Source organism: Neoarius graeffei, chromosome 20 (assembly GCF_027579695.1).
Source record: "Neoarius graeffei isolate fNeoGra1 chromosome 20, fNeoGra1.pri, whole genome shotgun sequence".
Classification (NCBI taxonomy): Eukaryota; Metazoa; Chordata; class Actinopteri; order Siluriformes; family Ariidae; genus Neoarius; species Neoarius graeffei.
The window spans coordinates 10,177,329-10,465,686 of NC_083588.1; the positions used below are offsets into that span (position 1 = coordinate 10,177,329).

The following is a 288,358-nucleotide window of genomic DNA, read 5'->3' on the forward strand; positions in this document are numbered from 1 at the left end:
CTCAGATGCGGAGAGGCGAGTACGACCCACTTGCATGGGTTCTGGACAGTCACTGAAGGAGGTAGACGGTCTCCAGGTAGAGGTAGGGAGGCTGGGGGGGCTCAAGGCTTGGTGGCGTTCTCTCATCCTGTTGTCCAGACGAATAGCATGTGAGATGAGGGTTTCGAGGTCACTTGGGCATCCAATAGAGGCCAGACCGTCCTTGATGGGGTCAGACAGACCATGGTGGAAGGCTGACACCAGGGCAGTCTCGTTCCATCCACTTACTGCTGCGAGTGTTCGGAACGAGATGGCGTAATCTGCGACGCTTCCTCCTTGCCGGATGGACATGAGCTTTCGGGCTGCGTCGGTACTGATGTCTGCCTGATCGAAGACCCGAAGCATCTCTTCAGAAAACAGCTGGAAATCAAAGCACTCAGGTCCCTGTCTTTGCCAGATAGCAGTAGCCCAGGCTCGCGCCTTACCAGCTAATAAGGTGATCACAAAGGCAATCTTGCGGCGATCCGTAGTGTAGGTGGTAGGCTGAAGCTCAAAGGTGAGTTGACACTGGGTGAGGAACTCTCGGCACTCACTGTGCTTGCCGTCATACCTCTGTGGTGCAGGAAGGCTGGGTTCGCGAGGTGAAGAAGGCAGCATTGCAGGAGGCACTGGAGCAGGAGTGGGAGCTGGATCAGGAGCAGGAACTGGATCAGGAGCAGGAGATGCAGGCAGAGATGTCAGCTGTGCCAGGGTTTTCCCAATTTGCTGAAGCAGTTCCTCGTGGCGAGCGAGGGCCTCACGTTGGCTGGTGAGCGTACGTCCATGAGCGTCCATGGTTGCTCCGAAGCGTGTCAAAGCTGCCATAATTCCCTGAAGGTTGGCCGGGTAGACAGTTGAAGCAGCCTCTGCTGAGTCGGTCATGACGGAGTCTTTCTGTTAGGGTTTTGCTGGGATTCGAACCTGGTTCGTTGGTGTGATAATCCAGCAAACCCCCACTAGGCCACCAGGGGGATGACTCAAATGCAGAGGCGTGAGGCGGAAGTAGAAAAAGAATCAAAAGGTTTATTTAAACTATATACACTATATACAGGGCAAAACAAAAGACAAAAAAAAAACCAAAGAGTATAATCCAAAAGAAAAGCAAAGTGCAAAAATACAAAAGCTAAGAAGATCAAAAAACACAGTACAAAGGAAACTGGAGATGAACATAACAGCACAAAGACTCCGTGACAAGAGGACTGAACTCAGGGGTATAAATAGACAAACTAATTAAGGACACAGGTGAAGATAATTAGGCAATTAACACAAACACAAAACACAGGAACAGTGGCGGCCTCTAGAGGCCAAAATAAACACGACATGAAAAGGAAATAACAGCGGCCTCTAGAGGCCAAAACAGTCCTAGTCCTAACACTCTGATCACAACGCTGTCCATTTAATCCCTACTTACAAGTCCCTGCTTAAAAGCAACAAACCACAAGTTAAAACTGTTTCTATATGGAACAATGATAGTGTAGAAACTCTGAAAAGCTGCTTCTCTTGCACCAACTGGGACCTTTTTCATAGTCTGGAACTAGAGGAGGCCACAGATACTATCACGGATTATATTAAGTTCTGTAAAGATAATGTGTTAACTCAAAAATCAATCACTATGTACCCAAATAATAAATCTTATATCTCCAAGGAGATTAAAGAGTGCATAGTACAGAGGAAAGTAGCATTTAAGAATGGGGACCTACTAAGCATGAAAAACACGCAGAAGGAACTTAATCACAAACTAAGGACTGTTAGGAGGAAGGAGAGGGAGAAATTTGAATCTCACTGCTCAGGTATGAATACTAAAAAACTATGGGACTCTGTGAAAACCATGACAAACGTGACTCCAGCTAAGAGGTGTATCTCTGTATCTTTTTCTCCATGCTTCCATGGAAGGCGGTCGCTTTTTCTGCTCTCCCTCTCCCTCCTTTTTTCCCTGCTTGTGCTTCTGTGTCTTGTCTCGTCTGCTGTACTTTTTGAAGAGACTCTCCCTGCATTACTTTCTAAACGAAAAAAAGCATGGAATTGATAAACTGGTCTCCTAACGAAATTGACACAGTTTTCTCGACGAGAAGTTTGGGTTCGGGGGAACCCGTCTGTCCTGCCGGAACGTTTTGCGGCTGGTTACACAATGGACGCGTGGGAGTGGTGGCGGGTCGTGTGCCTGGCAATTCTTTCTGTAGAGGACATTGAAGATATCTACCTATTCTGAACCATGATTACAGGACTTTTGCTGATTGGATTAGGCATTGCCCTGGTATATCGAGGAAATCAGACAATGATGACAGCTGTTCAAAGCCCCACAAAACTGCCTGATATGATTGGAGTGGTGGGCAAAGCTGTTGGCACTCAGACTGTGGACATTCAGAACTTTAACCACAAAATGGTTGTTATCTCGGAGCAGCTTTCAGCTTTGCAAGGAATACGTTTTTCGGAGATCAATTTGAATAGAATGGACAGAATGGACAGATATGGACGAGCAGTGTGGACGTGCAAAGGCTGCATCTGGAAAGACCAAACAATTCATATCTTATCGACATTCGGCGCCCTGAGACAGCACTGGCCTTGGATCAGGCCGTTGCTGAGACAACATTTCCCCCTGAAGGTCACTGCTGGGAGACGCTCTCACATTCCTCGCATTCCTTCTCTAACTTTCCGCGGTCACCATTTTTACCCCCAGTGTGACAAGCGGGTGCGTGACCAGCGCCTTCATGGCTGCAGGAGCGGACGGCTGCTTGCTTGCGCTGGATTACCTCCTCCCCTCCCCCCCTACCCCTGATTCCCCCCCTCAAGTCCTGTGTTTAAAGTGTACTTGTGTTGTTGTTTGTGTTATTGTGTGCTTGTGCGGAGGTTTTTAAATGCTCCCACACTGTACTCCTGACAGGAGCATAGTGTGGGGGTGTTCTTTTTTCCTCATCTTTCCTCATGTTACTACTGTGTTTCTTTTCTTTTATCCCTGTCTTCCTGTCCTGTTCCCCCTCTGTAAGGGCAGGTTGATGGCCAATTTCACTGGCAACAGTGACAATAAATGGTTCATTCATTTCATTTCATTTCATTTCATTTCATTTCATTTCATTTCATATCAATGTGTTAAATGAGGAGGAAAAGGCTAACGAGCTGAATAACTTTTTTTTGCCGATTTGACTTAAGAGATTTCTCATATGAGAAGAAAATGGCTATGGATGGTGTACCTGAATCAGGCCCTGGAGTAATCACTATTGACCAGCATGCTGTAGAGAGACTTTTTTCATGCATCTGCCCCAGAAAGGCCTCTGGTCCAGATGGCATCTCTGGGTGGCTACTGAAGTCCTGTAGCAAAGAACTGGCAGAAGCCTGGTGTCCCATCTTCCAGAAATCACTAGACACTCATTCTGTTCCCTCTATCTGGAAAAGTTCTGTTATCATTCCTGTGCCTAAAAAAGCAAGCTGTAAAGAGAATAATGACTACCGTCCTGTTGCGCTGACTTAGTTGGTAATGAAGCGTTTTGAGAAAATCATGATCAATTTCTTGAAGACAGAAGTTAGTGGTTTTGTAGATCCCTTTCAGTTTGCTTACAAGCTGTACTCGAGTTGAGGGGGGATGGGGGGATGCCATCCCCCCTGGAATAAAAAATGGTCAAAATCATCCCCCCTCTAAAACGGGCATCCCCCCTCCCTTCCCTTGAGCAATTTTATCACTAAATGTGGACATTACTTCTATTTAACATTGGAATTAGAAATGCCATTCCACGTAGCTTTGCTGAAACTGAGCATACAATAAGCTACCGCGAGAGAGGGCACGCGCAAGCGAAGCGTTTGAGGAGGTGACATTCAGTTGGGGTTCCGTTATTTTTTATTTCATTTGGCGTCAGTGACAGCAGTGGATTGCAGCATCATGGCCAAGCGGAGTGGACAGCAACACCTAAGCAAGTTCGGATTTAAGATCGCAAGAAAAAACATTTCAGGAGGTAAGTCAAGAGTTACGAATATCAGTCCCACTTTCTGTGAGCCCGCTATCATGCTGTAAAGTTACCGATATGTAGCCTAATTTGTGGGCGGTGGATAACAACACAGCTATCATAATGAATGTTAGTTTGGAGTCTAGCCAGCTATCGATAGCTTACTCAGGTTCATGTTAGCTTTGATTTCTTGTTTTATATTAATTTAAATATAATTTAATTAATTTAATCAGCCTGGACGTTCGTTTGTTATTCTTCAGGCAACAAAAAGTGTTATTCAAGACAGGAAGGCTAAAATAAACGACACTAGCAGTTTTGAAGGCTTCATTGCCTCATTAGAGAGCCGGTCACAACATGTAAGGCTGATTTACAATTTACTGTTGCTTGTTTTAGCTTATTGGTTCCCTACCTACCTCTATATTTAACTCAATGTTCCCAATGTTCAGCTTTGAATAAAAATTCTATTGACTTGATATGAAAAGATTCAGTTGTTCATTTACATTGCCTGCTGAGGTTTTAATAAATTATTTACCAAACGATTTAAAAGGAGCCTACCATGACTATGAAGTTACACTTCAAATTTGTCATCTGCATTTCACCCTAATATGGAGAATGTGGTAGGTATGTCAGCCAGGAGATGACTAATATGACACATGACATCCACACTGTGCATGTTTTACAGTAAAATACCAGTGTATTATGTTTTTTACAACAATAAAAAGGGTACACAGTGTGTACTACGCACTTTATCAGCACAAAATACTGTATGTCTGGTAAATGAACAAGGTCCACAGACCTACGTTGTGTGCAAACCCTCCTAAAAGCAAACCAGTTTCCCACCGACGGACCGACCGATGGGTCGACACGCGACTAAAAATTTCACCATCCCCCCTGGTTTGATTTTACAACTCGAGCACTGCTTACAAGTGCAACAGAAGTACTGAAGATGCCATTTTAGCTGTGACCCACCTTATCAATAAGCACTTGGAGGATTCTAGCTCATTTGCACGTCTTTTATTGGTTGATTTTAGTTCAGCTTTTAATACGTTGCAGCCACATCTTTTAATTAGCAGATTAAATGATTTTGATGTTCATCCTTTTATTCTTAAATGGTACTTTTCATTTTTAACAAATCGTAGACAGCGGGTCAGTGTTAATGGAACTTTATCTGAAACTAAATCTCTGAGCACAGGTGAACCACAGGGATGCGTGAGTTCACCGGTTCTGTTCAGTCTGTACACAGATGCATGTAGAAGCTTTTATACAAACAATCACATCGTTAAGTTCTCAGACGACACTGCAATTTTATCACTGTTGAAAAAGAATCATGATATATCTGACTACTTTCTGGAAATTCAGAGGTTTGTTGAGTGGTGCGACGATAACCACCTCATTCTGAACGTGAATAAGACGGAAGAAATGGTTTTTGACCCTCGAGGAGTGGGTGACCACAGGCCCGTGGTCATCCACAATCAAGCCATTGCCCAGGTGCAGTCATACAAATATCTGGGTGTCTTTATTGACAGCACACTCACCTGGCGCACACACGTCGACAGCCTCTGTTGCAGACTACAGCAACGGTTGCATTTTCTTCGTCGTCTGAGAATTCATGGTGTTGGTCAAAGATTTATGTTGATTTTTTTTATAAGGCAGTCTTGGAAAGTCTGATCAGGTATAGTATCACAGCTTGGTTTGGTAACCTCTCTGTACAGCTAAAGAACAAACTGCTTCGGCTAATTCATGCTGCTGGAAAAATTATTGGTGCTAAAGAGCACTTCTCCATTCAGAGTATTTATGAACAGGCCACTCTGCAACAAGCAAATAAGATTATCTGCGATCCATCACACATCATGCATGGTGAGTATGAGCTGCTACCATCTGGTAGAAGGTTTAGAGTTCCTCATTGCAGACTGAATCACGGGCGATTGCTCTAAGACAACGAGGGAGGCTCAGCCTCCTCTAAAAATGACAAACATCGTGTAGGATGAATTGCGCTAGGCTTATGTTATAGCCGACCTTATAACATTGCTATTTCAGATCCAGAATCATAGAAATACTGTATATGTGCTCAACCCACTACAGTGCGAAATCATTCCGTTATAACTTTCCCCAGTTCGCCTAATGTGTGCGTGAGTTTTTCCCCCTCGTGACAGCGCGATGCAGCCCAGCCTCAGTGGACTTCAATGGCATTTGGGAGCTATGCGCTTTTCAATCTCAAAATGCAAGACGATTATTGGACAAATACTGCGAAAACGCCCACCCCACGGACTCCCAGCCTCAGTGGACTTCAATGGCATTTGGGAGCTATACGCTTTTCAATATCAAAATGCAAGACGGTTATTGGACAAATACTGTGAAAACGCCCACCCACCAGACTCCCAGCCTCACAGTGGGAGGGACATGGCAAAGCTTTCCGCGAGGAGACTGGTGATTGGTGAAAGCGGCCAGATATTTTCTTTGATTGACAGCTCGTTTCAAATATAGACAGGCAGCTGTGAATCTCAGTTCAGTCCCATGCGGATTCGCAAGTGCTGTGGTGTATTGTATGGGTGTTTTCACACTTGGTCCCTTTCAGCCATCTAACCGAACTCAGATCGATGACTCAGCATTTTTTGCGCATATGTGAACACTCCAACCGTACCCAGACCCCTTTAAAACGAACCGAACTGAGACCACCTCAGGAGGTGGTCTCAGTACGGTTCGCTAAAAATCAATGGTACGGTTCGCCTAATCTGCGCATTGTGAACAAAAAGCACACCGGGTTCACTTCGCCTTTTTCACTGTAGTTTAACCTTCTTTGTTTGCTGTAGTTGGTCACGTGACTAGCAGGGAAACTCAACTTCCTTTTGGAACTTGCCAGCCGTGTTTTGTGCTCATAGATAGCTGGAATAAATTTATTTTCCTTAATCCACACTATTTTGATCAAAGAATACAGCAGGGCAAGCATGGCAGCAGACATTTTGATTCAAGAGAAAATTACCCAGAATTCTGTGCACTGGGGGTCTGAGGGCTCTAGAGGACCTGGTGTGAACAGAAAGAGGACTGAGGCCCCATCAAAGCTTAACTGGACCAGAAAGAGAACCCAGTCCTCTTTGTAATAAATTCACAGTGTGAACACAAAAAGAACTGAGTTCTTTTTCTGTTGGTCCATTTTTTGGTCCACTTAAAGAGGACTGAGTCTGGTTCCTTTAAAGGGGACCAGGTGTGAAAACACCCTAAGAGATCAGCTTACATTTCGATTTCATTCATTACATACGGTTTCTACCAGCTTTTTTAGTTTGTATATATTTTCATTGGGGCGGCACGGTGGTGTAGTGGTTAGCGCTGTCGCCTCACAGCAAGAAGGTCCAGGTTCGAGCCCCATGGCCGGCGAGGGCCTTTCTGTGCGGAGTTTGCATGTTGTCCGTGTGGGTTTCCTCCGGGTGCTCTGGTTTCCCCCACAGTCCAAAGACATGCAGGTTAGGTTAACTGGTGACTCTAAATTGACCGTAGGTGTGAGTGTGAATGGTTGTCTGTGTCTATGTGTCAGCCCTGTGATGACCTGGCGACTTGTCCAGGGTGTACCCCGCCTTTCGCCCGTAGTCAGCTGGGATAGGCTCCAGCTTGCCTGCGACCCTGTAGAACAGGATAAAGCGGCTAGAGATAATGAGATGAGATGAGATATTTTCATTGTAAATAAAGTGTAAATATAGTGTTGTCAAGTTTGCTATCTTAGTTCCAGAAATTTCGTTTATTTGAGTGACTGAACTTGAACTTGAGGGGGCTAGTCAGCTAGCAAGAAAGCTGCGCACGGATGCCAAGCATTGCTGATTTAATTTTGGCGAAGCCATTTGCCAGTCTTCCTTTCGAGGAAAAAATTAAAATTAAAGAGCAGGGTAGACCAACGCCTCAAATTGACTTGGTGAAAAAGGTAGGGAATAATACTCGTTCCTTTCAGCTCTCCTGGTACGAGAAAGTGAATTGGCTAACAGCAAGTGACCCACATCAACAACAGTAAATAGGCTACTTTAGTAATATGTCATGGATGGACCAAAAATATAGAATCTATTTAAAATGTTTATGCTGAGTATATTATATTGGAATATATATTTTTCTGGATATGAATTAAACACCGCTACAATTTGGAAAACATTTTTAAACAAAAACACAGCCGAGAACATTTCACACTACAGACCTGGATTAAAAGTGAAGGGTTATCAAAACTGTCAATAAAACATTTCTCAGTCAAAATAAGTAAAATATAGGGAAAGTGTCATTGAATGAAATGTGTGGCACCCAGCTCTATGTTTGGCTCCCAAGGTCAGTGCTTGTGCCTATTCCAGAACACTCTGCTGTTACTGCTGAGGTTCCTGACAAAGAGCTGCTTTCAATAATGATCAATTTTTAAACAACATGCCACAATTTTAAAATATAAAATGTTAAAATATACCCCCCCAACACCACCATCATGTATATTGGACAGTAGGCTAATGGGCCAAAAGAACCTGTTATTTCACAGTTTGTGACCCTGCCAACAATCAGCCAGATCAGAGGCAAGAGTATGGGCAAAATTGATGTGTTTTTTCTTTTAAAATCTGGAAATATCGTAACCGACCAGCCTCCCCTGTTTGAAAGACTACCAGCCGCCACTGGACTGAACAGATTTAAAAACTCGTTTGTTCCTGTGTCAATTAAGCTGGTAAACAAGGTCAGATAAGACCAGAGCACAGATGACTTGTGGTGGTTTGTTTTGCACAGGTTAGTATTTTTACTTATTAGAATTTTAGCATTTTATTACACCTATTAGGTGTTATTTATTCACTCTCTTATTTATTAATTTTTTGTATTTTTATTATTTTATTTTTTTACATTTTTTATTTTATTTTTTTTAATTCACAATGTTTCTTGCACTTTTAGGCACCTTTGTATGTCTTTGTATGTGTATTGTGTTGTACTGTATGTTCTGTGTTGTGGCAGCAGCATGGGTGAATGGCCCAGAACAAATTTCTCACTTTGTGAGACAATAAAGTTGTTGTTTTTTTTTTCCCTGTTTCCATTTCCGGTTGAGAGTATGTTGTGCGCGTTCTGGCTGTCGCTTCTCACCAGAGCTTTTTTTATTTTATTTTCTTTCTTTTTCTATTTTCATTTTATTTATTTATTTTATTTTTTCTGTGTGTTTGTGTAGTTTGATGTTGTTTGAGTGTTTTGTCCGCCGGTTGTGGTGTAGCTCCGGACCCAGTTTTGGGCGTCGGTTCCCTCCAGGCCTTGGTTCGCCGTGGGCGATGCCTGCACTCCCAGCTATGGACTGCAGTGAGCTCGTTGCTCATTTTACATCGTGGTTGTCCAGCGCTCTGTGCTTTAATGCTTGGCATGATGTTCCGAGCAATGTTGCTCGGTGGTGTCGCGGCAGCTGTGCAGGTGGTTTGGGACATACCAGCGCTGTGCATGGCAGTGCTTCTGTGCTCGCTTTGTGGATCCATGGCGTCGTGTTCGAGCGATGTTGCTAACGGCATCACGGCGGCCGTGCTGGAGATGTGGGACTCGTTTTCGTGCACCTTTTGGTGGGACTGTGGCTGCTACACCTCAGGAATTACATCCTGACCCCTACTTGGTGGACTTTTTATTATTTATTTATTTATTATTATTATTTTTATTATTTATTTATTTATTATTTTTTTCCCCTTGTTTATAATTGTAAAGCGTCCTTGGGTTTCTTGAAACGCGCTATATAAATGTAACTTATTATTATTATTATTATTATTATTATTATTATTAATCTTGAATCTTGAACCACGTGATGTATGACATAGTATCTTGAATTGGGTCATGGTGAAGCAGGCAAAAATAGCGGAGAACTTAGGGCAACATGGCCCTAAATTCATTAATTTTTCTATTTAAAAAAAACTAATAAAACTGGAAGTCTGTGATTTGAATTCAGTAGCTTTTGGTCCACTCATCAGAAATAATTGGGTGTTGGGGAAAATTCTTTTTATCACCTACACTTGAAAAATCTGAAAGGCAGTCTAACTTTAATGTTTATGGAAGGAGGTGAGGCTGAATTGACAAAGTACGATCGAGGAATATAGACTCGAAGATTCTGTCTCACGGATCAATCCGAGATCAAACAGTCACTGACACAAACACAGCTGCTCAGAGATGTTTCTCAGTTTATTGTCGGACAAACATGAGGAAATGTTCACATTCAAGAGTGTGTTGTCGCGATGTGATTGGATGATGATGATTTAAGAAGTTGAGTTGTCTGTGTGTGACAGAGTAACATAGATGGATGATGAAGCATTATATCACTGGTTTAGACTCCACTACTTTATGAAAGAAGAGAGACATGATGTATTATTACATCACCCATCAGGATCACAGTGTCATGAAAAGAAGAAAGACATGACTGGTTAACATCACCTTCATGAAGCAGACAACAGAATGTGCGAGCAAAGATCAATCTCAAGGATTTAACGAACCCAAACAAGTAGCAATCAGAACAGCCTGCCTGTTCCAGTTTCAAGCATGCCAAACAGAAATTTCTATCAAATGCTCATGATAAGAGGAACTAACTTGCGGACATTGCACAACGTTACTATAAAGTGACTCAACTGCTGGTAAAAGTTTTTTTTTATATACAATATATATATATATATATATATATATATATATATATATATATATATATATATATATATATATATGATGTCATTATTTAATAAATAAAGGATTGTAATTCTTGGCAAATTGCTGTTGGATCGCTTCAGGGTTAGAATGCAAAGAATAGCATACACATGCTAAGACAAAAATAATGCAATTTTATTTCTCTTGCTTGATTGGATCTGTCTCTTTCTTGCATTTTTTTCAACAACACAGCTAGCCATTTTACAGAGAAACCAGAAAGTCAAGTCAATTTATTTGTATTGCGCTTTTAACAATAGACATTGTCGCAAAGAAAAAAAACCTGCAGATATGTATCTCTCTGTCAAGTTCCACATGTCAATCCTGAAATACCAGTGAGGTTGGCCTCTCCTGCTCTTTGGACATGCCTGATCCATCCTGATGCCCTACTTCTGTCTGGAGTTCTCATCACTCCGCTCCTGCAAACTATGGCTTCATATGGACAGCCCCTGATCCATCCTGATGCCCTACTTCTGGCTGGAGTTCTCATCACTTCACTTCTGCAATGATGGCTCCATATGTACAGCCCCTGATCCATCCAAATGCCCTACTTCTGGCTGGGGTTTTCATCACTTCACTCCTGCGACAATGGCTCCAAATGGACAGCCCCTGATCCATCCTGATGCCCTACTTCTGGCCGAGGTTCTCATCACTTTGCTCCTGCGACAATGGCTCCATATATACAGCCCCAATCCATCCTGATGCCTGACTTCTGGCTGAGGTTCTCATCACTTCAATCCTGCAATGATGGCTCCATATGTACAGCCCCTGATCCATCCTGATGCCCTACTTGTAGCTGAGGTTCTCATCACTTCACTCCTGTGAAGGATGGCCCCAAATGGACAGTCAAAAGATACACTTAGAAGATGACTCTGGACCCTTTCAGGTTTGCAATGATGGCTTGGGACTCCAATTGCCATGATAACTTTTGGACTGCAGTTGTCATGAACAGATTTGCACTCAAGTCTCCATCAAATAACAGTTGATAACTTCAACAAAATAGACTTCCTGTCAAAACTATAAAGAATTTCCTGGTTACACAGTTACACTTTTTGACCATATAGGACACACTTATAGAAGCAAGTTATTTATAACCACACTATCACCCAGATGAGGTTGGGTTCCCTTTTGAGTCTGGTTCCTCTCAAGGTTTCATGTCACCTCAGGCCTGCTCATTAAGGATAAATTTATTTGGAAAGCTCAGAAACTTCGCAAAGCACTATAACAGTTACAAAGTGCTTACAACCATGACTCCTTAAATTCATGTTCAGTAAATATCTCTGAACTGAAATCGTCACCTCATCAATAATTATATGCATGAACAGGTTTTTTTATAATTATAGTCTTATGTGAAGCGTTGACCGTACAAGCCCCTGCGTATGAGCTGTTACTGTGAACATCCAAAAGTGTTGTCTTCCCATAATACTATGCAATTTACGAAAGATTATTTCATGCATCAACAATCTTTTATAGAGCATGAAATTTCAGAAATGCCTTAGATTTGATTCTAAGGTTTTGTTTTTTTTTGAGAAGTAGTCCTGGATTTCCACGTTCCAACACCCCTACTCATGAAAGGTACTTGCTTGAGGATGACAAAGTTAAACAGAGGGGCTATTTATAACATGTAACTCACAGCTGGGTGAGAAATGCAAAGATATCATAGAAGCTGTGCATCCATCATATGACAAAAGATTTGAACTGCTGAACTGCTCTGTCACACATTCACCCACGGTCAGAAGATTCCACCAGTCCCAAAAGATAAGTAATACACTGTCGAAACATGACCAATGTTCCTCTTCAATATTTTTTTTGTTGATATATATACACACAGTTAGGTCCATAAATATTTGGACAGAGACAACATTTTTCTAATTTTGGTTCTGTACATTACCACAATGAATTTTGAACAAAACAATTCAGATGCAGTTGAAGTTCAGACTTTCAGCTTTAATTCAGTGGGTTGAACAAAATGATTGCATAAAAATGTGAGGAACTAAAGCATTTTTTAAACACAATCCCTTCATTTCAGGGGCTCAAAAGTAATTGGACAAATTAAATAATTGTAAATAAAATGTTCATTTTTAATACTTGGTTGAAAACCCTTTGTTGGCAATGACTGCCTGAAGTCTTGAACTCATGGACATCACCAGACGCTGTGTTTCCTCCTTTTTAATGCTCTGCCAGGCCTTTACTGCAGCGGTTTTCAGTTGCTGTTTGTTTGTGGGCCTTTCTGTCTGAAGTTTAGTCTTTAACAAGTGAAATGCATGCTCAATTGGGTTGAGATCAGTGACTGACTTGGCCATTCAAGAATATTCCACTTCTTTGCTTTAATAAACTCCTGGGCTGCTTTGGCTTTATGTTTTGGGTCATTGTCCATCTGTATTATGAAACGCCGACCAATCAGTTTGGCTGCATTTGGCTGGATTTGAGCACACAGTATGTCTCTGAATACCTCAGAATTCATCCGGCTGCTTCTGTCCTGTGTCACATCATCAATAAACACTAGTGACCCAGTGCCACTGGCAGCCATGCATGCCCAAGCCATCACACTGCCTCCGCCGTGTTTTACAGATGATGTGGTATGCTTTGGATCATGAGCTGTACCACGCCTTCGCCATACTTTTTTCTTTCCATCATTCTGGTAGAGATTGATCTTGGTTTCATCTGTCCAAAGAATGTTCTTCCAGAACTGTGCTGGCTTTTTTAGATGTTTTTTAGCAAAGTCCAATCTAGCCTTTTTATTCTTGAGGCTTATGAGTGGCTCGCACCGTGCAGTGAACCCTCTGTATTTACTTTCATGCAGTCTTCTCTTTATGGTAGATTTGGATATTGATACGCCTACCTCCTGGAGAGTGTTGTTCACTTGGTTGGCTGTTGTGAAGGGGTTTCTCTTCACCATGGAAATTATTTTGCGATCATCCACCACTGTTGTCTTCTGTGGGCATCCAGGTCTTTTTGCATTGATGAGTTCACCAGTGCTTTCTTTCTTTCTCAGGATGTACCAAACTGTAGATTTTGCCACTCTTAATATTGTAGCAATTTCTCGGATGGGTTTTTTCTGTTTTCGCAGCTTAAGGATGGCTTGTTTCACCTGCATGGAGAGCTCCTTTGACCGCATGTTTTCTTCACAGCAAAATCTTCCAAATGCAAGCACCATACCTCAAATCAACTCCAGGCCTTTTATCTGCTTAATTGAGAATGACATAACGAAGGACTTGCCCACACCTGCCCATGAAATAGCCTTTGAGTCAATTGTTCAATTACTTTTGGTCCCTTTAGAAACAGGGTGGCACATGTTAAGGAGCTGAAACTCCTAAACCCTTCATCCAGTTTTAATGTGGATACCCTCAAATGAAAGCTGAAAGTCTGGACTTTATGTCCATGTCTATTATATAACTATAACTTGAATATGTTTCAGTAATCAGGTAAAAAAAAAAAACAAAATTTGTGTCAGTGTCCAAATATATATGGACCTAACTGTGTGTGTGAACATATATATATATATTCCTAAAATTGACTCACCGTTTGTTTCTTGACACGTTCTGAAGTCTTGACGACTTTCCCGTTACAAAACACCAACACCTGAGAACATTCAGTCATATCCTATTAATGTTCACAAAATGAGAACGATACTACATGCGGAAAAATGATGAAAAGTCCAAACTGTGTATTGCATGAGGAACACTTATTGACCCGAATGATTTACATCGTGCTTTTGTAAAATATGTTTAAAGGAGAACTGAAGTCATTTTTAAACTTGCTTTATTTCTTCCTTAACATGTTATTCAATTACGTTTTTGGTTTTAGTAACCTTATATCATGACTTGTATTGGCAACTAATTACAATTAAATATTATACTTATCGTCCTATTCGGTTTTTAGCCGTGTTGAATTTAGTTAGTTTGGTCCACGGCAGGCGTCGCTTATCCGCACGATCTTCACGAGACTTGTGCAAGACTTTGAAACATGAAGTGTCAGCCAGGTGTCAGTGCCGCCATTCTGAAAACTGTTTTCCAAACGAAATATTACACAAAAACGAGTTTAAATGACAATTACTGCCTACTTTCTTCAAACTTTCCTGATTGCTATCAAAACAAACAAAACTTCCAGCTTGATCACATCAGCATTCGAAAGAGGGCGCGTGAGTCTTCTGACAACATTGGCAGATGTTGGTCACTTTGATTTCCGCTGTACGTTTTACTTCCGTCCTACGATGTCTCGCACAGGTCTCGACGAATCACGTTTACGGCCATTGCTTTGACATATGGACTGATATATTACAGAGAATATTTCAAACACTCATAACTTGCTATAGAAGTGACAAAACAGTGATCAAAAATGCATTCCTGTATTTAATAAAATGAGAGAAATAGAATTTTGATGATAAAAAAAATTGCCTTCAGTTCTCCTTTAACATTGGCTTTCTGAATGGATCGATATGATTGCCATAATTGGATACATAAAAGGAGAAATAAATGAGTAATTTTTTTTCCAACGAGCAAGAGTTCTGATTTTTTTCCTGACACTGCTTAAAAAGTTCTAACTGATCTCATGACCTCATTCATCACTCTGTGTTCTCCCTCATTTAGCCGCGTGGGATGTAGGAGGCAATGAGGCATTATCATGACCCGTCTCTGGAGTAATGTGGGTTCGGGAAAATTATTGGTCAAAGCATAACGCCTCTGTAGGAACGATGGGAGAATGGAAAACATGGAAGTGATCTGCTGTTTCCTTTAGTAATGCGGTGGTGGGTGACAGGGCAGTTGGGGTTGAATCACAGCAACCATTCCATGTTTTCCTGTGTTGCCTTTCATGGGAGCCATCTCAAATTCCCCCAAATCGTATCAGGATTCTGCTTTGTTTTTTTTTTTTCAACTTTATTCATACTAAATCATGATTTTGGGAGGAAATGAAAACGTGATAAATGTGTATGGAGAAATGAAGGCATCACCATGTTGGACTGATTGGTCAGAAGGTGGTTAATTTTCGAGAACAGCTTTCCAAGGCTGCTGAGGCAACAGCTGTTGACAGCACAAGTCCTAACAATGGATAAAAAGCATGACATTTTGTTCGTGAATAAATTAAAAACTGTGATTGTAGGCGCAATTACGTGGTTATACTGTATTATCGGAAGATGTGTCCATGGACCACTTTTTCTTGAGCTTCATTTAGTTTTGTGATGAAGAATCGATGAACATTTTCAGAAATAATAAGCAAGAAAACTGGCAATTTCTTTGATGGTTACATGAGCAAGAAACCTCTTAGCAATGCAAAATGCAAAGCATTCATCTGACCATGAATGGACAGTATGTACGAAGCAGTGGTGAACCGTTACCGTTCGAGCCGGGACATCAGCTCAGCCGAAACTTTGCCAGACATCCAAAAAAAAAAAAAAAGCAACAGGGCAAAGGATTTTGCGAGGGATGAGCGTCAGGGTGCCAGGTCGCTCCATTGTGTGTCGCTGTCAATGTTGATTTTAAAAGTAACGCAGTAAATTACACAGGGAAACGAATACTTAAGTCTGAGTGAACCATACTGGGGCGAGTGTGTAAGCGACTATAGCCAGTCAGTTACTCTAATAATAACTAAAAGTCTCTGTGTGGCTAATAGATGACGCATAGGAGGTGAAGAGTTGATCTGTCAGCATTTATTCTGGAAAACAATGAATGACGGGGCAGCACGGTGGTGTAGTGGTTAGCGCTGTCGCCTCACAGCAAGAAGGTCCTGGGTTCGAGCCCCGGGGCCGGCGAGGGCCTTTCTGTGCGGAGTTTGCATGTTCTCCCCGTGTCCGCGTGGGTTTCCTCCGGGTGCTCCGGTTTCCCCCACAGTCCAAAGACATGCAGGTTAGGTTAACTGGTGACTCTAAATTGAGCGTAGGTGTGAATGTGAGTGTGAATGGTTGTCTGTGTCTATGTGTCAGCCCTGTGATGACCTGGCGACTTGTCCAGGGTGTACCCCGCCTTTCGCCCGTAGTCAGCTGGGATAGGCTCCAGCTTGCCTGCAACCCTGTAGAAGGATAAAGCGGCTAGAGATAATGAGATGAGATGAGACAATGAATGACAGTGCGATTGACACACGGAGACGGGGAAAAGCATTCTGGCATCCCGACAACATAATACGCTAGTTAGCACCTAGCCAAATGGCTACTCAGATAAACACTCGACTCTTCACACGGAGTTTTATGACACTAATTTACACATTTGATCCGATACAAACAGCGGATGTGTGTCAAAACATTCTTACATCAAAAAATAAACGTCAGATCTTGGGAAAAATGTATATATATATATTAGGGCTGTCAAGCGATGAAAATATTTAATCGCGATTAATGTCGCGACAGTCATAGTTAACTCGCGATTAATCGCAATTTAATCGCACATTTTTGTCACATAAAAAAACATTGTAATTCTCTTATCAGCATAAAAAAGTGCATGGGCTTGCTTTGTACCACTGTTTTTTTTTTTTATTGCAAAGCATAACACGTCTTCACACAGCCACTGCAAAGTGAAACCTAAGCTGAGCACCGGCGCGGAGCTAGCAAGAGAACCATGAGTGAAATGATCTACTGTTGAATTATCCATCTTTTTTTTTTTAAATCTCCGTTGTTCGTTGATAAATATTGCATTGAATCTGATCTTTACTGTTTCAGCTCACTTAACACATTTTGTACTTTTACACTTTCTGCCTGTTGATGCGTCGCGCTGTCCAATCAGAGGCGGCCAAATTTGCATATTACAGGAAGGATTTCTGGGATAGCATTGAGTTTACAGTTCAGAGGGATCTGGCTTCTTTAGACGCTGTCTTCTTAAAACTGAATAAATATTTAAAAAGAGCCAAATGAGCCAGTCTTTTGAACGGCTCTTTTCAAAGAACGGATCACAAAGATGCGGATCCCATCAAAGAGCCATAAATCCCATCTCTACTAGCGCCCTGCCCGCGCTGGTTCTTTGGGGTAGGAGGGCAGAGGACTCTGGCTGTGCGGGGCGTGGCATTACAGTCTAGCTGCTATCGGTTTTCTAAGCAAAGTCGCTGTTCCAAGTTCCTGGCAGTTTCAAAAGCTTATGAAAAACCTACATCATCATGTCACAGAGCGTTAATCTCGCGATAAAAAAATTATCGCCATTAAAATTGAGTCAAGTTAACGCGTTAATAATGCGACATTTTTGACAGCACTAATATATATACATATATATACTGTATGACGTCCCATCAGAAACAAGAGTGGAATTATTAACATTAACGGAATCCAAACAAATTAACATATTTTACAATAGAGGGATTTGAGGATGTTCACCAAAAAAACCCCACCTTAATTCGTATGAAATTATGACGTTGCTACATGTGCGTGAAAGAAGTATCTGGAGACAGAAATCTTAATTTCTCCATCGTTAGCCTGTGCTACCTGTGGTTAAGCTAGCGATGGCCTTCGAGAAGGCCTAGGGCGATACATTTTTGGTTCCTTCCATGATAAATCAAAATTTGACTGGTGAATTAATCTGTCACTTCCGACATAAACACGCACTGCCATGGTCTTCTGTCCCGGCAATGAAGTCCGAACCAATGAGTGAGCCAGCTCTAAACCCTTCTTAGCCTAGAGACAACAAACAAACAAAAATATCCCATTGGATAACTCGATTTTCATGTTTTCAGGACAGTAACCCTTTCATTTCTGAAGCAAATTTGACAGAAAATGAGGTTGAATTTGAAGAGAATAATTATCATGAAATTATGAAGGAATAAAAGAAATTAAAGCCGCAAGCAGCCTCGACGGGCCCTCGCGCCAGCGGCCAAGGGGGGCGGGGGCATGCGTCCCCGCGAAATACCTTCCACAGCTTCTTCGGCAAGAGACATTACTCCCACAATGGCGACAAAGCACAGAATTGGACACATGGCAACAATAGGGTCTCGCACTGTACGGTGCTCGGGGCCCAACAGCGGAGAAAAATAAAGAAGAAGAAGAAGAATAGTGAACTCTTACAAGAACAATAGGGCCTTCGCCCATTCGGGCTCGGGCCCTAATTAAAACATTTGAAATGCTGGCGGCACGTTGGTGTAGTGGTTAGCGCTCTCGCCTCACAGCAAGAAGGTCCGGGTTCGGGCCCCGTGGCCAGCGAGGGCCTTTCTGTGTGGAGTTTGCATGTTCTCCCCGTGTCCGCGTGGGTTTCCTCCGGGTGCTCCGGTTTCCCCCACAGTCCAAAGACATGCAGGTTAGGTTAACTGGTGACTCTAAATTGACCGTAGGTGTGAATGTGAGTGTGAATGGTTGTCTGTGTCTATGTGTCAGCCCTGTGATGACCTGGCGACTTGTCCAGGGTGTACCCCGCCTTTCGCCCGTAGTCAGCTGGGATAGGCTCCAGCTTGCCTGCGACCCTGTAGAACAGGATAAAGCGGCTACAGATAATGAGATGAGATTTGAAATGCCGATGTGTTTGGGCCTTCTCTGAATGTCTAGAAGGTCCTGATGGTTCCCATCTGGAACAAAGTGATTTTAAAGTCCCAGAACTGGGCAACTAGTTCGCAACAGATGTTACATCTGAGAACATGTTTCGAAATCTCACCGTCCTTTAAATGAGAAACCTAATGGGATATCTGCTTTAAATTATTACTTTCTGAATAGGCTGTACTGTGTGCAGGAATTTAATTAGGTGCATTTGAACACAACGGTTATCCTCCAGGGAGGACCATCATATATTCCACCCTCTTCATGGATGTGTCCGAAATATCTCCATGTACTTGAACGGACATCCTGGGGAGGGGGGTTAGCGTTCGAGGTTTTCTTGCTCAAAACCTTTAAATGCTTAAAAAAGTGATGTAAAAAAATAAAGTCAGAACAGTTGAATATAAAAAAAAAATTGGTGCGAACTGGAACGTTACAACTTCTTTCCATTAACGTAAATCACATCGCAAAATAATTCTTTGGCCATGAGATCGGCAGATTTAGAAAGCACAATATGATCCTCGCTGGCACACCAAAAACAGCCAACGACAAAGTTTTGGTGGTGTCAGAAATGTTTTTCATTCAAATCTCAATGCTACCACTGCTTCGACACCCACCAACTGGATGACGCTAAAGTCACAGGATCGCTATAAATACAGTAGCCACAATGGTGGAACCTAAACTAATTGCCATTAAAATATCCTGATTCCCTCAAGTTCACTTTGAAGAATGGTTCTGTTTATGTGAGCCTTTGTTCGACACCAGTCCAGAGCTCTGTGAACGATGATGCAAATCATTTTTGATAATCACAGGTCTACCGTGAGAGGATCTTCATTGTATAATCTGACACTGAAAATTTTATTTTTTATTTTATTTCGCCTTTATTGTTCCAGGAAGGTCCCGTTGAGATACACTATCTCTTCTGCCAGGGAGTCCTGGCCAAGATAGGCGACAAAAAGTTACAGTAAATACAAAGACCATAACAGGACGCACACTACAATAAAACATTGAGTTTAAAAGGAAACAAAGAATCAAGAAAAAACATAAAGGAAGGCCCAGTTAAGATGTGTTAAGAAACCAGAGAAGCTCGGTTAGAAACAAGGACATTGTTCTGTAATAGTTGTTTTTAAAAGGTTTTTAAATACATCGAGAGAGGGTAATAACTCAAGATTTAGGATGATCTGAAGTTCATTCCAGGCATATGGTGCAAATGAGCGAAAGGCAGTTTTGCCCAATGCTGTTCGTGTTGTTGGGATGTTCAAGATTATTTTATTTGATGACCTTGTGCTATCAGCACAGGTTTGACGTGACAACAGATTACCGATTCAGGGTGGTAATTTACCAATCAATGCTTGAACTACAGTGGTGCTTGAAAGTTTGTGAACCCTTTAGAATTTTCTATATTTCTGCATAAATATGACCTAAAACATCATCAGATTTTCATACAAGTCCTAAAAGTAGATAAAGAGAACCCAGTTAAAAAATGAGACAAAAATATTATACTCGGTCATTTATTTATTGAGGAAAATGATTCAATAGTACATATCTGTGAGTGGCAAAAGTATGTGAACCTCTAGGATTAGCAGTTAATTTGAAGGTGAAATTAGAGTCAGGTGTTTTCAATCAATGGGATGACAATCAGGTGTGAGTGGGCACCCTGTTTTATTTAAAGAACAGGGATCTATCAAAGTCTGATCTTCATAACACACATTTGTGGAAGTGTATCATGGCAAGAACAAAGGAGATTTCTGAGAACCTCAGAAAAAGCATTGTTGATGCTCATCAGGCTGGAAAAGGTTACAAAACCATCTCTAAAGAGTTTGGACTCCACCAATCCACAGTCAGACAGACTGTGTACAAATGGAGGAAATTCAAGACCATTGTTACCCTCCCCAGGAGTGGTCGACCAACAAAGATCACTCCAAGAGCAAGGCGTGTAACAGTCGGCGAGGTCACAAAGGACCCCAGGGTAACTTCTAAGCAATTGAAGGCCTCTCTCACATTGGCTAATATTAATGTTCATGAGTCCACCATCAAGAAAACACTGGACAACAATGGTGTGCATGGCAGGGTTGCAAGGAGAAAGCCACTGCTCTCCAAAAAGAACATTGCTGCTCGTCTGCAGTTTGCTAAAGATCACGTGGACAAGCCAGAAGGCTCCCGGAAAAATGTTTTGTGGACGGATGAGACCAAAATAGAACTTTTTGGTTTAAATGAGAAGCGTTATGTTTGGAGAAAGGAAAATACTGCATTCCTGCATAAGAACCCTTTTCCATCTGTGAAGCATGGTGGTGGTAGTGTCATGGTTGGGGTCTGTTTTGCTGCATCTGGGCCAGGACGGCTTGCCATCATTGATGGAACAATGAATTCTGAATTATACCAGCGAATTCTAAAGTAAAATGTCAGGACATCTGTCCATGAACTGAATCTCAAGAGAAGGTGGGTCATGCAGCAAGACAACGACCCTAAGCACACAAATCGTTCTACCAAAGAATGGTTAAAGAAGAATAAAGTTAATGTTTTGGAATGGCCAAGTCAAAGTCCTGACCTTAATCCAATCGAAATGTTGTGGAAGAACCTGAAGTGAGCAGTGAGCCTGAAGTGTGAGGAAACCCACCAACATCCCAGAGTTGAAGCTGTTCTGTATGGAGGAATGGGCTAAAATTCCTCCAAGCCGGTGTGCAGGACTGATCAACAGTAACCACAAACGTTTAGTTGCAGTTATTGCTGCACAAGGGGGTCACACCAGATACTGAAAGCAAAGGTTCACATACTTTTGCCACTCACAGATATGTAATATGGATCATTTTCCTCAATAAATAAATGACCAAGTATAATATTTTTGTCTCATTTTTTTAACTGGGTTCTCTTTATCTACTTTTAGGACTTGTGTGAAAATCTGATGATGTTTTAGGTCATATTTATGCAGAAATATAGAAAACTCTAAAGGGTTCACAAACTTTCAAGCACCACTGTATGAAAATCAGGACATGACTTTTCCTTCTGAGCGACAGTGACGTCCATTGAACCATTTCATACAATTTACAGTGTTGCGTTCTTGCTTTTGCGTCCGTCACAAAACATAAAGCAGCATGATACACTACATCCAACTTTTTCGAAAAAGAAATCGGAGCATGCACATATACTATTTCGCCATCATCTAAAATTGGTAGAAAAGTACTTTGGACCAATCTCAATCTAACAACAAAAGAGAAACATTTTTTCAGCCCAAAATAAAAACTTAACTTTGGTCTGAGCTTTTTTAGGAGGTTATCTATATGAATTCCAAAGTTTAGCTTTTCATCAAGCCATATCCTTAAATATTTATAAGAATTTACCCTCTCTCAATGAGTGCCATCTAGTGTTGAAATTGCAAAATGAGTAAGTGATGAACGAGAAGGTGTAAAAATCATAAATTTTGTCTTTTTGACATTTTGTACCAGTCTCAAATTAACTAGGGAACTTTGTAGCAGGCAAAAAGCAGACTGTAATGCATCTATCGCTGTCTGTAACGATGACGCCGTAGTGTAGACAATTGTATCATAAGCATAGAGATGTAACTTTGCTGGGTCTAAACCTACACCAAGGTTATTGATATAGATAGTGAACAGGACAGGCCCCAGGATTGAATTCTGCGGGACACCTGTCTTCACTTCTAATGGTGCAGAATCATAATTATCTACAGATACACATTGCGTTCTCCCAGATAAATAATTTAAAAACCAATTTAGTGTAGTATCACGAAAACCAATACACTGCCTTGTAACAGAAGGCCATGGTCAACAAAATCAAAAGCTTTAATTAGGTCAATAAAGAGAACAGCACATGATTTCTTATTATCTAAAGCAGTAATGATGTCATTTATGACAGATGAAACAGCCGTTATCGTACTGTGGCCTTGCCTAAATCCTGATTGTATGGGAGTTAAAATATCATTATCTGATACACTACCGTTCAAAAGTTTGGGGTCACTTTGAAATGTCCTTATTTTTGAAATAAAAGCACTGTTCTTTTCAATGAAGATCACTTTAAACTAATCAGAAATCCACTCTATACATTGCTAATGTGGTAAATGACTATTCTAGCTGCAAATGTCTGGTTTTTGGTGCAATATCTCCATAGGTGTATAGAGGCCCATTTCCAGCAACTCTCACTCCAGTGTTCTAATGGTACAGTGTGTTTGCTCATTGCCTCAGAAGGCTAATGGATGATTAGAAAACCCTTGTACAATCATGTTAGCACAGCTGAAAACAGTTGAGCTCTTTAGAGAAGCTATAAAACTGACCTTCCTTTGAGCAGATTGAGTTTCTGGAGCATCACATTTGTGGGGTCGATTAAATGCTCAAAATGGCCAGAAAAATGTCTTGACTATATTTTCTATTCATTTTACAACTTATAGTGGTGAATAAAAGTGTGACTTTTCATGGAAAACACAAAATTGTCTGGGTGACCCCAAACTTTTGAACGGTAGCGTAAGTAATGTTTAATCTGTTCATTTACGAGGGATTCAAATACTTTAGCTGTGACCGACAGCCTAGAAATGGGGCAATAATTGTCTGGAATAGAAGGATCACCACCGTTCAGCAATGGGAGAACAATTGCTGACTTCCAGGAGCTAGGGATTTGCCCACTGGATAGGTTCTGTTTCGCACACCAAATTTTGAACCATTCAGAGCATTCTGACCAAAAATAAATCGGTTCAGAAAAGTTGGTTCCGATATTATTTTATTCCAAAAATATAGCTGGTTTTTCCAGCACGAACCGTGACATCAGTGGGCGTCATTATTTTGGAGAGGAAAAAACGGACCGAAAACAAATCACTGCAAAAACAGAACCAAAGCTCACAGGTAACCAATGCGTGCCGCCATCTTGCTACGACTGTTTATTCCGGGTGTGCGTTGAGAAACATCCTCCGTTCATGACGCATACTTGACTACAATGGTTCTGCTCAAAACTCGTGAAAACTTGGGCCGGTCCACAAGCTGGCACCAAGGTTCAAAGAATCCTGAATAGAACCGGTTCAAAACCCGTTTGGTCAAAAAGCACTGTCAGAAACAAACTTTATACTAGACAGTTCGATGGGCTGTCACTGACAACCTACTCAGAATAAGAATAATAACAATAATAAGATGATGATGAATAAGAAGAAAATGTTGAAACACAATGGGTGTCGATACAGCTTTGCTGCTTGGCCCCCAATCAAACAATAATCAAAGTGTCCGAGAAGCATCCATTTTTCTTTTTGATAACCAGGAAGGGTTTAATATCTGGTGGAGGGTCACTGATACACATGCGATAAGACTAAATATGGTTCGTCGAAGCAGTCAAACGTCTTTTTTTTTCCAATCTGCATCGAACATCAAGGGAGGAAGGATAAAAACACTGACATGGCTGTCCTGTACAATCGCATAGGAGCATCTGTAAAATAGAAAATTACCCCACGACCCCATGTAGATTTAAAGGAGAACTGAAGTCATTTTTAAACTCGCTTTTATTTCTTAACGTGTTATTCAATTACGTTTTCAGTTTTAGTAACCTTATATCGTGACTTGTATTGGCAACTATCCAACCATCCATCCATCCATTATTTGTAGCCACTTATCCTGTTCTACATGGTCGCAGGCAAGCTGGAGCCTATCCCAGCTGACTACGGGCGAGAGGTGGGGTACACCCTGGACAAGTCGCCAGGTTATCGCAGGGCTGACACAACCATTCACACTCACATTCACACCTACGGTCAATTTAGAGCCACCAATTAGCCTAACCTGCATGTGGGGGAAACCGGAGCACCCGGAGGAAACCCACGCTGACATGGGGAGAACATGCAAACTCTCCACAAAAAGGCCCTCGCTGGCCGTTGGGCTCAAACCCGGACCTTCTTGCTGTGAGGTGACAGTGCTAACCACTACACCACTGTGGTATTGGCAACTAATTACAATTAAATATTATACTTATCGGCCTATTTGGTTTTTAGCCGTGTTGAATTTAGTTTGTTTGGTCCATGGCAGGCGTCGCTTATCCGCGTGATCTTCACGAGACTTGTGCGAGACTTCGAAACGTGAAGTTTCAGCCAGGTGTCAGTGCCGCCATTTTGAAAACTGTTTGTTTTCCAAACGAAATACTGCACAAAAACGAGTTTAAATGACGATTAGTGCCGACTTTCTTTTCAAACTTTCCTGATTGCTATCAAAACAAACAAAACTTCCAGCTTGATTCCGTCAGCATTCGAAAGAAGGCGCGCGTCTTTTGATAACGTCGGGAGATGTCGGTCGCTTTGATTTCCTCTGTATGTTTTACTTCTGTCCTACGATGTCTCGCACAGGTCTCGACGAATCTCGTTTACGGCCATTGCTTTGACAGACGGACTGATATCCTACGTAGGATATTTCAAACACTCATAACTTGCTATAGCAGTCACAAAATAGCAATAAAAATGCATTCCGATATTTAATAAAATGAGAGAGAATTTTGATCATAAAAAAATTTGCCTTTAGTTCTCCTTTAATACCTCCTAGGGCTTATTCCTGATTGAATTTTCTACTGATTGAACACAGGTCTGGATTGACTTTGCTGCTTGGATGCATCAAGAAAAAGAAAGAAAGAAAGACTTTATTCATCACACACTTGTGAAATTCCTCTCTGCATTTAACCCATCAGAAGCAGTGGACATGCACGTGAGCAATGAGCACACACACATACCCAGAGGCAGCCATGCTAACAGCACCCAGGGAGCAGTTAGGTGCCTCGCTCAACGGCACCTCAGCCCAAGGCCGTCCCATATTAACCTAACTGCATGTCTTTGAACTGTGGGGGAAACCGGAGCACCCGGAGGAAACCCACGCGGACATGAGGAGAACATGCAAACTCCACACAGAAAGGCCCTCGCCGGCCACTGGGCTCAAACCCAGAACCTTCTTGCGATGAGGCGACAGTGCTAACCACTTGCACCACTGTGCCGCCCGTCAGCGTAATAACTGAGAAAGCAGGCTGTGATTTCCACCACTGTAACAGTCCCTTTGGGGTTCCTGGATCCCACGTTGAAAACCACTGATGTATGGGTAGTATCTCACTGGTCTGCGACAGCCTGCGACTAGTTGGAGACACAACAATTGCGATAAAATATGCAAATTAGTGACAATTTTCGCTTGGAATCACACTGAATTGATCATCACATATTTTTTTCGCAATCGTTGTGTCTCCAACAAGTCGCAGGCTGTCGCAGCTCAGTGAGATACTGGCTGAAGAACTCGCACTTCCTGTCTCACGGAAACCGACTTGAGAAGGGTTCGCGAAGGCTTTGCTGCTATTTTGAGAGAAATTCTGTCGCACTAATTTTTTGAACATGCTCAAAATTTCAGCGACGAAGGAGCGACACTTTGCGAGTCATGCGAGGAAATTGAGAAGCACTGCGAATGTTTCAAGACACTTTTGAAACTCTCTCGCGAATGACATTCACAAGCTGCCGCAGCCTAGCTTAATACCTCCTCGGGCTTTAGTTATTCCTGACTTTTCTACTGATTGAACACAGGTCTGGATTGACTTTGGTGCTTGGATGCGTCAGTGTCATAACCGGGAAAGCAGGCTGTGATTTACACCACTGTAACAGTCCCTTTGGGGTTCCTGGATCCCACGTTGAAAACCACTGATGTATGGGTAGTATCTCACTGGTCTGCGACAGCCTGCGACTAGTTGGAGACACAACAATTGCGATAAAATATGCGAATTAGTGACAATTTTCACTTGGAATCACATTGAATTGATCATCACATATTTTATCGCAATCGTTGTGTCTCCAACAAGTCGCAGGCTGTCGCAGCCCAGTGAGATACTGGCTGAAGAACTCGCACTTCCTGTCTCACGGAAACCGACTTGAGAAGGGTTTGCGAAGGCTTTGCTGCTATTTTGAGAGAAATTCTGTCGCACGAATTTTTTGAACATGCTCAAAATTTCAGCGACGAAGGAGCGACACTTTGCGAGTCATGCGAGGAAATTGAGAAGCGCCGCGAATGTTTCAAGACACTTTTGAAACTCTCTCGCGAATGACGCTCGCAAGCTATCGCAGCCTAGCTTAATACCTTCTCGGGCTTTAGTTATTCCTGACTTTTCTACTGATTGAACACAGGTCTGGATTGACTTTGGTGCTTGTATGCGTCAGTGTCATAACCGGGAAAGCAGGCTCCATCACTTACACCACTGTAACAGTCCCTTTGGGGTTCCTGGATCCCACATTGAAAACCACTGATGTATGGGTAGTATCTCACTGGTCTGTGACAGCCTGCGACTAGTTGGAGACACAACAATTGCGATAAAATATGCGAACTGGCGACAATTTTCACTTGGAATCACACTGAATTGATCATCGCATATTTTATCGCAATCGTTGTGTCTCCAACAAGTCGCAGGCTGTCGCAGCCCAGTGAGATACTGGCTGAAGAACTCGCACTTCCTGTCTCACGGAAACCGACTTGAGAAGGGTTCGTGAAGGCTTTGCTGCTATTTTGAGAGAAATTCTGTCGCACAAATTTTTTGAACATGCTCAAAATTTCAGCGACGAAGGAGCAACAATTTGCAAGTCATGCGAGGAAATTGAGAAGCACCGCGAATGATTCAAGACACTTTTGAAACTCTCTCACGAATGACATTTGCAAGCTATCGCAGCCTAACTTAATACCTCCTCGGGCTTTAGTTATTCTTGACTTTTCTACTGATTGAACACTTTGGTGCTTGGATGCATCAGTGTCATAACCGGGAAAGCAGGCTGTGATTTCCACCACTGTAACAGTCCCTTTGGGGTTCCTGGATCCCATGTTGAAAACCACTGATGTATGGGTAGTATCTCACTGGTCTGCGACAGCCTGCGACTAGTTGGAGACACAACAATTGCGATAAAATATGCGAATTGGCGACAATTTTCACTTGGAATCACACTGAATTGATCATCGCATATTTTATCACGGGCGGCACGGTGGTGTCGTGGTTAGCGCTGTCGCCTCACAGCAAGAAGGTCCGGGTTCGAGCCCTGTGGCCGGCGAGGGCCTTTCTGTGCAGAGTCTGCATGTTCTCCCCGTGTCCGCGTGGGTTTCCTCCGGGTGCTCCGGTTTCCCCCACAGTCCAAAGACATGCAGGTTAGGTTAACTGGTGACTCTAAATTGACCGTAGGTGTGAATGTGAGTGTGAATGGTTGTCTGTGTCTATGTGTCAGCCCTGTGATGACCTGGCGACTTGTCCAGGGTGTACCCCGCCTTTCGCCCGTAGTCAGCTGGGATAGGCTCCAGCTTGCCTGCGACCCTGTAGAACAGGATAAAGCGGCTAGAGATAATGAGATGAGATGAATGATATTTTATCGCAATCGTTGTGTCTCCAACTAGTCGCAGGCTGTCGCAGCTCAGTGAGATACTGGCTGAAGAACTCGCACTTCCTGTCTCACGGAAACCGACTTGAGAAGGGTTCGCGAAGGCTTTGCTGCTATTTTGAGAGAAATTCTGTCGCACGAATTTTTTGAACATGCTCAAAATTTCAGCGACGAAGGAGCGACACTTTGCGAGTCATGCGAGGAAATTGAGAAGCGCCGCGAATGTTTCAAGACACTTTTGAAACTCTCTCGCGAATGACGCTCGCAAGCTATCGCAGCCTAGCTTAATACCTTCTCGGGCTTTAGTTATTCCTGACTTTTCTACTGATTGAACACAGGTCTGGATTGACTTTGGTGCTTGTATGCGTCAGTGTCATAACCGGGAAAGCAGGCTCCATCACTTACACCACTGTAACAGTCCCTTTGGGGTTCCTGGATCCCACGTTGAAAACCACTGATGTATGGGTAGTATCTCACTGGTCTGCGACAGCCTGCGACTAGTTGGAGACACAACAATTGCGATAAAATATGCGAATTGGCGACAATTTTCACTTGGAATCACACTGAATTGATCATCGCATATTTTATCGCAATCGTTGTGTCTCCAACTAGTCGCAGACTGTCGCAGCCCAGTGAGATACTGGCTGAAGAACTTGCACTTCCTGTCTCACGGAAACCGACTTGAGAAGGGTTCGCGAAGGCTTTGCTGCTATTTTGAGAGAAATTCTGTCGCACTAATTTTTTGAACATGCTCAAAATTTCAGCGACGAAGGAGCGACACTTTGCGAGTCATGCGAGGAAATTGAGAAGTGCCGCGAATGTTTCAAGACACTTTTGAAACTCTCTCGCGAATGACGTTCGCAAGCTATCGCAGCCTAGCTTAATACCTCCTCGGGCTTTAGTTATTCCTGACTTTTCTACTGATTGAACACAGGTCTGGATTGACTTTGGTGCTTGGATGTGTCAGTGTCATAACTGAGAAAGCAGGCTGTGATTTCCACCACTGTAACAGTCCCTTTGGGGTTCCTGGATCCCATGTTGAAAAGCACTGATGTATGGGTAGTATCTCACTGGTCTGCGACAGCCTGCAACTCGTTGGAGACACAACAATTACGATAAAATATGCGAATTAGCGACAATTTTCACTTGGAATCACACTGAATTGATCATCGCATATTTTATCGCGGGCGGCACGGTGGTGTAGTGGTTAGCGCTGTCGCCTCACAGCAAGAAGGTCTGGGTTCGAGCCCCGTGGCCGGCGAGGGCCTTTCTGTGCGGAGTTTGCATGTTCTCCCCGTGTCCGCATGGGTTTCCTCCGGGTGCTCCGGTTTCCCCCACAGTCCAAAGACATGCAGGTTAGGTTAACTGGTGACTCTAAATTGACCGTAGGTGTGAATGTGAGTGTGAATGGTTGTCTGTGTCTATGTGTCAGCCCTGTGATGACCTGGCGACTTGTCCAGGGTGTACCCCGCCTTTCGCCCGTAGTCAGCTGGGATAGGCTCCAGCTTGCCTGCGACCCTGTAGAACAGGATAAAGCGGCTAGAGATAATGAGATGAGATGAATGATATTTTATCGCAATCGTTGTGTCTCCAACTAGTCGCAGGCTGTCGCAGCCAAGTAAGATACTGGCTGAAGAACTCGCACTTCCTGTCTCACGGAAACCGACTTGAGAAGGGTTCGCGAAGGCTTTGCTGCTATTTTGAGAGAAATTCTGTCGCACGAATTTTTTGCACATGCTCAAAATTTCAGCGACGAAGGAGCGACACTTTGCGAGTCATGTGAGGAAATTGAGAAGCGCCGCGAATGTGTCAAGACACTTTTGAAACTCTCTCACGAATGACGCTCGCAAGCTGTCGCAGCCTAGCTTAATACCTCCTCGGGCTTTAGTTATTCCTGACTTTTCTACTGATTGAACACTTTGGTGCTTGGATGCGTCAGTGTCATAACCGGGAAAGCAGGCTGGATTTCCACCACTGTAACAGTCCCTTTGGGGTTCCTGTTGAAAAGCACTGATGTAAGCTGTCCTCCTGCTGAGTGTGGTACAGGATGTACACCTTGCTGGATGGGTGCGTCCCAAACCAGACAATCCCTTCTGATCTGGTGTCCAAATAAATACCAAATCACGACTATGGAAACAGGTATGATATGAGTGCATTAACTAAAATTCCTACTCCAGCTGAGAATTTTTGGATGGATGGCCAAGGTCGGTTGAATTCTGAGACAGAATTTGGTGGAGTAGTTTGCGGTTTGAGACGCGCCCGGGGAATATCCTGCCTTGACTCCACTAAAACACTGAGATTCCTCGCTGCAGACATTTGGCTCATCTCGGACTGAGGATATGAAGAGGAAAATAATGCCTTTGAATGATTCTGTCACTCATGTAAAGGTACTCTGTCGATTTATAAACATGCACTAACCTACATCCGGTCATGACAAGAAGAACAAACTGAATTACACAAAGAAGGCAGCTAGAGCAGGGTCGGGTTGTAGACTAGCTCTTGTTGCTAAAGAGTCGGCAGTAAACCGGGACTCGATCAGTCTGAGGTTTTAGTTTCCTTTTCGTCGCGGTCGCACTGAACAACCGTCGCTGTCTCGAGCACGCGCTGCCCTGCGCGCTCCCTGAACCACCGCTGATTGCGTCATTCGCTGATCCAGGGGTGTGTCTCAAATCGACAACCTCATCTCATCTCATCTCATTCACTACGTTCAGACCGCAACCTGAAACGACCCATATCCGATTTGTTGTGAAATCCGATTTTTTTGTTAGGCCGTTCACAAATATATGAGACTTGTATGCGATCTCCAATATGAACGGAAAACGACCCAAAAGTGTCCCGCATGCGCAAATTGACACGCAATAAGCACATCGTGTGCTGTGTGTGAGTGAGTGAGAGTGTCTCTGTGTGAGAGGTTGTGTGTGTGTGTGTGTGTGTGTGTGTGTGTGTGAATGAGATGCCGCTTTTCCACTACAAACGGGGCTGAGCCGTGCCGTGCTGAGTCGGGCTGAGCGGGGCTGTTGGAGTTGCATTTCGACTACAACCGCGCTGAACCGTGGTGGGTGGACACATTGGGTGGAGTTAGCGAAAGTGGGTGGACATCAGGTGATGTCGTTAAGCAGCGCAAACAGTGACATCAGTGAGCTTTTAAGCGGTAGTCTCACGACCCGGATAGTAAACAATAAACATGGAGGACATGGAGTCGTTAGTGTTGCTGGTCTTGGTGCTGTGGCTTGTTGTCACCGACAGCGCGGACAGATACTGGCAAGAGCGTATAGATGAGGCGAGGCGCATAAGGCTTCAGAAATTCTCGTAATTCTTCTCCTTCCGGGTTTGCGGTGCGGGTGCGCGCTCGCGGGGCGTGTGTGGGCATGTGAGGACACTCCTCCTCACCAATCAGTGCACAGGGGAGTGTCTGCTCACGCCCCCAGCCTCACTCGGCTCGGTTTGGCTCGCTTCAGCCCTACTCCAAAATGGTGCGAGTTTTAGGGGCTAAGCAGGGCTGAAGCGAGCTGAGTCGTGCTGTTTTTTGGTAGTCGAAACGCGAGCCGTGTCGGGCTGAAGTGAGCTGAAACGAGCTGAAGTGAGCTGAAAAAGGGTAGTGGAAAAGGGCCAAGAGTGTCTCTGCGTGAGAGAGAGAGAGGGTGTGTGTGTGTGTGTGTGTGTGTGTGAGAGAGAGAGAGTGTCTCTGTGTGAGAGAGAGAGAGAGAGAGGGTGTGTGTGTGTGAGAGAGAGAGTGTCTCTGTGTGAGAGAGAGGGTGTGTGTGTGAGTGAGTGGGGCCGTGGCAGCAACCTCCGTTGAAAGATTGATTGATTGATTGATTGATTGATTGATTGATTGAAGTGCGCATGCTCTCTACATAAACACTGTCTTTTGCAGACATCCCAAGTCTCCCAGAAGTTCCGGGAGTCTCCCGCATATTGATAGCGGCTCCCTGATGCCCGCAAATTGGAGAATATCTCCCGGAATCCAGAGCAAGTGAGCAAGCGCGTGCACGCGAAACATTAATGTCTGCATCGCGCATATGACGGAGTGCGCGTCGGAGTGCGAGAGAGACTGTGTGTGTGCCTGTTCATGTAGCGCATTATGTCATTGTTGTTGTTTTCCACCAAAGAGGCGGGATTAGGCAACGCAGAATAGTGACGTTTGTCTCTTGTTGATGACGTGTAGGTCGCATGAATGCGACCTGTCCGGTCAGACTGCAGTCGCATGTGAAAATAACGGATATGAATCGGAATTAGGACCACATATCCAAACGGCCTGGGTCGCATGTGAAAAAATCGGATCTGTGTCGTTCAGATTGTCAATAACAAATCGGATACAGGTCGCATATGGGCAAAAAAATCGGATATGGGTCGTTTCAGGGTGCAGTCTGAACGTAGTCATTATCTCCAGCCGCTTTATCCGCGTGTTCTGATAGACTACGTTCAGACTGCACCCCGAAACGACCCATATTCAATTTTTTTTCCCATATGCTACCTGTATCCGATTTGTTATTGACAATCTGAACGACACAGATCCGATTTTTTTCACATGCGACCCAGGCTTGCACTACGTTCAGACTGCAACCTGAAACGACCCATATCCTATTTGTTGTGAAATCCGATTTTTTTGTTAGGCCGTTCACATTACCAATTATATGAGACTTGTATGCGATCTCCAATATGAACGGAAAACGACCCAAAAGTGTCCCGCATGCGCAAATTGACACGTACAGTAATAAGCACATCTACGTAATACGCAAACAAAAAAAAGCGCACTCTTCAAGTTCAATGATTTATTTTTTTTGTTTGTTTGTTTAATTATCTGGTTAGTGTTAAAGTGTGAGGTCTCGTGTGTGTTTTTGTTTCTGATCTGAAATGAAACCGTGTAGCCTGGTAACGAGGGTTGACTCCTAAATGTCTCTCTAATTTCTATACAAGTGCACTACATGCTACTAGGAAGTAATGGATTTTTAAACTCTATATAGTGCACTCGAGCTTCAGTAGGCAGTCATTTGGGATACGGCCGCTGTATTACCAAACTCTTAATTCAGGCTTAATAATTTGCACATATTTATTTCATCATATTAATAAACTTTTTCTACATTTTTATAAATATTTATTTAGATTGTTTATAGCCAGCTGAATTCTGCAACTTCTCTCAGCGCTGGCTCAAGGTGCAGAAACACCAGTGCAGTTTGCTATGGAGATGAGGCGAGACCTGGCGATGTGGTTTTTGTGGCGGCGGCGGAACTCACACAATAATCTGATTAATGTGGGCAGCAGACTAATGAGACCGAAGGTGTCAAATTACTGGAAATTTCCAGAACAATCTTATAATCTTGTAATACAGGATGGTTTAAGTTATAAATCAGTTATAGAAACTGTTTTATTTAATCAGGCTAACAGATCAACATCCAGGTCCCTACCAAATCCACCATTAGCTTGATCAGTTCTATAAAAGTCTATTTAAATTCTGAAAACTGTACAAATGTTGTTGTTTTCCACCAAAGAGGCAGGATTAGCCAACGCAGAATAGTGACGTTTGTCTCTTGTTGATGACGTGTAGGTTGCATGAATGCGACCTGTCCAGTCAGACTGCAGTCGCATGTGAAAATAACGGATATGCATCGGAATTAGGACCACATATCCAAGCGGCCTGGGTCGCATGTGAAAAAATCGGATCTGTGTCGTTCAGATTGTCAATAACAAATCGGATACAGGTCGCATATGGGCAAAAAAATCGGATATGGGTCGTTTCAGGGTGCAGTCTGAACGTAGTCTTGGATATGTGGTCCTAATTCCAATGCATATCCGTTATTTTCACATGCGACTGCAGTCTGACCGGACAGGTCGCATTCATGCGACCTACACGTCATCAACAAGAGACAAACGTCACTATTCTGCGTTGGCTAATCCCGCCTCTTTGGTGGAAAATAACAACATTTGTACAGTTTTCAGAATTTAAATAGACTTTTATAGAATTGATCAAGCTAATGGTGGATTTGGTAGGGACCTGGATGTTGATCTGTTAGCCTGATTAAATAAAACAGTTTCTATAACTGATTTATAACTTAAACCATCCTGTATTACAAGATTATAAGATTGTTCTGGAAATTTCCAGTAATTTGACACCTTCGGTCTCATTAGTCTGCTGCCCACATTAATCAGATTATTGTGTGAGTTCCGCCGCCGCCACAAAAACCACATCGCCAGGTCTCGCCTCATCTCCATGCTTTACTTGCAAACTTGAAGAGTGCGCTTTTTTTTTTGTTTACGTATTACGTAGATGTGCTTATTACGTGTCAATTTGCGCATGCGGGACACTTTTGGGTCGTTTTCCGTTCATATTGGAGATCGCATACAAGTCTCATATAATTGGTAATGTGAACGGCCTAACAAAAAAAATCGGATTTCACAACAAATCGGATATGGGTCGTTTCAGGTTGCAGTCTGGACGTAGTGATAAACTGTCCTACACGTCAATGCGTCCTACAAAGCCACGCTGTGCATGCGCAGAGCACGAAACGTCATTTCTTGGCATTTGAACAGATTTTTGTCCTACCGTACATCAACTATAAACCAGGGGTCGGCAACCTTTTTGCCATGTAATAATAATAATAATAATAATAATAAGTTAAATTTATATAGCGCCTTTCAAGAAACCCAAGGACGCTTTACAATTATAGACAAAGAAAAAAAAATAAATAATAAAAATAATAAATAATAATAAAAAATAAAAAGTAAAAAGTCCACCGAGTAGGGGTCAGGATGTAATTCCAGTGGTGTAGCAGCCACAGTCCCACCAAAAGGCGCACGAAAACGAGTCCCACATCTCCAGCACCGCCGCCGTGACGCCGTCAGCAACATCGCTCGAACGCCATGCCATGGATCCACAAAGCGAGCACAGAAGCACCGCCACGCAGAGCGCTGGCGTGTCCCAAACCGCCTGCACAGCCGCTGCGACGCCACCGAGCAACATCGCTCGGAACATCACGCCAAGCATTAAAGCGCAGAGCGCTGGACAACCACGATGTAAAATGAGCAACGAGCTCACTGCAGTCCATAGCTGGGAACGCAGGCATCATCCACAGTGAACCAAGGCCTGGAGGGAACCGACGCCCAAAACTGGGTCTGGAGCTACACCACAACCGGCGGACAAAACACTCAAACAAACATCAAACTACACAAACACACAGAAAAAAATAAATAAATAAATAAATGAAAATAGAAAAAGAAAGAAAATAAAATTAAAAAAGCTCTGGTGAGAAGCGGCAGCCAGAACGCGCACGACGTACTCTCAACCGGAAACGAAAAAAGTGCCAATTAGAAATTTTCTTGTTAGTTAGTGTGCCATTCAAATAGGTGTTGTTAACTGTGTGTAATTAGACGCCACACATTTTAGACGGATATGGATATTTAATGCATTGAGCAAATGTAAAACACCATTGCACTTGTTTTATGCCATTAACCTCACACACAAGGTTTAAGAACCCCCCCCCCCCCCCCCCCCCATTGGATAACAACATTGCAAGCAGCTTATACAAATTCACAAAATAACATCCAAAATCTTTCAGTAGGTAACAGGCCCAAGTTATTCACAATAAAGACGTAGCAGCCTAATGGAAATGGAACTGATGAATAATAAAACTACAGAAAAAAATTAAATAATGAGTGTCAGAGAACATTGACAAATAGCCTACATAAAGCGGCTGAACAATAAACTGCAAATTTGAAGTAGCCTTGTTACAAAATAAATGTTTTGCCCATCAGTCAGTGTGATCCCTGGCCCTGCTTCCCCTTACTTAGCTCCGAGATGTGGGGATGGTACAGTAATTGGTCACTTTGAGTTGGGCGCATGCTTCCGAATGGCCCGTTATCAGACGACTTCCGGAGGGGCAAAGTACATTCTTCATGTGCGAAAATATCTGTTCACACAGATATGTTGATCCGAACACTGACAATAAAGCCAGTGCGATATTGCGAAGACAGTTGAACTTTTCGGGTAAAGATGCCCAGCAGGGTTCATTGGCTTTAAACAGCAGAGCTCCTCTCTCAGTCACATTACAATATCTTGCCATCACTGCCAAACGTGCCACATCATTCACATCTACGCTTTCGTCAAGCGCAATGCTAAATACCGCTGCATCTTTTATGCCAGTTGTTTGCTGCACCCTTACGTTTTCTGCCATTTCACCAATTCGTCGCTCAACAGTTCTGGCTGATACGGGCATGTCTTTTATTCTTGATTTTATTGTCTCTTTATTTGGCAGCCCCTCAAAATGACTATCCGAGCTGGAGAGAAAAGCCTCCTTAAAGGAACAGTCCACCGTACTTCCATAATGAAATATGCTCTTATCTGAATTGAGACGAGCTGCTCCGTACCTGTCCGAGCTTTGCGCGACCTCCCAGTCAGTCAGACGCAGTCAGACGCGCTGTCACTCCTGTTAGCAATGTAGCTAGGCTCAGTATGGCCAATGGTATTTTTTGGGGCTGTAGTTAGATGCGACCAAACTCTTCCGCGTTTTTCCTGTTTACATAGGTTTATATGACCAGTGACATGAAACAAGTTCAGTTACACAAATTGAAACGTAGCGATTTTCTATGCTATGGAAAGTCCGCACTATAATGACAGGCGTACTAACACCTTCTGCGCACTTCGGCAGCGCATTGATATGGAGCTCAGATATCAATGCGCTGCCGAAGCGCGCAGAAGGTGTTAGTACGCCTGTCATTATAGTGCGGACTTTCCATAGCATAGAAAATCGCTACGTTTCAATTTGTGTAACTGAACTTGTTTCATGTCACTGGTCATATAAACCTATGTAAACAGGAAAAACGCGGAAAAGTTTGGTCGCATCTAACTACAGCCCCAAAAAATACCATTGGCCATACTGAGCCTAGCTACATTGCTAACAGGAGTGACAGCGCGTCTGACTGCGTCTGACTGACTGGGAGGTCGCGCAAAGCTCGGACAAGTACGGAGCAGCTCGTCTCAATTCAGATAAGAGCATATTTCATTATGGAAGTACGGTGGACTGTTCCTTTAATGTATTCACCGTCTGTGAATGGCTTTCCATGTTTAGCTATGTGGTGAGAAATTATATAGCTAGCTTCAGTGGCATTGTTTTTAGCTGAGGCAAAGACTTTTAAAGTGTGGGCTTGCTTCCCATATCCGCACACTGCGCGTGAGATTGATTCGTCCCTATCTGCCTGATCTTTGAAAGTCTTTTCATGCTTTGCCTCGAAATGACGTTTAACACTGGATGTTCGACACACAACAGTTTCAAAACACAACGTGCACACAGCACGGTCCCTCTGAGAAACGAACCCATATTCTTTGGTCCACAAGGAGAGGAAAGCCCGAACTGTCGGCTTCTTTGCCATCTTAGCGCAACTGCTGCATCAAGTGGGCCCATCTCGTGAGAAATATGGGGAGGGGAAAGTGTTGCCAGATTGGGCGGTTTTAAGTGCATTTTGGCGGGCTTTGAATATATTTTGGGCTGGAAAATGTCAGCAGTATCTGGCAACACTGGGAGGGGGGCGCTATATTGTTGTGTAGTCATGCTAAAAGAGCAGGCTCGCCATGCAACAGCCAATGACAGTTCAAGATGACGTTTGAACGTTTTAAATGTGTTGAATAATTAGGTTTGTGTATCATCGTCAGTGTGCCACTGGAAATTGCTTGGCATGCCAGTTGTGGCACGCGTGCCTAGGGTTGCCGACCCCTGCTATAAACGGTGCGGAATAAACGGTGCAGGTTAACGGCGTGCATTCAATCTTTACTACTTAATCTAACATAATGCTGATTTCTAACCATTGCATGAGTCTTGCAATACATCTGAAATATCTCCCCTTCACGATCTTCCACCAAAGCACTTCAACTTCTGACCTATCTGATCAGCTGTTGTAGTCGCCCTACACCCTACTCATCCTTCAAAGCCCCACTGCGCACGCGCACAACACATTTGAATATGGTCATTTGAATAGTCAGAACGTCCTACTTACTGTCGAAGCATATTCTGACGTGGTCATACGAGCTGTCAGAAGGTCCTGCGGCGTCATTTGAATTGTAAGAACGTCCTACACTCATATTTTAATGTAGAAGCATATTCTGAAGGGGTCTTTTGAATTGTCAGAACATCCTACATTCATTTATTAATGTAGAAGCATATTCTGATGGGGTCATGTGAGTTGTGAGAACGTCCTGCGGCGTCATTTGAATTGTAATAACGTCCTACACTCATTTTAATAGAGCAAATGGTACTTGTGAATAGTGACAGAAAAAAAACAACTATTAATTCTACAACCCCGATTCCAAAAAAGTTGGGACAAAGTACAAATTGTAAATAAAAACAGAATGCAATGATGTGGAAGTTTCAAAATTCCATATTTTATTCAGAATAGAACATAGATGACATATCAAATGTTTAAACTGAGAAAATGTATCATTTAAAGAGAAAAATTAGGTGATTTTAGATTTCATGACAACAACACATCTCAAAAAAGTTGGGACAAGGCCATGTTTACCACTGTGAGACATCCCCTTTTCTCTTTACAACAGTCTGTAAACGTCTGGGGACTGAGGAGACAAGTTGCTCAAGTTTAGGGATAGGAATGTTAACCCATTTTTGTCTAATGTAGGATTCTAGTTGCTCAACTGTCTTAGGTCTTTTTTGTCGTATCTTCCGTTTTATGATGCGCCAAATGTTTTCTATGGGTGAAAGATCTGGACTGCAGGCTGGACAGTTCAGTACCCGGACCCTTCTTCTACGCAGCCATGATGCTGTAATTGATGCAGTATGTGGTTTGGCATTGTCATGTTGGAAAATGCAAGGTCTTCCCTGAAAGAGACGTCGTCTGGACGGGAGCATATGTTGCTCTAGAACCTGGATATACCTTTCAGTATTGATGGTGTCTTTCCAGATGTGTAAGCTGCCCATGCCACACGCACTAATGCAACCCCATACCATCAGAGATGCAGGCTTCTGAACTGAGCGCTGATGACAACTTGGGTCTGTTAGGGTTTTGCTGGGATTCGAACCTGGTTCGTTGGTGTGATAATCCAGCAAACCCCCACTAGGCCACCAGGGGGATGACTCAAATGCAGAGGCGTGAGGCAGAAGTAGAAAAAGAATCAAAAGGTTTATTTAAACTATATACACTATATACAGGGCAAAACAAAAGACAAAAAAAAACCAAAGTGTATAATCCAAAAGAAAAGCAAAGTGCAAAAATTCAAAAGCTAAGAAGATCAAAAAACACAGTACAAAGGAAACTGGAGATAAACATAACAGCACAAAGACTCCGTGACAAGAGGACTGAACTCAGGGGTATAAATAGACAAACTAATTAAGGACACAGGTGAAGATAATTAGGCAATTAACACAAACACAAAACACAGGAACAGTGGCGGCCTCTAGAGGCCAAAATAAACACGACATGAAAAGGAAATAACAGCGGCCTCTAGAGGCCAAAACAGTCCTAGTCCTAACAGGACCCCCCCCTCTAGGAGCGTCTCCTGACGTTCCCAGGGCGATCCGGATGGGCCGAATGGAAGTCCTGACATAGTTCTTTATCAAGGACATCCCGAGCAGGAACCCAGCAGCGCTCCTCAGGACCATAGCCCTCCCAGTCCACCAGATATTGCAACCCGCCATGGACCCGGCGGGAGTCAAGCAGGCGATTCACAGTGAACACAGTCTGCCCCTGGAAGATGCGGGGGGGTGGGGGGTTCCTAGGGGCAGGGGCATACGTAGACGTCAGTACGGGCCGTAACAGGGAAACATGGAAAGTGGGGTTGATCCTCAGAGTCCGGGGCAACTGGAGCCGGTAGGAGACAGGGTTCACCCTGCGCACCACCTTGAAGGGGCCAATGTAGCGAGGAGCAAGCTTGCGGTTCTCCACCCGCAGTGGAAGGTCCTTAGTGGACAGCCAAACACGCTGCCCAGGGCGGAAAGCGTGTGCAGGTCTTCTATGGCGGTTGGCCTGAGTCTGGTTGGTTCTGGAGGTCTGTATGAGGGTCTTCCTGACCTTGCTCCAGGTCTTGCGACACCGTCTCACATATTGGTTGACCGAGGGCACCCCCGCGTCCTCCTCCTGGTCCGGGAACAGAGGTGGCTGGAACCCGAATTGGCACTGGAATGGCGACAGCTTGGTGGCCGATGACTGCAGGGTGTTGTGGGCGTACTCCGCCCATGGCAGCCAGGTGCTCCACGATGTCGGGTTATCCATAGCCAGGCCTCGCAGGGTGGTTTCCAGGTCCTGGTTGAGCCTCTCCGTCTGACCATTGGACTGTGGGTGAAACCCAGAGGAGAGGCTGGCAGTGGCTCCGATGACCTTGCAGAACCCGTGCCACACTCGGGAGGAGAACTGGGGCCCTCGGTCTGAGACGATGTCCTGTGGAAGACCAAAGACTCGGAAGACATGATTAAACAAAAGTTTCGCAGTTTCAAGAGCAGAGGGGAGTTTGCACAGTGGTATGAAGCGGCAGGCCTTGGAGAATCTGTCAACTAAGACCAAAATGACCGTGTTACCTTGTGACTCAGGGAGACCCGTGATAAAGTCGACTGCCACGTGGGACCAGGGACGCCGGGGAATGGTCAGAGGATGCAGGAGACCCTGGGGACGCTGTCGTGGGTTCTTGGTTCTGGTGCAAACCTCACAGGACAGGACAAATGACCTTACTTCCTTCTCCATGTTAGGCCACCAGAAGCGTCTTTTCAGGAAGTCCAGGGTCCTCCGAGCTCCCGGGTGGGCGGTGAGAGGGGAAGAGTGACCCCACTGGAGAACCTTGGCCCGGGCTTGATGTGGGACGTACAAGAGGCCTGGTGGCCCCGTCCCAGGACCGGGGTCCTGGCGTTGGGCTCGTCGGACAGCCTCCTCAATACCCCAGCGGACAGGGGCCACAATCCGGGACACAGGGATAATAGGCCCGACTTCATTCTCCCTGTTAGTGGCAGAGAACAGTCTGGACAGTGCGTCAGGTTTGGTGTTCTTGGAGCCGGGGCGGTATGAGAGGGTGAAGTCAAACCGACTGAAAAACAGGGCCCACCTAGCCTGTCGAGGGTTCAGTCTCTTGGCTTGCTGGAGGTACTCCAGGTTCTTGTGGTCAGTCCAAACCAGGAATGGATGTTGTGCTCCCTCCAGCCAGTGCCTCCACTCCTCAAGGGCCAGTTTGACCGCTAGCAGTTCTCGATCCCCCACATCGTACCGGGACTCAGCAGGACTCAGGCGGTGGGAGAAGTAAGCGCAGGGGTGCAGCTTTCCTTCCGAACGTTGAGAGAGCACCGCGCCGACACCACTGTCCGAGGCGTCCACCTCCACGATGAATGGTTGGGAGGTGTCCGGGAGAACCAGAATGGGTGCCGTGCAGAAGCGGTCCTTGAGGTCTTTGAACGCCTTTTCTGCCTGAGGAGACCAGCCATAAGATCCACCTGTCCCATTGGTGAGGTCTGACATGGGTGCTGCCACAGAACTGAAGTCCCTGATGAACTTGCGGTAGAAGTTAGCGAATCCTAAGAACCGCTGAACCTCCTTAACGGACTTGGGAGTAGGCCAATCCCGGACGGCCAGGGTCTTGGCAGGGTCCATTTGGAGTTGGCCTGTCCGTACAATAAATCCCAGAAAGGAGACCTCGGGAACATGAAATTCGCATTTCTGGGCCTTGGCGAACAGATTGTTCTGTAGCAGCCTCTGGAGAACCTGGCGGACATGGTGGCGGTGCTCCTGCACGGTCTTGGAAAAGATAAGGATGTCGTCGAGGTAGACAAAAACGTATAGGTTAATCATGTCCCTTAAGACGTCGTTGATTAGGGCCTGAAAAACAGCTGGTGCGTTGGTGAGTCCGAAGGGCATCACCTGGTATTCGTAGTGCCCAGACGGGGTGTTAAAGGCAGTCTTCCACTCGTCTCCCTGTCGGATACGGATGAGGTGGTATGCGTTCCGTAGGTCCAACTTGGTGAAGACGGTGGCGCCTTGGAGCAGGTCGAAAGCTGTGGACATCAGCGGAAGGGGATATCGGTTGCGCACAGTGATCTTATTCAGGCCCCTGTAATCAATACATGGTCGGAGCCCCCCATCCTTCTTGCCGACAAAGAAGAAGCCGGCTCCAGCAGGTGAGGTGGAGGGTCGAATGAACCCAGAGACCAGGGCGTCTTTGAGGTATTCCTCCATGGCCTTGCGTTCTGGCTGAGAGAGGGAAAACAGTCTGCCACGAGGAGGGGTAGTCCCAGGGAGCAAGTCGATGGCACAGTCGTAGGCCCGGTGCGGAGGAAGAACGGCGGCCCTGCTCTTGCTGAATACCTCCTTGAGATCCCAGTACTCTGTGGGAACTTGAGATAACTCGGTGAGATCAGGGGGCTCGGCAGGAGACACAGGAGAGCTAGAGAGCAGACAAGAGGCATGGCATGCAGGGCCCCATTCCACAACCTGGCTTGTTACCCAGTCTATGCGAGGGTTGTGGCGAGTAAGCCAAGGAAGGCCTAGAATAACTGGGAACTCAGGTGAAGGAATCAGGTGCAGGAAGGCTGGGTTCGCGAGGTGAAGAAGGCAGCATTGCAGGAGGCACTGGAGCAGGAGTGGGAGCTGGATCAGGAGCAGGAACTGGAGATGCAGGCAGAGATGTCAGCTGTGCCAGGGTTTTCCCAATTTGCTGAAGCAGTTCCTCGTGGCGAGCGAGGGCCTCACGTTGGCTGGTGAGTGTACGTCCATGAGCGTCCATGGTCGCTCCGAAGCGTGTCAAAGCTGCCATAATTCCCTGAAGGTTGGCCGGGTAGACAGTTGAAGCAGCCTCTGCTGAGTCGGTCATGACGGAGTCTTTCTGTTAGGGTTTTGCTGGGATTCGAACCTGGTTCGTTGGTGTGATAATCCAGCAAACCCCCACTAGGCCACCAGGGGGATGACTCAAATGCAGAGGCGTGAGGCAGAAGTAGAAAAAGAATCAAAAGGTTTATTTAAACTATATACACTATATACAGGGCAAAACAAAAGACAAAAAAAAACCAAAGTGTATAATCCAAAAGAAAAGCAAAGTGCAAAAATTCAAAAGCTAAGAAGATCAAAAAACACAGTACAAAGGAAACTGGAGATAAACATAACAGCACAAAGACTCCGTGACAAGAGGACTGAACTCAGGGGTATAAATAGACAAACTAATTAAGGACACAGGTGAAGATAATTAGGCAATTAACACAAACACAAAACACAGGAACAGTGGCGGCCTCTAGAGGCCAAAATAAACACGACATGAAAAGGAAATAACAGCGGCCTCTAGAGGCCAAAACAGTCCTAGTCCTAACAGGGTCGTCCTTCTCTTTAGTCCGAATGACACGGTGTCCCTGATTTCCTTAAAGAATTTCAAATTTTGATTCGTCTGACCACAGAACAGTTTTCCACTTTGCCACAGTCCATTTTAAATGACCCTTGGCCCAGAGAAGACGTCAGCGCTTCTGGATCACGTTTAGATGTGGCTTCTTCTTTGAACTAATAGAGTTTTAGCTGGCAACAGCGGATGGCACGGTGAATTGTGTTCACAGATAATGTTCTCTGGAAATATTCCTGAGCCCATTTTGTGATTTCCAATACAGAAGCATGCCTGTATGTGATGCAGTGCCGTCTAAGGGCCCGAAGATCACGGGCACCCAGTATGGTTTTCCGGCCTTGACCCTTACGCACAGAGATTCTTCCAGATTCTCTGAATCTTTTGATGATATTATGCACTGTAGATGATGATATGTTCAAACTCTTTGAAATTTTACACTGGTGAACTCCTTTCTGATATTGCTCCACTATTTGTCGGCGCAGAATTAGAGGGATTGGTGATCCTCTTCCCATCTTTACTTCTGAGAGCCGCTGCCACTCCAAGATGCTCTTTTTATACCCAGTCATGTTAATGACCTATTGCCAATTGACCTAATGAGTTGCAGTTTGGTCCTCCAGCTGTTCCTTTTTTGTACCTTTAACTTTTCCAGCCTCTTATTGCCCCTGTCCCAACTTTTTTGAGATGTGTTGCTGTCATGAAATTTCAAATGAGCCAATATTTGGCATGAAATTTCAAAATGTCTCACTTTCGACATTTGATATGTTGTCTATGTTCTATTGTGAATACAATATAAGTTTTTGAGATTTGTAAATCATTGCATTCCGTTTTTATTTACAATTTGTACTTTGTCCCAACTTTTTTGGAATCGGGGTTGTACACAGCAAAATCCCCAGTGTTGAATTAACACCCAGAGTATTGATTTAACACCCAACTGTGTTTATATAGGTCCAATTGGACACAAATTAACTCTGAAAGTGTTAATTCAACACTGAGGAATTTGCTGTGTACATATTCTGACAGGGTCAACTGAAGAGTCAGAGCGTCCTAGATTCATATGAATTCTGACAGGGTTGGTGGACGATGTATCAGTGTAGAAGCATGTTCTTTGCAGAGGGAAAAACCGCGAACTATGACTGAAAGTTAAAGTTGAATCACACTGTAGGATTTCCTGCAATGTAGGACCGCTCGACAGACATGTCTGACATCCCCTCCTACCGTAGGATGCTTCGCGGATGTAGGACCGTTTATCAGAACTAGGGATGTTAACCGATGACCGTTTGACCGGTGGTTGACCGAATCAACGTCAACCGGTTAATTTTTTTTTGGTTGTTGGTTAAAAAAAAAAATCAATCGTTTTGAAGCTGCCGATTTTGGAGCGGAGAACCTGGAATTCTGTGTTGTAAACGCTTGGGGCATGCCATGCGGTGTAGGGACGACAGCTGACAAATCAGAAACACCCATTCAGTCATGTCCCACCCTCCTGCCCCAGTTGAAGACAGCTGACAAATCAGAAACACCCATTCAGTCATGTCCCGCCCTCCCGCCCCAGTTGAAGACAGCTGACAAATCAGAAACACCCATTCAGTCATGTCCCGCCCTCCCGCCCCAGTTGAAGACAGCTGACAAATCAGAAACACCCATTCAGTCATGTCCCGCCCTCCCGCCCCAGTTGAAAACAGCTGCCACTCGGCGAGAGAAAAGTGTAGACACAGGCTTTTTAGCTTACAAATTACTATTCTGTTTTTTTTTTAATTATAGAAGGCACATGGAGTTTAGTCCTGCCTTGGCCAGTGCATTCTGAAAGTATGTTTCGGTCTGTAGCCAACAATGCATGTTATTGCAGATCATATCTCTCCACACAAACTAAAGGCGCAGATGCTGACTTTTTCACGGCTGAATCGTGCAGATCCGATTTTTTTTAAGGGGGGGCGTTGGAGTGTCTGAATAATTTCATCAGAGTAAATTCTGTATTAAAATTACTACATAAGCAAATGCCGTTGAAATTATTCAGACACTCCGATGCCGGAGCACCTGGAGGAAACCCAAAGGGAGAACATGCAAACTCCGCACAGAAATCGGCCACGGGGCTCGAACCCAGGACCTTCTTGCTGTGAGGCGACAGCGCTAACCACTACACCACTGGCACTCAAACATGTCTCCCTCCAAGTTGGAGCCTCTGACACATAGGTGTTAAAATATCACTGTTTTCACAAATATATCTGAGTCATGACTTTTTTTTTTTTCCAAGCAAGGTGGATGATCAAGGTGGATATTTAGGGACTGTTGAGCTTGATTAGGGCGGCATGGTGGTGTAGTGGTTAGCGCTGTCGCCTCACAGCAAGAAGGTCCGGGTTCGAGCCCCGTGGAGTTTGCATGTTCTCCCCGTGTCCGCGTGGGTTTCCTCCGGTTTCCCCGACAGTCCAAAGACATGCAGGTTAGGTTAACTGGTGACTCTAAATTGAGCGTAGGTGTGAATGTGAGTGTGAATGGTTGTCTGTGTCTATGTGTCAGCCCTGTGATGACCTGGCGACTTGTCCAGGGTGTACCCCGCCTTTCGCCCGTAGTCAGCTGGGATAGGCTCCAGCTTGCCTGCGACCCTGTAGAACAGGATAAAGCGGCTAGAGATAATGAGATGAGATGAGAACTTGCCTTCACGCTTACGGTGCTCAAACTTGTCTCCCTCCGAGCGACTTGCAGAGAGGGAGAATCTCCCTCTTTGCAATTTCCCAAGTTGGAGCCTCTGAATATCGACAAATCAAAAACTCTTGAATTGTATAAATTTCAAATGGTTTGCAATTAATTGGGATCCACTGTTTTTATCGTTTCAACCGCGCATCATACCCTCGTCCAATTGAAAAGGTCGTTCATGCACTTTTCTCCCGCATGAGAAGTTTGAAAAGTTGGCAAGTCTGTAAAAGGTGAGAAGAGTGTATACTGTGTAGCACCATAGTTAATAGAGGGAGGTGGACTAACTCTTTGTTCAACATTATGACATGCCACGTGACATTTACCGTGCACACGAACCCTGTTTTGCGATCTAAAAGACTATGCATGCAATGTATTTTTACAGTTTATTGAGAATATTCGAAGAATTTTGGTTTAAAATCAACGTTTTCAAACCACAACATGATCGTGCTTCGATTCCGTGTTTGTTTACATTTCGCAACAAGAGTAAAGGATCAGGGAGGCCATGGAGATCCGTAAGCGAAGCCCGAGGACCATCAACCGGGATGAGGGAGCATACATGCTCTCCCATACCTGGAGTGCCATCTTGCAGGGGATGAACAGACAGTAGAAGGCGTGACCGACCTGTCAAACCAGACAGGAAGGCCACGCCTTCGGAAACATCAGCTGATAAAAGATGCGTCACCAACAACATCCGGTGACACTCTGAGGAAGACGATAGTCGTACATCGAAACATGTCAGGTAAACAAACCTAAAAACTAGATGTCTGATAAAAAAAGAAAAAAACTAACGAAGAGTAAAGTAGCGTGAAGCTCACTGAAAATATTATGAGCAAAAATTGAATAACGCTGTACGTACTTTAAAAACTACTGGGATAATAAAAGATCCCAAAACATCGAGTATGAATATTTTATCTCTTGAAATCGAAGTAAAAAAAAATCAAATCTCAGACTTTTTTTTTTTTTACAATTTTAGGATTGTTTAACTTTATACTCAGTTTCGAAGTGTTGAAGCTCACCTCCACGAGATGCCAAATTGTCCCTATTTCTCAGATCGCTTGATTTGAAAGATTCTGGCTTTTGTTACTATTCTTCTTAAAGAAATAACAACCAGGAAATCTGGGGCAAAGATTTTTTTTTGATAAGCCTTCAGTATTTGGTTTTGATTGCTGTATCGTAAAACGATAGGTACAACCCTGATTCCAAAAAAGTTGGGACAAAGTACAAATTGTAAATAAAAACGGAATGCAATGATGTGGAAGTTTCAAAATTCCACGTTTTATTCAGAATAGAACATAGATGACATATCAAATGTTTAAACTGAGAAAATGTATCATTTAAAGAGAAAAATTAGGTGATTTTAAATTTCATGACAACACCACATCTCAAAAAAGTTGGGACAAGGCCATGTTTACCACTGTGAGACATCCCCTTTTCTCTTTACAACAGTCTGTAAACGTCTGGGGACTGAGGAGACAAGTTGCTCAAGTTTAAGGATAGGAATGTTAACCCATTCTTGTCTAATGTAGGATTCTAGTTGCTCAACTGTCTTAGGTCTTTTTTGTCGTATCTTCCGTTTTATGATGCGCCAAATGTTTTCTATGGGTGAAAGATCTGGACTGCAGGCTGGCCAGTTCAGTACCCGGACCCTTCTTCTACGCAGCCATGATGCTGTAATTGATGCAGTATGTGGTTTGGCATTGTCATGTTGGAAAATGCAAGGTCTTCCCTGAAAGAGACGTCGTCTGGACGGGAGCATATGTTGCTCTAGAACCTGGATATACCTTTCAGCATTGATGGTGTCTTTCCAGATGTGTAAGCTGCCCATGCCACACGCACTAATGCAACCCCATACCATCAGAGATGCAGGCTTCTGAACTGAGCGCCGATAACAACTCAGGTCGTCCTTCTCCTCTTTAGTCCGAATGACACGGCGTCCCTGATTTCCATAAAGAACTTCAAATTTTGATTCGTCTGACCACAGAACAGTTTTCCACTTTGCCACGGTCCATTTTAAATGAGCCTCGGCCCAGAGAAGACGTCAGCGCTTCTGGATCACGTTTAGATACGGCTTCTTCTTTGAACTATAGAGTTTTAACTGGCAACAGCGGATGGCACGATGAATTGTGTTCACAGATAATGTTCTCTGGAAATATTCCTGAGCCCATTTTGTGATTTCCAATACAGAAGCATGCCTGTATATGATGTAGTGCCGTCTAAGGGCCCGAAGATCATGGGCACCCAGTATGGTTTTCCGGCCTTGACCCTTACGCACAGAGATTCTTCCAGATTCTCTGAATCTTTTGATGATATTATGCACTGTAGATGATGATATGTTCAAACTCTTTGCAATTTTACACCGTCGAACTCCTTTCTGATATCGCTCCACTATTTGTCGGCGCAGAATTAGGGGGATTGGTGATCCTCTTCCCATCTTTACTTCCGTGAGCCGCTGCCACTCCAAGATGCTCTTTTTATACCCAGTCATGTTAATGACCTATTGCCAATTGACCTAATGAGTTGCAATTTGGTCCTCCAGCTGTTCCTTTTTTGTACCTTTAACTTTTCCAGCCTCTTATTGCCCCTGTCCCAACTTTTTTGAGATGTGTTGCTGTCATGAAATTTCAAAATGTCTCACTTTTGACATTTGATATGTTGTCTATGTTCTATTGTGAATACAGTATCGCCCTGTATGTTTGTTTGGCCGGTGTGCACGGTCGTGGTCACGTGACGGTACAGTTCAACCTCTAATATGAAACGACAGGACGGTCCTTTGAAGTTTGCCGGGTTTCCTCACCATCTCCTGTATTCACTGTGGTAGCACGCGGTGTCGGTTTGAGACGCACCCCGGATGAACAGAAAGCGCGGCGGGAGGGAGGGAGGAGGGGAAGCTCTCTGAAACCACATCCCGGTTTGGTGGATTTTATTATTTATTTCTGTTTCTTTGCTTTTTTTTTTAGGAAGGTGAGGGAGAGGCGGGGAAATCCAGACTGAGAGAGAGAGAGAGAGAGAGAGAGAGAGAGAAAGCTGTTGAATGGAGGCGGGGCTGAGAGTTTATAACGGAACCCCGGTGTGTGCTGCAGCTCGAGCGGAGCGCGCGCGAGAAAAGCAGCTCATGAGGCGCGAGCTCGGGGCTTTTTGTTCAGCGCGAGCGCTTTGTCTGCGGGAGTTGAGCGCGCGCACCCCATGATGTCACCTTTCTGAGCGATTGAAGTCGCCTGATTTAAACACTTTTGGAACACTTTGCTGCGCGCGGAGCTCTTTCACATTTCATGCAGTCAGGACTTTGAAGGACTCTGGTGTGGATGCGCGCGCGCATGCATGCATGATGCATCCGGCAAACAGCAGCTGCATCACCGACAGCGGTGACGGGACGCTCGAGCCTGGGGCGTCGGGGTCAGTGGAGCGCGCTTCCGGGACGCACGAGCTTCCCTCCGAGGCGGAAGAAGAGCAGGTGCGCAGGGATGACGCTGCCAGTCCAGGGCAGTTTGTGCCACCGGAAGGAGGATACGGCTGGCTCGTGGCGTTCGCCGCTACCTGGTGCAACGGCTCCATCTTCGGCATCCAGAACTCATTCGGGATTCTGCACGTGATGCTCGCGCAGGAGCACGAGCACCCCGACGACCCCGATGAAAAGGCGTCCCAGTTTAAAGTCGGTGAGTGAGATTGGGGCTTTTGTAGCGCGCGCACTCACTCACTCACTCAGTGGCAGATCTCATCTCATCTCATCTCATCTCATCTCATTATCTCGAGCCGCTTTATCCTTCTACAGGGTCGCAGGCAAGCTGGAGCCTATCCCAGCTGACTACGGGCGAAAGGCGGGGTACACCCTGGACAAGTCGCCAGGTCATCACAGGGCTGACACATAGACACAGACAACCATTCACACTCACATTCACACCTACGCTCAATTTAGAGTCACCAGTTAACCTAACCTGCATGTCTTTGGACTGTCGGGGAAACCGGAGCACCCGGAGGAAACCCACGCGGACACGGGGAGAACATGCAAACTCCGCACAGAAAGGCCCTCGCCGGCCCCGGGGCTCGAACCCGGACCTTCTTGCTGTGAGGCGACAGCGCTATCCTGGACCAATTGAGTGTTTTTTTTCGATGAAAGTAAAGGCCCGGTCCCACTGCACTTACGGATGCAAAGAGGATGTAAAACGTAAAAAAATCTTTGCCATCCGTTGGAAAACGCTATGCATCCGTTGTGTACTCATTGCATACGTGCTTCATACGCTCTATCCATCGAGCATCCGTCCACTGTGATTTCATCCGCGCAAAAAGTTTTGAGCTGCACAAAACTTTTAGAACGGATGAACTTTCCGCCGTGTACGATGTAAATCCGCGACATATACGAGCAACAAACGTTCTATGTCCGTTATCATCCGTTAAACGTCTGCTGTATCCTCTCTGCATCCTCTGGGCATCCTCGCAACTCACAGCCGCTGCAGCTGAAAACGGAAAGAGGGAGGAAAGATAAGGTACATGAAACGTCTATTCATCGTTAGTAGCACGGAAATAGAAAGGATGTAAGCGTATGCATCTCGTATATAAAGTATTCAAAACGGACAAAGCGTTTATATCTGGGATGTATCTCGTATACTTAGGCCGAATCCCATTTCACCCCTTGGACCAACCCCTTGGCCCTTCCCCTCCATTTTGCGCGTTCACGTGAAGGGGTAGGGGTATCCCAATCCCAGTTAACGCGGAGGGGTAGGGGAAGGGGGAGGGCTTCTGTACCCCTCCAAACGGAGATTTTCCTGGAGCTGACTCCGAACGAAGGGGTTTGAGTGATTTCCCACAATGCCATGCGGATTTCAGCGAGATTTCATGCGGATTTCAGAAAGATGGCGGTTCCCGCGGCGAAAGATTGTCATAAATGTATTTTCTCCATTATTTACGTGTTTTAAGTTGTTATCCAGAGGAAACACGCCGCTTGATTCGCTTTCGAGCTGAGAATGAGCAGCGATTTCTGAAATCCAAGCTGCTGCTAAAAAGCTTTGGGAGTGAGTATTGTTTTCGGTTGCTTTACTGCGTACGTTTTGTTCTGTTATTCTCGCTTTTATTGTTTACATGAGTGTTCTGACACCTCATTCTGTCGGATGTGGTGCACGAAGCGCCAAAGATATCCCATTCAGTGGTGTTAGTTAACAAATCACACCCTGCCAGCAGAGATTTCTGGTTCTGCCTCTGGCTCTGACTGTAGCGGCTGGTCGCAGCCAATGACGCATTTTGTCGCGTTTTGCTAACGTAAACGCTGACGGAGGTACGCGATGACGTATGCGATCGTTGAAGGGCTATCCCAATACATAGGGGTTGAATTTCAAGCCCTATCCCTTGTAGCTCAGTTTCAAGGGGAAGGGCCAAGGGGAAGGGGGAGGGGTAGGGGGAGGGGTAGAAATTGGGATTGGGCCGTAGTAGAGATCTCTCGATGTAGCCGCCAGCATGTCTTTCCGCTTTATGCTGACGGCGTGCGTGCTGCATCCCTTTATATCCGCGGAGCAGACGCAATTCATACCCCCCCGCATGCGCAGTGAACGGTCTGCATCCGATATACATCCGCGCAACATCCCCTTTGTTTCCGTTAGGCGTACGTGATGCATCCCCTTCATCCGCTATGCATCCGCTCTTTCTGCTATGCGTCCGCTTCTCAGTTATCACCGGTAACCCCTTCGGAGCTGTCATCCACTTCCATCCGCTTTCATCCGCTAGGCTTCCTATGAACATGCGTTTAACATCCCCGCTGTATACTACCCATGTCCGTTCTTTTCCGTTCTGTTTTCGCAAATTTTCGCCAATTTTGTCCATTTCTGGAGCGGATGAAAACGGATAGAGCGACCCCCGAAATTTTGCTCGTCCGCTGTGTCCTTTTTGCATACGTTTTGTGTCCATTGGCCAGTGGGACTGGGCCTTAAGTCCCTTTACACACTCATCCAGAAGGGTAATTTTGCACAAGGCCATGTGTCTACAGCAGAAAAAAAAATAAAATAACAAAACGCGTCTGGAAAACTCCCAAGGGAGTCTGGAGCCAGATTGATCCAGATTCGTGAGGTCACGTGCGGATCCGCCAGCAGGCTGAGAGACAAACACAGGATAGAGTATAGTCTCTCTTATTTCTTACCCTGGCAGCAGTCAACTTGTGAACTGCCGATTTTCTTGGTCTTTTTCTCGGCTCTGCTTGGTCCTCGGCTTTGAGGGCCTCAGTGGATGCGGTACTTCGCCTTCTGTCAGGGGAGACGAACGTGGCTGGCTCCTTTGGTGACGCTGACACAAATGGAGACGATGTTGCTTTGGGCATTCTGACAGATGGAACTGCGTCTTTTTTCAGATCAGGTTGCTTCTTGAAGCCCATTTCCCACTGCAAATAGTTCTCAAAGTCATCGGGCTTTCTGAATTGAGCCCCGCATATGCTGTGGTCCGTTGCATGTTGCCAGTTTTTCCGGGTGCCTCGCACGAAGCGCTCCCATTTGTCTCTCATTGTCTAGTCTTTTGGGAAACGATGAGTACTAATCCCATCAAGATTGGTGTTGCTACACCGTCCTACGATACATCTGTTAACCATTTTAATAATTACGTGATAACGTCGAAGAAATTTGCAGAAAACCACCAGGTCATATTCTCAGAGACAAACCAACGCTGACATGGGATTCAGAAGGAGACGTCCCACACGTGATGTCACGAAAATCAATGTTTGCCGGGAAATCCAAATGGCAAGTTTTTTCAGAGGCGGACCAATTCGCCTCAAATGGCTTGATTTCAACTGAATTTTTCTGGTATTGCGCAAGATAAAAAAAATTGCACAAAATGCAAAATGTGACAGATATTTGACCAAAGTTTAATAGAAAACAAGAGAATTACATTGATCTTGCTCCTAAATATACCCAAGATGTGCCCTTTAAGGGCCACTCGGGCACCTTGTAGTTGTAAAGGTACACCTCATGAACCCTACCAGGTGGCTGGTACACACCAAAGGTACAAAAGATGTCCTCATGAGGATGTGGAAACAAAGACTCGAGCGAGGAAAGGTACTGGTTAATAAGTATCGTCCCCTATTTTTTTTTACCATTGGTGTGAAGACAGGTGTCCATCATGTCAACTCGAGAGAATTCCCCCCCCACACACACACACACACTTCTCTCCGAGGTCAGTGTGGATCGGATCAAGGGTCCGACAGAGAGTGGCAGCTTGGCGGTGTTGGGGCTCGAATCCGGGAACCCAGAGCCGCTTCCCCATCCATAATGACTCTCCAATTTCCGTCCATCCATCCATCCATCCATGATCTGTAACTGCTTATCCTGTGCAGGGTTGTGGGCAATCTGGCAGGGTACACCCTGGACAAGTCACCAGATCATTGCAGGGCTGAGACATCGAAACAAACAAACGTTCACACTCTCACATTCACGCCTATGGTCAATTTCGAGCAACCAGGTAACCTAACCTGCATATCAGGGAACCCGGAGCACCTGGAGGAAACCCACAGGGACATGGGGAGAACATGCAAACTCCACACAGAAAGGCCCCCGTCGGTCACTGGGCTGGAACCCAGAACCTTCTTGCTGTGAGGCGACAGTGCTGACCCCTACACCACCGTGCCATCACTCTCCAATTTATATATATAAGTAGGAAATGTTGCTCATGTGATGCAAAATGTTTTAACTTTGGACAGAATAGCTCCAAATGAGAGCAGGTTCCCAAAATTAATTATCTCCAAACATCTCCGCAAAACGTTTTCGAACCGGTAGCTAGAATTATACTTGAAAGCGCCAAAGGAGCAAAACTGATTTGGAGGAATGGCATACAGGGTGGCATTCGTGGTGCAATGGTGAGCACTATTGCCTCACAGTAAACAGGTTCTGGGTTTGAACCCGCCTGTTGACCGGGGCATTCTGTGTGGAGTTTGCATGTTTTCTTCGTTCCTGCGTGGATTTCCTTCAGGCGCTCCGATTCCCTCCCACACTGGCTACTCGAAATTGTCCGTGTGTGTGAATGGCCGTTTGTCTCTCCCCGCAATAGACTGGACACCCATCCAGGTTGTACCAATGTCAGCTGAGCTTGGCTCCAGCTCACCTACGACTCGCAGTCGATAAGCGACACTTGCCTTTCGTGGACGTCCATGAGCCGATGTATGCAGAAGACGGTTGACAGCCCTTTCCTCTGATTGTGCCCTGTAACGCAACAGTTTGAAAAGATGCAGTTGGCTGGCTTCACGTGTCTGGATTCTGTCTCACTTGCAAGTTGCCTTGCATCAGCCAGATGGTTAAATCGAGATCCAATGTAAATATGAACACAATTGAAAAAGAAACCAGTGTATTTTCTCGAAGACACAAGCAACAACTTGGATACATTTCTTTGTTGAAAAATTGTTGCGACTGGAGATTCCATACTATCTGCGGATTGCGACAGTTGTTTCGGTAAATCTGATTGGCCAATGATGTCAGCTGTGTCTGAAGTATCAGGTAACTCCTTCACACTCGTACAGATGTGCAACATACAAAACTTGGACAGTAATTGTGTGATATTGCTGTTTACAGTATTTTGGAAGGAATAATGCATCATGGGGTGGGCTGTGATTGAAAAATAAACAGTCATGGGGTAGGATGGTTTTCCTGATGATTGACAGTACATGCAATCAAATTTGTATCTGTTTATAATTACTTCAGCAATTCAGCTGAGATCCTCTTATCACTTTCGATGTCACAGCTACAAACAGTTTTTCCCTCGCGAACTGTCGTCTGGAACATTTCGCAACGACGCACTGACACTGGAGACTCCTTCCATAAACCTTCATACGATAAGCGTCTCCAAGCAGAAAACTTCACCATGTTAAACACAATTTAAAAAAACAAACAAACCTAGTCTTATGGTTGCTTTCGATTTCAGTTCATTTTATCGACGAATGAAATATTCGTCAATAAAGTAAGTAAATCATACCTCTTGGAATAAATCTAGCTGGGTGGAGCCAAGGCAAAAGTCCAAGTGGGTGGAGACAACGTCTGACTGGACGAGTGTGTTGTTCCATGTACGGTAGTAAAGTGTCTTGTGGGTTAAGGTTAAGGGTCAAGGTTAAAGGAGGAGTTGGCTCGGGCCCAGCTCAGCCCCCTGGACGTTTGGTTTTGCAGCAGAAGACTATCCGAAACTCATAAACCGTGCCCAAGTATTTTCACTGATCGCCTGGATGAAAAGTTATGTCCGTATTTACACCTGGAGTCAATGTTTTCAATGTTCAGAGTCAGTTAAGTCACCGACTCTGAACCCAGCCCCGCGTGCACAGTCTTGAGACGGAGCCAGGATGATGAGTGTGTCGTATTGTGTGATAAACATATATCTGGGTGATTCTTCATCGCTCTTCTCTCTCGGCAGAAAATCTGTTTCACAAAACCAGGCGTCTGTCTTGTTCTTGGTCGGTTTTCTTTTCGAATCAGTGGAGAAATGAAACGTGAAAGCCGAATTTAGTTTCGAACAAGTTGTTAAACTGCTGAGTCCCCACTCCGTCTTTATTTTATTTTCTCCTTCACCCCTTTCTTTACTTTTGCTTTCCTCTTCCTCGTTCTTTTCCCTTTTATCAGTCATTTCCTCTTCTCTTTTTACTTTCTTGTCCGACTTTCTCTTTGGTGTGTCCGCCAGTCTGTCTTTCCAGCTTTTTTCTCTTTTTTCCCCCCCGTTTCCTTTTTTCTTGCTCTTTTATTCTGTCCTTCTATGTCCCATAATTTACTCTTTGTTCTGCACTTGGTTCTCAGTGTCTCTTTCTCTCTTGTTCTTTGTCTGCCAGTCCTCTCCTGTCCTCTCGGAACTCTCTGACCCCAGATCCTCTGAAGCATGGAGGTTTAATCTCAGCAGGGGCTTAAAGTGGAAACTCCCAGTTGCATAAATACTGCTCGGTCTTGCTTTAATCCTGAAACACATAACACATTTCTGTCCCATTTGAAGAGCATCATATGGAAAACTGGTTGAAGGACTTTGTTTAAAAAAAAAAAAAAAATCTTCAGGAAAGCATACGCAGGACCATCTTGGCAAAAACAAACCCGTAATTCAGTTGACTTGGGGGAAAAATCATGAAACTTTGTTGGGGGTTTTTTTGAAAAAAAAAAGGCCTAAACCTAGTGTTTGTAGAACTCTGTGTTTTGCCACTGAAGAACGTGTGTGTGTGTGTGTGTGTGTGTTTTTCAGATTTAGTTAAACATGTTGACCAAAGTTCAGTGCATTGGATTGAGCAAGTCAGAGAGAAAATTGCTTAAAAAAATTTCAACACTCTGGTTTGTGCACAGAGAGAGTACTTCATGTGTCCGGTGCACTTCTTTTTTTTTTTTTTTTTCTCAGAAATACATCTCTCTTTCATATCTTTTGGAAATTGTAAATACAACACTTAGCGTGCAGGATATAAATAGACATTCTAGGAAACGAGTGGAAGAAAACTAATTCCATTCATCCTTATTATAAAAAAAATTGGACCCCAGAGACATGTTTTTGTGGGCGTTTCACAACATTAAGCCTAACTATAAAGGACAAAATGTCATTATTTGATGAATATAAATCGTAAATTTTGGCTTCATTTAAGTGGAAATAACTGGAAAATAATCAACTTCAGTGGGCGGCACGGTGGTGTAGTGGTTAGCGCTGTCTCCTCACAGCAAGAAGGTCCGGGTTCGAGCCCAGCGGCCGACGAGGGCCTTTCTGTGTGGAGTTTGCATGTTCTCCCCGTGTCCGCGTGGGTTTCCTCCGGGTGCTCCGGTTTCCCCCACAGTCCAAAGACATGCAGGTTAGGTTAACTGGTGACTCTAAATTGACCGTAGGTGTGAATGTGAGTGTGAATGGTTGTCTGTGTCTATGTGTCAGCCCTGTGATGACCTGGCGACTTGTCCAGGGTGTACCCCGCCTTTCGCCCGTAGTCAGCTGGGATAGGCTCCAGCTTGCCTGCGACCCTGTAGAACAGGATAAAGCGGCTAGGGATAATGAGATGAGATGAGATAATCAACTTCAGTATGCCATGACTCCACACTGTTGTTTATTTATTCTCCTATTACAGCACATCAAGTTCAGTTTTATTTTTTTAAAAATCAAACTATTTTCTTCTTCTTCTTCTTCTTTCTTCTATTTTGCTAACCGTACAAGACATGAGCTAACATAGAGCAATAAGCCAAAATATTCTGACCATGCCAAGTGTGCTACTGGTCCTCCTCGTGCCACCAAAACAGTTTGCAGAGACATGGACTCTCCAAGATTTCTGAATGTATCCTGTGGTATCTGGCACCGAGACTTTAGCGGCAGATTCTGTAAGTCCTGACTTAAGACTTGTTCCAGATCATCCCAAAGTTGCTAATTCGAATTGAGATCTGGGAAATTTTGAAGCCTGGGCAAGACCTTGAACTTTTTGTCATGTTCCTCAAACCATTCCCAAACAGTGTGTGCAGTGTAGCAGGGCCTGGTATCTTACCAAAATTGCTGTCAGGGAATACCATTGCCACAAAGGGGTATTCCTGCTCCGCACCAATGTTTCGGTCTGTGGGACATGTCAAATTGACATCGACACGAAGACCGAGACTGAGGCTTTCTGAGCAGAACGTTGTCAGAGCATCATGCACCATCCACCAGCTTGACTCCTTCCTCCAGTGCATCCTGGTACCATCACTTCCCCAGTTAAATAATGGCAGGCAAGGTGATCATCCATTGATCCAAGGTCCAATTGTGATGCTTGTGTGCCTGCTGTTGTCTCTTTCAGTGGTGAACAGGGGTTAGCATGGGGACCCTGACTGGTCTCCGGGTACATGGCCCTATACACAGTAGGCACGATGCACTGTGTGTTGTGGCACAAAATGACCGGAACCATTAATTAACATTTGCCTTGCTCTTGGTTCAGACCAGATGAGATAGCCTTTGCTGCCTTCGTTTATTGATGAACCTTGGGCACCCCATGTTCTTTTGCCATTTATTAAAATTTTCCTTTCTCTTGGTTTGGATCAGATGAGATCACCTTTGTTGCCCCCGTTTATCGAAGAACCTTGGACGCCCAGTATTCTTTTGCCAGGCCTTAAAATTTGCCTTTCTCTTGGTTTGGACCAGATGAGATCGCCTTTGTTGACCTCGTTTACTGAAGAACCTTGGGCACCCGGTATAATTTTGCTGATGCATGGTTTGGCACGGTGGTGTAGTGGTTAGCGCTGTCGCCTCACAGCAAGAAGGTCCTGGGTTCGAGCCCCGGGGCCGGCGAGGGCCTTTCTGTGTGGAGTTTGCATGTTCTCCCCGTGTCCACGTGGGTTTCCTCCCGGTGCTCCGGTTTCCCCCACAGTCCAAAGACATGCAGGTTAGGTTAACTGGTGACTCTAAATTGACTGTAGGTGTGAATGTGAGTGTGAATGGTTGTCTGTGTCTATGTGTCAGCCCTGTGATGACCTGGCGACTTGTCCAGGGTGTACCCCGCCTTTCGCCCGTAGTCAGCTGGGATAGGCTCCAGCTTGCCTGCGACCCTGTAGAAGGATAAAGCGGCTAGAGATAATGAGATGAGATGAGATGAGATGAGATGGTTTGGCCCTTCTCAGATCATTGTTGGTAGGTTCTCATTCCTGCTGACTGGGAGCACCCATCAAGCCTTACCATTTCAGAGATACTCCAACCCATTTGGTCACTCAGGTCTTCACCCCTGCCCATTTCTCCCGCATCTAACACATCGACTATTATAAACGAATGTTCGCTTACCATCTAAAATTTGCCAGACCTTGACATGCACCATTGTTATGAGATAATCAATGTTATTTGCTTCATCTGTGAGCGGTCTTAACTTGTTGGCTCACTGGCTGTACCGTACGTGAATACGCATGTTATAAAGTAGAAGAGCGTTACATGGACAAGGATAGAAAAGAATGAATTTGCCTTCATCAGTAAAAAGGCTGTTTTTCAGGGTTTTTGCAGTTGAAAATTTGACCCATACTCTTCAGTCACTTTATCGTCTGTGAAGAGCCCAAAGTGCAACGAATTAATATTTAATAGCCTTGAAGTCCATTCCGTCTTTGCTCTTGCTGTAGATTTGCTTCTCCCAGTGAAAGATTGAATGTGATGAACTTGCGATGAACTTTCCATCTGCTGCTTATCCACATTAATAATGTTTAGGTCAGCTCTCCAGGGTAACATATAACGATGGCCTCGGGGTGTTTTATGTATATTTGGAAAGGCTAGATCATTCGCTTGAGCCACTATGCAGTACCATTGTGGGTTTGCTTAAACATCTGGCTTCAATACAGTGTCCATTAACGTTTGATTTGTAGAGGTAATTCAGAGATTTAAGATAAAACGGGCTGAAATAATACTTGAACGTGTCACAAACATCAAAGGCAGGAATGAATCGATGCTTCACGTGAAGGTTGTTTAGCACAGCCACGACATGCTAAAGCGCAGTGAATAATTATTCATGACCATGAACGCATAACTAAAAGAGTTGGGGTTTTTTTTGTCTTCTCCATAAGAGAATATTTGAAGGGTTTTGTTGAGCACTTTTGTAACATCAAAGTTCACATCTGTTTTTGTAGCTCGTTGTCTACTATTTTAACATAGTTGTGACAGGCAGAAAGGTTCTACGGCATTGAAAGGATGCGGTGGCGTTAGAGGAATGAAACGCTTGCGGACATTCGGACGACATTCTTTGTATGGTTCCCATTACACTACTGTCAGCACTAAAGGGTGTGTCCATGGTTGTTAGCCCCTGTGTAGTCTCGCACCTTTCTGCGACACTGAACTCTGGATAACGGCAGCTTGTGTTTCATGGAAACCGACCCAAATGTGATCGAGGGTGAGCTTTCACGTCATGACAATCATTGCATTGAAGGGGGCGATCAAAAAACGAACTGAAATGACGCTGAAACGTTTTCCCATGTTCCGTCTTGGAATGATGTCAAGTAAGATACTGAAAACAGCTGGAGTGTGAGCTGAAATAAAAAAAAAAAACAGCTTCCTGATGGCAGATGTGAAGTTCATGCGTCTGTTGTTCAGCTAATCCAGATAAATCATGTTTACTCATTGGAACTCTATCATACCTTCAGGTACTGTTTCGAGTTAGCTTGATTACATTAATCATTAATTCAATTACAATTCGAGAGTGTCAGGGTGTTTTTGTCGAGTGTCTTTGACAGTTTCAGACTTCAAACCTGACAGCGATTACCAGAAATTGTTCTAAGGCATGAACCTAGGGGTTCGTAAACATTTTGTACTTGATTGTGATATTGCTGCGTCTCTTCTGTACATCCAGAAGATTGAAAAAGCAGCATTTCTTTCTCCAAAAACATCTTTGTCCATTGAGACTCCAGGTCAAGCTCCAAAAAGTTGAGCAAGCTGTTGTCTCTCAGATCTTTGAGAGTGGCGTCGTCATTGTTGTCATGAACCACGTCTCAAATCGAAAACGCCCATCTTACTGTACACTCAAAAGCAGTTACGAATCGAGAAAAGCCAGAAAACTGGTCCGCAAAACAGACCTTTCGGGATGTTTGAAGGTGATAAGAGAGGTTTTTAAAAATCAGTGGAAGTGGAAGAGGAAAACCGGGTAGCATTCGCAATCAATAACAGTCGAGAGTAGTAAATACTGTAAGTTTGGGATTAGAGACAGTGTTCAGTTGTTTCAGAGATGGAGGTGGATGAGAAAATTTGTCCATTTTTAATTGCTGAATGACACAAGTGCAGTGCATCAGGATCATAAAAAAGACTAATCATTGGGAAAATCCTTCCTCTCTTCATGAAGCGCCTTGCACAGTAAGTTAAGACAAGCGATGTCGTGCCCCCATCGTGTTGTCTCTCTGGACCTCCAGACCTGATGTCAAGTGGTGCACAAAAGTGCCACAGACCTGACGGGTATGGAAGTTGCCCTGCAGTGACAACTGACTTGTCGAGTGATACTGCCCATTGGCCATTTGACTGGCTCTTCCGCATGCCATCTGGTGGTGTGCCATTGACCCTGTTGGGTTCATCTGCCGCATTGTACCGAAAAGTGACCTGCTGCCGGCGCCTTATTGGTGATGTACTATTTAACCCATAGCTGGAACCCAGGCAGGTGCTACCACTCCGGGTCAGAGCGGACCCGGGAGCAATGGTGATTCAGGGGTAACTGCACTTTCCCCAATACTCAAATCCTCTTGGACCTGAGACTCACCAACGGTTGCAGTTTAAAGTCATACCCAGGACTAAAATAAATGAAATCGGGAAAATAAATGAACGAAACCATCAAGGAGACTTTGAGTTTCTCTTGTGACCTCATTGGTCAATCAGGTGACCCCAAGTTTGGGAATTCAGACTCCTTCTGCTTCGTTATATAAGCAGGACAACTTATGAAATTTGAAATATCTAATGTGCTTTCGTTTGGAGATAGAGAGGGCTCAAGTTGCTCCAAAGCTCAAAATTATTTTTATTATAATTAATTTTTTTGTGTGTTCCAATTTCCAGCAGACCGTAAACTGACAAATGGCTCTCTGGTGAGCCTCTATTTTCGAACGTGAAGCCGTCCTGTAGTCCACAACAATCCATGAAAATTTCGTGCATCTCGCATGAACAGTTCCAAAGTAATGACACGGGAAGTGTTTCAACTTTTTCCCCAGCACTAATTTTTACAGTAAAATTAGGGCCATGCCCCCTTTTTCAAGCCTCACTATCTCAGCAACGACTGCAGACACAAGCCTGAAATTTTGCACACTGTTTCTTCGGAATAGTGATGATGTTTCCACAAGGTATGAAGCAAATCTGAGACGGTCAGTCAGGAGGCCTCCAGAGATTTCACATGGATTGATCTATTAATCGAAGAAATTTAACCAATGGAACAAAACGGTGGTGATTTACTTGACATGAGCGCAAAAAGAGATCAGACTGAAGATCTCGAGTCAACACAAGGCTCCATCATGAGTCAAGATCCAGAAATGGATTAGGTTCTCGATGTAGATGTAGGATGTGGATAATGATCCTCGAAAATAAGGTTTGAACTGGCTGGTTACACAGTCCTGGAGGAGGCTGAACTCAAACGTTTTTTTTTTTTTTTCTCGGCTTCCAAAATACAGTCCAAGAACAAAGGGTCTGTGTGTAGGGGTGTGGGTGACAGGATCGCTGACAGGAATTTTGTCTTTGTCGGTCACTGGAGCGCTTTAGTCTCGAAAATCTTCCCACTCTGATCCAAAGTTGACGAATATGTTTCTGTACAAAAACGAAACGCTATCATATACACTCGCATAAAAATGCTTTTTTACAAGCTAACCCTGGCCAAGAAGGCAACATGTGTTCCACATTACCATTGGCTAAGATCTATATGTCACATAAAGCTCACTGAATTTAAGCATACTCTCTCACTCACACACACACACACACACACACACACACACATGGAAAATCACTCTCACGAACACACTTATCACATAAGGTGAGCATTTTACACACCCACACGCTTCAGATCTAGCAAGCTTCAAACATAGACATTAGACACATTCCCCAACCAGCTGTATGGATTTGAGATGCCTAATAGCTCTGCATTGCTGTTGCATTCACTTGCTCATCACTTCACGTCTTTCCTCGAAGTGAACGATGAAATGAAGACAAACGTCAGATGTAGGCTACACAAATACACAATGCGCACTCAGATTTCATCTTTTTTTTTTTTTCCCCGAGAAGCAAAATACACAAAACTCATCTGATCCCAACATCCTGTCCGAGATCCTGTATAGTTTTAATTTGCATGACGTAGTCTTTTTAAAACCCTTTTTCATTCATGTCTTATGTCCTATCTAGATTTTTTTTTAAAAGTCATTCAATAGGATTAACGTTATTAATTTCTCATAAATAATCAAGCGACTATTGATTATTTTATTATTGTCGTGAGTTTACATAAAGCATTAAATTCAGAATATACAGCAGTTAGTATTGTGAATAAACTACTTTAATTCATGTTTTTCATCTCATCTCATTATCTCTAGCTGCTTTATCCTGTTCTACAGGGTCGCAGGCAAGCTGGAGCCTATCCCAGCTGACTACGGGCGAAAGGCGGGGTACACCCTGGACAAGTCGCCAGGTCATCACAGGGCTGACACATAGACACAGACAACCATTCACTCTCACATTCACACCTACGGTCAATTTAGAGTCACCAGTTAACCTAACCTGCATGTCTTTGGACTGTGGGGGAAACCAGAGCACCCGGAGGAAACCCATGCGGACACGGGGAGAACATGCAAACTCCACACAGAAAGGCCCTCGCCGGCCACGGGGCTCGAACCCGGACCTTCTTGCTGTGAGGCGACAGCGCTAACCACTACACCACCGTGCCGCCCTAATTCATGTTTTTACGATGTATAAATAAAACAAATATTTAACACGTAGCCGATAGTAAGTCTTCAACCCCATTTCCAAAAAAGTTGGGACGCTGTGTGAAACGTAAGTAAAAACAGAATGCGAAGATTTGCAAATCATGGAAACCCTATATTTCATGGAAAATAATCCAAAGACAACATATCAAATGTTGAAACTGAGAAATTTTATTTTATTTATTTATTTTTTTTGAAAAATGAATGCTCATTTTGAATTTGATGTCAGCAACACGTTTCAGAAAATTTGGGACAGGGGCAACAAAAGACTGAAAAAGTTGTTTAATGCTAAAAAAACAAACAAAACTAATTTGGTTAATTGGCAACAGGTCAATAAGATGATTGGGTATAAAAAGAGCATCCCAGAGAGGCGGAGTCTCTCAGAAGTAAAAATGGGGATTGGTTCACCGCTCTGTGAAAGACTGTGAGGGCAAACAGTGCAACAATCAAAGAATAACGTTCCTCAATGTAAAATTGCAAAGATTTTGGGCATCACATCATCTCTGGTCCATAATATCATTAAAAGATTCAGAGAATCTGGAGAAATCTCCGTATGCAAGAGACAAGGCTGAAAGCTGACATTGGATGCCTGTGATCTTCAGGCCTTCAGGAGACGCGGCATTAAAAGCAGACACGTGTCTGTAGTGGAAATCACTGTATGGGCTCAGGAACACTTCAGAAAACCATCGTCTGTGAAAACAGTTAATTACTGCATCCACAAATGCAGGTTAAAACCAGATATAAACAATATCTGATATTGTTTATATCTGATATAAAACCAGATATAAAAAACATCTTTCCTCATGTTACTACTGTGTTTTTCTTTTATCCCTGTCTTCCTGTCCTGTTCCCTCTCTGTAAGGACAGGTTGATGGTCAATTTCACTCTTTTATGATTAACTGACTGAGGCGAAGTGGAAAATTGTCCCGAGGTCTGACGAATCAAAAGTAGAAATTCTTTTTAGAAATCATGGACACCACGTCCTCCAGGCTAAAGAGGAGAGGGACCATCCGGCTTATTATCAGCGCACGGTTCAAAAGCCAGCGTCTGTGATGGTATGAGGGGGCATTAGTGCACATGACATGGGTAACTTGTACATCTGGGAAGGCATCATTAATGCTGAATGATATACGGTATACACGTTTCAGAGCAACATGCTGCCACCCAGGCAAAATCTTTTTCATGGGAAGACCTTCCTTCCCATGAAAAAGATTGGCAAGACAATGCCAAACTGCATGGCTCCACAGTAAAAGAGTCCGGGTGCTAAACTGGCCTGCCTGCAGTCTAGACCTGTTTCCTATTGAAAACACTGGGCGCATTACGAAGTAGAGATGCACCGATTGCAATTTTTTGGGCCGATTCCGGTTTTCCATGGAGTGTGACCTGCCGATACCGATTTTGGCCGATTCCGATTTCATTTTTTCAAACCACTTCACAGCACACACACAAAGACTATTTTCTTTTTATCTTTTCTTTTTTAAAGAACATTCTGCCAGATCTTCAGTAATAAATTTTCAACACCTCAAAGGTTGAAAACAAACAAAAAGACATTGTTCTTTGTAAAATCTTTCTTCATGTTTGGTATTAACATATTAATTCCTGAAATAGGAAATTCACACAAACATTTTTTCTTTTCCCATCCAATATCTGGCACAAAAACAACTTCCCCCTCATATATTATTTGCCTACTGCTATGGAACACACTTTTTCATAAGCCTATTTAGATCTGAAAACTTATGCCTTATGGAACAACCCATTTCTTCATTCAGTATCAAAATACAAAAATAATTTCCAGTCATACTTGTACCATAGCCATTCTATCATCTTTGTCAAATGTGTATTTGTAGAGTAATTTCCAATGGAATCAAGTGCAACCAAGGTTGTAAAACAAACAAAAAGACATTTTTTTTTCTCTCTCTCTTTGTACAAATCTAACTAGATGTTTGGTAATAGGCTAACGTATTAATTCCTGTAATGGGAAATTCACACAACCACAAACATTTTCTTCTTTTCACATCCAATATCTGGTACCCAAAAAAAATCACTATATTTGGATATATTGCTTTGGAACACTCTTTCATATTTAGGTCTGAAAACTTAACCCTTATGGAGCAGCCCTTTTCTTCTTCCCACATTCAGTAACAAAAAATACGAAAATAATTTTCAGTCCTCCTGCCATATGCCATTATATCATATTTGACAAATGTGTATTTGTATGGTCTTTTTCAATGAAAACAGGTGATACACTTGCCATATAAGGATATACAATTAACAAATAAAAATAAATCGGTGAAACTTAAATAAAAGTGCATGTAAGAGTGTTAATCTATTCGCCAGTGAACGCACACTTGACTATTGTAAAAACTTGCGCATTAATGGCAAGTTTTTTCTTTGAAAACAGAAGCATTTCTACCTTGTCACCAGAGAGTCTGTTTCTTCTGTCATCTACCACATGTCCAGCCAAGCTAAATAAGCACTCACTGTCAACACTTGAGAGGCGAGGTGGCCAAGTGGTTAGAGCGCTTGGCCACTAAGCGAACGGTCCCCGGTTCGAGCCTCGTCTCGGACGGTGATCTGGGGCTCGCCTCCTGTCCACCCAGCAGTGAATGGGGACCTGGTGGAAACACTGGGGAAGTTAAGGCGGTGAAGAAAGGAATTGGCCACCCTACCTCACCATGCCGACGGCCCAGGACAAGTGTGCTCTCTAACAGGCACTCCCCGACATACATACGAAAACGTATATGGGACTCTTTGACTTGACTTGTCAACACTTGTGCATGGTGCACAGAGCTAAGCACGGGCAAGCTGAGCTAGAGCAGGGAAACGGTCTTTGTTTATCCTCCAGTAGGCCAGTGCATTCTCACCTCTGCCAATAGGCACTTCTGACAGGTAGCTCTGTACCTGCACAGACAAGGGGCTGACCAGATGTTGTTCCACCTCCAGTATTTTCCTTCAAGATTTCATCATGAAGTGAAAACAGTATGCTGCATGGCTTTTTGGCAGCAGATGCTTCCTCTGGGTCAGGTTCAGAGGCGATGGATTCTTCAGCAGGTTCCTCTGGCGTGCATCTGAACTCCCTCTGCAGTGCAGTCTGAAGCTCCTGGATCACTTGATCTTTCAGTTCTCTCGAGAAGTAACGCTTTTTATACCTTTTGCACAATAGAAAGATTCAAAAATAATTGTTTCATGAGTTGTTTGTGGGCGGCACGGTGGTGTAGTGGTTAGCGCTGTCGCCTCACAGCAAGAAGGTCCGGATTCGAGCCCCGTGGCCGGCGAGGGCCTTTCTGTGCGGAGTTTGCATGTTCTCCCCGTGTCCGCATGGGTTTCCTCCGGGTGCTCCGGTTTCCCCCACAGTCCAAAGACATGCAGGTTAGGTTAACTGGTGACTCTAAATTGACCGTAGGTGTGAGTGTGAATGGTCGTCTGTGTCTATGTGTCAGCCCTGTGATGACCTGGCGACTTGTCCAGGGTGTACCCCGCCTTTCGCCCGTAGTCAGCTGGGATAGGCTCCAGCTTGCCTGCGACCCTGTAGGACAGGATAAAGCGGCTAGAGATAATGAGATGAGATGAGTTGTTTGTTTAAATAGGCTACATTACTTACATACATACATACATACACACATACATAGGCCTACATTACCAACTAACCTTGGGTCAAGAACTGCGGCCAACGTGTAAAGGGGCTCCTTTTCGATGTCCCCAAACCTTCTCTGAACTGCCTCCAACAAGGTTGATTTTGCCGTGCCCACTCCATGGTCTGTATCAGCTGTTCTCTCCAAAAGCCATTTCAGTACAGTGATTGATGGAATGACGTCTGAGGCTAATGCAGCTGATGAACTTATCTCCTTTGTAAGCTCTTCCAAAGGAGCGAGAAGAGTGAGCACGTTCTCAATTAACCAGGCCCTCCAGGATTTCGCGATGTTGCGATTTGCAACTTCAACGCAAATTCAACCAATCCCCGCGAATTCAGGGCGGTGTTGCAATTATATCCAATCACCGCAACTTTCCCGCAAATTTGACCAATCGTTGGTGACGTCGACAAACTACCTTCCGCCTTACTTCCGTGTATACGTTCAAGAGAAGCAGCATGTGCGCAGTGTTGCCAGATTGTGCGGTTTTAAGTGCATTTTGGCGGGTTTTGAACATATTTTGGGCTGGAAAACGTCAGCAACGCTGTGCGAGTCAGTGTTTATATACTGTAGGCTTAAATTCTGTTACTGAAAGTGTGTTATGTTTACAGTGAAGGACTGTGTGCACTTTACATTATTTTTTTACTTAATACAAGAAATTAATGGATGCCAACATTTTTGCCAAAGTGGTATTTTATTTTCCATTGTTTAGGCAGCTTCAGCATCATACTGCGAGATTCTGTTCAAATTGTTTTTTTTTCTTCTATGAAGCCTGAGCCATTTATTTTATTAGTTTATAATTATTGTTTAATTTAGTCTTCAGGAGAGACTGCCTGCACACAGTACTAGTATTAATAGTTTTTTTTTTTCTTACATGAAAGCTGAGGCATTTATATTATATTTTAAGGTAACTTCATGTTGTGCTGTGAGGTTCTCTGCACTTTAACTTTTGAACCAACAGGTGCATTTGGATAAGTAAAGCCTATTTTTCTGCATTTTTGTAGTCCTGGTAATCTTTTATATTGGTAAAGTTGTTTATAGGACCATTTCTCAGTGTCTTTGTTTTTTTAATCAATAGTTTTTCAGTAATAACTTAATATTTAACATATCACTCAATTTTAATCACAAAAAGAGAAAATCGCAACAATTTCTCGCAACTTTCACTTCCTCCCGCAATGTAATCGCAACAAAAACCTAAAAAACACCGTAACTTTCATTGCAATTTTTTGGAAAACCCCCCGCAACATCAGATATTTTAGCCCGCAACAATCACAAAAAAGGCCCACGAAATCCTGGGGGGACTGATTAACCCCCACTGATTCGCACTTAGAGTGGCTGGTAGTTCGTGGTTGCTGCGAAAGCCCCTAGCGCATGTTTCTGCTCAGTCAACGACTGTAGCATATAGAAGGTGCTATTCCATCTTGTAATGACATCTTGTTGTAGGCATTTCCTTTGTTGACCGAGCTCTGCTTGGATAGTATACAGACGTGAGGAGGCCAGTGGTGAGTGTTTAAAATGTCCAACAATTTTTCTCCCCGTTTTCACCGTGTCAATGATGCTGCGTTGGGACAGCAGACACTCGTTCACTGCCAGCTGCAGCGTGTGTGCCATGCAGGGCAAGCTTGGCAAGTCAGCGTTTTTCATTGCTTTAATCATGTTCCTCGCATTGTCCTGCAACACCACATGAACCCTTGTCTTGTAGATTCCCCAATGTTGTAGCATTCTCTCGAATGCAAAGACCAGATTCGCGGCAGTGTGGGACCCGGTCATCTCTTGACATTGTAGCATGACATGGTGGAGTTGAAAATCGTCATGCACCCACTGTGCAGTTAGGCTCAGCATCGACATCAGGCTTACATTAGACGTCCAAATGTCCGTGGTAAAACTAAAACGAGTTTTAAGATTCTGCGAATGAACCGTGAGACGTTCTCAAACATCTTGTTAAGCGCAACATCCGAGAAATACCGTCTGCTTGGTATTTCATATCTTGGGCTCAGGTGGTTAATAAGACTTCTGAAACCGATATTTTCAACCACGGAAAACGGCTGATCATCCAGAGCAATGAACTCCATAATTTTCCTTGTTATGGCTTTACTCTTTTCACTGCTAAAAAAATGTACCAGAGGTTGCTGACTAGTGGATGGATCATCACCTGGTCCAGTGCTCATATCAGCTTGACGTTTAGTCTGGCGGCCTTTGTTAGCATCTTCAAACTTGGCGAAATCAGCTAGGTGATGCTGTTTTAAATGCCAGATCAAATTGGTTGTACCAAAAGTTTTTGGCGTGGTCCCTCCACGCCTTACGTGGCATTTGCAGGTGTTACAAATTGCAAATTTGTTGTCTTCTTCAGACACGCTAAAGAACTTCCATATAGCCGACATCTTGGTTACCGTTAACTCGAGTGAGTTCTAGGCTGTGTGCGTTTGGTATTGCGCGTGGTGTGGTCATGTGATTAGAGATGAAAGTCTTCCGGGATTTCCCGGAATTCCGGGTTTTTAGATTTTCCGCCAGATTTTTTCTGCTAATGACCCGGAAGTCTGGATATTTGACAAAACTCTTGAAAATCTCCAGTTTTCCGAATGGATAAATTTATTTTTCAGATTTTTCATGTTCCTAGACGTGGTGTAATACTTCTCATCATCCTTGCATGGCCGCAGTCCTTAAATAGCCCAAACACAGTTCATTGATTAAAGACAGGTGTTCTTTGTTAACGGCGCGTGCCGGAGCTCGTTAGGCGCGCAGGACTGACGCTGTTCTGCGCAAGCGCTACACAATCGCACGAGAAAGCATGTTCAAGCTGCCAGTGTAGCTGCAGTCTTTTTAGTTGCGAATTACGAGTATTTCCACTTTCATCTCTATGTGATACACAAGTTTTGATCTGCAGAAAATCGGCATATTTTAATTTTGACCGGCCGGTCGCCGGTCATGGCCGATCACGTGAAAATCGTCCGATTCCGATCGGCAGCCGGTCAATCGGTGCATCTCTATTACGAAGCGCAAAATACGACAAAGGAGACCCCGAACTGCTGAGCAATTGAAATTGTATATCAGAGAAGAACGGGACAAGATTTCTCTTGCAAAACGACAGCAATTGGTCTCCTCAGTTCCCAAACGTTTACAGAGTGTTGTTAAAGCGACTCATTTTAGATTTTTCAGATCACGAATCCGCCGACGGCAGTTAAATACTACTGCTAGAAAAATAAAAAGTCTGTGCATATTTTTATTTTTATTTTAACCGCTGAAACGTACAAAAAAACATGTAAAAAAAAATAGTCACATATTTTTCTTGTAACAACACTGTATCCCTGGTACTAGGTCATATTTCTTTAAGTAAAAAGTATTAGAATCGCAAACACAAACGACAATGTGTGTTGTATACAGTATATCCACTTCAGCCGAGTCCGAAAACGAAACTATTTACGACATTGAGTATTCACTTGAATGTTTTTATGGTATTTACGACCGCTTTACGACAGGGTCAACCTCGTGCTGACCATGGCTGACGCTGACAGCATGGATTCTGAGCTATCGCCTCAACTGTACGTAAGCATAAAGTGTGGTAAAGAAAAGTCTTTTCAAAGTCTCACTAACCAAAACGTGGTCGATTTCGTCTCTCAAGCGTTGAAAGTAAACAATGAAAAGATCAAAATGATCTTTGGTTCTCAGAAAGAAGGCGGTGATGTAACGAGCGCGAAGCCGAATATCTCATCTCATCATTATCTCTAGCCGCTTTATCCTGTTCTACAGGGTCGCAGGCAAGCTGGAGCCTATCCCAGCTGACTACGGGCGAAAGGCGGGGTACACCCTGGACAAGTCGCCAGGTCATCACAGGGCTGACACATAGACACAGACAACCATTCACACTCACATTCACACCTACGGTCAATTTAGAGTCACCAGTTAACCCACCCTGCATGTCTTTGGACTGTGGGGGAAACCGGAGCACCCGGAGGAAACCCACGCGGAGAACATGCAAACTCCGCACAGAAAGGCTCTCGCCGGCCACGGGGCTCGAACCCGGACCTTCTTGCTGTGAGGTAACAGCGCTAACCACTACACCACCATGCTGCCCTCGATGCCGAATATGCCTGCCATAACGTTAGTTCGTGATTTTGGCTGCAAGTATCTGACTGTGGAATTAGAAGAGGATGGTGCCGCAGAGAGTCCTGTCGAATCAAGTAGCACGAACGGATCAGCCTTCGATGTGCTCATGAGAGCTCAACGGTCATATGACCACATACCTTCAGAGAAGTACAGTGGTGCTTGAAAGTTTGTGAACCCTTTAGAATTTTCTATATTTCTGCATAAATAGGACCTAAAACATCATCAGATTTTCACACAAGTCCTAAAAGTAGATAAAGAGAACCCAGTTAAACAAATGAGACAAAAATATTATACTTGGTCATTTATTTATTGAGGAAAATGATCCAATAGTACATATCTGTGAGTGGCAAAAGTATGTGAACCTCTAGGATTAGCAGTCAATTTGAAGGTGAAATTAGAGTCAGGTGTTTTCAATCAATGGGATGACAATCAGGTGTGAGTGGGCACCCTGTTTTATTTAAAGAACAGGGATCTATCAAAGTCTGATCTTCACAACACATGTTTGTGGAAGTGTATCATGGCACGAATGAAGGAGATTTCTGAGGACCTCAGAAAAAGCGTTGTTGATGCTCATCAGGCTGGAAAAGGTTACAAAACCATCTCTAAAGAGTTTGGACTCCACCAACCCACAGTCAGACAGATTGTGTACAAATGGAGGAAATTCAAGACCATTGTTACCTTCCCCAGGAGTGGTCGACCAACAAAGATCACTCCAAGAGCAAGGCGTGTAATAGTCGGCGAGGTCACAAAGGTCCCCAGGGTAACTTCTAAGCAACTGAAGGCCTCTCTCACATTAGCCAATGTTAATGTTCATGAGTCTACCATCCGGAGAACACTGAACAACAATGGTGTGCATGGCAGGGTTGCAAGGAGAAAGCCACTGCTCTCCAAAAACAACATTGCTGCTCGTCTGCAGTTTGCTAAAGATCACATGGACAAGCCAGAAGGCTATTGGAAAAATGTTTTGTGAACGGATGAGACCAAAATAGAACTTTTTGGTTTAAATGAGAAGCGTTATGTTTGGAGAAAGGAAAACACTGCATTCCAGCATAAGAACCTTATCCCATCTGTGAAACATGGTGGTGGTAGTATCATGGTTTGGGCCTGTTTTGCTGCATCTGGGCCAGGACGGCTTACCATCATTGATGGAACAATGAATTCTGAATTATACCAGCGAATTCTAAAGGAAAATGTCAGGACATCTGTCCATGAACTGAATCTCAAGAGAAGGTGGGTCATGCAGCAAGACAACGACCCTAAGCACACAAGTCATTCTACCAAAGAATGGTTAAAGAAGAATAAAGGTAATGTTTTGGAATGGTCAAGTCAAAGTCCTGACCTTAATCCAATGGAAATGTTGTGGAAGGACCTGAAGCGAGCAGTTCATGTGAGGAAACCCACCAACATTCCAGAGTTGAAGCTGTTCTGTACGGAGGAACGGGCTAAAATTCCTCCAAGCCGGTGTGCAGGACTGATCAACAGTTACTGGAAACGTTTAGTTGCAGTTATTGCTGCACAAGGGGGTCACACCAGATACTGAAAGCAAAGGTTCACATACTTTTGCCACTCACAGATATGTAATATTGGATCATTTTCCTCAATAAATAAATGACCAAGTATAATATTTTTGTCTCGTTTGTTTATCTGGGTTCTCTTTATCTACTTTTAGGACTTGTGTGAAAATCTGATGATGTTTTAGGTCATATTTATGCAGAAATATAGAAAATTCTAAAGGGTTCACAAACTTTCAAGCACCACTGTAAGTACTGGAATGCTAGTCCGTGTTATAAACTTATACACAAGAACACACACACACAAAAAAAAAAAATATATATATATATATATATATATATGTGTTGGTAACTCGCCAGCGCCCCCTATAACGATCCCACAATTTCCTTGCGCGCTCCACCCGGATGTGACGTAAAGTGGAACTGCTTTAACTGTATCGAGAGCGCCTCGATTCGCGCTCTCATGTTCTGACTACTGGAGTGGTCGGACGGACTGTAGGCACGCTCGCCTACAGTGTTGAGACTAACCGCTATTGTCTGAGAACAGCCTGTTCAAATTAGTTTCGGCCGAACTTTTGAACGACCCGCTAAGTTTCAGCGATATAGTGGTTTTGATTCTAAACCTTTGCAAAGTTTAACTACAGTTAAGTAGTTTTCCACGCTAAGAGGCATTTGCGGACAGCTTCGCTCCTCTCAGCCTTTTTCTCGTCGACGCATCACCGGAGGTTTCTCCTGAAGCACCGTGGGCCAGCTAGGCCTTCATCTCCCTGCTTCGTTAGCCGCGGTTGGACGCAACGCGCCGCTAACCTCCTCTCCTCGGACTGCGACCCTCAGCGCGGACATCGGAGAAAGAACTTCCATCGCATTGAGTAGGCACTTGGGCAAATTTTTAATTTGTAGCTTATTCAGATGGTTGTTAGGGTCATGTTTAAGCTTTGAGCTATTTAGCATACCCGCTCAGACACGGAAGGTGTTTGTTTGTTTTTATTGTTTGTTTTGGTTCTGTTTTTTTTTTCTTTGAACTTGTTAGACAGGGTATCTTGCATGATATCTTTCCTTAACTCCATTGCTAGCTTCCCTATCTGATTAGCAGCGCAGCGACAAGTTTGTTATTTTAAGCTCCGAGGCTAGACCGCTACAAGGCCTAGTTCTCTCCATCCAACACCTATTACACACACATATACACTCTCTCTCTCTCGCGTTGAGTTCTTTGCCTAGATAGTCTGTTGGAAATTGTTGTTAAGTGCAGTGTTTGGATCCAGCTGTAGCGTGGTCAGATTCTCCTTAGCAACTTATTGCTAGCTACCTCAGGGTGATACGCTAGCTCGTAGGCTTGTGTTCTCGACTAGGCCTGCAGGCGCCATTTTTCCGACGCCATTTTGATACCTTCCTCATTGAGTTACCTGTGATACGACACCTAGGCACTGACCGCCATTTTGTTTAAGCATTGCCAGAGTGGCTAGTCATTAGCATCTGCCCACAGATACCTACACAAAGCACACATTAGCCACAGAGCTAATCCTTTGTTCTATTTAGCTAACATTCCTTTGTTTTAGCTAACATTCCTTTGTTTTAGCTAACGACAAGCTAGGTCACACACACACACACACACACACACACACGCATCGGCTTGCCCTAGCCTCACACACACGCACACACAAGGGATTCTTTTCTTTTTCCTTCTATCTCTTTCTCTCTCTCTTTCCCTCAAATTTATAGTCCAGGTGTAATTGTTCCATTGTTTTGTCTTGTTATTACCTTTGCTGACATTGAATGTATTTTGAGTTTATTATTATTAGTGAGTAGTAGACAAATAAAAGCTAATAAAATTGAATTGCATTTTACTTGTTCCTGTTGTTTATTCACAAGGTCAACTATTTAGAACTCCTTTTTCCTTCAGAATTTAGCTTTTGTATACAACTGGGTTTCCCATCTAATACAGAGCTACCATTAATCTTGAATGTAACCATTCACGGTGAGTGTTAAGATTAATAATTTAAGATTTTATGAGACTGATCTTTATTTATAAATTGATTAATTTAATTATCAATTATTACATAATTTATAATTTAATTAATCCCAATTCAACCTACATATGTATATATGTGTGTGTGTGTGTGTGTGTGTGTGTGTGTGTATGTAAAGTGTGTCTCTTGAATTTAAATTATTTTATCATCTTAATCCGACATTGGAATTTTGCCATGCAAAAAAAAAAAAAAATTGGACAAGGACACTTTTTATTTTTATTTTGACCGACATCATCAAAAATATGTTGAAAAAAATCCGTGAACCTAAAGATAAAAAATGGGTGGCCTAAAAGGAGAGGTGATGCAACGCAGTGGGTAACATGCCCCTGTCCCAACTTTTTTGAAACGTGTCGCTGACATCAAATAAAAAATACAAAACAAAATTTCTCAGTTTCAACATTTGACATGTTGTCTTTGGACTATTTTCAATTAAATATAGGGTTTCTATGACTTGCAGATTATCGCATTCTGTTTTTATTTACAGTTTACACAGCGTCCCAACATTTTTGGAATTATTATATTATTTTATATTATAAGATTCCTGTGGTTCATTAAAAAAAAAAAAGTATGTCAATAAATATCAGTGAAATACATGATGACTTTTTTGAAGTAATAATAAATAATGCAGTCAACAAGGTGAGGTCAAGAAATCATAATTAATAGCCTCGTTATTGCTTTTTATGAGAATCAATTAATTATTTTTAGCACAGATAGAGGAACAGGAGGCGTTTGCTTGTGTTGCGCCTGTGGCTGTGTGTCTCGTCGAAATCTGTCAGAGCGCATCAGTCAGTTTTACTGGGTCATTCTTTCTGTCCCAACCTCCATCTCTCTCTCTCTCTCTCTCTCTCTCTCTCTCTCTCTCTCTCTCTCTCTGTGCAGTTGTTTTCAGAAGGGTCTGGTCCTGATTCTCTTTAATGAGGCTACTGTGTATTAAAGCCCTTGAGCTATTGATGGAGAAAGAGGAGGAGCGAGGAAGTGTGGTGGATGTGGAGAAGGAAATAACAGGAGAAAGCATGAAGGAGTGAAAAGTGGAGGAGCAAAGTAATAGTGAACGATGAAAGAGTGACCGGAAACGACGGGGGGTAGCAAAGGGGAATGAGAGAGAGAATAGAAAAGGGAGAATCAGGGAAGTGCAGAAGATTGTGAAAGTGTGTGTTGTGATTGTGTGGAGTAGTTGTCACGATGTGTTAAGCGCTGAATCAACCTTCACCTGTCACTGTGGGTTATCCTGAGAAATGAGAGTGTATCAAGGTGTGACGCACAACTGTCTGAAAACCCCGTGATTAGTTTTGAAAGCAGTGATGTGCTGGAATCATGGTTTTCAGTCTGGTGTTAAGGCCTCTGTATGCTCTTGCGACAAGGCTTTCGCAGATAGCTTTTCGCAGACAGTTGTAATTTATCGTTGAGCGGGGAGTAATAGGCGTGCGCGATGTTATTCACCGCCACAACGCAAGGGGGCGCGAAGTCGCGTAATCGCTAGGAGTAGTTGGTGGGTGTGGTTAGTGGAGTGTTTATCCTCCGGTTACTTATAATGACTAGAACTGGAGTCGTATAGATGTACGTACTTCCTCACTTCCTCGATCAACCGCTCTTCGTGCTGCTCCATCTTCGCTCGTGTTTTTAAAAATGGCGGTCGTGAAAACAAAACAAACCGGGAAAGTAGGGAAGCGGAAGTGCGTGTACAGCGGATGTAGAGTGGACCAATCAGAGCCCTCTTGTCTGCGACACTGTCTGCGAGGCTGTCTGCGGTGGTCACAAATTTTGGGAGGTGCGCGCAGAGCGTCTGCGAAGGTGGGGGGGCTACGCAGATGCTGTCTGCGATGCCATCTGCGAAGACTGGGTTGTCAGCATAAATTGGCCTTTAGTCTTTGTGTTTCATTTTTACAAGGGTGCCAATAGTTTTGCACAGCCAAGAAAGCTTGTTCTGGATCTCTGGCACCAAATGAAATTATTATTATTATTATTATTATTATTATTATTATTATTATGGGGACAAGCATCAAAGCTGGATAGCGACCCAGTATTTTTTCTCATTATTTTTATTATTAGGGAGCCAAACAGTTTGATGTTTGGCACGGTTCATCCATAACACACAAACGTCATGGACAGTAAAGTGGCCAAAAGGACGAAAAGATGATGTTTCAATTCACCTCTAGGTGGCAGTATCATTCACACATTTAATAGTAATAATAATAATCAGGGGTGGCACGGTGGTGTAGTGGTTAACGCTGTCGCCTCACAGCAAGAAGGTCCGGGTTCGAGCCCCGTGGCCGGCGAGGGCCTTTCTGTGTGGAGTTTGTATGTTCTCCCCGTGTCCGCGTGGGTTTCCTCCGGGTGCTCCGGTTTCCCCCACAGTCCAAAGACATGCAGGTTAGGTTAACTGGTGACTCTAAATTGACCGTAGGTGTGAATGTGAGTGTGAATGGTCGTCTGTGTCTATGTGTCAGCCCTGTGATGACCTGGCGACTTGTCCAGGGTGTACCCCGCCTTTCGCCCGTAGTCAGCTGGGATAGGCTCCAGCTTGCCTGCGACCCTGTAGAACAGGATAAAGCGGCTAGAGATAATGAGGTGAGAGTTCAGTTTATATAGTGCCTTTCTCACACCCAAGGTCGCTTTACAATTGATGGGGGGGAAGTCCACCAAAAGAGGGTCAGGATGTAATTCCAATGGCATAGCTAACACACGAAAATAAATCCCATACCGCCTGCACAGCTGTCACGACGCCGCTGGGCAACATCACTCGGAATACTGCTCCATGGATCCACAAAGCGAGCACAGAAGCGCCACCACACAGAGCGCCGGTATGTCCCAAGCCACCTGTACAGCCACTGCGACGCCACCGGGCAACATCGCTCGGAACACAAAAGCACCGCTGCACAGAGCGCTGGACAACCCCGATGTTAAAAAGAGCAACGAGCTCACTGCAGTCCATACTGAAGAGCACAGGCATCACCCATGGCGCACCGAGGCCTGAAGGGAACCGACGCCAAAACTGGGTCCGGAGCTACGCCCCGACCGGTGGACAAAACACTCAAACAAAAAACAAACGTCAAACTACACAAACACAAAAATTAAAATAAAAACAAAAGGGGAAAAAAAGAAAAAGCGGCAGCCAAAACGCACACGGTGTCCTCTCAACGGGAAACGGAAACGTTTGTACAACCGCCTTTTAAACGCCAAATCAAGTTTCTTCTTTCTTTTGATTTCCTGGAAATTGCTGAGTGTTCCTTTTTCAACCGATTTGTTGCTTCTTCTCTCACGAACTCTGGATCACAGCATCAAACGAAAATTCTCATCTCATTATCTCTAGCCGCTTTATCCTGTTCTACAGGGTCGCAGGCAAGCTGGAGCCTATCCCAGCTGACTACGGGCGAAAGGCGGGGTACACCCTGGACAAGTCGCCAGGTCATCACAGGGCCGACACATAGACACAGACAACCATTCACACTCACATTCACACCTACGCTCAATTTAGAGTCACCAGTTAACCTAACCTGCATGTCTTTGGACTGTGGGGGAAACCGGAGCACCCGGAGGAAACCCACGTGGACACGGGGAGAACATGCAAACTCCACACAGAAAGGCCCTCGCCAGCCATGGGGCTCGAACCCGGACCTTCTTGCTGTGAGGCGACAGCGCTAACCACTACACCACCGTGCCGCCCCAAACGAAACTTGTTTCTCGTATTTTGATACGCAGGACAGTTTTCCGAAAAAAGGAAAAAAAAAAAAACCCCGAATTTGATGACGACAGGAGGTGAGAGTATCTGTCAGTCACACTTCCGAGTCTACATTAACGCCAAACTCAACGTGAACAAAAAAGCTTCGAGTTCATTTCCAGCTTGAGACGGTTTCTGGAAACAGGAGGTGTTGCAGGATCTCAGAAACAGATTGACGTATTGCCACCAAATTTCGTATATTTCTTTGGGAACAATTGCTGACGAACAAAATGGCTTCTGGTCTTCCTCTCTTGCTCAGGGCTGATGACAGAAAGTGCTTGGCCCCTTTAATAGCAGCTTGCGTCAGCGTTGTACCTATTTAATAAGTGATTATGAACATGCTTACATTATGAGCCCTTTCTTAGTGGAGTCTCTCTTGAGCAAAAATAAGCTTGCTGTTCGTATTTAGGACCCCTTCTTTTTAATCATGTGATGGATCAGCTGCTCCGAGCAGCGCGTCTGTCCAAAACTGAAATAAAACCGATCACGATAATCCGAAACGTTTTTCATACGACTGGAGGAAAGAAAATAATCTGCGGATTAAGAGAACAGGAATGTCAAATGCCTGCTGGATTTCGGAGGAAAAATCCTCTTTCTCACACACACACACAATCACCTCACCTCAGGTTTCCCTTTTTCTCAATTGTTCTAAATTCCCACAAGAACCTCGACCAGAGATTCCGAAACCGCAAAGGCAACAAACAAAGAACAAGCAAAGTGTGTGTGTGTGTGTGTGTGCGCGCACATGCACACGCTAGAGATTGCAAACTCTTATGGAATAATGGAAAACATGTGCCAGGTCTAAAGAGCTGTATATAATCTCTACTTTGCCCTTCTCCTGCTTATTTATTTATTTTTCATTCATTCATTCATTCATTCATGCCTGTGTATGTATGGAATAGGGCTGCGTACCGGTACTGTGTACCGGCACTGTACCGTGAAAATCGATTCCGTACAGGTCCAAAATACCGGATCATGAAGTATCGGTACTGTACCGATATAAATTTACACCAAGTACCGTATCTGCTTATTTTCTGACTGAAGATGCGTAAATCCTACCAAAGACGAAAATTTAGCACTGGAAAAGACGTAAAATGCCGCGCTGACACTTGAAATCAGAGCCATCTTTGATTTGAGATCCTCTCGCCACAGTCTCACGAGACATTGCGAGAGCCTGGCTGATCCAGCGTTCTGATTGGTCAAAAAGACTCAAAAGCAGGTCAGCCATTTTTTCCTTTGCTGGCATTGGCGGCCTTTGTTGCTTTGTGTAATTTTGCCGCGTAAGTTAAAGGCCGCGGACTGCGCGTAGTCTGTAGTACTCTAGTGTAGTCACTTCTCGCTGTGAGACAACTTATGACTTTTTGTCCCAAGTTAACTATAGTGTGACTGAGAAGTGAGGTAGGAAACCTAGTTATGTTCGGTTTTCTTTGAATAAAGATACTGACAAGTTGTCAACAGTTTATTAATGCTTCTGTCATTATTGAAGAAGTTCAGAAGAATTTGTCAAATTGTTCAGGTACAGGTCCGGACCTGTACCTAAACCTCTGTACCTGTACCTGATGTTACGTTTAGGTACGCAGCCCTAGTATGGAAGCACCCATTTGTTTCAGCGTGGTTTTTTTTCTGCAACTGGCTCACCAGGGGTTTTTGCAAAGGCAAAACATCAAATATATACACACACACACACCATGTGTCCACATATCAGATGTGTGCAACACACACACAATAAGCGCAAACATGATATGTGCAGACATGAAAATGCAGTTCTTTCAATGTACGTCAGACATGTAATCCTAGACACACACACACACACACACACACACGTGTCAGACACACAGGTGCCTATACCTGTTCAGTCAGATTAATTTACAGCCCAGGAGTAATAGGGTTATACCCGGAACAAATTAGTAACAAGCTGAAAATTTCAGAATATGTTCAGAATACCTTTAGGAATAACATACTAAAAGTCCCCGGGAATCCCCCTTGTGCTCTCTGAGAAATTCAAGATGGCGTCCAAAATGGCCACCAAATGGAGATCTGCCCATATCTCAGGCCCAAAACAAAATATTAATGCAATTAAAAGGTCAGAATATATGTTTTGTAGGGTAGGAGAGTAAATTCCAACATGTGTGTATTAATTACATTGTGTATTAACATTATATAACAACAATGTACACATTATTATAACAGTATATTTGTGTATAATGTGTTCGCGTGCCATGTCTGGTTAGATTGTCATATTTTTGGCACTTCACCAGTTCACATTTATGAACGTGCACAGTACTATGAATGTGTGTAGGTTTCATCCAGTCCGATCCTTGAATCAAGTATCAATCTTGAAACACCCTGGCCCATAAATTCACATCCAAGAAGAAATAACAATGACTGTTATGACAAAATAATCGTTATGGTATCATGAAGATATCTCATATGTTTTTGAAATGGCTTCAGTTCTTAATGTATAGGACTAATGATTACAGACTTATAATTGTAAATCTATACATGTGCTATTTAATGTACACTACCGATTATAGAGCACTGTAAAAAAAAATAGTTGAGAATACTTGAAATTTCAAGGCAACCGTCTGCATTAAGAATTTTATGTTTTGCCAACGATGTGCCCATGATAATCCAAACTATGATAACACTGTTATCTTTATTAAGAATTCTTAATTAAGTCAATTTTCAATTCCTCATTCTGCCAACATAGATTTCTCTTTTGGCTGAACAGTGGCATTCACAGTAGTGCAAAAAGGCAATTGAGGTTATCACAATTTTTTTTTTAGATTTTTTTGGGGCTTTTTTCACCTCTATTTGGATAGGACAGCATAGAGACAGGAAATGAGTGGGAGAGAGAGAGACGGGGAGGGATCAGGAAATGACCTCGGGTCGGAACCGAACCCAGGTCCCTGGATTTATGGTATGGCGCCTTATCCACCTGAGCCACGACGCCCCTGAGGTTATCACAATTTATCATTAAACTATATATGCCTTTTTTCATTGTTCTACACAATTACAAAACTTCAATATTGAAATAAAGTTTATAAAACCCACGTCGTGGGTGTGGCTCAGGTGGATAAGGCGCCATACCATAAATCCGGGGACCCGGGTTCGATTCCGACCCGAGGTCATTTCCCGATCTGTCCCTCTCTCCCGCTCATTTCCTGTCTCTACACTGTCCTATCCAAATAAAGGTGAAAAAAGCCCCCCCAAAAAGTCTGATAACCTCAATTGCCTTTTTGTACTACTGTGAATGCCACTGTTCAGCCAAAAGAGAAATCTATGTTGGTAGAATGAGGAATTGAAAATTGACTTAATTAAGAATTCTTAATAAAGATAACAGTTTTATCATAGTTTGGATTATCATGGGCACATCATTGGCAAAACATAAAATTCTTAATGCAGACTGTTGCCTTGAAATTTCAAGTATTCTCAACTATTCTTTTTTTACAGTGAGTGTGGATCCATTGGTTACTCGTTCACTCCGTATCATCCTATTCTGTTCACAAAACAACAAACACAATTACTAGGGGTTGGAGCACTTATTTTCATTAATATTAATTAAAGTAAATTGGTGGTGTAAAATGAAAAATGGCATGTTAAAAGGTCATGCTGAGTTCAGTCATTTTTAAAAGGTCATGCTGAGTTTAGTCATTTTTTGTCCGAACACACTGGCATTGCTAGTAGTAAAGACTGGCGCTAGAAACTCAAAGATGAATTTTTTTCCACCCTTAAACAAGCTTGAATAAATTCCCTACTTCATTGATGGTACAACAAAGGTCCAAGCATTACAACTGAGGCACTGAGAAGTGTTTAAGTCTATTCATTGTTTATAAGCAAGAGCTTTTATTGAGGCAGACCTTTTTGTCATGAAAGTCGCCGGAATGTTGAAGAAGTGTACTGAAACAGCTTGCCATTGTAGTTTTAGAAGATAGAGTTCTCAAATTTAATTTCCCTTTAATATTTTATCAAAGCTTAAAGATGCACTAAATATTAAGGAAATTGATGTCTAATTGTTGTCTTACATTATGTTCATGTATGTAAGTAGCCTACGGTACTAAGCTAATCTGTCAATCATGTCAACCATCAAATTCCATGTAATTTCCACATTAATGACCTTGTAATCTTGGTTAATTTTAATTTTAACAGTGTGACAATGGTGAATTTGCATTGCTTGTATGAGAGAACATATAATTTAACATTTTAATTGCATTTATATTATGTTTTATCCCTGAGATATTGAAAAATCTCTAATCGGTGGCCATTTTGGACGCCATCTTGAATTTCTCAGAGAGCACAAGGTGGATTCCCGGGGACTTTTAGTATGTTATTCCTAAGGGTATTCTGAACATATTCTGAAAAATTCAGCTTGTTACTAATTTGTTCTGGGTTGCACTCAATTTTGAGCTAATGCTCTTGGGCTATTAGCCAATTACAGTGCCTTGAAAAAGTATTCATACCCCTTGAACTTTTTCACATTTTTCCACCTTTCAACCACGAACTTCAAAGTTTTTTATTGAGATTTTATGTGCTAGACCAACACAGAGTAGCACATAATTGTGAAGTGAAACGAAAATGAGAAATGGTCTTCAAAATTTTAAACAAATAAAAATCTGAAAAATGTGGTGTGCATTAGTATTCAGCCCCCCTGCGTCAATACTTTGTAGAGCCACCTTTTGCTGCAATTACAGCTGCAGGTCTTTTGTGGTATGTCTCTACCAGCTTTGCACATCTAGACCCTGAAATTTTTGCCCATTCTTCTTTGCAAAATAGCTCAAGCTCAGCCAGATTGGATGGAGAGCGTCTGTGAACAGCAATTTTCAAGTCTTGCCACAGATGCTCAATGGGATTTAGGTCTGGACTTTGACTGGGCCATTCTAACACATGAATATTCTTTGATCTAAACCATTCCATTGTAGCTCTGGCTGTATGTTTAGGGTCATTGTCTTGCTGGAAGGTGAATCTCCTTCCCAGTCTCAAGTCTTTTGCAGCCTCCAACAGGTTTTCTTCCAGGATTGCCCTGTGTTTAGCTCCATCCATCTTCCCGTCAACTCTGACCAGCTTCCCTGTCCCTGCTGAAGAAAAGCATCCCCATAGCATGATGCTGCCACCACCATGTTTCACAGTGGGGATGGTGTGTGCAGGGTGATGAGCAGTGTTAGTTTTCTGCCACACATAGCGTTTTGCATTTAGGCCAAAAAGTTCAACTTTGGTCTCATCTGACCAAAGCACCTTCTTCCACATGTTTGCTGTGTCCCCTACATGGCTTCTTATGCCCGTCTTTCAACAATGGCTTTCTTCTTGCCACTCTTCCAAAAAGGCCAGATTTGTGGAGTGTACGACTTATAGTTGTCCTATGCACAGATTCTCCCACCTGAGCTGTGGATTTCTGCAGCTCCTCCAGAGTGATCATGGGCCTCTTGGCTGCTTCTCTGACCAGTGCTCTCCTTGCTCGCTCTGTCAGTTTAGGTGGACGGCCATGTCTTGGTAGGTTTGCAGTTGTGCCATACTTTTTCCATTTTTGAATGATGGATTGAACAGTGCCTCTTGAGATGTTCAGAGCTTGGGATATTTTTTTATAACCTAACCCTGCTTTAAACTTCTCCAGAACTTTATCCCTGACCTGTCTGGTGAGTTCTTTGGTCTTCATGATGCCGTTTGTTCTTCAGTGTTCTCTAACAAACCACTGAGGCCTTCACAGAACAAGTGTATTTATGCTGAGAGTAAATTACACACAGTAGGACTCTGTTAACTAATTAGATGACTTCTGAAGGCAGTTGATTGCACTGGATTGTATTTAGAGGTATCAGAGTACAGGGGGCTGAATACTAATGCACACCACATTTTTCAGATTTTTATTTGTTTAAAATTTTGAAGACCATTTCTCATTTTCGTTTCACTTCACAATTATGTGCTACTCTGTGTTGGTCTATCACATAAAATCTCAATAAAAAACTTTGAAGTTTGTGGTTGTAAGGTGGAAAAATGTGAAAAAGTTCAAGGGGTATGAATACTTTTTCAAGGCACTGTAAGTATATGCATAAAATTTAACACTTATTCCACGAAACCGAGTCGTACATGAGCTGATAGCCGATGTCGGAAAGAAGCCGTGTACGACGAGATTGAGTGGAATAACTGTTTTATTCTGTCCACATTCACTGGATTTTGAGAAACGGAGCATTTTTATTTTTTGCATATTCGATAAATAAAAAAGTATCCAAAATGTCCGACAAAATCATTTCCACTTAGAATGTAAACAAACCGGCGAAATGGCATTAGCAATTTATGAAAAATGCGAGAAGAGAAATAATTCTTGGAAAATAAAGAAAAAGATCCATTCTTCCCATCAAATACTTTCATTCCATATTTTGTTGCTTTATTTTTGGGGGTTTTGTTTTCAGGTAGAGTTTTTATTTCGTCCTCGGTTGGTTCAGCAACACACGCCGCCATTTTCTTCTTCTTCTTTAGGGTTTTTGGCTGTTTGGCGCCACTGACTGGACTGAAGTCTGGAAGAGGAGATATGGGGGGGGACTATATTCTTATCGCTATTTCTGGTTCTTTTCAATACCTGAGAACAAAGCGATATGTCTGACTTGATGCGCTCCGCCATTTTGTTTTTCTCGACTCGCGGAAAAAGAGCTGATATCCTAGTGGTAGTTCATATCCAATGAATGTGATTTTCTCTCTCATTATCTACACACACACACAGGGCCACACGATGGTGTAGTGGTTAGTACTGTTGCTTCACAGCAAGAAGGTCCTGGGTTCGAGCCCAGCGGCCGGGGAGGGCCTTTCTGTGTGGAGTTTGCATGTTCTCCCCGTGGGTTTCCTCCGGGTGCTCCGGTTTCCCCCACAGTCCAAAGACATGCAGGTTAGGCCAAATAAAAAAAATAGTGTGTTTCCGGTAACCCGACCGATCGAGAATTTCCGCGTCGAAATTGCCAACCGTAAAGTTTTTATTACAAATTTCCCTCGATATTTTAGTGTAAGCGGCGTTAGTTTGTCATAATTTTTTGTTTCAACGCATTCAAGTTGTGAAAGAAACGATAAAAAGTAAAATGTTTCGCCACTTCTATCAGCCCTCCTGCATAAACTGAGCCGAGCCGCCATTTTGAATCCTCATTCAAGGCTGTAATGCAAATTGCTTCCTTTTCAGTATACAAGTGCACTTCCATGGCAGGGAAAAACACTACATTTTGCCGCCTATGTAGTCCCCTATTTATACAAATAGGAGTCATTCAGGATTCAGCCATGTTTTTGCTCGACCCAAGTTCTACAGTAGGCTAGGCTAGGCCGTCTGCTTTTAATGGAAGTAGCCTAGCCTAGGACGTTATTTTCACGTTATTTCTTGATAAGGTGTTTTCACGTTATTACAAGAAAATATCATGAAATATCGCTTCCGTAGATCATAACTCGAACTCTCGCGATATTTTTTTTTTTATTCGTTTAAAGATTTAAAACACTTATTTTATTATGATGTGTGGTATAAAGGATTCTGTGCCAAAATACTATTTTGTAAGATGTTTACTTGTGTTAATTTTTTCGAACAAAATAAAAAAAAATTAAGAAAAAAAAAACTTTCCTACCTACCGACCTTATTTTAGTATTTCATGTTACCGGAAACACACTTTTTTTTTTGGCCTTAGGTTAACTGGTGACTCTAAATTGACCGTAGGTGTGAATGTGAGTGTGAATGGTTGTGTGTCTCTGTCAGTACGTTTACATGCGCATCCAAATCGAGCTGCTGTCGGTAATCGAGCAAAGGGTCCCAGCAGGGGTGCCAGAGAAATCCAATCCTACATGCATACTGTGAAATCGAGCTATTGAGTGAGGTGCATTGTGCACCCGAGCCACAGGTGGCGCTACACGCCCCATCGTGTTGGTACACTTCCGGTTGTCGTCATGAAGAAGAGCTATTCAAGAGTATAAACAAAGGGACTACAGGCGGAAATTAGCATGTACTGCTATAACCTGGTACAGACATCTGTCCTTACCACAAGGATAATGTTTAATTTGTACACCGTCCCTTTTAAAAATAAAATAAACTCTAAGAAGAGTGTTTGTAGTTTGTATGTACGAACAGAAGTGTTCCAAAATAAAGTGGGCGGCTAAGGTGAAGTGTCATGCCGACCGAGGCTGTTGTGTTTCCCGCTTGTGGTCTCATCACTTCCGGAAGGGGCAGTGCTGAAGTAAGTAGATCGAATACGTAGCTCGATAGTGTTTACATGCACTAAGTAGCTCGGCAGAAATCGCATAATCTAGGTCGTGTAGCTCGATCAAGTTTGGTTCAATTTCAGCCTAGCTAAGGTGTTTCCATGCCATTTAGAACTTCGGTTTCAGACGAGCAACGGCAGAAATTCGATTTTCTCGATGTGCATGTAAACGCACTGAGTGTGTCAGCTCTGTGATGATCTGGTGACTTGTCCAGGGTGTACCCCGCCTCTTGGCCATTGTCAGCTGGGATAGGCTCCAGCTTGCCCGTGACCCTGTACAGGATAAGCGGTTACAGATAATGGATGGACGGATGGGATACACACGCACATGTCTGATGTTTAACCAGTGAACTCAGACACAGAATACACTGTCTAGACATAAACCACCTTTGAACGTCTCAACCCACCATCCACAGATGCAGACACCATGGACTTTGTATTACTGTGTGTGTGTGTGTGTGCATGTTTGATTGATCCAGTTGGCACTTTGAATTTTCTTGTGAGCTGACCATATCCAGCATTCACTTCATATGTGGCTTTTACAAAAAAATAAAAATAATTTCAGCCCTTTTTACACTTCGTACCCAGGACAGGTTCTGGGCTCATTTGAGGGCGGGGCTATTAATCGCAAGTTTGCTTTCGCATGAACTCAGTCTTTGTCAGCTAATCAAAGCACAGATCTCTGAACGTCGTCCCTTTCTCCCCTCCTCTTATCTCCGTAGCATGGGTCGGTGCTTTGGCCATGGGGATGATCTTCTTCTGCTCCCCCGTGGTCAGCATGTTCACCGATCACTTTGGCTGCAGGAAGACGGCAGTGGGCGGAGCCTTCGTCGCCTTCCTTGGACTCCTGAGCAGCTCATTTGCCACGTAAGGCATCGTCAAGTTTATCGTTCTGAGAATACGGGTCATGGTAGTTATCATGACCGCCGTCATGACCACCACCATCATTATCCTCACCATATTGTTTGTTTTTAAATCAATCATCCTCTCTCTCTCTCTCTCTCTGTTGCAGGACACTGGGACTTCGTTATTTCACCTATGGCTTGCTGTTTGGTTGCGGCTCGTCCTTCGCCTTCCAGCCATCGCTGGTCATTTTAGGGCACTATTTTCGTCGCCGTCTAGGTCTGGCGAACGGTGTGGTGACGGCAGCAAGCAGCCTCTTCACCATCGCGCTGCCAGTGCTCCTCAAGAAGGTTGTCGGTCCTCTGGGCCTCTCCAGAACCTTCCAGATCCTCAGCCTCTTCATGCTGGTCCAGTCGCTGCTGGCGCTCTCCTTCCGGCCACTGATTCCTTCAGCGGGGGCAGGAATGGGCTCCCTGGGGCCTACCGGAAATCAGGGTTCGACAGCAGGAACTCGGTGGAGGAGGGGTGTGATGAAAGTGAGGAAGTATTTCAACGCCCGTGTGTTCAGGGTGGCCACATACCGAGTGTGGGCTTTTGGAGTGGCCACAGCTGTTCTGGGATACATGGTGCCCTACATTCACCTGGTGAGAGGATTATTTTTGGATTAATGTTGACGTGACGCTGACTTTACGTGGATGTTTATTGTGTGTCTGGAACGCATGTGTTTATTTGGTGTGTATTCGGGGTGTCCCTCTGCGTTGCAGATGTGGACTGGGGTGTGTTCAGATTTGTATTTAAATGCGACAGAGGACCAAGCCAATCACAACACGTCTTAACCCCTAACTGATGAATCAAAATGAGGAAGGAGTTGTTTTGTCATGTCACAACTTGATTGGGATTATACAGCACGTCATGAATTTACACACAGGATCCCATCATGTTGGTGAGGGCAAAAAATAGATAATGTTTGCAAAATTATTACCTCTGCTAACTTTGTTGGAGGAGGTTATGTTTTCATCTCCGCTTGTTTGTCTGTTCCCAAGAAAACTCAAAAAGTAGTGAAGAGACTTTGATGAAATTTGATGGAAGGGTGGCCATGGGCCAAGGAACAGTTGATGAGATTTTGATGCAGGTCCAGATATGTATGCGGATCCAGGATTTTTTGTGGCTGTTCTAACATGTGGCTTGGCAGAGGGGCCCACTCTACCAAGTGTCATTCTCGTCTAGGGTGTGATTGCTTTTGTAATCAGGCCATCCTTAAAAAAAAATTCGTTTCCTGTCCACCGGGTGGGCAAAAAAATTTTCAGTCAGGAGGGAGGGATTTTTAAAAAAAAAATTTTTTTTTATTATATATGGATGGATAAGAAATCGCAATGCTGTGTTTGCTTTTTCTTTCAGTATCTTTTTTTATTACAAAAGCAGACACATTTAATAAAATATGACAGTTTAATCAACTGAGACCCCGTCCACACGTAGCCGGGTATCTGCTAAATCGAAGATATTTTTCTACGTTTTGGCCTGTCATCCACATGAAAACACATCAAAAACGAATATTTAAAAAAACTCCGGGCAAAGTGAAGATTTTTGAAAACTCCGTGTATGCCTTTTCATGTAGACAGAGATAACTGGAGTTTTGCGTTTTAGAACGTCACAATCTGCGCCAAAAAAATGACAACAAATCTGCCCTGACGTCAAACGTGCGACCTTTGTTTACTGCAGAAGCCAGATTAAGCATGGACTTAAGCTAGCCGCACACCACGGCGATCCACGCGGTACCGAACCGACCCATTTCAGAGCCGACTCCCGACAGGGCACGCACATATCCCCCGACTGTTGACGAGTGCAGTCGCGATTGAAACGACACGTGACAACTTAATAGCTTTGTGATTGGCTATTGGATATAGTTACTGTTAAATCCAACACTTGAAGATGCTACAGGCTGAATTACAAATGACACAACACGGAATATGTAGCGCACTATCTAGGCCGCATGAGCTATTATTTCCAACCTTAAATAGTGCACTTGTATAGGGGAGTTAAAGCGATTTGGAATTCAGCCACACAACTTGAGCAGAGTGGCTTTCCAGCCCACTGTGTCTATGGATAAAGCTTCAGTCTATGGAATTACAGTATATACCTGCATTAGGTGCTACCAACACGTATTTCTCGCGCTAGAAATTGTGTTTAATGATGTCACGTGTTATATGCGAAAGATATGATTGGCTATTGCTAGCGACTCTCGCCGATCAGTCTGGCTCCCGATTAGTTTTTCGAATCGGCTGTGAGATGAGTCGGTACCATCGAAAACTAGTCTTTACGCCTGACTCGCGACTTCGGTTGGCTCGGTACGCTGAAAATCGGCGTAGTGTGCGGCTCGCTAAAGAGTAATGGATCGGAGTAGTGCCTTGAAAGCGTTAATTATTGTGCAGGTGCTATTTACATGTTTAATTTTAGAAGCCCAACTACTGCTCCAAGAGCACAGGCGATGTGATTAGGGGGTAGGATTTGGGGAAATAATGCCATCTACAGGTTTGGAATGCTTATGAATGTGATTGAAAACGCAGATGTTCGGTTATGTGTGGAAGGGATTTTTTTCGAAGACGAGGTGGTGTGGATAAAACATTTTTATAAACGGAGGGGGGGAAATGTTCGGTTTTAAAAATACCCGGCTACGTGTGTACATGGCATGAAACTTGTACAAAAACTTTAAGTTAGCATTTTAAATGCTGACTGCAACATTTGCAAAACGTTTACAAAGGTACTTAAAATGTCCGACACGCGGACTTTTTGTAGTTCTAAATCGACCGTTAGGCCCAGTTCGGATGAAATTACACTATTAAAATGATCACTGAATGATTTGTTTTTCTGAATCTTTACTATTTTGTTGTTCGCTAGAATACCATTTTGCGATTTCACACTTAAGCAAATGTTTGAAAACTCCGGATCTCCTTCCTTCATGGTGGCTGCCATTTTTTTGTGCCGCACGGCGCATGCGCAGAGCTGATTCGACAGGGCTTTCCACAAGCGCCGGCCACACAATTAAGTCCAGCCGGCTACTTTAATGACTATTTTTGTAGCCCACAGGCTCTAAATATTAATTTTCGATTTTAATAAAATTAAATGTTTATCTAACGGACTGACAATAATGTCAAACTGAACCGTTGATCAAGGGAGAGTAACTCATCCGCGCCCCGACATGCGGTGTGCGCGCGCACTCGGTGCATGCTCAGTTGCGTGAATGTGTCATGCACCGAAAATAAGAGATTTACAAGCCAGGAACGCCTCATGATGCAATACGCAAGAAAAGAAAGAAGATTTACTGCCATTTTACTTTGTATTTGAGTAACGTGAATAAATAAATGGTCTGTGGAAAATACGCTTAACCCTGGGAACTGCGTGCACAGGAGTTTATTTTGTGTTTACTCCCCCATCCCCGGCTGGCTACTTATTTGTCATGGCTGGCTAGTATGAGCCTTAGTGGAAAGCCCTGGGAATGTGGAAATGTCAAGTTCGATTTTAGATTTACGAACCCGAAAAAAATGTCGAAAAACCGGCGTTTAAAAAAAAACATTTCACCCGCACAAACGGCCAGTGGACCGGAAACAGAACATTTTTTAATAATGGCCTCACCTCCATTGTGAAAACCACCTAAACCGAGACTAAGGCCCTGTCCACACGGCAACGGATTCAGGTGAATCTAATAAAATTGTTTATCGTTTCGGCCTGGCGTCCACACGGCACCGGCGTTTTGGGTGCCCCACAACGATATTTTTTGAGAACGGGTTCCAGAGTGGAAAAATCTGGCAACGGCGCCGTTGCGAAGTCGTCTGGATGAGTAGAACGGACTTGTTTACGATGACGTCACAACCACATGACTAGAACAAGCAGCACTCTCGCTGTTTTGTATGAACCACTGCATTGCATTCACTTTTGTATACAGCTTTTCTTTTAAATAAACAAGTAACTGAACCATTTCTTGAATTTCTTTTTTTTATTGGATAAGGCTGCTTTTCAAAATGTTCACACACAATAAGAAAATTAAGTTATATAAAACTATGCACACTAATAAAACTAATTTGTACACACAGAAGGCACGATTTCCTCGCGTAGTCACAGCCATCTTCTTCTTGTTGTTGTGTGTTTGTTCCTGACAGTGCTTCACACCGGGTAGAAGAAGGGGTTTATGCGCATGCGTCCTACTTCTTCTATTGTTCTGGTGTCTCCGATGGGACCGTCTTACAGCACACGTAGAGGTGTGGCATGTGTATTGCATCGTTTTCAGCAAGCGTTGCGTTGCCATATGTACCTGATATTTTACTGATCCGTTGCCCATGTGGACGCGATATTTTTTTTAATGAAATCTCATTGCCGTTGTCGTGTGGATATAGCCTAAGTCATGACCAAGACCAAAGTGTATCAAGACCAAGGCTTTGAGGGGTTGAGATCAAGTCAAGGCCAAGACCAAAGCAGGGTGAGACCGAGTCAAGACCAGGACCAGACCAGTGTGTGTGAAGGGGTGGGGGAGGGGTGACAGCCATGAACAGGAAGAAAAATTTCTTGAGTTAGCAGTGACTCACATTTTTGGTTGCATTTGAAGCAGGAAGTCTGACATCAGGTCAAGTCAAGTTTATTTGTATCGCACTTTTTACAAGAGACACTGTCACAAAGCAGCTTTACGGAAAATTAAAGACTTTAAACATGAGCCTTTGGTGACAGTGGCGAGGAAAAACTCCCTCAGACGAGACAAGGAAGAAACCTCGAGAGGAACCAGACTCAAAAGGGAACCCATCCTCATCTGAGTGATAACAGAAAGCGTGATTATAAATAACTCGCTTCTATAACTGTGTGCTGTGTAGTCACAAAGTAAAACTTTGTAACCAGGAAAATGATTCTCGTTTTAACATGAATTCTGTTTTGTTGAAGTTGTAAACTGTTCACTGATGGAAACTCGAATGCAAAACTGTTCATGACAACCGCAGGTCTAAAGTTAGCAAGTCAACTGTAGTCCTCAGTCATAAATGTATTACTGAAAGCGTCCAGAGCATCTTCCAAGTGTGACTTTCGACTGTCCGTACGGGGCCGTCCTCCACAGGAGCGATGCGATGAGACTCCAGCCAGACGTAGGGCACCAGGATGGATCAGGCAGGTCCGAGGAGCAGAAGAGGTCAGCATCTTACTGGTGTCTCAGGATCGACATGTAACTCAGAGGGACGGGAAGCGGGGAGGGGACGACACAGGTTGTTAGGGATGGCCAATGTCACCTAAAGAGTAAGAACAGGATACATTTTGCAAATCACAGTAATGATGTAAACAAATAAATCAGACAATGCACATTCAGTTTCATAAAATTCCATCAGTTGTAGTCTTTACCGGTCTTGAAATAAAATCCCGAGTCCTGTATGTCTGAGACGGAGACAAGACCGAGTAAAGAAGAAGAAGAAACCTTTGTCACATGCACACTTCAAGCAGGGCGGCACGGTGGTGTAGTGGTTAGCGCTGTCTCCTCACAGCAAGAAGGTCCGGGTTCGAGCCCCGTGGCCGGCGAGGGCCTTTCTGTGCGGAGTTTGCATGTTCTCCCCGTGTCCACGTGGGTTTCCTCCGGGTGCTCCGGTTTCCCCCACAGTCCAAAGACATGCAGGTTAGGTTAACTGGTGACTCTAAATTGACCGTAGGTGTGAATGTGAGTGTGAATGGTTGTCTGTGTCTATGTGTCAGCCCTGTGATGACCTGGCGACTTGTCCAGGGTGTACCCCGCCTTTCGCCCGTAGTCAGCTGGGATAGGCTCCAGCTTGCCTGCGACCCTGTAGAACAGGATAAAGCGGCTAGAGATAATGAGATGAGATGAGACACTTCAAGCACAGTGAAATTCATCCTCTGCATTTAACCCATCTGAAGCAGTGAACACACACGCGCACACACACCCAGAGCAGTGGGCAGCCACACCAGAGCGCCCGGGGAGCAGTCAGGGGTCAGGTACCTTGCTCAAGGGCACCTCAGCCCAAGGCTGCCCCACGCCAACCTAAGTGCATGTCTTTGGACTGTGGGGGAAACCAGAGTACCCTGAGGAAACCCACGCAGACACGGGGAGAACATGCAAACTCCACACAGAAAGGCCCTCACCGGCCGCTGGGTTCGAACCCGTTCGTACCTTCTTGCTGTGAGGCGACCGTGCTAACCACTACTCCACCGTGCCACCAAAATGCGGTCAATTCCGAGACGAGATCGCAAAAGTGGTCTTGAGACTGGTCTCGGGTCCTACAATACTAGTGAAACACTCAAGTTCTGCTGGAAAGGGACAAGGTTTCAGTTTTAGAATGATGCATCCTCATTCACACACTTTTTGTTGACTCTTTGGTCCTGGGTTTATTGCTCTATTTTGCCCCCTAGTGGAATAACAGAAACTTGCTCTTTTTTTTTTAATAAACCTTTCAATTTCAATTCAGTTTCAATTTCGAACAGATTCTAACTTCATTTTGAGGATCGAATTAGAACTTTTATCAGGCTGGTCCCGGTTCCCAGGATGTACATTGGACACCGCTAATCTAATGTCACCAGAGTAGCAGTCCATTTTCTTCTCCGTTTTCAGTGGTGGTTGTCACGAGCGGTAATTACCGCATGAATTTGATCGCCGACTGATGAGTGAGCGAGTGAGCGACGCGATGTTTACTGTGGCAGCCAACTATTGTGCAAAGGTCTTCTTCTTAATGAATATTTTCATGTTGCTCTGGCTTTAATTCTGTCGCTTCCCAGGACATGTTAGAAATCTTATGCTGAATTGAACTATATACAGGAGGAATGCAAGAAAAACAGTGCATTCTCGAGGAATGCAGTATGTTTGAACGAAAAGAAACACGTGGTTCCCAGTTATCTGTTCATTCGTACGGAAGCATGTTGCTGCTCTGCCAGAAAAAGCAAAATGAATCAGGATCACTTTGTAACATACACAGTTTCTTGTTACAACAAGATGTTTTTCATGTTATATTTTCACATTCTAAAGATATTCATGTTCTCACAGGGGATTAGAAATAATCTTTTCTGACTTTTTTTATTGAGTGTACCGATTGAATGTTTTACCTAATTAGCATACTTAATTAAATACTAATTTGCATAATTTGCTTTGAGTAATTTTTCAAACTTTGTATTCAGGATCCAACCATCAATGTGCCTGCCAATTTCCATATAAATATCTTGAAAAATAAAAAAGTTATAAAGAAAAAAAACCTTTGATCTCATTGGTTAATGAGGCCCATTTTGGACCATGTGATCCTCAGACAGAATATCACGGCAGTTTTCGAAAAATTAAGCCATTTTTTTTCAATCGCTGTAGAGATAATGAGATGAGATGATTTGTGATAGCTCAAGAATGGATACTTCTATAAGAAGTTTGTTCTGCATTCAATTCTGAATTCACTGAGAGCAGTTTCAAGCAATTTCCGTTTTATTTTTCTGGCATGGCAGCAATACGCTAACATAGATTTGAAGCAAGTAGGAAAAAAAATCAACAGACTTGTGAACGGTCTTTCTTTTGAAGAAGGCTATTTCCCTGGGGTGTGAGTTTCAGTGATTGCATTTCAGTGTAGCATGAATGCAAAGCAGTGATGAAAGTGAAATGCTGTACTGCGTTCTGTTCAGCGATAAAGTAAGAAAAGATAACAGCAATCCAGCCAACATGTGACGACACAGCGTCCAGTATAATAAACTAACACTGTAAGGGCCAGTTAAGCAATAATAATTTAAGTTAAAAACAGTTAAAAATGAATGATGATAATTTAAGAACATAGAAAAGAGTTCCATGTTCTAAATCTTATGATGTGACATCACTATAGTGGTAACTATGGTAACTGACTGTGTATACCTTAGGCCCTGTCCACACGGCAACGGATTCAGGTGAATCTGATAAAATTGTTTATCGTTTCGGCCTGGCGTCCACACGGCACCGGCGTTTTGGGTGCCCCAAAACAAAATCTTTTGAGAACGGGTTCCAGAGTGGAAAAATCTGGCAACGGCGCCGTTGCGAAGTCGTCTGGATGAGTAGAACGGATTTGTTTACGATGACGTCACAACCACATGACTGTCAGTGCTTCACGCCAGGTAGAAGTGTAACGAACTCGATGCGAGTTGTCAACAAATCCTATAACTTGGTTCATGAAACGCGCTTACAAAATATTTTCACTGTGAATATTTATTATGTAATGGTGCAGAGAGAGAGAGAGAGAGAGAATAGCCCTTAGGGCAGAGTCTTTAGTCCAAACACTGCGGAAGCAGTACCAAACCGCGCACCGCCCGTGCGCTTTCCAAAAACAAAAACAATCCCGCCAGCAAAAATAGGAAAAAAAAAAAAAGGAGCGATCTCACCTCTTCAGATGTTGGTTTAAGTCCGACAATACATTCCTCAAAAAGGGCGTAGAAGAACAAAGTAATCCATCAACGTGTAGCATTCAATTTATTCCGGACCATTAAAGAATTCTGGAGGATATCAGAACGTTGGCGTACCGGCTTCCATCTACCCCCATTCATTCCTCTTTCCGCATCTTTCGTTTTACGCTACTGATTAATAATCAAAACTTTATGTGGCTGATGCTACAGAAGAAGGGGTTTATGCGCATGCGTCTACTTCTATTGTTCTGGTGTCTCCGATGGGACCGTCTTACAGCGCACGTAGAGGTGTGGCATGTGTATTGCATCGTTTTCAGCAAGCGTTGCGTTGCCATATGTACCTGAAATTTTACTGATCCGTTGCCCATGTGGATGCGATATTTAAAAAAAAAAAATCTCGCTGCCGTTGTCGTGTGGATGTAGCCTTAGTTTCGAGTCAGAACACGGTGGAAGCAACACAGTCTTTTGACCGTGCGCCAGACTTTGTGATTTACCTTGTTGTTTTTAGAAAGACAAGGGAAGTTGTCATGTCTCGTCGCTCGCATGGAAAAAGAGTGGGGTTTTTTTTTGACTGACTCTAGAAATGGTACAGTAACCAAGGAAGAGCTAACGGAGTGCCATTACATTTAGTCAAAAGACTGTATTGCTTCCACCGTGTTCTGACTCGTAAAAAAAGCACTCTTTTTCCACGCGAGCGACGAGACATGACAACTTCCCTTGTCTTTCTAAAACGTTTACTTAAAAACAACAAGGTAAATCACGAAGTCTGGCGCACAGTCAAAAGACTGTGTTCACAGTCAGTTACCATAGTTACCACTATAGTGACGTCACATCATAAGATTTAGAACATGGAACTCTTTTCTATGTTCTTTTTCTATGTTCTAAACTCTTTTCTATGTTCTTAAATTATCATCATTCGTTTTTAACTTAAATTATTATTGCTTAACTGGCCCTTACAAACACGTTTATCCAATTTAGGAAGAAGAAAAATGAGACACAGGTTTTTCTTTTCAGTGGAGAATGTTTATGCAGTGCAAGGCATTCGCATGGATTGTTTTGAATGTTGAGTAACAATGTTCATTTCTGACACACGATCCTTGTTTAATTCCTCGAAAGTGATCCCCAGGGTGGAACGTGGTCCCTCTCCATCTTGTCCAAGATTCTAAAACTGGACTCAAGTCTATTCCGACGAAACGAACTCCGTGTGTGTGTTTCACACTCGTGTGATAATAATAATATCCCGAAGCTCCCACTCGGCACTTTACAGTTTGTGTTTGTATGAATCTCAGTGATGTAAACAGGACAGTGGAATGTAATCAAACTTCCATTAACGGTATTTACATCAGCAGCGTGTTACTGCCATGTCATTCGTTCTATATTCAGCAAAACAGAATGTATTTTATTTGGCACGTCAAATGTTTTTACAACAAATTTTGGTACTCTGGCCCCCCTTTTTTAAACCATTTGTACAAAATCTTGGGGTAACGTTTGACAGATAAACAGATTAGTTCTGTTGTCAGAACGAGCTTTTTTCAACTTCGTCTCTTGGCCAAAGCGAAGCCGTTTCTCAGTCGGCAGGATCTCGAGAAGGCAATTCATGCATTTATCAGTTCGAGACTGGACTATTTGGCCTCAGCCAGTCTTCAATTTTACGTCTTCAACTTGTACACAGGGATGAGAATTTTCCGCCGATTGGCGGATTTCCGACTTTTTCAGACCAAAATGATCGTTTTTGAGATCGATGTAATGCTGCATTCATGTGCTATGGGAAGATGATATTTTCCAGTTGGGAAGTGGTATTTACCAGTGTGTTGTGTTCACATGCTTTTGTTGTTGTTGACAAATTAAAGATGGTGGACCAGAATCAGGCCTGTTATTTGGCTAAAACAATTATAGATTGCCTTGTTCATCAGCTGCAGCAGGAATATCTCATCTCATCTCATCATCTCTAGCCGCTTTATCCTGTTCTACAGGGTCGCAGGCAAGCTGGACCCTATCCCAGCTGACTACGGGCGAAAGGCAGGGACACCCTGGACAAGTCGCCAGGTCATCACAGGGCTGACACATAGACACAGACAACCATTCACACTCACATTCACACCTACGGTCAATTTAGAGTCACCAGTTAACCTAACCTGCATGTCTTTGGACTGTGGGGGAAACCGGAGCACCCGGAGGAAACCCACGGGGAGAACATGCAAACTCCGCACAGAAAGGCCCTCGCCGGCCCCGGGGCTCGAACCCAGGACCTTCTTGCTGTGAGGCGACAGCGCTAACCACTACACCACCGTGCCGCCTCAGCAGGAATATGAGTTATCAAAAGTCAAAAGGTAAATAATGCTGAATATTTCCTCATCATGACAAGTCGAGATTTTCTTAACACATTGAATGCCACGCAGTTTTTGGAAATTTGGCTGTAGCCACAATGAGAGTAGCCAGTATCTAGATCATTGTTGGCGTTCTTTGGACAGCCACAGAATATTTTGTATTAGGCTATAATATACATATTATAATAATATAATATACATAACATGACTCGTTTAAAAGGTGAGAGTCAGCTTTCCGTAGGTGAAAACCACTTCTTTCTTGGTTCATAAGCTAGTCTTGTACCGCTCGCCACCATGTTGAAAGGTTAAAGTTCATCTCATCTCGGCAACTCGTGTATCAAAATTTTCTACGAGTTGCCCAGTGGAAAATACCACAAGAGGGGGCGTTCATGTGTGCTTTCCATGTCGGCGTTTGGTATTTACCATAATTCCCATAGCACATGAATGCACCATGAATCCGTTGAGAATTTTTTTTTTGGGGGGGTGGGGGTATGATTAACAATCTGTGGTCACCTTATAACGCAGACATCCCAAGTGTCCCGGAAGTTCCAGGAGTCTCCTGTATATTAGCGATAGAAGCGAGCAAGAGCGTGCGCGCGCAACATTAAGGTCTGCATCACGCATCTTAGAATGTGCGCGCGCGCGAGGGGGCGCGCGAGGGAGACTGTGTGCAGTGTTGCCAGATACTGCTGACGTTTTCCAGCCCAAAATATGTTCAAAACCCGCCAAAATGCACTTAAAACCACCCAATCTGGCAACACTGCCTGTGTGCCTGTTCATGTAGCGCATGCCAGACAAAGAGCATCTTGATTGGGTTACTCAGCAAAATAAGCCAGTCAGCTTTCAGTGTGGGCGGGCTTTTATCTATTTTCTCGAGGACCGGAGTTTGAGTCAGTGCAGCCTACAGGATCGGCATGGTCTGCTAGATAAGCTAACCCCATTTATAAAAGATACACACTTATATATGACGTGTAATTGATATATTTTTGGGGCGTGCGCTCTCTCCAGAGAGAGAGCGCGCGCCCCAAAAATATATCAGTTACACGTCAAGTGTGTATCTTTTATGAATGGGGTTAGCTTATCTAATGTAGCATGTTGGGGAGAATCATAGTATCATATCTATATTTCTGATAAAATTTTAGGTATGATAGCATGTATAACTCTCCTACTTATTGCTCATTTCATTGGGGGGGAATTGCTGGCATGTGCCGCGCGGGAGCGTCTGCCCACATTTTTTAGGCCGAGATGAACTTATAGTTTTTGATTTTAAAAAAATTTCCAATATGTAATGCCCATTGTACATTCCTGTTCTTTAATTCAAAATCACCATCTCGATCTTCAGATTGACCGTATGGTATCTGTATTACATTCCACAGCATCCTGTCCAGATAAAACCTCGTTAGTCCACACAACAGTTGAAAGGGAAGTGATGAGTGATGTTGAATGTTGCCTGCTTAATATGCAAGACCTCCTGCTACCATGAGAACATCAGAAGAAAGCTTAAGAGAATTATATGATAGAACTTTTTTCTGGTTTGCACTTCATTGTAAAGGATTAGAGTATTCAAAGACGAATCACAAAAATGCAGAAATATAATACTGTCAAGCTCGTTTATATTAAAAGGTGCATTGATTTGATTTTTTGAAATCATCAAATGTGAATTGATTAAAAACAAGTCTCTTGTACCATATTAATCATTTTCACCTGGGAGTCCACCAAGAAGGGGAATTTATTTCCAAATACATTGCAACTTTTTGCTGATAAAATTAATGGTTTTGGGGTAAAAAAAAAAAAAAATAGCCAAAAATAATTAGCCCCATGGGCCCCGCCCCGTTTTTTTCAGACTTTTAAAATATTTTTCATTCTCATCCCTGTTGTACAGAACGCTGCGGCCCGATTTTTAACAAGCACGTCTAGACGTGAACACATTACTCCTGTGTTGTCGTCACTCCATTGGCTTCCAGTCCGTTTTAGAATTGATTTTAAACTTCTGTTGTTTGTTTTTAATGCCATCAATGGCCTGGCTCCCTCTTACCTGTCTGAGATTTTAACTATTCGTGATCATGGTAGGGCCCTGCGTTCTTCAGGTCAGCTTCTGTTAGAAGTTCCAAGGTCGAGATATAAACAGCGGGGTGATCGTTCTTTTGCTGTCGCTGCTCCCAGACTGTGGAACAATCTGCCCCCCGACATTCGCACCACTACTGATCCCGGCCTTTTTAAATCAAAGTTGAAGACCTACTTTTTTAGATTGGCATACAATCCTGACTAGGGGAGTCTTGTTTTTGAGGGGTGCTTCGTTTCGTCTGTTTTATTTCATGTACTTCTGAAAGGCTTTTGGTTAATCTGCAGCACGGTGGCACCTTCCGCAGTCAAAACCTGTGTTTTTATGTGTTTTGGTGTTCTGTTTTATGGCTTTGATGTAAAGCACTTTGGGTACCTTTTGGTTATTGTAAAGGGCTATATCAATAAAATTTGATTGATTGATTGATATTCGTGCGGACTCGCGCAACACACTGTTTCTCCTTGAGTGAATGGAGCATGAGTGGGGATGTGGGACAGCAGTGTGAGATTTGTGTGTTTCTTCTGACGTGGGTTGTGAATATTTTGATTGTGTGTGTGTGTGTCGTTTCCATTTAAAAGGAGTGTGGAAGAGTGTGTGTGTTGTGAAAGTGTGTGTGTGTGTGTGTTTGGGGGGGTGTGCTTCCTCTGACAATGTGTGAATATTTGTGTCTATTCTATATATGTGGGTGTGTGTGTGTGTGTCGGATGTTGATCAAGTTGTGTTTGTGCTATATGAATGAAATCATAAAGATGAGAAGCCCTTCCCCTTCCCACCTGCCATCATCTTTTTGAAGGCTTTGGATCAAATTATAAACATTTTCCCCGGCTTTTGTTGTACATGTGTATGTCTGAAAGCAAGCGTGTGTGTGTGTGTGTGTGTGTGTGTGTGTGTGTGTGTGTGTGTGTGTGTGTGTGTGTGAGACTCAGATTTCAGAAATGCAGTTTTTCAGTGCCTCTGAAGTCACATAGCACTAAAAACATAACATAGTTTTTTAGTTTCCAGTTGTATGCAAAAGTTTGCACACCCCTGGTCAAATCATGTTTTGTTGATTTTTGAAATGAAAAGAAGTAAACTCAACCGCTGAAGCAAACGATTGAAAATAAATAAATAAATAAAAAAAGATGACTAACAGTTTATTTTTGATGAACCTAAAAATGATTCAGGAAAAAAAAAAAACAGGAATTATGGCATGGGCACAAGTTTGGACACCCTACCAGTTGTCAAGTCTCAGAACTTATCGAATATCTTCAGCCTTAATTGACTCATTAGCAGGCTTTCGTCTAAACCGGGGAACAGGGGCGCTGCGCCCTCTTACCGAAATGCCGATTGAACCCCAAGTCACACTTAGGCCATGCACTTATATGCTACTGCACAACATGCAATCTTTCTCAAAACGATCTTTTCTCCGTGAAAACATCCCAGCAACACCACATGACTGTGTCTGATCATCAAATACGTTATAATTACTCCAAAAATATTCCAATCATAGTAGATACACCGCCAGACGGTGCAAAAACAATCCGAATTGGCGTTTTCCAGACTGAGGCGCCATGTTGTTTACTTGTCGCGGCTGCTCTCGCGAGATTTGACATGGGTTACATACAAGGTCAGCTGACTTGTAGAGCGAGATTTCTCGAGACTGAATGACCTTTCACCCACCGGCGCGGGAGCTTTTGACAGAAGTAGTTCGCGAGTTGTTTTTGTTGACACTTGGGCATTTAAAGATGTCATCCCGCAGCACGAAACGGAAGAAAGCCAAAGACCGTCCGGGGCAGAAGAAGATTACTTTTCTTTTTCAATGTTGACAATTTGTTACAATTTCCCTCTCAGATAGCCTCAGAATGTCCCATTGTAGCCTCAATTTTTCAAAGGCTTCGCACGGCGGAGGGGGGGACGGACAACCGGCACCATCCCTCCCCGGTCGCTTCGCTCCCTCGCCATGGTGAGCGCCCTCGTACTAAATTTTTCTAGAAAAACCCCTGATTAGGATTCATTAATTCATTCTTAATTTCCCTGAGGGAACCCTCCCAAAGGGATCAATAAAGTTTTATCTCATCTTTTATCTAATCTAATTAGGCAAGTTAAGGATTGACATTAGGAATTGTCCACTGACGATTCCAGAGTGTCATAAATTCTCCGACTCGTCAAACACTCAACGTTCGTGGATTCCTCGAAGCAGCTAGTTGAGGATCTGAAAACGGATCGAATTCATGGCTGCCAAGCAGAGGAAGGTGATAAAAATATGTCAAAGCACTTGAAGTGTGTAATTTCCCCTGTCTGAAATGTCATTAGAAAATGCAGTTAAGGCAAACTGGAAATGGAAAGAATGGACACGGAAATTTTGTGAGAGAAAATGAACCGACACCTTCTGACCAATCAGAAATGAGAATTTGATTATTAAGCATGAATATTAATAAACGGTGACATATTAAGTGCAAGTATGTGTTTGGCAGATAAACTTTGTGAAGGAGGAGTTTGGGGAGACGCAGAAAGAGTGGCTGCTGCTGGTGTGTATCGGGGCTTCCTCGGGAGCAGGACGTCTGCTTTTTGGCAAAGTGGGAGACCTCATTGCTGGAGTCAAGAAAATATACTTGCAGGTATTTTGAAGCAGCTGGAGTGGATGGATGTGTGTCTGTTTTTTCATTGCTTTTAGTATTTTACATTCATACGATTGGGTCCAGAATTTAATTTAATAATTTATTTTCAAAAATTCCAAACGTTGGTTCTGAATTGTGAAGTCAGTATCCGGTATCATATTTGAATGGACAGCTTTAATGTTTTTCTTTTTGTGTGGGTGTGTAGGTGGCCTCTTTCATGACTCTGGGCCTGATGTCAATGATGATCCCGCAGTGCCGTGTGTTTGAGGGCCTAATGGTGGTGTGTGTGTTCATGGGACTGTGTGACGGCTGCTTCATCACCATAATGGCCCCAATTGCTTTTGAGTTGGTAGGGCCCATGCAGGCCTCGCAAGCCATTGGTTACCTGCTGGGCCTCATGGCTATTCCAATGACAGCAGGTCCACCAATTGCAGGTGAGTACTGGCAGTACACCATCATTACGTCAAACAGGAAATTCAGATTCCAGTCATCGTTAGAATTCATAAGATGATCGATATGTAATTTATATGGGTGTATTTTCACAACAAATTTTTTATTCCAACTTAGTATAATAAGATAATCCAACAAATCCATCAAAAACTAGTTCAACTAATTCAAATTTAATACCATCAAAACCAGAAATATTACAAACTAGACTGAAGAAACGAGCTACTAGGGAAGTATAGGACAGCGTCTCGAGGTCAAAGATGTAAACACCAGAAACAAGACTCGGGAATCTCGGTACTAGCGAAATGTAGAACAAGATCACTAGAATTCAGAAGTCTAGGAACCAGCATCTCGGGAACTCAGGCCGTCAGGTTAAAACCAAAAACTTAGAATAATCCTTGGGAATCTGTGTACTGGAAGACTATGGAATGAAATTACTCAGCCAAATCAGAAACCCTAGAAACAAGATGAGGGAAATTGGCACGATATGGCCCGCATGTGGACGAGTATTGAGCACCCTCTTATGAAACCATGGACAAGAATATTGAGGTGTTCCCCTTTTGCAGCTATTAGAGCCTCCACTCTTCTGAGGAGGCTTTCCGCTAGATTTTGGTCTGTGGCTGTGAATATTTGACCATTCAGCCACAAGTGCACAATGATGTCCAACAAGAAGGTCTGGTGCTAAAGTCAGGGAGGAACGAGGTATGGAATGACCCATCTTTGCATGTGTCTGTGAAGGTTCTCACTCATCCAGGTCATCGTAAACCATAGGTGCTCAAGAGGGCGACTGGAGTTGCTTGAAATCCTTGAAGATGTTTCACCTCTCATCCGAAAAGCTTCTTCGGTTGTGTCTGACTCGTGGGGAGCTCCAGGTATTTGTCCTCGAGTGGACCAAAAGCAACCTTAAGGAGAGTCGTTGAGGTCACATGGGTCGTTGACCCTCTCAGTCATCCTGTAGGTTGTCAGGGTCACTGGAGGCCGGGTGTGAACGGTGTTAGCAGCCTCAACCCATAGATCACCCTCACGACCCTTGAGGCTGCTAACACCGTTCACACCCGGCCTCCAGTGACCCTGACAACCTACAGGATGACTGAGAGGGTCAACGACCCATGTGACCTCAACGACTCTCCTTAAGGTTGCTTTTGGGCCGCTCGAGGATAATTACCTGGAACTCCTCACTAGTCAGACAGAACCGAAGAAGCCTTTCGGATGAGAGGTGAAACATCTTCAAGGATTTCAAGCAAGTCCAGTTGCCTTCTTTAGCACCAACGGTTTACATCTTTGCATGTTTGGTTGAAAACACATCTGTTCACTCCTGTAAGGTCAATGATACATGGTGACATGGGGTTGTGTCAACTATACCCCCCATCCCCACTATTCAGCAGGTTGATCTTTCAAGATCTATGGTTATCCTTCAGTAAATACTGGTAATATCCATAACCAAACCTTTCCATTCAATCAAAGCATTCACACTATACGTTGCCATTGCCAAGAGGGGGGATCATTGTCCTGGTACACCCCTGACCCAGTATAGAGGACAAAGCCACAGATGGGGCCTTAACAGCCAAGCAAAGCAATGTTTTGAAAGAGCCTTGCCAATATATGCCACAGTCACCCCCTTGTCCATTTATCAGTAGGGCTGCAGGCACCACAGCCCTGAATGGCCATGAACCATTTGATCCACTGCCTGAGGGGAAGATTCCAAGGTTCACCAGCTCTGAGATTTTTTTTTTTTGAACAAATGCCATGGTTTAATTCGTATGAGAGATAGATTCATTCTTTCTGACATGGAGAGGATGAGTTCCATTGCAGGGGCTATAATGCATGTCAAAGGTCCTTTGTCCACTTGTGACCCAGTTCATCCACCCTGAAGCAGTGAGGTTAGGCAAGAAAATATCTTTCAGCAGTGGGTGTTGTCTTCGAGTCCGAAAGCATGGGCAGAGCATCTGGCCGAAGTCAGGGCTGGAGGTAGGAAACCCCAATGAATATTGAGTTTTTTTTGGGTTGGGAGGAAGAGAAGGCCAATTCAGATCCAGCTTTGAAGCCTTTATCTCAAAGCAACACACTGGACTGCTTTCATATCTTCCCTTTCCCCAGGTTCAGGACAGGTTGTGCAGAGACAGAATATGTCTTTTTGTTTTTGTCAGCTGCAAGTCCTTCCCACAGCTAGATCTGAGGAGAATCCACTTGCTCTAACTCGTACATCTCCTTGAATCGCTCCACCTGCTTGGCACAAGTGGCTTCTTCACATCTTTCATATTACCTTCTGACTCCATATGAGGTGGCTCAGGGAACTCCCAGAATAGCAGATCCTCCTATTCCACTGTTGCTTTTCTCTGGATTCTTTTGAAGAAACCGCATGTGTCTGTTGAGAATTTGCCACCTGAGGTAACAAAAGAATGGACTGCATGAGTGCTCTTTTAGCATGGCTTATCCCCAGACAAATTGGTCATTTCGATTGGGGTACAATTCCATAAGATTCCTGGAACTTGAATGACATTGATTTTCCAGTGCATTTGAGATCCAACATGACATACTTGCAGAGGTCACTGTCCATTTCAAGAAAACGGAGGGATTCCATATTCAATTCGAAAGCACGTCTGAAGAAATGTTTCGTAATGTGTGTGGCAAAATGGAATTCTTCCAGGGCATATTGAGCCTGAATGATTCTTTCGTTCTCTCACGGTGAAAGTATTACACGTTTGAGGAGTGGACTCAAAAAGCTTAATTTAATGTATACACTGTCTTCAGCACACAGGATATACGTTTACATTTGATGATAAGATCCAGGCACAGCGTGGTATCGTCCTCAGTTACCCTCTGGTTGCTCCCCCAACCCCCACCACCATCACCCACACAACTTTGGCCAGTTCCAGGACCATTAGGAAAATCAATAAAGCGTTAAGGGCTCTTCTGGGAATTTTGTGTGGCTTTTCCTTGAATAGTTGGCCTTCTGTTTTGTTTGGCTCTTGATTGATTTGAGAACTTCTCTGACCCAGTGGATATGCAGATGGCATGTTACACAATAGGACAAATAGATTGATAGTTGGACAGACAGATAGGTGGCTGTATCGACGGGGACAACTGGGTGAAATGACAGATGGAAAGAAATATTTGTCGGAAGATTGGTGGGTAGGTGAAAGCTGGACAGGGGATGAACAAACAATGACAAATTAGTTAGACAAATTGATAGATAGATAGAAAATACTTAGACGATCAATCGGTAATGGAAGGATAGACGGAGGAAAAGGTAGACAGATGAGCAGGTAGGTGGACAAAGGAATGGATAGAAGAGTAATAGATTCAGGATGGACAGACATTTTTAAAAGGTAAATAGACAGATTTATGGAAAGACAGGATGGATGAATAGGTTGAAGAAAAGGTGGAAAGAAATGGTAAATGGTTGAAAGGTTGGAGAGCCAGATTCATGGAAAGACAGGATGATAGATAAAATGAACAGCAGGCTGATAGATAAATGGATAGATGCATGGAAAGAAGGATGGACAAGGATGGTTAGATAGACAAAAGCATATATCAAGAGACGAAGATGGATGAATGGAAAGTTGAAAAGTTAGACAGAACGATGAACAGGGAGCTGGATCAAAGGATCGAAAAAAGAGTGATAGTTCATGAAAAGACAATAGACAAAAGAATAGATAGATAGATAGATAGATAGATAGATAGATAGATAGATAGACCGACCAGTGGAAAGATGGTAAGACAAATATACAGATGGATGGGTCAAAGTTTTGCCGTTCGGAGAAACGTTTGCTTTTCGTTTAGTTTGGCTCTCGTTTGGTTGTTGTTTATCGATACTTGGCAGCACAATTGAACCCCCTGCTAACAGATCAGCTCAGCTCAGCTCTCCATGTTGATGCTCCAACCCCTGCTGAGAGTCTCTGTGTTCCTTCCAAAAGTCGTGACGCTAGCAGTTTACTGAGTCTGACGAATCATTAGCTTCGCTCCTCTTCACTTCACCCTCTCTTCACTGCCGTCGCTTTTTTTGGCTTTCCATACCGGAGCACTTGATGTTCTGATTAGTCGCGCTATTAGCTCAATTTGTTTGCTATCTGTTGCTCTGTCATTCTCTTGGTTTTTTCCCCTCTTTCTGTGTTTGTTTTTTTCATCTCTTATTTTCATCTCATTTCTTTTGCTTTTGTCTGTGTATCTTTCTTTCTTCACTAACTCTTGTCATTCTCTTTTATTTTTTTCCTCTTTCTGCTTTCCATCCATCCATCCATCCATCCATCCATCCATCCATCCAAGGCATCTCCGAATGGCTGTCTATAAAATGCTCTGACATAGATCCAGACCCTGTGTGTATTCAGGGAAAAGGTCTCCAAGTTGTGACACAGAATGTTCAGAAACCTTTTGAATCGTTTCCCAATTTCTCTCGAATTTTCTTCTTCTTCTCTGCCCATCTATCCCTTCCTCTGTTTCTGCTTCTCTCTTTCTCAGGCCTTCTTCACGATCACTTCGGGAATTACCACGTGGCATTTTACCTGGCCGGCGTTCCCCCTCTTGTCGGGGGCATCGTCCTGTTCTTCGTGCCGTTAGTGTTCAGGCATGTTCATCGGAAACACAACCACGCGTGTGAGCCAAGAGCACACAGCATGCTGAAGAACTGCACCAACGGAGACGTGCTGCCTGGATACACTGACACTGAAACACAACAACAGCTGCAGTAAGGTGAGAGACGCTGAGCAAAGGTGGAGCAGATGATACTTTGATAAATTGAAGCTGTACTAAGCAAGGCATGAAACGCTTAGGAGCATGTTCTGATCGGAAACTCATTAGATCGGGTGGAGTGATGTGACCTGAGCTGAAACGGAGATACTGGTCGCAGTTGAAAGTTGATTTATTTTTCAATAAATGTGTTTGTTCAAGAGAAAACATAAAGCAAAAACATTCTCTGTGGTGAAGACTTTCCTGTGGTTGAAAACCTACTTGCAAGGCCCAGGTTTACAGCTTAGCTTTGACAGTGCACTGACACTGGAGACTCCTTCTATAAATGTAAAATAAATGCGAGCTACTGTCAGATGGCAAATAACGAAGCAAGTGTGCCAACCAATCAACAAACAAACAAACAAGTCAACAAGTTTGCAATTTGCTCATTGAAATACATGGACAGAATGTTCATTTGCATTCCATCTGCCAGTTGTGATGTCACAGTGGGCTTAATCAGTATGGAATCAATTTTGTGCCAAAATGTTCATACAATACTTTTGAAATATCAAACAAAAATGACAAATCAAAATACAAAAAAAGGAAAAAAAAGTCAATTTTTTTAGACTGGCAAACAAATTATTCGTATAATCGTGCAAAATATCAGTCTATTACTCTTCAGAAACCTTTTATTTTTGTTCCGCGTCTTTCTCAGTTTTGTTTGACGTAATTTATTTTGGTTGCGATTCCAGCTTTCTCGTTTGCGCTCCCGGACTTTTTGCTTGCAGTTTTGGCACAAACTTCACGTGTGGGTGGGCTGTCCAGGAATGCATTCCCATTGGCTAACTTGCGTTTGACTGAGAGCTATGCTCAGCCATTCCCCGGAGGCTGTTGCGGCCATTTCCTACTCGGATTCTGGCGGACTGTTTGACGAGTGACCGATCCATTGACGGTAAACAAGGATCAGAGCCTAATCTAGGGCGCGTAATACGCGATAATACGCGTTTTTTATCTGTCTGTCGCACATCCACTTTTTGGGCGCGAGAGTGATATCACGTATCTATTCATTTTGTCGCGCATTTATAAGTAGAGAGCGTGTAGTCGCGTTTTACTGAATCTTGTGCGTATCAATTTGTCAGCACCCGCTAGCAAGCACTGTGGTAAATATAGCGTTGTTTACACACCAATCGGAAAATATCGGAAAGGACCGAAGTATTCCGAATGGTTTATTTAGCGGGTAAAACAGTTTTGTGAACTATTATATCCAATCGTTGGCATCATCTTGCGGTGACGTCGACAAACTACCTTCTGCCTTACTTCCGTGTATACGTTCAAGAGAAGCAGCATGTGCGCAGTGTTGCCAGATTGGGCGGTTTTAAGTGCATTTTGGCGGGTTTTGAACATATTTTAGGCTGGAAAACGTCAGCAGTATCTGGCAACACTGTGTGCGAGTCAGTGTTTATGTAGGCTTAAATTCTGTTACTGAAACTGTGTTATGTTTACAGTGAAGGACTGTGTGCACTTCACATTATTTTTTTTTACTTAATACAAGAAATTAATGGATGCCAGCATTTTTGTCAAAATGGTAACTATTTATTTATATTTATATTTATTTTCCATTGTTTAGGCAGCTTCAGCATCATACTGTGAGATTCTGTTCAAATTGGTTTTTTCTTCTATGAAGCCTGAGCCATTTATTTTATTAGTTTATAATTATTGTTTAATTTAGTCTTCAGGAGAGACTGCCTGCACACAGTACTAGTATTAATAGTTTTTTTTTCTTACATGAAATCTGAGGCATTTATATTATATTTTAAGGTAACTTCATGTTGTGCTGTGAGGTTCTCTGCACTTTAACTTTTGAACCAACAGGTGCATTTGGATAAGTAAAGCCTATTTTTCTGCATTTTTGTAGTCCTGGTAATCTTACACATTCTACATGATTGCTAGTTTGTTTGTTTTTTGAGTAATTTGTTTAATTTTTCGTGTTGAAAGTTCAATTTAGTATTCTGTTAATGATATTCTAAAAGTAAAGATGAATAAAACTGTTCTGTTTATAGATGTACTCTTGAAAATATCTACCAATGTATTACTTATTTTTCTGTCCCCACTAACTGGAACAAATGAGGGATATTTTTACCCATGTTCATATTTTCTGTCCCCTGTTTCTACAACTAGTGAGGGATCTGTCCCCTATTTTCAAATTCCTAGATTAGGCTCTGAAGGATCGAGTGGACTTCAGTGGCGACTATGATATTGAATTAATTCAACAAAGTGTAAATTCAATATCATAGTCGCCACTGAAGTCCACTCGATCCTTGTTTACAGTCAATGGATCGGTCACTCGTCAAACAGTCCGCCAGAATCTGAGTAGGAAATGGCCGCAACAGCCTCCGGGGAATGGCTGAGCATAGCTGTCAGTCAAACGCAAGTTAGCCAATGGGAATGCATTCCTGGACAGCCCACCCACACGTGAAGTTTGTGCCAAAACTGCAAGCAAAAAGTCCGGGAGCGCAAACGAGAAAGCTGGAATCGCAACCAAAATAAATTACGTCAAACAAAACTGAGAAAGACGCGGAACAAAAATAAAAGGTTTCTGAAGAGTAATAGACTGATATTTTGCACGATTACACGAATAATTTGTTTGCCAGTCTAAAAAAAATTGACTTTTTTTTTCTTCTTTTGTATTTTGATTTGTCGTTTTTGTTTGATATTTCAAAAGTATTGTCTGAACATTTTGGCACAAAATTGATTCCATAAATCAGCAGCACACGCACACACACCTGTCCCTGTAGCACACACACAGAGTAGGGACCTGTTTTTCTTTTCTTTTTTCCTCTTTCATGCTTTAATTTCTGTCCTTTGTTTCATTTTATTTCTTCCTCTTTTCATTTGCTCCTTTTCACATCCTCTATCCCTTCTATTTTCTCTTCAGCTTTTTTTTTTACTCTTCCTTCAGACGTCAAGCCCTACAGTTTGTCTGGATTTTGGGCGTTTGAAATTAATACGGCGTGTTAGTAAAATACGACGGAAATTACGCTTTTACCCTAAAAAAAAAAACATTTTCAACGTTTTAGTACACAAACATCGCAGAAGACGCCTTCATTTACATTCGGAATTACTTGATCTGCGTTACCGGAATAACACGAATTGATCCAAATGTCCACACATGCAAAGTTGCGCGAGTAGTCACCTTCCGGCTGAGCGCGAATTTTTCAAGCACACAAGCCAATTCATGGCGGAGGTTCCACCAAAGAAATGATTAAAGACAAAATCAGGGGGTTGTTTTCTTCCAGAATGGACGGAAATGTTTGATGGCATTATTCTTCCATCGAAACTAGGAAGTGATTCTGCCAGTTGTTGACTTTGTAATCAGGACGTTAAGGTTGTGGCATCGGGGTTGTATGACCTAAAAGAACATATGAAATCGACGCTTCATCAGCAAAATGTAACGGAGAGGAGGAATCAGCGGCCAATACATTTTTTTGCTCAGAAACAACCGAGTGAAGTTGGGAGTGACAATGTAGTGAAATCTGCAGTTGCGTTCTGCTATTTTATCGCACATCGTTTTGGATTAAATGCAGTGTGCAACATATCACAGTTTCATCGTTATTGCTGAAAGAAATGGAGGCAAGATTACCTTATTTTATAAATGGTTATGTTTGTAGTTACTACGGATTTTTTATAGAAAGTAAGGATTTTGAGACACTGTAGTACAGGTGACGCCAAAAGATGACTTGCAACCACGTGATCAAAACGTGCTACGTCATGAGCGTCTGCCATGATGGTTGATATACAGAGTAGAGCCCTGCACTCCCGCGGGAGTCCCGCGGGACCCGACGCAAAGCAGTGCGGCGCGGGACAAATTTTGAAAGCTCATTGCGGGCGCGGGCAGGAGGGGGAGTGCACAATGCGGGCGCGGGCGGGAGAGGTGATAAGCTGCAGTCCCGCTAACTAAAAACATGTTTAAAATAAAATGTATAAATTATTAATTTATGTCTATCATATATAATTTGTGCTGGATATTTTATTTGGCATTAATAAAAACATTTTAAGATGCCTAAATTTGCGGATGTGGTCTAATCTTGCGCACGTTTCCGATTCCTTTCCGCTCTTCCGTGTTTGAGATCTCCGATCATGGCAGAAGAGCAGAGCTCCTCTACTGAAGCTCACAGTGCTTCAGAAGTAAGTGCTGCTTTAAAAAGAGGTACATTTACCGTTAAAAAGTCAAGAGTATTAGTCCTAAGTATTAAAAAGTATTAAAAAAAAGTATTAAAAAGTATTAACTAGTATTAAAAAGGACTGTGTATTGCACAGATTGTTCAATTTAAAGCTAGAAATAGACAGTGTACGTATAATCTGAGGAGCTGGTTGTGGTTGCACAGCACTTCATATGAGAGGAGAATGAAATCGCGGTTGGAATCATAACGCCACAGACTCGGAAGTGGGAGTGCGAGTGCGCAAAGCGAGAGCTGTCAATCAAAGCAAGAGCTGTCAATCATGAGCGCATGCAACGCTCAACTTGGAATGTGTCAGCAAAATGTCAGAGTCTAAACAATAAACTTACAATAAATGAAGGATCGGTCAGTGGAGAGCTCAGCTAAGCTCAGCATGTTTAATTCCCCAAGCCAATGACAAGAACTTTCGTGAGAAATATCGCGAACGTCTGCATCATGCGGGATTTGCGGGCGGGAGCGGGACAAAATATGGCAGGCGCGGGCGAGAGTGGGACTGAAAATTCTGTCCCGCGCAGACCTCTAATACAGAGCAACTAGGAAGGCAGCCGCTGAAAGCGTGTCTGTAAACAATGCTGAATTTTCTCACTATTACCACGATCTGAACGGTCGAGCAAAGACTCGATACAAAGAGAAAATAGACGTGTGGTTTTGACCCATATTATTGAAAAAAGTCAGACTTTTCTGAAGATAAGAAGCTTCAACCGGCCATCGAGTACCCGGATATCGCGTTCTGTCTGGTTTGGCTGCCGAAGAATCAAGTCTGACCTTGGATGAAACATAGCCCATTTTCTGAGTGGGTGCCCAGTCTGGATTGTTTCTATCGTATAATTTTGCTGGCGCTTCTAGAAGCGAAACGGTAATACACGTGTTCAAATTATAACAATGACCAAGTGAACCCTGACAAGAGAACGCTCATTTTATAGCAAAATTCTCGCAACACGAAATAAAATTCTTCCATGCGGTGATCAAGAAAGCTTTGGAATCTCACCTGAGACAAAATGATGACCGCAGACACGAGCTGTTTTGGTTTGAGCCTCTGTTAGATCAGCCCTGCCGATGTTGTTCAGCCGCGCTCGTCTCCTCTCTTCTCCGTACTAATCCTCAGAGTTTCCTCGCCCTCTTTCCGAATCATGGACGGAATTCTAAAAAATCGGAACGTGCCACGGTCACAAGTACTGTTGTGACCACAACCATACACAGCACAAAGATCTGGCAGAGCTAAAAGAACTCTTAAAGCAGTGGAAAAACAAAGACTTGCGCACGCATGACTGTTTTGTATGGAATGTCGCTTGACCCCGCATTTGTATCTCCACCAACATGGCCGACGTCCGGGTTTCGATTTTGCTTTGACGTCACTTGCAAGTCAAGGATTTGGGGTCGACGCGTACATCTTCCATATCCCATATGTCCCGTGAGTTGGCCTCGTGGTTAGCATGTCCGCCTCTCGACCAGGAGATCACGAGTTCTGCTCACGGTCGGGTCATACCAAAGACCATCATAAAAATGGTACCGACTACCATCTGGCAAGGCATGCTGCAATACAGATGGGAGTGGGGAGTCAAACTCTTGCGGTTACCAGAGGACCAGCCCCCCCCAACATAACCCTAGCTATATAATAGGCGAGAGGCCGAGGGCGATAGAAACGGAGATCGGTGCCACACCCATGTGCCTCAAGACCTGATTCGTACTGGGGCAGGAGACTGCCTGGGAAAACCAGATCCTGGCATGGGAGGGACTTTGACTTTTTGATATCCCTTATGTATTTCTCTCTCTTTCTCCTTTCATCCTTACCTCTTTCTCACTTTCTTTCTTTTGATTTTTTTTTTTTGTTCAAATGGTGTTCATCTGTATTATAGCCGCATCCAATAGATAAATATTTGATGTTTCTTCCTGTCTGTTTTTCTGCAGGGATTCACTTCATCATTTGTGCGTGATCTTCCTCTTGCGATCAAATCAGCAACAAACTCCTCACCTCAGTGCTTTCACGTCGATAGAAAAGACTGCGAGTCGATACTACTTTCTCTTTTCTCCCACACTTGGACTCGACAGGTCCCCCATACCTCTGCTCGCTGACGGATTGCGCCAGTCTCGAACTCGTCCCTGGTGGCTTCACTGAAGGAAATCTGAACGTTGTGCTCCTGCACAGCCGAAGCCAGAAGGAACACTGATTCACACCACACATAAGAACAGCGAGGACTGGTCAGTAGGAAACGCTGTTGCCTTTGAATTGAACGAAAAGGAAAAATCTTTAGTTTTTATCCAGTGTGTTCACAGAACAGTTGCCATTTAAAAGGAGAGAGTTTCCTTCTCTGGAAAAAATCTTCTCGAAATCTTTCCAGTTTGCATGCAGACTTCCATCATATCTAGCGTAGGTTCTGTTCAGAGCCGTTGGGATAATTAACAGTTATTCCACAAAATCGAGTCGGACATGAGCTGATAGCTGACGAGGAGCGTAGCACCGATCGACTACAAGCCATGTACGACGAGATTGATTGGAATAACTGTTTTATTCTATCCACGTTCACTGGATTTTGAGAAACAGAGAATTTTTATTATTTTTATTTTTTGCAAAAATCGAAAAATTAAAAACTTCATACAAAATGTCCGACAAAATAATTTCCGCTTAGAATGTAAACAAACCAGTGAAATGACGGGAGCAGTTTGTGAAAAATGCGATAATAATTGTAATAATTCTTGAAAAAGATTATTGAAAAAGATATGGTCTTCCCATCAAATACTTTTATTCCATATTTTGTCTTTTTTTTTAATGGTTTTGTTTTCGAGTAGTTTTTATTTCGTCCTCAGTTGGTCCAGCAACATGCTCCGCCATTTTGTTTTTCTCTACTCACGGTATATGAGCTGATAGCCTAGTAGTAGAGTAGCCAATCAGAGTGCACAATTGCTCGTATCCAGTGAATGTGGATAGAACAGTCAGTATTATAATTGATGCACAGTTTTAGTCGGTATTCCTCAGCCATAAGAATAACATGAATTGATCAAGCGAGTCGAAATACTAGCTCTTATTCAGACTGTTTCGAATGCAACAAAATCTCAAATCCAGTTTCCAGTTCTCTCTAGTTTCCAAAGTTGAATTCCTCCATGCATTGACTGTTTTCTGGAATATGAGACATCGGCGTATAGCGTATATTAGTCCACGTCATCGGACCAGGTTTGGTTGACTTTTTGGTGAATGCTCCAAATTTCTCTTTTGTGTTTTTCTTCAGTGAGGTCCACACGACCTAAATGCAGACAGGAACTAAAATGTGATGAAGGTCTTCAGACGACACTGTCTATCTGATAAGTTGTCGCAAATTTTTCATTTGGAATTTTTGGGCTTTCCATTGAACTAATTTGCATTCACAACTCGCACATGTTCAAGACCTCATTCGGTTCTATTTGAGGAAACGTTTCAATCCAGAGATGCGTTAAAGTCGTGTCGAACTCGAGCTTTTGCATTGCGCTGCTTTCGTTTGACTCATTCTTAGCGTTGTGACGTCCTCCTCTTTGGGCTTTTGGGTGGATTCGATATAGTCCATTGTAAGAGCGCACTCTTGGGCAAAAATATTTCAGTAGCTACGGTATGCTATCTTATGATGGTCTGACATGATATTGTATTGTATGATCCTGCAGAGCGATGTGAGGTACAAAATGAAGGACATTTGTACAGGAATGAGTGTTTAAACACAGCTGTCTTGCTATATGAAGGGAATTTTCACCTGACACTTACGAGTGTGAAGGACTAGAAATGTGTGAATGGTGTGATTTTCGACAGACCTCACAGGTTTGTTTTGTTTTTTTAAATTCAGCAACGAAACTCAAAACAGTGCCAATATTTTAAGCCAGTTCTTCAACACACGGTGCCAGTATGCTACACAAACATCGCCCGCTAACGTGCGTTCTTCAATGCTGTCCGCATTGGCCTGTTCATGGATTCAGGAAAATATGATATTCTCATGAAGCATGATTTTTTTTTTTTTTTAATTTGAAAAGATTGATGTTTTTTACTGGTTATTGAGTGACTTGTTGACTTGTTTATTATTTTTATTGTTTTTTACTTGTTAGGCAGAAGGAATGTGGTTAGGATTTCCGAATGGATAAAAATAGAGACAATAGGTTGTAGAGCTTATATGGGGTGGGAGGTGTGAGTGGTGGTGGGGGGGGGGGGGGGGGGGGGTGAAGTGGAAGAACAATGCGTTTCGCAAAGACAATCCAAGTGTGTGTGTGTGTGTGTGAGAGAGAGAGAGAGAGAGAGAAAAGGCTCGTGAGTTGTAGGATTATTTTATTTTAATTTTGTGAACAGTTTATCAGTCATTATAATGATTTTTGGTGCCTTCATACATTTTGGCTTTCGTGTCTTTTCAGCCAATCGTACTTACTTGCGATTCTATCCTCCGGTCTCCAGGTTAGACACTGCTATGGAGACGCATTTCCTCAAACAGATAACAGGCATTTTCATTGGCCAGTGCAGACAGGAGCGGTTCATGTCATTGGTTGTTTTTCCTCAGACCGGATTGGCTGCTGTGTTGTCACTATGGAGACACTGTCAGGCCTTCGTTTGGTTTTCCTCACTAGCTAGATTTTCAGGTTGACCTAAAAAAAAAAAAAAACTGTTGGTTGGTCACTCAGAGACACATATATATGGAAATTTTGAAATACGTGTGATTGGAAGTTTAAAGTAAGAATGCACCAACCATGAGATTGAAACAGATATGCAGCAAGTCAGAGGTCAGTGGGCCTGTGTTCCCAAAGCCTCATGGATCCAGGAGTGTTGTATCCACTCAATCTTGTCTTGGACATTGAGGACTCCGGTCAAGACCACAACTCTGGGGATTTCACTAAATTGCTGATGCATTGTCTGATTTATTTGTTCACATCAATACTGTGATTGGATGCAAAATTTCCTGCTTCAAACATGACCAATAACGTGACACGTTGCGAATTCTAAATTTTTCTTCCTGTGAATGGGCGTCACCCCTTCACACATACTGGTCTGGTCCTGGTCTTGACTCGGTCTCGCCTTGCCTTGGTCTTGGTCTTGACTTGATCTCAACCCCTCAAAGTCTTGGTGGTCTTGACTATAACACAAGTATCCATGGCTCAATTGTTGCGAACAAAAGACAAACACAGAGGCGTCTATGTTTTTCTTCATGTATGTTTAAGCAAAATATAAAACAAAAAACATAGCCCCCTCCAGGGCGGCACGGTGGTGTAGCAGTTAGCACTGTCGCCTCACTGTGTGGCGTTTGCATGTTGTCCCCGTGTCTATGTGGGTTTCCCCCACAGTCCAAAGACATGTAGGTGAGGCTAATTGGTGGCTCTAAATTGACTGCAAGTGTGAATGTGAGTGTGAATGGTTGTTTATCTTTGTGTCAGCCCTGTGATGATTTGGCGACTTGTCCAGGGTGTACCCCACCTCTCGCCCATAGTCAGCTGGGTTAGGCTTCAGCTTGTCCGCGACCCTGCACAGGATAACCGGTTACGGACAGTGGACGGATGGACAAGACCCTTCCATGGTTGTCTTTTTTTTTTTGCTCGACCTAAAAATGAGTTTCAACTTCTGACTTTAGACAACCAGAGCGTTTTGTAGCAATTTCAAAGGATCTTCAAACCATTTTTGCAAAGTGTCATGTGAAGGAGTATGAGAGCTTTGCAGTTCAACTCCCCTTCCGTGGCTCCCTGTCCTTTCTCACATCAGTCTCCCCAACATACGCAGGAAGGAAAGAATGATGGACAGGATTGCAATTGAGGCCAGCCTTGACCTGCCCATTCATGATGACCTCAACAACCTGTGGACCATGCGTTTAAAGTCTTGCGAGCCTGTCTGGTTGTCTTTTGAATCTCTGGTCAACTTTGATGTCAAGACTGAATGGCGCAGGGCATGGGCAGATACCAGCTCCAACTGGCATCATACCACCATAAGAAATCCCACAGTGAAGCCAAACGGCTTCAAGCAGTGGCGGATATTGAACCGCATACGCACCCTCTGTGCAAGAACAAGACGGCATCTGGATAAATGGGGGATGGCAGACAGCTCTACCTACGACTGTGGCCACCGAGACCAGACAATTCACCGCGTTGTGAACGATTGCCATCTACGGCGTGTCACTGGGGGATTCAAAGAGCTGGACAGAACAACCGATGCCGCCCTTTCCTGGATATCGTCGCTGGATTTGACTTTGTAGTTTGTGTACATCATACGAAACAAGAGCTTTTTAAGACCGTTTGTTTTGGGTCACACATCATTGCTATGGATTGGTGAATTGGAACCAAATTTGATATCATGACAGTGTTTACTCAAATATCAGCCAATAGAAATGCTCAGCCTTGGTACATTCCTACTTTAAAGATGTAAAATGTGAACCACTGTTACACTACACTGCCACCTTTCTTGAAAAATTAAAATCCGCACTGCACTTTTGAGTAGAAACCAGGCATGTGCTGATAATATGGAAGTGTTTGTTTTATTCCTCTTACACCACAGCGATTTGCCAGGATGAACAATTGTTTCTTTTTGCATGAAAGAGCTAATGTACACTTTCTCCATATAGAGTTACATTTTGTGACGGAAAGTCACAAGTTAGTTCAACTTCTGTTACAGTAGCTACTGTACCAACAGCCGTCGTATTTAAAGCATCCGTGTTTTAGTTGTGCAACTTGTCATGTTACTGAGAAATTCTGCCATGCAAAGGCAAACTATAGTATTTGCATATTTTGTGAAATTGAGTTTTGTGTTTGAAGTTTAGCTGCCGGATCTGTTCTCTTATTATATGTGAAAGTTCTGTGGCTCTACCTTGCTCCAGCTTCGAGTTACGAGTGTTTGAAATTTGCAGTCAGGGGCGGTCCTGGAGGCGGTCCGACCGGGCAGCCGCCCGGGGCGGCATCGCGGGGGGGGCGGCACGAGCGCGGGCGCGAAAAAAAAAAAACGGTCCCAAAAAAAAAAAAAGAAGGTCCCCCAACCCCCCCCCCCGAAATAAAAAAAAAAAACAAGATGGGCGGGGGGTTTGAACATTTTGGATGAGGAAGCCCAATACCAAAGTTGCGCAGGTGACGTCATCAGTGTGTGTGTGTGCCTAACTTGTCGTAGCCCCCTAATATGCACAATCCCGCCAGCGGAACGTTGTACTAGTCATCAAAAAGACTTTACTACCATAGTACTACACTACTATGACATTACACAGAGTCTTAAGTAATACATTACGACTTGATCATTGCCATTCTGGTAACAGCAAATTTACAACGGGTCGTGTCCGCGACGTACAACACACGACGAGAAATGTTTAAACGACCATGTAAAGCTGTTAACATTCTGTTTGCTAATACAGAGCCCAACGCGGGGGGGGGGCCGCACGAGCACGGGCACGAAAAAAAAAACGGTCCAAAAAAAAAAGGTCCCCCAAAAAAACCCCCCGAAAAAAACAAACAAGACGGGCGGGGGGGGGCGCCAGCAGGGGGTTTCGCCCGGGGAGTAAATCACTCTAGGATTGCCACTGTTTGCAATCACTGCAAATTTACCATGTCAAACCAAGGCAACCTGCCGTTTATCTCAATTCAGTGATTCTGCAGATACTGCAGTTTGCCTTTGTATGGCAGAATTGTAAATTGAAATTGTCTTTAAAGTTACACCTTTACCTCTGACTGTTACAAAAGCGCTGATGCTAGAGATGCCTTATAAAACTACGAAATAAACAATTCCACTTGATCGACAGTTACACTTATTAGGGCCATTCTCAGAAAATGTGACGAGTAACGGTAAAGACATTTAAAAAAAAATGTTGTCTACACTAATTTTAGTTAATCCTTTAAAATATATTTAAGAGACAAAAAAGCATATTTCATTAATTCACAAAGCAAGAGATGTCATTATAATGAAAAAATAATGCCCAGTTGTTGTTTTTACCATTACCCATAATGTCTATACCGTTACCCTATTGAGTAATGGCAAAGACAACACTGGGTAACGGTAAAGACATCTGATGGCATTTTTGGGTCACTGAGTGCAGAAAAAACATAAACAAATTATGCATTTATTATCCCATCCTAACTTGCTCCTTACGTCACTAAACTTTTTCAACATCAAGTCAAAGTCCCTCTCATGCCAGAATCTGGTCTTCCCAGGCAGTCTCCTGTCCCAGTACTAACCAACTCTTGAAGGAGTATGGGTGTGGCACCGATCTCCATTTCGGTAGCCCTCAAACCCTCACCTATACAGCTAGGGCTACAGCGGGGGGCTCGTCCTCTGGTAACCACGAGAGTTTGACTTCCCCACTCGCATCTGCATTGCAGCGTGTCTTGCCAGACGGTATAGGTACCATTTTTATGATGGTCTTTGGTATGACCCGACCGCGAGTAGAACTCATGATCTCCCGGTTGAGAGGTGGACACGCTAAACACTAGGCCAAGTCATCTTTATCATTTGCGGGTAATGGCAAAGACAGTTAATTTCCCTGACATCTCGAAATTTCATATTTACCTGATCAGTATCCTGGATTCCAACATTCATGCACCAGTGATTTTTTTTTCAAAATGGCTGCTCAACATCCTGATCCTTCCTCATATAGCTGCACTGCCCTCTGTTGTCAAAGCCCTGAGTCCCAGCATGATTTTCCCATTTGGGTAACGGTAAAGACATCAAGAAAGTACACTTTCTTGGGCATATATTTTAGGCTATACACCAAAAAATGTTGAAGCAAAGCTCATGATATTTTCCACAATAAAAAGTGAAGGTGCAGAGGTAATATAAAAACAAAGGAATTATTTTCATTCAAATTTCACGAATCCTTATTTCGACACATGGCGGTAATGACATTTTGGTATATTGAGGCTCAATAAAATTTTTGCAAATGCAGACTAGTTGTCTCAATATGTTTTGTTTTTTTCAACTGCTCTGTTAAATTCTTTCTTAAAATAAATTTATAATACAGGGCCAGGATGAATGGTTTTAGAGAAAAAACAAACTACATGTTTAAAACTGAATGTCACATTTTCTGAGAATGGCCCATTAACACGTATTAGACGTATAACTAGGGCTGTCAAGCGATTAAAAAATTAATTGAATTAATTACATACTCTGCAATTAATCTAAATTAATCGCATTCATCAATTATTGCTGTTAAAGTATTTCGCAGGGTGAATGACCGAGGACTGAAGTTTCCACTCACTGTCAGTGACGTGTGCAGTGACACCGAGGTAATTGTGAAAAGTCCAGTGATCCCCAGTCAGCGCAATATATTCGGCTCCCGCCCTTACATCTTTTTTTTTTTTCTCTTTTCTGTCGTAAAGTTGCTGGATTTTGGACACAATTGTGTTTCTCGATGGCGGCTTATCAGTTGTGTCAGAAGATGCTATCTATAAAGCCTCTGCTAACCCCCTGTCCTCTATCACCGAAACTAATCTGCAGGCCATCACAATCCATTTCGCAAGGGAGTTTGTTCATCGGTCACAGGTAGACTTGCTAAGTTTGCGTCTGAACACCTGGTCGAGTGTGACTTGACAAGGCTGGCTGCTAGCGTTAGCATCAAGGGGTGTGCTAGCTCCTACCTCTGGGTTTGCGCCAAAATGCTTTGCGTTAAGTTGATGTTTCAGACTGGATGAACTCCTATGGTACGAAAATTCCTTATCGCAGAGAACGAAGCTCCTGTCAACAGTTCCATCTGGGCGTTTTTTTGTTTTGTTTTTTTTTAAACATAAATGTTCTATTCACTGGACCAAGCAGCGCGTTCTCATCTGCCTCCTTCATTTTACAGTCACTTGTGGCACTAGATCAAAGGTCACTACAGAATGTGATGAATCAGAGTTAATTTTTTCACGCGTTTTTTTTTCTGTGAATGATCAGTCTAAATTAACGCGTTATTTTGACAGCCCTCGTATTAACGTGTATACTTTTTCAAAAGTATACACGTAATACTTTTTCAAGACACTGGATTACAGTGTTTTGAAAAAGTATGCATTCCCCCTTGGTGTTTGTCCTGTTTTGTCGCATTCCAAACTTGAATTAAAAATGGATTTTCGGGGGGTTAGCACCATCTGATTTACACAACATGCCAACAACTTTAAAGGTGTAGATTGTTTTTTATTGTGACACAAACAATAATTCAGATGAATATACAGAAATCTGGAGCGTGCATTGGTGTTCACCCCCCAAAGTCAATACTTTGTAGAGCCACCTTTTGCTGCAAGTCTCTTGGGGTGTGTCTCTGTTAACTTGGCACTGGGATTTTTGCCAGAGAGTACGAACATGAACCTTCGTCCCCGTCTCAAACCTCTGGCCGACTCAAACAGGTTTTCCTCCACAATTACCCTGTATTTAGTGCCATCCATCTTTCTTTCAGTCCTGACCAGCTTTCCTGTCCCTGCAGATGAAAAATATCCCCACAGCATGATGCTGCCACCACCATGCTTCATTGGAGAAATGTTGTTCTCAGGGTTTGCGCCACACATGGCGTTTCCCATGATGGCCAAAAAGTTCAATTTTAGTCTCATTTGACCAGAGAATCTTCTTCCATGTGTTTGGGGAGTCTGCCACATGCTGTCGGGCAAACTCCAAACGTGTTTTCTGAAGCCATGACATTTTTCTGCCCACTCTTCCATAAAGCCCCGCTCTGTGGAGCGTACGGTTTAAAGTGGTCCGATGGACAGATACGCCCATCTGCGCTGTGGATCTTTGCAGCTGCTTCAGTGTTATCTTTGGTGTCTTTGTTGCATTTCTGATTAATGCCCTCCTTGCCCGGTCTGTGAGTTTTGGTGGGCGGCCTTCTCTCGTCAGGTTTGTAGTGGTGCCATATTCTTTCCATTTTGCTATAATGGATTTAATGGTGCTCCGTGGGATACTTCTTCACAACTTTGACCTGTTTGGAGGCTCCTTGGTTTTCATGTTGCTTGCTTAGTCGTGTTGCAGAGTCAGGGTCCTTCCAGAACGGGTTGATTTTAGACAGACATCATGTGACAGATCATGTGACACACTGATTACACACAGGTGGATCATAATCAACTAATTATGGGACTTATGAAGTGAAGTGGTTGGACCAGCTCTTATTTAGGGGTTTCATACGAAAGGGGGTGAATACCTGTGCACACTCCAGATTTCTCTTGGTTTTTTTTTTTCACCTGAATTATTGTTTGTGTCACAATTTAAAAAAAAAAAAAAAAAATTTGCACCTTTAAAGTGGTAGGCATGTTGTGTAAATCAAATGGTGCTCACCCTCCAAGAATCCATTTTAATTCCAGATTGTAATGCGACAAAACAGGACAAACACCAAGGGGGGTGAATACTTTTGCAAGACACTGGATAAAGCTGAGATTTTTAAATCCGAATAAATTTTGTTGGCTTAAATTCTGTGTCCGAGCCTGAAAGGGAATGAGACAGTAGCAGTGATTGAAATGCAGCTCAGCGAGAACAGGTACAAGAAAACATGCAGTCATCCAGGGAAACATGATATTGGAAAACAGTTACAGTGAAGATTGTGATAATTGTATATCGGCCATGCCTGATAGGAACAAAACACACGTACCTCAGAAATCTACCTGTTAATGAAACACTGTTAGTTTTACATCTGTAGTTGTAGCAATTGCAGTTTGAGCCTCAATGCTAATGCTCTTTAATACAAACATCTCTTGCCCCTTTTCCACCAAAGCAGTTCCAGGGCTGGTTCGGGGCCAGTGCTTAGTTTGGAACCGGGTTTTCTGTTTCCACTGACAAAGAACTGGCTCTGGGCCAGAAAAACCGGTTCCAGGCTAGCACCAACTCTCTGCTGGGCCAGAGGAAAGAACCGCTTACGTCAGCGGGGGGGCGGAGTTGTTAAGACCAACAACAATAAGAAGACCGCGAAAGATCGCCATTTTTAAGCGACGAGAAGCCGCAGCTGTACAAACGCGAAGTCATCCATTATTATTGTTGTTGCTGCTGCTTCTTCTGTGTTGTTTTTGCTTCGATATTCGCGCCAAGGTTTATGCAAACGTAGCGACGTAACTGACATACACAATGACATAACTGACGTATACAGCGACATAATGACGTGGCTTCGCTTAGCACCGCGAGCTATGGAAAAGCAAACTGGTTCTCAGCTGGCTCGCAAGTTGAACGAGTTGTGAACCAGCACCAGCACCGGCCCCGAACCAGCCCTGGAACTGATTTGGTGGAAAAGAGGCATCTCTCTCTCTCTCTCTTGTTTGTACTGCTCTCAGTACTGATTAATGGGAAGCCCTTTAATTCAACTTGCATCATGTTTTAAACCACGAACAGCCTTTTCTGATTCAGAGCCTTTTGTCGTGGTGTGTGTGTGTGTGTGTGTGTCCCACTTTGTCATGTCTCCGGACCTCAGGGATTGAACTTTCAGAAAGCTTTTCATGTCCAAACCTCATGATGTCAGTTTTGAGACATTTCTCCTGCATGTGTGATGGGATAGCAAATGTGTAAAAATGAAGATAAATGGGAAAAAAAAAACCAAACCCTAAACTCGAACCCAAATGTGACGCATGTAATGATTCACCCAGTTCACGATTTGATTCGATTCACAATATTGGGTTCATGATTCCATTTTCCCATCGTATTTTTTGGGGAAAAAAAATCATATGAAGAAAATTTTATTGTCACAAAAATACAACATTGATTTTCCGATTCTTTATCAACTTAAATATTCCATTTGTTTGTGAAAATTTTTTTTTCTTAATAACCAACAGTAAGTATTTACCCACGTTTTAAAGGCTGGAAGAAAATACAATCGCCTGTTAACGAAAATATTCCGTTTATTAAAAATGAAAAACAACATTTTATGAACATTTACACTACATCCACTTGCTTCTCTTTTCTTCGTCTTTCAGCAGTCTGGATAAAGGCGGCTCTGATTTCATCTTAAATCGACTTGTACAGTCGATCACGCAGCAGCTCTTTCCCATTTTCTCTGTTTTTTTTCATGCGTTTTTGAGGCATTAGAGCTGTGTTACTTCCACCTCGGGTGAAGTCACGCGCATTCCCGCTGTTGTATGTTGTTTGCACGCTGCTGTTTAAACAATGCAATGACAGCTCGGAAAAACTTGGAGATTACGCAGCGTGAAAATAATCGCGGTTTAATTTTTTTTCATTGATTTGAATCGTAATAAATTTGTATCGTGATTTATCGTCACACGATATATCATTACATTCTGACCAAATGAAATCAATCAAGACATGTTTGGTGTCTGACATTTGCTTCCTGAGGATTGATCTCAAGCTATTCGTTTAATTCAATGACCGGCCATTTTTTAAAGTAGTTGTCTTTGTGTTGTTTAATGTCCCAAATTAAAGAGCGTGAAGATCTGAATCGAAAACTTGTATAATTCTGTAAATACGTCGAAAAAAAAAGTTATGAACATTTTGAAAATCCAGTGTTTTTATAAAATTTCCATTTCTGTCCGTTGCCCCGGTCACAAACCAGCAATCATTTTCCATTGGTTTAATTTTCCATTCATGAGGAAAAAAAAACGGCAATCAGAAATTAATAAACCAAAAATCACGCGATTTCGAATTTTGAGTATCAGGGTAAGAATTACAGAATAAAGGCTGCTTCTTGTAGATCACGATTATGCACCTTGAAGGCTTAAAAGTAAAACATCACTGAAATTGGTCCGTCCTTTGGGTTTAAATATAATAAGCCAGAATTGAGCGGCTGTGTTCACTTTAAGTTGTGGACACCGAGCATGACTAATGACGGTGGTGCTTGAATGCGCTGTGTATAAGAGGCTCAAACTTTTGTGGGTTCTCTTCAAAACAGTATTCCTGATATTGATGCACCTTCTCATTTTTTCTCCATGAAAAAAATATTCAGAATGTTATCGATTGATTTTTAGGAAGGATACAAAATCTTCCTCGGTGATCTGATCTTTCGCAGGCACTCGACAGCAAAGTGTTCAGACAATTTTATTGAAAAATCAAGTCAGCATGAGAGATTCGACCACTAGGTAGGAATCATGAGTTTCAAGCTAATCGAACCAACAGCGAGTGAGCGAGCTGGAAGTGACAGCAAAACACACGGACCAGTGACAAATATCACGAAAAACCCAAGATGGCGGCGCCCATGAGTTTGGTGTATCTGTGTGTGTATTACACAACGTTAAAAAAAAAATGCTTAAAGTAAAAGCTCATCACAACGCCGCACAAAATTAACAAGATATTCCGTAAATGTTTTTTATTGTTGAATCGACACTAGTTTTATGGAAACACTTTTAAACGTCTTTAAAGGCCAAACGAAAACATGCTGTTAGCCCGTACAAACGTATGGGAGGTTTATCAGCGCAGCGGCGTGCTGTCAAGCCTAATATCATAAAATATTAAGAGTAAACATTTCTTGTTTGATGAAAATATGGAAAGGACAAATCAGACTTGTTTTTGAGAAAGATTTTGAGATCCTTCGGTCATAAAATTGGTTCGAGTCGGTTTAAATGTGTGGTGGTCTGGGAAAACCTATCGGAAGTCACTTCACCGTGGCTGAATTCTGACGGAAAATTCCGTCAAAATTTTGAGTTTTGACGAACAACCAGACTTGTAGTACTCGAGTCTGACTCGTGCCCTAATTTTAAGGACTCGTGACTCGACTTGGACTTCAGTACTGATGACTCAGACTCGTGCATTAACCGCATTCGGACTCGTAAATTGGAGACGAGGACTTGGATTTCTTCTTTATTTTTTGTAACACGCCATAATAATTGGGCATAAGCTTTCTATATCTACATTAATTTTTGTACTAATTTCTTGCAAGAGCGTCACACCTGCGCGCCTTGGCGCGTGCATCGGAAAGACTCTCGGGCGCGCTCCGGACAGCGTGCGTGCTAAGTGGACTCTCGCGTGCGCCGTAAACGACTCGCACCTGCACAGGATTAAAGGAAAAGGCAACTTTTGTACAAAATCACCACAAATAGATAGATAAATATATAAAGTAATCGATCATGGAATTTATAGAGAAAGAACAGACCGCATAACAGTATCTTTTAACTTTTAATAATATGGGCTTGCGCTGAGCTCAGTGAAGATGCATTCCGCCATATTGATCTACTGCATGACGTCATGCGGCCCACCACTGAAAAGAACTCTTCAGTGCTTCATGGTAATAAGGTAAAAAACCAGTACAATCGCTTCTTCAAAGTTTCACCAAATGGTTTTATTTATGCAACTTAAAGCTCATAATACTGTAGAACTTTGGTTGAGTAAAAACACGGAGCAAAAACATGGCTGAATCCTGAATGACTCCTATTTGGATTTGTCCTACCAAGCCTACTGCGCATGCGCGAAGCGGCTCGGCTCGGTTTTCCCTTTCGGGCGCTCTCGTTTTCTGTTAGAATTTGGTAAAGAAAAAAATAAATAAATATTATTTACCAGCTTGCCGGGTCCATGAACATAAATCTGACAGCTGACAAGGTCGGGATATAAACGAATCGAATAAAAGCCACCCGCCGGGACTCCTAATCACAGTGATCTGCTTGTAAACACTGTTTTCATGGGCCCAGTGACGTCACAGATCAGAGGGAGGCGCATTAACGAAAGATTCTGATTGGTTTATAGTTGCCCACAATCTCAAAATGGCTGACTCCTCCAACTTCGACTCCTCTGTGTCAATTCATGATTTCAAAGTTAAAAATATTTTTTCATGTTCGATATATAATGGAAATAATTAACGGAATTGATTACGTATATGTTTTTCTCCTATTACACACCTGGTTTTGTACAAAAGTTGCCTTTTCCTTTAAGGCGCAGTCAGCACGCCTTTATAAAAACCGTGAAAACACAGTTACTTTGCGAAGTATTGAGTTGCATTGCTGACACATTACCAAGCCTTATTTCCTTGTTTGGTTTCCTGATCCCGGATTTCCTGTTTCTCGTCTTTGATTCTGCCGAGTCTACGATAGCCTGTTTGTGCCTCGCTCGACCTTTCGCTTGTTCCACCGTTTTACGATTTTGCCTGCCGTTCTGGATTGTTTACCTGTCTTCACTTGGATTAATAAACACACCTTCTGCACTTGCATCCGTCTCCCAACCATCTAAAGAGAAGCATATTCACCTGTTCATACGGCATGTTCAGGAACGAACTAATGTTAATGGGGCTGAAACAACCACCGTCAAATGGCGCGGTTGGAGTTTTGTTCTCGGACTCGACTCCGACTCGACTCAGTTATTTTAATGTCTCAGACTTGAACACTGGGGGCTCGAGACTGGACTCGGACTCGAGGTTTAGTGACTCGACAACAACACTGCTGTATGTATACACTATTTCAGAACTATATACAGGAGAAAGATTCAAAATGTCCCCATGCGAAGGGTTTTCCCAGGCCGCTACATATAAATTGCAATGTGCGATCGCAGTATAAACTCGATCACAGTTCAATTTCTGTAAGTTGACATAATTTTCAGGTTCTTTCGATGTTTTTTTTTTTTTTTCCCTTTAAAATGTCATTTGGTGTTTGTGGTTAGAAATGATCCTTTATACATAGACATATATTAAACACAGTATTGCGATCATGAATGCTTTTAAATGGACCAAGTACCTTCCCGTTTGTTTTCAGTCGTGTCTGAAGATATAATCTTGCCGACTTTGGACAAATATAGGACAAAGAAATATTCATTTTGTTCAGCTGACGCCATTTCCATGAAAAGACATAATTCTTACTCTCTATCAGTGTTTTTAACCAATGAAACAACCACGATCCGATGGTTTTCAACCAGCACGTGCTTTTTTGTAATCCTCGTGTCACCTTCACATCCTTTTGTTCAGTTTTCAGCTTGTTTCGTGACCAGATTTGTCCATCGTAAGCATTCAATCTTACCTCAGTTACCTCATGTGTCTGCATCCTGGCCTTCCTGCTTCTGACCAAGCAGATCCAAGCTTTACAAATTATGCAGATTTTTTTTGAGTTACTGAATCCTAAAATGCAAAATGTGTTTTGAAAAGAAAAGAAAAGCAACGCATGCTGCATTTTCACTCTTTGTAAATAGCTTATAAAAGATGAGGAGTATTGATTTGCCAGGCCAAGAGATGCACGCCGATTTATGGGCTCGTTTATTGATTTACAGGTCGGTTGAGTAATTTACATTTACTGTACGCTAATTAGATTTTTTTTTTTTTTTAAGTGCAGTTCACATGTGTATATAAATCATAATTTTTGTTGTTATTTTATACATGTATAATATTTGCAAAGGCTTTACATTAAGGTTCCTTTTCTTGCTTTATTGAACATGAACAAACCTGAACTTCAGCACAAGTCTGTGAAGAAAGTAACAAAATCAGTGAACATGTGGATTCGTTTGTTTGCTTATTTGTTTACTTTCCATGGATGTTTGTTTCAAAATCCACTGGAATTGTGCGTTTTTTGTTGTTTTTTTGCAAAAATTCTTCAACGAAATTCTTTCTGCTTGCTTCATTTCCTCCCCATCAGTGTTTGAGAAACCGTTTATGAAGGTCTTTGGTTAAATTTGTATTTGTTGGCTTAATTTTATTTCCTGACGACGTGAACTTTGGTTAATGTAGGTGCTGATTCTTTGTTTTTGTTTTTGTTTTTTTACTTTGTTCATGTTCTTGAAGGTGTATTCAAGCTGGCGTTCAGGGTTTGGTTCATGTCAGTGAAGGAAATTTTAATATAAAGCATCATTCTGTATTTTAGTCACTTTTATGCAAGATAGCTCCAGGACAATATAATACATTGACTTGGCTTTTGTAATGAAAAATGTAAGAAATGATGAAACAATATGCACACTTTTCTTAGCACTTAGCCAGGGTAGGATAATAAATCCAATCAGTCATGCATGGAAATAGCTACGGGCGTGTCCTTGAGCCGATATGGAAATGAGAGCGGCTCTGATCGGACGTGATTTGAAGGCTGTTGATGAAGAAGACGTGGGAGTGTTTTTTCGAGTCCAAATCTGAAAATCTTCAACATGAACCCGACAGGATTTTTATTCGTAAACGTTTGTTTATAATCACTACTAATGCTAGCTAGCTGACTTGTATGAGCTAGCTTGACATGACGTCTGTGTTCTGAGTGAATGCATAAGCGACTTTCAAGCACCAGCTGCCTACTCGGATACATCTCTGAACTCATGGACTTTAAGGACGCACCCACCTGTTCCACTCAAAGACACACACCCCTGGGCGACGTTTCCGCAAGAACACCCTTGTTCCACCCTGGCATTTGAGTTTATAGAGGTTTCTGACTAATCTTTTTGAATTGTGTAGGAAGTATTATTTTCGCACCTTGTATTTCCATTTTGTGTTTTGGGCAACATTTTATCGAAACTGTCCCAGCATCTTCCGCGTATAAATAAATCTTATGAATATTTCTATCCATGCGATAAGCCTATGAATATATTAAAACCCATATGTCTGGACATACAACATCAGAAGCCGATTAATGAACAAGAAGAAAAACTGTTCTAACCATCTCATCTCATTCTCATTATCTGTAGCCGCTTTATCCTGTTCTACAGGGTCGCAGGCAAGCTGGAGCCTATCCCAGCTGACTACGGGCGAAAGGCGGGGTACACCCTGGACAAGTCGCCAGGTCATCACAGGGCTGACACATAGACACAGACAACCATTCACACTCACATTCACACCTACGCTCAATTTAGAGTCACCAGTTAACCTAACCTGCATGTCTTTGGACTGTGGGGGAAACCGGAGCACCCGGAGGAAACCCACGCGGACACGGGGAGAACATGCAAACTCCGCACAGAAAGGCCCTCGCCGGCCACGGGGCTCGAACCCGGACCTTCTTGCTGTGAGGCGACAGCGCTAACCACTACACCACCGTGCCGCCCCTGTTCTAACCACATGACACTAAATTTCCCATCATGATTTATGCGTGACAGCCGTGTATCGTGTATTGGTTCTGTCTCACGAGTTATCTCCAGTCGTGTCTCGGTTTCATTAAAATGTTGCCTTGTTTAACCTTTAATGTTTAATATCGCCTTGATTTTTTTTTTTTTTTACTTATTTTTCCTTCATGTGTAAACAACTGAATTAAAAGGACTAAAGTTCTGCTGCTAGCTTTATCAGTGTCATTTAGTTTCCATGTGAATCATAGTTTTCATCTCTAGTGGACCTGATTGTTTCCTTTAATTGATATTAAGCAGGCAATAAACTCCACATGACTGTTTTTCCGTCTCAATCTGTTGTAATTGAATTTTCTGTTTCAAGAAAACGCATGCTGTTTCGATCCATGGTTCCTTGCACAGGCAGCAGGGAGACACCAGAGGGCGACTTTGCTCTGCCTGGAAGCTCAACAGGCAAAAGCACTTTGTCGTTGGTGTGGATCATCTACAAGCCGAAACATATAATATTCCATATTGTATATATGCTTAAAATAAAAGCAAAAACATGCTTTAAATTGTTTCCAATTTTTTAAAAATTAAAAAACTGACATTTTTCATGAAAATAACTATTCAGTCCCTTGGCTAAGGTACACCAACTTGAGCTCCGGTGCATCCTGTTTGCTTTGATTATCTGGTAGTAGCTTCTAAAACTTCACTGGAGTCTACCTGTGGCACCTTCAATTGATCGGACATGGTTTGGCAGGCTTGGTGTACTCGAGTCTGACTCGTACCCTAATTTTAAGGACTCGTGACTTGACTCGGACTTGTGCGTTAACTCGTAAATTGGAGACGAGGACTTGGATTTTTTCTTTATTTTTTGCAACATGCCATAATAATTTGGCACAAGCTATTGATATCGACATGAATTTTTCTACTAATTTTGTGCAAGAGAATGCACATTCACCTGTTCATAAGTCATGTTCAGGAACAAACTCACGTTAACGGCGCTAAAATGCCTGGAGAGAACGCCCCTAGGATTGTCCGCTTTGCTTCTACAGACTTCTCGTGCAGTAGGAAAAAACGCACTGTTTTAGGTTCCATATGTAGAAGAACTATCGAGGAGACGACGAGGGCAACCTCGAACTTCAATCGTCATTTGGTAAGACTCCACCCAGAGAAGGAAGTGACACACTATGTTCATTGCTCTGTTGATAGTGGGCGTTGCTTGCTAACCGATCAACTAGCTCGTGTTAACCGTTTCTCATGTTATTTGCCCTGTTGATAGTGGGCAGGGCTTGCTGAGCGATGAACAAGCTTTTTATTTGAAGCCTATTAACTCAAACGGGGCAGTTGAGCAGTAACCTTAGTCCAGCACAGTAGCAGAGACGGTTTCACATAAAGGCAGCAACAGCCACCGTCAAATGGTGCAGTTGAAGTCTTGTTCTCGGACTCGACTCGGATCAATAGTGGACTCGAAATTTTCTTTCCTGACTTGACTCGGACTTGAACACTGGAGACTCGAGACTGGACTCGGACTCGAGGTTTAGTGACTCGACTACAGCACTGTGGTTTCGGAAGGCACACAACTGTGTGTGTAAGATCACAAAACTCACAGTGTATGTCAGACCAAAAACCAAGCCACAACATCCAATGAACTTTCCATGGGAATCTCCATGATCAAACTGTATCTTGACGTGGATCTGTGCCAGAGTATCAAACCATTTCTATCGTTTTGAATGTTCCCAAGAGCACAGTGAGCTCCATCACTGTGAAATGGAAGTTGTTTGGAACCATGAAGAGTATTCCTTGAGCTGGTCATCCAGCCAAACCCCTTAATTAGCCGACAAGGGCCTTGGTCAGGGAGGTGTCCAAGAACCCAAAGGTATTCAGACGTCCTTTGCAGCAATCTGAGAACCTTCACATCCTGAGTTAGAAGGAGAACCATTTCAGAAATACTCAATCATTCACTTTTACGTTAAAGTGTCTCGACAGACATCGCTCCTGAAAATAAAAATGCATGTGGCAGGCATTTAAAGATCTCTGAGAGCTTGAAAGAAAATCCTCTGGTCTCCGGTCTGATGAATCAAAAAGATTTTGGGCTGAACTCCAAGCAAAAACTCGATGCTGCTCAACAACTGGCTAATACCATCTGTCTGGTGAAACTTAGTGGTGGCAGCATCATACGGTACTATTGGGGTGAGATATGGAGTCTGGTCAGAATTGAGGGAAGGATGAATGCTGTCATATTCCTTTTATAAAACCTCTAGAGTTCACACAACCTCAGACTGGGGCGATGTTTCACCTTTCAGCATGACAACAACAGCCAAGACAATGCTGGAGTGGCTTCAGGACGAGTCTCTCACCAAAGCCTTGACTTGAACACCATTTATGGAGACACCTGAAGATGGTCGTTCACAGATGCATCCCATTTAATTTGATTGAGTTTGAGAGGATCTGCAAGGAAGAACAGGAGAAACTACACAAGTTCAGGGATGCAAAGACTTACCCAAAAGACTCAAGGGTGTAACTGCTGGAAAAGAGAAATGCTGGAACGTGTCATTTGTACGAAAAACTGGGGATGAATTGGGACTCGACTGTTGGATTGAGTGCATCGGAATTCTGCCTGTTATGCTTTAGATGTTGCCATTGATGGCCTTGAAGGCAACCATTGTCTGTGATTTTTCCTTTAAAAAAGACAATCGCCTCCAAGTTCATAGTTTACTTCAAAGTAAAATAAAATTTAGACAGTTGTTTCAAAGTTCAAATACTAATACAGGATAACAATCTGTTTCCGATGTGCCTGAAGACAAGGTATTTCTTGATTTGTAAATAAAGTTGTTGTTTTTTTTCCTTTTTTGCTGCTGTCATTCGCAAAATACGATATTGCAGTGTTACAAATTTATTCTTGAAATATTTCAAGTTGATTTTGGATCTCAGTAATGATGAAAGGATGTAGATAGATAGATAGATAGATAGATAGATAGATAGATAGATAGATAGATAGATAGATAGATAGATAGATAGATAGATAGATAGATCAGCAAGCAAGCGTAGTGCATGACGTTTCCAGAGGAAACAGACACTTTAGAAAAAAGGCCATCAACTGCAACATCCTGTTTCTCGGAAAAATTGCTGCAATTTTTTGCAGCCCATTATCTACCCACTCGAAATCGAAGTGCTAGATGTACTTTCTTTTTGGAAGTAAAGAATAAACTGCAGTTGCTTCCTGTTATCTTCTGGTTGATTTATTTTTTCTTTCAGTTCCACTTTTGTCACTTAAAATCCGAATCCAATAAAGAGCTACATCCAGCATTTTAAATCAGATATCCAAACATCTTGGATATTTTACTTGGTATTTCAAAAATATTGGCATCATATTTAAGAAATTTAAATTAAATGATAAATATTTCTGCTGCCGGGCGGCACGGTGGTGTAGTGGTTAGCACTGTCGCCTCACAGCAAGAAGGTCCTGGGTTCGAGCCCCGTGGCCGGCGAGGGCCTTTCTGTGTGGAGTTTGCATGTTCTCCCCGTGTCCGCGTGGGTTTCCTCCGGGTGCTCCGGTTTCCCCCACAGTCCAAAGACATGCAGGTTAGGTTAACTGGTGACTCTAAATTGAGCGTAGGTGTGAATGTGAGTGTGAATGGTTGTCTGTGTCTATGTGTCAGCCCTGTGATGACCTGGCGACTTGTCCAGGGTGTACCCCGCCTCTCGCCCGTAGTCAGCTGGGATAGGCTCCAGCTTGCCTGCGACCCTGTAGAAGGATAAAGCGGCTAGAGATAATGAGATGAGATGAGATGCTTTAGATGTTGCCATTGATGGCCTTGAAGGCAACCATTGTCTGTGATTTTTCCTTTAAAAAAGACAATCGCCTCCAAGTTCATAGTTTACTTCAAAGTAAAATAAAATTTAGACAGTTGTTTCAAAGTTCAAATACTAATACAGGATAACAATCTGTTTCCGATGTGCCTGAAGACAAGGTATTTCTTGATTTGTAAATAAAGTTGTTGTTTTTTTTCCTTTTTTGCTGCTGTCATTCGCAAAATACGATATTGCAGTGTTACAAATTTATTCTTGAAATATTTCAAGTTGATTTTGGATCTCAGTAATGATGAAAGGATGTAGATAGATAGATAGATAGATAGATAGATAGATAGATAGATAGATAGATAGATAGATAGATAGATAGATCAGCAAGCAAGCGTAGTGCATGACGTTTCCAGAGGAAACAGACACTTTAGAAAAAAGGCCATCAACTGCAACATCCTGTTTCTCGGAAAAATTGCTGCAATTTTTTGCAGCCCATTATCTACCCACTCGAAATCGAAGTGCTAGATGTACTTTCTTTTTGGAAGTAAAGAATAAACTGCAGTTGCTTCCTGTTATCTTCTGGTTGATTTATTTTTTCTTTCAGTTCCACTTTTGTCACTTAAAATCCGAATCCAATAAAGAGCTACATCCAGCATTTTAAATCAGATATCCAAACATCTTGGATATTTTACTTGGTATTTCAAAAATATTGGCATCATATTTAAGAAATTTAAATTAAATGATAAATATTTCTGCTGCCGGGCGGCACGGTGGTGTAGTGGTTAGCACTGTCGCCTCACAGCAAGAAGGTCCGGGTTCGAGCCCCGTGGCCGGCGAGGGCCTTTCTGTGTGGAGTTTGCATGTTCTCCCCGTGTCCGCGTGGGTTTCCTCCGGGTGCTCCGGTTTCCCCCACAGTCCAAAGACATGCAGGTTAGGTTAACTGGTGACTCTAAATTGACCGTAGGTGTGAATGTGAGTGTGAATGGTTGTCTGTGTCTATGTGTCAGCCCTGTGATGACCTGGCGACTTGTCCAGGGTGTACCCCGCCTCTCGCCCGTAGTCAGCTGGGATAGGCTCCAGCTCGCCTGCGACCCTGTAGAAGGATAAAGCGGCTAGAGATAATGAGATGAGATGAGATGCTTTAGATGTTGCCATTGATGGCCTTGAAGGCAACCATTGTCTGTGATTTTTCCTTTAAAAAAGACAATCGCCTCCAAGTTCATAGTTTACTTCAAAGTAAAATAAAATTTAGACAGTTGTTTCAAAGTTCAAATACTAATACAGGATAACAATCTGTTTCCGATGTGCCTGAAGACAAGGTATTTCTTGATTTGTAAATAAAGTTGTTGTTTTTTTTCCTTTTTTGCTGCTGTCATTCGCAAAATACGATATTGCAGTGTTACAAATTTATTCTTGAAATATTTCAAGTTGATTTTGGATCTCAGTAATGATGAAAGGATATAGATAGATAGATAGATAGATAGATAGATAGATAGATAGATAGATAGATAGATAGATAGATCAGCAAGCAAGCGTAGTGCATGACGTTTCCAGAGGAAACAGACACTTTAGAAAAAAGGCCATCAACTGCAACATCCTGTTTCTCGGAAAAATTGCTGCAATTTTTTGCAGCCCATTATCTACCCACTCGAAATCGAAGTGCTAGATGTACTTTCTTTTTGGAAGTAAAGAATAAACTGCAGTTGCTTCCTGTTATCTTCTGGTTGATTTATTTTTTCTTTCAGTTCCACTTTTGTCACTTAAAATCCGAATCCAATAAAGAGCTACATCCAGCATTTTAAATCAGATATCCAAACATCTTGGATATTTTACTTGGTATTTCAAAAATATTGGCATCATATTTAAGAAATTTAAATTAAATGATAAATATTTCTGCTGCCGGGCGGCACGGTGGTGTAGTGGTTAGCACTGTCGCCTCACAGCAAGAAGGTCCGGGTTCGAGCCCCGTGGCCGGCGAGGGCCTTTCTGTGTGGAGTTTGCATGTTCTCCCCGTGTCCGCGTGGGTTTCCTCCGGGTGCTCCGGTTTCCCCCACAGTCCAAAGACATGTAGGTTAGGTTAACTGGTGACTCTAAATTGACCGTAGGTGTGAATGTGAGTGTGAATGGTTGTCTGTGTCTATGTGTCAGCCCTGTGATGACCTGGCGACTTGTCCAGGGTGTACCCCGCCTTTCGCCCGTAGTCATCTGGGATAGGCTCCAGCTTGCCTGCGACCCTGTAGAACAGGATAAAGCGACTAGAGATCTCATCTCATTATCTCTAGCTGCTTTATCCTTCTACAGGGTCGCAGGCAAGCTGGAGCCTATCCCAGCTGACTACGGGCGAAAGGCGGGGTACACCCTGGACAAGTCGCCAGGTCATCACAGGGCTGACACATAGACACAGACAACCATTCACATTCACACCTACGGTCAATTTAGAAACCCACGCGGACACGGGCAGAACCTGCAAACTCCGCACAAAAAGGTCCTCGCCGGCCACGGGGCTCGAACCCGGACCTTCTTGCTGTGAGGCGACAGCGCTAACCACTACACCACCGTGCCACCCCGCGGCTAGAGATAATGAGATGAAAATTAAAAAAAAAAACTGCTTTGCCTTGGTGATATGTGGACCCTGCCTTCCAGCACATTCTGCCTGATACCTTTTATTAATCTTGAATGTTCAGTCTAGGAATGAACTGGTGCATATTGATGATTTCCATGACTAGTCGAACGTCTGTCTGTGTGTCTGATTCTACACGTCTTCCACTGTAATGTAATACATATCTCACAGCTATGTATAATTCTCTGTCTGTCTGTCTCACTCTGTCTTTCTTACACACACAGTAAAAGAATTCTGCAGTGGTGTAATGATTTCACCAAGCAAGCAGCCGGAAGATGGAAATCCTGAATTCACTTCAACACACACACACACACACACACACACTCAACCCTGTCTCTCCTCAGCTCAGTGACTCCAAGCGCATAGTTTAAAATTCGCAAACCTGTAGTCCCCTCAGGTAACGACAAATGGAAACAATTCCACATGACTCCTCAATTTAGATTTGATTGTAACTTTGAGTCAGCGAATGATTCAGATCATTCATACTGATGATGACTCACTCGGTTTCGCTTCTCTGCTCCATTTATAGTCTAGGAAGTGAAAAGTTACTGCCATATGCAGTCATGTCCAAAAGATTGAATCCACTCACAAGAAGCTTTGAATCCAGCACTTGTGTCAGAAATAAAACGTACGACAGAGTGCTCTGATGTGCACGACTTAATGATGGGGTGGTGGAATGAAGCCAGATTTACCAAAGCAGATTTACTATTGCACTTTTAATCTGTTTATAGTTCCATTTCAAGCTAGACTGCCTTTCAGATTTTTCCCTGACATCCAATTATTTTTGTTGAGTGGACCGAAAGCTGCCGAATTCAACTCACAGACTTCCGATTTAAAAGAACAATTCATGAATTTAGTGCCACATGGCCCGAAATTCTCCGCTATTTTTTCCTGCTTCACCATGACCCAATTCAAGATACTACGTCATGCATCACGTGGTGGGCTTTCCCTGTTCGTGCAAGGCATTGTGGGATACAATTTTGCAACAGGAGAGAAAAATGGAGGACGTGAGTGTGCGAATGAAACGTGAAAGACCGACTACAGTAACGGAAATCCAGTTATATACGAAGGAAAGGAAGCGTAGCACCAGACTCATAAATATCAGCGGTCAGCGAGCATCTCGGTGTGATCAGCTGTTCGTTTAGCGACAGAATGATGTCACTGTCAGTGCACGGTCAAAAGTAAACCTCGAGATGGCAGCTGCCGGAAAACCCAAAAGATGAAGAAGAAGGTAAACCTGCGCTTGCGCACACGGACTTCCTGTGTCTGCTTGACTGCGCGAAGTGACTGATTTCGTGCACGTTATTTGCTCGGGAATCCCCTCAAATTAAACAATCTCCCAGCCACAGAATGGCCTGGATTTTTTTTTTAATATTGCAGAAATAAACATATATAACAATGACGAAATTTTTGAGGGAACTAAATTTCACTGATTTTATGAAATCGAAAGGCCATATAGCTTTAATGTCGTGGAACTAGCAAAAAAGCTCGTTCCAGTTACTTGCGATACAGAAGCTATAAACAGTCATTACCTTACCAGACTCTTTTGTTTCTCTCTCTCTCTGATTTTTTTTGTGAACAATTCTTTTTATTTGGCTACCTCCGCCAACTTTGTTGGAGGAGGTTATGTTTTCACCGCCGTTTGTTTGTTTGTTTGCCTTTTCGCAACATAACTCTAAAAGTCGTGAATGGATTTGGATGAAATTTGGAGGAAAGGTTAGCCATGGGCCAAGGAACAAGTAGACAAGTAGATTTTGATGCAAATCCAGACATGTATGTCGATTCAGGACCCAGATATGTACGCGGATCCAAGATTTTTTGTTTTTGTTTTTTCCCCCAGCGTAACTCAAAAAGTAGTGAACGGATTTGGATGTAATTTTGAAGAAAGGTGAACCATGGGTCAAGGAACAATCGAGTAGGTTTTTGATGCAAATCCAAACATGTGGCTTGGCAGAGATATGCGCTCTACTGAATGCCCTTCTAATTTAATTATGTAATTAATAACTGATGTGGAAATAAAGATTAAAATAAACCCTCACCCTCTGAATTCCCTCTCGGTCCTTGGTAGACTTGGGAGTACACCTGAAAGCAGTATGCTTATATGAGAGATATAAGGAGATACAGTCTTGGGAAAGGGATATTTTGAGAGAAACAAGACTACATCTACAGAGCAGGAATTGTTTTAAATACACTGCAAAAAATAAAAATCTTAGGAAGTTTATTTGTCTATTTTCAAGTCAAAACATCTAGCCACCCTTATTATAAGACATAATTGCCCAACAAGCAAAACCTCATTTAGCTAGAAAGGCTAGTTTTCAGACAGTCCATCTTGAAAATCTTGTACAGACAAAATGTCTTGAAAAAGTCTTATTTGGAGCACCTTTGAAAATAAAACAAGTTTTTTTTTAAACAAGTAAGTACATTTTGGACATTTGTCAAATGCAGTTCATTTTGTTTCAATAAAAAAAAGTATGCTTGTTTTGGGAATAAATGAACTTTACTGAAACCTTTGAATCTTGCCCCCAAAATGCACTGTTGCTTTGGCATTGTGTAAGCACTGTAAGTCAAAATGCGTAGACTTTTTTTATTATTATTATTATTATTATTTTTGGTGCCTGAGGTCCTGGGGAAGTGGAATCCTAAGAGATGTTTTGATGTTTGAATGTTGAAATGGGAAAAAAATAAACTTGTTGCAATGCTACACGTGTCGTCAACTTGATTCAAGATAGTCTCTGGTCTCATATCTGGAGTATTTTACTAATTACAGGTCACAAAAGGAGAATCTTTTAAGCTAGCAATGCTTAGTTGTAGAATTTAACAATCCTAATATTAGTATATTTATCTTAAATTCAGTTTTTACTGCTTAAGGCCAATTTATGCTGACAACGCAGTCCTTGCAGATGGCGTCGCAGATGGCATCTGCGTAGCCCCCCCCCCTTCGCAGACGCTCTGCGCGCACCTCCCAAAAATTGTGACCACCGCAGAAGCCTCGCAGACAGCGTCGCAGACAAGAGGGCTCTGACTGGTCCACTCTACATCCGCTGTACACGCACTTCCGCTTCCCTACTTTCCCGGTTTGGTTTGTTTTCACGACCGCCATTTTTAAAAACACGAGCGAAGATGGAGCAGCACGAAGAGCGGTTGATCGAGGAAGTGAGGAAGTACGTACATCTATACGACTCCAGTTCTAGTCATTATAAGGATAAACACTCCACTAACCACACCCACCAACTACTCCTAACGATTTCGCGACTTCGCGCCCCCTTGCGTTGTGGCGGTGAATAATATCGCGCACGCCTATTACTCCCCGCTCAACGATAAATTACAACTGTCTGCGAAAAGCTATCTGCGAAAGCCTTGTCGCAAGAGCATGCAGAGGCCCTTAGACTTTGTCATGAATTGAAGTGAAATACCCTTAAAATGAAATAAATAAAAATGACTTGAATGGCTAAATGTAAGAAGTACGATCTTGTTATAAGAACTATTTTGATTATTTTGAGTTAATCAGATCTCGCATAATAAGTTCCCCAATCTTATTTTGGAATTATTTCATCTAAAAACAGGTTAGATTTTTCATCTTACTTTAAGAAATCTTACCAAGTCAAATTTGACTAGTTCCATTGGCAGATTTTTTCCACCTGATTCAAGCAAATATGCTTTGTTTTAATCTTTTATTTCTTATTTTTGAAAGGCCATTTTTTTGCAGTGTAATAATACGTTCCCAAGTCATTAAAAAAATCAATTATTGCAATTCTTTGGCGACTTTTGATACATTATTGTCAAAATGTTGCCTTATTCTTTGCCATTACGAGCACAGTTTTATATATAGCTCAAGAAGTGACTCAATTTCAGTATTGAAATAGGTCTTTGGAAAAATGGTGTCTTTGAAAACGTGGGGTAGAAATGAAAGAGACGTTGACCTCCATGTATGGAAACCATTCCATCCCATCATCATGCCCATGTGTTAGTCAGAACATGACTGCTCTGTACCATAGACCTCAGAATCCCTCACACCTCTTGGAAAACAGATGACAAAGCTGAAGATCATGGGAAAATGACACACATTACATCGCTACGAGCCATCTTGTATGTGTCAGAAATACCTGAAGCAATACAATTACTTGATATAAATTTGTGGTGGAAGATCGCCGAGGCTTGCTTACTGCTAAAAATAATCCTGAGTCATTTTTAATGAGAAGTGGAGATATGCTGGGTCATGTTCTTAGAGTAGCTGTGCTGTTCCAGGAAGGCAGAGACAATTTAGTGAAGTCCCCACAGTTGTGGTCTTGAAATAAGAACCCGAGTCCTCTATGTCCGAGAAAAAAACATGGTAAATTCTGAGACATTAACAGCATTTTTTTGAGCAGATGCGCTTATCCAGAGCAACATACAACATACTCAAAGCAGCCTGGGGTTAGGTGCCTTGCTCCAGAGCACTTCAGCCATTCCTGCTAGTCCAGGGAATCAAACCAGCCACCTTTTGACCCCAAAGCTGCTTCCATTAGGCCATGGTTTCCCTGAGAGGTGATGAGACCGACACCTTCAAAAAGTGGTCTTGAGACTTGGCCCAGTCTCAAGTATGACAACATGACTGAGGAAACATGATATTACTGCTTCTTCTTGTCATCTGTGGACTTTTCCAGCCCTCTTTATTTTCTTTTTCTTTTTTTTTTAGTTCAAACAAGGCATGAATATCAGCGAGTACTCTGAATCACTTTGCAAAAATCAGTAGGATGGTTTATAAATATTAGCACACCAAGTTAAATCCACCACCTATGACTGATGCACCATGGTGAAGTCTGTTTTTCCTGCTTTTGGACAAGTTGTTTTTGTTTTGGATTAGATAGCTGGTGATGAATGGGGACTCCAATCTCTTCTCACAGAGGTTTATTCAGTTCGCCAAACAGACCCCTACCAGAACACTTCCTGTCACGCAGGAGCTGATAATACTGTTCAGTTCTATCACTGTCAGAGTGAATATACGATCTTATTTTTTAAGGTCCTTGTTTTCACACAGTGCAGTCTATCACAGACACACATACACACGTTTGGCATAATATCCTTCTGAGGACCTTTGATTGTTGCACAAAGAATATCACGTTGACGAACCCATATGGTTGCACACCTTAAGATCTGGTTGCAGGAAGAATCGGGGGGAAAAAATAACGCCTGAAACGCTTCATCACTTGGTGTCTTCAGTCCCGAAACATCTATTAAGTGTTGTGAGAAGGAATGGCAACGTTATCAAGTGGTAAATGCCTTCCCGTCCTAACTTTTTCTGATTTGGGCTTGTGAGGACCAAATGTTTCCATAAGCACAGCATTGTAATGAAAATTACTCGAGTTTGCTGTTTAAACCCATTTTCTTTTCTGGTTGTACTTGTAGGACCTAGTAAGAGAGAGACTTTTTTATGGTGCCTGTTTGCATATTGAAGGCTTCTAGGCCTTTCATGACTCTTTGATGGCAACACACCTTGGCTTGCGACTGTCCATGTGAACAGCATCCTGTTTGCATCACTCAGGAACAAGGTTTTGTTAATAATTATAGCAATGTAGTCCATTGAGAAAGAATGGAACAGTGTGGTCTTTCGATTTAGCATTTTATTTGAACATTTTGATGTAATCATTCTCATTCTTCTGATTGGTTTGGACAGAGTGTAGGCTGCTTGTATGTGTGAAGTCATAATTTCACCTTATTCTATTAGACTGGTACCAAAATTCAAAAAAGTGCTTATTTAAGGAGTTAAAGGCATTTTTGAGACAAAGTCGGCAAACAGTCTTATTTTGTCAATTTGGGTGTGCCGAATTCAAATCTGCAATATGCCGAGCTCTATCTGACCTCTGTTGACCTCTAGAGGTCATTGAACTTTGGGCCTGTAAACGTCTCAGCTGAACCCAGTTTCTCCGCTTTCTAAGGAATGAAATGTACTAAAATGATTAATGAAGTTAGCAAATGGCCTTGTTTGTTAAATGTTTGGGTGCTGAATTCATTTTTCATTTGTAAAACGACATACAGTGGTGCTTGAAAGTTTGTGAACCCTTTAGAATTTTCTATATTTCTGTATAAATATGACCCAAAACATCATCAGATTTTCACACAAGTCCTAAAAGTAGATAAAGAGAACCCATTTAAACAAATGAGACAAAAATATTATACTTGGTCATTTATTTATTGAGGAAAATGATCCAATATTACATATCTGTGAGTGGCAAAAGTATGTGAACCTCTAGGATTAGCAGTTAATTTTAAGGTGAAATTAGAGTCTGGTGTTTTCAATCAATGGGATGACAATCAGGTGTGAGTGGGCACCCTGTTTTATTTAAAGAACAGGGATCTATCAAAGTCTGATCTTCACAACACATGTTTGTGGAAGTGTATCATGGCATGAACAAAGGAGATTTCTGAGGACCTCAGAAAAAGCGTTGTTGATGCTCATCAGGCTGGAAAAGGTTACAAAACCATCTCTAAAGAGTTTGGACTCCACCAATCCACAGTCAGACAGATTGTGTACAAATGGAGGAGATTAAAGACCACTGTTACCCTCCCCAGGAGTGGTCAACCAACAAAGATCACTCCAAGAGCAAGGTGTGTAATAGTAGGCGAGGTCACAAAGGACCCCAGGGTAACTTCTAAGCAACTGAAGGCCTCTCTCACATTGGCTAATGTTAATGTTCATGAGTCCATCATCAGGAGAACACTGAACAACAATGGTGTGCATGGCAGGGTTGCAAGGAGAAAGCCACTGCTCTCCAAAAGAACATTGCTGGTCATCTGCAGTTTGCTAAAGATCATGTGGACAAGCCAGAAGGCTATTAGAAAAATGTTTTGTGGATGGATGAGATCAAAATAGAAATTTTTGGTTTAAATGAGAAGCATTATATTTGGAGAAAGGAAAACACTGCATTCCAGCATAAGAACCTTATCCCATCTGTGAAACATGGTGGTGGTAGTATCATGGTTTGGGCCTGTTTTGCTGCATCTGGGCCAGGACGGCTTGCCATCATTGATGCAACAATGAATTCTGAACTATACCAGCGAATTCTAAAGGAAAATGTCAGGACATCTGTCCATGAACTGAATCTCAAGAGAAGGTGAGTCATGCAGCAAGACAACGACCCTAAGCACACAAGTCATTCTACCAAAGAATGGTTAAAGAAGAATAAAGTTAATGTTTTGGAATGGCCAAGTCAAAGTCCTGACCTTAATCCAATTGAAATGTTGTGGAAGGACCTGAAGCGAGCAGTTCATGTGAGGAAACCCACCAACATCCCAGAGTTGAAGCTGTTCTGTACGGAGGAATGGGCTAAAATTCCTCCAAGCCGGCGTGCAGGACTGATCAACAGTTACCGGGAACGTTGAGTTGCAGTTATTGCTGCACAAGAGGGTCACACCAGACACTGAAAGCAAAGGTTCACATACTTTTGCCACTCACAGATATGTAATATTGGATCATTTTCCTCAATAAATAAATGACCAAGTATAATATTTTTGTCTCATTTGTTTAACTGGGTTCTCTTTATCTACTTTTAGGACTTGTGTGAAAATCTGATGATGTTTTAGGTCATATTTATGCAGAAATATAGAAAATTCTAAAGGGTTCACAAACTTTCAAGCACCACTGTATGACCTCTGATAACCTCATGGTTATTAAACTTGGCCTATAGGCCTATGCATTTAACGGCATTTTTAAACTGACTTTACTCCCCCAAAAAGAATATGAACAGACAAAAAACAAATAGAAAGGAACAAATACAACATTAAATGCCAGTCCATGTACATGTGACTTACTTTTCACAATGAGAATGCCTCGGCGATCACCTTACATAACATTGCATTACATTTAGCGGTTATTGTTTATACAAAGCTACTGAAAAAAGGACAGATTCAGCAGCATACAAAATGTGGGGACATACAGGGTATACAGGTTAATCAGGGTTAGTATATATGAGAGTTTTTTTCTTTGTTTTTTTGTAAAGGCTTTACCCCGTTTAAAACAAAACAAAAAACAAACAACAAAGAAAAAAACTCTCATGTATGCTAACCCTGATTAACCTGTATACCCTGTATGCCCCCACATTTTGTATGCTGCTGAATCTGTCCTTTTTTCAGTAGCTTTGTATAAACAATAACCGCTAAATGTAATGCAATGTTATGTAAGGTGATCGCCTCGGCATTCTCATTGTGAAAAGTAAGTCACAGGTACATGGACTGGCATTTAATGTTGTATTTGTTCCTTTCTATTTGTTTTTTGTCTGTTCATATTCTTTTTGGGGGAGTAAAGTCAGTTTAAAAATGCCGTTAAATGCATAGGCCTATTGAGGTATTTCACCTGACGTCACAGGGTCACGTGACGCCCCGGTGTCCGCCATTTTGAACGTCAAGCTAGTTAATGTCAACAACAGTAGCTGGTATGTTACTGTAGCAATGTTTACGTTCAGTCATTTGGATGACTGTTAAAACCTTTCAGTCTCAAGTTTTTCCTTTACTGGATTTACTAGTTTACTGAGCTAGCGCGCTCGGGCAGGCTGGGAACTAGCGCGCTCGGGCAGGCTGGGAGCTAGCGCGTGCCGGCTGGCTAGCGCGCGCCGGCAGGCTAGCGCGTGCTAGCTCCCAGCTTGCCCGAGCGCGCTAGCTCAGTAAACTAGTAAATCCAGTAAAGGAAAAACTTGAGACTGAAAGGTTTTAACAGTCATCCAAATGACTGAACGTAAACATTGCTACAGTAACATACCAGCTACTGTTGTTGACATTAGCTAGTGCTAACAGCTAGCTGCTAGTGCACTGCTACAACTACACCGACCCTAATAATACAGTTCTTAGTCATTGCCTGGTAACAGCAAATTTATAATGGGCCATATCTCAACAGACTAAGAAGTTATTTCAATGACATTTAATAACATTTTGTTTATCCTGAGGACCGAAAGTAAATGAAAATGTGAACAAACCTTAGCTGTAATAAGATGGCGACCACCGGCTCCAGGGACGACCCGCTGATGTAGGCATGTTACCCAGCCTGACACAAATAGGCATCCAAACTCTTATACGCTTTCAGATCAATACCTGTGTATGGCGATGGGTTTTTAACGACATAGGTATACAGATCATGTGGGCCGAAGTCAGGTAAAGACGAGGGCTTCGTGTACTTCCGTACGTCAGTGAACAATCCTGGTGGAAGCAGGTAAATGTCGTTCTCTAAGCCTGCTAACCTTAATTTTTGCAAATACCTCTCCCTCTGCTCGCCCTGTAAATGCCCTACGTCGCTGGATAGTGAAGGTGTTTTCTGCATCTCGCTCCTTTTTCTTTTATGTTTTTCGTTTGTCGCCTTCCTCCCATTCAAACTGATTTGAGCCGTGCCGTCCAAAATGGCAGCATCACATGACTTGGTCACGTGGGTGAAATACCTCAATAGGCCAAGTTTAATGACCTTGAGGTTATCAGAGGTCATATGTCGTTTTACAATTGAAAAATGAATTCAGCACCCAAACATTTAACAAACAAGGCCATTTGCTAACTTCATTAATCATTTTAGTACATTTCATTCCTTAGAAAGCTGAGAAACTGGGTTCAGCTGAGACGTTTACAGGCCCAAAGTTCAATGACCTCTAGAGGTCAACAGAGGTCAGATAGAGCTCGGCATATTGCAGATTTGAATTCGGCACACCCAAATTGACAAAATAAGACTGTTTGCCGACTTTGTCTCAAAAATGCCTTTGGGTGTCACAATTCTGGATTTTGGTACCAGTCTATATGATGAACCATTGAATTCAACGAATTGGTGGACTCGCGACATAAAAGCCCTTGCTTACTCCAACAGTACTGAGTGTGTTGAAATCATACTCGGTATGAGCATCAGAGATTTACTTTGATTTCCTTCAAGTTTTTAGTTGAGCTATCACATTCAAGCGAAGGTTTCCATTGTATAATGGATGAGACTTGAGCATACGTAGACTGTTTTCAGTGGTAGAAATCCACAGACCATTCAAATGAAACCAGCCACAGCCATTTTTCAGATATCCACTTGGTACCATCCACGGCAATGTCAAGGCAATCTTTTGGCTGTCCGTTTGGGGCTTTCCTCAGCTGTAGTGAGTGATTCTCAGGTAAAGCCCTGCATAATCTCGCTCTGATCGACCTGAAGCTGCTTTTACACAGGAACCACATTGTTCCTGGAACAAGCTGCCCCGGTGCAATTGCCCGTCGAAACACACAATTTGTTCCAGAACAATTTGAGACTGGTGGGTGCAACTTGTTCCCACTTACTGTCTAAACACAATCGGTGGCAAGTAGGAGGGTTTACGCATGTGCGTTCGCATTCATCTGGGTCATTTATCATCCGGACAAGACCACTTCATGGTCAATTCAATGGACAGTTCTTCTCCAGTGCTTTTCCTTGTCAGACGTCTCTGTCTTTAAACAGTGGAGTCAAGCGATTCCCAAGCCAGTTGCACTGACAACTGGACTAAAGAAGAAGTTCTTACCCTCATCCAGATGTGGGGAGCTGCAGATACTCAGTTGAATTTGGAGAAATTGGGCCAAAACGAGTTGATTTACCGCTGAATCACTGAACGTTTAAACAGAAACGAGTAGTGAGAGGACAATAAAGCAAGTTAAAAACAAGCTTCTGATCACTGATTTGCGCGTGCGCATTTTTGTGTTTACCTGTTTAACCTCCGGTTTGCCACCAATAAAGAGTGAGCGTGTAAACACAGAGGAACGTGGACGCAACTTGTTCCGGGCACAACTTGTTTTGGGTGCAACTTGTTCCCGCTGCCCCTGTAAAAGCAGCTTGAGGGAACTACTGACCCCCTACACTCCTTCTCGCTCATTTAGGTCTTCTAGCAAGAATTTACTTGCTGTCCCGTGCACCAGACTTTCCACCATGGGGGGCAGGTTCTTCAGTGCCATTGCCCCCAAACTCTGGAATTCTCTTCCTCAAGCTCTCTGTGACTGCTCTTCTTTCTCTCCTTCCAACTCACAGTTGAAGACATCCCTTCCATGAACATTTCTCTTCTTCTCTTACAGCTGACATTTCTCTTCTTCTCTTACATCTTACAGCTTCTCTTACATTGTTTGGTGTGACAAGTGGGTCCATTTCAGTATTACAAACTTTTCGGGACAGTGAATTATTTGGATGTCCCCCAAGGAGTTCGTTATAGTAGGGTTGCAGTAGTAGGAGTTTCGTATGGTGTCACACCTCTAGACGAGCATCTCTAAAGGCCAATTTATGCTGACAACCCAGTCCTCGCAGACGGCGCCGCAGATAGCGTCTGCGTAGCCCCCCTACCTTCGCAGACGCTCTGCGCGCACCTCCCAAAAATTGTGACCACCGCAGAAGCCTCGCAGACAGCGTCGCAGACAAGAGGGCTCTGATTGGTCCACTCTACATCCGCTGTACACGCACTTCCGCTTCCCTACTTTCCCGGTTCGTTTTGTTTTCACTACCGCCATTTTTAAAAACACGAGCGAAGATGGAGCAGCACGAAGAGCGGTTGATCGAGGAAGTGAGGAGGTACGTACATCTATACGACTCCAGTTCTAGTCATTATAAGTAACCGGAGGATAAACGCTCCACTAACCACACCCACCAACTACTCCTAGCGATTTCACGACTTCACGCCCCCTTGCGTTGTAGCGGTGAATAACATCGTGCACGTCTATTACTCCCCGCTCAACGATAAATTACAACTGTCTGCGAAAAGCAGTCTGCGAAAGCCTTGTCGCAAGAGCATGCAGAGGCCTTAAGCCAGTTGTTAAAGGTGTCGCCTCCTTCATGTATAGTGGTGTCACCTCCTGGCACTGCTGTTAGGTCGGGGGGCTTGCATGTCTCAATAACCCTGAGAGCTATGCCGGTGGGAGACTAATCTCCCAGTCGGGCCACCCAAACCGGATTGGTCAAAGGGTAGAGGCCAGACTAAAAATGATCCAAACCGGGTGACCAGACTTGGACAACTGTTCTACTCCTGGTCCCACACCTTCTGAGCATCATGAAAAGACCCAAAAAGAAGAGACGTACTGGCTTGGTCGTCACCCAGGGGTTGCAGTGTATGCTGTTTTCATTCCTGACTTCAAACATAGTTTAAAAAACATCATCAATTTGCGGCTCAAATTAGACAGAGTAAATGAAATCTATGTTCAAAAAGTCTGTCAAAAACACGTTCCTTTCTTGACGAGCTGCCTTCAGCTAAACAATTTACATAAACGCGTGCGACTGGCCGTGACAGAGGATGTGCTCCAGAGACCGTGGTCGCTTCTGTTCTCGCATTTTTCTCAGACAGTACTTTATTAGGGAATGCACAAACAGTTTTGAGTTTCATCTTTAAATACTTTATTTCATGATAAATCACATCAAATTAAGTCGTTTGAATCCTTTCACAGTGCAAACACTCAAATCTATATTTCGAATAAAACCTCAGTTGTGTTAATATTGTCTTTATAACTGTATGTACAGGCTAAGGTATGTGTCCTAACATGTCGTAAGACTGAAAATAAATGTCGAGTGATATTTGAACCTCCTGTAGGCAGTCACGTGAGCAGATTAAACGCTTTTGAAAGATGTTACATGAGCAGCATATTTTGGCAGAGAACAAGCAGGTTTGATCTATTGTGTAGTTCATAAATAATAAAAAAAAGGAACAAAAGGCAGAATTAACACATTTGTATGGAAGAAAAATACATGTCCATACATTTCCTTGTATTGTATACCGTACACTGATTTGCCTTTTCATCAGGTCCACCTACCGTACATTGGTCACTGACTGGACAACGGATTACCCCTTTCTAGACTGTTTGGTCATGGAAAACAACCACCAAAAGGCCAGAGAGGACCAGAGATTACTCGGTGGACCGTTCTCATCAGAGCACTGATAACGCCAGGGTAACAAAAATGTGTGGGTTGCTGGTTCGAGCGTTATCAGGTGGCACAGCAATGCTGTGGTTATAAACTGACAAAGATAAAGGGTTACAGTCACTGTACATGGAAAAATGATAAAGTGTGGTCTCTAACTGAACACCTACAAGCTGAACTAACACAGGAGTGTGTGGTACGTGTAAAAACATTTGGCAGTAGGTGCTGCTGGAGCTTCTATGCTCATAACAGCAGCAAACAGACTGTACATATCCAGTGTGACCTATGTGACGAAAGCGACAAGTGGACACGATAAACGGGCAACTCGGTGTATATGCAGGAAATTTTTTGGAAAATACAGTTCTGCGCAAAAGTCTTAGGCGCCCTACTGGTTTGTTTGTTTGTTTTTTCATACAAACTTTGTTATAGATTTCTATTTTATGACTTTGACATTATCGAGTCAAAACATTACAAAAACATTTTCGAATTCCAAACATTCTTTTTTTTCCCCCAGCACGAAATTAAATGTTACAGGAAAAAAAAAAAAATCGCTGTATCCATCTGAGCAGCATATTACATCAGAGACCAGTTTTCAGATTAAAAAAGAAAACATAATGAAAGCTGGCGGCACGGTGGTGTAGTGGTTAGCGCTGTCGCCTCACAGCAAGAAGATCCTGGGTTCGAGCCCCGGGGCTGGCGAGGGCCTTTCTGTGTGGAGTTTGCATGTTCTCCCCGTGTCCGCGTGGGTTTGCTCCGGTTTCCCCCACAGTCCAAAGACATGCAGGTTAGGTTAACTGGTGACTCTAAATTGACCGTAGGTGTGAATGAGAGTGTGAATGGTTGTCTGTGTCTATGTGTCAGCCCTGTGATGACCTGGCGACTTGTCCAGGGTGTACCCCGCCTTTCGCCCATAGTCAGCTGGGATAGGCTCCAGCTCGCCTGCGACCCTGTAGAAGGATAAAGCGGCTAGAGATAATGAGATGAGATAATGAAAGCTACTGGCAAAATTTTGGTGCAAAATTAAGAAGCAAGTGTGACAAAGTGTCCAGAAGAACTGTGGCTGGTTCTGCAAGATGCTCCATAAAACCTACAGCTCATTTCCTCGCCCGTGACAGAGTAAGCAGGGCGAGGTATTGGAATCAGTGCAGTTTGTTTGTGTGTCTGTCTGTTAACAATCTAGCGTCTAGAAGGTTGCACCGATTGACTTCAAATTTTTCAAGCTAGGTGGGCAATGGTCCATAGACTACCTGACAAAATTTCGAGGGTAATCGTCTCAAGGTGAAGGTCAGGGTCACCGGAAAGGTCAACCTTCCGGTCAAAATAACATATTTTCCATGATAACTCAAAAACGGGGCGGCCTCACAGCAAGAAGGTCCGGGTTCGAGCCCCGTGGCCGGCGAGGGCCTTTCTGTATGGAGTTTGCATGTTCTCCCCGTGTCCGCGTGGGTTTCCTCCGGGTGCTCCGGTTTCCCCCACAGTCCAAAGACATGCAGGTTAGGTTAACTGGTGACTCTAAATTGACCGTAGGTGTGAATGTGAGTGTGAATGGTTGTCTGTGTCTATGTGTCAGCCCTGTGATGATCTGGTGACTTGTCCAGGGTGTACCCCGCCTTTCGCCCGTAGTCAGCTGGGATAGGCTCCAGCTTGCCCGCGACCCTGTAGAACAGGATAAAGCGGCTAGAGATAATGAGATGAGATGAGAACTCAAAAACGATTGCCAATAGACAAATGTTTACTATTACGAGCATATTGGAACTCCCATATGACCTTTTATTTGGCACCGTGACCTTTGACCTTGAAATACTTCGAAATGTCAAACTCACGGTCATGGATTTTCATAGGACTATAACCTGACAGTTGATGATTGAGAAATATTACCATTATCAACACATAGGTATAAAATAAGTGCTGTCGGCCGAGGTTTGTTTTGCCTGGCAACACCTGAGGGTCGTCGCACACCAAATACTGACTTTGTTTCATTTATTACGGCTGACTGATGACTGTTTTATAGAGTTTTTTTCAATGTTGAAACATTTAATTTCGTTATTTTTGGAGCCATTTTTGATCGACAACATTTCTTGACATGTACTGTACCTAAGACTTTTGCACAGGACTGTATGTCTGAAGATCGAGGATTTCTCTGAACAAAGCCTGAGCAATTAGAAATCTGTTTACAGCATCGAAAGGTTTGAGTGATGAAAATAAAAATAATACAAAATAATTTTCGATAGAAATACATCAGTATAAAAAAAAACATTTACATTCAGTGTCGATGACCTTCCCCCTTTTTTCCCCCACACATCCTATTTGTGTCACACTCTCGCATTCTCTCACACAGCCTTGTTTTTATTTCTCTTTCATATTCTTCTTATATCTATATATTTCATCCTCTCACTCACTCACTCACTCACTTTCGCTCTCTCCCACACACAAACACACGTTGTCTCTCAGGCTCTTTGTTGTGTATCACATCCCAGGAACTCCACCCTCAGTGCAATGCCATTAAACCAGCCTTTTGGATGGATGCGGATGAATCGGGTGAATAGCGGTGACTCAAACACGTTCAGCTTCTCCTCATCGTGCTCTTGGTTCCCTTCAAAGATCTGGGAATGAACAGAAAACACATCCTATCATTGATATACGTTTCTTGGTCACAGGATTTGTTTTCTTTTGAGACGTGTTATGATCTCATCTCGTCTCATTATCTGTAGCCGCTTTATCCTGTTCTACAGGGTCGCAGGCAAGCTGGAGCCTATCCCAGCTGACTACGGGCGAAAGGCGGGGTACACCCTGGACAAGTCGCCAGGTCATCACAGGGCTGACACATAGACACAGACAACCATTCACACTCACATTCACACCTACGGTCAATTTAGAGTCACCAGTTAACCTAACCTGCATGTCTTTGGACTGTGGGGGAAACCGGAGCACCCGGAGGAAACCCACGCGGACACGGGGAGAACATGCAAACTCCGCACAGAAAGGCCCTCGCCGGCCACGGGGCTCGAACCCGGACCTTCTTGCTGTGAGGCGACAGCGCTAACCACTACACCACCGTGCCGCCCGTGTTATGATTATGATGATAATTATAATTCGAGATGTGTAGGATGTACTTTTTTTTTTTTTGAAGAATCATTCGCAGGATAAGGATTCAATGAGTCATTTGTCGACTCAAATAGTCAAATTTGAAGATTCAAATTCAGAATGTCCTTTGTTTTTTTTTGCTTCTGATATATTCATCGCCATCAACTGCCTCTAAGTTTGGGAAATTTTGAACCTTTGGATTCACTGGACTTCATAAATCGATCAATGTTTTCCAAAAGACAAGTTTTTACAATTTCCAGGCTCAACTTTTTTTTTTAAAGTAATATTTAATTCTGGCGGCACGGTGGTGTAGTGGTTAGCGCTGTCGCCTCACAGCAAGAAGGTCCGGGTTCGAGCCCCGTGGCCGGCGAGGGCCTTTCTGTGCGGAGTTTGCATGTTCTCCCCGTGTCCACGTGGGTTTCCTCCGGGTGCTCCGGTTTCCCCCACAGTCCAAAGACATGCAGGTTAGGTTAACTGGTGACTCTAAATTGACCGTAGGTGTGAATGTGAGTGTGAATGGTTGTCTGTGTCTATGTGTCAGCCCTGTGATGACCTGGCGACTTGTCCAGGGTGTACCCCGCCTTTCGCCCGTAGTCAGCTGGGATAGGCTCCAGCTTGCCTTCGACCCTGTAGAAGGATAAAGCGGCTAGAGATAATGAGATGAGATATTTAATTCTGGATGAAATATGTCAGAAAAATGACATTTTAATATTATAGGACATGGGAGGACTCGTCTAGAGGTGTGTCCTGGAACTGGGAATCTGTAGGTTTTGTTGGACCCAAGGAAAAAAAAAAAAGCTGCAGGAGCTGCTGGTTTTGTCTTTCAAGTGGGCGGTCAGATATGAAAATCTTGGGACAAAAGGAAGGCCATGATTGGACATGGCACAGTATGACTCATTTATTTAAACATAGACAGTTAATATTGTGTTTGAACTTCATCATGAGTTTGGGGAATTTTGGTAAGAAATGAAATGCCGCCCAGAAAAAAACAACAGCTTTCTGTCAGGACAGAAAGGATTGGTCACGTGTCAAGTGTCCATGGGAATTCCATTAGAAGTGAGATTAAAAGTGCATCGTCAGGTGTCCCACTCTAGACGAGTCTTTTGTAAAAGATTCTTCATTCACACACACCTTCTCCTGCTTCGTTCTCGGGTCGGTGACCATGACCCAGCTGTGGCCGTCATCACTAACAGAGATCGAGAACTCGGTCACCATCAGACTTGTGAACACGGATTTGGCTCCTTGTGTGACGATACCAGTGATTCTTTTCACCACTTCAAAGTCCACCTGCAGCCACTCGTAAGGGTTGTTCGACTGTGAAAGAAAGGAAAAGGTAAAGAAACGGGGAAAAATACGTTCCAGACTGTACAATAACTCTCGAGTCTTTCAGTCTTTCCTTTCTTTTCCATTCATTCACCTGTGACAAATAAAAAGAACCACGTGTCATTGTTGAATGCATTTTTAATCCTGAGCAAAGTGCTGTGGGAAAGAGGAATAAAACACTTTGGGCTGTGCTGGCAGAGGAACATAATCAACATTGGTACGGAAACAGTAACTTGGACCATCCTATTGTTGATTACTTTCCAATAACAGTGCGATGTGATGCTGCTGAGCAGATTTTATGGCATACTCCGGAAACTTTTCGAAAAAGTTCCCACCTTCTATTCTATTCAGTCTTTCAGTTTGACACTTAATAGCTCTGTGTGGAACCTTGTAACGCATATCAAGTGGTTTCCTTTGGGAAAAGCTTAGTTTTCTTGGGAAAAAAACCATTTAACATGAATTAAAATAATAATAATAAATTAAAAGAACCATGAGATTTTGGTCAGCTGAGTGTGAGTGAGCGTGTATGAAGAGTGTGGGTGAGGGGGCTTCAGATGGAAGTGGCGAAAGTGACGAATGATGTTCAGAGAGCAAGACAAAGGGTTGTATAACTCATTGCAAAATAGACAGTGAGAGGAAACGTTTAACAATAGTGTTGAATTGAGCAGCGGCCAAAGAATACCAGATTACTGATAAACTTCATTCGCAGTACATACTGGACCGACATTTTTTGGTAGCAATGGTGCGAGAAAGGCCAAATTCTTATTTCAAGGGTTTCATTGCATCCTGGTTTTGATTTTTGTTTTAAAATTAGGATAAACAGGAGGACCAATACATTGATAAAGAGCAGGTGGATATACGTTTGGATATACTCAAAATATCACTGAAATATTGTTGAGAAGAATGAAGTTCTTTAAATAAAACTAAGAATTGTAAGAAGAAGGAAGTCCCAGAATGAGCAACATTATATCCTAGAATGAGCATGGATAGACTGTAGATGAGTATTTCTCGAGGTACCTTGGGTCTCCATGCATTGGCGCTGCCATCTTCGTTGAGTCGAGCGAGCTTTGGGGTCCATGAGTTTCTCCAGCTTTGCCAGAAGCTTGAAGCGGTGATGCAGTTATCGGGAATCAGCCTTCTCTGCATTCCTAATGGCAGTGAGCAACCTGAAACGCATACACTGTCAATGCTTGTCCTGAAAACATGACCAAACAGTGACTGCAGTGAGATGCATGGGCTTCTTCTGATTTTCGAAATAGACTGGGATCAAAGATGACCAAAATTGAGTATGACCGCAGGTTTAAGTATAGGCATGCGATGTACTCAGAAAGTTCATCATATCATTTTTAAAAGTGTTTCTCGCTTTTATATTACATTGTATTAAAAACACGATTTCCTTCTTTGGTCCGCTGTTCCCAATGTAACTCAAAAACTGTTTTTGCCACTGTTCCCAATGTAACTCAAAAACTAGTGAATGGATTTGGATGAAATTTGGAGGAAAGGTGAGCCATGGGCCAAGGAACAATTCCCTAGGTTTTGATTTAAATCCAGGTATGTATGTGGATTCAAGATCCAGATATGTATGCAGATCCAGGAATTTTTTTTTTGTCGATTCCCAGTGTATCTCAAAATGTAGTGGAAGGATTTTGAGGAAATTTGGAGGAAAAGTGGACCATGGGCCAAGGAACAACTGATGAGAGTTTGATGCAAATCCAGATTTGTATGCAGATCCAGGATTTTTTTTTTTGTCTTTTCCCAACATAGCTGAAAAAAAGGATTGAATGGATTTTGATGAAATTTGGAGAAAAGGTGGGCCACTGGCCAAGGAACAACTGATTAGATTCTGATGTAAATCCGAAGATGTGGCTTGGCGGAAGTATCTATTCTACCGAGCGCCATTCTATTTTTTTTTTTTTTGTAAAGATAATTCTTGAGGCTATGAAATCCCAATTATCCCAGATTGTTTTTAGAAATTCATTAATTACATTTGACTGTGTATATAGATATACTCACTGTTGATATCACAGCCCAGCAGTTCAAACCTCAGAGTGGGATTGTTGACGTAGGTGGATGGATGAATGCGAATGTAGCGACCAATGATTGGAGGAGAGAAGAGGTTCTCATTTACTCTGGAGGCATCCAGGTTTCCATTAAATTTCTAGTTAAACAAAACAAAACATTGACATTAATTGTACCCATTTCAAATTTGGAATTTTTCTTTGTCATGATAACAAATTCATGTCCGAGTCTGAGAAAAGACTGGTCGCAGGGTTAGCTACTGGGAATTGGGAGTTTGAGGTCGTAATAAGTCAAGAAGTTCTGGTGTTATGGCGAAACAATGGAAGTGGAAGTTTTTTCTGTTAGCAGTCAAGACAAGGTTTTGGTTCTCGTATTGCGACTGTGTGTGTGTGTGTGTGTGTGTGTGTGTGTGTGTGTGTGTGTGTGTGTGTGTGTGTAAGTCAAGTCAAGTTTATTTGTATAGCACTTTTAACAATAAACATTGTCGCAAAGCAGCTTTACACAATTTGAACGACTTAAAACATGAGCTAATTTTATCCCTAATCTATCCCCAATGAGCAAGCCTGTGGCGACGGTGGCAAGGAAAAACTCCCTCAGACGACATGAGGAAGAAACCTCAAGAGGAACCAGACTCAAAAGGGAACCCATCCTCATTTGGGCAACAACAGACAGCATGACTATAGTATTAACAGTTTTTTTAACAAGAAGTCAGTTTTGTTGATGTTATAAACTCTTCACTGATGGAAACGTGTGTGTGTGTGTGTGTGTGTTGAAGCTACCATATGAAGCTAAGCTACATGTGCAGGTTGGGAGTTTAGATTTGATGCAAAATTTATCACACTGAAGGTTGTCAAGGCCAGATGTTGGGCTTTAGGTTCATTTCTATTGTTGTTATTGGACAAGCTCTTGGTAATGGATGTTCTATCTACGTGTTCAAGCAAAGTAGTAGTGCAGGCTTTAGAGTTTGTGAATTGAGGCTAGAAGTTGGCTTTAGATGGTGTAGAATTGTGATGGATTATAGTATGTTGATAGTAAGTTTTGGGGCTGGAGGTGTCGTGATGAGTAGTTAATTCTGAGTGTTGAGGTCGAGGATATTTAAGGGAGGTCTTGGAGCCATCATCATCATCATCATTGGAGCAATGTATCGTGTTGTGTCAAGGGTACAAGGACATTGTTGAGAAATATTGAGGGTGGTATGTTTGGGCTTTGATACTAACATATACAGATTCGCTGCTGTTTCCTTTGTATGTCTTCCACGTCTTCTGGTCCAGGCTATAGCTGATGGTGAAGATCACCGTGTACATGTCTTTCAGACCAAATGAAGTTTTCGCGCCCTGTGTCTGGATCCCATGAACCACCATGGGCCGTAACAAATCCACCTAACACACACGAAAGTATTAGTTCTGGAGAAACTCGACACAAATGAGCTTCTTTGTTAATTATTTTGGTTTAAACTGCTCATATTTCTCTGTTTATAGATGTATATACAGAATATAGGACACGAAGTGAAACAACATTGTGTCCATAAGAAAGGTTTTTTTCATGGAAGTGATGGGCTTGGGAAGTGAGAACACAAGGCATCAAGAATGTGTCTTCAAACAAATAGGTTATTGTACCTGGATCCAGGAGCTCTCATTTTTGCCAATCCAAGCGTTAACTGATCCAGATAAGTGCAATCGGGATAATTCCGCCTCCCAGTTCCCTGTTGGACAAGTAAAAGTGTCAGAAAGTATTCTGAAGAGTTTTGCTCTGAATATATAAAATAATTCTGATCTAAATTGGATTTTATATTGACAACTTCTTCAGCAGACTTCAATGTCTGTCCATTACAAATAGCTGTTTTACCAGTGAACAAAATATTGAAGGTGCTGACAAAACAGTTTTTGGTCTATAATTATATATAAACTATCGTCTAGGGTCGAAAGCTAATACTTTACCATCATGATCAGATGCAGTGAGTTGTTCATCAGCTATCCATCCTGACTGCATTCCCAAGGGCTGAACACACTCTGCAAGACCAGACCCATTCAAATGTCATTATTAGGCAGTCACTGGTAATTTGCACGTATAAATTAACGATAAAGTGGATAACAAGTTTAGCATTGAAAACAATCATGGGATATATGCAGAGAAAACAAAAACACATTTCACATCCATGTTTATGTCCAGGAAGCACTATTTGTAAGTTACTCTAAATCTCCAGTTATGTCTTGTTGGAAAAAAAAAAAACAAATAAGAGTATGTTATGCGCAAATTGCATTATAGCTGTTTCTTACGTGGGTTATAAACAAGAACTTTGGCTCTCATGCCAGACAGTTGGTGATCACCAATGGTGCACTCCACCAACCAGGTGCCCACTACACCTGGTCTCATTTCAATGGTTCCAAACACACCTGCAATGATAGAGAAGGAGGAGGAGGAAGAGGAGAACAAGAAGGACTGAACATCAGCATCACCTTTGGATCCAGATGAATATGTTTTTCATTTTCAGGTTTTTAATGTAAAAACATTCTGCAGTTTGTATAACAGTTGCTACGAACCACATCATTAGAGGAATCATTTTTAAATCAATATTATCGATTTCTTTCGTAAATAGCCGTGCAATCAGCGGGATAATGGACAGCGAGCCAGTCATCATAGTGACTATCAGGGTTTATTTCTTAATAATGACCAGGTACATCATCCCTTACTTGTTCTTCTTCTTAATAATAAGAACTAGAAGGGCACTCAGTAGAGTCCATACCTCCAACAAACCACATATACTACCGTTCAAAAGTTTGGGGTCACCCAGACAATTTTGTGTTTTCCATGAAAAGTCACACTTTTATTCACCACTATAAGTTGTAAAATGAATAGAAAATATAGTCAAGACATTTTTCTGGCCATTTTGAGCATTTAATCGACCCCACAAATGTGATGCTCCAGAAACTCAATCTGCTCAAAGGAAGGTCAGTTTTATAGCTTCTCTAAAGAGCTAAACTGTTTTCAGCTGTGCTAACATGATTGTACAAGGGTTTTCTAATCATCCATTAGCCTTCTGAGGCAATGAGCAAACACATTGTACCATTAGAACACTGGAGTGAGAGTTGCTGGAAATGGGCCTCTATACACCTATGGAGATATTGCACCAAAACCCAGACATTTGCAGCTAGAATAGTCATTTACCACATTAGCAATGTATAGAGTGGATTTCTGATTAGTTTAAAGTGATCTTCATTGAAAAGAACAGTGCTTTTCTTTCAAAAATAAGGACATTTCAAAGTGACCCCAAACTTTTGAACGGTAGTGTATTATTAACATCAAAATCAAATCACTTGAACCGAGGGAGGACTTGAATATTGGGGAAAGTGGAGTTACCCCTTAATCACCATTGCTCCCAGGTCCGCTCTGACCCAGAGTGGTAGCACCTGTCTGGGTTCCAGCTATGGGTTAAATAGTACATCACCAATTAGGCGCTGGCAGCAGGGCGCTTTTCAGTGTATTGTGGCAGATGAACCCAACAGGGTCAATGGTGCACCACCAGATGGCATGCGGAAGAGCCACTCAAATGGCCAACGGATGGCATCACTCAGCAAGTCAGTTGTCACTGCAGGGCAACTTCTATACCCGTCAGATCTGTGGCACTTTTGTGCGCCACTTGGCATCAGGTCTGGAGGTCCAGAGAGACAACACGATGGGGTCACGACATCGTTTGTCTTACCTTACTGTGCAAGGCGCTGTTAGGAGAGGAGAATAGTATGCGAGAGCTCACGAGGCCAGACATTCCGTGGCAGCTCAGCTGGGCCGTTTGTGCCACCACTGTGGGCAACTCTGTCGCTCTGGTGCGGGCCTCACGACCCATCTGCATTTCTGCGCATCCTAATGAAGCAGTTATTATCGCTAGCGATAGACAGCCGACGATGACGACTCAAGCTGTACACCAAATTTCATCCAAATCCGGTCACTACTTTTTGAGTTATGTTGGGAAAAGACAAAAATATCCTGGATCTGCATACATACAGTGGTGCTTGAAAGTTTGTGAACCCTTTAGAATTTTCTATATTTCTGCATAAATATGACCTAAAACATGATCAGATTTTCACACAAGTCCTAAAAGTAGATAAAGAGAACCCAGTTAAACAAATGAGACAAAAATATTTCACTTGGTCATTTATTTATTGAGGAAAATTATCCAATATTACATATCTTTGAGAGGCAAAAGTATGTGAACCTCTAGGATTAGCAGTTAATTTGAAGGTGAAATTAGAGTCAGGTGTTTTCAATCAATGGGATGACAATCAGGTGTGAGTGGGCACCCTGTTTTATTTAAAGAACAGGGATCTATCAAAGTCTGATCTTCACAACACATGTTTGTGGAAGTGTATCATGGCATGAACAAAGGAGATTTCTGAGGACCTCAGAAAAAGCGTTGTTGATGCTCATCAGGCTGGAAAAGGTTACAAAACCATCTCTAAAGAGTTTGGACTCCACCAATCCACAGTCAGACAGATTGTGTACAAATGGAGGAAATTCAAGACCACTGATACCCTCCCCAGGTGCTAATGTTAATGTTCATGAGTCCACCATCAGGAGAACACTGAACAACAATGGTGTGCATGGCAGGGTTGCAAGGAGAAACCGGCAGGGTTGCAAGGAGAAACCCACTGCTCTCCAAAAAGAACATTGCTGCTCGTCTGCAGTTTGCTAAAGATCACATGGACAAGCCAGAAGGCTATCAGAAAATGTTTTGTGGATGGATGAGACCAAAATAGAACTTTTTGGTTTAAATGAGAAGCGTTATGTTTGGAGAAAGGAAAACACTGCATTCCAACATAAGAACCTTATCCCATCTGTGAAACATGGTGGTGGTAGTATCATGGTTTGGGCCTGTTTTGCTGCATCTGGGCCAGGACGGCTTGCCGTCATTGATGGAACAATGAATTCTGAATTATACCAGTGAATTCTAAAGGAAAATGTCAGGACATCTGTCCATGAACTGAATCTCAAGAGAAGGTGGGTCATGGAGCAAGACAACGACCCTAAGCACACAAGTCGTTCTACCAAAGAATGGTTAAAGAAGAATAAAGTTAATGTTTTGGAATGGCCAAGTCAGAGTCCTGACCTTAATCCAATCGAAATGTTGTGGAAGGACCTGAAGCAAGCAGTTCATGTGAGGAAACCCACCAACATCCCAGAGTTGAAGCTGTTCTGTACGGAGGAACGGGCTAAAATTCCTCCAAGCCGGTGTGCAGGACTGATCAACAGTTACCGGAAACGTTTAGTTGCAGTTATTGCTGCACAAGGGGGTCACACCAGATACTGAAAGCAAAGGTTCACATACTTTTGCCACTCACAGATATGTAATATTGGATCATTTTCCTCAATAAATAAATGACCAAGTATAATATTTTTGTCTCATTTGTTTAACTGGGTTCTCTTTATCTACTTTTAGGACTTGTGTGAAAATCTGATGATGTTTTAGGTCATATTTATGCAGAAATATTGAAAATTCTAAAGGGTTCACAAACTTTCAAGCAACACTGTATCTGGATCTACATGCATAACCGGATTTGCATCAAAATCTAATCAATTATTCCTTGGCCCGTGGCTCACCTTTCCTCCAAATTTCACTAAAATCCATTCACTACTTTTTGAGTTACGTTGGGAAAAAACAAATGAGCAAATTGAGGTGAAACCATAACCTCCTCCAACAAAGTTGGTGGAGGTAAAAAAAAAAAATGAAGAAGAAGAATTTTTATTCCTTGATTTAATTGATTTTTTTCAATATATCACAACATTGTTGAATTCTCAAATTTCCCTGGTAAGAAATTGCTAATTTTATGCATTTATTTCTCTTCCAAAAAAAGTAAAATGTTGTGTCATAAACGTTTTAAAAAAAACAAACAAAAAAAAAGCATCTCAGAATCTGCTCCAGTTTTACTGGAGACTTGCTTCCATTTTTGTCGGTAAAGCCTTCATTATTATTTTAGACTAACATGCTACATGTTACTTTCTTTGATGAAATCCAAATATTTTTCTGTAACATTGAATTTTTGGTTGGAAATGTCATTTAAATGACACATTTTTGAATGACTCAATAATACAGGAGTCATTACAACGAAATTTGGAACAATTTGGACACCTACACTACCGTTCAAAAGTTTGGGGTCACTTTGAAATGTCCTTATTTTTGAAAGAAAAGCACTGTTCTTTTCAATGAAGATCACTTTAAACTAATCAGAAATCCACTCTATACATTGCTAATGTGGTAAATGACTATTCTAGCTGCAAATGTCTGGTTTTTGGTGCAATATCTCCATAGGTGTATAGAGGCCCATTTCCAGCAACTCTCACTCCAGTGTTCTAATGGTACAATGTGTTTGCTCATTGCCTCAGAAGGCTAATGGATGATTAGAAAACCCTTGTACAATCATGTTAGCACAGCTGAAAACAGTTGAGCTCTTTAGAGAAGCTATAAAACTGACCTTCCTTTGAGCAGGTTGAGTTTCTGGAGCATCACATTTGTGGGGTCGATTAAATGCTCAAAATGGCCAGAAAAATGTCTTGACTATATTTTCTATTCATTTTACAACTTATGGTGGTCAATAAAAGTGTGACTTTTCATGGAAAACCCAAAATTGTCTGGGTGACCCCAAACGGTAGTGTACAGTAAGTACACATACTCTACTATTTAGTAAATGTGTGTGTCATTGTCATGTGTGTCACCCATTGGTTTTTTTAGTCACGACACAAACATCTAAAATTGCAACACACTCACTGCAACACACTTTTGGCTTTTCCTCAGTTCTGTTGTCCTGGTAAATGGGATACAAATCACCTCAATAAGCACTTTTTTTTTTGCACAAATGCAAATCTTGTGTGTTTACCTGGATAAAGGTTGAAGATGCCCATGCGGTGTTCCTGGTCTTTCCCGATGCTAAACGGTATTCCATGGAAGTGGACAGCGTGAAACTCTCCACCACTGCCTAGGTTCAACAGGTGCCAGCGAGATGTCTGGTGCTGCGCCACCACCAGGCCAGGTAGAGTATCTGCGACGTATCCATTTATTGCTATAACACAGCGAGAAACAGAAACAGCAAACTCATTCGGGTGGCTCATAAATGTTCGTTTGTTGTCCCCGAGTTAATTCATTTTGTTATATTCTTAAAAAGGCAAAACTGGATTATCAACCAATCCACAGTTGCCATCAAAGGGTTATTTTAATATTGAGGCGTTATTCACCATACGGTTCCTGAATACATAGTGTCGCTTGAGGACGCAACTGGAATTTGACATGTACCAGCAAATTTGTTGTTGGTTTCAAACCAAGGATCATCGACTTTAGCCTGGCATGGTGGTGTACAGAACTTCCCGATGTTGTAATCCAGATACCAGCTCTTCTTCTCGTCAAAAACGGTGAACAGGAGGAATAAATCCTGCACTCCTGGTTGCAGGAGGAAGCGTGGCTTCAGTGTCCCGGGACGACAGATCAGCAACGGACCGATCAGACCAGAGTTTATGTCCTTCTCCTGGCACACACAAACACACGTACATACTGTATGCACATCATAGATGCCATTTTGTCATGATATAAAAGCATGGTTTCGGGGATTTTGAAAAGCCATTCCAGCTCAATCCCTATATCTTGTGAATTGTGTCTACCGTACGTTTCTCTGCCCTTTGACATAAATAGTGTCGAAACTTATGGAAACTTGCAGCAACGTCATTAAAAAAAAAAGTACACTGAGCCATAAAGTCTATTATGATGAAATATTTGAATGAAAATCTGCCTGGAAAATGTCACTTGACTTTGGTCTCAGCCTGACATCAGGATTGATCAAAGCATCTTTTTAAGGACAGGTGATGTCTATGAAATTTCGCCTTTATCAACATCGTCATGAAAGTGCTACACTTGCGTCAGGTAGCTCTTTGAACAAGTAAAGTGCAAACAATTACAGCAGCGATATTGCATACCATATTAACCGTAGAGTAATAGGCCCCGGCTTTGCAGTCAAAGTCTTTCGATGACGGTCCTTGTCTTTTAGTAATCCTCCAGCTGTAGACCCTCTCTTCCCCAGGAGGCACTGGGTCACCAGGTCCCTCGTCCTCACGTAGCTCCACCCCCTGTGGTGCTGAGCTGGACATGGTTCGATCGTACACACCGTGTAGGTACAGAGAATACGGTCTGGAAGCAGTGTTCTTAAAAACTATCTGTAACACAAGACGAATAAACAGGAACTCTTCAAGCTCAGGACTTTGACTAGTCATTTTTTTAGACCATCGAAATATCCACAAATCAACTACGGTCGGAGATTGAAAGGAAAACTCCATCGTGAAACGTTTCTTTTGAGATATTTGTGATCTGACATCAGATCGCAAGGACAGTTTCAACAGTTTGTATTTCAAAGGAGAACTTTTTCAACCATCTCAAACATAAGTGATCCCAGCCAAGTTTTTCTGTTCGCAACAGCATGCATTCGACAGAGTATATATTAAACCTCCACCGCAGCAATGACAAGGAGGCATGGATAGTCGTCTCGCAGATGTAAACTATCTCACTCGCGCAAGATAGTCTTAAAATGTGCAATCACGTCACACATTTCCTTTTCAAGAAGCATTTTTGATGAAAAGTAGGATCACACTTACAGTAAGAACATCATTAACCTCCACCTTGAGCACAGGACCCATAATCCCAAGGTGTTCATCGAGCTCTCCACGTTTGACAGGATTCCTGAAATTTCGGTCCTGATAAGCTCGATATACAACTTTCTTGTAGGCCGGGAAGTACTTTCTCATTCCTCTCTTTGTTTCCCTGTGTAGACAAATTATACTCATGTTATTATTTCATATCCAGAACAGCTTGCTTTCACATTGGATAACTGTCCGAGCACAATATTCAAAAAAATATATATAAATAAAATCCAGAATTATAACGTGCTGGATCAAGTGCTATTTTATAATTTCCTGAAGACCAAGGGTGTAAGCCATATTGTGAGATTCAACCAAATGTGCATCGTATATCCTTCTTTAGTCCATATTTTCTATCCCTGATTGGTTTTTTTTCAGGCTTAAAGGCAAACGTATTTGTTTAAAGGTGGCCGTTAAAAAGCTCCATCTCTGACTTCTACTCAAGTAAAATCTGTTCAACTTTGAGATGTGAACTCAGAGTAAATTAGCATATTGAATAGTGTGCTCAGAAAATCAATTTAGGCAGTCAATAGCTGATGTCACTCTTAGGCTTCAGTTGCTGCCTCGGAATATGGCCCACAGTCAATGAGATTTATTTATACTCCACCTGGCAGTGATGAGTTGGGAAGGTTTGTCAATGCCATAATCCCACATGATTTCCTCTGCTGCGATGTAATAGCTCCGGAACATTGATTCGCCGGACCTGATATCGATGTCATTAATCAAGCTGAAGCTCAGAATGGTCTTGTTTCTGTCATCTTCGTAATCGTCATACTCCAAGGATGGAAGGCTCTGGTCGGTCTCGTTCTGTGAGGACCTTGATGAGGCATACTGAGAGCTCAGATTCAGATGCTGTACATCTTTGTAGGCATATTTCTGAGGATCTAGATTTTCCACCAGCTTGTCCACTTCTAGAACTGAGTCTTTGAGAACGTCATTGTCACTCATCGCATCATATGTTTTTGTGACCTCACTTACATTCTTCTCCCATATCTCTCTCCGAGTCCTTTCTGTTAAATTAGCCTTGGGACCCAAATCAGAGGTTGTATTCAGCCCTGATTTCTGAATAAATTTCTTAAACAGGTCAACTGATGGACTCTTATCGAGATTTAATTTTTCAGGTTTATCTCCATCCTGGTATCTCACTGTTTTATTGTCTTCCATGTTAACCACGCCATCTATTTTTGTCCCTTTCGGACTCATCGATTCTGTGTCAGTTTGATGGGAATGAGAGGGAGGATGATCACTCTTTGATTCTGTGTCATTTTCCACAAATGCAGGTCTCTTCTGGCGATTTGACAAACCCATCTCCATGTTGAGTTGATCCAGAATATCCTGCGGAATTCCTCCCTGGGAGAGAATATCCAGATCCTCGGCATCGTCCACTGGGACAAGTTTTCTCTTGCATTCCAGGGTGTTCGTTTCCTCTTTTGTCTCCAGGGGAATCGTGTTGGCATTCTGCTGCTCTGTTTGGCTTGTGTTGCTTGATACTTTCTGGCAAATCTGAATCGTCACAGTTCGGTTCCTCTTCCTGAAGCTGCGTGGGATTGGAAACTGCTCATTTATGTGTTCCTCCAAATCATCATAATCATCATTGTCCACCAGGGGGAGCTCTCGTTCACAGTTAAACACGGAGTACCGTACGCTCATCCCTTGTGCTTTCAGAGTGGGATCGAAGGCACTGATCTCCCACTCACCTGGACAAATTAATTTTACATGAAGGAATCGATGAGTGGACGAAGAATACACGATGATAGACACATTGTAAAATCCAGTGATCATAATACTAGTTGCATACAGCTAGTTTATTCTTCATTATGACTCATTTGCTTCTTTTATTACAATTGTAGTAAATTCATGGTGAATCTTGAAAGCTTTGACCCTTACCTTCAGTCTCCATCTCAGTGGTTACAGTATCACCGATCATTGGGAAAAGTGTCAGGACTGTGCCGTAGGCTCTGTCCCTTTCAAATGGGTTTCCTGTGAAATACACTGACAGGAAATCACTCTGCATGCCCACGTTGGCCACATGCCAGAGCATAACTTCACCAGCACACATGCGAAATTGCAGACTGTTATGCATGAAACCGTTTATACCTACAAGAGAAAAGAGATAAAATGAGAGAAAGATCAGTGAGATGATTGTTTGATTTGTTGTTACGCATGCTACTACACAACATGAGCAAGCTAAAAGTGACACTTACTGTGCATGACATTAGAGTTGTAAAAACGAGGATCGTTGCGATCAATCTCAGGATGATCTTCACGAAACTTCCTGATGTTCTCATCAGCATACCAGCTTTTGTTTTCATCAAATATGGAGAACATGAGGTGTTTTTCTCTGTCTGAAGATAACTAAAAGAATGCATACATGTTGGTCATGTTACCAAGTCCATCCATCCATCCATCCATCCATCCATCCATCCACCAAAACCATCTGTCTTAATATATTGCAGACATTTTTATGTCCATTCAACCATCCACCATCTTTTGATCAAATTCAACCATCCCTCCATTATCCAGTACACTCACTTCTCCATTTACCAAACCACATCTCAGTCTGTTGATTCATCCCTAAACTCATCCGGCCATCAAATGCAACCATCTGTTTGAAGCTCTTCACAAAATCCATCCACCTATATGCCAACCAAATATAACCATCTATGAACTATTTCACAAAATCCATCCTCTTTTCATTCATTCATTCATTCATTCATTCATTCATTCATCTTCCAAACACAACCACCTGATAAATCCTGAACCAAAACCATCCATCCATCCATCCATCCAAATATAACCACCTATTGGATGCTTCACCAAAATCCATCCATCCATTCATTAGATACAATCATCCACCAAATCCAACCATCTGTTCAGCCCTTCACCAAATACATCTATTTATCCATCAACCAAATACTTCAGCCCTTCACCAAATACATCCATCCATTGTCCAGCAAATATAACCATCTGATAAGCCCTTTACCAAATCCACCTATTTGTCCATTCATGCATTCATCAAGCTGAGCTTTGACTCCACAGATTTCAAAAGGACAAAACAGTAAACATACTTGAAGTAAAGACCTTAATTAACAACCACATACAGTATGATCACCAATATTTCTGATCTAATTCTTGAGCTGAGATCTAACACTCACCACTTTCCCTCGCTTGTCCAAACTCTCTGATTTGCAGATGATAAGGGGCCCGACCAAGCCGGATGCTATGTCTCTCTCTGGATCCACAGTGCTGTGATACAGCCGGGTCAGACAGCGGGGGTCGGCCTTGGTGGGAGCATCCACTGCCGTCACTTTCCACAGGTACATCATAATCTCACCTGGTGGGACAGCCAGGGACCGCAGGTCCACGTGCTTGTCTTCATGCCGCACCAGTGCACAAAAACACATGGGGTTAATTCCAAAGTCAGTCTTCACTTTGTGCAATACAGTATATCAAAGTCATGTGGGGAAAGTCAAGTTCTTTCAGCTCCGATACTTTAACAAGGTATAACGATGCCAGAAACGTCATAAAAGATCTCCAAAAACATCAATCACACCTTTGCTTTCTGAGGAAAATTAGATCCTTCAATAGCTGTGCTTAAGAGAATGAGGCCTGGGAAAATATTAGCTGTAAGCTCAACCTTGAGAACATTAGTTCTATTAAATACTGTGGGCTGAAATAATGAGGGTGTAAGCCAGTCAGCTTTATCAGATCAAGGGAAAAGCTAATCCTGTTATGGAACATTTTATGTAACAGCTGAAATCTTTCAGGTTTCTTTTTACTGCTTTACTTTTTTTCAAAGAAATTTTGTACAGAGATAAATCCTGCATTAAAGTAAGATCTTAGTGAAGTTTCCCCAAAATTTTGTGGACATCTGACTAAATATCGGCCTTCTCCACACTGTTGCTACAAAGGTGGGAGCACACAATTGTATACGATGGCTTTGTATGCCGGAGAACTAAAATGTCACCAATAAGGGCTCTGTTTCAGCATGACAATGCCCCATGCACAAAGCGAGGTCCATGAATACATGGTTTGCAAGGTTGGACTGGAAGAACTCAAGCCTGAGTCCTGACCTCAACCCTACTGAAAACCTTTGGGATGAACTGGAACACTGACTGCACCCCAGGCCTCCATGTTTGACATCAGTGCTAAACTCATGAATGCTCTTGTGGCTGAAGAGTGGAGGTTATTCGACCAGCAAAAGGGGGACTAAATCTGGAATGGATTGTTCAAAAAGCATTGATGGATATGATGGTCAGGTGTCCAAAATTTTGGACCTGTTTCCTGTTTTTAGGAGGAAGGAGTTTCCAGGATCAGCAATTTGTAACAGTAAGTTTTCCACCATAGGCCTTTAATACAGTAACAGAAACGACAGTTGCAGAATAAATTTGCACTTACCGCTGTTTTTCACTGGCTGCACACTGGTGAGTCCATTTGGAAAGATGTTATAAGGTCGACTGGCCATATTTTTAAAGATGATCTAAAAATGTATTATAACATGGCGTATGAGTATTATTTTTCTGGAACATTGGCCTTGAGTTTTCAGAAGTGGAGATATAAATGAAAGAAATGTTACTGGTCATTTTACCTGAAAGTGGTCATTCACCTCGCCCCTAAGCTCTGGCCCAATCAGTGCATTGTCTTTGCTCTTCTTCTTCGTGAATGTGCTGTCTGTGTACTCAACATAAGCCACCTTCTTGTAGACTTTACCCAAGCGCTGCGTTTGTTGAACTGAAGGCTCAAACTTTGAAAGTCTGGAATAAAACGAACAAGTAAATCCTAGCAAACAAACCCCTTGACTTCTCCTCAGACTTGTTTGAATTACTCATACTTGTCTGAATGACACAGACATATCAACATTATTTATTCATCCATCCCTTATCTGTAACCGCTGATCCTGTTCTACAGGGTCGCAGACAAGCTGGAACCTATCCCAGCTGACGAAGGGTGAGAGGCGGGGTACACCCTGGACAAGTCACCAGGTCATCGCAGGGCGACATCAACATTATGTTTTTATTTAATTCATCCAAATTATTCAGACTAAGTTACTCTGACTTATCCAAATTATACTTTCTCAATCAAGCTATTGAGACATGGCCAAGTTACTCAAACCCCTTCAGATCACACAAATTTCTACTACTTCAACTCATCCAAGTTACTCAGCTCAATCTAAACTATCCAGATGACACTCATGCAAATTTTTACAGATTTGGCCAAGTTTTGGCCTCCTGTTCACAAAAAAGGGACTTTTTGTTCATTGAAAACTTTTCAAGAAAATGTAAAGTCAAAGTTACAAACAATGAAACCAGACTCCAATTTGTCAAATAAATTGCTGAGTAAACTCTTTTTTTTTTTTCCCAGTGACCGTACCGTTCATCCTGAGGGTTGTAGTCCCACATGACCTCCTCGGCACTAATGTAATGAATCCAGACTTTGGGTCGTCTTCCAAAGGACCTCAGAAATGATTGGGGTCCACCAGATTGGAAAACAATAGAATAAAGGTTATCCACTGAGTAGTCTTCATTCTCCTCATCTTTATCACTGTCAGTGTCCTGGGCATTTTGTGTTTCAGGTAGTTCATTGGATTCAGGGCAGGTCTCCACAGTGAAGAAGGCATTCATACCAGCTGAGCAGAAAAAAAACCCAAAAAAAACAAGTGTTAGAAGTACCTCAAGAAATGTCAAGTTCTTTTTTTCATTTCATGCTTTCTGTATGTAGAATAAGTCTCAAAAGGACTCAGTGTGTCTACTGACCTTGCCGATGTGAATGGATCCCACAAGAAATCAGAAACTTCCCTTTAGCGTATGGCTTGAGCAGGGCGGTGGTGAAGGTCATAGGAGTTATCTCCACCGTAACCCGTCTATGATCCATGACTTTTAGAGTATGGTCCTGGAACTGAATGGTATGGATGTCTGGACTGGAGCCCAGACCAATAAGGTGCCAGGAAACCTCTTGACTTTTCTGGCATAAATTCAGACCTGAAAAGAGAAAGCAATGATGCGATGACGATGATGGCTATGAATCTTCTTGAAATGTCGAGAGGTGCTATTAACTATAACTGAACTATAATCTTGAGGTTTTGCCCCATTTCAAGGGCTTCATCTGAAGAACTGGAGTAAAAGAAATGATTCTTAGATCTGCCAATCCATCCATTCATCTATCCGACAATCTATCCAGCCAGCCTGCCACCAAATACAACAAATCTATGAAACCTTTCCAAAAATCCATCCATCCATCCAATGCATTGTCCAAGCCACCAAATGATGTAGTTCACAAAACTGTTGATCAGATTACTGATCTATTGACTAAATTCATTCAGCCATCCATTTATCCACCTCTGAACGGATAACGAAGATAGCTAGCGCTGCGATGTCAAGAAAGAGGTGTAAATCAAGTTGGTTGGACATTTAGGAGGAAGGATGAAGCTTTTCAGATCTTCAAAACTGGAACAAATCCAGTTCCTTTACTGAGTACTACCTCTATCTATAACCCATTGGGTACAGTAGTAGCCCAGCAGTTAAGGGTCGATGCTTTTGACTGGATGGTTGCAAGATTATATCTGAGAACTACCAAAAAGCCAGGGTTGATCATTTGACCTTCATCTGCTCAGCTATGTGCTTGGACTGGATTCTGTCTCATTTGTGATTGAAAAATATTTTTTAAATTGCTTGCCAAATATAAATATATATTGAGTATACATATAGATATTGTGAGAACTTGGTTGATTGTATCAGGCAGTATTGACCAGACCTTTCAGTGTGGAATTGACGTATCCATTGATGGTGTGAAACTGCTGGTGACTGTATGATTTTCTTGGTTTGCCCACATCTGCTCTTCCCATGTTTCCATACCAACTCTTACTTTCATCAAATACAGCAAACAGCAGCACGAACTCAGGCACCTTCCGTTGACGGTCGTCCGTCAGTGTACCTGAACATGGATCAAAGGTCATAGGAGTTATAATTACGTAGATGAGATATTCTGGCCATCTTTGACTTGGATTAAACACACACTGCACATGAGCCAAAGCATTGAAAATGGTTGAATTGGTCCTTTTGCATTACAAGCTTATGAAAATCACATTGACTTCATATAATTTTGAAACAACCTTCGGGGAACGTTATACTAATAAATAATAATAAGTTATATTTATATCGCATCTTTCGCAATCTCAAGGTCGCTTTTCCAATTTACAATGTGTAAATTGTATACTTGTTCTATAAACATGATTTTAACACAATCCTGAGGGATCCAGTTCCATCAGACCTGATTTGCAGATCAGGAAAGCACCGATGAGTCCAGAATTGAAGTCTCGCACGACGTCCACCTGCGATGAGTAGGAGTAGGTGAGGCACTCTGGGTCTGTGACGGTTGGCCCACTGTTAGGATGAATGTCCCACACGTATTTATAATATCCACCAGGCTGTACCGCATCGTCCTCTTGCTCCTGGACAGATGTGGAGTCTTCATAACCAGCACCTGGACATAACACAGCTTCAGTTAAAAATGTGAACTGATGACATGATATAACATCTGATCGAGAAAAGCTGTGGCTATGTAATGAATAAAATGTGATGGGGTCATGCTGTTATTGGAAAAATTATATAAACATAATATGGATGGAGGGTGGCACGGTGGTGTAGTGGTTAGCGCTGTCACCTCACAGCAAGAAGGTCCTGGGTTCGAGCCCCGGGGCCGGCGAGGGCCTTTCTGTGTGGAGTTTGCATGTTCTCCCCGTGTTCGCGTGGGTTTCCTCCGGGTGCTCTGGTTTCCCCCACAGTCCAAAGACATGCAGGTTAGGTTAACTGGTGACTCTAAATTGACCGTAGGTGTGAATGTGAGTGTGAATGGTTGTCTGTGTCTATGTGTCAGCCCTGTGATGACCTGGCGACTTGTCCAGGGTGTACCCCGCCTTTCGCCCGTAGTCAGCTGGGATAGGCTCCAGCTTGCCTGCGACCCTGTAGAAGGATAAAGCGGCTAGAGATAATGAGATGAGATGAGAGAATATGGATGGATTAAGGTAGCACAGGGGTGCAGTGGTTAGCACCATAGGTTCGCCTTGCAGCAAGAAGGTTCTCTGTTTGAACCTCATTCTGAAAAGGTTCTGAGAAGGTTCCGGGTTCCTCCGGGTGCTCCGGTTTCCTCCTACAGTCCGAAGACATGCAGATTAGGCCAAGTGGATAGTCTAAATTGCCCACAGGTGTGAATGCAAGCGAGAATGGTTGTGTTAGCCCTGCGACAGATTGATGATTGGCCCAGGGTGTCCCCCGCCTCTCACCTGAAGTCAGCTGGGATTGGTTCCAGTTTCTCCCATGACCGTGACAGATAAGTGGCATACATGATGGATGGATTATAATATATAAAATTAATCTGTGATGAATCGATTAATGTCAAACACAGAACTGTATTATAAAATCGAGGAAATAGAAATAGATAACCAACAAGAAGCCTGTACAAAATCGAAACAAATAAAAGATCTTGTTCAGATCTAGATATCATGCAAAAACATTACAAATCTCTTTCCATCAGTGTCAGATTTGCCTTATTGTTATCCAGTCAGTTTACATATCCATCTCAGCATTAAATTATCTCCAGGGTTAAACTTCTTGAATAACCAACAGGCTTCTTGATGGCAGGCAATATCTCCTCTGAATGTATCCAGAAATGCCAGCAAAAAGTTATTCTAAAATTACCAAATTTATGATACATTTATGAATGAAGTGTTCACTGTTCACTTCTTCGCCCTGTAATTCTCTATTCCACTGAACAGGACCATCTCTTTCTACGATAACTCTCACATGTCCAGTATGTAAGGAGTAAAACACTATGAGGCAGGCTGTTATAGAAAACTAATCAATGACAGGGTGGTGTGATGAAGCAGAGTTACTGTTACCAATCAAAAGTTGATTATTTTCCGATAACAGCACGTCCCAAAGCCAATTTTGCAAGGATTTCAAAATTATTTTATCATTTACATGATTACAGCTATAAGCAGTCATTCTCTGATCAGCCTCAATTTCAGCTTCTCTTCTCATAATTAATGAAACTAAATAAATATATAAATTTGAAGGGCATTCAGTAGAGTGTATACCTCCACCAAGCCATAGATTTGGATTTTCATCAAAATCTAATCAGTTGTTCCTTGGGTCATGGTACACCTTTCCTCAAAATTTCATCAAAATACATTCACTACTTTTTGAGTTACATTGGGAACAGGCAAAAATAATCCTGGATCCACATACATATCTGGATCCTGGCTCTACATATGTCTGGATTTGCATGAAAATCTCATCAACTGTTCCTTGGTCAATGGCCCATCTTTCCTCCAAATTTCATCAAAATCCATTCACTACCTTTTGATTTACATCGGGAAAGGCAAAAAATCCTGGATCCGCATACGTATCTGGATGCTGGCTCTACAGTATATACATATCCAGATTTGCATCAAAACTGAATTATTGTTCCTTAACCCATGGCCCACCTTTTCACCAAAGTTCATCCAAATCCGTTCACTACTTTTTGAGTTACGTTGCGAAAAGTCAAGCAAACAGAGGTGAAAAATTTTACCTCCTCCAACAAAGTTGTGGAGGAAATAAATCATCTTCGAAGAATCTGCTTTTTATCAATCTTAGATTATGTGGAACGTTTGCCGTATAAATCTGTGCAAATTTGCTTTCCTAACGATAACGAATTCCAACAAAAAAATGAATCATCACATTCTGACCAATCAGAAATGAGAATTCAAGAATGCACCCATTCCCTCACCTCAGTCGTGACCCAGCAATAAGAGCTTTTCCGTTGCTCAGTGTGCCTTCTGATTCAGATTTGGAGGTGGAATTTAGAGATAAAGGAGCTTGCACTATCATCATTTCTTTGTTATCTTATCTTAGTATTCTGGGTCAAAATAACAAGAGAAAAGTCTTTCTTGTGTTCATTAGAGAATAAGAAACTGGACCAAAGACAAAATGAGTCATGCTGGAATTTGGTCTCAGTTTTTGCCCACTTTCGAAAACTTAAAAGTACTAGAATCTGAGATTCACCTTCAGATTGTTTCCAGTAGGGGATGCCGATCGGGGAAATGCTGAGAGGAAAGGAAACAAAGTTCTTAAAGTGGACCACCACTTGGTCTTTCACTTCTGCTCTGATCGTCGGACCCTGAATACCTGCAGCAAAATAAAGGAAAACAAAATCACAATTTTATAAATGAATTCAATTTCCTGGAAGCCAAATCACAGGATCTCAAGCCATTATTGTATTGAAATTGGGCAGGTGGGAAAAAATAGGAAAGTGTGTAAAGTCTAGAGCTTTCAGACAGAAGGTTTTCTTTTCAGAGAGCGTTTCAAACCAAACCGCATCAGAAAGTGAAAATCCCTGCCCTGGCGGAAAAAAAAAAAGTACTTTATTGTATTTAAAGTATATTCATATTTTCAATAGTATATTGAAAATGTACTTACACAAATTGTACTTTTTGTAAATATATAAAAAGTATACTAACATCACGCTTTCACGCTAACACTTTTAACACACTTTAAAATAATTATACTATATTACACTTTATAGAAATATATTATACTAAAATATACTTTAAGTGAAAGTTATGTGTAATTTCTAAAGTGTACTTATTTAAGGTACTTATAATACAAACAAAGTACACTTTAATTTGACTAATTAAGCATATATTAGTACATATAAAGTCATATACTTAAAGTATACAAAATATACTTTAAGGTGTTCCACTTTAGCACATAAAAGTACACTAAATACACTTCAAGTTGCACTTTTCTACAATTTAATTACAATTAAAATATATTTAGTACAAAATTAGTTGTTCCAAAATAGCATGCCTCAAGTTAACTAATCATAAACACACTTGAAGTCTATTGATGATTAGTGTGGCTTCAAGTACACAAAAGTATGCTAAATTTTAGTACACTTAGCACATTTATTTTTCACCAGGATGAACTATTCAAAAGCAATTTTTTTTTTTTTTTGTCCGATGATATCCTGGTGGTTTTTTGAAAGGATCATTTCAAATGTGGGAAGCCATTGCCTAATGGTTAGAGAAGCAGCTTTGGGACAAAAAAGGTTGCCGGTTTGATTCCCCGGATTAGCAGGAATGGCTGAAGTGCCCTTGAGCAAGGCACCGAACCCCCAACTGCTCCCCAGGCTGCTCTGGGTATGTTGTACGTCGCTCTGGATAAGAGCGTCTGCTAAATCCCATGAATGTAATGAAATAATTTTAAAAATTTTTCACATACTTGACTGATCAGACTTTACTTTTGTTGCAGGAAACTTCGCAGGAAGCTTTCCCGTGTTGTGTTTATCCAGGAATACACTGTGATCCAGTTCTTTAATACCATATTTATTTCAGATTTAAAACAAGAGTCAAAAGAGAATCAGTTCAGTCACACTAACCTGCCCATGGAGGTTTCGTTTTCGGGGTGGTGAAAGTGGAGTCTGTGAATTCTGTATACACGGACTTGATATATCTCTGAACATTGGATCCTCTGTAGAAAATTAACAAAAATAAATTGGCAAAAATTGCATTTCTGTCAAACAGTAATAAGTCTCACACAAGTTTTTATGTGCAAACATTGACTAAGACAGGAATACAGGCCTACTATACTAAGTAAAATATTCATAATATAATGTGACAGGGCGGCACGGTGGTGTAGTGGTTAGCGCTGTCGCCTCACAGCAAGAAGGTCCGGGTTCGAGCCCCGTGGCCGGCGAGGGCCTTTCTGTGCGGAGTTTGCATGTTCTCCCCGTGTCCGCGTGGGTTTCCTCCGGGTGCTCCGGTTTCCCCCACAGTCCAAAGACATGCAGGTTAGGTTAACTGGTGACTCTAAATTGACCGTGAGTGTGAATGGTTGTCTGTGTCTATGTGTCAGCCCTGTGATGACCTGGCGACTTGTCCAGGGTGTACCCCGCCTTTCGCCCGTAGTCAGCTGGGATAGGCTCCAGCTCGCCTGCGACCCTGTAGAACAGGATAAAGCGGCTAGAGATAATGAGATGAGATAATGTGCCAGAAGGGAACCGTCAGGGCCTTCTCGGCGTTCAGAGAGGGCCCAAACATTTCAGCATTTCAAATGTTATATTTAATTTATTTCATTATTTCAAAATTTCATGATAATTATTCTCTTCTAATTTGGTCTCATTTTCTGTCAAATTTGCTTCAGAATTGAAAGGGTTGCTGTCCTGAAAACATTAAAATCGAGTTATCTGATGAGATTTTTTTTGTTTGTTGTCTCGAAGCTGAGAAGAGTTTCGAGCTGGCTCACTCATTGGTTCGGACTTCACTGCCGGGACAGAAGGCCATGGCAGTGTATGTTTATGTAGGAAGAGACAGATGAATTAACCAATCAGATTTTGATTTATCGCGGGAGGGACCAAAAATGTATCACCCGAGGCCTTCTCGAAGGCCAACGCAAGCAAGCTTAAACATGAATCAGCGCCATCAGCGCAGCAGTGAAGACACCTTCCAGCTGGTGTAGCGTCCATCAGCAGTGTCAGCAAATGCTTATAAAGCAGTCAAGCCAGTGCTATCGAGAGAAAGTAGCACAGGCTAACGACCGAGAAACTAAGATTTCCGTCTCCAGACTCTTCTCCAGACATATGCTTGTGCCAGTATTTTTCACTCAGACTTAAGTATTTATTCACTAAGTTACTTTTAAAATCAACATCGACAGCTACACACAACGGAGCGACCTGGCAGCCTGCCTCTAATCCCTTGCAAAATCCTTTGCCCTGTTGCGTTTTTGGTGTCTGGCTAAGTTTTGATTGAGTTCAAGTCCCAGCTCTAATAGTCACGGTACGCCACTGTAGTGTGCTCTGCGAAAGTAGCTGTATATTATGATGCTGTATAAGACTTATGTAAGGAATAAAACACGACTTGGCATGCTTTTTGAGGAAAAATAATCAATGAGGTAGTGGAGGAGTACTATCTGACACAAAGCAGCATTACTGTCAAGCGAAAGTTGATTATTTTCCCAGAACAGGACTTCCTGATGTGTTATTTTTTTTCCAAGTTTATCAGAAAACAAACAGTTTATCATGTTACTGAGAAACGACAAGGCCCTCGTTCCTGAAGAAAACTTCCATAGCATTATGACTGTTCCAAAGCGTTGACCTTTGTCTTTCCAAAGGTCAACATCAGTTTCACCAGTTCAATGATTATGTATCATTTTTAATCTGCTGGATGTTTGAAATACTCATCTCATCTCATTATCTCTAGCCGCTTTATCCTGTTCTACAGGGTCGCAGGCAAGCTGGAGCCTATCCCAGCTGACTACGGGCGAAAGGCGGGGTACACCCTGGACAAGTCGCCAGGTCATCACAGGGCTGACACATAGACACAGACAACCATTCACACTCACATTCACACCTACGCTCAATTTAGAGTCACCAGTTAACCTAACCTGCATGTCTTTGGACTGTGGGGGAAACCGGAGCACCCGGAGGAAACCCACGCGGACACGGGGAGAACATGCAAACTCCGCACAGAAAGGCCCTCGCCGGCCACGGGGCTCGAACCCGGACCTTCTTGCTGTGAGGCGACAGCGCTAACCACTACACCACCGTGCCGCCTGTTTGAAATACTTTGAAAATAAATTGATCAACACCTTGTGGCCAATCAGAATGAAGAATTCAACAGGGATAAAATGCCCTAATAGGTGTGTGTTCTCAGAAATATATATATATATATATATATATATATATATGTGTGTGTGTGTGTGTGTGTGTGTGTGTGTGTGTGTGAGTACCTCTGATTTGCAGCTGAATCCACACCACCAGTGTTCAGATAGTCCCAGCTTGTCTCCACTGCGGCGATGAAGAACTCCTGTATCTTTTCCACAGCATGTGAATCCGGAAAACATTTGACAAGGAAGAGGATGAACAGCAGAGCCTTCATTGCAAGAGTTCGCACACAAAACCCCCCCACACAGCTTTACTTAAGATACACACACTTCTTCTTGTTGAGGTAAAGTTACTAATGAGTCCAGAAGACCAAGTGGAGGAATTTAAAGAGAACCGGAGGGGGCGTGCCATCTACTTGGAGGCGTGAGACACCTTTTTTTTTCTTTTTTTTGATGATGATGATTTGTCATGAAGTGGAAGGAAGGACTGAAGATGGGAGGAAAAATGAGGTCAATCAGGAATTATTTTCTGTTTGCATCACTGACACTTCAACACTTCTCTCCGTGTGATTAGGGTGAAGTTAATGGTATTGGGACACCTTTGAATTTCCAGCTTGTCTCAGTTTTCTTGCTATTAATCAAATCCATAACCCAAGACATGATGCATTTCTGATCAAGGTATTGACTAGATGCATAAAACATATCCATCATATTCTGAAGAAGTATAGTCAAGCAGTTCTTCTTTGTGATTTCATGGTCATGAGTGAAAGAATCATATCCAACTTCATCATCATCGTTATTATCATCAGTTTCGCAAATTTTTAACATTTCCAAATTTAGAACCAATCTGTCTGGACAGATCAGTTAAAGATCACATTGGAAAATCACTACGAAAAGATAAGCCACTTTTTTATCATTTATTTCTTGGACGAGCAGAACAATCCATATTTACGAATCGAATTCATCCCCCTAATTATTGAGCTGCTTCATAAATACACCACTAAACGCACCTAAAATCCATCAAGGCATCATTGAACCACAGTTCTGGTGTTCATGCTTGGTCTTGTCATGTCTTCACTTTTCCTCTCTCCACTCAACCTACACCATCATCTCCCAAATTACCCAATCAGGCTCGGTAATTTTTGACATCTTGAAACAATTATGAAAACCGTACAGAAAAAAAAAAAAAAAAACACCCAAGGTATACTCTATGTGAATTTCCTTTCCAATGATATTGAGTGCCAACTTCCACATCCTCTTCTTTGAAGTTCCACATCCTCTTCTATGATATTGCACCTCTTAAGGTTATGTTAAGTCATGTCATTTCTAGGAAACACTTCCACTTCCAAAAGTTTTGGTCTTCATTGAAAAGATGAGAAAATACACAATGATGTGAAGATGAACTGCCCCAATTTTCCTGATGCCCCAGTGGATTCAACCTTGTGAAAAAAACCCCTAAAAATGGCTTTCTATATTGTTTTTCAGTATATCTGCTTTTAATTTATTTGAGAACATAAAACCATTTGAATTACGTTGAGTTATATGTCGGTCCTGGGATCGAGATGCTGACCTCTTCTGCTCCTCGGACCTGCCTGATCCATCCTGGTGCCCTGTGTCTGGTTGAAGTCTCATCGCATCGCTCCTGTGGAGGACGGCCCCATGTGGACAGTTGAAAGTCACACCTGGAGGACGCTCTGGACTCTTACAGTAATGCTTTTATGGCTGAGGACGACAGTTGACTTGCTAACTTTAGGACTGCAGTTGTCATGAACGGTTTTGAACTCAAGTTTCCATCAATGAAGAGTTTATAACATCAACGAAACTGACTTCATGTTAAAACTGTTAATGTTATAGTCATGCTGTCTGTTGTTGCCCAAATGAGGATGAGTTCCCTTTTGAGTCTGGTTCCTCTCGAGGTTTCTTCCTCATGTCGTCTGAGGGAGTTTTTCCTTGCTACCGTCGCCACAGGCTTGCTCATTGGGGTTGATTAGGGATAAAATTAGCTCATGTTTTAATTCGTTCAAACTGTGTAAAGCTGCTTTGCGACAATGTTTATTGTTAAAAGCGCTATACAAATAAACTTGACTTGACTTGAAACTTGACTTGACTTGAATCACTGGAAGTCCAAATGAACAAAATATGAATTTATTCTTCAACACTGTTATTCCTATCATGGCTAATTTCTTCGTTCAGAAATGTAAACAGGCTAATAAATGTTCTGCTATTGCCTCCTTCGATACAGATTTATAATATTTATCTGCTTAACACATATGCCATAAATATAGTGAAGGGATACTAAGCCTGAGCTTGAATTTATATATTTTTTCAGCCGATTCAAATTTATAACTCAGCTCTTCCCTCTAGTGGCCAGTGGTTGCAAGTGCAAAAGAAGGACTCATTCAAAATTCAGATAAAACCAGGTTATTTAAATTGTCTCATCTCATCTCATTATCTGTAGCCGCTTTATCCTGTTCTACAGGGTCGCAGGCAAGCTGGAGCCTATCCCAGCTGACTATGGACGAGAGGCGGGGTACACTCAGGACAAGTCACCGGGTCGCCGCAGGGCTGACACTTAGACAACCATTCACACTCACATTCACACCTACGGTCAATTTAGAGCCACCAATTAGCCTAACCTGCATGTCTTTGGAGGAAACCGGAGCACCCGGAGGAAACCCACGCAGACTCGGGGAGAACATGCAAACTCCGCACAGAAAGGCCCTCGCCGGCCACTGGGCTCGAACCCGGACCTTCTTGCTGTGAGGCGACAGCGCTAACCACTACACCACCGTGCCGCCCATTATATTAAAATGTCATCAACAAAATAAATATACTCATAGAAACTTTGACGTATTAAACGATAACTAATATACTGCAATCATATCAATACAATAATTCTCATCAGTGTAGACTAGAGAACACAAGATTTGAGCACTGCTCTCCAATATGACACGTGATAGATACTCCAATTTTTCATAATGTAAAATCCAGACCTGGATAGATGTATTTTTATTTGTGAAATATTTGTGAACAAAACACTTCAGTGAATCTGTCAAAGGACGACAGAGAATCGACACCTTCTTCCCACCCTTTATCAAAAAGAAGTATACTTCAATTTCATTTTATTAAGTGTACTGAAGTATACTTTTGTGTACCAAGTATACTGATATCAGTGTACTTGTAAGTAAACTAATCTAATACTTCTTGGGACTAAATTGGCCCACTTTTAATTGATAAAAAGTATACTTTAAGTCTAAGAGAAGTAAACTTTGAGTATACAACAAGCATTTTTTATTTTGTACTGTAAGTACAGCACAAGTAAACTTATATACTAATAATTTACTAGTTCTATACTTGTAGTCCACTCTTTAGTTTACAAAAGCATACTTCATAGTGTACTGGAAATCGACTACGAGTTTGCTTGTTTTATACTTCTCGTCCGAATGTTAGTTTACTCAAGTATACTTTGTAGTATACTGGAAATATACTATTGGTTTACTCGTTACACACTTCTAGTCCACTTTTTAGTTTATAAAAGTATACTTCATAGCATATTGGAAATATACTATTCGTATTCCACCCATGTGGGAAGGAGAATGTTGAGGATGGAGCTGCCAGGCAAACGAAAACGAGGAAGGCCAAAGAGGAGATACATGGATGTGGTGAGAGAGGACATGAAAGTGGCAGGTGTGGTAAGGAAGAATGCTGAAGACAGGGAGCAATGGAGACGAAAGATCCGCTGTGGCAACCCCTAATCGGGAGCAGCCAGAAGAAGAAGAAGAAGACTATTTGTATTCCACCCCAGAGCTGACCACAAACTTATGGTCCATGTAGGTTTAAAAGATGGGATTTAAAACATGCTGCCGTATATCACAAAGAAGTCAATATGTGTGAAAAATAAGTGTTTTATAGGCTACTATCAAAAGGATAAGCACAAGTACACATCATCTCATCTCATCTCATTATCTCTAGCTGCTTTATCCTTCTACAGGGTCGCAGGCAAGCTGGAGCCTATCCCAGCTGACTACGGGCGAAAGGCGGGGTACACCCTGGACAAGTCACCACAGGGCTGACACATAGACACAGACAACCATTCACACTCACATTCACACCTACGGTCAATTTAGAGTCACCAGTTAACCTAACCTGCATGTCTTTGGACTGTGGGGGAAACCGGAGCACCCGGAGGAAACCCACGCGGACACGGGGAGAACATGCAAACGCCACGGGGCTCGACCCTGGACCTTCTTGCTGTGAGGCGACAGCGCTAACCACTACACCACCGTGCCACCCACACTTAAACATAAGGCACAAATATTTTCATACTTTATTACACTTTTGTTAAAGGAACAGTCCACCGTACTTCCATAATGAAATATGTTCTTCTCTGAATTGAGACGAGCTGATCCGTACCTCTCCGAGCTTTGTGCGACCTCCCAGTCAGTCAGACGTGCTGTTACTCCTGTTAGCAATGTAGCTAGGCTCAGTATGGCCAATGGTATTTTTTGGGGCTGTAGTTAGATGCGACCAAACTCTTCCACGTTTTTCCTGTTTACATAGGTTTATATGACCAGTGACATGAAACAAAGTTCAGTTACACAAATTGAAACGTGGCAATTTTCTATGCTATGGAAAGTCCGCACTATAATGACAGGCGTACTAACACCTTCTGCGCGCTTCGACAGCGCATTGATACCTTCACTCCTGTTTTTTTTCTCTCCCCCGCCCCCCCTAACTTCCGTCAATACAACCAACGTGACCACCAAGACAAGTAGGAGAGGGGGGAGAGGGGGAAAACAGGAGTGAAGGTATCAATGCGCTGTCGAAGCGCGCAGAAGGTGTTAGTACGCCTGTCATTATAGTGCGGACTTTCCATAGCATAGAAAATTGCCACGTTTCAATTTGTGTAACTGAACTTTGTTTCATGTCACTGGTCATATAAACCTATGTAAACAGGAAAAACGTGGAAGAGTTTGGTCGCATCTAACTACAGCCCCAAAAAATACCATTGGCCATGCTGAGCCTAGCTACATTGCTAACAGGAGTAACAGCGCGTCTGACTGACTGGGAGGTCGCACAAAGCTCGGAGAGGTACGGATCAGCTCGTCTCAATTCAGAGAAGAACATATTTCATTATGGAAGTACGGTGGACTGTTCCTTTAAATATATCTTAATCAAAAGTTTAAGTATAAGCTTCATATACTTAGACTTTTCGATATACTTTTCAGTATAAGCCAAGTATACTTGTGTATAACTCTATTAAATATATCTCTGAGAAGTAAATAAAGAGTAAACTGAAAGCATACGCTCTTATTTTTAGTTTAAAAGAAGTATACTGGAAGCATACTTGAATAAACTTCTTTTTTGTAAGGGACACCGCTGTCGCTCATTTCAGCGTAATTGGGGTGTATTTTGAGAAACAGTGCTGTTGTTCTCTCAAAAGTCTTCCCTGAGCAGACATGGTGGCACACCTGCTTTCTTTTCATGCTTCCATGGGGCAAGTAAAGTCATGAAAGTCTGTCATGAAAGCAGACTGTAAGAGGATGCAATGGTCGGAAGAAGGTTTCTTGAAACTTAAAACTTAAAGGTAGACTGCCTTCCTTTAAGATTTTTCAAGTGCAGGTCATAAAAAGAATGTTCCCCGACACCCAGTTATTTTTGTTCCGTGGACTGAAAGCTACTGAATTTGAATCACAATTTTATTTGTTTGTTTAAATAGAGCAATTAATGAATTTAGGGCCATGTGGCCCAAAATTCTCCGCTATTTTTTCCTGCTTCACCATGACCCAATTCAAGATACTATGTCATGCATCATGTGGTGGGCTTTCCCCCGTTTACGGAAGGCTTTGTGGAATACAAATTCGAAACAGGAGAGAAAAATGGAGGATGTGAGTGTGCGAATGAAATGTGAAAGACTGACTAGAGTAACGGAAAGAGAGAAGAAAAGATGTTATGTTATACACAAAGGAAAGGAAACGCAGGACCAAACTAATAAATATCGGCGCTCAGCGAGCACCTCGGTGTGATCAGCTGTTCGTTTAGTGACAGAATGATGGAACTGTCAGTGCACGATCGAAGGTAAACCTGCACATGCGCACACGGACTTCCTCTGTCTGCTTGACTGCGCGAAGCGAGCGATTTCATGCACATCATTTGCTTTAATCACCTCAAATTAAATAACTTCCCAGCCACAGAATGGCCTGATATTTTGTGAGATATTACAGAAATAAACATATGTCACAATGACAAAATTTCAGAGCGAACTAAATTTCACCGATTTTGTGAAATCGAAAGGCCGTCTAGCTTTAAACAGAAAGGAACAAAATGTGAGGCAAAAAACTATTTCAACCAGGCAAAACCCAGGAGGCAAAGCAAGATCAAAACCCAAAATATAAATCACACACACAAAAAAAACCCCCACAAAGGCTTGGTAAGTCAGTGAAAGGCACACTGATCATTACTTTGCATTGTCTTTGTCTGGAATCTGCTTCGAAATGATGTTTATAATCAATCATCAGTGACTGTGGACGTGCACGTGTGTGTGTTGGGAGTCAGAGTGGCCATGTTTGAAGGCTGTGGTGCATTATGGGAAGTGGAGTTCTGGGTGGATTTCTGTGAAAGCATGACAAAGTTCTCACAATTTCTTTTGAACTTACTCTTTGTGATGCAGGAAATTATGTCAACTGTACCAACCGATGTGTCCCTTTCTTTCTTCGAAGCTGTTACTGTTTGGCTAAATAAAGTGAAAAAACGATATAAAGACCAAGTGAACTGAAGAAGTGGTGAATAAATAGATTTTTATCAAATTACATGATATATGTGGTCAAAAGTTTGTGGACACTTGGCCGGTATACCCGCATGTGAGGCTTCCCTGAACTGCTGCCACAAAGTTGAAACCACTGCATTTATTTATTTACTGAAGCATTACGATTTCTCTTCGGAGGCCCAAACCTGTTCCAGCATGACATCTGTGAATTGCCTGTTCACAAAGCGAACTCCATGAAGACATGCATTGAAGAAGAAGCCTTTATTTCTCACATGTACACTCAAGTGCCACAAAAGTCCTCCTCTGCATTTAACCCATTTGAAACAGCAAACACGCTCATGTACACACAAATGAGCAATGAGCATACACACATCCCCAGAGCAGTGGGCAGCTATGCTACAGCGCCCAGGGAACAGTTGGGGATTTGGTGCCTTGCTCAAGGGCACTTTATAGGGGTCGACCGATAATCGGCCTGGCCGATATATCGGGCCGATATTCTGCATTTTAGGGTTATCGGTATCGGCCATAATTTCCACCGATATGCCGATAACATGCCTTTTTGCAGCCATTTCGTTCCTAACGTGACTGTCACTGCACGTCCTTTCCTGTACTCGCCTCTCTGAGTTCAAGAACACGGTCCCGCCCACCACAACATCTGATTTGCTTGGCACAAGAGATATAGCCAATCGATACGTGTAGCTAAACGCTGTGAACTGTTTCAAGGCGGCCGTACGGGCACTCGGGCAGAAGCGGCACAAGGGATACAGCCAATCAACACGCGTAGCTAAACGCTGTGAACTGTTTCAAGGCGGCCGTATGGGCACTCAGGCAGAAGCAGATCCCACTTCAAGGTAAGGACACGCTGCTTTTGCCGCAATAAGTCACAAACACACAAGTTGCAAAAGCACAACATCATTATATGTTTACATTCTTCATCTACTACTCATTAAAATTGTCCATTTGCATCTGTGTAGCCAGGCAAACTTAGCTTACGGAAGGAAGCACTTGAATTAGCCTACAACCAACTAGTCTCGCTGAAACTACATGCAACGCTTCCTTCACTACAATATAATCCTCCTAAATTGGGAATATTAGGCTTGGGCATTAAAAGCATTAGAATGTAGATGGTTACTTGTTAAGTTGTTACATAATAGGGAGTGATAGCCTACTTTATGTTTGATTTTACTTTTTAAAAAATGCTGCAGGCAGCTCCCTACACTTGATTTGTTATTTAAAAACTACTTGAAGTTGGTAAGTCTTACTTAGTTCTTAGTGTAAAAGAATCCAAAGTGTATTTTCATTTATTTTCCACTGAAAATGGTGAGCTGTAATATAGTAGGGAGTGATTTATTTTTTTATTGGTGAATATTTATTTCTCATCTCATTATCTCTAGCCGCTTTATCCTTCTACAGGGTCGCAGGCAAGCTGGAGCCTATCCCAGCTGACTATGGGTGAAAGGCGGGGTACACCCTGGACAAGTCGCCAGGTCATCACAGGGCTGACACACAGACACAGACAACCATTCACACTCAATTTAGAGTCACCAGTTAACCTAACCTGCATGTCTTTGGACTGTGGGGGAAACCGGAGCACCCGGAGGAAACCCACGCGGACACAGGGAGAACATGCAAACTCCACACAGAAAGGCCCTCGCCGGCCCCGGGGCTCGAACCCAGGACCTTCTTGCTGTGAGGCGACAGCGCTAACCACTACACCACCGTGCCACCGAATATTTATTTTATTATTATTATTTTATTTCTCATTTTATTCTAACTAATGTTTGACTTTATTGTACAAATGCTGCTGGCATCTCCCTGCACAAAATTTCATGTTCAATTTTACAATTAAACATACATTTCATGGATATGAAGGTCTGTGTCAGTGTGTGCTATGTTTAATTTCATGTGAATTATAATGTTTACATTTATCGGTTGCACATATCGGTTATCGGCATCCCAATTCCATAATAATCAGTATCGGTATCGGCCCTGAAAAAAACATATCGGTTGATCCCTAGCACTTTAACCATGACACAGAGGAAGAGGAAAGCGCTGCTCATTCACTCAACTCCCCTCACATTTTTCCTGCTAGTCCCAGAAGTCAAACCAGCGCCCCTTTGGGCCCAAGGCTGCTTCTCTAACCTTCACACCATGGCTGCCCCCTGTTGAAATGTAAGAACATGAATGTCCAGATTTGCACAGAACCCTGACCTCAACCCCACTGAACACCTTTGGGATGAATTGCACCCCAGGCTTCCTCGGCTAACATCAGTGCCTGAGCTCCCTAATGCTCACAAATCCCCACAGCCATGCTCCAAAATCGAGTGGAAAGCCTTTCCAGAAGAGTGGAGCTCATGATCACAGTGAAAGGGGGTCACCTCTGAGATAATGCCCATTATTTTGGAAAATACACATATTATATGGGTGTGTTATGGTCCCCTCAATGTATACCCTTGATCAGACAACGTAGGATGAGATGGCTGGGCCATGTCCGGCGAATGGAGGATGGTCGCTTTTCCAAGGATCTCCTGTATGGAGAGCTGGAACTCGGGTCAAGGGCTGTCGGAAGACCAAAGCTACACTTTCGAGACGTCTGCAAAAGAGATATGCTTGCAATCGGTCTTCCAGTGGACGACTGGGAAAATCTTGTGGCAGAACGTAGTGTCTGGAAGGCCGCTTGCATTGAAGCACTTGAAGTCGGAGAGAAAAGGCTCAATGATGAGGCTGACACAAAAAGAGCCAGGAAAAAGGTCACTACAGCCCATGTCTGTCCAACGTCTGCTGCTCTAGGATCAGGCTAGTAAGCCATCGAAGGAAATGCTTGAACCGGACCTGAATGTTGCGACCCATGCATTCGTCCTGGACTTTGTCCGATGGCTGCGGACGGGCCTGTGATGACCTGGCGACTTGTCCAGGGTGTACCCCGCCTTTCGCCCATAGTCAGCTGGGATAGGCTCCAGCTTGCCTGTGACCCTGTAGAAGGATAAAGCAGCTAGAGATAATGAGATGAGATGAGGCTGCGGACAGGTGTGTCACGGTCAGGTGTCTGAATACTTTTGGTAATAAGCTGTGTGAGCAGATGTGTCTTTAAAATGACTGACAAGTGACCAATCCCGGGCAGCACGTGCAGTGGTTAGCACTGTCACCTCACAGCAAGAAGGTTCGGGGTTCGAACCCAGTGGCCGATGAGGGCCTTTCTGTGTGGAGTTCGCATGTTGTCTGCGTGGGTTTCCTCCCACAGTCCAAAGATCTGCAGGTTAGGTGAATCGGTGGCTCGAAATTGACCGTGAGTGTGAAATGGTTGTTTGTGTCTATGTGTCAGCCCTGTCATGACCTGGTGACTTGTCCAGGGTGTTCCCTGCCTCTCGCCCATGGTCAGCGCCCTGCGACCACGCATGGGATAAGCGGTTACAGATGAAACAAACAAACAAACAAATGGCCAGTCCAAAGATAAACAAACATTCAGGACCAGAAGGAAGATTGAGAAATACACATATTCTCAGACAATGTAAGAAAATATTCTTTTTTAAAATATTAGTCAGATATGGCGGCACGGTGGTGTAGTAGTTAGCGCTGTCGCCTCATGGCAAGAAGGTCCGGGTTCGAGCCCCGTGGAGTTTGCATGTTCTCCCCGTGTCCGCGTGGGTTTCCTCCGGCTGCTCCGGTTTCCCCCACAGTCCAAAGACATGCAGGTTAGGTTAACTGGTGACTCTAAATTGACCGTAGGTGTGAATGTGAGTGTGAATGGTTGTCTGTGTCTATGTGTCAGCCCTGTGATGACCTGGCGACTTGTCCAGGGTGTACCCCGCCTTTCGCCCGTAGTCTGCTGGGATAGACTCCAGCTTGCCTGCGACCCTGTAGAACAGGATAAAGCGGCTAGAGATAATGAGATGAGATGAGAACACTTTATGACACTCCCATAGAAAGGGTAGACTGTTTTAAATATCTGGGAATGTGGTTTGATAGCAGACTCAACTGGAACACTCATATCTCAGAAGTAGTAGCTAAAACCAGCAAGGTTTTAAATGTTATGCGGTGTTTGACAGGATTCTCTTGGGGTGCAGAAAAGAGCACCCTTTTGACTATTTATCAGGCTATGATTAGGTCAATTTTTGATTATGGGTGTCAGGCTTATGGAGCAGGTGGCACAGTGGTGTAGTGGTTAGCGCTGTCGCCTCACAGCAAGAAGGTCCTGGGTTTGAGCCCCGTGGCCGGTGAGGGCCTTTCTGTGTGGAGTTTGCATGTTCTCCCCGTGTCCGCGTGGGTTTCCTCCGGGTGCTCCGGTTTCCCCCACAATCCAAAGACATGCAGGTTAGGTTAACTGGTGACTCTAAATTGACCGTAGGTGTGCATGTGAGTGTGAATGGTTGTCTGTGTCTATGTGTCAGCCCTGTGATGACCTGGCGACTTGTCCAGGGTGTACCCCGCCTTTCACCCGTAGTCAGCTGGGATAGGCTCCAGCTTGCCTGCGACCCTGTAGAAGGATAAAGCGGCTAGAGATAATGAGATGAGATGAGATGAGGTTTATGGAGCAGCTGCAAAATCTGCTTTGAGAAAGTTAGATGTCATTCAGTCCAAGGCCCTTAGAATATGTTGCGGTGCATTTGCCTCCACATCCACTTCTGCTCTTCTTATTGAAACAGGAGAGAAGCCATTAAAAATAAGAAGAATCCAGCTTTCAGTTCATTACTGGAATAGACTCAGGGAGAAATCTAGCATCTGCCCTGCAAGCTCGATTTCTACGGATTGTTATGAATTTGCTACTGAGCAGGTAAGGAGCCAGCCTTTTATCAAGCAGTGTATGCAATGGGCCAAAGACTGTAATCTACTTGAAATGGTCCCAGTGAAGAGCTCTTATTGGGGCTCAATCTCGGTTTGGCTGCTTCCCTCATTTCTAGTTGATTTTAGGTTGCATGAATATAAACACAATGATGAGGTGGAATTTTGTAGTGAGTCCGCAGCAGAGTATATTCAGCTTAACTGGAACTCATGTCTGCAAATATACACAGACGGATCCAAAGACCCAGATTCAGGGAAGGTAAGCTGTGCTTTTTACATCCCACAGCTAAATGTCCGAAATGGGTACAGGCTCAGTGACAACATTGCTGTCTTCACGGCAGAATCTGTGGCCATTATAAAAGCCCTGCAGTGGGTAATGGAAGTGAGACCTAACAGTGTAGTGATATGCTCTGACTCTTCTTCAGTCCTGCAGTGCTTAAGAGTCCATTCTTCAAACGCTAGGCCTGATCTAATTATGGACATTCTGATGAGTGTGAATGAGTTACATAAATTGGGTTGCGAAGTATCTTTTCTATGGGTTCCTGCATTGAAGGGAATGAGGTGGCAGACAAACTTGCAAAAGAATCCTTAAAAAAAGACTCAATTTCTGCCCCAATTAGACCAGGGAGAACAGAATTAAGGAGTAAGTTGATGGAGGGGGATATTCGAACGTGGCAATACCAATGGGATAGGGATGTAAAGGGTAGGCATTTGTATGCAATCCAACCGTCAGTCTGCTCAAGTCATATTGTCCTGTCTCAGATTGGGGCACTGTGCCTTAAATTCAAATTTACATCTGATTCATAAACATAGGGATGGATTATGCGATGTTTGCAAAGTTCCTGAGACAGTTTTCCACAGTTTATTAGAATGCAAGATGTATAGTGAGTACAGGCATACACTGATAACAGACCTATCCAGCTTGGGTGTTACCACTATTACCCTCCCTGCTCTGCTGCAAGTGAAGGATCCAAAAGTAACTTCATGCCTGTTGTATTTTCAATCTCCATCTTTATTCAGCGACGCATTATGGGTAGAATACAAAATAAGTACCAATAGCGTACCACAGATGGCAGCACCAGCTAGTGCTATAATTGAACATGCCCCATTTTTTTTTTTTAAAAACAAAGCTTTAGAGCATAGAAAGAAAAGTCAAATGTCAGTGCTTATCTTAGTTGAAATAAAGCATGTTTAAGATCATGTCTTATTAAACAAGAAAAGAAAACAAAAAAAAAATTGTCATTTTGAACTTAAAGTTCTTTTCAAGACAGAGGTCACAGGACATGTCTGTAAGCTAAACATTACACATTATTCATGTATATATAAAATCAGGGTCTCTAGTTGACTTCGTTTTTCTTCCTGAACGCCTTGGTGAGGGTGGCTGTGGTGGTGGCAGCGGCTTCACTGGTAATGTGGCAGTGACTGGTTCCTGCTCAGTAGTCAGAGAGGGTTTCATTTCAGCTGGAATTTTTGGGTTACTTCCCGAGTCTTTGCTGACAGGCGGTATATCATGTAGAGTAGGTGTCACAACTGTTGATGGCATGACTATCGATGGATATCGGCGTTTAATATCATGTTGATTACGCCGAATGCGCCGATTTGCCTCCGTAATTATCCAGTACGAGTATGGATGTGTGTCACAACAGTCAATAAAGCCTGGTTTCCAATCTGGTGAGTCATCTTCAGTATACCAGATCGGCTGTTCTGGGGAATAACGCTCTTGTGTAGTGCTTGGAGCTTTAAGATGCGCTGCTCTTTTCTTCGAAAGATTCACTCTCTCTTCATCGGTAATGTGAGTAGTGGTGTGTGGATGGCCAAGTCTGTTAAAAATACGCCTATTAAAAAACAACTCTGCAGGTGAAGGCAAGTCTGCACTGATAGGAGTATCATGGTAAGCTAGAAGTGCACGTGTTATCTCAGTGTCTGTCTTGCATTTTTGCAAAATGTGTCGAGCTGTCTGCACTGCTCGTTCTGCTCTTCCGTTGCTTTCATGAAAGTATGGACTGGATGTGGTGTGATGAATGTCGAATTCCTCACAGAATTTGTTGAATTGATCAGACCGAAAGCATGGACCATTGTCTGAGATTATCCTTTCTGCAAGACCAAATTTCCTAAAGGTGTCATTGAGGCGAGCGGTTACTGCGGTGGTGCTGCTGCTACGTAGTGGATTAATTGTAATATAGCTGGAGAAATAGTCAATTGATACCAGTATAGGCTGTCCTTGGAAATCCATCAGGTCACAACCTAGTATTTCCATTGGTTTAGTCGCAGACACTTGTCTTTCCGGGGAGCGAGGCTTCTTATTGCCGTGTATCTGACATTCAGTGCAATGCTGAATCAGACTGGTGATGTCCTCTTGCATCTTAGGCCAATATACTGTTCGGCGCGCTCGCTGGAGAGTAGCTGACACTCCTTGGTGGCCATCATGTAATCGCTGTAGAGTGTCTGCCCTGCTGCCCGAAGGGACAATCACCCGACTACCCTTCATTACTAGTCCATCCATAATAGCTAACTCATCCCTGAAACACCAGTAAGGCTGCACTGACTCGGGGAGATCCTGCATACTTTCTGGCCAACCACTGTTGACTAGTTCACTCAATTGTGAGAGCACAGGGTCACATTTTGTTTCCTCCTGGAGACACGCTAAGCGAGTTTGTCTTATTTTAAGAACCTGAGCAATGCTGACGTCTAAGCCTGGAATTGTTGAATCACTGCCTGGTTTGATGAGTCTCGACAGTGTGTCTGCGAGAAGCACATTTTTCGCGCTGACATATTTGACCTGTACTTCATATGTACGGAGTCTGAGTAGCATCCTTTGTAGACGCGGTGGCGCTAAACTGATCGGTTTTTTGAAAATTGACTCCAAGGGCTTATGATCCGTGTGAAACGTAACTTGTCTTCCAAATACATAGACATGTAGTCTTTCACAGGCAAACAGTATCGCCAACAGCTCTCTCTCTCTATGTTAGAGTATTCACTCTCTGTGCGTGTCAGTGATTTACTCAGAAATTTGACTGGACGTCCTTCCTGTAAAAGTACCACGCCAAGTCCTTTTAAAGATGCATCTGTTTCGATGACCACAGGCTTTGTGGCATCAAAATGGGTGAGAGTAGTGACTTGTGATATTGATACCTTGATGCTCTCAAATTCAGCCTGTATGTCATTGGTCCACATGTATTTGATGTCTTTCTTCAAGAGCCCACGCATGACTGTAGTCTTTTGGGCGAGGTTTGGAATGAAATTTGACATGAAATTTACTGAGCCTAGGAAACTCTGCAACTCTTGCTTGTTTTCTGGAGCATTCATTTTTAAGACGGCGCTAACTTTCTTAGGGCACGGTTCAACTCCATCTGGCGTGACAATTCTACCAAAATATTCAATCCGATCTTTCTTGATGCTGCACTTGTCAGGATTGAATTTGATACCTGCATCCTTGGCTTTACTCACGGTCTCAAGAAGATGAATGTCATGACGCTCCTCTGTTGAGCCCTGGATTTTAACATCATCAGCACACGGGAATGTACCAGGGATGCCTGAGAGTGCCTTATCCATCTGAGCACAGAAAAGCTCATTTGATACTGACAGGCCAAATGGTAGACGAATGAAGCAGTATTTTTTGAAAGGCGTGTTAAACGCAGTGAGCGGTTGACTACTCGAGCCCAGTTTCTGGGTCCAGTAACCACTCTTGGCATCTAAGGTAGAGAAATATTTACCATCTTTAAAGGTATTCTGTGCATCCTCCCATGAGGCCGTGTAGTGCACATTGCGAACAAGACCCTTGTTAAGGTTCCTTGGATCTAGACACAACCTCAGATCACCATTTTTCTTGGTCACTATAACCAAGTTATGTACCCATTCTGTAGTTTCCGGACATGGACGTATGATACCTTGTGCCTCCATTTGATCAAGCTCTTCCTTGAGCTTTGGCAGTACACTAACAGGGACAGCTCGCGGCGGGAGTTGAACGGGTGTGGCGTCTTCTGTCAGTTTCAAATCCACTTCACCATCAAACAAACCAACACTGCCATCAAACATGTCTGGGAATATGTTTTTCAGGTCCTCTAGGGGGTTGCCGGTTTGCTTACCTAGAGGTAAGTGGTCCTTCCACTTTGCTTTCAGGGGTGCATAATCGACTTGTTCCTCATCTGTGACATGTACTGCATCAACGTCCAGATTTATATTCCTCAGAATGCATGAATCAGATATCTGCACCAGTTTAAAACGTTGACAGAAATCCAGACCTAGGATTAATTCAGTCCCTTCATCAGTGATCATGATTTCAGCACCCTGAGTAATGTTATTGCAAGTCACTTGTGTTCTTATCTTGCCTCGAACAGACATAATTGAGCCAGTCACACTGCGCAGCTTAATGCTGGTAGGGAGAACAGCTTCCTCCTCTATGTTTACCATAGGTAGTAATGTAACAGGCATACACGTTGTCATAGCGCCTGTGTCGACTTTACCTTGCAAGGACGGTTCCTTCTCTGTATGGAACTTGACATGTGCGATGGCTTCACGAGCGACCTCGTTGCTGGTTGTAACGACATCCATATCAAACTGTTGGTCATGTCGGTAAGTAGCATCATCTTCACTCCGATCTGGATCAGAAATGTTAATAGCATTAGTCATTCGTGTGGCTTTCTTGACGTTGCATGCCCGTTCATAATGACCACACCTCTCACAAAAGTTACAAGTCACATTTCTTGCTGGACATTCATCGCGAATGTGTGGCTTCCCGGCACACCACCTGCATACTCTACCACCTGCATCACCATCACCGCTGGTTGACCTTGGTTTGTATCTTGTCTGTGGGGTGTCCTTTTTCTGTTTGTTACCTCGTTGTTGTGATCGACGAGACAGGTCATGAGAATAGGTGGCTTGTACTGAATGTTCACTGAAACGCATCGTCACATCAACTGCCTCATACTGTCTCAGGGTCTCTAGGCACACTTTTACAGTCACATCTTTATCTTTTTTCATGAGCTTGCGTTTACATTCAATATGTGTGCAACCATGGATCAGTTTATCGACGATCAGGAAGTCTGAACCATCTGGGAACTTTGCCTGTCTATGTAGTTCAATAACACGGCTATAAAAAGCAGTAGTATTTTCACCTGGTTTCTGCTTTGCATTGTAGAAATCCTCCCTTGCTTCACGGTAGTGAGTTGGGTGGGTAAGAATTTCATTGAGACACGATAGCAACTGGGTAACTGTCTCTATTTTCAAGGTAGGATCTTCTGCTTGTTTAGCTTCAATTAACTGTTCAACATGTGCCCCTGCCCATATGAAGACATGGTTTATTTTGACTGCATCACTCTCGTCGTGTAACGGGCCATCAATTATTCGGATTACCTCTTTTTTCCATAACCGAAACTGGTTGTATGCATCCCTCGATGTCCAGTCCACTTGTGTTTGCGGTTTGTAGTACTTGGCCATGTTTCGCGTGTATGTGGGCGATAATCAAGTCACGTACGAGAGGTATCTCTTTAAAATGTCAATATTTGTGTAATGTTCACTTACAGGTCGGAATTCTTAATATAAGCTTCTTTCCTGGTCGTTCCACATTTATCATAATATCACATCAAGAGTAGATGGCTTACTGAATTGCTGATTTTTTCCAAATGCGTTCGGAAGTCGAGGGTCACCATGTTGTATTTTCATTCTCCATCTTTATTCAGCGACGCATTATGGGTAGAATACAAAATAAGTACCAATAGCGTACCACAGATGGCAGCACCAGCTAGTGCTATAATTGAACAATGCCTAATTAGATTTTTAAAATCCTCTGGCGGGCGGCACGGTGGTGTAGTGGTTAGCACTGTCGCCTCACAGCAAGAAGGTCCTGGGTTCGAGCCCCGGGGCCGGCGAGGGCCTTTCTGTGCGGAGTTTGCATGTTCTCCCCGTGTCCGTGTGGGTTTCCTCCGGGTGCTCCGGTTTCCCCCACAGTCCAAAGACATGCAGGTTAGGTTAACTGGTGACTCTAAATTGACCGTAGGTGTGAATGTGAGTGTGAATGGTTGTCTGTGTCTATGTGTCAGCCCTGTGATGACCTGGCGACTTGTCCAGGGTGTACCCCGCCTTTCGCCCGTAGTCAGCTGGGATAGGCTCCAGCTTGCCTGCGACCCTGTAGAAGGATAAAGCGGCTAGAGATAATGTGATGTGTGTGTGTGTGAAATCCTCTGGCCTTTTTGCCAAAATATGAGATTGATGTTCTAGTAGTGGACATAATTATCCTGTAGGTGGCGGTAATACACCGAGTAGTGTCTAATCCGCCATTTCACTTAGAAGAAGGAGAGATTTTTTTTTTATTTCCAAAAACATTCAAAATACAAACAAATAGAGCACCATATATATACACAGATCCAAAAAACATCAAAGAAGTAAAACACACACATAGCAATAAAGTAAAAAAATATGAACAAGAAAGGGGCTACTTAACTATCTTTACATATGTTAATCGAGTAAATCAAAGTCATCCAAACAGGATATAAAATAACCAACATCCTTATTTTCAACTAACTTTAAAGATTTGGCAAAAAGCTTGAGGTCATTCTTCCAGTGTGTAACATAAGGTTTAGTTTAAAAAAAAACGACATTTGTGAATAAAGTGTTTACCTAAAAGTAGTAAATTATTAATACCATATTCAATTTTGTTATTATTTAAAAACACTCCAAATTTAATTTCTTTAATGGATAAAGGGGCAAACTGAATCCCCCTAGACTGTAGCCAAGCCTGAAAATCAATCCAAAATCTTTGTATTACATCACATAGAAAGAAAAGATGTTCCAAATCCTCCTCCTCTGTTTCACAAAACACACATTTACCAGTTTCAAATTTAAATTTCTTCTTAAGAAATTCTTTGGTTGGGTAAATTCTATTCAAAATTTTGAACTGTATTTCTTTCGCTTTGAAGGGAATTAGAAAGGAGAGATATTTAGTTCTAATCTTTTTAATTTCTACTGTTTCAAAATCTTTTAATATGTAATCTCTTTTGACAGAATTAGGAAAGCAAATATTTTGTAAGGAACGTCTTAAAAATTTGTTATCGCACTTTTTATTACAAAATTCGACCCCTTCAATCCAAAGTTGTCTCAGTCTAGGAGAGATATCAGAGTACACCATATCCTGTTCCACCATAGTTCGGATTGATACAGGAATAGCCTTTACGATTTGGTTGTATTTTCTTTTTGTACATTGAATCTGAAATTTCTGACAGAAATGACCATGTTGTAAAATCTGTCCATCATTCATAAAGTGAGCAATAGCCCACACACCTTTGGAAAACCATTCCTCAATAAAAATAGATTTTCTATTAACCAATATATACCTATTATTCCACACTGGGCTATTATGAGGGGTAAAATTATGCTTAAATATTATTTTCCAATAAAGGAGGACCTGTTGATTAAAGTCAGAAAGTGTCTGAGGAAGTTTATTTAACTCAAAATCACATTTTAATAGGAAGTCGATTCCACCGAGCTTACTGAAAATGAAGTTGGGTATGTAATACCAGATAGAGTGACTAAAGCCCTGCACCGATGTATTTTGTTGCGATATATCTTACACCGGTGTAAATTTTGCGCAGCGTTCACACTCTTACTAGAGAGAAGCGCGATAGCACCGGTGCAGCCCCACTTGCGGTCACACGGCAGTTTCTGCGACCGTGCAATAGTAGCAAAAACTTTATTACTATCATTTCCTTTGATAGTAATAAAGTTTTGATATCATTTCCTTTTATTATTATCATCATCATTTCCTATCATTATTACTATCATTTCCGATAGTAATAATGCGGAAATGAAATATGCGCATGCGTGAAAATGTACTTCCTTTTCCCGGTTGTCATGGCATCACCAAGCGCCGGGAAAACAACGTGGATGAAGACACCAGTGTTGCCAGATATTGCTGACTTTTTCCATCCCAAAATATGTTCAAATCCACCAAAATGCACTTAAAACTGACAATCTGGCAACACTGGAAGACACGCAGTTCTGTTGTTGTTGATATTCGCCATTTTGGAAGCGCAAAATACCAGGATGCAAAATTATGCAATGCCCGTATGTAATCAACTCTCCTCACGCGTAGCGAGTCTACCCCTGTAGCGTTCAGACGTCCCATTTTATATCGGTGCTGCCCCGCAAACTAGCATTTACTCCGGAGTAAATTTCTTAAACCACCTCCCGAGCAGGGTTAGGTTTGCACCGGGTTAAGCAGCTTTCAGGGGCTACACCGGTATAACTTTGTACCGTGTGAACGCTCTACCGGGGCAGCCCCGGTGCTACACCGGAGTAAACGTTGCCGTGTGAACACCCCTATAGAAAGATTCTTCTTCTTCTTCGGAGTTTTATGGCAGCCGGCATCCAAATAGTTGCATTGCTGCCATCTACAGGATTGATGCCTAATTAAGGCCCAATTACACTATATCCTACTATATAAACCAGTATCCAATAAAAACTTTAATAAAAACCGTCTTCCCTTTCTACTTGATCCTATTTCTAAAATGTTTTTCAACGTCACCTCTTCCAAACCAAGTCCACGCAACTGTGTGAGTAGTTCCTGTCTTTGACTGTCATAATTTTTGCAAAAGAGTATGACATGATGAACAGTCTCAGGTTCCTGACAATAACACGGACCATTCTGATGTTTTCCCAATAAAAACAAAGTGCTATTTAAAAATGTATGCCCAATTCTCAACCTTGTAAAAATAACCTCCTCCTTACGATTACTCCCTCTTTTACACCCAACTGAGTCAGTTACTCTACTAGAAACTGAGAATAGATGCCTTCCCTTTGATTCTTGTTGCCAACTCTGTTGCCATTTTAAAATTGCTTCTTGCCACACAATACTTGATAGAAAGAGTCCTTGACGCTAAAGACTTTTATTTTTGCTACACTCTCGTGCCCCGGAAGTGAAATGAGGAACCCGACGTTGTGCGCGTGCGCAGTCGAGTCACTGCCTCAAAACGTTCTCGGTTGTTTTGTCTGATCTGTTTGTTTGTTTGTTTGTTTATGAACACAAGGAGCGAACGCGCGCTCGTGCTCACCTGGAGCTCGCGCTGTAAACATGTCCGCACAGGGCGATTGTGATTTTTTAGTGAAGCGCGCGCGCGAGCTCGTGCACGAAGACCCGTGGGCTGCTAAAGCCTGGCTCATCACCGCGCGCACGCTCTACCCGGCCGACTTCAACATCCAGGTACACAGTGAACACACATTACCCAGCATGCACTACTCACTGCACGAGGAGATTACCCAGCATGCACTACTCACTGCACGAGGAGATTACCCAGCATGCACTACTCACTGCACGAGGAGATTACCCAGCATGCACTACTCACTGCACGAGGAGATTACCCAGCATGCACTACTCACTGCACGAGGAGATTACCCAGCATGCACTATTCACTGCACGAGGAGATTACCCAGCATGCTTTGCTGAGAAAAGACTTTCTGTGCCAAAATGTGCATACAATACTTTTGAAATATCAAACAAAAATGATAAATCAAAATAAAAAAAAAAGTCAATTTTTTAGACTGGCAAACAAATTATTCGTGTAATCGTGCAAAATATCAGTCTATTACTCTTCAGAAACCTTTTATTTTTGTTCCGCGTCTTTCTCAGTTTTGTCTGACGTAATTTATTTTGGTTGCGATTCCAGCTTTCCCGTTTGCGCTCCCTGACTTTTTCGCTACGTTCACACTGCAAGGCTTAATGCTCAATTCCGATTTTTTTGTGAAATCCGATTTTTTTGTGAGGTCGTTCACGTTAACAAATATATGCGACTTGTATGTGATCCTCAGTATGAACGAAAAGCGACCTAAAAGTGTTCCGCATGCGCATTGCAGGATACGACGACGTCATGGCCAGTGTTTACGGAAGTAAAACCGCCCGGTTGCAGTATGACCCATCCAATCTAGCTTGAATAGCTGCATCCCCCCAAATGGAAATCAGCTCCCTAACCTCTGCGTCCTTCCATTGAGAAGATTCAGAACCTTCACAGCCCGAAGCGTCCCTCGCATTGATGTCATGCGCAGGGGCGCAGATACGTTTTTTGAACTGGGGGGGACAAAAAACTGGGGGGGACAAAGCTGCCAGCAAACCAACCCCAACCCCGATATGCCTGTCAAACTTGTTGTGGGTTACCATAGCAACCAAGCTCGAGCTCGCAACCTGTGCAGTCTGCGCAGCTCAACCAACCGAATATCAGTCTTTGTTTTATGTGAGTTGTTGCAACTATGTATACACTGCTGTGCACCTCAATAAACCGAATGGTAATTAGTCTTTTGATTTTTCCGTGAGGTTTGCCTTATACAAAGAAAGACAGCATAGATGTTTTTTCCTCCCTATAAGTGGGGGGGACCGAGCGAGGTGAATTTAAATCTGGGTGGGACGACTCCCACCCTCTATCTGCGCCTGTGATTATGCGCCATGTTGTTGTAACTTTTTTTGAGAGACCCGCCGCCTACTTCAGCGCAGAATAGTGACGTTTGTGGCTTGTTGATGACGTGTAAGTCGGATGAATGCGACCTGGCGGTTCAGACTGAAGTCGCATATGAAAAGAGCGGATAGGAATCGGAATTAGGACCACATATCCAAACGGCCTGGGTCGGATTTGAAAAAATCGGATCTGTGTCGTTCATATTGTCAATAAAAGATCGGATACAGGTCACATATGGGCGAAAAGATCGGATTTGAGTCACTTCAGCCTGCAGTGTGAACGTAGCCTTAGATTGCAGTTTTGGCACAAACTTCACGTGTGGGTGGGCTGTCCAGGAATGCATTCCCATTGGCTAACTTGTGTTTGACTGACAGCTACGCTCAGCCATTCCCTACTCGGATTCTGGCGGACTGTTTGACGAGTGACCGATCCATCGACGGTAAACAAGGATCGAGTGGACTTCAGTGGCGACTATGATATTGAATTAATTCAACAAAGTGTAAGTGCGGGACAAATGTGTTGCAGTAGTGCACATTATGCAGGTGTGTTTAACGTTAGCAAGGCAGCTATTATATTGGGTAGTGGAGCTAAGGCTAACATTTGACTTGCCATGAAACACCTGCATAATGTGCACTACTGCAACACGTGTCCCGCACTTACACTTTGTTGAATTAATTCAATATCATAGTCGCCACTGAAGTCCACTCGATCCTTGTTTACCGTCGATGGATCGGTCACTCGTCAAACAGTCCGCCAGAATCCGAGTAGGAAATGGCTGAGCGTAGCTGTCAGTCAAACACAAGTTAGCCAATGGGAATGCATTCCTGGACAGCCCACCCACACGTGAAGTTTGTGCCAAAACTGCAAGCAAAAAGTCAGGGAGTACAAACGAGAAAGCTGGAATCGCAACCAAAATAAATTACGTCAAACAAAACTGAGAAACACGGAACAAAAATAAAAGGTTTCTGAAGAGTAATAGACTGATATTTTGCACGATTACACGAATAATTTGTTTGCCAGTCTAAAAACAATTGACTTTATTTTGATTTATCGTTTTTGTTTGATATTTCAAAAGTATTGTATGAACATTTTGACACAAAATTGATTCCATAGACTTCCGGTGACACACTGAGACTGGCTGGAGTTCTCAGACAGTCCCCCCAGGATTCCGCGGGCCTTTTTTGTGATTGTTGCTGGCTAAAATGTCTGATGTTGCGGGGTTTTTCCCAAAAATTGCGATGAAAGTTGTGGTGTTTTTTTTTAGGTTTTTGTTGCGATTACATTGCTGGAGGAAGTGAAAGTTGCGAGAAATTGTTGCGATTTTCTCTTTTTGTGATTAAAATAGAGTGATATATTAAATATTAAGTTATTACTGAAAAACCATTGATTAAAAAATCAAAGACACTGAGAAATGGTCCTATAAACAACTTTACCAATATTACCAGGACTACAAAAATGCAGAAAATAGGCTTTACTTATCCAAATGCACCTGTTGGTTCAAAAGTTAAAGTGCAGAGAACCTCACAGCACAACATGAAGTTACCTTAAAATATAATATAAATGCCTCAGCTTTCATGTAAGAAAAAAAACTATTAATACTAGTACTGTGTGCAGGCAGTCTCTCCTGAAGACTAAATTAAACAATAATTATAAACTAATAAAATAAATGCCTCAGGCTTCATAGAAGAAAAAAAACAATTTGAACAGAATCTCACAGTATGATGCTGAAGCTGCCTAAACAATGGAAAATAAAATACCATTTTGGCAAAAATGTTGGCATCCATTAATTTCTTGTATTAAGTAAAAATAATAATGTAAAGTGCACACAGTGCTTCACTGTAAACATAACACACTTTCAGTAACAGAATTTAAGCCTACATAAACACTGACTCGCACATGCAGTGTTGCCAGATACTGCTGACGTTTTCCAGCCCAAAATATGTTCAAAAACCGCACAATCTGGCAACACTGCGCACATGCTGCTTCTCTTGAACGTCTACACGGAAGTAAGGCGGAAGGTAGTTTGTCGACGTCACCAACGATTGGTCAAATTTGTGGGAAAGTTGCGGTGATTGGATATAATTGCAACACTGCCCTGAATTCGTGGGGATTGGTTGAATTTGCATTGATGTTGCAAATCGCAACATCGTGAAATCCTGGAGGGTCTGACTATTCACTGTTTTACTGCAGAAGGATATTACCCAGCATGCTTTGCACATGGAATCAGAATAAAAATCAATGTATGAAATAAAGAAATATCGGTATGGTGATTCAGATAAATTGATATCATGGATGGATGGATGGAGAAGGCCAGAGAAAGCTACATTTTGTGTCTGTAGACCTGGAGAAGGCATATGACGGAGACAGAAAGCACAACTTTATTCATCACACACTTGTGAAATTCCTCTCTGCATTTAACCCATCTGAAGCAGTGAACAGCCATGCTAACAGCGCCCAGGGAGCTCAAGGGCCCCTCAGCCCAAGGCCGTCCCATATTAACCTAACCGTATGTCTTTGGACTGTCAGGGAAACCCACGCAGACACGGCGAGAATGTGCAAACTCCGCACAGAAAGGCTCCCGCTGGCCGCTGGGCTCGAACCTATAACCTTCTTGCTGTGAGGCAACCGTTCTAACCATGACACCACCGTGCCGCTCTCGTGCTGAGAGATGAGTGATGGTATTGTACGAGAAAGTGTGGAGTGAACGAGAATTATATCAGAGTGGTGCAAGACACGAATGAGAGCAGTGAAACAGCAGTGAGGTGTGCAGTTGGACTTCATCAAGGATCTGCTTTGAGTCCTTTCTCGTTTGCCATAGCGATCAAAGTGAGGCAAGAGTCACCATGGAACATGATGTTTGCGGATGATATTGTGATATCTGGTGAAAGAAGAAAGTTGGGTTTGGAGAGATGGAGGTATGTATCGGAATGAAGGTGAGCAGTAGCAAAACAGAATACGTGTGCGTCAATGAGAGTCTTGCATCTGGTTGGAGTCTCATCGCATCACTCCTGTGGAGGACGGCTCCATGTGGACAGTTGAAAGTCACACCTGGAGGACGCTCTGGACACTTAAAGTAATGCTTTTATGGCTGAGGACGACAGTTGACTTGCTAACTTTAGGACTGCAGTTGTCATGAACGGTTTTGCACTCAAGTTTCCATCAATGAAGAGTTTATAACAACGAAACTGACTTCATGTTAAAACTGTTAATGTTATAGGTCATGTTGTCTGTTGTTGCCCAAATGAGGATGGGTTCCCTTTTGAGTCTGGTTCCTCTCAAGGTTTCTTCCTCATGTCGTCTGAGGGAGTTTTTCCTTGCCACCGTCGCCACAGGCTTGGTCATTGGGGTTGATTAGGGACAAAATTAGCTCATGTTTTAAGTCGTTCAAATTCTGTAAAGCTGCTTTGCGACAATGTTTATTGTTAAAAGCGCTATACAAATAAACTTGACTTGACTAGACATAAAGTTGGTGAATTCAAGTACCTGGGGTCAACTGTGCAGGAAAATGGGGGCTGCGATAGTGAGGTGAGAAAGAGAGTGCAGGCAGGGTGGAGAAGGATTTCGGGAGTCGTTTGTGATCAGAAAGTCCCAGCAAAAGTGAAAGGTAAGATGTATAAGACAGTAGTGAGTCCAGCTGTGATGTATGGATTGGAGACCGTAGCCTTAACAAAGAGACAGGAGGCAAAGTTGGAGGTGGCGGAGTTGAGGATGTTTAGGTTTGCGATGGGAGTGATGAGGTTGAACAGGATAAGGAACGAGCACATCAGAGGGACGGGAGCTTGGGAATTAAGCTAAGAGAGATGAGACTGAGATGGTACGGGCACATCCTAAGAAGAGATGCAGAGCATGTTGGAAGGAGAACGTTGAGGATGGAGCTGCCAGGCACACAAAAACAACGAAGGCCAAAGAGGAAATACGTGGATGTGGTGAGAGAGGACATGAAAGTGGGAGAGAAGGATGCGGAAGACAGGGAACAATGGAGACGGAAGATCCGCTGTGGCGACCTCTAATCGGGAGCAGCCAAAAGAAGAAGTTGTTGATGAAGGATGGAAGGAGTCTCTAGTGTCAGTGCTTGGTCAAGGTCATAAGGCTTTCTCCCATTCTGGGAATGACAAGCTGTGTGTTTTATCATTCAAGAGAAAACCGGGGAAAAATACAGGGAATGTCAGGGAATGACTGTTCGTAGCTGCTCTGATGTCAGCGATAGCGTGATCTTGCTTGATCTTGCTCAATATGTGCTATTACAGGAAAATAATCAACCTTGGGGTGGTGATATTGACTGTGCATCGTGTCAGGCCACATCACACCAGTTCATCTTGGATTATTTTCTGAGAACTTCATATCCTGAAGTGTCTATGGCTTTCTCAACGTTCATATACGGCCGTGTCATGGTTTATGGATTTTTTTCACCAAAATTATCTGTCATTTGATCCATCACCAACCTGTAGGGCGATTGGCCTGTCAGTTGCCTCGGAAGAGGCTTGCAGCTTATGAGGCTGTGAGCACACATCATTGACATGTCACACTTTCCCCAGACAAACAACTATTCACACCTATGCCATCAGTTGGCACACCATCTAAGCACTGGGAGGAAACCCACGCAGAAAGGCCAACTGTCAGCCGCTGGGTTCAAACCCAGAACCTTCTTACGCCACCACCAAAGCGATATAATTTCTAAATGTCGCCTTATTTCATATAAGCCGACTATATAGTCCACTTGCATGTGACGTCACAGCCGATCCAGATTGTAAAGAGACGCCATCTTGTCGGTCAAACGCCGTATTTCCGCCATCGCAATTTACCGACACTGACTTTCGTTGTTTTTCACCCAAATCTGCAAATATTACCGTGCCACAATGTCAGAGAGTTGTATGGCATATAAATGCCACAACAGGAGAGGTCAGAAATCAGGAAGAAAGTTTCATAGGCTGCCACGGGACCCTGACAGGCGTGCAAAATGGATTGCTGCTATCAGGTATACCATATATACAGTAATAGTGATAGACTACTGATACTTGATCTAACTGATAATATAAAATATTCAACCATAATCGGCTGGTCAGTGCTATACTAGATACTACTGATATATCTAGTATCAGTACTAGTACTCAATACTTAAGTGACTTACCCGTCCAATGAGGATTGTTATTTTCTTGTTTACAAGATGCCACATCTGAGTCGCTGACAAATCCTGAATTTCTGTAAAGAAAACTGTCCAGAGATTTATAAGCACGCAGTGCTTCACCACTGAACAGCGAAGGAAAGTTAATGAGGTAATTATACACGTCTGGGTATTCCACCTCTGGCAGTTCAATATCCACTGACACGGTCGTGAAAACTACGTCCGGTAATCGATAAGGGTCACTAATCTGTAGGTCGTTTATTTTAGACATATATCTAGTTATCTGTTCATTAGAAAAATGAGCCGTGTAGTCCGTCGGTTGAAATTGATCCATTTTGTACACGAGTGCAGCAGTATTCAGCGGTGTTGTTGACCGACAAGATGGCGGCTGTTTACATTCCAGCCGGGATTCGGTCACGTGACTACAAGAGCTCCATAGAGGATGAATTAACAGGAATGGATATTATAAGTCTTTTGACAGGAATCCAAGAAACATTTCAACAAGAAATGATTGGCTGATTGTTGATGATGACTTGATTGTGACTGTTGTTTGTTTTCCATAAACGTCTGTGTTGTGTCAATCCCAGTGTTGCAGCATACACGTCGCTCGTATTACCTTTCTGTCCAGATTTCATCTGGTGCTCAGGAGAAAAATTCAGTCCTCGACCACAGTTCAACAAAGCTGATCTTCCAAGCTGTCTTGCGCTGATTTTATGCAAAAGTCTTCAGCTTGCCTTTTCTTGCTCTCCGTCTCTTCCAGTATGAGATGTACATGATCGAGCGCAATGCAGAGAGAACATCTTCGGCTGGAAGACTCCTCTATGACATGTGAGTGTTTTAAAGCTCCTGGAGGGGGGGAAAAAAAAACTATCGGATCTTTCCGCACACAAAGCTAAGTTTGTTTCTTCGTCAAACCACCAGAGATATTTTATCTCATCTCATTATCTCTAGTCGCTTTATCCTGTTCTACAGGGTCGCGGGCAAGCTGGAGCCAATCCCAGCTGACTACGGGCGAAAGGCGGGGTACACCCTGGACAAGTCGCCAGGTCATCACAGGGCTGACACATAGACACAGACAACCATTCACACTCACATTCACACCTACGGTCAATTTAGAGTCACCAGTTAACCTAACCTGCATGTCTTTGGACTGTGGGGGAAACCGGAGCACCCGGAGGAAACCCACGCGGACACGGGGAGAACATGCAAACTCCGCACAGAAAGGCCATCGCCGGCCACGGGGCTCGAACCCGGACCTTCTTGCTGTGAGGCGACAGCGCTAACCACTACACCACCGTGCCGCCCAGAGATATTTTATGTCTTTGATAATATTTTATTTGCAATACAGTGCCGGTTTCTTTTCAATCTGTTATTATTTCTGTAGTAACGACAAATTCACAGGAACTTGTACAGTGGACGCTCCACATCTCTATTAAACCTCATAATAGAGAACAATATATGATGTGGGGCGGGGTAATGAAATTGCATAAACTCGTGTAAATGATGAATCTCGATCAATATACATTTGAAAATGAGCGCAGTTTCACACGCTCCTGTTAAAGGGCGGGACCTGGGAGAGGTGGGCTGGCCACCTCTGATTCGAAGATGTTAACGTGGTTTTCCCCAAAGCGTTTTAGCGTATCGGGCCCGATACGCTTGCTCTGCCTGCCGATACGCTTAGTCGCTTAAGTTAAAATCCGATACGCTTAGATTTATACCGATACGTTAAATTTCCTCCCCACAAGTAACTAGATACGTTGGAGAGCAAATAACAGATCCATTTACATATTGATTGATATTTGTGTTAAACAAGCCGTCTTTTTTTTTTCCCCAATGTTTGTGTTGATTCTGTCAAAGTAATATGTCCGCACGGTATGATGTAAACAAACTGTAATCTGTTGGCTACGTCAAGATCACGTGTTCAAACCGTCCAATAAAAATATCGAAAGAAAACGTCAGACATCCCGGAAATTTCCGATTCATTATAAGCGATCTCATTGGCTGCCGATGTCGTCCCCCACGAGATGGACAAAGCCGGCTGATTTTAATCACAAAAGTTTGACCTCGTCAGTTATCATTCATTAATGTGTTTATAAGTACATCATCTTTCTGCAAACTTAAAATGTATGAATTAAGTTTTCTTTTCCTTTAAATATGTTTTAATCTTAATCTAGTCCATTTAATAAAGTGCCAAAATTTAAACTTTATAATACGCAGTTGCCTTAATTTTCTTTTCAGTGCATCTTAGTTATACATATATTACGGTAATTGCATCAGAAGCATTCTAAATCATTACAGTTATAGTAATACAGCAACTTATTTTAAGGTGGCAGGTCTTCGGTTCGGATCCCTTTGTGGAGGTCGTGATGATCAATTCTCTTCATTGGATTGCATAAGATGGAGCAAACCACTGTTCATATTTTCATGCACGTTTTTGTTACAACGCTACTTGATCATAGATAATTAAGGGATCCCTGTAGATTTAAAATCTATCATATACCTCATTAATCGATAACAAAACAGTTTAACTTGCATGTTGAACTTTAAGGTGAAATTTCAAATGTGTATACGTTAATACTGTTGAGGTCAGAAATCATTGAAACACTGGTAAAATCGGTCCTATAATCATGGATCGAAAACCTCTCGGAGACCCTGAGAATGCACCTGAGAGAATCTATTTTCAAAAAATTTTCCAGGGGGGGCATGCCCCCGTACCTCCCTCGTTTCGCTTTGCACCGTTGGCGCTAGGGCTGGGCGATAAAATAACGATACGTATCGCAATAGACACATACTTGATATCAATAGAAAATGCATTCGATAGAACGTTTCGATAGAATGTTTTTTTTTTTTTTTTTTTTCAAGAAACAAGCGTTAGCCAGAGCCCTCTCTGGTTTAGGTCCGCTTTCAATCAACTGTTGTTGCGAAGCAAGCTTGGTTGCATGAGCAGAGGCGCTCGTCCTCTGGTGCCTAGCAACGCATAGGGAGTGACACGCTGATAGCCAATCATGTAACAGTATTGCGTTTGGTTGCGCCATCTCGTTGTCTCGTGGTCGTGTTTATTTTTTTTCCAGAAACAGCGTGGCCAAGAAAAGAAAGATGAGTGCCGGAACGAGCGAGGAAATTGTGGATAAAGTCAGTAAGGTCAGATGTTACAGATGTAAAGTCTTAAGTCTACCTCAGTTTTACTTTAATTTCTTCTATGTTTACAAAACACTTTATTTTATTAAACCTTCAATGAAAATATACTTGAATAGTTTAAGAATAGTCCTCAGTTTCACTCAATTTCTTTTATGTTTATAAAGCACTGCATATTTTTATTTATGTTTTTAAATGTTATTCACCAGAGGGTGAACTTGTTTTGCACTAAACTTGCAGTAAAAAATTAAAAATATGACAGTCCTTCTCACATAGCAGGTTTTGATATGTTTACATTTAACACTTTGCTCATGTTTTTATAACACTTGAGTTTTTTAAGCACTTTATTATTGATAATTGCTCAGTTTTTGTTGTGATCGTAACATTGAACATGCGTGTTGACATTCCTTGCTTATTGGCTGTCAGAGGAAGTTTAAGTTTAAAATAAATGTTTGAATTTAGTATTGTTCCCTCCTGGTCCTTATTTTAAATAGGTCATAAAATGTTTCAATAATTATCGATATCGATCAATATGAAACACTTATATCGTGATACAGATTTCAGCCATATCGCCCAGCCCTAGTTGGCGCTCAATTATCTGTGTACTATCATGCCAGAATTTAGTGCTTTAATTTTTTTCAGGGGAAAACACTGCGTTAACATTCTTTTTGAGAGAAATGTCATGACCTCGCTGAATCCCAAAAGGTTAACTCGACGTCAGCGTCGACCTTGCAAGGTTCAGGATGGTTTTCACCAGTAGATGGCGTTTTGAGTCATTTTCAACCCTTAAAATGTTAATTTTGTCACTCGTCACACCAGCACTGATGTGTTTTACCACCGTACAGTTGTATCATTTAGTGAACGGTTCGGAAAACATATTTAAGCGTGCAGCATCTGTTGAAATTTTCTCAAATAATATCACATTGAGAAAGGATGCAGATTTTAACTCTGACATTGATCACTGGGTTTGATTTGCATTGAATAGATTTATTAATTTCCCGGAGCAGCCAGTGGTGTGGCGTGAGATCACCGTAATCACAGCAGCATTGAGGAACGACAGCCAGGACAAGCATGCACAGTTCCTCAAAGGTGTGCATTTGTGCATGTGTGTGTGTGTTTAGATTGTGGCCAGCTTGTGTGCAATGTCGGATGCTGTTAAATGCCAGAATGTTCAGTGCGTGTGTGTGTGTGTGTGTGTGTGTGTGTAGGTGTGTTTGAGACTCTCCCAGGCCCTGTGCAGTGTCAGATGCTTTTGAAAGCCACTGAACAGTGTTTTAACACACTGGAGAAAGCAGAGATGCATCTGCTGCTGCTGAAGAGATTCCCAGAGTCTGTAGTACAGCATGGGGTGAGCAAGTGTTACACACACACACACACACACACACACACACACACACACACACACACACACAGACGCTGTACATTTAATTCAGACATGGATACAATATGGATCAAAACTTTCTGAGAAGTTCAGCAGATCTGTACACTGCTTTTATTTTATCGAATGCCTCAATTTCTTTAACAGGACTCTGTCAGACTTCACCGCATATAGCATTGAAAGCAACATACAACATAATAAAACAATATAATTTTATAAAAGCACCAAAGTTTCAATTTGAGCTCTCAGGAAGTTTCAGTTGTACAGTTTCGGTCCTCAAAAGAAATAAACCCAATTTTACAATTTCAGCTCTCAAAAATGTCAAGTTACAATTTGAACTCTCAAGAAGTTTCGGTTTTACGATTTCATCTCTCAAAAATAAACCCAGTTTTACAATTTCAGCTTCCAAACATAACAGTTTTAGCTCTCAAAAAGTTAAAAATGTACCATTTTAGCTCTCAGAAACTTCCAGTTTTCCAATTTCATTTTTCAAATCTGGCACTTTTACAATTTCAGCTATTAATAATTTCCAGAGTTACAATTTTACCTCTCAAGACGTTTCAATTTTACAGTTTCACCTCTCAAAAATAAACTCAATTTTACAATTTCGACTTTCAAATATTAGTTTTACAATTTCAGCTTGAAATCATTTCTAAAGTTGCGATTTTAGCTCTCAAGAAGTTTGTTTTACAATTTCAACTTTCAAATATTACACTTTTAGAATTTCAGTCTTAAATAATTTCCAAAGTTACAATTTTAGCTCTCAAGAATGTCCAGAGTTATAATTGTAGCTCTCAAAAACTTCTAATTTTACAATTTCAGATTTCAAATCTTACAATTTTAGCTCTCAAGAAGTTTGTTTTCCAATTTCATCCCTGAGAGAAACCCAATTTTACAATTTCAGCTTTCAAATATTACAATTTTAGAATTTCAGTTCTAAATTTCTAGTTAGAATTTTAGCTCTGAAACAGTTAAAATTTGACAATTTCATTTGTCAAGAAGTTTCAATTTTACAATTGCATCTCTCAAAAACAAACCCAATTTTATCATATCAGCTTTCAAATAATTACAATTTTACAGTTCCGACATTCAAAAAATTCTAATTTTTATAATATCTGTGCTCAGAAAAATTTTACTTTTAGAATTTCAGCTTTCAAAAAAAAATTCCAGTTGTGCAACTTGTGTTCGAAAACAAATTCTAATCAGATTATTTCCACTCTTAAAAAAAAACACTCTTGGGAGTTTCATCTCTCAAAAAAATCCTATCCGACAGTTTCACCCCAAAATAATTTAATTTTACAAATTCAGTCCTGAAAAAATCTAATTTTCAATTTCAACACTCAAAGTCAAATTTGACAATTTGAGCTGGAAAAACATTTCAGTCTTAAAATTTTAGCTCATTTAAAAAAAAATCAGTTTTACAATTTCCTCTCAAAAAAAATTTCCATTGATGTGTACCACCGTATACGGTACGACTGACGAAAGGACTCTACTCCAAATCTCTTAAAAAGATCCAAATTTATTTTGGTATAATTTCATAATTGTACTGTTTAGTTTTATGTTCCATTTATTTTGGTGTAATCAAGACTGTGAGTCTGTTTTAATAAATCAAACCTTTGATTTCTCGTTGGTTTCATATGCTAGGTGAGTTTGGGAGAGTCCCTGCTGGAGGCGGAGAAGATGCAGGATTTGGACACACCAGTGAACTGTTACAGGAAACTGTTTGGTATGTTGTTGTTGTTTACGCAGCAGGAATTCTCAGTGCTCAGTGTTGCTCTTTCGTTAAGCTTGAATCTTTATTCCAATTTGATTATTTCTGTGTTCCATGTCGAAAACTTGTCATGCTTTTTGTTTCGTGTCACGAACGATATGCATGTCTGTCGGTTTCTCTGTCAGTATGTGATGTCCTGCCTTTGATCATCAATAACATGGAGATGCGGCTTCCTGCCAGTCTGTTGCACAAGTACATGCACAAAGCGGCCGAGTTTTACATCGGCTACGTGACCCGAGGCCCATGCGCCGATGCCCAGATACCGGGTGGGTAACAGTTCCACGCTTAAAGAATAAAAAAACGTCGTGAAAATCTTCTGTTGAATATTTTGATGAGGCGTGGCAAGATATCATCATAAAAAAACCCCACACATTCATGGGAGTGATGAGTTTTTCCTCTGCCATTTATATGTTTGATCATTTATCCTGAAAAGTTTGAAATTTTCTTTCTTGAGGCAAACAGGCTCACATCATTATTTTACCCGGAATTTTCATTCTTTTTACCCTCAGGACCTCAGGAAGGCGGAGGCCTGAAGTCTCCGGGAAAGGGGCGGGGCCAGCGCGGCGCGATTGACGGCTTGTCAGAGAAGTCGTCCTTGGTGGCGGAGCCATGGGAGAGGCTGCTGGAGATTGTTGGGTCGGTGGGGCTGAGGTGCGAGTGGCAGGGAGAGAAGGGCACCAGGTAACACAGTGTGTACCGTTACCTCATCGACTGAGCCTCCGAGCAAGATTAATATTTTGTTGTTGAATTTTTCCTTTCCAGAATCACTGTCTAGGCTCCCTATATGATGATGTAGGACCTAGTGCTAAGTCCAAGAGAGCACCATTTGAGATTCAACCACGTATGATGTACAACCCCGATTCCAAAAAAGTTGGGACAAAGTACAAATTGTAAATAAAAACGGAATGCAATGATGTGGAAGTTTCAAAATTCCATATTTTATTCAGAATAGAACATAGATGACATATCAAATGTTTAAACTGAGAAAATGTATCATTTAAAGAGAAAAATTAGGTGATTTTAAATTTCATGACAACAACACATCTCAAAAAAGTTGGGACAAGGCCATGTTTACCACTGTGAGACATCCCCTTTTCTCTTTACAACAGTCTGTAAACGTCTGGGGACTGAGGAGACAAGTTGCTCAAGTTTAGGGATAGGAATGTTAACCCATTCTTGTCTAATGTAGGATTCTAGTTGCTCAACTGTCTTAGGTCTTTTTTGTCGTATCTTCCGTTTTATGATGCGCCAAATGTTTTCTATGGGTGAAAGATCTGGACTGCAGGCTGGCCAGTTCAGTACCCGGACCCTTCTTCTACGCAGCCATGATGCTGTAATTGATGCAGTATGTGGTTTGGCATTGTCATGTTGGAAAATGCAAGGTCTTCCCTGAAAGAGACGTCGTCTGGATGGGAGCATATGTTGCTCTAGAACCTGGATATACCTTTCAGCATTGATGGTGTCTTTCCAGATGTGTAAGCTGCCCATGCCACACGCACTAATGCAACCCCATACCATCAGAGATGCAGGCTTCTGAACTGAGCGCTGATAACAACTTGGGTCGTCCTTCTCCTCTTTAGTCTGAATGACGCGGCGTCCCTGATTTCCATAAAGGACTTCAAATTTTGATTCGTCTGACCACAGAACAGTTTTCCACTTTGCCACAGTCCATTTTAAATGAGCCTCGGCCCAAAGAAGACGTCTGCGCTTCTGGATCACGTTTAGATACGGCTTCTTCTTTGAACTATAGAGTTTTAGCTGGCAACGGCGGATGGCACGGTGAATTGTGTTCACAGATAATGTTCTCTGGAAATATTCCTGAGCCCATTTTGTGATTTCCAATACAGAAGCATGCCTGTATGTGATGCAGTGCCGTCTAAGGGCCCGAAGATCACGGGCACCCAGTATGGTTTTCCAGCCTTGACCCTTACGCACAGAGATTCTTCCAGATTCTCTGAATCTTTTGATGATATTATGCACTGTAGATGATGATATGTTCAAACTCTTTGCAATTTTACACTGTCGAACTCCTTTCTGATATTGCTCCACTATTTGTCGGCGCAGAATTAGGGGGATTGGTGATCCTCTTCCCATCTTTACTTCTGAGAGCCGCTGCCACTCCAAGATGCTCTTTTTATACCCAGTCATGTTAATGACCTATTGCCAATTGACCTAATGAGTTGCAATTTGGTCCTCCAGCTGTTCCTTTATCTTTTCCAGCCTCTTATTGCCCCTGTCCCAACTTTTTTGAGATGTGTTGCTGTCATGAAATTTCAAATGAGCCAATATTTGGCATGAAATTTCAAAATGTCTCACTTTCGACATTTGATATGTTGTCTATGTTCTATTGTGAATACAATATCAGTTTTTGAGATTTGTAAATTCTTGCATTCCGTTTTTATTTACAATTTGTACTTTGTCCCAACTTTTTTGGAATCGGGGTTGTAAAAGACATGCTTTAATTCATTAAAAGCTCTTGCGTGTGTGTGTGTGCGCGTGCGTGCGTGCAGGACATACTCGGAGCTCTTGCAGCGGGTGAAGGAGTTGTGCCGCTATTTGCCTGGTCTGGAGGGCGAGACGTTCTCTCGCTGCTGTGCTCAAATCGTCACGTGTTCCACACTCGTGCTCTTCCGGAGTGCACACTTCTACATCTCCACAGTGCAGCCCTCTCTCTTTCAAGGTAGGTGTGTGTGTGTGTGTGTGTGTGTGTGTGTGTGTGTGTGTGTGTGTGTGTGCGAGTTCAGAGAAAGTACATGCAATAATAAATGAAATCAGTTTAACCATGTTGTTTGAGAGAGTTTTATAATATTTGAGAGTTTAGTCGATGATCCTGTGTGTGTGTGTGTGTGTGTGTGTGTTTGTGTGTGTCAGGTCATAACTCTCTAGGTTCGACTCCATGGGTTCTGGTGGAGGATCTGTCGAGTGTGTTTAACGACATCGAGCCCGAGAGACCGAGCGGAAAACACGCGCACAAAAAACGCAAACTTGCAGACGGGCGCGAGAAAACCATGGTGAGCGTCACAGAGAGAGAGAGGGAGAGAGCGAGATGGACACAAGGGCGATCAGAAAGGGAACGTGATAAAGGAGAAGCGAAAACGTAGCCAAGTATCACTACTAAATATCATCAAATGTCTTTTCACTTCACAGTTGTCAACTTCATTTTGTGTACATGCGTGTGTCTGTGTGGATTTAGAGCTCTGACGACGAGGACGCTCTGGGTAAGGGACGAGGAAGACACATTTTGCTGAATAAGACCGAAATGCCGGCTTGGGCCGAGACGTTAGAGCATTTCAGAACGGCGCGAGACAGCTGGGACCTCTTGCACTCCCACGAGACTCTGGAATCGGGTATCACACTTTGTATTTTTTTTTCCTTCCGCACATGGTGTAAAACGATCCTTCAGAGCCCTCAGCTGCTGAATTCCACCTGGCGTTTATTTTTATCCCATTAGTTCCGCTCTAACAGCACACATGACAGGTAGCGAATATGCGTTCTGCTTTACGTTTGTCTCCAAATCTGGCTTTGCTTAGCTCTGAAGGGCTTCACAAAATCTGTCACGTGTATCATATTGCATCGCTGCGTATACATCGTCACCAGGCACTCTATGAGGAACACCCATACATCCACCTGCTGTTTTATTCCACGCAGTTCTCGAATCAGCCGGTCCCTTGATGCATCAAATCACGCAGGTACAACTCAAGAGCTTCAGTTCATTCACGTTCACAATAGGGCTGTAACGATATGCGTATCGAAATCGAAATCGCGATACGCAGAGCCACGATCCGTATCGCGATACAAGAAGGCAGAATCGCGGTACACCCTTTCAAACTTCTCCTCAGCCCAAAAACAGAGGCGCTTCCAAACTTCAATTTATGAATACTTTACTTTTTATTTAAATTACATTTTAAACTTACTTAAATTACTTTTATTTTTTTATATCTATTAGTAAGTCGTTTTTTCACCGACCTGCGACAATCTTCTGCGAGTCACGCACGTCCACACTCGCCACTGGCAGAGCATTCACTTCTTTTAAGCGGTCGCCATTCTGGTTGCAACGCGGGGAGCGAATCTGTAAACAAGCAGCTCATTGGCTGGCTAGGTGTGCCACAAGCCAATCACAATCACTTGACCGGAAAGGCATGCAGTGTTGCCAGATTGGGCGGGTTTAGGTGCTTTTTAGCTGGTTTTGAACATATTTTGGGGTGGAAAACGTTAGAAATATCTGGCAACACTGAAGGCATGTCTGCTTGGGCGGAAGCCTTCTGCGGCAGTTACATTTTGACACGCGAGCAATGTTTCACCATAAAAATTCCGTAATTTCCATCTGTTTTCCGCGATCACAGAAAATCATTGGCCCTATGAGAGTGAGACAGTGGGAGAGCCACACCCCCCCCCCCCCCCCCCCAAAAAAAAATCTTAACGGATTTACACGATTTGGAAAAATGACTTTTTCAGAACCGAAAAAAACAGAGCTTCCGGCTCAACAGTATTATTTTGAGAAATAAAACAATCTTTGGATATACATTTGTTCATTTTTGCATACATATTACTCATTCTCTGCAGTGGTCTGAATTATTTGTTATTAAATAGTTAATGTAAGTAAGTAAATGTTAAGTCACATTTACTACTTTAAAAAAACATTTTAAAAAAAATCGTGGGCGTATCGAATCGTGGGTCAAAAATCGCGATACGAATCGAATCGTGAGTTGGGTGTATCGTTACAGCCCTAGTTCACAATGTTCAAACATCAGAACGGGAAAAATCGTGATCTCAAAGCGTGACTTTCTTTCACTGTGGCGTGGGTGTTGGTTTCAGCCAGATGGACTGGTTGGAGTGTTTCAGAAACGGCTGATCTCCTGGGGTTTTCACACACAACGGTCTCACACAGACAGAACGGGGCGAAAAAACACGGAGTGAGCGAGCGAGTGACGGTTCTGTGGGTGGAAACAAACACCTTGTTGATAAGAGAGGTCAGAGGAAAATGGACAGGTTGTTTTGAAATTAGGGCTGTGCGATATATCGAATATACTCGATATATCTCCGAAAATTCTGTATGAGATACATAAAATTATTATATCGTAACTATCGAGTATTTTATGGTCATCTGCAGACTTGTTTTATGTAGTGAAAGTTCATTATGTCTAACTATTATAACTATTCTTTAAGTTCGTTTCTTAAGACACGTATTTTTTAGGATGTTACCTTGTTTGTTGACAGTTTCGGCGAACACTTCCGCCTTCTTCAAAACAAGGCAAGGCAAGTTTATTTATATAGCACATTTCATACACAATGGCAGTTCAATGTGCTTTACAGAAGCAAAAACAGTAAACAATAGAGAAATAAAATTACATAAAATAATTTTATTTTTAATCTAAAACAATTAATTAAAAGAATTAAAAGAAAATAATAAGAATTAAACAATAGTAGAAATAAAATAATAAAATGGCAAAAAGAAAAAAGGAGAAAAAGAAAAAGAAACCAGCGGAATAAAATAGAATAAAATTAAAGTAAATTTAAAACATGCAGAGAAAGTAAAGATTATAAAAAATGTAAAGAAGACAATATTAATTATTTAACAGAAAGCATCTGAAAACAGCTTGGTCTTTAACCTAGATTTGAAGCTGCCAACAGCAGGAGCATTTTTAATGTCCTCTGGCAGTTGGTTCCATAGCTGTACTGCATAGTAGCTAAAAGCTGCTTCACCACACTTTCAGATGTCGAGTGGTGGGGGATTTGCAATGGGGGACCCTCTATCTGCCACTCTATGCAACTTTTTTATGGAGGATCTGGAAACCCAAGCCATAGAAACAGCACCGGACGAATGCAAACCTATCTTCTGGAAAAGATACGTTGATGACATTCTTGAAATAACCAAAACAGGCCACACACAACAACCCACGGATCATCCAAACTCCATAGACAAGACAGGCAACATCAAATTCACACACGAAGAGGAAACGGACAAGACAATAGCGTTTCTGGACCTAAAAATACACCACACAGAAGAAGTTAATATCAGAATTACAACATTCAGAAAACCTACACATACCGACCAATATCTTCTCTGGACATCTGAACATCCCATCGCACACAAAATGTCAGTAATCAGAACATTTATACAGGGCTTTGAACCAGAATTTTTTTCCTATTGGTTCGTTCCGAACAGAAACGGAATTTTAACATTTCCGGTTTTAGGTTCCACCATTAAATAGACGTTCCCGAACCGGTTAGAACAAAAAAATTTCGTTCCCGGAACGGTTAATTACGTTCCCTGTCAGCTGTTTAACAAATGGCTATAAAATTATGTCTCTGTCTCGTCCAGCTTAAGCCAAATGTAGGCTAATTCTATTACAACCTTCATTAAATAAGACAAGAAATAATTCAAAACAATTATTATTTCAAATGTTGGCGATTTGGATTCTCAGTATGTCTTCCCATCTACACAAACAGAAAAAGTGCCAAAAATGAAAGATAATTCGTTTAGTGTGTTACCAAAGGCTAGTCAGGCCCTATAGAGGGCTACCGCATGACGTCACCGCGCCGCGAGATTTTGTTAGGCGCCATATTGGAAGACCAAGTACACATCTATGCAAGTACATACATACATAAAACAAACTACACCTGAAATGTAGCCAGGGCCGGTTCTGCCCTAATCTGGACCCGGGTGCAACATCGCGCAACCCCCCCCCCCAAAAAAAAAAAACCACAGTCTAAATCAGGACAACCATCACATAACTATAACTATAAACATTTTATATCAACTATTTTAACTAAATGGGCTATAATAAATAAGCCTGCAGGCAGCCACGGCGGGCTGCCTCAGAAAAGTAACCATTTGTCCTACCTTAAAACTCGTTTTGCATTTTCTGCCTCCTTTTTTGTATTTTCGACCCTCCGTTTATTTTCTTTCCTTTTCTGAAAACCCGATTTGTGTCCAGACATTTTGTTCTGCTACCAACGAACTAACTCGTCAGGTCTCGTCTCTCGAGCCCGCGATGATTCCCGTGGGAAGGGCAACAACTGATACATTTTTACAAACAGCCAATAGGGAGGTTGCAACGTTCAGGCTCTTCTTTGCTCAGACACTCAGTAATGCACTTACTCACTTATTATCACGTGGAGACGTGATAGTAGTCCACCTTCCCGCTCTCTCCATTCAGTCAGCGAACATCACACAGGAAGTGAACCCCAGCGGGTCATAGAAACTTGCGCAGGAGGAGAATGACTTTTTTATTTGTAGGCTACGGAAGCTTTGAGGAACGAAATAAAAACCGGTATTAACCGGTTACCATTATTTTTAATAAGCGTTTCTGTTCCGGAACATAAAAAATAATAAAGTTTCTGGTTTCGTTTCTGTTCCATGTGAAATAGAAAAAGTTCCCGGTTTTCGTTCCTTGAACCGGTTCAAAGCCCTGCATTTATATGACCGAACACAGAACATCACGGAGGAGAAAGACAGACAGGAGGAGGAACAACATATCCAACAGGCATTAAAAAACTGCCAGTATCCACCGTGGGCAATTCGAATAGGGAAATTACAGACGCAAAAAAAGGAAAAAAACAAACCGGGGCTTTGTCACACTACCATACATAAAAGGAGTTACAGAACGCATCCAACGATCCATGAGGAAATACCACATCAACACCCCGGTCAAACCATACAAGAACCTCCGACAGCTGCTAGTTCACCCCAAAGACAAAATACAACTGGACAATAAATGCAACGCCATATATGAAATCCCTTGCCGTTCATGCAATAAAGTCTATATTGGTGAAACGGGCAGATGCTTCCACACTCGCAGGAAAGAACACCAAATAGAATGTGAAAAAGAAACAACAAAAAGACTCACAAGATCCGAAAAAGAAAAAGCAAACCAAGAAAACTTAAAATCAGCCATTTCAGACCACTGTAAACGGCAAAATCATATAATGAATTGGGAAGAGGCCAGAGTCATTCGCGCTGAAGAGAATAGATACCAGCGTTGGATTTTGGAAGCAGTGGAGATACGCAAGCGGGCGCAAAGGACCATGAACCGGGATGAGGGAGCGTACGCGCTGTCACACACCTGGAGTGCAGTCCTGGGGCAGCGACCTGACAGCAGGAGGCGTGGACTACCTGTCAAATTGGGCGGGACGTTCATGCCTCCATAGAGTACATCAGCTGATAAGGCACGTCACCACTCGACATCTGGTGACTGTTTTGAAGAAGGCGCAAGTGTTCGCTGAAACTGTCAACAAACAAGGCAACATCCTAAAAAATACGTGTCTTAAGAAACGAACTTAAAGAATGCAGACTTGTTTGTTGCGTTTGTTTGAAACATTTTCCGGTGGTTTTCTCCCTGTCCCTCAGGCAGTAACGTGAGAGGCTGCCTAAGGGTAAAAAAAAAAAACAATAACGTCACACACTCGCCAACCAATCCCGGGCGACATCTTGGTGCTGAAAGGAACTTGCAGGAAAACTTTCTAGTTCCGGTTTACAGCGCTGACTCAGTTCGTGCGATCGCTGGTGTTGCATAGGCTACCGTGTAAGCTCTGTCAATATCAGCGACAAATTAAAAATGGAAGCGGATGAATTGGTTCTGAAAAGAACTAGTAAGGGGTCAGTCATCTGACATTTTTTTTGGATATCGCGAGGAGAACGTGGAACAGCAAATGCCAGTTTGTAAAGTGTGCAAAAAACCTGTCATCACAAAAGGCAGCAGCACTACAAACATGTTCCATCACCTGAAAACTCACCCGGTACAGTATGAAGAGTCTCTTGCGCTACGTTCACACTGCAAGGCTTAATGCTCAGTTCTGATTTTTTTGTGAAATCCGATTTTTTTGTGAGGTCGTTCACATTAACAAATATATGCGACTTGTATGTGATCCTCAGTATGAACGAAAAGCGACCTAAAAGTGTTCCGCATGTGCATTGCAGGATACGACGACGTCACATGCAGTGAGCATGGCCAGTGTTTACGGAAGTAAAACCGCCCGGTTGCGGTATGACTCATCCAATCTAGCTTGAATAGCTGTATCCCCCCAAATGGAAATCAGCTCCCTAACCTCTGCGTCCTTCCATTGAGAAGATTCAGAACCTTCACAGCCCGAAGCGTCCCTCGCATTGATGTCATGCGCAGGGGCGCAGATACGTTTTTTGAACTGGGGGGGACAAAGCTGCCAGCAAACCAACCCCAACCCCGATATGCCTGTCAAACTTGTTGTGGGTTACCATAGCAACCAAGCTCGAGCTCGCAACCTGTGCAGTCTGCGCAGCTCAACCAACCGAATATCAGTCTTTGTTTTGTTTTATGTGAGTTGTTGCAACTATGTATACACTGCCGTGCACCTCAATAAACCGAATGGTAATTAGTCTTTTGATTTTTCCGTGAGGTTTGCCTTATGCAAAGAAAGACAGCATAGACGTTTTTTCCTCCCTATAAGTGGGGGGGACCAAGCGAGGTGAATTTAAATCTGGGTGGGACGAGTCCCACCCTCTATCTGCGCCCGTGATTATGCGCCATGTTGTTGTAACTTTTTTTGAGAGACCCGCCGCCTACTTCAGCGCAGAATAGTGACGTTTGTGGCTTGTTGATGACGTGTAAGTCGGATGAATGCGACCTGGCGGTTCAGACTGAAGTCGCATATGAAAAGAGCGGATAGGGATCGGAATTAGGACCACATATCCAAACGGCCTGGGTCGGATTTGAAAAAATCGGATCTGTGTCGTTCATATTGTCAATAAAAGATCGGATACAGGTCACATATGGGCGAAAAGATCGGATTTGAGTCACTTCAGCCTGCAGTGTGAACGTAGCCTTAAACTCCGAACTACTTGCCCACGAGCTAAAACCCCACACAAGCTAAACAAATGACCATCACGGCCTCGTTCTCCAAAGCCACCCCATATGTTGCAATTTTCAAGATTGTTTTTGCAGTTTGTGCGACATCTTTGATGAATAAAAATAGTCTTATTTCAACTCCATTGCGATTAATCACTAACATGACAATTTAAAATGTGTTGTTGAGAACCACCTGTAAAGTTAACCAAGAATGTTATTTAATCTGCAGGGATTGTAGTGAAAACAGTCAAGAGTAAAAGTTAGATTTCATGGGATGCTTTAGAGGAGATTTCAATATATCGAGATATATATCGCAGTGGTTACGTTAGACTTTTTCATTGTCCGTCATTTTGACGGACAGGGTCGTAAAAATTCCGTCATTGTCCATTATTATCCGTCATTTTATTTTAACTTTTAAATGACAATGTATATAGGCTATAAATGCTATATATTTAATAACTTGTGTTTTCATGGACTCATTTTCATTTAAAAATTAATTCACAGAACAAGCTTGTATTATTTAATCATTTATTTATGTATTTATGATGCAAAATGATGAACAGAGATTCTGACGTTCGGTCACTTGTGAACCCATTTTCCCTCCGCTAAAAACATTGCGGCTGTTGTGCCTTAACGGGCATATGAACAATGTTATTTTACAACGTAGCAAGACAATTGCAGTTAAAATATGAACAGTCCACTACAACGATTTAAGTGACAATCTAATTTGACCTGTTTGCGTGAGCTCAAACCTTCCTTCTGGCCCGCATGGATTTAAATTGGGAGCTCGCTTGTGCATAATCAAAGTCGTCAATGGAGACTGCTGCCGAGGCAATTGTCATTAAATTTTGCGTCTTTGCCTCGGACAGACGACTTCTCATTGACGTTTTAATTTTATTCTGAAGGCTGAACCCGCGCTCTGCTGCGACACTGGAGACTGGAATAACCAGCGCCACTTCAGCCAAAGTTCTGCTCAAGTCGGGAAACATTTCTCCCAGGGAAGTGATCAGAAGCCGGCAAGAGCCTCTGAAGTTGGATTTCCCGACCCTGCTAGTACTCTCTTCATAGGGAGGAAATCCTGCAGCATGCGGTCTTTCTGCACCAGTGTTGCAGCTGCACCCCGCGGCTCGGCTCGGCGGAGCCTGGAACCTGACACGGAAGGTCTTAAATAAAACGAAGTTCTGTTTAAATGTTAGTTTGTCTACCCGTGCTCTCATTAAAATGATAGTTTAGCAGATATTCGAGCAGTGATGTTCCTATAAGCTTCCTAAGCTTGATGGGGAAGAATACAATAAATCGACATTTGTTTCATTTTAAAAACAAGAAAACAACTAGCCTAAAGGAGCGCTATTGTACAGGCAGGGAAACGACACAAACAACCCAATGCATCTCTTTTTTTAATAGCAAAAATGACGCGTCTTCTGCAGAGAAGGGAAACATTAATCCATCTCACTGTGCTAGTGGTTAGAAAAGTCAGAGCGCGGTCAGGAGCGCGATGGGGGGAACAGCCTTGCGCAGTGGCTACAGTGTATACATGAGGAGCCTATGCACTGAACATCAAGACTGCCGCAACGTCGGCTCAGATTGAAAGTGACGGCAGTGAAGACTATGTATACTGTATGTAAGAAAACTCTGCCACAACTTGCCAATCATTTCAATTGTGTGTTTCATTATGTTTTATTATTGTTATTATTAGGCTATTATTGTTATTGGTAAGGGTAACGGTAAACATCCGTCAAAATGACCGACGGCCTTCAGATTTTTCCGTCATAGCTAAAAAAAATCCGTCAATGACGGACAATTGTCGGTTAACGCGACCTATGATATATCGTGAAATGGAGAAAATGTATCGGGATATTAATTTTTTCCCATATCGCACAGCCGTATTTGAAATTTTTCGCCAGGAAGGATAATGCAACCGTGCTGCGCAGAAAAGCATCTCAGCATAGAACAGAACAACTCATTGGGTTCCACTCCTGCCAGCCAAGAACAGGAATCTTAGAATCAAGAACAAGTTCCTATTAAAGTGGCCGGCGAGTGTCTTTTGCGACGTCAATTTTAAAAAGTACACATCCTCGTCGTCATTTGCAGCTCGAGTCTTGCAAAGGTTAATAATGATAAAACGTGTCAGCGGTGATTTAATTATCTCACTATTCATTCGCTTTTCCTGCTGGAGCTTGCAGTGGCATCAGAAGGTCAGCGCCAGACTTGATCCATCTCCAGCGACAGATTCCATGTTCCTCAGCCAACTCTCAGATATAATCTCTGCACGAGTGATGGAAAACTAGAGCGTGAGATTGACAAACAGATTACACTCGCCGTCCCGGTCGGCGCTCGTGAAACAGGAGCTTGGATTGCAGACGAAGCTGTGGGTTGTGACTGAAAGAATAAGGTCACGCGTCCAGGCAGCGGAAACGAGGTTCCTTCTCGGAGAAACTGGGCTTGTTCTCTGTCAAAGGATGAGATGCTTGGCAATCCAGGAGAGCCTTGGAGTGGAGCTGAACTGGCTTGAGAGGATGCTCCCTGGTGGCTCCTGTCAGAACTGTCTCAAGAACATCCCCATGGACGAGTCCCTGGAAGTTCACCAAGTGTAAATAAATTCATGAATTCAGTTCAGATGATGAGAGGAGTGGTGGAAATGATTCATGATTCATCTGGGATGGACAAAGATGAGCTGGTTAGAAGCGATTAAGTTTGCCTTGTGAACTTTCTCGTTGGTTAAACAGTTCGAAACGAAGACCTGGAAAACTTGATTTCTCCACCCATTGGACACGAAAAACGAGCATAGAAAAACCGCTGTGCAGAAATTTGTGCTCTGATAAATTAAAGTGTCGTTATTCCAAATTGATGATGTTCATTTCTTGCAGAGTTCAACAAGATCTGCGCGGCATGGAAGACGGAAAGTTGGCTTTGGTTCCGGATATTTCTCACCGATATGATCATGCATCAGGTACGAGCTCATTAGTGAGGGGTGAATTCATCGATGGATGGGTAAAACCTTTCACAGAAGTATTTGTGAAAAATTTTCAAACCATTTGAAAGAGCATTCCACTTTTTTGACCTTGAAAAAATCAAGTCAAAGAAGTATTCTTCGCTTTTTCTTATTTTTAATCTCCCGCTGGCCGAAAGCCCCGAAAGGGGATTATGTCGTGGCAATGTCCGTCCGTCCCGGGAAGGGTGCTCACCTTCTGAAATGAACAACTCTCTCAATTTTTGGAGGAATTTCACCAAACTTGGTAGGATTCTTTGTTTTATGTCGGTAATACACGTTATTTTGTTCAATTCGGTCGCGTTTTACCAGAGTTACGGCCCTTGATTAACAACCTTGTACGGTACTTTCCCAATTTCATGAAGGTGTGCTCACCTTCTGACACCAACTCCTCTCACAATTTTTGGACAAATTTCTCAAAGCTTGGCAAAAGGCCTCGTTATATGACGGTAATACGCATATTGCGATTTAATTTAGTTTGTGAAAATTTTCCCAGAGTTTTGACCCTCGATTAAATAACTTGTACCTTGACGATTTCACGAGAGTGTACGTTCTTCTGAAATCAACTCCTCTCACAATCTGTGGAGGAATTTCACCAAACTTGGTAAAAGGCTTTGTCCTATGACAGTTATACGCAGATTGAAATTTCGTTTAATTTGGGCAAATTTTTACCAGAGTTACGCCCTTGATTATTAACAAACTTGTACTTGGGCAGTTTCATCAAGGTGTGCTCGCGTTCCGAAATCAACTTCCCTCACTAAAAGAGGAAGTCCGTGTATGTGTGCGCGCGCATGCGCAGGTTTACCTTTGAGCGTGCACTGACAGTTCCATCATCCTGTCGCTAAACGAACAGCTGATCACACCGAGGTGCTCGCTGAGTGCCGATATTTATTAGTTTGGTCCTGCGTTTCCTTTCCTTCGTATAGAACAGGGGTTTTCAAAGTGTGGGAGAGTCAGCCCCCCCTCGGAGAGCAAATAAACAACAGCGCCCCCCCCCTTACAATTTTTGTTGTTGCTATACTTAATGTTCCATTCGTATTTTTAAAAAATGGTTGTTGTACACATTATTTTTTTCTTTTTCACATTTTAAACATCTGTTCTTTTTAAAACATCTTGTTTTACACATTTTAAACATCCCATAGCATCGTTAGCTAGCACCTCTTGGCAGACAACACACTGTGGCAGTGGAGCATCTTCAGATCCAGTCCATGAAAATCCAAACTTTAAATAATCGTGGTCATACTTCCTTCTTTTTCCAGTCCCCCAGGATTCCGCGGGCCTTTTTTGTGATTGTTGCGGGCTAAAATGTCTGATGTTGCGGGGGGTTTTCCAAAAAAATTGCGATGAAAGTTGCGGTGTTTTTTAGGTTTTTGTTGCGATTACATTGCGGGAGGAAGTGAAAGTTGCGAGAAATTGTTGCAATTTTCTCTTTTTGTGATTAAAACTGAGTGATATGTTAAATATTAAGTTATTACTGGAAAACTATTGATTAAAAAAACAAAGAGAAATGGTCCTATAAACAACTTTACCAATATAAAAGATTACCAGGACTACAAAAATGCAGAAAAATAGGCTTTACTTATCCAAATGCACCTGTTGGTTCAAAAGTTAAAGTGCAGAGAACCTCACAGCACAACATGAAGTTACCTTAAAATATAATATAAATGCCTCAGCTTTCATGTAAGAAAAAAAACCTATTAATACTAGTACTGTGTGCAGGCAGTCTCTCCTGAAGACTAAATTAAGCAATAATTATAAACTAATAAAATAAATGGCTCAGGCTTCATAGAAGAAAAAACAATTTGAACAGAATCTCACAGTATGATGCTGAAGCTGCCTAAACAATGGAAAATAAAATACCATTTTGGCAAAATTGTTGGCATCCATTAATTTCTTGTATTAAGTAAAAAAAAATAAAGTGCACAGTCCTTCAGTGTAAACATAACACACTTTCAGTGTTGCCAGATACTGCTGACGTTTTCCAGTCCAAAATATGTTCAAAACCCGCCAAAATGCACTTGAAATCGCCCAATCTGGCAACACGACGCGCATGCTGCTTCTCTTGAACACACGGAAGTAAGGCGGAAGGTAGTTTGTCGACGTCACCTCAAGACGACGCCAACGATTGGTCAAATTTGCAGGAAAGTTGCGGTGATTGGATATAATTGCAACACCGCCCTGAATTCGTGGGGATTGGTTGAATTTGCGCTGAAGTTGCAAATCGCAACATCCTGGAGGCTCTGTTTTTTTGCTTGGCCCAGACTTTGTCTCCTCACTCACTGTAGCTTTAGGTACTAAAAACCGATCCATTTTGTCTCTCACGTTGCGCCCCCCCTGAAGAACTCTGGCGCCCCCCAGGGGGGGCGCGCCCCACACTTTGAAAAGCCCTGGTATAGAACATAACATCTTTTCTTCTCGCTTTCTTTCTGTGACTGTAGCCGGTCTTTCACGTTTCATTCACACTCACGTCGTCCATTTTTCTCTCCTGTTTCAAATTTGTATCCCACAATGCCTTGCGCCCACGACGTGATGCATGACGTAGTATCTTGTATTGGGTCATGGTGAAGCAGGAAAAAATAGCGGAGAATTTAGCCACGTGAATTTGTTAATTGCTTTTATTTAAAAAAAAAAAAAAAGAAGAAATACAATTGGAAGTCTGTGATTTTGAATTCAGTAGCTTTCGGTCTACCAAACAAAAATAATTAGGTGTCGGGGGGGAAAATTCTTTTTATGACCTACATTTGAAAAATCTGAAAGGAAGGCAGTCTACCTTTAATTTTTTGTGTGTGTTTTAGGGTCAGTACAGGAAAGCTCTGTCCAGTCTCGTGCAGTTGTCATCTCTTCAGCCCCAGCAGAGCCAGAACACACACACGTCAACCTCCAGCCTGGAGACACACAGAGCCTTAATCCAGCAAGCATCATGTCACTACGCGCTCGGGGAGTACCGGGTAACACACACACACAGCAAACATCATCTTCCTCCACACACAGATTGATGCATCATGTTAGCATGCTGAATGTGCAGTTTCCCGCCTGGATTGATCCCGCATGTGTTTTATTCCCCAGCTGGCCTGTGAGAAGCTGTTGGAGGTTGTAAGTGGGCTGGTGCCACAAAACCAGGAGGCAACAAAATCCAATGAGGAGCAGAACCGAGGAAGAAACAAAGCGAAGAAAAGTGCGTCTGTCCGTGTCTGATCAGTGTTGTAACACGGCTCAGTTCAGACCTTTCTCAGGTTTAGCGTCTGGCTTGTCGAGCTTCTGAAATTGTGTCATGACATGGATTTCCAAGAAGTTTCTCTGAGCTTCTGTTTATTACTACCTGTGTTTTGCGTATTCAGATTCGAACCATTTTCCGGGCTGTACATTCGAATTGTATAAATGACCCCGACAACGTTGTCAGATTTTTCATCTCATCTCATTATCTCATCTCATCTCATCTCATCTCATTATCTCTAGCCGCTTTATCCTGTTCTACAGGGTCGCAGGCAAGCTGGAGCCTATCCCAGCTGACTACGGGTGAAAGGCGGGGTACACCCTGGACAAGTCGCCAGGTCATCACAGGGCTGACACATAGACACAGACAACCATTCACACTCACATTCACACCTACGGTCAATTTAGAGTCACCAGTTAACCTAACCTGCATGTCTTTGGACTGTGGGGGAAACCGGAGCACCCGGAGGAAACCCACGCGGACATGGGGAGAACCTGCAAACTCCACACAGAAAGGCCCTTGCCGGCCACGGGGCTCGAACCCGGACCTTCTTGCTGTGAGGCGACAACGCTAACCACTACACCACCGTGCTGCCCCTTTGTGAAACATATCGCGTGGATTTACTAAATTTTCCTCACACTTTTCTCAGCAACTACAAATCACAACTGCTTGATATTTGGTACAGACGTAAGTGAGTACTAGCTCACAGTCGATCTTGTTTTTTTTTATTTTTTATTTTTATAGTTGCATCTAGACGACTGCCTCGAAACACAAGCACCTGGCTTTTAAAAAATCAAACAAACAAAAAATTAGGGATAGAAAAGATGGACTCAGGAACCAGATCAGTTTATTCTTTGCTGGCAAATGTAATGCAGTGTAAGAGAGATATGTGAGCAAGATACAATTCATCTCATTAGGGGTGTTCACACGGCAACTTTTACTCCGGTAAAAGGTGTAGCACCGGGGCTGCCCCGGTAGAGCGTTCACACGGTACAAAGTTATACCGGTGTAGCCCCTGAAAGCTGCTTAAACCGGTGCAAATCTAACCCTGCTCGGGAGGTGGTTTAAGAAATTTACTCCAGAGTAAATGCTAGTTTGCGGGGCAGCACCAGTTATAAAATGGGACGTCTGAACGCTACAGGGGTAGACTCGCTACGCGTGAGGAGAGTTGATTACATACGGGCATTGCATAATTTTGCATCCTGGTGTTTTGCGCTTCCAAAATGGCGAATATCAACAACAACAGAACTGCGTGTCTTCCAGTGTTGCCAGATTGTCAGTTTTAAGTGCATTTTGGTGGATTTGAACATATTTTGGGATGGAAAAAGTCAGCAATATCTGGCAACACTGGTGTCTTCATCCACGTTGTTTTCCCGGCGCTTGGTGATGCCATGACAACCGGGAAAAGGAAGTACATTTTCACACATGCGCATATTTCATTTCCGCATTATTACTATCGGAAATGATAGTAATAATGATAGGAAATGATGATAATAATAAAAGGAAATGATATCAAAACGTTATTACTATCAAAGGAAATGATAGTAATAAAGTTTTTGCTACTATTGCACGGTCGCAGAAACTGCCGTGTGAACGCAAGTGGGGCTGCACCGGTGCTAACACGCTTCTCTCTAGTAAGCAGGTTTGTGACGTGTGAACGCTCCACAAAATTTACATATATCGCAACAAAATACATAGGTGCAGCATCGATGCAAATATGTGCCGTGTGAACAGGGCTATTATCTCTAGCCGCTTTATCCTGTTCTACAGGGTCGCAGGCAAGCTGGAGCCTATCCCAGCTGACTACGGGCGAAAGGCGGGGTACACCCTGGACAAGTCGCCAGGTCATCACAGGGCTGACACATAGACACAGACAACCATTCACACTCACACTTACGGTCAATTTAGAGTCACCAGTTAACCTAACCTGCATGTCTTTGGACTGTGGGGGAAACCGGAGCACCCGGAGGAAACCCACGCGGACACGGGGAGAACATGCAAACTCCGCACAGAAAGGCCCTCGCCGGCCCCGGGGCTCGAACCCAGGACCTTCTTGCTGTGAGGCGACAGCGCTAACCACTACACCACCGTGCCGCCCCAAGATACAATTATAAAAAATATTATTCTGTCCACCTTCACTGGATATGAGCAATCGTGTGCTCTGATTGGCTCTTCTCCGATTAGGATATCAGCTCATAGACCACGAGTAGAGAAAAACAAAATGGTAGAGCGTGTTGCTGGACCAACCGAGGATGAAATAAAAACTCGACTTGAAAACAAACCCCACCCCACCCAAAAAAAAAAGAAAGCAAAGAACGTATCTTTTTTGGGGGGTGGGGGGGGGATTATTATTGTTACCGCATTTTTCATAAATTGCTCCTGTCATTTCACCGGTTTGTTTCCATTCTCAGAAGAAATGATTGTATTGGATGTTTTGTATAAAGTTTTTATTTCACAACTTTGCAGAAAATAAAAATAAAATGTGAACGTGGACCGAGGAAAACAGTTATTCCAGTCAATCTCGTCATACGTGGCTGACCGCCAACTCGGCGCTCCATGCCTCGTCAGCTATCAGCTCATGTACAGCTCGATTTTGTGGAATAACTGTTCAATAAAACGGAGGAATGTGATTGGATCATATGAGAGTCATATGATTTACAGTTTTACATTTCACTTATTGTTTTGTATTGTATATTTTTGTATTGTGTGCCTGCTCTTCATCGTTGCGTGCAATTTCCAGGCAGCTCTGTCGTTCTATCTCAGGTCCGATTGTTCAGTTTCGGTATTAAAGCATCACGATGAGTTACTCAGTTATCGAGTTACGTAGCATCGCACTATGTTCAGGTTGAGCCTTCGACCTGATTCAATTTTCCAATCGTCTTTCATGTGTTCTCCGCTGCTTTTTGGACGTGAACCGCGGATAATGAGCTGCACTCGAGATGTAAGTAGGATGTGGTTTTTAAAATCTGCTTCCTCTTTGTAGGCAGTGACTTGAGGCTTATTCCATGCACCAGCAAAGACGTTCTTCCCTTCTGTCTGCAGCTGATGCTGGCCTGCTTCAAAGTAAATACACACGGCAAACATTTATTCACTCAAGACTGAATCTTCTTTGAATGCTTTGAACGATGTGGTGTCTGTTTTTAGTTCCGAGCGTTCACAGAGGGCAGCAGAGATGACCTGTCTCTCGGTCACGTCATCGTCCTGCTGCAGCATGATTGGCCACAGGGAGAGACTCTCTTCCTGAAGGCGGTCGACAAAATTTGTGACCAGGGCAGTTTTCAGTACGAGAACTTCTTCAACTACGTCACCAGTATCCTTCACAATTGGCTCACATGACCTTTAATTCATGATTAATTATTAGAATAATATTAATTATTCCAAAAAAGTTGGGACAAAGTACAAATTGTAAATAAAAACGGAATGCAATGACGTGGACGTTTCAAAATTCCATACTTTATTCAGAATAGAACATAGATGACATATCAAATGTTTAAACTGAGAAAATGTATCATTTAAAGAGAAAAATTAGGTGATTTTAAATTTCATGACAACAACACATCTCAAAAAAGTTGGGACAAGGCCATGTTTACCACTGTGAGACATCCCCTTTTCTCTTTACAACAGTCTGTAAACGTCTGGGGACTGAAGAGACAAGTTGCTCAAGTTTAGGGATAGGAATGTTAACCCATTCTTGTCTAATGTAGGATTCTAGTTGCTCAACTGTCTTAGGTCTTTTTTGTCGTATCTTCCATTATATGATGCGCCAAATGTTTTCTATGGGTGAAAGATCTGGACTGCAGGCTGGCCAGTTCAGTACCCGGACCCTTCTTCTACGCAGCCATGATGCTGTAATTGATGCAGTATGTGGTTTGGCATTGTCATGTTGGAAAATGCAAGGTCTTCCCTGAAAGAGACGTCGTCTGGATGGGAGCATATGTTGCTCTAGAACCTGGATATACCTTTCAGCATTGATGGTGTCTTTCTGTAAGCTGCCCATGCCACACGCACTAATGCAACCCCATACCATCAGAGATGCAGGCTTCTGAACTGAGCGCTGATAACAACTCGGGTCGTCCTTCTCCTCTTTAGTCCGAATGACACGGCGTCCCTGATTTCCATAAAGAACTTGACATTTTGATTCGTCTGACCACAGAACAGTTTTCCACTTTGCCACAGTCCATTTTAAATGAGCCTCGGCCCAGAGAAGACGTCTGCGCTTCTGGATCATGTTTAGATACGGCTTCTTCTTTGAACTATAGTTTTAGCTGGCAACGGCGGACGGCACGGTGAATTGTGTTCACAGATAATGTTCTCTGGAAATATTCCTGAGCCCATTTTGTGATTTCCAATACAGAAGCATGCCTGTATGTGATGCAGTGCTGTCTAAGGGCCCGAAGATCACGGGCACCCAGTATGGTTTTCCGGCCTTGACCCTTACGCACAGAGATTCTTCCAGATTCTCTGAATCTTTTGATGATATTATGCACTGTAGATGATGATGTGTTCAAACTCTTTGCAATTTTGCACTGTCGAACTCCTTTCTGATATTGCTCCACTATTTGTCGGCGCAGAATTAGGGGGATTGGTGATCCTCTTCCCATCTTTACTTCTGAGAGCCGCTGCCACTCCAAGATGCTCTTTTTATACCCAGTCATGTTAATGACCTATTGCCAATTGACCTAATGAGTTGCAATTTGGTCCTCCAGCTGTTCCTTTTTTGTACCTTTAACTTTTCCAGCCTCTTATTGCCCCTGTCCCAACTTTTTTGAGATGTGTTGCTGTCATGAAATTTCAAATGAGCCAATATTTGGCATGAAATTTCAAAATGTCTCACTTTCGACATTTGATTATGTTGTCTATGTTCTATTGTGAATACAATATCAGTTTTTGCGATTTGTAAATTATTGCATTCTGTTTTTATTTACAATTTGTACTTTGTCCCAACTTTTTTGGAATCGGGGTTGTACTTTAACTGTCATGACAAAGATTCCTCTTGACTACCAACCCAGATATCGACATGTTGGAAGAGTTCGCATACCTCCGTACGACGGAAGGTGGGCGGGTCCAACTGGAGTTACTGCCCAATCAAGGGATGCTTATTAAGTAAGTTTATATCTTCAAACATAATCACAATGACCAAACAATTTGTGACTATGAAAGAGATTTTATCCTCATTGATTGTCTTCCTTTTACGTTGAACAAAGTCGGCTTCTGAATTACTGGCACCCCTTCTGAAAACAAACAAAAACGTCGGTATTAAAAGAAAGAAATAATACATACAAGAGCAAGAACCTTGTGTTTCAAGCTGAAAGACCATGATGATAGATTTTACACATGAACAATGTCACATGTCCCAAACCCAACACTATCTTCTTGAGACCAAAAGCAACTGGAATGTGTGTGAATTTCTGTTATAAGTTCTTACGATTTAAGGTTTTCATGAAAAAGGTAAGTTGAAAGGTAAGTCATTTGTCTTCTCGTGTTAGTAGTGTGCACGCATTCTGTTTTGCCCATTTTGTTAAAGGGTGCCAAAAATTTTGGATTCAAAGATTAATGCGTCCATTCAGAAGAATAATACTTTTACACCCCCCCCCTTCCTGACCCTACCTTAGCTAGCTGGCTTAGCTTCTAGTGACCTCGAATATGCAGTGTGTCTGGCTGATTTTGCTTCAAATTGACCTTGCACATGGGGTGCATTCAAGACAAAGCCGCGTCACAGGTTTCCAGTGTCGAGGCTGAATATGAATGTGATCATGGCGACAGGGCTTCTGGGACGCCCCACATCGCCCTGACGAAAAGTCCAGAACGTTCCTTGACGTTCCTTCCGAAGCCACGATTGACAGTTTCTTGACCCTCCTCCCAGACGACAAGCAAGGATGTGAGCGATTCCTGGTCGAGGTCAGATTTGCAGCATTGCCAGTCTCCTGACCACGACACAAGAAGAATTTATGGCACTGTGATTGTCTTACCTGACATTATCTGACATGGTGTCCGTTGTGAAAGACAAAAATACTGTATCGTGGAGTCTGATCCCCGGCAGAAAAAGGCCATTCAAAAAAAAAAAAAGTCCTTTAAAGTAAATTTGTTTCGGAAATATTTAGACACTGCAACCATGCAGTTAAGCTAACTGACAATGGGACCGCTGTATCCGCTGTCTCAGTAACCACAGTTTCAGTTCTGCACGGTTTGTGCCTGACCAAAAATATAAAGCGGAAACCTCAGAATCTTGTTCATCCGAGAAAGAGAGACCACATTTACAGAACTTTTATTGCAATATGTTATAATTGTGTGATTTTATTATGAGTGACTCTTGTTGATGTCATTGTGTGTAACTTATAAACGAAACTCAATCATAGGTATGTATGCACACAAAAAAAAACAAGCTTTATTTGTATATATTTTGCAACAATCCACGGTCTCGGCTGTCCTGGTTAGATCTTGGAACGTGTCCACACAGTTCCCACTGGATTTGTTACCATGTTTTACAAAATGGTTTGAGAAATAAAAAGATAACTAGCCGGCTAGTTTGGTTATTATTATTATTATTATTATTATTATTATTATTATTATTATTATTATTATCCCCTGCCACAAAATGAACAGGGGGATTTTGGAATGGAGTCCGTCTGGCCGTCCTTCCGTTTCAATCTGGACAAGTTTTCTCAGAAACTACAAAAGCTACATCAATGAAACTTTGCGTGCTCGTTTTACTTTTCGTGATCTAAATTGAATTCGAAAATCATTGCCGAGAAATTCTTATTTTCAGAGTTACGGCCTTTGATTTTCATTATTGGACTTTGTACACGTGGACTCAGTCTGGACAAGTTTTCTCAGAAACTACATAAGCTACATCAATGAAACTTTGCGTACTCGTACTAGTGAAAAAAGCTGGGTAGCGTTTTATGAAGGCGTCATCGCACTCACGACATAAGTCAGTCTTAAAGCAATGGGCTTCTAAGGGCGTAAGTGTTCAGGTCTTTGTAAAATGTTCATTGCGGGGGAGAGTGATGACCGTATCTTCTTGTTCGCGACTGTTTTTCTTCTGTTCAGTGAAACACGACTTTATTTCATCATTTATTTCATGGAGCTGTTAGCTATCTATTTATAGCTAGCTGGCTAGTTATTCATGTTTCGCCAAAAAAAAAAAAAAAAATCCAGTGACACCCCAAAACTAGGTGTACCTCAGTTGCAACTTGGAGTTACATCATTTTCAACCCAAAGGGTTCAAGCTATGGAGGACACCTCCAAATTCCTTTTTTGTTTGCAGCGATCCAGCCAGCTCATGGGCGTAATATGAGTCACGTAACTACTGCCTCAAAACGCTGAAAGGTATAGTCAGTTTTACAGATTTAACAAGCTAATATGCCTGTCGATTGATCCAAAGCAAATACAAGTATACACAGTACAACTGGTGAAAATGAAAGCAGTGCGACTTTGTTTAATGGTGGATATGGTGAGGAGCCATGTTGATATGACATCATGGGTTGACGACACCATCCTAAACTTCTTCGGAATTCCAAGTTGAGGGGGCATTCCCCCCCCCGGAGTCGGAAATCTGTTATAAGTTACCAGCTTTATTTGAACATCGCGTGATTAACAAACTTGGCAACTTCCACAAACAGTTCCTCGTTATTTTCAAAAACCCTTTTAGCCAGGAGCATCCGTCGTGTCAAGGTGGACCCGTATCCAGTATTCACTGTCCGCGGTTATCCCGGAAAAATATTCTCAATAAGCCACTCATTTATTTTCCATGGGCTCTGATGTCTCTAATTTTAAAGAAGCTATTGTTTTGGAAGAGATCGGTCATATTGGTTTTGGAGCAACGTATGCTGGCATCCAGATGACGTCTTTTTCAGGAACGTCCCTGCTTATTGCAGCAAGACAATGCCAAATCATGTTCTGCACGCGTTCAAAGTAAAGGAGTGCAGGTGCTAAACTGGCTTGCCGATCGTCCGGATGGGTCATCCGTTGAAAATGTGTGATGCACTATGAAGCGCAAAATATGACAATGGAGACCCACTGTTGAGCAACTGAAGTTGGATATCCTGCAAGAACGGGAAAGAATGTAATTTTTAAAACTTGAATAATTTGTGTACTCGATTCCCAAACACTTTCTGAGTGTTGTTAAAAAGAGGAGGTGATGTTACACGGTGGGAAACATGCCTCTGTCCGAATGTTTTGGAAAAGTGTTGCAAGCAGTCAGTTCAGAATGAGTGTATATTGTCAAAAAAAACAAGCAAGTTTATCAATTTGAACATGAAATATCTTTTCTTTGTATTTTATTCAGTTGCATGTAGTTCAAAAAGGATTTGTGAATCATTGCATTCTATTTTTATTTACATTTTACACAGCATCCCGACATTTTCAGAATCAGGGTTGTATATTTATCTGACATTACATGATAACTTGGCTTGTAATCGTGGTCTTGAATGCAGCCCTGTTTTTGGGGTGTTGATGAATTGGTGTTTGATGTCCATAGGAACCCCAACCCCGCCCTGGGGGTGGAGTTAAATACCCTGCTGCTTCCTGGGGCTCAGAAGGCTGACAGGTACCCCACCCTCGTCATCAAACCTTGCCCATCCCCAAACTCCGCCCCCCAGCCTGCTCATACGCCGCAACATTTATCTGTATTTTTCCCTTCGTTCCCCCCCCCCCCCCCACACACACACACACACAGGATTTTCATTTCACAAGTGTTTTCGTTTTGATCCATGGCATCTGTTGCAGTTTTGTCTCATTTTCTGTTGTTGTCGTCGTCGTCGTACATTTGGATGAATCAAATGTGATGTTTCAGCATTATTATCAGTGTTTTTCTGTGCAAAGATTCCCAGCATCTGCATATTTTACTCTTGTGTTGTTGAGCCTATCACAAAATATCTTCTGTCTGTCGATGTGTGTGCTTTGATAACTGAGGACAAATCAGACGTGTGCGAGTGTGGTTTCACGTTGTGATGTGACTTGAGTGGTTTCATAAATCAGATCTCAGTCAAGGTTTGAAAACAGTTTGCCGTTGTAAAAGCCTATTATTTCTGGCTGTTTTCCCACAAAGCAAGTCTGTAATCGTGACCTGCAAAATGCACACTCGCTCAGTCTCATTTCTGTTTTTTCAGGCATCACACTGTGACTCGTGGCATTACAAAGGGTGTTAAAGAAGATTTCCGGCTGGCCATGGAGCGCCAGGTGTCTCGCTGCGGAGAAAATCTACTCGGCGTGCTCCATCGATTCTGCATTAATGAGAAAATCATCCTCATCCAGTCTTTACCCTGAGCTTGGACACTTCTTCATGGAAAAATCCACCCTGAATAAACTCTATATTAAGCTTTCTGATTAGCATGATCTTGAACGCCACTCAAGATTTATTTTGGAATAAAATTCTGAGTTGCTCATTTCTTCGTATCGAGAGCAGTGCGGCAGCGCTTTAGTCTTTTAATTTGTCCAGGTCTCCTAGTCGATACACTCTGCTTAAACATCTGTTTCCAAATCTTCAAAACTAAGCCATGGAGCTGCATTGTATTCTGGAACTCCTGAGTCCAGCAGTCGCTGTCCCCACAACGGCAACATTCGATTTGTCGTTAATATGACAAAAGTTGTTTTTCGGAGCCAACAACAAAATCTAACCATGATCCCATGCATCTTGTACACGTATTTAATTTGTTTCAGGGAGGATTTTTCTTTCGACTGCTGCCCTCTGCTCGAATTTTTACTGAATTTGCAACATTTGTGCAAAAACCTTATTTTTCAACTTGATACTGTTTACTTTTGACTTTTGTAGGAATTGTCGAGGTTGAGAGTTGCCTATTTTGGATAAGTAAAGAGACCTCAAACAGTAAAGTCTTACTTTTAATGGGGTAAAGGAATCTGGTATATTTTCCTGTTAAAACTCGTGAAATTGCATTTTGCAAAACGTTTGGCTAATTGGTTGCACTGGTTGCATCCTGTCCGATGAAGAACCCCTCCGTGTTCTTAACGTGTTTTTGTTCAAGTAATTATATTGACAGGAAGCTGCGTTGCTTGGGAATTTCTATGTTCGGTTATCGAATTGACTTAGAAATCTTTTAATTTCGGACACAGAACAATGTTTGGTTTTTTTCTTTTGCTATGTTTTTCGTATTATCATGACTTTTTTGTATTTGAGTTGTTATTCTTGCATACTTTATTGTATAATTCATGAATTTTTAACTAAATTTCAGACTTGAAATAAATAAATAACCTGCTTTGAACTGAATCGATAGAAACCGCAGATCTTTACTGTGTTTATTCTGCAACTGTTTTAAATTCTGTTGGGTCAAGTTTTGTCGTTGCGGTGCGCTGTTCTGTTTCGACCTTCTACCTCTTGATAATTGGCTTGTCCTCTCATTCCTATTCTCCCTCAACAGAATCTGGTAGATCTGCTTGCAACGCTGCACGCAGGTTTACCCAAAACATTCTCTGTTTGGCTTTGTTCTGGGGCCACTCTAAGTAAGTGCGCCTGGCCATCATTGCCTTGAGCTGGTAATACTTGGAGGGTATGAGATATGTAGGCAATGGTTCTAGCAGAATGAGGATAATGTTGTCTATACCTCGCGATATCCATTGGTGGCTCGCAAAGTATAGCTCGTAGTGACACCATTCACTCTGCACAAAGTGAGATGACAGCACAAAGACGCAGCATCGACTTTGTTCTATGCAACTGAGGATGTTGTCCAAGATTGGCCTCCCCGGGATGAAGTCTCGCTCATGGTGACACACTCTCAGTCCATTTTGGGTCGCAGAGTCCTCACCTTCGAGTTTGGGTAAGAGTTGGCCAATGACCCAGTTGGCATTTCTTTGGCTATAGGAGACAAAAGCATGGAAGCGTACTCCTTGAAGATCTTCCTGTCTTTGCTGGGAACTTCGGGCACGGTGCTTTGCACGAGTCCATTTCCAAATCATGCCCACGTACCAAGGAAGATCTAGCCGTTTGCATAGAGTTGCGACAGCAACGACCAAAATTAAGGCCGAGACCAAAATGGTTGCTGCAAGTAGTCCAGCATTGCAGGTGATCAGAGGCAGGCTGAAGTTTTTAAGCATTGCTTTTCTCCAGTACTCTGGGTAACTACAGTGATACCCATGTGGCCAATGAGCCATGGCAATCCTTTGGTTCTTCCAAGAATTTGAGCCACCTAGTGTACCCTTGTCATCAATAAGGTTGGTGAATTCTCTCAAAGGGCAGGTACAGATATAGGGATTCATACTGATATCCACGACAGTTAGGTGTGAACAAGTGTTGAGAGAGTCTATTGTTGGTGCGTGGAGGAAGTTCCCACATAGCACAAGCTCCTGCAGTTTTGGATAACCGAGACAGTCTGGGAGGTCCAGCAGACGATTTGCTGTAAGATCTAGAACTTTAAGAGACTCCAGAGCAGAAATATTTGCTGGAATTGCACTGATGTGGTTGTTCTTAAGGTTGAGCTTGATTAGAGCATTTGGCAAGCACTTAAATACAGTCTGGTCAAACTCATTAAAAGATAAATTCAAGTGGGTGATATAAGGCGGCCAAGTGCATCTGTCCTGAGTTTCCTCATAAGTCAGCGAATTCTGGCTAAAGTCCACGTGTGTTAAAGAACGCATTAGTTGAACTCTGGAAGTCAGTGGCATCAACTGTCTCAGGTTATTGCCCTTCAAGACCAGTATCTTCAGATTGATCAAATTGTTACATTCCCCAAGGGGACCTTTGAAGACTTTTTCAGTTAGGACACAGTCTGATAAATCAAGCATCTGTATCATGCTAACAGCCTTTGGGCAGGTCATATGGACTATTGGTGTCTGGGCAAACGTTAGATTTCTTGTAGGTATATTGATGATGAAGTCATATAGACTCTTCTGATCAAAAATGAACACAGTCACCAATGCTCGTCTAATACTGAAGGAATCTAAAGAGTAGCCTTGGCTCATGTTATTCTGTCCCGCCATATCATGAAGGGTAAGGTCAGACACGCTCAACTGGCGGATAGTTGACGTTAAAGCCGTGTTGGTAAGGGACGTTATTACGTTCCAGGTAGTCCAAACGGAAGACAAATGTAAATTAAGCGTTCGAATGTGTACTTGGTGTGTCACAAGTATTCTGAGGAAGTCCTCTGGATCGTGCAGCCCCCTCAGCTCGACGACTTCAAAGAATGCCAAAGTGTCAGCAATTATTGGGAGATCAAATACGCTGTTGGGCATGAGGACGACAATTTTGTCTGCCTTCGCACCCGTGAGACTTCCGTTTTCATACCCCGTCATATTTTGAGCCTGAATGAAAAGAGTTTGGAGATGGAGGTCAGAGATATTAGCCAAGTTGTTTTTCTGAATAAAACTGGCACTCAAACCAAGCCACTTGAGTTTTGTGAGTTTGAGAAACTCACCCCCGAGTGCCATAACTGCAAACAAGTTGGATGACAGGTCCAAGTACTGTAGGTTTTGTGCTTGCAGCAGATATTGTTGGTGGGACAGCATTTTCAGGTTGTTGTGGGACAGGTCCAGTGATGCCAGAAGAGAAGTGGAAATAAACGTGTCTGGGTGTATATCTTCCAGGATGTTCCAGGAGAGATTGAGAAAACAGAGATTGGGTGCACTCTGGAAGTCATGTTTCTTCAGGGTCCAAATTCGATTCCGAGACAGGTCTAGGTATTGAATAGCTGGTGGGAGAGCAGGAGGAACAGCAGAAAGGTTTCTGGAAGAGTAGTCAAGAATATACGTCTCCATGTCCAGCAAGAAGGACTGTGGCAAAGATACCAGGAATACCACGACTGACGACCAAGGGAGCCCTCGAGCCTTCATGAGTGCAAGTATCATCTGTGAAAAGGACAACATTAAAAAATGGATGACAGATGTTCCTCAGTAACATTTGCAAAAAAAAAAAAACCTTCTTGTTTGATGCCAATTACATTCTGTTGCTTAATGTGCTTTTAGGATGTGGCTCAAGAGGAGGGGGACCGTCCGGCTTGTTATCAGCGCACAGTTCAAAAGTCAACATCTGTGATGGTATGATGGTGGATTCGTGTACAAGCCATGGGGAGCTTGAACATCTGGCAAGGCATCATTTAATGCTGAATGATATATACACGTTTCAGAGCAATATGCTGCCATCCAGACAAAATCTTTTTCAGAGAAGGCCTTCCTTCTTTCAGCAAGACAATGACAAACTGCTTTCTGCACTTATTGAAACTGCATGGCTCTGTCGTAAAAGAGTTCAGGTGCTAAACTGGCCTGCCTGCAGTCCAGACCTGTCTCCCATTTAAAACATTTGGTGCATTATAAACACATGAGGCAAGAATGGGACAACATTTCTCTTTCAAAACTACAGCTATTGGTCTCCTCAGTTCCCAAATGTTTATGAAGTGTTGTTAAAAGTAGAGGTGATGCAACACAGTCGTAAACACGCCCCTGTCCCAACTTTTTTGAAACGTGTTGCTGGCATCAAATTCAAAATGAGCATACAGTATATTTTTCAAAAAAACAAGAAAATTTCTCAGTTTCAACATTTGATATGTTGTCTTTATACTCTTTTCAAGGAATATAGGGTTTCCGTGATTTACAAATCATCGCGTTCTGTTTTTATTTCCAGTTGACACAGTGTCCCAACTTTTTTGGAACTGGGGTTATACAACCCCGATTCCAAAAAAGTTGGGACAAAGTACAAATTGTAAATAAAAATGGAATGCAATGATGTGGAAGTTTCAAAAGTCCATATTTTATTCACAACAGAACATACTGTAGATGACATATCAAATGTTTAAACTGAGAAAATCTATCATTTAAAGAGAAAAATTAGGTGATTTTAAATTTCATGACAACAACACATCTCAAAAAAGTTGGGACAAGGCCATGTTTACCACTGTGAGACATCCCCTTTTCTCTTTACAACAGTCTGTAAACGTCTGGGGACTGAGGAGACAAGTTGCTCAAGTTTAGGGATAGGAATGTTAACCCATTCTTGTCTAATGTAGGATTCTAGTTGTTCAACTGTCTTAGGTCTTTTTTGTCGTATATTCCGTTTTATGATGCGCCAAATGTTTTCTATGGGTGAAAGATCTGGACTGCAGGCTGGCCAGTTCAGTACCCGGACCCTTCTTCTACGCAGCCATGATACTGTAATTGATGCCGTATGTGGTTTGGCATTGTCATGTTGGAAAATGCAAGGTCTTCCCTGAAAGAGACGTTGTCTGGATGGGAGCATATGTTGCTCTAGAACCTGGATATACCTTTCAGCATTGATGGTGTCTTTCCAGATGTGTAAGCTGCCCATGCCACACGCACTAATGCAACCCCATACCATCAGAGATGCAGGCTTCTGAACTGAGCGCTGATAACAACTCTGGCCGTCCTTCTCCTCTTTAGTCCGAATGACACGGCGTCCCTGATTTCCATAAAGAATTTCAAATTTTGATTCCTCTGACCACAGAACAGTTTTCCACTTTGCCACAGTCAATTTTAAATGAGCCTTGGCCCAGAGAAGACATCCGCGCTTCTGGATCATGTTTACGAGTAGATATAGCTTTTCCTTTGAACTATAGAGTTTTAGCTGGCAACGGCAGATGGCATGGTGAATTGTGTTCACAGATAATGTTCTCTGGAAATATTCCTGAGCCCATTTTGTGATTTCCAATACAGAAGCATGCCTGTATGTGATGTAGTGCCGTCTAAGGGCCCGAAGATCACGGGCACCCAGTATGGTTTTCCGGCCTTGACCCTTACGCACGGAGATTCTTCCAGATTCTCTGAATCTTTTGATGATATTATGCACTGTAGATGATGATATGTTCAAACTCTTTGCAATTTTACACTGTCGAACTCCTTTCTGATTTTGCTCCACTATTTGTCGGCGCAGAATTAGGGGGATTTGGTGATCCTCTTCCCATCTTTACTTCTGAGAGCTGCTGCCACTCCAAGATGTTCTTTTTATACCCAGTCATGTTAATGACCTATTGCCAATTGTCCTAATGAGTTGCAATTTGGTCCTTCAGCTGTTCCTTTTTTGTACCTTTAACTTTTCCAGCCTCTTATTGCCCCTGTCCCAACTTTTCTGAGATGTGTTGCTGTCATGAAATTTCAAATGAGCCAATATTTGGCATGAAATTTCAAAATGTCTCACTTTCGACATTTGATATGTTGTCTATGTTCTATTGTGAATACAATATCAGTTTTTGAGATTTGTAAATTACTGCATTCCGTTTTTATTTACAATTTGTACTTTGTCCCAACTTTTTTGGAATCGGGGTTATACTTTATTTTTGGGGTAGGGTGTGACAACAGTGCTTCAGTCCATGCCAGCATCTTTTAAATCGTCTCATATTACCCTTTTGACGTTCTCAGCTTTATTCAAATTTGCATTAGACACTGAGAAAAAAGTACAATTAAAAAGCATTAAAAAGCATTATCTGGTAACTTAAAATGAACGGCAGTATTTGTAATATATTTTAGTAGTCCACAATATTTACAGATTAATTACTGATGGTTCAATGATCTTATTCAAAACAGCTTGCGAAAGTAAAAAAAGAGGTTGTTGGGGGGGGTTGTAGTTTTTATGCCATTACATTTATTTCATGATATCTGACAAATTGCATAATAAAGTTAGGAAGAGTTCAGTGATCACAAACGACAACTTAACCCATCTGGTTTCAGTACTGCTTTTCTGTTCCTTTGGGGAGAGAGACGGAACCTAATAATAATCACTGACTTCTCATGCAGTTTACTTGTATATCATTAAAAATTGAGTGTATATTGTCCTTTTTGTGCAGCAAGTTTGTCAAATTCATCAATCTGATTAACTAAAGCATTAGTTTTAATGACGGTCTACATACCGGGAAGAATCCTGCGTTGTCTGTTCTGCTGAATGTTCCACCGAATGGGTGATGTTGACGAACAGTGGCACATCTCATATCACTTTAGGAACGCATTAGGAGTCATAATGAAGTCTGACTTCTGCTTTCTTTTCAAATGGCACTTCCTACAAAAGAGGTGTTGACTTGAAAGATGAAAGCAAAGCTGAGATTTGTTTTTGAGAGGATTTATTATTTGGAGAGAGAGAGAGAGAGTGTGTGTGTAATAAATGAGGAAGTAAGATCAAATCAAGTGCGAGAAGTTGTGACAATTATTAAGTTCAGTAATTGTGAGATAATTACTGAAATTCAACTTCGTATCAAGCTGCTCAAAGCATTTACAAATGATGCTTGTTACAACTTCCTGTTTTCAAGAAGATTGAATTAAATGCCATATAATATAACAGTGGCAGTGCAAGAACTTGAAACTAAGGAAATGTCAAATATTTTGACCAGTTACTGATCAGATTTTTTTTAACAACCCCAAATCAGGAACATTTTGGGAGGGTATGTTGAAATTGAAATGATTTATAAATAATCTTTGACTGACGTTGCACTCAATATTTTTTTTTTCAAAATAAACACATTTTAATTTTGATTCTTGCAAGACATTTTTAAAAAAGTTGGGACGGTAAAGCATTTGCCACTTTGTAATGTTGCCATTCCTTCTCACAACACTTAAAAGATGTTCAGGGACTGAAGACACCAAGCGATTAAGTGTTTCAGGTGTTCTGTGGTTTGGTAGAAGAGAGCAACTGGACTTGCTTGAAGATTCTTGAAGACGTTTCGCCTCTCATCTGAAAGGCTTCCTCAGTTCTGTCTGACTAATAGGGAGTATCAAGTATTTATCCTCTCATGGATCATCATAGAATCCGAATCAGAATGCCGATGGCTGCATTGTAGGTGGCTGATAAAAGATGTCTTATAGACACCCACCTCTGTTCAGTGATGGTCGTTCCAGGTTGACAAAAATGAACGATCCTCTCTGGCTAAGATGTCTGCCAGTTTTCTGGAAGTCCTCTCGTACTCCTGCACCAATCGAAGGGATCTCATCCCAAAGTGCGTAGAAACATATCTGTGAAGATTCTCAGTCATCCAGGTACATAGTCATCTGTGGTTGGTAGAAGAGAGCAACTGGACTTGCTTGAAGATTCTTGAAGATGTTTCGCCTCTCATCTGAAAGGCTTCCTCAGTTCTGTCTGACTAATAGGGAGTATCACTGAACAGAGGTGGGTGTCTAAGACATCTTTTATCAGCCACCTACAATGCAGCCATCAGCATTCTGATTCGGATTCTATGATGATCCATGAGAGGATAAATACTTGATACTCCCTATTAGTCAGACAGAACTGAGGAAGCCTTTCAGATGAGAGGTGAAACGTCTTCAAGAATCTTCAAGCAAGTCCAGTTGCTCTCTTCTACCAACCACAGATTACTATGTACCAGTGGCGGCTGGTAGTCTTTCAAACAGGGGAGGCTGGTCGGTTATGATATTTCCAGATTTTAAAAGAAAAAACACATCAATTTTGCCCATACTCTTGCCTCTGATCTGGCTGATTGTTGGCAGGGTCACAAACTGTGAAATAACAGGTTCTTTTGGCCCATTAGCCTACTGTCCAATATACATGATGGTGGTGTTGGAGGGGTATATTTTAACATTTTATATTTTAAAATTGTGGCATGTTGTTTAAAAATTGATCATTATTGAAAGCAGCTCGGGGGCGGCACGGTGGTGTAGTGGTTAGCGCTGTCGCCTCACAGCAAGAAGGTCCTGGGTTCGAGCCCCGGGGCCGGCGAGGGCCTTTCTGTGTGGAGTTTGCATGTTCTCCCCGTGTCCGTGTGGGTTTCCTCCGGGTGCTCCGGTTTCCCCCACAGTCCAAAGACATGCAGGTTAGGTTAACTGGTGACTCTAAATTGAGCGTAGGTGTGAATGTGAGTGTGATTGGTTGTCTGTGTCTATGTGTCAGCCCTGTGATGAACTGGCGACTTGTCCAGGGTGTATCCCGCCTTTCGCCCGTAGTCAGCTGGGATAGGCTCCAGCTTGCCTGCGACCCTGTAGAAGGATAAAGCGGCTAGAGATAATGAATGAATGAATGAATGAATGAATGAAAGCAGCTCTTTGTCAGAGGGGTGGCACGGTGGTGTAGTGGTTAGCGCTGTCGCCTCACAGCAAGAAGGTCCTGGGTTCGAGCCCCGGGGCCGGCGAGGGCCTTTCTGTGCGGAGTTTGCATGTTCTCCCCGTGTCCGCGTGGGTTTCCTCCGGGTGCTCCGGTTTCCCCCACAGTCCAAAGACATGCAGGTTAGGTTAACTGGTGACTCTAAATTGACCGTAGGTGTGAATGTGAGTGTGAATGGTTGTCTGTGTCTATGTGTCAGCCCTGCGATGACCTGGCGACTTGTCCAGGGTGTACCCCGCCTTTCGCCCATAGTCAGCTGGGATAGGCTCCAGCTTGCCTGCGACCCTGTAGAAGGATAAAGCGGCTAGAGATAATCAGATGAGATGAGCTCTTTGTCAGGAACCTCAGCAGTAGAGCTGGGTGCCACACATTTCATTCAATGACACTTTCCCTATATTTTACTTATTTTGACTGAGAAATGTTTTATTGACAATTTTGTTAACCCTTCACTTTTAATCCAGGTCTGTAGTGTGAAATGTTCTCGGCTGTGTTTTTGTTTAAAAATGTTTTCCAAATTGTAGCTGTGTTTAATTCATATCCAGAGAAATATATATTCCAGTATAATATACTCAGCATAAACATTTTAAATAGATTCTATATTTTTGGTCCATCCATGACATATTACTAAAGTAGCCTATTTACTGTTGTTGATGTGGGTCACTTGCTGTTAGCCAATTCACTTTCTCGTACCAGGAGAGCTGAAAGGAACGAGTATTATTCCCTACCTTTTTCACCAAGTCAATTTGAGGCGTTGGTCTACCCTGCTCTTGAATTTTAATTTTTTCCTCGAAAGGAAGACTGGCAAATGGCTTCGCCAAAATTAAATCAGCAATGCTTGGCATCCGTGCGCAGCTTTCTTGCTAGCTGACTAGCCCCCTCAAGTTCAGTCACTCAAATAAACGACATTTCTGGAACTAAGATAGCAAACTTGACAACACTATATTTACACTTTATTTACAATGAAAATATATACAAACTAAAAAAGCTGGTAGAAACCGTATGTAATGAATGAAATCAAAATGTAAGCCGATCTCTTACAATACACCACAGCACTTGCGAATCCGCATGGGACTGAACTGAAATTCACCGCTGCCTGTCTATAGTTGAAACGAGCTGTCAATCAAAGAAAATATCTGGCCGCTTTCACCAATCACCAGTCTCCTCGCAGAAACTGCCATGTCCCTCCCACTGTGAGGCTGGGAGTCTGTGGGCGGGCATTTTCGCAGTATTTGTCCAATAATCGTGTTGCATTTTGAGATTGAAAAGCGCATAGCTCCCAAATGCCACTGAAGTCCACTGAGGCTGGGAGTCCGTGAGACTCCGTGGGCGGGCGTTTTCGCAGTATTTGTCCAATAATCGTCTTGCATTTTGAGATTGAAAAGCGCAGAGCTCCCAAATGCCATTGAAGTGTACTGAGGCTGCGCTGCATCGCGCTGTCACGAGGGGGAAAAACCTCACGCACACATTAAAGTTATAGAGGATTTCGGCCTACGTCATTGTTTCCATAGCGGCAATATTTATGCCGCCATTTTGACGGTCACAAATATGGCGACTACCGGTAGCGATACACTGTTGATCATGACGAAGTCTCATTGTCGAGTATTTTATCCGGCCTAGATGACGCGAGTAAGAAGCGATATCACCAGAAAATCAATGATGCTGGTGTACGTGATCCGTACATGTTACCAGGCTATCTTTTTCTGGCTTTGCAGCGCTGCAGCGTGGGTGATCTTCCTGACCTGCAGTCAGGCGTGTGGGGAAATACCAGGGAAAAAACATAAAAGAAAAAGGAGCGAGATGCAGAAAACACCTTCACTATCCAGCGACGTAGGGCATTTACAGGGCGAGCAGAGGGAGAGGTATTTGCAAAAATTGAGGTTAACAGGCTTAGAGAACGACGTTTACCTGCTTCCACCAGGATTGTTCACTGACGTACGGAAGTACACGAAGCCCTCGTCTTTACCTGACTTCGGCCCACATGATCTGTATACCTATGTCGTTAAAAACCAGGCTGGGTAACATGCCTACATTAGCGGGTCGTCCCTGGAGCCGGTGGTCGCCATCTTATTACAGCTAAGGTTTGTTCACATTTTCATTTACTTTCGGTCCTCAGGATAAACAAAATGTTATTAAATGTCATTGAAATAACTTCTTAGTCTGTTGAGACATGGCCCGTTATAAATTTGCTGTTACCAGGCAATGACCAAGAACTGTATTATTAGGGTCGGTGTAGTTGTAGCAGTGCACTAGCAGCTAGCTGTTAGCACTAGCTAATGTCAACAACATCATAGCTGGTATGTTACTGTAGCAATGTTTACGTTCAGTCATTTGGATGACTGTTAAAACCTTTCAGTCTCAAGTTTTTCCTTTACTGTATTTACTAGTTTACTGAGCTAGCGCGCTCGGGCAGGCTGGGAGCGAGCGCGCTAGCTCGGGCAGGCTGGGAGCGAGTGCGCTAGCTCCCAGCCTGCCCGAGCTAGCGCGCTCGCTCCCAGCCTGCCCGAGCGCGCTAGCTCAGTAAACTAGTAAATACAGTAAAGGAAAAACTTGAGACTGAAAGGTTTTAACAGTCATCCAAATGACTGAACGTAAATATTGCTACAGTAACATACCAGCTACTATGTTGTTGACATTAGCTAGCTTGACCTTCAAAATGGCGGACACCGGGGCGTCACGTGACCTGTGACGTCACGTCGAAATCCTCTATAAGGGAATGATTTCGCACTGTAGTGGGTTGAGCACACATATTTCTATGATTCTGGATCTGAAATAGCAATGTTATAAGGTCGGCTATAACATAAGCCTAGCGCAATTCATCCTACACGATGTTCGTCATTTTTAGAGGAGGCTGAGCCTCCCTCATTGTCTTAGAGCAATCGCCCGTGCTATGTACCTGGATGACTGAGTATCTTCACAGATATGTTTCTACGCACTTTGGGATGAGATCCCTTCGACTGGTGTGGGAGTATGAGAGGACTTCCAAAAAACTGGCAGACATCTTAGCCAGAGAGGATCGTTCATTTTTGTCAACCTGGAACGACCATCACTGAACAGAGGTGGGTGTCTAAGACATCTTTTATCAGCCACCTACAATGCAGCCATCGGCATTCTGATTCGGATTCTATGATGATCCATGAGAGGATAAATACTTGATACTCCCTATTAGTCAGACAGAACTGAGGAAGCCTTTCAGATGAGAGGCGAAAGGTCTTCAAGAATCTTCAAGCAAGTCCAGTTGCTCTCTTCTACCAACCACAGATTACTATGTACCTGGATGACTGAGTATCTTCACAGATATGTTTCAGGTGTTATTTTGCCCCATTCTTTCTGCAAACAGGTCTTAAGGTGTGCAACAGTACAGGATTGTCATATTTTCCATTTCAAAACTCACCACACATTCTCTGTTGGGGACAGAGGGGACAGGCACCCTCTCCTTCCTCAGCCACGCCTTTGGAATGTGTGCAGAATGTGGTTTTGCATTGTCTTGTTGAAATATCCCCGGAAAAGGTGTTGTCTTGAAGGCAGCAAATGTTGCTCCAAAATCTCAATGCACTTTTCTGCATTAATGCTCCATCACAGAAGTGTAAGTTACCTTTGCCGAGGGCACTGGCGCAACCCCATACCATGACAGACCCTGGCTTTTGGAATTGTTCCTGGCAACAGTCTGGATGGTCCTTTTCGTCTTTGATCCGGATTACAGGGCATCCGTTGCTTCCAAAAAAGACCTGGAATACTGATTCTTCTGACCACAGTACACGTTTCCACTGTGTGATGGTCCATCCCAGATACCTCCGAGCCCAGAGTGTTCAACAGCGCTTCTGGACACAGTTAATATTCGGCTTCTTTTTTGCACAGTAAAGTTTTAACTCGCGTTTGTGGATGTAACTCCGTATCGTCATGCTTGATAAAGGTTTGCCAAAGTAATCCCGAGTCCATGTGGTTATATCAGCTATTGACGAATGACTGTTCTTGACGCAGTGCCGTCTGAGGGATTGGAGATCACGGGTGTTCAGATTAGGCTTGTGCCCTTAACGCACCGAAATTCCTCCAGATTCCTTGAATCTTTGAATGATCTTATGCACTGTAGAGGGTGAAATATATCCAAATCCCTTCATATCTTTCTTTGACGAACAGTGTTTTTAAACATTTCAATAATTTTGTCACACGTTTGTTGACAAACTGGAGATCCTCTGCCCATCTTTGTGCCTCAAAGACTTGTCCTTTCCCGGATACTGATTTTGTACCAAATTATAATTATGGTCACCTGTTGAAAGCACATTATTATTTAAGTGTTTTACCTTGACCTAAATTTCCCTCGTCACAATTTTTTTTGTAACGTGTTGCAGGCCTGAAACGCAGGAATGGATGTACTGTATATTAACAATTGAAATGAAGTTGACCGACAAAATATGAAATATCTTGGGTTCATCATTCTGTCTGCAATGAAGTACAAGTCCAAGTAAATTTAGAAATCACTACTTTCTTTTCGAATTTGTATTTTCCATACTGTTCAAACGCTTTTTGAGTTGGGGTTGTATATTAGAGCAAGGATAAAACATCGGTTTCACAATTTTTCAAAAAATGAAAAAGAAAAGTTTTTACTTTTAGTCAAGTTACAGTTGATGGTAAAATGGCAATAGGAAATAGACTGGTTTATGAACAAAAGAACAGATCGAAAAACTAGAATACACTGGTGAAAGGGGACTGAGCTAGAGATTGAAAAATATTCACCGAAAAGGCCAAGATTTCACAAGCTCCTGGAAGCATTCAGTACTCTGTGAAAGCACCATGTGGGGCTTTTTGCCTTATATATTTAGATTTATTTCTTCTATGTTACACAGAAGAAATTAATTATTTAAAAAAATTAGGATGAAGTTCAAGGAAGTAACCTGAAAAACAATAGTTTTCTATTTTTCAAAATAATAATAATTCCAGTGCCGACATCGGGTTCAGATTTACAGACGTAATTCCATTTGACTCAGAAATATTAACCAACAAACAAAGTATACTGTATATTCATCAGCATAAAAAACTGATTCTGTCTCTGGACAGATGTCACAAGCAAGATTTCACAACAGACTCTCAGAGTAATGAGAAGGAAAGTAAGAACGGAGCCAGAAGTCACTGGAAAAGAGTTGCAGGATGACCTGAAAGCAGCAGGGACACCAGTTACACAGAGAGCAACAATCATTCCTGTTCCTACACCCCAAACAAAACTCGTCTGGTAAAAATAATAAGAATAAAAGCACAAAGATACAATAAATAAATAAATAAAAAGAAAGCATTTGGACAAGTCGAAACTCTTTTGGAAGAACACAAACAGTAACCAGACAAAACATCCAGGAAAGAGAACTCTTTGGCAATAATTCAACTTTGGAGAAACAAATGAAGAAATTTCTTTGAATTCTTTTGAAGCCTTCTTGACAAAATGTACCGAAGATTTTTGAAAATTGTATTTCATGAATATACCCTCAGAAGAGGCTGAGAATCATTTTCCTTAGCCACATTGCCATGGGGTGCCATTTTCTTCAGGTATGTTGGGAAATAAATAGCCTTATTTGGACAAGATTACACTGATTGGATCAGAGTATGGTGTAATCACAGAATTACATCCGTAATAATTACATGACTCCGCCCCCTCTGGTAAGACCAATCCAGTCTGAATAGGGCTTTAGTTGTATTTTGTGAACTGGAGAAATGTTCTAGCTTTATATAGCTCAGAAGTGTGTGTGTGTGTGTGTGTGTGTGTGTGTGTGTGTGTGTGTGTGTGTGTGTGTGAGTGAATAGCCTCAAGCTGCTGCATGTAACCTCAGTGACACTAACTCCCACAACGTGTATATTTGACTCATTTTAATGGATGTACAAATATACACAACACTGAGAATGGATTTACAAACACAGATAATGGTACGTGTGTGTGTGTGTGTGTGTGTGTGTGTTCATTCTCTCTCTCTCATACATACACTCACACAGTGTTCATGGATCTCTAACTGATAAGTGCTGACAATTTCACAAAGTGCCCTGATCCAATACAAATGAGACGCAGCTGTTTGTATCTCTCACTTTCTCAAGATGTTTCTGTTCCTCTTTCGGTCTTTCCTTTTTCTTTCTCCTTTTTTCTTTCAGTTTGTGAAAGTCTTTTGCTTTCTTCTTTCACCATCCTAGTTTTCTTTCTTTCTTTCTTTCTTTCTTTCTTTCTTTCTTTCTTTCTTTCTTTCTTTCTTTCTTTCTTTCCTGTCTCTTGCTCTGTAATTCCCTCTTTTCGCTTTTCTATTTTAGAAATATAGACACTGGTTCCAGGGTGGCACGGTGGTGTAGTGGTTAGCGCTGTCGCCTCACAGCAAGAAGTTCCAGGTTCGAGCCCTGTGGCCGGCGAGGGCCTTTCTGTGCAGAGTTTGCATGTTCTCCCCGTGTCCGCGTGGGTTTCCTCCGGGTGCTCCGGTTTCCCCCACAGTCCAAAGACATGCAGGTTAGGTTAACTGATGACTCTAAATTGAGCGTAGGTGTGAATGTGAGTGTGAATGGTTGTCTGTGTCTATGTGTCAGCCCTGTGATGACCTGGCGACTTGTCCAGGGTGTACCCCGCCTTTCGCCCATAGTCAGCTGGGATAGGCTCCAGCTCGCCTGCGACCCTGTAGAACAGGATAAAGCGGCAAGAGATGATGAGATGAGACACTGGTTCCGTCCATCTGTCTCTCCAGCCAGTCACGTTTTCGTTTCCGGGCCATATCTTTAAAACTACTGAAGATATCTTCATGAAACTTTGTATACATACATATCAAGCAACATATGAACTGCTGCCTTCTGCAATTTTGGATTTTTGAAAAAAAGTATTTTTCAAATTTTTACATTAAAAAATTTTTTGAATTAGTTTCTAAGAGCAATGTTCGTTTCCGGAGCATATATCCAAAATTATTTATGATACAGATTTGAAACTTGGTGTACATGTTAACAAGGTGATGTAGATGTGCCTTTTCATACGAAGAAATTTGGGAAATTTTAATTTTTCATGTTTCCATGGAAACAATTTCAGACTCAGTCTCTCAGGTTAGTCTTCGGGGTAGGTTTTGTTTTTCGAAGCAGAACTTGAAAACTATGAGCGGTATGGTCTTGAAAGTTGGTATATGTGTTGATTAAGTCATGTATATGTGCCTTTTGATACTAAGAAATATGAGAAATTTAAATTTTTAGCTCACCTGGACCAAAGATCCGGTGGGTTTATGTTATGGGCTGCTGAGCTCAGTGTAAAGTGGGAGGGTTGGTTTCCTGCAGCAGAACTTGAAAAATGTGACAAATAATATCTTGAAACTTGGTAGATAGGGCGGGGGATATAGATGACTCTGTCTTCTTGTTTATCTTATTCTCTTTTCTTTCTTTCTCTTTGCTGTCTCTTTCTGTCAGTCTCTGTTTTGTTTTTCTCGGGTTTGTTTTTCAGTCATTTTCATTTCTATTCCATCAATCTTTCTTTCTCATTCATTCATTATCTCTAGCCGCTTTATCCTGTTCTACAGGGTTGCAGGCAAGCTGGAGCCTATCCCAGCTGACTACGGGCGAAAGGCGGGGTACACCCTGGACAAGTCGCCAGGTCATCACAGGGCAATCTTTCTTTCTGTTTCTTCCATTTCTTCTGCTTCTTTCTTTCTTTCTTTCTTTCTTTCTTTCTTTCTTTCTTTCGGCCTGTCTTTTGTTCTTGTTTTGTTTTCCCTCTCTTCTTTCCAAATCTTTCTTTCTTTCTTTCTTTCTTTCTTTCTTTCTTTCTTTCTTTCTTTCGTCTCTCTGTACAAGTCAGTGTCTGATTCGTCCCCCTTCTCTTTCCCTTTTCTCTCCTATTTTCTTTTATCATTTCCTTGCTTTTTCTTTCTTTCACTGTTTGTCTTTCCCTGTGTTCTCTCCCCATCTTTTTCTTTCTCTCTCTCTCGCTTTCTTTCACAGACTAATATCAACACTCGAAGCCAGCCCCCGGTTCAGAATGTTTCAGGTGGTTGAAACAAGGGGAAAAAGAAGACGGCAGGAATCTAATTTTGAACACATCCTTCTTTTTTTCATTGAATTTTGTGTCCCTCAAACCATGTTCAAAGGATTCAGGCTGCATGAACAACAAAATTACAAACATCATCGAGAATCAGAGGAAACAAATTGAATCCCATCCCTCCTTGTCTTCCTGATTCAACCAAAAACCATGAGAAAGGACGCGTCATGAATAAAGATGATGTCTTTTCTTCAGGAAGGAAGTGTTTCAGGGATAGATAGATTTATAAAGGAATGTTAAATTCTTTCAACCCCAATATTTTCCTCCTGTGAATGAACTGAATGATAATGTTTGCTTGTTTTTCTTTTAGGATTGTACAATTGCTTCTTGTAATTTACATCCTGTGTTACTGACTTACAATTTTCTCCTTCAGTAATTTTCCCTGCATAATCATACACAAATGAAATACAATGAGATGAAAAGAAAGGCTGAGTGGTGTTGTTGTTGTTCTGCTTCTTCTTTTCTACATTGCAGTGTCCTCTCAGTCTGATTTAATTTACTCCATCCTGGTTGCACCCCAAATCATTATCACATCCTGTTTCAGAGTCGCAAACAGATGTCCTTTATGAAACCTGTCAACACCTCTGGCTGGTAAAAATCTGATAAGCTCATGTTTGATTTGATTTACACATCTGACCCTGTGGCATATCTTCTTTTATGATGTGGTGTTATATTTATTTCTTTATTTCTTTATTTTTTTCCCTCACTCGAAAACAGTGAGTCAGAAGACACTGGTCGAAATGCTTCACAAGGAGCTGAGGCGAGAGAGAAGCATCTGAAACAAATTATCCTCTGTTCCTCTTAACTGGGGTCCGATCAGCGCTATCGTTCGTGAAATCATCTCCAAATGAAGGGAAATGCTGCAAGACATGCATCCCATTCGATTCTATTCTATTTGTTTGGTGCTTTTTACAACAGTCAAGGGGAGAACATGCAAACTCCGCACAGAAAGGCCCTCGTCGGCCACGGGGCTCGAACCCGGACCTTCTTGCTGTGAGGCGACAGCGCTAACCACTACACCACCGTGCCGCCTTGATGAAAAACTACTTGAGGAATTACTTTACAAATTGCTATTTTAAAAAATATATATCTACAATTGACCAGTGTTGTAGTCGACTCACAAAACCTCGAGTCCAGTCTCGAGTCCCCAGTGTTCAAGTCCAAGTCATTGAAGAACATTTCGAGTCGAATCCAAGAACAAGACCACAACCGCACCATTTGACGGTGACTGTTGCTGCCTTTATGTGAAAGTGTCTCTGCTACTGTGTTGGACTCATGTTCCTGTTTGACCACCCCATTTTAGTTAATAGGTGACAGATAAAAAGCTTGTTCACCACTCAGCAAGCCCCGCCCACTATCAACAGGGCATATAACATGAGCGAGGGTTAGCACTAGCTAGTTCATCGGTCAGCAAGCAAGCCCCACTATCAACAGAGCAATGAGCATAGCGTGTCACTTCCTTCTCTGGGTGTCGTTTTGACAAATGACAATTGAAGTTCAAAGTTGTCCTCGTCATCTCCTTGATAGTTCTTCTACATATGGAACACATCGCAGTACATTTTTTCCCACTGCACGAGAAGTCTGTACAAGCAAAGCGGACAATCCTAGGGGCGTATTCTCCAAGCATTTTAGCGCCATTAATGTTAGTTTGTTCCTGAACATGATGTATGAACAGGTGAATGTGCATTCTCTTGCACGAAATTAGTATAAAAATTAATGTAGATATCTCATCTCATTATCTCTAGCCGCTTTATCCTGTTCTACAGGGTCGCAGGCAAGCTGGAGCCTATCCCAGCTGACTACGGGTGAAAGGCGGGGTACACCCTGGACAAGTCGCCAGGTCATCACAGGGCTGACACATAGACACAGACAACCATTCACACTCACATTCACACCTACGGTCAATTTAGAGTCACCAGTTAACCTAACCTGCATGTCTTTGGACTGTGGGGGAAACCGGAGCACCCGGAGGAAACCCACGCGGACACGGGGAGAACATGCAAACTCCACACAGAAAGGCCCTCGCCAGCCACGGGGCTCGAACCCGGACCTTCTTGCTGTGAGGCGACAGCGCTAACCACTACACCACCGTGCCGCCCTTATGTAGATATAAATCTGCCAAATTGTTATGGCATGTTGCAAAAAATAAAGAAAAAATCCAAGTCCTCATCCCCAATTTACGAGTCCGAATGAAGTTAATGCACAAGTCCGAGTCATCAGTGCTCAAGTCCAAGTCAAGTCCCAAGTCCTTAAAATTAGGGCACGAGTCGGACTCGAGTACTAAAAGCCTGCAAGTGACACAACTAATTCAAAAATGTCCGAAATCTGCAAAATGGGTTCAAATGGTCGTCTCACACCAAATATTGAATTTGTTTCATTTATTATTGCTTAGTTTTTCCTGTTTATAACATTTTTTAATGTTGAAACATTTAATTTCATTATTTTTAAGCCATTTTTCATCTACAGCATTTCTTTACATGTGCCTCAGACTTTTGCACAGTACTATCTATCTATCTATCTATCTATCTATCTATCTATCTATCTATCTATCTATCTATCTATCTATCTATCTATCTATCTATCTATCTATCTATCAAAGATGCTCCTTGCACATTATCCTGAGTGTTACTGAGACATTTTTACTCATGTTGGGATCAAGATGACCTCAACCGAGACCAAGTCATGACCAAGACAAGGCCAAGACTTTAACGGGTTGAGATCAAGCCCAAGGCCAAGGCAGAGCAAGATCAAGTCAAGACCAGGACCAGACCAGTATGTGTTGAAGGGGTAATGCACAGGCAATTTAGTGAAATCCCCACAGTTGTGGTCTTGACTGGTCTTGAAATAAAATCCCGCGTCTTCTATGTCTGAGATCGAGACAAGACCAATTAAAAATGCAACCAATTCCAAGTCAAGACCGAGCCCTTCAAAAAGTTGTCTTGAGATCGGTCTCGAGTACGACAACACGAACATTTACCACAACAGGAAATTGCAACTGAACATCAAACTGATGAACTGACGTGAAGGTTACTACAGAGCTTTTATACGACAAAACATCAAATGATCTGACTAGCTAGCTTCGCTCACTTTGCTCGCGAATGGCCTATTGGTATATATTTCTGCAGGTTGGATGTTGAACTGTGAAATGTTGGTATCGCCACTGGTTTTTGGTGTGCATAATTTGCAGATAATTATCATGCTGTTTAAAACATTTCAAAACTTGAGCAGCGCGGTGATGTAGTGGTTAGCACTGTCACCTCACAGCAAGAAGGTTCTGGGTTTGAGCCCAGTGGCTGACAGGGGCCTTTCCGTGTGGAGTTTGCATGTTCTCCCCATCTCTGCGTGGGTTTCCTCCGGGTGTTCCGGTTTCCCCCACAGTCCAAAGACATGCAGGTTAGGCTAACTGGTGACTCTAAGGTGGTGTTTACATTAGACCGTATCAGTGGATCATCAGATTAACGTTTTTAAAACGATTTGCGTGCACACAGCAACGCCAATACACGATTCACGTGCACACAGCAACGCCAATACACAGCTCCGCTCGGCTCCGCAGGCATCCTGCACTCCAAATCACTCCGCCCTGAACAGCGAGTGCCCTCTGGAGGGTGCGCACTCCGGCCCTGCGCAGCTCACAGAGCGCGCGAGTGAAGCGCACGAGCAGTGATTCGGGACAAATAGCAGGAAGTGAAGTTTGCGCCGTTTTTCAGCAGTCGCGTCACATGACCAACGTGGCATGACCAACGCCAGCGAATCAGGAAGGTGGATGTCACAGTGACGTTGTCCAATGACGACGTCAGCTAGAGCTCAGCACTGCGTTTCCTCGTTCCTCAATGTTTACACAGCACCAGATCAGATATGTAATGGATTGAATACGTGGGCCCTGGCGGATTCAAGTTGTTCCACCTGTGGAGTCGTTTCCCGGCGTTTTAATGTTTTAATGTGAACAGACAGTGCATCCGCGACGAAAACGAGACGGATACGGTCTAATGTAAACACCACCTAAATTGACCGTCGGTGTGAATGTGAGTGTGAATGGTTGTTTGTCTCTATGTGTCAGCCCTGCGATGATCTGGCAGCTTGTCCAGGGTGTACCTCACCTCTCACCCAGAGTCAGCTGGGATAGGCTCCAGCTTGCCCGTGACCCTGCACCGGATAACAGTTACAGATAATGGATGGATGGATGGATTTCAAAACCTGATCAATTGCTCATCTGTTACCATGTCTCAGACATTGTTGCACTTGAAGTGTAAGACTCATCCAGCAGCAGTTGAACAGTATCCAGGTCAAATTTTTTTGGAAACAAGGCCAAGACTTGGACGTAAACTGTTTTCCGAGGTGCAGCTCTTTATGGTATTTATTCGGGACCATGCAGAGCAGATAAAGGAATGGAACAAGACAAGAGCATCATGATGAATTAGGCAGGTCCAGAGAGCAATTTTTTTAAATGGTTCTCTCAAAATCACTCCTAATTGGTAACATCTGACTTCCAAATTAACCAAGAATTTTGAAGTCTAAAACTGGAATTGTGTCTCAGAAAATCTGGAAGGTGTCTGCTGGAAGATGTGCAGGTACACTTCACCCAACGACTTAACATCAACAGTTAAAATAAAGATACAACTTATTTCAACATTTTAGCAGCAGTTCTTAGGTACACATCTCCAGCATCCAGGTGAAATTATCCACTGAGCCTTGTGAAATTATGTCAAGGGAAAACATGCATGTCAGATTTGCAATTCTTGCAAGTTGCAGGGATTTCCAGGTAAGCGTTTAAACAGTGAGGTTCTCGGAATTGAAACATTCTCTCTCTCTCTCTCTCGCCAGTGTGATGGGAGGGGGAAGGAGAAGCAGGAAGACAGGGAAGAGTCGATAGTTGCACTTAAGGATTAGAGTTCATGTTAATCATTGATCAGAGGTCCTCCTTTCTGCCATCAGCAAGCTTTTGAGCGTGTGTGAGTAAGAGAGAGAGTCATAGGGCAGTCGAGGCAGGTAACGAAATCATATGTCCTCTTCCCGTCTCCAACACAGCTCTTTTTCTTCTCCTCCAGGATGAATCCTGGTTCTGGTTCCGACCTTGTATCATTTGTTCCTGCTTTTTTGCAAAGATGACCCGTGTCCTCTTCCTGTCCTTCCTTTTCATGACAACAGGAGTTTGGGATGCGGCAGAGTGTTCATCAGGTGACGGAAAGAGCTTATGGTACGGGTCACTGAACCAAAGCGAGTTCTTGCCTGGAACGTTCCCTAAGGGATTCCTCTGGGGCGCTGGAACTGCAGCATTCCCGACCGAGGGATCATGGGATCAGGATGGGAAAGGGCTATCTATCTGGGACCACTTCACTCACAGCACTGTTGGAACAGGGAACAACAACATGAGCACCTTGACAGCGGACACAGCCAGCGACAGTTATGTGCTCTGGGAAAAGGACGTCGAGTCGCTTCGGTACCTTGGAGTCAAATTTTACTCTTTCTCAATATCATGGCCACGTATTTTCCCAGACGGCAATGCTGCAGGGCAACCGAATCTTGCTGCAGTGGATCATTACCGGCGCCTGATTGACCGATTAAAAGCACTCGATTTGGAGCCCATAGTGACCCTGTTTCATTGGGATTTACCCCAAATCTTGCAAGACGAATTGGGAGGCTGGAGGAATGCGAAATTGATCCAGATTTTCGCTGACTATGCGACATTTTGTTTTAAAACTTTTGGCCAAGATGTGCGATACTGGATCACGATACACAACCCGTTACTTATTGCGTTTCTGGGCTACGGGACGGGGATTCATGCGCCAGGGGTGTCTGGTGACCCTGCTGACCCTTTCATCGTCGCACACAACCTGATCAGGGTGAGCACAAGGTCGAGAGGTCAAAGGGGAATTTGGGGGATAGGAGGGGGTGTTCATTTTTGTCTCAGATGTTTTGGAGACAATAATAGCAGTTTATAGGCGTAGCTTCGGGATAGAACTGAATAGTGAATAGAACCTCAGTCTTGAACGAGTCACCTTGTTCTTATCTTGAAATATTTAGTCAAAGGATAAACCGTCATACCTGCGAAATATGCTCAATTTTTTGAGCAAGATCCCTGCCTTAATCAAAAAAATAATGAAGGATGAATTTCTTGACTAGACTGTCTGTGTCTGAGCATTGAAGGGGAATCTACTCCAGAGTGCAGAAAGATTAATAATTAAGAATGTCACACTGTCATACTACTTTTTATCTTGCAGCACTGCTGAATTGTTGGACATGGTCAGTCAGAAGGTTAATTTTTGGTGAATTTTCTATAACTGCAGCTCTGACAGTAATTTATGTTCATGCACTCTTTCAAAATATGTTATTGGTTCTTTCGTAGCAACTTACACCAAGACTTGTATGGTCTATGCTCCACGTAATCAGATTTTTAAAAATTCATTGGTATCTTCAATATGGTGAAGTTTTCTTTGGAAATGTTTGTTATTGTAATACTACAGTAAGTTTTCAGACATGAGAAAGTCTTCAAGACAGAGGAGTTTGTGCATTTTGTTTTTTGTCTTATTCATTTCAAGCGGTCAAAAAAAGCTGGTCAGCAAAAAACTACATATGTATAGCTGCTATAATGGAAGTTAAAAACAAAAATGAAAAACATATTTCACAGATGTTCAACAGCATGGTTGGCGATATGACACGAAGCTGTAACACTAAACTATAAACCACTGGATAATGGTTAAAAAAGTATGACGTGTCCACACATTATTTATTTCCGTGGTTTTTTTTTTTAACTTCATTTTCTCACTAATTTGGTCACTTGCCAATTCTCGCCAACCGGCCAGAATTCCCTGATCTGACCTCAGTGAAGAAACCAGGAAGAGTGAATGTTAGCATGTGCTTCCACCCAGGCACCATCCATCCATTATCTGTAGTCGCTTATCCTGTGCAGGGTCACAGGCAAGCTGGAGCCTATCTGAGCTAACTATGGGTGAGAGGCGGGGTACACCCTGGACAAGTCCCCAGATCATCGGAGGGCTGACACATAGACAAACAACCATTCACATTCACACCTATGGTCAATTTAGAGTCACCAGTTAGCCTAACCTGCATGTCTTTGGACTGTGGGGGAAACCGGAGCACCCGGAGGAAACCCACGCAGACACAGGGAGAACATGCAAACTGCACATAGAAAGGCCCTTGTCAGCTGCTGGGCTCGAACCCAGGACCTTCTTGCCGTGAGGCAACAGTGCTAACCGCTACACCACCGTGCCCCCCCCCCCATCCAGGCACATGAATCCTAAATCACATCTTTTCAAACTGCCAATCATGGGAATCTGTGAACTTGTGTATGCGGAAGAGGGTAGATAGCACTTTCCTGCGTAGTGTGTTACGCTGACCTGTGATGCAGCAGAAGCAGCAGTTTGAAAAAGTGTGATTTCGGATTCATGTGTCTGAGTGGAAGCACAAGCTAACGATTACCCTTCTTCACTGAGATATGATCGGGGAATTCTGGCTGGTTGGTGGGGATTGGCAAGTGACCAAATTTGGGAGAAAATGCAGCTCGTGTTAGCAGATTGCTGTTTGGATCAGACAAGTACTTTGACCTGGATGAAAAATAAATGTATGCATTTTCATTTTACAGGCTCATGCTACAACCTGGCACATTTACGACAAGCACTTCCGTCCCCGGCAGCATGGTCAAATCTCCATCACGCTCGGCTCCTATTGGGTGGAGCCTTTTCAAGCCCAGGTGACACCAGTAAATGTGGAGTTGTGTCAGAAGTCTATGGAGGCTGTGATCGGCTGGTTTGCAGAACCTATACACGGAGGTGGGGACTATCCGTTGTCCCTACGTTCCTCTCAACCGGCTCTGGTCCCGAATTTTACACCAGAGGAAAAGCTTTGGGTGCGTGGCACCGCTGATTTCTTCTCGCTCGCGTTTGGGCCCGATTCAGTACGCACAGGAATAGTTTTGGCCCATTTTGGCCAGCCAGGGGCACTGAACCTGAGAAAAATTCTGGGCTGGATCCAGAAGGAGTATGAGGACCCTCCAGTACTGGTGGCAGAGAGCAGTTGGTTCTCTGATGCTTCTGTGGGAGTGGAAGACACGGTGGCCATTTACCTCATGAAGAGATTTATTAACCAAGTGCTTCAAGGTCAGATGAGTTGGTTAATATTATGCGTCATGGTGATAGCAACTATTTGTAGAAAGATTTTTTCGCGCCAAAGGAAATTACTCAGGGACAATAACTGACACAAAGAAAGACATTAATCTTTGGATGAGCCTAATTTTAATTTGCAATTTACTCGAATTTTAATGGTATAAGTTTACCACCACATGTGGTAAATGAGCACTTTCAATATCATTAAAAACCTTCTGTGTTAAACCCCCAGAAACATGATGATAATGTTATCTTGTATTGAGCTACTTAGAGTGAATTACAAACTTTCAACTTCAAGCAGGGGTATACATTTAATGATTTATGCAAGTATTATTAATTTAGGATGCTGTGTATGTTTGTGCTTTAGCGATGGTGGTGGACCATGTGAAGGTATTTGGCTACACAGCCTGGTCTCTGGTGGATGGGTTTGAGTGGAACAGAGGCTACAGCATCAGAAGAGGACTATTCTATATTGACTTCAACCAACCTGAACGTACCAGAGTCCCGAAATCAACAGCTCAGTACTACAGGCAGATCATCAAGGACAACGGCTTTCTTAACAAGAAGACAGAGCAAGACATTTATGGCCATTTTCCCTGTAATTTCCAGTTTGGAGTCGCAGATTATATCCTGCAGGTGAGGGAAAATGTTTTCCAGCATATAAACCATATTTCCTTTTGTCCTGCTGCCATATATTTTACATTAATTGCATTAATGCCCATTTTTTAGGGTTTTTACAGTTGGCCTGAATCGGTTAAGGGGTGGTACAGCCCTAAGTGGGTGGTACAGCTCCAAGTGGGTAACACATCTCCAAATGGGTGGTACAGATCCAAATGTGTGGGACAGGGGGATCTGTCATGTGAAGAGAAGACATGGCCTAAAGGTTGGAGAAGCAGCTTTGGGACCAAAAAGGTCACTGGTTCAATTACCTGGACCAGCAGGAATGGCTGAAGTGCTCTTGAGCAAGGCAACTAACCCCCAACTGCTTCCTGGGCTGCCAACTGCTATGGGTATGTCAGGGTCTTGTAGAGCTCCAAATGCGTAGTACATCTCCTAATGGGTGATACAGGTCCGATTGGGTGGCACAGCTCCAAATGCGTAGTCCATCTCCAAAGGGGTGGTAATGGCTAGAAACGGGGGTAAAGGTTCGAACTGGTGGTCCAGCTCTAAATGGTCCAGCTCCAAATGAGCAGTACACATTCAAACTGGTGGTATACAGTACCAGTCAACAGTTTGGACACACTCGTCCATAGTAATAGGTAAGTATGTCCAAACTTTTGAGTGGTACTGGAGTTCCAATGTGGTTGCACAGCTCCTGACAAGTAGCCCAGATATAAAACTGGTGGTATAGCTCTAAGTCATTGGTACACCTCCAAATGGGTGATACAGTTCCTAATGGTTGATACAGGTCCTAATGGGTGGTCCAAATACCAAACTGGTGGTACAGCTGCAACTTGGCAGGACAGTTTGAAATATGCAGGGCTGGGTCAAAATGGGCTGTCATGTCAACATGTTATCGCAGATCTTGGTAGCAGGTGAAAACAAAAGTATCTTTGAAGTGGATTAAGGCAACACTATGAGAACTGAACTAGAATCCATATTTCCTAAATACTCTGTAGACACTTGACCTCTGGAAAATATGGGAACCCATATTGTTGGTTCAAGTCAGAGGCCTGTGTTAGCACCTTTCCCACAGTCAGTGATGCTTATCTCTAATTTTGCAGGTCCATCTACAGCCGTTTTCACCTCAATTCACCGATCCTGTGCTGTATCGTTGGAATGTCAGCGGCGATGGCTCTCTCAGTCCGGTTTCAGGAGTAACTCTTCGCACCCGTGGCTCCCAGTGCACCGACTTCCTTGCTATTCAGCATCACATCCACCTCCTAGAAGTCACAGGGTCATCACATTACAGATTTGCCCTGGATTGGCCTCAGCTTTTCCCCAACGGTGACGGCCTGTCTGCGGATGCAGTAACGGTGCGATATTACCGCTGCATGCTAACTGAGCTCAAGAAGAAGGGTATCGGTGTAGCTGTTACACTCTACCATCCCAGTCTCAGGTCGCATACGCTGGGCTTACCGAGGTTGCTGCATGCCCGAGGTGGATGGATGAATGCAAGTACAAGTGACGCTTTTGTTGACTATGCCACATATTGCTTTCAAAAGTTTGGGTCGCTTGTGGATGTCTGGATCACTGTTAATGAACCAAATCGTCTGACAGAAGTGTATAATGCGAATGCAGAAGAAAGAGGTATGGTCGTGCGTAACGTGTTGATGGCACATGCTCGTGCATGGAATATTTATCACACACGTTTTCGTCAACGCCAGGGAGCGACAATAGGTTTTGCGCTCCATGCTGATTGGGTGGAGCCAGCCAATCCTTTTATAGACTCTCATGCTAGTGTTGTCCATCACTTCCTGTTCTTTGAACTTGGACGTTTCCTCGATCCTATCCTACAGGACATAGACTACACTGATAACAGCTGCCACGACTGCTTCCGGATGCCACACTTTTCCGAGGATGAGAGGTCTGAGCTTAGAGGAGCCCTTGATTTTATTGCACTCAATCACTTCACAACTCGCCTGGTTTATCCAAAATTAAGACGGGACCTCAAGCCTAGTTCAACCGTCCATGATTATGACTACTCGTTCATGACAGATCCAACATGGGCTTCCTCGAATAAGGGCCAAGCTCTTGTGCCCTGGGGGCTCCGCAGAGTCCTGAGGTGGGTGAAGAATCGCTACGGGAACAGTCATCCTGTAATCATCACAGCCACAGGGATCGATGACCAGGCATCCTATAATGACCACCTGAGGCAGCGATACATAAAGAGCTACATGCAGGAAGCACTAAAGGGTAAGACGGAAATGAAAATTTAGTCATAGGAAATCCCCAGGGAAGACCATACTTCCACTGACACTCACAAAAACACCACATCTTTTTGAAAAGCACTAATTTTTCTTGCCCCTTTCTTGACGCATGAGTTAAACATACTCTTGCTCTGACTGACAGGACACACAGGAAGTCTGTCCCTCCCACCAAGAAGGCATAGCTAATTACATTGTTAATGAATAAGATTTGAAACCACAATCTATTGATAATAGGTTAAGATTGGAGAAAGTTACAACAGCAGCGAACAGGTGATGCTCTTGGACCGTCTTTTGCCACCGACACAATATACAGATACTGCAGTTTGCCTTTGCACAGCAGAGCGGCCAGAGGTACCCTTAGAAATGGCACAAAAGTAAATGTAAAAATTGAACCCCAAACATTAGCTCGCTACTGTCGTTCTGGGATGAAGGTATCTCTGGTCAAATAACTAACAGATTCCACTTTACATCAGAGTGTTTTTTATATATTGGATTCTTGGATCAGTGTCAGTGCAGTCTGTTGCAATATCCATCCATCCATTATCCGTAATGTGCAGGGTCGCGGGCAAGCTGGAGCCTATCTCAGCTGACTATGGGCGAGAGGCAGGGTATGCCACGGGGGCCTCTCTGTGTGGAGTTTGCATGTTCTCCCCAGGCGCTCCGGTTTCCCCCACAGTCCAAAGACATGCAGGTTAGGCTAATTGTTGGTTCTAAATTGACCGTTGGTGTGAATGTGAGCGTAAATGGTTGTTTGTCTCTCTGTGTCAGCCCTGCGATTATCTGACGATTTGCCCAGGGTGTACCCCACCTCTCGCCCATAGTCAGCTGGGATAGGCTCCAGCTTGCCCACAACCCTGCATAGGACAAGCGGTTATGGATAATGGATGGATGGATGGAACCATTCACACTCATATTCACATCTACGGTCGACTTCGAGCCACCAATTAACCGAACCTGCATGTCTTTGGACTGTGGGGGAAACCAGAACACCCGGAGGAAACCCATGCAGACACGGGGAGAACATGCAAACTCTACACAGAAAGGCTCGAACCCAGAACCTTCTTGCTGTGAGGCGATAGTACTAACCACTACACCACCGTGCCACCTCTGTTGCAAAATCGTAATTTGTAATCACATGTGACTCAAGTGTGTGTTTTCAGAAAATCTCTTGTTTTGCCACTCTCGGCGACAACCTCTCCTTTGTCCAATCAAAGATCAAAGGTTACAGTCACACAGCTTTGCTTTTGCATTTCTTCACACTCATGCTTCTTATCAGCTGACCTAGCTCCTAGAGCCAGAGTTTATAGAGGACCTTTGAGATCATTACCACGTTATGAACTTGTGAGTGTTTGTGTGTGAGGGGGCATGTTTTAGGGAAGACATGTTTTCAAAAATGCAAAATAAAAACGATTGAAAGAAACAAGAGGAAAGAATTTACTTTAGTTAACGATGTTAGGGTTTGGGTTCAGGTTCGGCATAGCATTCTTGACCTACAGTAATAGAAAAGTCAGTTTAAGGTCGTCACAACGATAATAAAACTCTCATATGTGTGTGAGATACAATGGTGTGATATATATTGAACTTTCAATCTGATGTCCTTATCTTTACCAATACATCTGTGCTATGGATTTTCTATTGCAACATATTGGCACATATGCGGCAGAAATGCATGACGTACTCTTCTGCAAAACACAAACTCTCTTCATATGGCCTTGAAGAAAACCTCAGATTAAATGGTTCCAGATGATAAATTATTCATTCATCTTCAGGACTTGTTTTATCCTGGTCAGGGTTGTGGTGAGTTCAGAAACTCGGGAACATTGGGTTTGAGGCAGGAATACACCCTGGACAGGATATTTCCTGCATTTGATTCCAGCACCTATGGCTTCTCTCCACATGTGCCCACGTTTTGAAATTGTTCTAAGTTTACTTTCTTCATTGGGTTTAATAGCTATATCATGTGACCATTTGATGGTTCGATTTAAAGCAGAACTCCACCCAGAAACACCCTGAAATATTTGTGCTGTATTTTCCTTGTTCCCATGAGAATTTAGCAGTTGTCTGCCATGATGACATCACAGGGCAACATCGCAAGCACAGTTACGATGGCATTCAGTAGGAGGACAAATTTTAAGGTGCACACAGAAGAGGTAATATCATTAACCAGGGTTGCCAGGTTTCAGCAAACATTCCATCCCGACTACATCTCAGAATCCACACAAAGACTTGAAACTAGCACAAAAACTCAAGCATTCACTGAGATCTTCCCAACCTTTGCAATATATCTTCCAACAGAACTCGATCTGGACATCATCGGCGCACTGTCCACACTTTACTGACGCTTTCCTTTGCACAGTTTCGTCCAATTATTTGCGAAAGAACAACATCTTGGCAGCTGCAGATAATTTTTAAACGAGCCCAATTTGGCATTAAAAAAAGCTATCCTGGCAACTCCATCATTAACAGTCCTTTCTGCTGCTCCTGCACCAAGCATGGAGCAGCGTGATTCCTGCCCCGACGGGCTGCTATTAGTGCTTGGAGCAATTCCCATTTTTGACCCCTAGGAAGCTAAATGGGGCAGTGAGTGGGCAGCCACATGGTTGTGCAACACTGAGAAAGGTGAGCAAATTAATGGAACATGGTATCTGTCAAACAGCAACATTTTTAATTGTCACACAAAAGAGGTTATCAGTATTTCAACAGAATTTAAAATGTACAAAGTTGTGAATGAAGACTTTCTGAAGTTGAACATTTGCTGAATGGTTGATGAACAATCCCCCACTGAATGTTGGACAAATGGACAATCGGTGAGATTCCATGGAAAGCTAATTCTCTCTCTCTCTCTTTCTGTAGCGCGTGAACTTGATGGAGTTGATGTGCGTGGTTTTTATGTCTGGAAGCTGCAAGACCATCATGCTCCAGATTTTGGATTCTTCCTCTCCTCCGACCATCGCTCCCGACCCAAGGCCTCTATCTCCATTTACCGCCAGCTCATTTCTCAGCGTGGCTTTCCCTCCATCTCCGACCCTGTGACCTCGCTTTGCGAGCCAGTCGTGAGCCAAGGGGAGTGTTGGATCTGTGAGAACAGACCACTGCTCTTCTTTGGTGCGAGTGTCACGATCAGTATGTCTGTGCTGGCAGGTGTCATGGTTACTGGCATGATGAGGAGGAGCATGATGAAGAGGAAGAAGAGGAAGAAGAAGAAGAAGAAGATGATGATGAGCCAAGCCATGAGAAGGGTCGTGTACAGAATCTGAAGACCTTTATCTGGTTACTATTTTGCAAGAAGAAGCCCAAACCTTCTTCCTTGACACTCATCAATGCAGTTGATGAGAAAAAAAAATGTAACATCAGATAAGGCACGTTTGATGTCAGAAATTTGCTTCTCGAGCCAGTGGTAATATTGTAATGATTTATAATCACACACTGTTCAGGATGGGTTCCATTTGGAGTCTGGTTTCTTTTTCATGTGGTCTCAGGGAGTTTTTTCTTGCCACTGTCAATTCTAGCTTGCACATTTGGCATTCTGATTTATGTCAAGCTACTTTGTGACAATGTCTCTCTTTTAAAGCACTATATTGAACTAGACAAAATTGAAGAGAAGCAAAATTAATAGACTAAGCATGTCTGTCTCAAACACCATGCTGATTGAGGACATTTAGTGTAAATTGTGTACATTTCATTGATTGAACTGCTTCATTAGTTCAAGACTTGTGTCTTTCCTCCATTCATTGTCACCAGAATTACTTAAAAATAGACTTACTAATGAATGTGTAATGGTTTTATGCTGAATTTTTTTTTTTTTTAATCTCTGTTTGGTAGTTGTATCTCAGATGTTCTGTCCGAGTGACTCGTGACTTGTAATGTTCTTCTAGGCCTCTGGTTGAAAGCTTCAGTAAATGTCAAAGATAAATAATGCTCCTGATATTTCCATATTCTGAATTTCATGATATCGAATTATATTAGGTTGTTGCTGTCCCCACAAGTGTCCTCTTAAGTCATCAAAGAATGGCAAACAAAACATCAAGTGAGTACTGAGGTGTTCAACTGTATATACTGTATAAATATATATATGTTGTGATTATAGTACAAAATGACTATTAAAAAAAATGAGAAGGGCACTCGGTAGAGTGCATACCTCTGCCAAGACACATTCAGATTTGTCTCAAGATCAAATCAATTGCTTCGTGGTCCATGGCTCACCTTTCCACCAAATTTCACCCAAATCCGTTCACAAATTTTTGAGTCACGTTGGGAAGAGACAAAAAAAATCCTGGATCTGCATACTGTGCATATCCAGATTTGCATCAAAATCTAACCAGTTGTTCCGAGGTCCATGGCTCACCTTTCCAGCAAATTTCATCCAAATCCATTCACGACTTTTTGAGTTATATTGGGAACAGGTAAGCAAACAGATGAAAACACAACCCATTGTTCCAAGGAACATGATCTTGGAACAAGTTTGCTATCTGGTTAATTTTTTGTTGAACGTATTAGCGAAAACAAAATGATTATTGTGTGCTTACAGTCCAACTCAGGAAGTTCTGTATTTGTGGGTTCCTCTGGGCTCTCTGGTTTCCTCCACCCCTGAAAAACATACATGAAGATAGATGCATTGGTGACTGAATTGTCCTGAGATGTGAACGAGTGTGTGCATCGTGAACTGCAATGGAAAGTAGATTTAAAGCTGGAGATGCTCCTGGAATAGTTATTCATTTCCAAAGAGTTATGATGTCTGAAATAACATCCTGTGAAATCTCTCATCTCATTATCTCTAGCCGCTTTATCCTGTTCTACAGGGTCGCAGGCAAGCTGGAGCCTATCCCAGCTGACTACAGGCGAAAGGTGGGATACACCCTGGACAAGTCGCCAGATCATCACAGGGCTGACACATAGACACAGACAACCATTCACACTCACATTCACACCTACGGTCAATTTAGAGTCACCAGTTAACCTAACCTGCATGTCTTTGGACTGTGGGGGAAACCGGAGCACCCGGAGGAAACCCACGCAGACACGGGGAGAACATGCAAACTCTGCACAGAAAGGCTCTCGCCGGCCACGGGGCTCGAACCTGGATCTTCTTGCTGTGAGGCGACAGCACTAACCACTACACCACCGTGCTGCCCCATCCTGTGAAATATGTATATTAAAAGTTTGTTATATGGAAAAAATAGACTGGATTACGATTTTAATGCTTTCATATTATACACATACAACAGTATTTTCTGCTATGTTACAATAATAATGAAATCATTACTCCTTGTAAATGATCTGTACAGAATTATATAATGACCACGATATCACGATATCATATCCTGTATAAATATCAATAAATAGAAACATAATAGATTCACACTTTCAGCATCGTCTCAACCAGTGTCATGAAGGAACTTCATCCAGGAGGCTTTTCTTCACCTTCCCAAATTGGAAGCATCTTCAATGCTTTTCATTGGAACACTTGTTTGGGGAATATCAATAAATGTCACATTTCTGTGGTATATAGTCTTGCTGTTATCGGAAAATAATCAACTTCTGGGTGATACCTTGACATCACACTTCATGAAGTGTTTTATACTGTACCTTACATACTGCGTATGCATTCAAATGGCACCCTCTGGTGGCCCTAAGTGACTGCTTATGATACAGGATATCACCGTTAAAGTCGACACGACCTGGCCAAAAGTTTGTGGACATCTGACCCTTACACTCATATGTTCTTGTTGGATATCCCATTCCAGATTTCAACCCCACTTTGCTGCTATAACAGCCTCCGCTGTTCTGGAAAGGCTTTCCACTAGATTTTGAGGCATGGCTGTGGGGATTGTGTTCATTCATCCACAAGAGCATTCGCGAGGAGGCCTGACACCTCATTGGTGTTCCAATTTATCCCAAATGTGTTCAGTGGGGCTGAGATCAGGGCTCTGGACAGGCCACTCGAATTTTTCCATTCCAACCTTGGCAAACCATGTCTTCACGGACCTCACTTTGTGGAACATGTTTGGGTCCCTTCGTTTCATTGTAGGGAAACTGTGAATGGATGCGATAGCATCCAAAGACATACAAAGAAAAACATAATACTGACATGTTTCTGTTTTAGCCAGCATTAACTCTTCCAGCAGTTCGTGCAACAGTACCTCTTCTGTGGGACTGGACCATATGGGCGAGCCTTTGTGCCCCATGCGAATCACTGAGCCTTCGACACCCATGACCCTGTTGCAGGTTCACCGGTTGTCCTTCCTTGGACCACTTGTGGTCGGTACTAACCACTGCATACTGGGAACACCCCGTAAGATGTGCCGTTTTGGAGATGCCCAGTCATCCAGCCTTCACAATTTGGCCCTTGGCAAAGTCGCTCAGATCCTTACGCTTGCCCATTTTTCCTGTTTTCAACATGTCAACTTCAAAAGACTTCAAGAACCCAACTGACTTGTTGCTGCCGAATGTATCCCACCCCTTGACAGGTGCTCTTGTAATGATATAATCAATGTTCTTCACTTCGCCTCTCAGTGATTTTAATGTTATGGCTGATCAGTGTATGTTTTACAGTGATCCGTGTTCTTGAACCAAAATACAGTATGTATCTCTTTGGCATCCAGAAGTAAAGTCTGGTTACCCTGAAAGGCGATGGAGAAAATCCGATTTCAAGATTTCATTCTGTCATTTCCCTCTGCATTTCGAATCCAATCTACTTATGGAAAAACAATCATTTGTGAGTCACGTTAGTGGGAAAATAATAGATGATAATCATAGATTCAGTGAGTTTTGTGTCTTTTATCAGGCCATTTAAACATGTTTAAACTTTGTTAATTAATACATTAATTATCGCTCTATCTCGGGCAGCATGGTGGTGCAGTGTCACCTCACAGGTTCCGGGTTTGAGTCTCATAGCCAACTGGGGAATTTCTAAGTGGATTTTGCATGTTCTCTCTGTGCCTGGATGAGTTTCCTACCACAGTCCAAAGACATGCTACTCTAAATTTCCTGTGGATGTGAGCGCAAATGATTGTTTATCTAGACTGGTGGCCGGTCCAAGGTGTACCCTGCCTCTCGGCTCTGCGGTCAAGTGGCAAAGAAAATGGATGGATGGAAAAAACTGACTTTACAAACAACGTTTAAGTCCTTAGGCCTGATGCAAAGTGAGAAAAATGCCATTACAGACTGAAAAGGTCCACTTTGGAAGGCACTCCCATATCTTTCTCAAAAACAGTTTTCAATGACCTGTCCCCATCCATCCATTATCTGTCGCCGCTTATCCTGCCCTACAGGGTCACAGGCAAGCTGGAGCCTATCCCAGTTGACTATGGGCGAGAGGCGGGGTACACCCTGGACAAGTTGCCAGGTCATCGCAGGGCTGACACATAGACACAGACAACCATTCACACCTACGGTCAATTTAGAGCCAACAATTAGCCTAACCTGCATGTCTTTGGACTGTGGGGGAAACCAGAGCACCCGGAGGAAACCCACGTGGACAGCATGCAAACTCCACACAGAAAGGCTTCACTTCCTCTGGCAGGAAATTTCGGAAAGGCAGTGAGGTGAGGAAAGGACTCTCCAAACATTTTACCGAATTGGATGGCTTTGCTGGTGAATTATGTCACCAAAAAAGAACTTTACAGCCGAGGAAGGCGAAGACATTAAAAAGTCACTCGACTTTCTGGCAGAAGTTTCTGTTATAAAACAACAACAGAAAACCATCATGGACCTGGTGACGGAAGTGAAGTCGCTCAGGCTGCAGAACGCCGAGAAGGACCGGCGGCGTCTCGCCCACCTGGAAAGCAGAGATGCTGAATTAGAACAGTACACCAGGATGAATGACGTCATCGTCACTGGGATTCAGATTAAACCCCGGTCATATGCAAAAGCAGTGACAAGGGAGGGGGAATCTGATGAACTGGGCAGCAACTCCGTGGAGCAACAAGTGTCGGCATTCCTACACTCGAAGGGAATCAATATTGATTGCAACAATGTCGAGGCCTGCCACATTCTACCCAGGAGAGACAAGGGAAACACTGCCATCATGAGATTCGTCAATCAGAAACATAAAGCTGCATTGCTGAAACAAGGAAGGAAACTGAAAGGTACAAACGTCTACATCAACGAGCACCTGACAAAACGCAATGCTGGCATTGCCAGAAAAGCACAATATCTGAAGAAAGAGAATAAAATTCAATCTACATGGATCACCAACTGCAAAGTATTCATTAAGCTGAACGGTACACCGGAGGAGGCTAGAGTTCTGGTCATACGAAACATCGAGGACTTGGACAAATATCAGTGATGGCTATTGGGACTGGATGGTAATCAATACCGACGTGACACTACACCAAACTCAACCATGACACACACCAAAATAACTCTTTCATCCATTACCTGGAACACTACTCAGCTAACAAAAATGCTTGTTGATTATGAAAACCTGGAACTGAAACCACATGAATTCACTGACCATAAACTATTGGATATAGAAAATGACATAGACCTGGACAATAACTTTTTCTCAACCATTAATGACAATTGCCACTATTACACAGAGGAAAAGTACAATCAGTCCACTGAGGCTGTGGGAAAATTATCAGTAATACACTTCAACAGCAGAAGCATGTTAGCCCAGTTAGTTACAAATTAGTAACAAGCTGAAAATTTCAGAATATGTTCAGAATACCTTTAGGAATAACATACTAAAAGTCCCCGGAAATCCCCCTTGTGCTCTCTGAGAAATTCAAGATGGCGTCCAAAATGACCGCCAAATGGAGATCTGCCCATATCTCAGGCCCAAAACAAAATATTAATGCAATTAAAAGGTCAGAATATATGTTTTGTAGGGTAGGAGAGTAAATTCCAACATGTGTGTATTAATTACATTGTGTATTAACATTATATAATAACAATGTACACATTATTATTATAACAGTATATTTGTGTATAGTGTGGATCCATTGGTTACTCGTTCACTCCGTATCATCCTATTCTGTTCACAAAACAACAAACACAATTACTAGGGGTTGGAGCACTTATTTTCATTAATATTAATTAAAGTAAATTGGGGCAGCACGGTGGTGTAGTGGTTAGCGCTGTCGCCTCACAGCAAGAAGGTCCGGGTTCGAGCCCCGTGGCCGGCGAGGGCCTTTCTGTGCGGAGTTTGCATGTTCTCCCCGTGTCCGCGTGGGTTCCCTCCGGGTGCTCCGGTTTCCCCCACAGTCCAAAGACATGCAGGTTAGGTTAACTGGTGACTCTAAATTGACCGTAGGTGTGAATGTGAGTGTGAATGGTTGTCTGTGTCTATGTGTCAGCCCTGTGATGACCTGGAGACTTGTCCAGGGTGTACCCCGCCTTTCGCCCGTAGTCAGCTGGGATAGGCTCCAGCTTGCCTGCGACCCTGTAGAAGGATAAAGCGGCTAGAGATAATGAATGAATGAATGAAAGTAAATTGGTGGTGTAAAATGAAAAATGGCATGTTAAAAGGTCATGCTGAGTTCAGTCATTTTTAAAAGGTCATGCTGAGTTTAGTCATTTTTTGTCCGAACACACTGGCATTGCTAGTAGTAAAGACTGGCGCTAGAAACTCAAAGATGAAATTTTTTCCACCCTTAAACAAGCTTGAATAAATTCCCTACTTCATTGATGGTACAACAAAGGTCCAAGCATTACAACTGAGGCACTGAGAAGTGTTTAAGTCTACTCATTGTTTATAAGCAAGAGCTTTTATTGAGGCAGACCTTTTTGTCATGAAAGTCGCCGGAATGTTGAAGAAGTGTACTGAAACAGCTTGCCATTGTAGTTTTAGAAGATAGAGTTCTCAAATTTAATTTCCCTTTAATATTTTATCAAAGCTTAAAGATGCACTAAATATTAAGGAAATTGATGTCTAATTGTTGTCTTACATTATGTTCATGTATGTAGGTAGCCTACTAAGCTAATCTGTCAATCATGTCAACCATCAAATTCCATGTAATTTCCACATTAATGACCTTGTAATCTTGGTTAATTTTAATTTTAACAGTGTGACAATGGTGAATTTGCATTGCTTGTATGAGAGAACATATAATTTAACATTTTAATTGCATTTATATTATATTTTATCCCTGAGATATTGAAAAATCTCCAATCGGTGGCCATTTTGGACGCCATCTTGAATTTCTCAGAGAGCACAAGGTGGATTCCCGGGGACTTTTAGTATGTTATTCCTAAGGGTATTCTGAACATATTCTGAAAAATTCAGCTTGTTACTAATTTGTTCCGGGTTGGACTCAATTTTGAGCTAATGCTCTTGGGCTGTGTATTGTACACTAACTTCAAACGCATCAAGAAATACTTAAGTCAGTTTAGTCCTCCATTCAACATAATTGCCATATCGGAGACCTGGATTGACCTGGAGAAAGGAGTGGATTTCGAACTGGCTAGATATGAATTTAATTATATAAACAGGAAAAATAAAGGTGGAGGAGGAGTGGCAGTGTATGTGGACTGTGATTTGAATTATAAGTTAATAGATGGCATGACAACGGTGATTGATAACTTATTAGAATGTTTAACAATTGAAATTAATATTGAAAAAAGTAGAAATGTATTAATTAGCTGTATATATAGAGCGCCAGAAACTAGTATAGAGGCGTTTAAGGACTGGGGAGAAAAGACATTTACAGTAGATAATAAAAAAGTTATCTTCATTTGTAGGGATACTAATATTGATCTGTTGAACCCTAATAAGCACAGTATAACTGAGGAATTTATTAATACCATGTACAGTATGAGTCTCCACCCAAAAATGACCAGACCCACCAGCATTACTGACCATAGTGCTACTTTAATAGATAATATATTTACCAATGATATAGATAATAACATTATAAGTGGAATATTAATCAATGATATTAGTGATCATTTACCAGTTTTTACAATTTATGACTGTAATCATAAGAGAAATGTGACAGACCATAAACTTAAGTATAGAAGAGTTAGGACTGAGGAAGCCATGTTTGCATTAAATAATGATTTATTCATACAAGACTGGGAATCAGTTTATATAGAGAATAGCATTGATAGAGCATATGATAACTTTTTAAGTATATTTAAATTATTATATGATAAAAATTGCCCACTGAAGCAATATAGTACAAAACAAAACTATAATGACCAACCTTGGTTAACTAAGGGATTACAAAATGCCTGTAAGAAGAAAAATACTCTACATAGAGAATTTATTAAATTAAGAACCAAAGAGGCAGAAAATAAATATAAAAAATATAAAAACAAGTTAACGAGTATCATAAGGAGATGTAGGAAGGATTATTATGGTAAATTAATATATAATAGCAAAAATAATATTAAATGAATATGGAATATATTAAATAATATTATTAAAGATGGCTCTGGACAAATACATTACCCTAAATTCTTTAATGACAAAGATATAGAAAATTATAACATGGATGTAGTTGCTAATAGTTTTAATAATTTTTTTGTTAATGTCGGACCAAGATTAGCTCAAAATATCTCTGATCCAGGAGCAAATGATGATTGTATAGATAATATGATAAAGAGGAATTCTTGTTCTATGTTTCTTGCACCAGTCAATGAGAAGGAAATTATTGATATAGTTAATAAATGTAGTAATAAAAATATCCACAGATTGTAATGATATTGATATGAAACTAGTGAAAACTTTTATTGGGGGGATTTCTAAGCCATTAACATGCATCTGTAACTTGTCATTTTAAACCGGTACATTTCCAAGCAATATGAAAATAGCAAAAGTAATTCTATTGTATAAACCTGGGGACAAACACAACTTCACAAATTACAGACCTGTTTCTTTACTTCCTCAATTCTCCAAAATTCTTGAAAAACTATTCAATAACAGATTAGATAAATTCATTGAAAAATACAAACTACTCAGTGATAGTCAATATGGATTTAGAGCAAATAGATCAACAGAGATGGCACGAATGGAATCAATTGAAGAAATTAGTAACTCTATAGATGATAAGAAATATATTGCTGGGATATTTATTGATCTTCAAAAAGCTTCTGATACTATTAATCATGATATATTAATTAATAAGATGGAATAATATGGGATAAGGGGAGTTGTATTAAATCGGATAAGAAGTTATTTGAGCAACAGGACACAATTTGTGAAGTTGGGTGACTTTGTCTCAACTCGTTTGAATGTTGATTGTGGTGTCCCTCAGGGGTCAGTATTGGGTCCTAAACTGTTTATTCTTTATATAAATGATATGTGCAATGTATCTAAGAAATTTAAGATGGTATTATTTGCAGATGACACAAATATGTTTTGTTCTGGAACAAATTTACATGAGTTAGAAAACATAATCTCTTCAGAATTGTGCAGGTTAAAAAGTTGGTTGATCGAAATAAATTATCAGTAAATCTGTCTAAAACAAAAATCATGTTATTTAATAATTATAAAATAAATAAGGCAATAAATGTACAGGTAGATGGTGTTGATATTGAAAGAGTTTCTAATAATAAATTTCTTGGGGTAATAATAGATGATAGAATTAATTGGAAATCACATATAAAATACATACGAATGAAACTATCAAGAAGCATATCTGTGTTGAGTATAGCTAAGCACATCCTGGACTATAATTCACTCTGCATTCTTTACTGTTCTCTGGTTTTACCGTACTTAAATTACTGCTCAGTGGTGTGGGGAAATATGTATAAATGTTCACTTCATGCAATAATTATACTTCAAAAAAGAGCTATAAGAATAATTCATAGTGCTGGTTACCGAGATCATACTAATTCACTATTCTTAAATTCAAAATGTTTAAAATTCAGGGATATTGTAGAATATAAAACTGCCTTAATAATGTACAAAGTAAGGAATTATAAAGTACCAAGGAATATCCCAACAATGTTCTTGGATCGAGAGGGGGGGGCTATAATTTTAGGGGGAAATTGAAATTTAAAATTCGCAGTGCTAGGACAACGTTAAAAATGTTCAGTATTTCTATTTGTGGAGTAAAGCTATGGAACAGTTTGAATGCGGAGCTCATGAAATGTACAACTATAAACCAGTTCAAAAAAAGGTATAAGGAACAGATCTTTATGAGGTATAGGGAGGAGGAATTACAATAACATGCTATTGATAATATAAGTGTATGTGGGTATGGGTACATACGGATATATATATTATATAAAATGTGAGTATATGTGTGTGTGTGTGTGTGTATATATATATATATATATATATATATATATATATATATATACAGTTAGGTCCATATATATTTGGACACTGACGCAAATTTTCTTTTTTTACCTGTTTACTGAAACATATTCAAGTTATAGTTATATAATGGACATGGACATAAAGTCCAGACATTCAGCTTTCATTTGAGGGTATCCACATTAAAATTGGATGAAGGGTTTAGGAGTTTCAGCTCCTCAACCTGTGCCACCCTTTTTTTAAAGGGACCAAAAGTAATTGGACAGTTGACTCAAAGGCTATTTCATGGGCAGGTGTGGGCAATTCCTTCGCTATGTCATTCTCAATTAAGCAGATAAAAGGCCTGGAGTTGATTTGAGGTGTGGTGCTTGCATTTGGAAGATTTTTCTGTGAAGAAAACATGCGGTCAAAGGAGCTCTCCATGCAGGTGAAACAAGCCATCCTTAAGCTGCGAAAGCAGAAAACAAACATCCGAGAAATTGCTACAATATTAAGAGTGGCAAAATCTACAGTTTGGTACATCCTGAGAAAAAAAGAAAACACTGGTGAACTCATCAATGCAAAAAAGACCTGGACGCCCACAGAAGACAACAGTGGTGGATGATCGCAGAATAATTTCCATGGTGAAGAGAAACCCCTTCACAACAGCCAACCAAGTGAACAACACTCTCCAGGAGGTAGGCGTATCAATATCCAAATCTACCATAAAGAGAAGACTGCATGAAAGTAAATACATAGGGTTCACTGCACGGTGCAAGCCACTCATAAGCCTCAAGAATAAAAAGGCTAGATTGGACTTTGCTAAAAGACATCTAAAAAAGCCAGCACAGTTCTGGAAGAACATTCTTTGGACAGATGAAACCAAGATCAACCTCTACCAGAATGATGGAAAGAAAGAAATACGGCGAAGGTGTGGTACAGCTCATGATCCAAAGCATACCACATCATCTGTAAAACACGGCAGAGGCAGTGTGATGGCTTGGGCATGCATGGCTGCCAGTGGCACTGGGTCACTAGTGTTTATTGATGATGTGACACAGTACAGAAGCAGCCGGATGAATTCTGAGGTATTCAGAGACGTACTGTGTGCTCAAATCCAGCCAAATGCAGCCAAACTGATTGGTTGGCGTTTCATAATACAGATGGACAATGACCCAAAACATAAAGCCAAAGCAACCCAGGAGTTTATTAAAGCAAAGAAGTGGAATATTCTTGAATGGCCAAGTCAGTCACCTGATCTCAACCCAATTGAGCATGCATTTCACTTGTTAAAGACTAAACTTCAGACAGAAAAGGCCCACAAACAGGCAGCAACTGAAAACCGCTGCAGTAAAGGCCTGGCAGAGCATTAAAAAGGAGGAAACACAGCGTCTGGTGATGTCTATGAGTTCAAGACTTCAGGCAGTCATTGCCAACAAAGGGTTTTCAACCAAGTATTAGAAATGAACATTTTATTTACAATTATTTAATTTGTCCAATTACTTTTGAGCCCCTGAAATGAAGGGATTGTGTTTAAAAAATGCTTTAGTTCCTCACATTTTTATGCAATCATTTTGTTCAACCCACTGAATTAAAGCTGAAAGTCTGAACTTCAACTGCATCTGAATTGTTTTGTTCAGAATTCATTGTGGTAATGTACAGAACCAAAATTAGAAAAATGTTGTCTCTGTCCAAATATTTATGGACCTAACTGTATATATATGCATTATATAATATATAAGCATAATATGTATAATTATGATATGGGTGTCTGTGTACGTATCAGGTCCGTTTCAAGCTATTTGGGGGCCCTAGGCAAAGGGGGATCTGGGGCCCATAATTATCCCCCCCTCGACGAAAGGCCTTATGGCCGCCTACCCACTGAAGACTTAATAAATAAACATCACACATATTGTAATCATTCTTACGATTTTTACTTAATAAATGAACTCTTTACATTCTCATCTCATTATCTCTAGCCGCTTTATCCTTCTACAGGGTCGCAGGCAAGCTGGAGCCTATCCCAGCTGACTACGGGCGAAAGGCGGGGTACACCCTGGACAAGTCGCCAGGTCATCACAGGGCTGACACATAGACACAGACAACCATTCACACTCACATTCACACCTACAGTCAATTTAGAGTCACCAGTTAACCTAACCTGCATGTCTTTGGACTGTGGGGGAAACCGGAGCACCCGGAGGAAACCCACGCGGACACGGGGAGAACATGCAAACTCCACACAGAAAGGCCCTCGCCGGCCCTGGGGCTCGAACCCAGGACCTTCTTGCTGTGAGGTGACAGCGCTAACCACTACACCACCGTGCCGCCCTATATAAAAATCAAATATGAAAATAAGACAAAGTAATACAAAATGTGCAAATAACACAACACTAAATATTTACAGTATATACACAAGTAGAAATAACTTCAAATGGTGATTAAATTATTACAAACATGAATAAGAATCTTAATAAGAACCAGCACACACAGAAAAGTGCAAAAGGTATAGAAAAACACATAAAAATTTAAGAATACACAACTAGAATCATGGGCAAAATGTCTAAAACTGCTGCTTGCGGGCTTTGGCTTCAGCAAAGGCAGCCACAATACCCTCCATGCCCAAAGACCTGCGGACATCACATTCAATTGACATCAGTGCCACTTTTTTACATAAATAGGCTATTTATGTAAAAAAGAGCTTTCTTGTGAGCCATCCCCTGTCCTACTCCATTCATGCTCATGACACACTAGCTACTTCTGATGAAAGCCATGCAGATCGCTGAAACTAACTCTGACTATGACATTTTGATAAACACAATAAGTTAATCTGGGAGAAGTTGACAGTCTTTCACCTATTTGTGTGGCATATATTAGAATTTTTAGCCAGTCCTTGCAAGTTTGTAAGCCTGTTGTGCATGACAACGTTTACAGCACTGTTATAAACACTGTCTACAAGATAACTACCATTAACGTAAGCTAGCTACCAAATTTGCTTGTCGACCCGCTTGGTATTAATGAGTGTGTACATTCTCACTTACCAGTGTCTTGTTTTTTTCTGTCTTCCTCTTCCCTTTTCTTCTTTCTCTTCTGGCTCCCTGAGGAGTAATTTCGCTTCATATTTGATTTTGTTTTGTTTTTTTGCCGCGGAGCTCTGCAACCACTTGACTGGACGGAGATGGGCATTGAGGGGTTGACAACAGACTGTCATTGCACTTTTCGGCCAAAGCATGTAGGGAGGTGCTGTTGTGCATTAGGGGGCCCCCCTTGGAACTAGGGTATTTCAACAAGTGTCATGAGGCGCTGCGCTGCCGCGCTCAAAAAGTTGTCATTGCTATTGAATACATAACCAGTCATTCGGCAGCGGGGGCCCTTCGAGGGCTGGGGCCCTAGGCAATTGCCAAGTCTGCCTACCTTGTTGCAACGGATCTGGTACGTATGGATGTCTATAGTTATAGGTATGTGTATATATGTATGTCCTGTATATATGCATAACATAAGTATCTGTATATATGATTTGATTTGGTCAATATTATACCATGTTGGTATGTCTTGGTATGTTGGTATGTTTTCTTTTTTTGTTGATTTTGTTTTCTTTTGTATATGTAGTTTATTATGGCGGAAAGTGACGTTTGATTAGCGGTGGTATAGAGGGTTAGGATTTGATAAGTTATTTACTTCTTCCTAATCCTTTCCGAACATTATTTTGTTACTGCCTTGTGGCTACGCTATTCTGTTTGTTTATGACAATGTTTTGATGATTGCATATCTCATCTCATCTCATTATCTCTAGCCGCTTTATCCTTCTACAGGGTCGCAGGCAAGCTGGAGCCTATCCCAGCTGACTACGGGCGAAAGGCGGGGTACACCCTGGACAAGTCGCCAGGTCATCACAGGGCTGACACATAGACACAGACAACCATTCACACTCACATTCACACCTACGGTCAATTTAGAGTCACCAGTTAACCTAACCTGCATGTCTTTGGACTGTGGGGGAAACCGGAGCACCCGGAGGAAACCCACGCGGACACGGGGAGAACATGCAAACTCCACACAGAAAGGCCCTCGCCGGCCCTCGAACCCAGGACCTTCTTGCTGTGAGGCGACAGCGCTAACCACTACACCACCGTGCCGCATGATTGCATATATATATATATATATATATATATATATCTTCTTTACTGCTCGGAATAAAGCAATCAATCAAAACATGTCTGTGACGATTCTCAGACATCCAGGTCATAGTAAACTGTAGGTGGTAAAAGAGAGCAACTGGACTTGCTTGAAGATTCTTGAAGACGTTTCACCTCTCATCCGAAAGGCTTCTTCAGTTCTGTCTGAGGAATGCACGGACTCGTATATTGGGGAAACAAAACAACCGCTTCACAGGCGCATGGCTCAACACAGGAAAGCCAGTTCCTCAGGCCAGGACTCTGCTGTCTACCTTCATCTCAACAACAAAGGACACTCATTTCAGGATTGCAATGTACGCATTTTAGCCAGAGAGGATCATTCGTATGAGCGAGGAGTTAAAGAAGCCATTTTTGTCAACCTGGAACGGCCATCACCGAACAGAGGTGGGGGTCTAAGACATCATTTATCAGCCACCTACAATGCAGTCCTTGACACACTTCCCAGACAACTGAGGCCCTGTCCACACAGCAACAGATTCAGGTGACTCCGATACAATTGCTTATCGTTTAGGCCTGGCGTCCACACGGCACCGGCGTTTTGGGTGCCCAAAACGCAGTCTTTTTGAGAACGGGTTCCAGAGTGGAAAGATCTGGCAACGTTGCCGTTGTGAAGTCGTCTGGATGAGTAGAACGGATTTGTTTACGATGACGTCACAACCACATGACTGTGAGTGCTTCACGCCGGGTAGAAGTGTAACGAACTCGATGCGAGTTGTCAACAAATCCTATAACTTGATTCATGAAACGCGCTTACAAAATATTTTCACTGTGAATATTTATTGTGTAATGGTGCAAAGTGAGAGAGAGAGAGAGAGAGAGAGAGAGACTCTGCCCTTAGGGCAGAGTCAATCCCGCCAGCAAAAATAGGGAAAAAAAGGAGCGATCTCACCTCTTCAGATGTTGGTTTAAGTCCGACAATACATTCCTCAAAAAGGGCGTAGAAGAGCAAATTAATCCATCAACGTGTAGCATTCAATTTATTCCGGACCATTAAAGACGCCGCCTTCCGCGTAGAATCATACGTCATCCTCGCCACCATATTGGATAGGTCAAAGCGGAGAATAAAGATTCATGTGCTGCGTTTAACTGTACCAACAGGTTTACCGTCCAAACGAGATCACATGGGATTACCTTTCACAGGTGAGAAACAACAAATTAATCCATCAACGTGTAGCATTCAATTTATTCCGGACCATTAAAGACGCCGCCTTCCGCGTAGAATCATACGTCATCCTCGCTGCCATATTGGATAGGTCAAAGCGGAGAATAAAGATTAGCTGCGTTTAACTGTACCAACAGGTTTGCCGTCCAAACGAGATCACATGGGATTACCTTTCACAGGTGAGACTGGAAAAATACTTTTCATTGTATTTGGTCATTATAATGTAATTTTACGAACAGATTTTCCTGACTTTGTGGCTAATATGAAGTCTCGCGCATAACAGTTTATGCGCATGCGTCCTTACTTCTTCTATTGTTCTGGTGTCTCCGAAGGGACCGTCTTACAGCGCCCCTAGAGGTGTGGCATGTGTATTGCATCGTTTTCAGCAAGCGTTGCGTTGCCATATGGACCTGATATTTTACTGATCGTTGCCCATTTGGATGTGATATATTTTTAAATAACATCTCGTTGCCGTTGTCGTGTGGATGTAGCCTGAATGCACACCAAAACCCAGCTGTTTTCAGTGACTCACAGGAGGACAGAGAGAATCAGCATTCCATTGATCACCCTAACGGGCAATCCATTGATCATCCTAACGACTCTCGAGGCCGTTCACAACCAGCCCCCAGTGGCCCACACCAACAGGATGACTCAATGACACCTTAGATGAGCTTTTCATCCATGAGAGGATAAATACCTGATACTCCCTACCAGTCAGATACCCCTTTTCCACCAAATCAGTTCCAGGGCTGGTTCGGGGCCAGTGCTGGTGCTGGTTCACAACTCGTTCAACTTGTGAGCCAGCTGAGAACCAGTTTGCTTTTCCATAGCTCGCGGTGCTAAGGGAAACCACATCATTACGTCGCTGTATACGTCAGTTACGTTGCTATGTTTGCATAAACCTTGGTGCGAATATCGAAGCAAAAACAACACGGAAGAAGCAGCAGCAGCAACAACAACAACAATAATAATGGATGACTTCGTGTTTGTACAGCTGCTGCTTCTCGTCGCTTAAAAATGGCAATCTTTCGCGGTCTTGTTATTGTTGTTGGTCTTAACAACTCCGCCCCCCCCCCGCTGACGTAAGCGGTTCTTTCCTCTGGCCCAGCAGAGAGTTGGTGCTAGCCTGGAACCGGTTTTTCTGGCCCCAGAGCCAGTCCTTTGCCAGTGGAAACAGAAAACCTTGTTCCAAACTAGGAACACTGGCCCCGAACCAGCCCTGGAACTAGCCTGGCTAACGCGACTTCAAAGCTCTGCGAGCATTTGGTCTGGCCAAGCTATTAAGCCAAACCGTTTCCCAGAGCCCGTGGTTGACCCGCCTCCCTGAAATGCCTCAGTTTGCTATTGGTCGAAGCCAGAAAAGGCTGTGACGAAGCTTAAACCAATCACATCACTCTTTCCTCTGACGTATGTGACGCGACGGGGCTAACTGGTAGATTAAACTCTTACCGAAGCCGGTCGGGAGCAAGGCGAAAACGTCCTTCCTTTCAATAAATACCTCCAGGGCTGCTCTTTGCTCCGTTTTCAATGAGAACTTCCCGTTGAATGCTTTCAATACAGCATCTACCGCTGTGTTAAAGGCTTGCCGCTGCTCCATGTTCGTGATGTGAATGAAGCGCTTCCGGCATAGATTCTGTAAACAATCTATGGCTTCCGGTCGCAGTTCTGCTACGTCACTGCCTTGAACACGCCTCTACCCAGGGCCGTTGGAGATGCTCAAAGTTGATTGGTTCCCGATTTTTCGGGAGCTTGGAAATGCTGTAGATAGCCTGCCTGGCCAGACTAAGCTCGGAACAGGCCCTCGTGTTGCGTCACGCTTAGGATGGGCGGGCCCAGGCTACCCTGGAACTGCTTTGGTGGAAAAGGGGCAAGACAGAACTGAAGAAGCCTTTTGGATGAGAGGTGAAACATCTTCAAGAATCTTCAAGCAAGTCCAGTTGCTCTCTTTTACCACCCACAGTCAGTCAATCAATCAATCAAAAAAAAAAAAAAAGGCCCTCACCAGTCTCGAACCGAGGACCTTCTTGCTGAGGCGACAGTGCTAACCACTACACCGGTCATATTTTATCGTGAAACCGGTTTTCACTCTCGATTCATACCGAAACAGCATTGGAGCCTGAGAGGAGAGGAGGGGCGGGGTCTCCTCACGCACACGCACATGCACGCGCACGCATAGAGGAGCGACAGCTAGAGCAGCAGCAGCAGCAGTATGGCTAACATCGCGGTGCAGAGGATAAAGCGGGAATTTAAAGAAGTCCTGAAAAGCGAAGAGGTCAGTTTCTACACGTTTACACCTCAATCGTTTTTACCCTTCATTATTTCCTTTTGCTGAGGGAAATATGCTAAGCTAGCACAGAACTTCCTCTTCCCAACTGCACTGCATTAGCTTGGTGCTAATACCAAGGTTTACCTCAGGCAAGCAGTGAAAAGTGAAAAATACTCTGCTTTCGTGTTTGTACTGACAGGAAATATTTTTGTATTGCTTTTTATTTCTTTGAAACAATGCGTCATGACGTTGCCAAGTTTATTTTGGTGCTAATTTTACCTCAGCTCTACTGCAAGCTAAGCTAATCTATGGAAGCAAGCAGGCCATGAGTCCAAGCTGACCTGATTTTTATGGCTTTCGTGAATTAATCATCAAGTGTATGGGGAAGAAAACAAGTTATGGACTCGTTTACATACAATAAGTTTACCTAATGTAAACTAGTGCTTATTAAAGTCAGGGGTGGATATGAAATGAGCAGAAATTCCAGTACAAGTGCACTAGATAGGCGAAAAAATGATTACTACTAGACCAAGGGCTCAGAAATGAGAAACTGGACATGATTAATGATGTGTACATTTGTTTATTTATTTATTCAGTTTCTTCAGTAAGTGCTTTATCCTGAGAATACACCCCAGACAGGATACCAGTCCATCACAAGACACCATACACACTGAGGCTTTAAATGCTCTGACACTTTCTACAGAGCTGTCAACCGGAAGTGGGCGTAGCCTAAACAAGGATGTTTTTAAAAATAATTCCTGATTTCAGCAGACATCATTTGCCGCCTCACACTGAGCTCGATATAAAATTTGGAGAGCTCAGAACCCATTCCCTACTGGAGAGATGAGTGAAACCATCTGGCTGCCATCTTACCACTCACATCGGATGTGTTAAACTGTCATATCTGATAAAGTTTGCCTCAAGAAAAGTATCTCCTGACTTTTCTCCCCCCTTTCATAACCTCCTCTTATTTTCGCAACTTTACCCCCATTCCTTACATATCTTTATAGCGTTCCCCTTCACTGTTGTTTTTTCTTTTCCAGTCCAGTCGCTGGTGTGTAGAGTATCAGAATCAGAATCGGAATAACTTTTATTGCCAGGTATGTGAACACACATGAGGAATTTGACTTCGGTTTCTCTTAGTACAAACAGATTTTTTTAAAAAAAAAGCGTAGTGTGTATTCACATACCTGGCAATAAAAGTGATTTCTGATAAGAATCAATTCTGATAAGAATCAATTCTGATAAGTATTGTACAGCCTTTGTGTTGTTGTTGTTGTTGTTGTTGTTGTAGTAGTAATAAGTATAGGTAATCATATGGGGCCGAGTAACATTAAGGATTCATTTCACAAGTGATTTCAAAGTTTTGAAAATTGTCCGAATCACGAAGCGACGAGGGCAATTTCAAAACTTTGGAATCACGAGTGAAACTGATCCTTAAAGGGCATATTCTGGACCAATTTCGTGGTTTTTTTTTTTATATGAAAGTATGTCCCTTTACACACTCATCCAGAAGGGTAATTTTGCACAAGGCCATCTGTCTACAGCAGAAAAAAATAAAATAACAAAACGCGTCTGGAAAAATCCCAAGGGAGTCTGGAGCCAGATTCGTGACGTTACCTGCGGAAGCGCCAGCAGGCTGCGAGAGCTTTGCACGGTTTCAGTGCACAGCCTGTGTAGACCAAGCGCTCCCATTTCTCTCTCGTTGTCCGGTCTTTTAGGAAATGATGACCGTGCTTGAAATACTTTTTTCAGCCAGGTTGCCCAGGCAGCAACCTGAGTCAAAAGCCAGGTTGCCCCATCAGCATTTCAGGTTGCCCCACTTCCAAGTTATTACTTTCTTCAAATCAGCTACTTATCCATTATCTTTTCTTCTAGTTAACT

At 42.5% G+C, this 288,358-nt stretch overlaps 6 protein-coding genes across 12 annotated transcripts in view; 4 read left to right on the plus strand and 2 right to left on the minus strand.

Moving 5' to 3' along the window:
* The first annotated feature begins 30,742 nt into the window (after positions 1 to 30,742).
* slc16a2 (solute carrier family 16 member 2) lies at positions 30,743 to 163,893 on the plus strand. Of its 3 annotated transcripts, XR_009650828.1 has the most exons (9): positions 30,743 to 30,786; positions 49,346 to 50,041; positions 87,628 to 87,772; positions 87,918 to 88,392; positions 102,967 to 103,110; positions 103,316 to 103,544; positions 108,016 to 108,246; positions 114,369 to 114,659; positions 163,806 to 163,893. XR_009650828.1 is itself a non-coding variant. In XM_060901206.1 (8 exons), exons 2-7 carry the CDS (start codon positions 49,711 to 49,713, stop codon positions 108,243 to 108,245), a joined length of 1,554 nt encoding a protein of 517 aa, XP_060757189.1. In that variant the 5' UTR covers positions 30,743 to 30,786; positions 49,346 to 49,710; the 3' UTR covers position 108,246; positions 114,369 to 116,586. The 3 variants fall into 3 exon arrangements, 2 of the variants coding, with proteins under 2 accessions (XP_060757189.1, XP_060757190.1); XM_060901206.1 differs by lacking the exon at positions 163,806 to 163,893 and having other exon boundaries at positions 114,369 to 116,586; XM_060901207.1 differs by lacking the exons at positions 108,016 to 108,246; positions 163,806 to 163,893 and having other exon boundaries at positions 114,369 to 116,586.
* f8 (coagulation factor VIII, procoagulant component) lies at positions 152,015 to 179,565 on the minus strand. Its single transcript, XM_060901205.1, has 25 exons — positions 179,360 to 179,565; positions 177,012 to 177,103; positions 175,637 to 175,759; positions 172,863 to 173,075; positions 172,347 to 172,526; positions 171,350 to 171,574; positions 170,967 to 171,222; positions 170,185 to 170,350; positions 169,995 to 170,076; positions 168,752 to 168,969; positions 167,801 to 167,951; positions 167,484 to 167,693; positions 166,204 to 167,293; positions 165,555 to 165,720; positions 164,883 to 165,119; positions 164,209 to 164,437; positions 163,796 to 163,978; positions 159,206 to 159,322; positions 158,867 to 158,938; positions 158,546 to 158,631; positions 158,147 to 158,308; positions 156,924 to 157,068; positions 155,928 to 156,076; positions 154,719 to 154,901; positions 152,015 to 153,106 (listed from the first exon to the last, which is right to left on the minus strand). Exons 1-25 carry the CDS (start codon positions 179,506 to 179,508, stop codon positions 152,951 to 152,953), a joined length of 5,040 nt encoding a protein of 1,679 aa, XP_060757188.1. The 5' UTR covers positions 179,509 to 179,565; the 3' UTR covers positions 152,015 to 152,950.
* Positions 179,566 to 199,706: 20,141 nt separating this feature from the next.
* Positions 199,707 to 238,872, plus strand: ints10 (integrator complex subunit 10). 4 transcript variants are annotated; one of them, XM_060901209.1, is made up of 17 exons: positions 199,707 to 199,971; positions 207,097 to 207,164; positions 210,457 to 210,560; positions 210,680 to 210,819; positions 212,494 to 212,575; positions 212,746 to 212,886; positions 213,130 to 213,301; positions 215,131 to 215,300; positions 215,492 to 215,631; positions 215,814 to 215,967; positions 225,312 to 225,394; positions 228,229 to 228,381; positions 228,500 to 228,608; positions 231,631 to 231,710; positions 231,792 to 231,957; positions 233,657 to 233,750; positions 237,758 to 238,872. In XM_060901209.1, exons 1-17 carry the CDS (start codon positions 199,843 to 199,845, stop codon positions 237,912 to 237,914), a joined length of 2,142 nt encoding a protein of 713 aa, XP_060757192.1. In that variant the 5' UTR covers positions 199,707 to 199,842; the 3' UTR covers positions 237,915 to 238,872. The 4 variants fall into 4 exon arrangements, with proteins under 4 accessions (XP_060757192.1, XP_060757193.1, XP_060757194.1 ...); XM_060901210.1 differs by lacking the exon at positions 199,707 to 199,971 and adding an exon at positions 202,286 to 204,129; XM_060901211.1 differs by lacking the exon at positions 199,707 to 199,971 and adding an exon at positions 209,408 to 209,477.
* tlr1 (toll-like receptor 1) lies at positions 237,320 to 244,546 on the minus strand. Its single transcript, XM_060901208.1, is given in 2 exon segments — positions 237,320 to 241,442; positions 244,451 to 244,546. Coding segments are annotated over 2 exon segments (2,532 nt in total). The 3' UTR covers positions 237,320 to 239,006.
* A 15,230-nt stretch (positions 244,547 to 259,776) lies between these two features.
* On the plus strand, positions 259,777 to 269,197 carry klb (klotho beta). The gene is made up of 5 exons (XM_060902505.1): positions 259,777 to 260,514; positions 262,275 to 262,788; positions 263,162 to 263,430; positions 264,519 to 265,650; positions 268,518 to 269,197. Exons 1-5 carry the CDS (start codon positions 259,777 to 259,779, stop codon positions 268,919 to 268,921), a joined length of 3,057 nt encoding a protein of 1,018 aa, XP_060758488.1. The 3' UTR covers positions 268,922 to 269,197.
* A 17,163-nt stretch (positions 269,198 to 286,360) lies between these two features.
* ube2ka (ubiquitin-conjugating enzyme E2Ka (UBC1 homolog, yeast)) overlaps positions 286,361 to 288,358 on the plus strand; it is a 20,616-nt gene continuing 18,618 nt past the window's right edge. For both annotated transcript variants that reach the window (XM_060901213.1, XM_060901214.1), the window contains exon 1: positions 286,361 to 286,480. In XM_060901213.1, coding sequence (XP_060757196.1) covers positions 286,418 to 286,480 — 63 coding nt within the window. In that variant the 5' untranslated portion in view covers positions 286,361 to 286,417. The remainder of the gene's footprint in view (positions 286,481 to 288,358) is intronic.

What these genes read in the sequence shown, in the direction of transcription:
- ints10 (XM_060901209.1), top strand. Translation starts at nt 199,843, where the DNA reads ATGTCCGCACAGGGCGATTGTGATTTTTTAGTGAAGCGCGCGCGCGAG. An exon ending in GGAAGACTCCTCTATGACAT is followed by an intron (nt 207,165 to 210,456) that starts GTGAGTGTTTTA and finishes TGCATTGAATAG; the next exon opens with ATTTATTAATTTCCCGGAGC. An exon ending in AATCAAGGGATGCTTATTAA is followed by an intron (nt 233,751 to 237,757) that starts GTAAGTTTATAT and finishes CTGTTTTTTCAG; the next exon opens with GCATCACACTGTGACTCGTG.
- slc16a2 (XM_060901206.1), top strand. Translation starts at nt 49,711, where the DNA reads ATGATGCATCCGGCAAACAGCAGCTGCATCACCGACAGCGGTGACGGG. An exon ending in GGCGTCCCAGTTTAAAGTCG is followed by an intron (nt 50,042 to 87,627) that starts GTGAGTGAGATT and finishes TTATCTCCGTAG; the next exon opens with CATGGGTCGGTGCTTTGGCC. An exon ending in TGGTGCCCTACATTCACCTG is followed by an intron (nt 88,393 to 102,966) that starts GTGAGAGGATTA and finishes TGTGTTTGGCAG; the next exon opens with ATAAACTTTGTGAAGGAGGA.
- f8 (XM_060901205.1), bottom strand. Translation starts at nt 179,508, where the DNA reads ATGAAGGCTCTGCTGTTCATCCTCTTCCTTGTCAAATGTTTTCCGGAT. An exon ending in AACCAACAACAAATTTGCTG is followed by an intron (nt 163,979 to 164,208) that starts GTACATGTCAAA and finishes GCTGTGTTATAG; the next exon opens with CAATAAATGGATACGTCGCA. An exon ending in CGAGAACGAAGCAGGAGAAG is followed by an intron (nt 153,107 to 154,718) that starts GTGTGTGTGAAT and finishes GTTCATTCCCAG; the next exon opens with ATCTTTGAAGGGAACCAAGA.
- klb (XM_060902505.1), top strand. Translation starts at nt 259,777, where the DNA reads ATGACCCGTGTCCTCTTCCTGTCCTTCCTTTTCATGACAACAGGAGTT. An exon ending in TATTAACCAAGTGCTTCAAG is followed by an intron (nt 262,789 to 263,161) that starts GTCAGATGAGTT and finishes TTTGTGCTTTAG; the next exon opens with CGATGGTGGTGGACCATGTG. An exon ending in CATGCAGGAAGCACTAAAGG is followed by an intron (nt 265,651 to 268,517) that starts GTAAGACGGAAA and finishes CTCTTTCTGTAG; the next exon opens with CGCGTGAACTTGATGGAGTT.